This window comes from Nuphar pumila, chromosome 6 (assembly GCF_984573655.1).
Source record: "Nuphar pumila chromosome 6, dmNupPumi1.hap1.1, whole genome shotgun sequence".
Classification (NCBI taxonomy): Eukaryota; Viridiplantae; Streptophyta; class Magnoliopsida; order Nymphaeales; family Nymphaeaceae; genus Nuphar; species Nuphar pumila.
Genome location: NC_143254.1, coordinates 7,078,333 through 7,352,924, shown reverse-complemented (window position 1 = coordinate 7,352,924; position 274,592 = coordinate 7,078,333). Strand labels below are relative to the sequence as shown.

Here is a 274,592-nt window from a genome sequence, read left to right as displayed (position 1 = left end):
GTGTATCCCTTACTTTAATGTTTGAGTCATACATCATACAACTATATGAATTATTCGTCAAAACATTGGATTCACTCGTGTATCCCTTACTTTAATGCATCATACAACTATACGAATTATTCGTCAAGGTGTCTCCCATGTAATGCTTAGGCACCTTCAAATTTGATTACATTTATCTGTACACTCTCTATGTAGAAAGCATTCTGCTTTCTTAACTTTTCTCTTATATTCTTTCTCTTTTTTCCCCTTTATGCAAGTGTGGAGACTAGGGGTGCCAACGGGTTGGGTTTGGTTCAGATCAAACTTAGACCAGGTTTTTGGGGTATGGTTTTGGGTCTGAACCTGAGTTTAATCGGGTCTACTATAAGAGAAATCATACCTGAACCTGATAAGAACTACATGAACCGGATCTAGACCATACTCGGTAAAATAATATCTTTTATTATTTTTATATTGAAAATTTATGGGTCTTAATCAGAACTTGGGTCTGGCATAAAATTTCACAAACTATACCTGGGTCCATGTATTAATCAGACCTTTGGGTCCAGACCCGATTCTTAATCAGGTCTTCTTATTTGTCACCATACTCGGACTTTATAGGGTTTGGTTTGGATTGGGTCCGGTAAAACCGACCCATTGACACCCCTAGTGGGGGACTCTTTGAACAAAAATGCATGCCTCTAGGATACTGTTCAAGATGCACACGGGTTTCAATTTTTATTACATATTTGTTGTTTTTCATTTACCTTTTTTTTTTGGATAATCGTTTTTTATTTACTTTTGGTACAAGTTATCCAAACCCATGTTGTCAGTATCAGTATCGGCCCCTAATCTTTTGGCCACCGATTCAGTTATATCGGCCAATACTGATACTCAAGTGAATCGTTCTGTATCGGTCCAAAAATAATAAAAAATTAAAAACAGCCGATTCCTTGCATGGTATCAATTTTCTGCCTATACTATGCGTATCGGCTGATACTGATAACATTGATCCAAACCAATGTTGTAAAAATCGTCTCGGACCATGCCGATTCAGGGAAGGCTAAGTCGTTTTGAATCAGCTAACTTTTAACCACAGAAAGACATGATTTAAAAATATTAAAAACTGTTTTTAATTATTTTTTAGATTTATTTGAAAATTGGCCAGTTCAGGTCTGTTTCGTATCGATTTTCTGCAGATACCATATGAATCGGCCGATCCAGGCTTATTGACAATGATACTGACAACATTGATCCAAACTTCAAAACAATGTTACGAAAATCAAATGTTGTAATGTACTTGACATCATCTGATATCTTATATATTGGTAGATTTTTTTTTTAATTTATTACACAGAGAAACCAACATCGAGCCTTGGAAAATCGAGTTATGATTACTCCCAAGCCACCCCCTCGCCCACCTGTTGCTTTGGCCTTGTGGTAAGGGATGCGCACCCTGGGTATCGAACACATAACATCCTTCAACTTGAATATCTTAAGCTGACCCACCTAGCCAGATGTGCAGCGCCCTTGTAAGCCATATATATAATTAGTAGTTTAATTGGCAGCAGACAGAATGAAATTACACGCCTCCTCGCAATATACATGTTTATAGTTATTGGTTGTCATCATTAGGGTGAAATATCTTATGCCACGTGAGCCATGATCACCTACCTAAACAAAAAAAAAAATGGCCTCTGATTTTGTCTCAAAATCAACTTGACTTGAGATTTTAAGATCTCTGATCTATTAAGCTTTTTTAAAATGCAGTGTCTGATCGTTACTAAATTAAAAACAAAAAAACGGTCTTCTAAGTCAATCACCTTTGCCCCCAAAGGGGTGGGTTTGGCATAGGGATGGGACCTAGGCCGTTAAGCAGGTGGTGGTCTAGGTTCAAATCCCATGAATGCACTATTAAAAAATTTCACACATTCACTGTCGTGTCAGCAAAGACAGGACTAGCACAAGTAAAAGGCTTTACTGGCACTGTCGATATGTGTGCCGTAGTAAGTCTTTCCGGGAAAGCCTTTACTAGCGTTACCTTGTAATGCCAGTAAACATGATCGTTATTAGCATTAATTTTGCACCAATAAAAGATAATTTATGGGCGCTAATATTGCACCAATAAAGAGATTTTTTTGCATTTTTATTTTTTGCCAGAAAAATCATTTTTTGACTCAATTTTCATGCTATTAAAGCTCACTTTACTAGCATAGTTTTTGCGCAAGCCTACTTCACTAATGCTTTTTTGTGACAATAAATATAATTTTTTTGACACATTTTAATGCCAAAAATTGTTATTTTTCTGTCACAAAAAATATTCCAAAAAAGTTATTTTTCTAACATAATTTTTGTGCCAGTAATTCTAATAGTTTTTTCATTTTCTCGTTATCAAATTGTTCATACATTCGTTCATAACCTGATCATGCATATATATATATATATATATATATATATATATATATATATATATATATATATATGACATGCTTATACATATATTCAATAATATATACATGTTCATTCATTCATTTTATAAACCTGCTTATACATTTATTGAATACAAAAACAACTTGTACACACATTCATTCATTCAATGATAACTTGTTCATACATACATTTAATAATATATATTCATATATTCATTCATTTATTTGTTCATTCATTCATGAACTTGCATATATATTCATTCATTTATGAATCAGATCATTCATTAACTACAAAACATGCTTATACATTCATTCAATAATATATATATATATATATATATATATACATTCATTCATTTTTTTGTTCATTTTAACGTAGGGATGAGACCGGGGCCGCTAAGCAGGTAGTCTAGGTTCAAATCTCACGGATGTACTACAAGAACTTTCACATTTACTGGCATGATTTTTATGTCCGTAAAGACAAAACTAGTGTCAATAAAAGGCTTTATTGGTGTCATCGATATATTAGTAAGTGTATCATAGTAGGTCTTGCCGGTAAGGCCTTTACTAGTGTTATCTTGTAGTGCCAGTAAACATTATCTTTATTGGCATTAAATTTGCACTAATAAAAAACTATTTATTGGTGCTAATATTGCACCAGTAAAGTGATTTTCTCATATTTTATGTTTTGCTAAAAAAGTATTTTTTTGGCTCAATTTTCATGCCAGTAAAGCTCACTTTACTAGGGCAGTTTTTTGCGCCAGTAAATATAACTTTTTTGGCACATTTTAATGCCAAAAAAATGTTGTTTTCTGGCATAAAAAAATATTTGAAAGAAGTTACTTTTTTCTGGCATAAATTTTGTGCTAGTAAATCTAATATTTTTTTTTATTTTCTCATTATCAAATTGTTCATACATACGTTCATTCATTAATTCATAACCTCTCATACATATATTCAATAATATATACATGTTCATATATTCATTTATTCATTCATTTATGAACCTGTTTATACATTAATTGAATACAAAAATTGCTTACACATCCATTCATTCATTAATTCATTGATAATCTGCTCATGCATACAATCAATAATATATAATATACATGTTCATATATTCATTCATTTATTCGTTCATTTATTTATGAACCTTCTTATATATTCATTGAATACAAAAAATGCTTATAGATTCATTCATTTATGAACCAAATCTTTCATTAACTACAAAACTTGCTTATATATTCATTCATTCAATAATATATATGTTCATACATTCATTCATTTATTTGTCCATTCATTTATGAACTTGCTTATATATTCATTTAATACAAAAAATGTGTATACATTCATCTATGAACCAGATCATTCATTAACTACAAAACTTACTTATACATTCATTCAATAGTATATATATATATATATATATATATATATGTTCATACATTCATTAATTTATTCATTCATTCATAAACCTGCTTATACATTCATTGAATACTTTTAATGCTTATACATTTATTTATTTATGAACCAAATCATTCATTGAATACAAAACCTGCTTATACATACATTTATTCATTCATCCAATTATTCAGCATTCATATATACACTATTATATCTCTTCCTTCAACCCTTCATAGCTTCAACATTCATAAGTGAAACCCTGCAAGAAACACAGCATGTAAAGTATTCATACGCATACTACTTTATTTCTTCTTTCAACCCTATATAACTCAACATTTACAATTAAAACAAAAATAAAAAAAATATGCAATGCATACGATAGAGTACCTAGGGATGTTCTTTGGTGAACAATGATGAAGAAATGTGTTTCTCTCAAGTACATTAATATAATTAAAGATATGTACGAAGGAGTAGTAACAAATGTCCGCACATGTGGAGGGGTGACAACCAATTTTCCTATAACGGTTAGGTTACCTCAAGGATCTGCATTGATCCATTTCCTATTTGCTATAGTGATGGATGAGCTTATGAGATCAATTCAAGAAAATGTGCCATGGTGTATGTTGTTTGCTGATGATATTGTTTTGATTGATGAGTCTAGAGTTGGGGTTAATGCTAAGTTAGAATTATGGAGATAGACATTGGAAGTAAGAGGTTTTAAGTTGAGTAAGAGTAAGATAGAATATATGGAATGTCGGTTTAGTAAGTAACGAAGTAGTGATGAGAGTGTAGTGAAGCTTGGTGAGCAAGAAATACTGGTAGATGACTGTTTCAAATATTTGGGATCTATCATTCAAAAGTATGAAGAAATTGATGGAGATGTAAACCATAGGATAAAGGTTGGGTGGATAAAATGAAAAAGTGCAACAGGAGTGTTGTGCGGTCGTAGAATGCCATTGCGGTTGAAGGGAAAGTTTTATAGGATGACAATTAGGCCCACTTTACTATATGGTACAGAATGTTGGGCTGCCAAGAGACATTATATTCAAAAAATGAGTGTAGCTAAGATGTGTATGCTTAGATGGATGTGTGGAAATACAATAAAAGATAAGATTTGAAACGAGGAAATACGTAAGAAGGTAGGTGTTGCATTCATTGAAAATAAGATGAGAGAGAATCATTTACAGTGGTTTGGACATATTTGGCGAAGGCCTAATGATGCTCCAATTAGAAGGATGGAGAAATGAAAAAATATATTAGTTAAAAGAGGTCGGGGTAGGCCTAAGAAGACTTAGATGGAGATGATAGGAAATGATATGAATGCTTTGAACCTCACCGAAGACATGACATTGGATAGAAATGATTGGAGGAGAAGGATTCATGTGGAAGACCCAGAATGATTTTCTTTTTTGGTTCATATCGTCGACCCCAATTGTTTTGTGATGAAGGCGTAGTTGTTGTTGTATGCAAGCCACTCATACACACACTGCTATATCTCTTGCTTTAGCCTTTCATAACTACATATTTCATAACTCCAACATTCATAATTAAAATCTTTCAAGAAACACAATATGCAAAATATTTATACATCCGCTACTATATTTCTTTCTTTAACCTCCCATAACTACATCCTTCATAACCCCAACATTCATAATTAAAATATTTCAAGAAACACAATATGCAAAGCGCTCATACATACACTACTATATTTCTTCTTTTAACCCTGCATAACTATATGCTTCATAACTCTAACATTTACAACTACAATATTCACATAACATGAAGAGACAGTCTTAAAGGTCAAACTAGTATGAAAAAAAATCATACATATAAATAATATCAAATAACAAACAAAAAAATAAGCAAGTGTTATCACAAATATATACAAACAATTTCAAAGCTCATGAATTGTATGGAGGAGAGACAATCTAATTAAGAACTTAAGGTGTAGCACACTTGTATACAAGGCCTGCAAATAAACATAGATGAAAGAATTACAAACACATATACAAAGACATAGAGTTTGAATAATTTTATAGTTCATGAATTAAAAAAAGATGACATTGTATAACCTGAAGTTTTATGTAGCAAAATAATGCATCAATGTCCACACTGATGAGAAGGGATATAAGGTAGACATGTTGTCATGCACTCTTTGGGTGTACTATATTGCTTGAAGGTCTTCTTAAGCTGATACTTGATGTTTCTCCAGACTATTGCGTATTGCTTTAAAACCCAAGCTTTCAAATTCTCAAGAATATCAAAGTTTTTCTATAATAACAATATATGTATTTTACCTATAGTTCAATGAATAAATGCTAAATTTTAAGAAAATTATATCATATATAAATAATATTCATATCAACACTAAAGTCCAAGCACACTCCTTATAAGAATCTGGTAATGTTGTAGCTTTAGATTGCAGTTGTTGTAGCTCAATATCAAAACAATACGATCTTCCAGTTGTTTTAGGTTATCCTCGTTCACAACCTTCAAGTATAGTTTCTTGAAAAACTCACAGTACTCAATAAGCATTGCACTAACCTTCTTCGATAATGTCCTTCTTAGTGCTAAAGAAAAAAATTGATGCATTAATGCTTGGCAACCATGACTCTTTAGGCCTGAAATCCTACTCTCTTTCATGCATACACATCGAGACATATTTGTTGAATAGCCATTTGAAATCTTTATGTTCTTCAGTACTTTGCATAATATAATATTCTCCCTCTTGCTCATAGAAAAACATGGAAGATGTATGAAAACTTTAGTAGAATTAGCATGCTTTTGTAGATGAAGTATATGTCTTATATTCATTACCTACAAATCGAGTATAGCATTGGGATGATCTTTTGACTTTTTATCTATGTTAAATAATGTTTCAATGATGTTATCACATATGTTCTTCTTGATGTGCATGACATTCAAGTTATGATGAAGCAAAGTATGCTCATAATAACACAACTAAAAAAATTGTTATTCTTGTTCTTGTTCTAAGGGAGAGTAAGTTCAGTAGCAGCTATGGGTGGGCAACGGGCTGGGGGTCCTGATGGGCCAAGCCGACCCAGCCCGCCATTGGCAGGATTTGGGCCAAGGTTTTAGGCTCGAGACCGTTAGGTTCCCTTGCCGAAACTTGACCCGTTATATACGTGGGTCGGGCCCAGGCCAGCCCGTGGGCTACCGGCCCAACTTGATAGGCCTAAGTTATTTATTAATTTTTTAATAATATAAAAATAAAAAATTAACTATTGCATAGTAACTTGGTAACTATTACTATTTACCTAATTAGTTGCATTAATTTTATAGAAACTAGAAAGATAATTAATTGAGTGCATGAGAACTTGAGAACTTGTTAATTATTACTATTTAAAAATGAATTTGGATCGGGTCGGGTTTAGCCTGACCACCTTCACATTGGCTTGTTGGGCCAATGGGTTGTTCATTAAACCTGAACCTGTTAAGAATTGGGTCAAAACATGATTCGTTAGTAAACAGGTCAGGCCACACTTAAAGCCCAGTGGGCCAAACTCTAAACGAGCTTGGGTCGGGTCGGCCTGGCCCGATGCCCACCCCTAGTAGTAGTAGAGATATGCACATCTGCCAGTTCCTGCATCAAACATGTGTCTGAAAGAGGAGTTGAAGTTGTATTTATTTTAATTGTGCCATCAAATGTGTGTTTATCTCACCAATATCTATGACTATGATTCATGGGTAAGAACATGTGATGCCCTATATAAAATATTTTCTTATTATGTTTTAGCTACATAGAGCATGCGTTCTTATGACATACTGGGCATACTAATTTTTCTTTTGTACTCCATCTTGATATATCTGCATATGTAGGAATATCGTTGATAGTTCACATCAAAGCTCCATGCATATGAAACAACTTGTTATTTGAAGCATCATAAATGTGGATACCATCGGCTTACAATGTCTTCAACTCCTTAATAAGAGGTTGCAAAAAAAAAATCAATGTCATTTCTAGGAAAATTTGGCCTAGGAATAAGCAAAGACAACATCATGTAAGATTGTTTCGTACACATCCATGGAAGCAAGTTGTATTCAATGACAACGACTGACATATACAACATTTAACATGCATTCAATAAATAAATCATAAAAATAGACAATTAAAATGTAAAACCCTTAAAAATATATTTAGCACACATTCAATAGATAATTAAAATATAAAACCTTTAAACTTTAAATCATATATGAGAAAAAAAATCATATTTAACAAGCATTCAATAAATAAATCATAAAATATGCAATTAAAATGCAAAACCCCTAAAATCTAAATTATATATGAGGAACAAAATATATTTAACATGTATTTAATAAATAAATTATAAAATAGATAATTAAAATATAAAACCCTTAAAATCTAAATTATAAATAAAAAAGCACACATTTAATATGTATTCAATAAATAAATAATAAAATAGGTAATTAAAATATAAAACCCATAAAAACACATTTAACATGCATTCAATAAATAAATCATAAGATAAACAATTAAGATATAAAACTCATAAAATTTAAATCCTATATGAGAAAAAAATATTTAACATGTATTCAATAAATAAATTATACAATTAGAAATTAAAATATAAAACCCTTAAAATCTAAATCATATATAAAAAATATATAATTATCATGCATTAATAAATAAATCATAAAATATATAATTAAAATATAAAACTCTTAAAAATACATTTAACATGTATTCAATAAATAAATAATAAATTAGGTAATTAAAATGTAAACCCCTAAAATTTAAATCATATATGAGAAAAAAGTATATTTAACAAATCATCATAAAAGAAGTAATTTAAATGTAAAACCTCTAAAAAATATATTTAACATGCATTTAATAAATAAATTATAAAATGAGTAATTAAAATATAAAACCCTTAAAATCTAAATCATATATGAGAAAAAAATATATTTAACATGCATTCAATAAATAAAATATAATTAAGAATTAAAATAAAAACTCCTAAAATATATATCATAAATGAGAAAAAATACATTTAGCTTGCATTCAATAAATAAATCATAAAATAAGCAATTAAAATACAAAACCCCTAAAACCTAAATTATATATGAGAAAAAATCTATTTAACATACATTTAATAAATCAATTATATAATTAAAAATTAAAATATAAAACTCTTAAAATCTATATCATATATATAAAAAAACATATTTAACATGGATTCACTAAATAAATTATATTAAAATGAAAACCTCTAAAATCTAAATCATATATGAGAAAACACATATTTAGCATGCATTCACTAAATAAATTAAGATTTAAGTAATTAAAATACCCAAATCTTAAAATTAATAAATAAAAAATTACTTTATCGATGAAGACATCGTGAGGAAGATGAAGGAGATTGCTAGTGAACACAACACGAGAAAGAGAGAGAGGACAAGAGAGAGAGAGAGAGAGAACAAAAAGGGGTGGGGGCAAGAGAGAGAGATGACAAGAGAGAGGGGGTAAGAAAGGGAGGGCGGAGAGCAAGGGGGCAAGAGAGAGAGGGTTCGAGAGACAATGGAGGGAGGCCACATCTCTCAAACTTTCCTTTTTCCTTTTTTTAAACATAACCCTTTACTGGCGTAATTTTTTTACCCTGGTAAAGATGTTTATTTCACTAGTTCAATTTTTTTTTTGCGCTAATAATAGCACTATACTGATGCAATGTATGTCATGCTAGTACAGGTTTTTTCACGCCAATAAACATGCTTCATTATTGGCGCTGCATCGGAGGTGTGTGCAGGTAAAAGGATTATTTAGTAGTGGTGTCACCCCTTTCGCAAGCCTAAACCGTGGCGACTCCCTGGGAGGAAGTGGTAAGAGTGTTACTCAACCATAAGTGCGGCAGGCAGAGCCAGTAGGACCGGGTCTATGATCTTGAGGGTGGTTTCGTGTGCATATTGTTTAAGAGTGGTGACTACTACGCTCTGCCTTTTTTGTGATAGCGACCCATTAGCCTTTGTTTAATTATGTCAACGGAATTTTAATCCAAAGATGCCGCATCCTTCACATCTTACTCATTACATTGTGCAACTTTCTATAGAAAGTCAATCTTGTGTGTGGTGGTGCACACGAGTTTTGAGTGTGATATAGCATAATATTCCCTTTTGTCATTTAATTTGTGTTGCCATGTATACTTCATATGCAAGTTGTGTGCAAAGTGCAAAAATATATGCTATTAGGTCAACCAATCCCCTTGTCAGCTAGTTCACGTCACCTTGTGTTGGGACGTTGCAAGTTAGATTCCCAATGGTATCGTTGGTAGGTGTCTGCCTAACCCTAGCTTGCCTTTCAAAAAAAATATGTATGCTATAAGTCAAATATTTTAATACACATAAACAATCCTCTAGAATGCTAATTAATGCCTCCTCTTGATAATTCTAACAACTTTGCAGTCTCTATTGATAAGCAAAATTCTCCCAAAGTTAAAAACAGTAATTTCTCATGATATTTTTCAAATTTTCGCAAGTTTTTTCATCAAAAACATGAATATCATAATTTAAACGTGATATTTATGCTTTTATCAGCTATTTATTGTAAAAAAAAATCATGTGGTTTTTATTTTTGAATATTTATATATATATATATATATATATATATATATATATATATATATATATATATATATATATATATATATATATATATATATATATATATATATATATATCCTTGTCACAATGTATTTTTTATATTATTTATTATTGTGAAGATTTTGCCAAAAATGTGAGATTTAAAAAAACAATTTTCAAGAGTTTTTGGATGCCGATATTTTGCAGTATTTAACTTTTGTCACTATGATTAAGAAACATGCACACTTTACCACATAAACCTTGGGCATTATTTTTTGCTGTATCATCTACGAATTCAACCTGCCATGGATATGATCAATCTATCACAATCAACTTGGCAAATGAAGTAGCTTTCATGCAAATCGGCAAATTAAAAAAAGTATTTTAAGTGTTAATAGAATGTCAACACTTTTGTAAATTTTTTTTATTAGAAAATGGTATGAATATGCTTTTGCAAAATATATTAGTCACCCCACAGTTTTTTTTTTTTATAGTCCAAGGAAAAAACCCTTCCATCACAGCTGCACATTGATTGGCCTCCTATTAGTAAGTAAAACCCCACTGAGGAGTACACCCAGCTTCGAGCTTGCGGCAAGGGAGGCCACCAGTTGTTTTGAACTTGTGGCATCCCATCAACTTATTGACATTCACAAGTCACCCCTACCAGATGAGCGGAGCCCTGGTGGGCTAATCACCTCACAATTAAGTATAAAATAATGAGCCTATATTTTTATAACTTACTGTGTATCTTAGCCAAATCTTGCCAAGTTGTTACATTTCATTATTGTTTAAGAGATATGGAAGTAAGCATTCATGTCGAAGTTTCTTGCAGTTGTTTTGTGATTTGATGACATGTTTTGTGATTTGATGACATAATATAGTTGATTATTGCAATTGTGATAAAACATTTGAAACAATCTCGCATGCATTATTTTTTATCCTCTCATCTTTTAGGGGCGGGTCTCAAACATCACCAAGTTAACAGGACATCACTACTTTAAAAAACCATAGATACATATCCTTTGCCACGAGGCCGAAGGTGGTAAGCCCTCAGAGTTTTAAGCTGCAAGGACAGCTGTCATAGATACCGCAGGCAGAGCCAGCGCGACTAAATCTATGATCTCGGAGTGGTTTCTCCGAATAATAAATAAATAAATAAATAAAACTTGAAGCTTTATGTCAACTAAGTCTAAGGGCCCATCCAGAGGATGAGCACTAACAAGAAAGCAATTTTATATGTAGTATAGGTGTTATATATAACCCATATGCAACTCCCACAAAGCAACTGAGCTTGAAACTGTTAAGAGATGATATGGGAAAACGTAGTAGAGGAGAAGAGCTTCTTATTTTCTATATTTAATCTTTATAAATTACAAAATACATACATTGCATTAAAAACAGTAACCAGGCCACAATCGACCTCTATCATATCCCTAATTCAAGGAATTCAAGGTAACCCCTCTTTTATATGCTCTTTGAATTAAGCAATTAGAAAAAACTGAAATTTACATAAGTTACAAAAGAGTAAATACATTTTTTATATTTACCACACGGTAAATAGGAAACCAAATAAAATCTAACAAATCTAACACTTTCCCTTAAGTTGGAGCATGTGGATTTATCACTCCAAACTCGCCTCTTTGTCGAATAAACTGATCCTGACTTAAAGCCTTTGGTGAAGATATCTGAATATTGATTTTTTGTGTGAACATACTAGGTTTGGGTCCTTCCCTCTTCTCAATCGGCTCATAAACCACTGAACAATCCACCTCTATGTTTTGTATGTTCATGGTAAACAATGTTTGCAGCTATGTGAATTGCAGCTTGATTATCACAATATAGAACAATTGGTTCTCGATAATTGATGCTGAAATCATAAAGAAGATGTTTTATCTATGTCATCTCACATGTGGCTGCTGCTATGGATCTATACTTTACTTTTGCCTATGTTTTCCATGATATTGGGTTGTCTCCCATCATAATGCAGTAACCTAATGCGAATTTTCGAGTCATGGGACAAGCTGCCCAGTCTAAATCACAGTAATTTCTTACTTGGACCTCACTAGATGTTGACATTAAAATGTCTTGTTCGAGAGTGGCCTTGATGTACCTCAATAAACATAAAGCAGCTACTAAATGTGGTTTTTGCGGTTGGCTCATAAACTAGCTGAGAATATTGACCGAATAAGCTATATTCGAGCGAGTGATAGCAAGGTTATATATAAGACTCCCAACAAGCCTTAAATATAATATTCTTCCATCATTTATAATTTTTTCGTCCTCATTATTTAACTTCAATTGTTATCTATTGAGAAATCACAACGGTGTGCTCCTAGATATCCAATGTCATTCAAGATATCAAAAGTGTGCTTTCTTTGGGATAAGAATATTCCTTGTTTGGAACTAGCCACCTATATCCCAAGCAAGTATTTGAGTTAACCTAAGTCTTTCAATTTGAATTTGGTATTGAGATTTTCCTTCAATTGTTCAATGTTGTCAATGTTGTTTCTTGCTATGATAATGTCATTGACATAAACTAACAAGAATACACATGCGGCTTGTAATATCTTTGAAAATAAAGAATAATTTGCTTTTGACTGTATATATCTCAATTCTATTAAATATGAGGTTAACTTGGAAAAACCAATTTCATGAAGATTGTTTTAGGCCATAAATTGACTTATTTAGCCAACAAACGGTACACTTTTCCTGATTATCGAAACCTGGTGGCAAATGCATGTATACTTTCTTATTTAGATCCTCATGGAAGAAGGTGTTGCTCACATCAACTCGATAAAGATGCCAATTTTAAATAGTTGTGATAGCCAAAAGATATTTAATTGTGACAAGTCTGATGATAGGGGAAACTATTTCATTATAATCAAGTCCCTCAACTTGTTTATATCATTTTGTAACAAGGCGAGCTTTGTATCTCTCAATAGATCCATCAGTTGAAGACCCATTTGCACCTGATAACTTGTTTTCCTTCTGAGAGGTTTGTAGTCGCCTCGTTTCATTTAGACCGGGGATGGAGGACATGAAATAGGGATGGAGGTGAGGATGAAGATTAAAATCAAAACTCGTGCAGGAATGGAGGCAGAAGCTTTCTCCCACCCCGCCCTGCCCCATCCCGCCCCCTCTCTGTTAGTAAAATAATTAAAATACCTTTAGGGATGACAGTAGACTGGAGATAGACGAGGCTCTGCCCTGCCTCACCCTATTTGGATCGGGGATGGAGGACATGAAATGGGGATGGTGGTTAAAATCAAAACCCGTGCAGGGATGAAGGCGGGGATAGAGGGCATAACTTTGAGATAGGGCGGGGGTGGAGACCTTGTCCCCCACCTCTGCCTCGGTCTACTGCCATCCCTAGCCATGAATGCAATAAAGAAAAAAAATATTTAGAAGATGAACTGAGTGTGGAAATATCATCCATCTCTAGAAAATATAGCATGTTATGTAGTAAACCTGCTCCAATCTTTGTCTTCAAGTATGGGTCCTAGAACCAATAGTAATCATTGTTAAAAACAACTTCATAATTTAAATTTTAAACAAGTTTGTTTATAAATATGATATTGAATATGAAATCAATAACACTCAAGACATTATTCAAGGCAAAATTGGTAAAAATATTAATGTTTTTTATGTGGGTCACACGAGTGGAGGATCTATTTGGTAGGCCGACAGGTAGGGGTGCACAATGAGCTGAGCTAACCCGAGCTTGACTCGAGCTTGGCTTGTTTAAGCTTTGCTCAAACTTGTTTGTGAAGATAAATGAGACGAGTTTGAACATCAGATTAGGCTCGGCCTAAATAAATGAGTTGAGATTAATCAGAGCACTAAGCTCGAAAAGCTCGGTTAGGCTTGGTCTGGTATTGTGTATGTGATAGGAAAAACCATTTTTGTCTTAATGTGCAGGGCTATTGAATTTGGTCAAAAGGTAATTAAGGTTATTTTTCTTTTATGTACTTAATGTACTTTTTACTCTATTTTTTATTGAAAAAAGGAGTTTTACCTTACGAGGCCTATCTAGGGATGGCAGTGGACTAGGGGGAAATGGAGCCCCACTCCGCCTCGCCACGTTTGGACCAAGGATGAAGGACATGGAACAAGGATGGAGGCAGAGGTGAAGGTTAAAATCAAAACTCGTGCGGGGATGGACTTACGTTTTCCCCCACCCCGTCCCCATCTCGATCCACACCTTGCCCCATCCTCAATCCTTCTAAGGGATGGCAATGGACCGAGGGGAAATGGGACCCCCCCCCCCCCCCCGCCTCGCCCCTGTTTGGACCGGGGATGGAAGACATGAAACGGGGATGGAGGCGGGGTGGAGATTAAAATTCAAACTCATGCAAGGATGGAGGTGGGGATAGAGGTTCGGATTTTGAGATGGGGAGGGGGTGGAGACCTTGTCTTCTGCTCCCGCCCCGGTCCTATGCCATCCGTGGGCCTATCCAGATTTTTATATAAACGTGGCTAATGTTGTCTACCTAATATAACTTTTTTCTGTCCTTTATATTAGAAAAGAATGACCTACTCTAGTGGTGAGCCTTGTACCGCTTTCTAGAGGTGGTGTGTTTAAATTTTCCCTTTAAAACTTCAAAGTTCTTTTTTTTTAAAATATGGTCAAGCTCGGCTTCGGCTTGAACTCTGAACGAAGCCGAGCCGAGCTTGAACAGAACAAGCTTGGCTCATGTGCACCCCTACCGATAGGTGAACAAGAAACCATAGATGTGTTATATAGATTCGACAAATCATTGGTCATATGATTGGTAGCACCTATATCTATGATCCATTATTGAAAAAAAGATAAAAATACAGAATGAGTGAAAAAATACATGCTAAGTTAACTTGTGGGTTACCTTTATAGATGAATGCCTTTTATTTTTCATACTCGTCGGACATGAATTGGGGGGTACTAGATTTGTAGAATTAGGAGTACCAGGAATAGCAGAAGCGTCAACAATGTTGGCATTAGCTTGACCATTTGTTTGAGCACCAGAGGAGGCTCCTTGATGACTTGGAAAACCATGAAGATAGAAACACTTTGCCTTGATATATCTGAGCTTTCCATAGTGCTCGCACTTAAGGCGAATGCGAGTTTGATGTACCCTTAAAAAATCTTCCTTGGGTTGGGAATTACATTTTGACGTGTTGTTTGCAATTCCTTGGGTTGGGAATTATATATATATATATATATATATGTAGAAGTATTAACTGTAAGTGTTCTACATATGCTTGTTTCTTTCTTTTTGCTTGCTGGTGCAATCAAAACATGAAAATGAATCCATGTTATTTGCTTTTGTCACTTTATTTTCATTTTATTGCAGGTTTACTTTATATAACTTGGACCTTCCGATCTCATATGAATGTAGCTGAACATGAGAACACATCTTTACATAGGATTAAGTTCATAGAGAACCACTGTTTGGTGCAATGGTAAAGTGCTCGGCCTGTCAGTGAGACATCATGAGTTTGAGCCTTATTTGTTGTTAATCATTATTCCATCTTTTTTTTTTCTGATTCATCATGAAAATTTCTAATTTTTTACTAATGAATATTCATTTGTTTCATTTTTTTTTACTAGCCTTATGTATGTTTATATGATAAATGCTTAGATTTGTAAATAGGCCACATAATCAAGGGACGCTATTCAACCCAACTCCGGTGTGGTTTTTTATTATGGAATCCAGCTAAAACAGCTTCAGATGGACCCAAACCAGAACCGGAACCATTACATCAACCCGGACTCCACTGAAAGTAAAACCAACACGCTTGTTGTTATGTCAGAAGGGCAACATAATGGCAGCTAAATTCTCATGAGAAATTAAACATTATTATTCTTCTCTCATTTTAGATGGCTAAACATCGGCAAAATCAATAAATTAAACAAAACAAAAATAGACAAAAATTTAAAATATATATATATATATATATAAACATACCATGTTTTTTGTTCTAAATAACAGCTGATATGAACATAAATATCATGATAAAATTGTGATAGTTTTGTTAAAATGATAACATCAAGATATTTTGTTTTCTTTTGATGTTTTCAGAATATCACTGATGTTTGTCATTATGCCTGCAACATAGTCTAGCTACATCAGTAAATCATTCTCAAGATTTAAAACACCTACATTTCAGGCTTTTAAGATAGCGTTCGCTTATCTTATCATATTAGAGATTCAAACAATTCAATCACCAAGCCTCAGATCCTCAAATTTCAAGGAATTGAGATGTGTTTTTTTAAGCATAAACAAGGGATCGTGCCAAAGAACACAGTATTTAAAATTCTCCATTCTCTTTTTTTTTTATGAAAGAAAACATTCATTGCATTGATTCAACAATTACATCTAAAGCTTAGGGGACGAGATGTCACCTGAAAGAAAACATGAAACAGAAAATCAGATTATATCCATTACATTAAACATACTAAACTAAAAGAGATCCTCAATATGTCAATCCAATTCAAATCAGATTCAGGTCATTTAAGCCTGCACTTTTGCCTAAGCTCCCATTGGATTGTGTCAAGGATAAGACCCTTATATATGCTTAGGGATGGCAGTGGACCGGGGGAAAGCGGGGCCCCTTCACGCCTTTCCCCGTTTGGACCGGGGATGAAGGGTATGAAACGGGGATGGAGGCGGGGGTGGAGGATAAAATCCATCCCCGCCGCGGAGGCGGGGCGGGGGTGGACGTGCACTTTTCCCCGCCCTGCCCCCGCCACGATCCCCGCCTAATCCCCGCCCCGACCACTTTTCCCCGCAATATCCCCGCCCCGCCCCGCCTCATCCCTGTTTGGACTGGGGATGAAGGGTATGAAACGGGGATGGAGGATAAAATCCATCCCCGCCGCGGAGGCGGGGCGGGGGTGGAGGATAAAATTTTTAGGCGGGGCGGGGGTGGAAACCTTGTCCCCCGCCCCGCCCCACTGCCATCCCTACTTATGCTTGGAGCTACCATTAAAGGTCCTGTTATTTTTCTTGAACCATACTGTCCTCCATGTCAACAACAACCAACATCGCCATACAAATACCCATCTTGGACCTTTTGTTTGAACTTCCCTCACCAAAAGCATGTCCCTACATGATTGGTGATGATACAACAATCGTCCAAACTCCCCCTACACTGCTTGTCTAAGTTGCTTCATGATTGTTGACCAAATAAATAACATTGTCATCAAAGAAGTGTGAAAGTAAACATGCACTGCAGAAGTTTTGCTGTTACTTTCTGATTTGAGAAAGACAAGCAAATTAGTTACTATAAAATATTTAAATCACTCGTGCTTTCCTTATTTAATTGGCAAATCCTCTAGATATCGTTCCTTGTCCTTTTAGAATGGTGACTTGTCACATTGGAAAACAGTTGTCAGTCCAGGAGGAAGCGAAAGCAAAAGGCGAGGCACTTCTAAAATTTTAGAAAGCAGAATGGGCATGACAACTCAAAAATGAACCAAGAATCGTCTCGAAAGTGACCTAGGAAGCAAAGAGGAAATGAAGAGGGAAGCGGCCTAAGATCCGAGTGAAAAGCCAATAGAAATCAAAATTTTCCTATATTGAGCAAAAAAAATGTCTTAAAGGCTTCAAGCCCTAAAAAAAAAGAAAAACTCACTTTTTAATATTGGGAAGCTAGCAGAAAGCAAGCTTCCCATAAATAGGAAGTGTGCTTCTCATTTAAATGGGGTGCTTCCTAGCACGTTTTGAAAGTGATGCATTTTGCGCTTCCAACTTTCAGGGATGCGCACTTCCCCGAGTCTTATAGCATTTCCAGTAACCCTGTTGGAAAGCTTGCTTATGCTTTGCCTTTTACTTGATAGTTAGTTAGCTACCTATTGGCCCTTTGCTTAATTATGTCAAGGGAATTTGGATCAAAAGATGTTGCATCTATAACCTCTTAGTCATAAATTAAATTGTGCTAGTTTCAATAAAAAGTCAATCTAGCCCCAAGGGTTTATGGCCCTTGCTTGCCCCCCAAAGGCAACTCCATGGGGTCAAGGGGTTCACCACGAGTTTACACCACCTTGAAAGCAACCACAAGTATGGCAGGCTTAGCCAGAACGATTAGGTCTTTGATCCCAAGGGTGGTTTTCGCGTCCCTCATAAAAAAAAACAATCTTGTTTATTCTTTGTACAATCTTGTGACGTATGATGTGTAACATCATATGTCTGTCCAACCAAATGCATCTGAATGGCTGGAATTATATGTGTGAATGGCTGAGAATGTGGATGCCCAAGATGGGCTCCCGTTGGATACGGCTAGGATCAAGATATGAGGTGCAGCATCATACGCCACAAGATGTGATTCTTTTTCCTTCTGAATACATGCTTACAATTTTAATTATCACTAGTTACAATATGTCAGCAGGTTTCAAGGGCTTCAGAAATCAACAACCACAATGTACTAATTAAAATTTTATGACCCAAAAAATCATATTTTATGTAAAAAAGTTATCCAAATTGTATTTCCTAACAAACACGCCATGCTGAACGCATATATGAGGCCACATTGAGTGGTACAACTTTCCCCTATGTTTTCCAACTACATACTGTAGACAAAAGAAAATCTATATCCTATTTATTTTGCACTAATTAATTATGGTTTAAAGTTAAACTACTAACTTCAGTTATATATATTCTGAATTATTTCTGTTGATTTCTTCCATTGAATTCAAGTATTAGTTTTTATTCTTTGATTGCAAGTAGACTATTTCTTTGTAGCTGTAGATCTTCATGTAAACCTGTTACAAGTTTACACCAATTGGTTTCAGAGTCAAAATCATTATCGTGTTTAGAAGAAATTAATTGAGGTTGAATGCAAAGATGTCTCGGTGGAGTTGCCGATGGACATCGTGTCATTGGCAAAGATTTTTCTTTGCGTGAACGATGATATAACGTCCATGAAAAGGAGGACAAATGAAGCAAACGATGATCACCAAGCATGAATGGCATTGATGGAACGACAACTCGATCGATGGTTTAGAGTGGCGTTTGGAGAAACAACCAATCGAAGGAAATCTTATTTCGGGTGCTCACAAAGAAAAGGGTTTTCAAGAAGGAAAAATTAAAAACGTTGATGAATGAAGGACTGCAGGCACGATCGTTTCTCAGCAATGAGGTAACCACGATGCTGATGATAGCGACATCGGAATATGTGATGTGGCAACATGGAGGGGGAGGGTTTCAACCAACCCTCCTGTTTCCACTACCACCCACCTTCCTACATGAGGTAACAAAGGCCACCTCCATGCAAGGACTGCCTGATTGTTGTCCACCGGTGAACTTAGGCTGGTGGGATCCCTCCCAACCGGCGGTGTTGGCTGGTGGTAGACCTTGGTTCACCGCCCCACCTACGGTTGGTTGGTTGGTTGGGTGATAGATTCCATAATGGGGGGTGGGGGGCACTGTCTAGTGAGCTTTTTGTCAAATGAGGCAAACTGGTGAGGAAGCAGTGGCCCTCCACCCACCGATGGTGGACGAAGGCCATCGCCTGCCCCACTGGTGCCAAAAAACCCAACCCTGGGTTCCTTCCATGGATGGGAATTCACGGCATGTTGGAACTGATCGAACCAGTTCCCATAGCCGGTTTAGTGCCATAATGGGGTTCCAAACCAGTTAGTCAGCCCAAAACCCGATTCTAGGTGTTTTGGGTTTGAATTCGGCCAGGTTCCCACTGGTTCTGGGCATTATGGGTTTGGTACAAGGTGCCCAACCTCTGGATTGGGCTCAAGCCCTTGATTTTGGTCATAATTCTCATATCCAGACCCAAACTAGACCTAATCAAACTTGAACAGAGCTCCAATTCCAAATCGAACTGGGTCAAAACCAGACCCATACATATTTTGGATTTGGATCAAGGCTAAACCATACCTATCCCCCTTAAGCCTCAATCCAGTATCTGGCCCAACACATCCCAGCTCCCACGAATCAATATGATTCCATTCTGATCGTGATCCAAACAGGTATTTATAAAGTTCATTATTCTGGCTACCCAAACCCAATTCTGAACCATGAACCAAACCAAACTCATTTATGATTTTTTTAAAATGGTGAATTAAATAAAAAAATTACATAAAACAACCTAAAGGATTTGTTTTTAAAGGACAATAACTAAGAGTGTAAACTAACTAAATCATTGTATGGACTTAAACAAGCTCTTAAGCAATGACGAGAAATTTGTTAGGGTTTTATTTGCCGACGGTTTTGTAATTATTGATGTCGATAAATGAGTTTACATTAATATGCATAATGGTGATGGTGTTACAGTTTGTTTTTATGTGGGTGACATATTAGTATTTGGTTCTAACATGAAAGCATATTGAGACCACAACATTTTTTGTTTTCTAATTTTGACATGAAAGACATGGGTGTTACATATATGATTCTAGGAACTATACTCAACTAGTAATAGTCTTGTGTTATCTCAATCTCATTATATAAAAAGATTCTTATAAAATATTATTGCAAATTTTATCTACACTTTATGATACTAATATCAAACTAGAGCCTAATAAAAGTATATATGTTTTTCAATTGAAATATACAAGCATTATTAATAAGTTGATGAATGCTATGAATTGTACTTGACCTGACATTGCATAAGTTGTGTGCCCAGGATATATACACTCAAATGCAATATCTAGAATTTTTAAATATCTAAGAAGAACACTAGACTATATGATTCACTTTAGTGAATATCCAACAGTGTTGGAAGGATTTACTAATTTTTACTAGCTCACTGGTCTTAATGAATCCAAAGTCACTATTAGATTTGATTTTACTATTTTGGAGGTGTTGTTTCATGATACTCTAAAAACAAACATGTATCTCACATTGCACCTTGAAGGCAGAATTTATTGCTTTGGCAATAACATGTAAAAAAATCGATTGACTTACAAACTTACTAATGTATATTTCATTAATTGAAAAATCTTTACATGCAATATGCATGCATTATAATTGTCAATCAATGATATTAAAGATAGGGAGCGAAGTTTATGGTGAAAAACCAATACATATTAGTCTTATACATGACTATATAAAATAATTACTCAAGAAAAGAGTAATTAGTATGAGTTATATAAAATATGATCAAAATTTGGTCGATCCATTTATAAAAAGTCTTACAAGGAATATAATATATCATACTTTTAGAGAGGTAGAGCTAAAGCCTACAATGTCGTAAATCACCAATAATAAAAACCCTACCTAGAGTTCTTGATGTAAAGAGACCAACATGTTATTAGGTGATTAAAACAATAATAGAGCTTAATTTAAAGAAATTAAAGAGAATTTTTCAAAGAATTGATGAGAAATCTTAGCCTCGTATATGAAAGTTGGTGCTACTTTTGATTATAGCAATTAAGAAGATGTAATTTAATATCTTAATAAGTTTATAGGCCAGTAAGGTTAGAAAACGTTAGTTAAAAGGTTCTTTTGATGAACTTACCTATGTGAATATGGAAGTGAAGTAGCTTTTTATTGGTTTTAGGCAATCCCTAGAGCATATACTATATGGGGATGAGCACAAGGCCGTAATGTACCGAGTTTAATAAATACATACATAAACATTTGAAATAGTATGTGTTTGATATATCAGATTCATCAATTAAAGGTTTTGAGTTCAAGATTTAATTTCACTATAGTGATTTGATGAACTTTGATGTATCTACACTAAATGATGGTTATTTTTTGATGAGCTTTAATTTTATATTTTAATTATTTTAAAACTAAGAAAAATGTTATAAAAATTAGTTTCAAAATCATTCATAAAATTATTTATGTGTTCTTTTTTAAATGTTGATTTGAGGTTATATGTAATTTTTAAATACTACTTAAAAAATCTATTGCATTTTATCCATTTGTGATATATGGTTTGTGAGAGTCATAATTGTTCAAGTTTTAGGACTATGGACTTTGACATAAATGTAGAGAGAAGCATTCACACACAGTGCATTTTTAGATGAATGACAGTGTGGTAACTAGACCCTTGAGAGGCTAATATGAGTGCTTCTTCACATGAATTGTCTCTTATGACATATTGAGTTTAAGATTCAATTATAGTGTGACATGTGTCATATTTCAAATGGGAAGAGATGCCCGATCGTTATTTTTTATGGTGTCTCTTTACTATGCATGTTGATGGAAGGGCATGAATGAGTGTGAATCGTAAAATGCAAATGGGTGTTTCATATGAGATACACCTTTTGAAATTTCTTCTCATGCTTGTCTATTAATAAATAACAAAATGGACAAAACACATGGGAATTCCATCATTTCTTATTTTATATCTAACTCTCTCATTTCTTAACATTTTTTAATTATGTTTTTTGTATTCGGTTGTTGAAAATATTGTTTATTATCAACATTATAGCGATAGTGTTTGTGCATTCTAATTTTTTATTGAATTCAAGGCTCATAAATTGTTTCCTTAGCATAGTCATTTACTCTTTGAAAGATCGTGTAAGCTGAATACAAGTGCAATGGTGGTGGCTGACTCATTGTATCCATAAGGTAAACCTTTGAGCACCTTATACCATTGTGTGAGACAAAAACCACCTTAAAAACAACTTGTGTAATGCACCTCGTATCAGTTTTATTATAGGGAATTGAATCCCCATAATTCCACTATTTTCACACTTAATTCCACAGTAGGGTATTCCCCAGTTTACTCTGAGTGCCTCTGTCAGACAATTTCCGAACAGGGTCTCAAACAAAATTGTGTTGTTTTGAGTCTTCTGACAATGAGTTGTTTCCATGGTGCCTTTAGGAATGTAAAATCATTGGAAGAAAATGAACGAGTTGATTATGTCATCTTAACTTGGTTTTACTTGCTTGCTTTTTTATATTTTCTTTAATTTTTCAATGGAGACAAATTCTTGTCATGGCAGGTACCCTTAAAGGTACATTTGGAATGTTGGGATTATGTCTCAAAATTACCTAAGTCTTCTACCAGAATTTCTTTATTTGCTTAAGTTATGGGTTTTTAAGTTTCCTACAAAAAGTTTAGTCACATATTGAAGTTATAGGAACTTTCATTGTCCTTATATAGAGGAGTGGTACCTTAGAGGGCATGACCTTCAAGGGCGTTAGATTTTGGGCTTGAACAAACCTTGAATGTTGGATTACAAACGATATATATTGATATTTGGATTTAGATTTAGATTTGGGTTTGGGTTTGAGTTTGAGTTTGAGTTTGGGTTTCGGGTTGGGGTTTGAGGATTACGGACCCGACCCGACTCTGTTTAGTTTGGTCTTTGACTTTCTTTTTAATACTTGGGACAATTTTATTCCTCAAGTATATTTTTGACCTTTGACCAAACATTAAATCGGTTTTGACTTTGCATTAAAAGCTCTTTGGATCTTTCAGGATCTGACTCAGATCTGTTTGGACATTGCCTTGCAAGAGGTTTTAATAGTCAAAATGGTTCAGTAGTCGCCCTTATCCTTGACTGGTTTAACTTTTGACCCAGTTTTGGTCAGATTTGATCTTGCTAAAGTCATTTGTGTTCCTGTTTGGTGCCTACTTTTTGCCTAACGTTTAAGCCTTTATGGTTGGCCATTTTGGCCAGCCATGGTCTTTTATTGCTAGACGTTTTGGCCTCCTTAATGGTGGCCTAGAGAATGTGACCTATATAAACCCCAGCTTTATCCCTTTTTTCTCATCCCTCAACTCTTTCTCTCTCTCTAGCTCTATCTCCTCTTCTTTCACAAGCTATGCTCTCTCTCCTATTTGAAGTTTCGATTCAGATCCAGATGTAGTTGTGATTCATATCCATATTTGGTTTCAAATTAGATCCAATCCTAAGATTCAGGTCTAGTTATAGTTCAGATCCCTATCTAAGATCCAAATTTGGTTGATGATCAAATTCATATCTAATTGTTGTTTGTATCCTGACCCAGTTACTATTAGAATTCAGATCCATACCTGATTCAACTCTAATCAAGAGGTTGTTCAAGGTGGTCTGTCTTGAGGTCATTGGGCTCACCCAGTGCAGGGCATGGTTCGATCATTCACGAGAAGGTGAAAGCTCGGTTGTATCCTGAAAGCGTAGTTGCACAAATACCCATTGCACCAAAGACTTGATCCTAAGTGGGGCAACCATCGCTTGAAAGACAACGCGTTTATCCATGCCTTTGAGCTCACTGGTTCAATCTCAGTTGCCTGACCCACTAAGTAAAGTAAAATTTTCAACAAATTTCAAGTGACAGTTCTGCAAAATGATGACTATGAAGGTTAAAAACTAGGAGTTGCCTAAGTTGTCCCAATTTGATAGCACTAATTTCAAACGATGGCAACACATGGTGCTCATCTTCCTCACGATTGCAAAAGTGGCATACGTGGTCATGGAGGACTATCCAAAAGAATGGAAGGTTGAAACCATTGTTGAAAATCACATGATACGAAAGTGGCGTATGTGCTCGCATACTGAATGCACTCTCTAACACCTTGTTTAACCTCTACTCAAAAGTTAACATTGCAGAGAAGCCACGGGAAGCCCTTGAAAGCAAGTACAAAATAGATGATGTAGAAAATCATAAGTTTTTAGTTAACAAGTATGTGGATTTCAAATTCTTCGATGATAATCCATTGCTACCTCAAGTCCACGAGATGCAATTCTTGGCTAATCAGATCAAGTCTGTGGGTATGAATCTTGATGAATAATTTCAAGTAGCTGCAATTATTGGTAGATTGCCCCTATCTTGGAAATATTATAGAAATGAATTGAAACATAATAATAAAGAGTTTACCTTATAACAACTTCTTTAACATCTTAGAATCAAGAATGACGCACATTATCGAGATAAAAAAGATGAAGTAAAAAAAGTTCATGCTAAGGTAAACATGGTTGAACACAAATCAAGGTTCAAACCTAAACTTAAGAATAAGAACAAGAAATTCAAATTCAATGCTAAAAGTGAAAGATTTTTTCTTACTATACTTATAAAAAATCGAGTCACTGTGCAAGAGAATGCTGACACAGGAAGAAATTCCAAGGCAATAAAGCCAGTAAACCCGATAATGACCTAGTGGTTGTAGTTAGTGAGATATTTATGATTAATTCTGATAAAGGATGATATATGGATTCAGGATCGATAATCCATTCGTGCAATGATAGAAGTATGTTCAAAACATACAAAACCATAGGAGAAGACCATATGGTCTATATAGGTGATAAACATGAAGCTAAGGTTCGGGAAAAAAGGAGTGAGAAACTTCACTTTACCTCCTGAAAATGTTTAACCCTCCAAAATGTATATCACGTACATGTCATTATAAAAATCTTATAAATGTTTATCTGCTTAGAACTCATGGTTTCAAAGTTGTAATAGAATCCAATAGTATTATACTATAGAAGAACCATAAGTTTGTAGGCAAAGGCTAAGCCACCAATGGGTTGTTCAAACTCAATTTGAGTAATAAAGTTGATTCATATTCTTTTTATACGTTTGACTCATATGATTTAGGACATACTAGACTAGGATATGTAAATATAAGTCTTTGAAAAGCATGTGTGACTTAGAACTTATTCTTAAATGCAAAACCGAACATCTTAAAAAATATGATATTTGTATTAAAGTAAAGTTTGTGAAAAAATCATTTAAAAGTATTAAAAAAACTTTTAAATTATTAGATTTAATACACAATGATGTATGTGATTTGAAAAATACTTCAACTCATGAGGGTAATAATTATTTTATAACCTTTATTGATGATTTCATAAAATATGCTTATGTCTATCACATGAAAACAAAAGATGAATTTTGAAAAATTTAAGATTTTCAAAGCAGAGGTTGAAAACTTTTGTAATTGCAAAATAAAGACCTTTAGATCTAATAGAAGTAGTAAATATCTTTCAAATGAGTTTGTTGAATTTTGTATAATTCATAGAATACATAAATAAAATAATGGTCCATATACTTCTCAATATAATGGTGCAGTTCAATGTAAAAATATGACTCTAATTGACATGGTTAATTTAATGCTTATTAGTTCTAATATAAATTATAATATATGAGGTATTGCTTAGTTCATGTCATATTCTAAATAGTGTTTTATATTCTAAGTCAAACAGTATACCTTATGAATTTTGGAAAGGTAAACAATCAAATTTAGATTATTTAAAAGTTTGGGGTTATATTGCTTATGTGAAGCTTAATGAACCAAAATTAATCAAACTATGTCAAAAAATCAGAACATGTGTTTTTATTAGATAATCTCAAAATAGTAAGACATATAGGTTTATAGATATTAAAACCAAAGTGATTTTAGAATCTATCCAAGCCGAATTTAGAGAAGATTTAACTTTAAAATTACTTGAAGCTTCAAAAGTTATTGAAAATAATTCAAGAAAAAAATTTTGTAAGCTTGAAAATCCTGGAATTCGAAAAAGTAAAAGACCAATAAAACCAAAAGATTTTGGTCATAATTTTCATTTTTACATGATAGATAGAAATCCTATTTCTTTTTCAGAAGCTATGACCTTTCATGATGCTCCTTCTTGGAAAAAAATCATAGAAAGTGAATTAGATTCTATCATATAAAATAAAACCTAGATTTTGGTTGATTTGCCCCTTGGTTTTAAACCTTTGGGATGCAAATAAATTTTTAAAAAAAAACTTTTGACTGATGGTTCTATTAAAAAATTTAAAGTTAGACTTATAGTTAAAGGTTTTAAACAAAAACCCAGACTTGATTATTTTGACACATATGCACTTGTAAGTAGGATTGCATCTATTAGAACTATGGTTGCTTTGACATCAATTTACAATTTTAAAGTTCATCAAATGGATGTCAAAACTATTTTTTTTAATAGTGTCTTAGAAGAAAAAAATTATATAGAACAACCAAAATATTATATAATACCAGGTCAATAAAAGAAAGTTTGTAAATTGTTAAGGGCATTGTATGGTTTAAAACAATCACCTAAACAATGACATGAGAAATTTGATATAGTAATCATTTCATATAGTTTTAGAATTTATGACTTTGATAAATGCATATATAGAAAAGTAGAAAATAGTCTTGTTATAATTATTTGTCTCTATGCGGATGATATAATAATCATGAGTAATAATGTAGAATGCATAAATGATACCAAAAGTTTTCTTTTCCTTCATCTAAATTTGATATAAAAGAATGAGTTTAGATGATGTCATACTTGGTATTAAAATAATTAGACATGAGAATGGTTATGCATTGATTCAATCCTACTATATCGAGAAAATATAATAATTATAATTGTAAGTCAGTTGCTACTCTGATTGATCCTAGTGTTAAGTTATCGACTAACACTGAAAAAAGTATATCTTAATTAGAGTATGCAAGTATTATTAGCAATCTCATGTATGATATAAATGAAACTAGACTATATATAGATTTCGGCATAAGCAAGTTGAGTCGATATACTAGTAATCCAAGACAAACACATTATGATGCAATATATAGATCTTGAAGTACTTGAGAGAAACTCTAAAATATGGAATATTCTATGAAAGAAAACTCGTTGTACTTGAAGGCTACATTGATGCAAATTGGAATTCTAATTCCAATGAGTCATTATCCACAAGTGGTTGGATATTTACTTTTGGATTTGAAGCAATTGCTTGGGGATCCAAAAAATAAACTATGATAATCCATTTTACAATGAAAGCATAGTTGATAGCACTAGCAAAAGCTAATATGAAAGTTGAGTGGCTAAAGAATCTCTTAATAGAGATATTATTAAAAGATAAGCCAATACTCCCAATAGCTATACAGTGTGATAGTAAAGCAGCTATATACGAAATGAAAAATAATATTTATGGTTCAAAATCTAGACATATCAGTCTAAAGCATAATTATATGAATAGTTTACTCAAGTAATGAGTAATCTCAATTAAATATGTGAAATATTGTCAAAACTTAGCGGATCTGTTGACAAAGAGACTTTCTCGAGATATCGTATTTACGACATCGAGGAAAATGATGTTAAAGTCTATAAAAACAATCATCGTTGATGAAAACTCAACCACATGATAAAGGTCAAACTATGTCGAGTGGTTCAATGGAAAGAACAAGTCTCTAAGTGATTAGATTGAGTACTTAATATATTTTTTATTCTTGATATCAAGTGCTCGAAACCTGTGTATGAAGGTTGATTTCAAATTGAACTCTTAATAAAATCTATAGGCCTTATGGATAGGGTGTTTCAAATGGGTTTACACCCATGATGAACTTACCTATGTGAGTGTAAAGGTGGGGGTCGCCTTCTATGAGACTAAAACTTTGTCTCTAAAGCAACCATACAATTGAGATATAGCACAAGACCCTTAATATACAAGTTTTATATATTGTTAGACACACTATGACCACTTAAAGTGAAAGTGTATGTTACGGTGTCTATAAGATGTCTATAAGGTCACTTAGGATTCTCAATTCAAAACTAATACTATTGAGATCTCAGACTAACTAGAACTAAGTAACACTAATGTGGGGGTTCAAACCAAAAAGGTACATTCACTTATGCACTGAATCTTCATGAACAACCTCTTGAGACCTCTTCTTATAGTTTTGATCCACGTGAAAGATTGTTGAGATTATGTCTTAAAACTACTTAAGTTTTCTACCCTAATTCCTTCATTTGCCTAAGTTACGAGTTTTTGAGTTTCTTACAAAGAGTTTAGTCTCATATTTAAAGTTGTAGGAACTTTTATTATCCTTATATAGAGGGGTGGTGCCTTAGAGGGCATGGCCCTCAAGGCCATTACATTTTGCGCTTGAACAAACCTTGGATCTTGGATTACAAACAATATATATTTATATTTGAATTTAGATTTGGGTTTGCGAATTATGGATTATGAACCCGAACCTGGATTGACTCAGTTTGGTTTGGTTTAGTATTTGACTTCCTTTTTAGTACTTGAGACAATTTTAATCCTCAAGTATATTTTTGACCTTTGACCAAACATTAAATTAGTTTTGACTTTGCATTAAAACCTCTTCGAATCTTTTTGGATCTAACTCAGATCCATTTGGACCTTGCCCTAACATTTTGCATGGGGTTTTAATAGTCAAAATTGTTCAATAGCCATCCTTATCTTTGATTGGTTTGACTTTTGACCCAATCTTGGTCAGATTTGACCTTGCCAAGGTCATTTTTGTCTCTATTGGGCGCCTACCTTTTGCCTAACGTCTGAGCCTTTATAGCTAGCCGTTTTGGCCGACCATGGTCTTTTATTGTTAGACGTTTTGGCCTTTGTATAACCTTAATGGTGGCCTAGGGATCAGGGCCTATATAAACCCCAACTTTCTCTCTTTCTTCTCATCCCTCAACTCTCTCTCTCAAGTTCTCTCTCCTCCTCTCCCACGAGCTTTGCTCTCTCTCTCTCTCTCTCTCTCCTGTTTTGGAGTTTTAGTTCGAATCTAGATTCAGTTGTGGTTCGGATCTAGATTTGGTTTTAAATAAATCCAATCCTAAGATCCAGGTCTGGTTATAGTTCATATCCCTATCCAGGATCCAGATTTGGTTGTTGATCAAACCCATATCTAATTGTTGTTTGGATCCTGACCCAGTTATTGTTAGAATCCAAATCCATACCCGATTCAACCCTAATCAAGAGGTTGTTCAAGGTGGTCTCTGTCGAGGCTGTTGGGCTCACCCAGTGCAGGGCATGGTCCAATCATTCGCAAGAAAGCGAAAGCTAGGTTGTATTCTGTAAGTGTAGTTGCACAAATACCCATTGCAGCGAGAACTTGATCTTAATTGGGGCAGCTATCACTTAAAAGATAATGTGTTTATGCGTGCCTCCGAGCACATTGGTTCAATCTTAGTCGTGTGACCCACCAAGTAAGGTAAAATTTTCAATAGAAAAGTGATTCATGTTTATATGAAAAGTCAATACTCTGACATATAGCGAGTGTTATTCATCTGGTAGGGGCATGAATTGTGAATATCACCAAGTTGACAGAATGAATTCAAACCCATGGAGGGCACCCCTTGCCGCAAGGTCGAAGGTGCAACAATTTGGTGATGGGGTGCTTTCCTTTGGCCTAACCTGAAAAAAAAAAAGAGTTCCAATTAAACATGGGATCCATCATCCCAAGTAGGTGCAAAAATAGATCCCAAGTCACTTCTTCCCTCCATGTGACTTCAATTCCCACGAAAGCGTTTCCTACTTATAATTTGCTCTCTCTCTCTCACACACACAAGGTAAATGGGTTGAACCAATATGAATTTTAATATTTAACAGCATGCGCACTCATGTTTTCTATTTCCTGAGAAACCTTACTAATTAAAGAAAATATTTGCTTCTGTCAACAGTATGTATAGTCTACTTTAAAGACATAATATTTTCTCTATTTTTTCTCACGAGTCTTACCTTTCAAATGTGATCTGACTGCTTCGTTTAGTGGAAAATGTGTGTTGGATTATATGGTTTTAGTTAGTATGGTACAATAAACAGTAGAAGATATATACCCTCGTATGTGTATGTGCTCAAAGACAAAGCGTGATCTAGTAGGTTCGCTGAACTGCTCGATGGCCACGTCTGACTGACTCAGTCAAACCGGTTCCATTTAAAAAGAAGCGATTGCAGCAAAGGGATGTCAATGGATTGAATTTTATCCGATATCCCACCAAATTCGACATCGTTTAGTTAGATTTGGCAAGCAAAAACCATATCCTATTACAATATGATGCATATATGGTTTTGATTTCGGATATCAATTACACTTAAAAAAGCAGATTTGGTATGCGCTTTTCATCAACCAAGTCTGAGTCTGAGTTTGAATCCGAATCTGAATCCGTTCAAGCAACGTCCTATTAGTCGGATCTGGTATTATCTACATCTGATCCGAAACCGAACCGTTTACATCCCTAAATCTGTTGCAATATGTGTGGTAGCTTACAGGCTACGTTTGGAAACTTACCAACCAAGATATTTGCTATTGTGGTTCCAAGAATGTCAGTATCAGAGTGGAACTCTCGAGTCCACTGTGGTCACAAAATTTCCACGAAAACGGGTCCACTGACATCCGCATTGAAGGCCACGTGAACGGGCGGACCGTCCGCGTTCCCGTGATTCACGGCTAAGCTGAATTCGACCCGGCTGCTAGGGATGTCCACGGATATTTTATTAGTCGGATTCGGTAAAGCAAGTGAACTCTGATTAACAATCAGATTTGGATTCAGTGTGCTGGTTTTATGGATTATCTGATTTGATTGATTGTAATTAAACCAGATCTAAACTCGGTATTGCTTTGCTCCAGTCGAACTTTGTATCTGAATCTGAATCCAATTAGGACAGATTTAGTAATACATGATCGGGATCGAAACTGACCCATTTACATCCCTATCAAATATACATATCAATATTTCAATATATCTTCCTATTGACAGTATTTTATTGATGTTGGACGGTCCAATAAGGTAGCAACACACTTAAACTTTAAGTGATGATAAAATATGCACTCAAGTTCTTTGATATTTTTAGGGTGTTTTTATTTTCACCAGAAGTTTAGGTGTGTCTCAAAAAAAAAGTTTTAAATAAGTAAGTTTATCTTATTTTGGGATGCAAATGGATCGGATCCAATATTGGGGTTTTGTGATTTTTGGTTATTCCAACCTGATTCGGATCTGACTCGCCCATGTATTTAGCTGATCCGAATCCCATTCCTTTGCATTCCTCATCTTATTAACTCAACTTGGGTTAATGATAGCGCAAATTAATTTGACTAAAAATGTCTTTTAATTAATGAGGCATACATTCAATTTTCGTTTTAACAATATCGAAAACTTAAGTGTGTTCTTGAAAACTTTATGTTTTTGAAAACTCTCCTTATTAAATTCATACAAAACTAGATCTCACTTAGACCCAAGGGGTTTGGTGCAGTGGGATGGGTCCTAGACCGTTTGACAGGCCGTCCTAGCTTCAAATCCCATTCAACCCCTACTACATAAGCCAAAGCTTGCTCGGAGTTTTATGCTGACATGGACAGAGACTGTAAGTTAGCTGAGCCAGCACGACTAGGTCTCTGCGCTTGGAGCGGACTTAAAAAACAAACTGGATCTCACTTTCATTTTTGGTAATTTTCAAATAAGCCATGAGCTGGATTCAAACCAGCGCTTCTGAGGTTTTGAGTCGCACCAAACTTTTACTGCTACTTGGCAATCTCGTTCCAACCATAGTGACAAACGTTTTAAACGGCAATTTATTGTTTTTCAAAAACTTGCGAGAAATTGAAATTTTTTCATAAATCTCGCATTTTTTGGCAAAATCTTGGCAATAAAAAATAAATTAAAAATATAAAATTTATTTTTTTAAGAAAATATTAATAAAAATTATTTAAAATAAAAATACACAATTTTTTGTGTGATAAATAACCGTTTAAAACATAAATATTGCGTTTAAATCACGGTATTTATGTTTTTTCATAAATCATATGATATTTTGAAAATCTTGCGAGAAATTGCTGTTTTAAACTTTCAAGCAATTTCTCGCGATATTTGTCACTGTGGTTCCACCAACTATCATCTCCTGTTCAAACCTCTTTTTATTTCGGATTTTATAACTTAAAGAAACCGCACTCGGCATGAAGACTTGATCATGTTGGCTCAACCTGCCATACCTACAATCATCGTGTTGGTAGCATAAAACTTCAAGGCTAAGACTCACCACTCCCAGGCCTACCCTGGGCACCGGCTTGTGCAGAGAGGAATCAAACCTTGACCATCCGTTTAATGGCCAAGGCCTCACCTTACTAAGCCAACCCCCCATGGGCTTTAAACTCCTTAAAATTATAAAAAAAAAATAATTAAACCGAATAAACTCACTTTAGAAACGATTTTGGATCGATTCATACAAATTGGCCGATCCAATCTGATTGGATACGATTCTGACAACATTGGTCTATGGTCGGGTATATTTAATTAGGATAAAAATGTTTGGTGGGCATTTGAAAAAGTACCACTTGTTCCCTTTGCATTGGATGCAGTGGCATCACGTTTATTGTAGTCCATACTTGAGTTGAACCGACCAAATTGGATATGGATAAGACTGGATTTGGGTGGTTCGGACCCTAATTGATTTGTAGTTTGAAGTTTGAACCCACTAAAATTGGATATAGACCAAAAAACAGAGTCCGTCCGATGCCTTTGGTTGGACACATTTTGTTTAATCCTGTTTAGGTTGGATCAGTTTCACCATTATTTGGATCCTGACCCCGAAAATTTTCAATCCTTGTGGAACATTAAGCAACCCGATCCTCGTTGTTACAAAAAAGTAGACGATCCGATTCTCTCCATTACCGCGGATATCAACTAAGTTCGCGAACTCCAAAGTTCAGAGCTGATTTCGTAATTTGGCAAACAGGGCATCAACGATTTCGGGATCGCATGCCCCTGCGAAGGGTATTATCGTAAAACAGTGATGTATAAAAGGGCGAGCGGGTTGCCATGCAAGAGGAAGGGGAAGAAGGGGAAAGGCAGGAAGCAGAGAGAGAGTGAGGAAGAGGAAGAGAAGATGGGGGAGACGAAGACCGTGCATTCCCCGCTCATCACCTACGCCTCAATGCTCTCCCTCCTCACTCTCTGCCCTCCCTTCGTCATTCTCTTGTGAGTCTCTCTCTCTCTCTATATCTATCTATCTATCTATCTATCTATCTATCTATCTATATGTATTCTTTTCTGGGAATGATCTATCCTAGGGTATGGCCTCGAATGAATATTTTCAGTGGATGATGCGATCGATCTCTGCGTTAAGTGGCGGATCGTTTGTCCTGCAGTTGAAAGTCGTTGTTTTCTAATGGATCCGTGAGAACTCTATTTCTAATTCGGGAAAAGTCAGTTTCTGAAGTGTTTTTTTTAGCAAGAAGTCAGTTTCTGAAGCTTTTGAGTAGGAAGTCGTTGTAATAAACAATATGTTACTCATTTTGATGGATCTTTAAGAAATGAGCTTCCCTTTTCGAAAAATCTGGTATTGAAGTTGTTTTTACATATCATTTTGGTGAAATACGATTTCCTTTGGTCAGTTATTTCGATCCTGTTAGTAAAGTTTAGTGCTTGAATTACTAGTTTTTTTTTTTCGAGTTTGAAATCTGGCTACTACTAAAGCAATCTGGGCTTCTATAAGCAAAAAAAAAATCACCTTTCTGTAAATCTCTCAGATTATTTTGATTTATCTTTTCTAATTTCTGAAATAAAGAACACTTTAGTAGTTGATTTTTTTGGTTGATTTGTTCTTTCTATTTCTCAAATAAAGAACACTTTAGTAGTTTAAATTGTTAGATACTGCTTGCTGAGCATCAGGGTCTAATTTCGGTTTCTTATTTACACTTTTCAACTTAAGAAGAATACCTATGTTGAATTGTGCTTACACCTTTCTATTCAGCCTAATCACTGCACTTTTCATCTCCTACATTTGAAAAATTCTGCACAGAATTAAACTTTAGGAGTGATCAGACTAATCTCTTTAGTGATTTTTATGTATTGATCTGTTCTCATAATGTGAATCCTCTTCGTTTTAATTGTACGCCTACAATACTTCAAAAATTTCAGCACCAGTACTGATTGTTTGTTAAGTTATGTAGGGCAGTTTTAGTTCATAGGCTGTCAGATTGCAATGTTCGACATGGTGAACTCGGGACTTCTGTATGCATTTTTTTTTTATGTTTTGATCTGTCATCTTCTGATCCTTTCTATTCATATATCACAGTCACAGAAGATTAAATAATTTGAGTTTATCCTGCTTTAAAGGGATTTTCAACAAACAAAATCTGATGATATATTGAAAATTTTAAGTGGAGATATTGCAATAGTCATGATACTATGATATTTTCCTTGAATATTTTGTTTTGATTTTGACATCAAATGTGGTAACAAAAAAGTGCCTTTTAGGTTTTTTTTTTGTCTTAGTGCATTGAGGTATCTCCCATACGTTTGTTCCCTGTACAGTCTTCTGTTTTTCCTAGGCTAAAAACAATATGGTTAATTTCTGAAGTGTTATCCTTACCTTTCCTCATTTTTGTTAATTCTGCAGATGGTACACAATGGTTCATGCTGATGGATCTGTCTCTATTGCGTTTAATTACTTCAAGCAGAATGGTCTACAGGGATTCATTAGTATATGGCCAAAACCAACTGCCATTGCATGGAAAATTATTGCCTCTTTTGGCTTTTTTGAGGCGGTGCTTCAGTTGGCTCTTCCTGGTGAAAGAGTTGAAGGCCCCATCTCTCCTACTGGGAATCGACCTGTCTACAAGGTTCATTTTTTCAGATAAATGATTATTGTTTTTACTACCACCAGTCTATTGCAAGCTACAAAAGCACAAGCTGTCGTATTAATTTTCCTTCTGACCTGCATGAAAGTGCTCTGTTTGGTATAACTTTTCAGTTTTAACTTTCATTGAGAATAGTTTACCAGTAATGCAGAATAGATAGTTTAATAGTCCTAAATAGAGGAAGCGAAAGAGAAAGAAGATGCTTAGCATATCCATTAGAGTTGTAAATAAAGCCAAGAGAAGTTAAAAAAAAATGATAGAAGAAGTTTTTTTTCAGTAATTTACAGCTTGTACCAAAAGGGAGTTAAAAGGGAAGTTAGGGAAAAAAAAACTATGGAGGCTCCAAAGTGTTGTGGAAATCCATGAGTATATGAGAGTGAATTCTGTCATACGGTAGATAGAATAGGGTGAATTCTGTCATACGGTAGATAGAATAGGGTGAATTCTGTCATACGGTAGATAGAATAGGGTGAATTCTGTCATATGGTAGATAGAATAGGGTTCCTCTGTCTCAAAATTAATGAGTGGAAAATCTGAGTAATATCCTTGAGAATATTTGCAGTCAACAATTTAAATTTTTTTAGGCATTAAGATAAGCGTTGGCTGGAAGAAAACAATCAAAGTTTAACAGATATCTGTTTCATCCTAAATTTTGATGGACGACCTCAATTTCATAGAATGTTCTTCAGATGCTTAGAGGACAGTGACTAATGAATTTATAAACAATCTTCAGATTTTATTTCATACTGAGCTTCCATGAAGTGTGAGAATCATAGATAAAGAAATGTAGTATAATCATAAAATCTTATTAATTGGATTTGTTTTTTGCATCAAATTGTTTTCCCAAAAACTTGAGAAGTGTTATTCTATGTTTGAATTTTCCCTGAAAAAATTCTCATCAATCTAGCCGAGAGCAGGTCCAATGATTGCTTCCAGCGCCACCCTTTTTGTATGGCTTGTGGTGCAAGACATATATGTTTGAGAAGATTATTTTATCAATTCAAGAACAGGAAAAGCCACAATATAGAAAATTCACATTCAATGGGTATAAAACTAAAGTTAATTATTTCTCAAGAATAAATAATTGAATGTAGGGAGGCAACAGATGACTGTGGTACAGGGATTGTTAGATAAACAGGAACACTCTAATAGCTGAGCATTTTGAAAGATTTAAGTCAATTATTTCTCAATAATAGATAAATGAATATAAGAAGGCAACAGATGAATGTGGGATAGGGACTGCTAGAGAATGTATAGCTGAACATTTGAAAAATTTACTCTTGCTCTGTACATTACTGAAAAACAGAACCTACAATGAGAACATGACTACCTCATGCATGTGTCCAAGAAGATTGAGGAGTTAATCATCTTTTTCTTTTTTGAAATTATAAGTATTAGTCTAGTAAGGAAATGAGTTAGAGAAGCAACATGGCAACAGTGCTAGAGAGCATTTATGGAGTTTCTGCTTGAATGTCATAAATAAGATATTAGCTTGATTCCTGAGCTAAACGAGCCACCTCAGTTATTTTGCTTACTACTGGTTACCTTCCAAAGTAAATTGGGTTTCTAATAGTTGTTGAAATTTAGACTAACCGGGTACTGTTATTTGTTTATTATTTCTTAATGCCTTGTTAAGAAAAATAGTATCCTTGATCTCTCATTTTTATTTCCTTGTAGGCAAATGGCTTGTTAGCGTATGCAGTTACAATGATAACACATCTAACTATTTGGAGGTAAGCTGAGATTGAATTGTCAGTGTAGTCATCATGATCCTCACCATAATTGTTTTATGTTTCTGTCATCTGAGGATGCACTTACCTTTATCTTATAATTGATGAACTCTTTTATATTGGTTGATGTTGTCTTGTTTGTTGACTGTCTGATAACAAATGATGTGCTTTCTTATGATTTCCCTTTGCAATATTTGTGGTTGTCATCTCCATTTGTTGTGTTGAAGATCATCTTAATAATTATGATAAATCAAATCATACACAACTGATGAACTATGCCACCAGCATGGAGATATATTTGGAATTTTCAGGTTCTAATATGATAGCTTGATAACTGAATCATGCCATCTTAACAAAAGGTTCATGGGCTTGAATCCCACCAAGTGTTTTGGCCCAGCTTGCTTGATAAGCTAGGAAAATGTTTGATCTTTTGCTTCTTACATTGATACCTATTCATTACAGCAACAAACATGAAACTTTCTATGAACGTCTTGCTGAAAAACCAACAATTACAGTTCAACAAGCAAAGCCTACTTCTTCCGTTTGATCTTTAAATCCCCTGGATATCTGTTTGCAGAATGGATAAGACTTGTGAAGGCACAATCAGAGGTATCAGGAGGATTAGTTCAAATGGAAGGGGCAGACAAACAAAGAAGCTGCTGTATTTGTTGCTACATCTGATCAAGTCTGGAATGAACAGAAAACTGCACATCAGGAACTGCACATCAGGAGGTAGTCATAGCTGCAGACAAACTCTCTTAATCCTTCCCAGTGCTCGTCTGTCCACCCATAACACTAGAATCAGACATACTTCCAACCATTTTCATATTATTCCTCTTTAACAGAGTAGTCCTTATTCATATATCTCATATCTTTGCAGTAATGGCACTGCACTCCGCTCATGTCAAATTTGGGTGCCCCAAGTTTGGCACCACCATATCCATGTGTCTACCACCATATCCGCATGTCTGCGTAGTAACTACCACAATTGTATATCCAGATGGATATGATCCAAGAAACTTCAGTCTCTTATGTAATAAGCTTTGCAAGAGCCTGAGACACAGAAGGCAAGAAGGTCCTATGGAGCATAGCACTCTTCACAACATCAAACTCAAGACGAAGTGCCATGAGGAACTCTATTAAGTGCACTGTCTCTTTGCTCTTATCGTACATCTCTGCACGTGCCTGATAGTTCTTGCATTTGTCACACTTCATACACTTGTCACACTTCTTGCCATTCTCCATTAGGGCAAGAGCATCCCACACTTACTGCATCTTCGAGTAAAACTCCTGAATAGGCCTATTCCTTTGTCTCATTTCCCTAAGTTCTTGTATTAATTCATACTGCCTACCTTAGTTCTCCAGTTTATGGACTTGCTTCAAGTATCTCCACAACTCTTTGGTCTTCTAATACTGAGAGATATTCATGGCGATTCGGTGTTCCACTGACCCCAGGATCCATGCCTTAATCTTAGCATTATTCGTCTTCCCCTCACCCAATAACTTCTCGTAATTTGCATATGTGTCTTGGGTTTGTTAACGGTTCCATCCAGATAACAACCAAGACCCTTTCCTTCCACTACTGCAGTCATGAAATCCAATCAATAACTGTAGTTGGTTCCAATTTTACTGGAATGATGTGCACCGACTCTCCTTTCTCCATACTCCAACCCCCAACCACAATATTACAATGCTGCACGAAAACAACAGCTACAACAAACAAGCAAGTATATATAGAGTCCAAATGCAAAAGAACACTAAAACACAATCAATACTGGGCTATCGACACCTAGTTCGAAGGTGCAATTCTCACAAAATTCACCAAATCGACAGTGGAAGTGTTAGGATAATACCAATTAGCACAAACAGCGCCAAACACACAAAACTTCATATTATCTGCCCAACCACACCACCTGATAAAGTAAAAAATGCGAACAACTGGTTACCACCCTTTAGAGACTTATCAAAACTTCAATAAATCTCACAGAATGAATCACAGATGGGCACATAACTGATTTCAAACATTTTCTATATAAAAAATAACCTGAATGCATGCTATTCAACCCTTCAAAAACTGCTGATGAAATCAAAAGTAACGATTTTTCTCAAATCTGGTCACAGTTTCATGACAAATCCAGAAAATATTGGGAAAATCCTAGAAAATTGAAAACTCAACCAAATCTCATGATTTCTAATTCGATGAACTTCTAAAATTTACCACTACCAAAACCCCAACTCATATTCAATGGTGTCAAACCTTCCTCTGTATGTCATCTGGCTCCACTCCCCTCAGCAGACGAGATGCTCCCTTTTGATGTGAAAATGGCTCTGATACCATGTATAAAATCAGAAATACATGGCACAATCAAAGAAGCAAAGATAATGAAAGAATAGAAACTTCATTAACTCACAAAAGAGAATACTACAACTCTATATGAGAGGCATCCCACCTTTCACACTAAAAGACAAAATACATTGACTTTACATCTCATGAAAGTGTACAAGAATACCCCTATAAACAATGATATGTACATAAAGAGGGCTAACACACAAATTGTAAAACACATGTTATACATTTTCTTAACATCTCAACAGTGGAAACACTTCTTAATTGATCCTTTTAGGTCGTACTAGGTAGAGTGCAACATTGGTATTTCTTTTATGGCCACATGGTAGAACCGTGAAAGTTCCATACTGAAACTTAGCAAAGAATAGCATAACTATTCAATTATGAAGCATCAAGTGTTAGTTTGTTGACTGGAATTTATTGGCTTTTATCGGATTGATGAATCTCCCAAGTCTGAGCTCCAACACAATGTAACGTCGGAGAGAGAACAGTTTAGTTTTATCTGATTTGGTAAACTACATATTATATATGATTATTCTACCTTGTCTTCAAGGATGTTTCCTCCTGTAAATAATAAATTAAGAATTAATCTTGGGAAAAGGCACATATCTTGATGTGGAAGTGGAACCCTATGGTTCTTTGTCTTCAAGGAAATTTTAAACTGTCCACGTAGGTTGCTGCAAACTCCCAAGTTCCTTCAGAATTGAGAGCTATGACAAGGAATGCTCTGATTTTGAGGATCTGAACTGTGAAGGCATTGAAAACTAAATGTTTATCACAGTGTTGTGAAAAGCGTTGAGGCGTAGCGAGGCGCTTCACCAAAATCTGAGGCGAGGCGTAAAGCGTAAGCCTCAAAAACAAAAAAAAATTAAACTTAAAAAAACTATAAAAAATATCTAAAGTTATAAATAAATAAAAAATTCTTTATTGATGAAGCAACAACCAACAAAAAATAATAAATCTCAAATAAATACTGAAAAAATATGAGATTAACATGTAAATAAATACTGAAAAAATATGAGATTAACATGTAAAAGTAACATTAATGCAACAATCTATGTAAGTATCTAAAAAATAAAACATGGGCATTCATTAAATAAAAAATTAATATTAACAACGAAATGCATCTTAGCATTAACAATACCATGTCATAATTAGAAAATGTAAACATTAGAAACCAAAATTCTCTTCAATTAAAATGATCTCTTGCCGCATTTGCAGAAAAAAAAAACAGAGCTAAAAAAACATCTATTGAGAACATTGCATCTATGCAGAAATCAATATTAAAATCTGATAAGTGAAAATCACTATTAAAAGTATATCATGTCATTAATATTGTGATCTATGAAGAAAATTCAGGTCATTTGACAACACCTTAGAATGATTTTCATTCAAACAATAAATAACATCCAAACGTGATATCAATGTCCAAAAAAATATTCTAAATCTTAAAGACCATTTAGATTATACTGTATAAGGAGGAAAGAGGATAAAGACATAGCACAATATAATTTAATGCAACAAGAGAACATCCAATGAACAGATTTTTGTTTTTTTCAACAAGGGAACATCCAATGAAAATAAAATGCTAATACAAATACAGCAAGGGAACAAAAAGTAGAACAATACAGCAATTTACTGTTTGCACAAGCTAATAAAAACCATTCATTATAAATGAAAAGCAAACGACACTCATTTCAACAATATAAAAACAAATCAGGAAACAAAAAAAGAAACCAGCTAAGGTTTTTCAATGGACACTACATGGGATGTTGTTCATCGCATGGATGAATGGCATCAGGTTGACCTCTACCATCAAAAGTAGAGGTCACGTGTGGGCTGCAAAATCCATCAAATGTTGCAACAAATGGTCTGCAAGAACTCACGCGTGGGCTGGACCTGCTAAAAGCATCCACACTCATCTAAAGGAGATGGGACGCTGCACTAGACATGCCTGTGATAGCACGCTAACAACACAACATTTGCTGATTTTCGCAGACACTCGTTGAAAGGGGGGAAGAGCATCAACTATTGAGAGAGAGGGGGGAAAGAGCACACCTGACCTCCGAGAGAGGGAGAGCGAGCTGGCTCAATGGTGGCAGTGGTGGTGACGTGGGTAGGTGAGGAGAGGGAAGCACGAGCAAGAGAGGAGAGGGAAGCGCGAGCTGGAGATCAAGCAAGCGAAGGAGGAGCGTGAAAATACCTTTTTTAAAACTGCGTGGAAACCCCTAATTTCTGGTCAAATGGGGGCTTTGACCCTCATTTGACCAAAAAATTAGAAGCGTATACGCCTTGGCTTGAGGCGCGCCTCGCCCTGAGGCGTGCACCTCAAGGCGTATGAGGCGCACGCCTCAAGCCTTTTGCGCTTTATATGTGCGCCTCAAGGCAAAAAGCCCCTCGCCTTGAGGCGAGGCGCGCTTTTTGCGCCTTGAGGCGCGTTTTTAATAACATTGGTCTATCATGTAATGATATTACAAAAGATCAATTAAGATGCCTACAAGGGCAATGGCACAACACAAACCACAAGTGGGGAACTCTCAACATGCACTAAGGCACACACAATATAAAAAATATATATTTTATTGAGCAAATATGCATAACCAAAAAGCATAACTAATAGGGACAACAAAGTCCGTTATTTATACAAGAGATAAGGGCTAGAGAGAGACCAACTAGTCGTTGGGGAGCTCCCAACAGCTAGATGTTCTAGCTGTTGGGAGCTCTCAATGACTAGATGGTTCTAAAGATCATATTGCCCTTAGACAAAAATAAAAATATAAAAAAAACCTAGATACATTCTAAGAATAAATAAATTAATTAATATATATATATATATATATATATATATTTTTTTCTTAACACCCCTTTCAAACTTATGGTGAAATCATCGAAAGTTTGTCAAAGAGAAAGTGGAATCCGGGAGAATGAAGCGCCTTGGTGAAAAAAATCTGCTAATTGATACTCGAAGGTGACATACGGTAATTGTTAAAATAGAGCATGCGTACGTCATAGTAACAATATGATCTTCTTCAAGTATTCTTCATAAACATAGTAGCAATCCATTTCAATGTGTTTAGTCTTTTCATGAAATGTATGGTTGCCGACAATATAGATGGTGCTCTTGTTATCACAATAAAGCTTTGAGGGTGTCACAAGATGTACCCCCATATCTTCATGCAGTCGTCTCAACCAAACAACTTTAGAAGTAATGGTGGCCATGGTTCGGTACTTAGTTTCTGTTGACGAGAGATAAACCTTTTGTTGTTTCTTACACTTCCATGACACGAGCGAGGCACCTAAAAACACACAAGAACCAGTAATTGAACAACGATCATTAGAATCTCCTCCCCAATCTGAGTCAAAGTATGCAACTAAATCAAGTGAGGATGAAGATAATAACAAAGTCCTTTTGAAATGATTTTTTGAATATATCTTACTATTTTCATAACAACATTCATGTGCACGGTAGTTGGTGAGTGTTGGAATTGTCTTGCAGTGTAAATTGCATGAGTAATATTGGGCCTGGTTATGGATAAGTAAGAGAGAGCAACAATCATTTGACGATATAGTGTGGGATCCTTTAGAGGCATTCCATCATCAATTTTCATTTTTGCATTAATTACTTTTGGTGTATCAACTCTTTTCTCATCAATAATACTAGACATGTCAATAGTCTCAATTACAAATTTAACTTGAGTTAATAAATATCTACGAGGTGAGTATGCAACCTCAATATAAAAAAAATACGTAAAAAATCCAATATTAGTTACTTCAAAATTATTTTTAAGAACTTTTTTAATATAACTAATTGCATGTTTGTCCCCACCGGTGATGATGTCATCTACATACAACAATAGAATGACTATACCTGCATACATCTTAACAAATAAAGCATTGTCAATGTAACATGATTTGCATCCAAAATTTAACATGAGAATATTGAATCTATCATACCAGGCTTTAGGAGTTTATTTTAAACCATTACAAAGCTTTCTTTAAATAGAGAATGTATTTAGGTGAAACCTCAAGACTAGGGATGAAATCGATGGATCCATATAGACTTCTTCTTTTAATTCATCATTTAAAAAAGATATTTTTTATATCAATTTGATATATAGGCAAATTTTTAATGGAAGCTAGGGCTATAAGGGTCCTAATAGTCATCATTCTGACTACAGGAGCAAAGGTTTCCTCATACTCTATCTTATATTATTGAGCGTATCCTTAACAACCAATCTAGTTTTATGTCTTTCTAATGATCCATCACTTTTGATTTTTACCTTGTACACTTATCTACATCTTAGTGGCTTTTTTCTATCAGGTAACTTTACAATATCCTGAGTCTTGACTCTTTCTAATGCTTCCAGTTTGATTTTCATGGCTTTGAGACATTCGGGAAGATCTTTAGCTTGACCATAAGTCTTAGGTTCAAAATATGAGTAAATGAGAGCTAAACATATTCTATGTTGAGGGAAGAAAGACTCATAAAATACAAATCGATCAGGGGGTTTTGAAATTCTGGAAGGATCATTTTGTTCTATTTGGGTGTACATTTCTAAAGCACTAGGTTGGTTCTCAGCAGTTCTTCTAGAGTAAGTGAGGAAAGGTGGCTTAACTTCAAAAATGACATTCTCATTAAGGTTATTATCTACTTGAGGTTCCATATTGGTAACATCCTCTTATTGATCAAGTATATCAACATCATTATCAATATTTACTTTAGGTAATAAATCCAACATAAATGAATATTCATTGTCTTCCTTAGGCATATTAGAATCAAAACAACTTTCCTTTTCAACAAAATAGACACTTCTTGACATATATAATTTATTAATTTTAACGTCATAGCATGTAAACCCTTTTTTATTTTCAGCATAGCCAATAAAAACACAATAAATGGCTTTTGGAGAGAGTTTGTCTCAATTTTCATTTAAAACAAAGCATTTACAACAAAAACTCTCAACCTACTATAATTTGGTTGGACACCTAAAAGTTTGTCAACTGGAGTAATGTTATTTAAAGAGGAAGATGACATGCGATTTATGAGATAAACAATAATGAGGGCTGCCTCGGGACATAAGTATTTTGGAACCTTGTTTGGAATCAAGAGCGTTCTAATGGTTTCTATAATGTGCCTATGTTTTCTTTCTGTCAAACCATTTTGTTTAGGAGTATTAGGACAAGACCTTTGGTGAAGAATGTCATTCAAATCAAGATAATTTTTAAAATCATTTGAAACATATTCTCCCCATAATTGGTTTGAAAAATAGACATATTAAAATTAAATTGATTTTTTATCATAGCATAAAATATTTTAAAATAATGAAAAACTTCTAACTCATGCCTAAAAAAATAAATCCAAGTATATCTAGAGAAATCATCTACAAACAAAATATAATAAGAGAAATCACCTTTAGAGGCAATGGGAGTTGGACCCCAAATGTCTGAGTGCACCAATTCAAAAGACTAAAAAGAGATGAAATTGCATTTGGCAAAGGGAAGAGACTTCATTTTTTCAAGTATGCAATCAATATAATTAGAATTTTCTTCAATACAAAAAATTTTCAAACAAGGAAAATATGAAACTTTGGATACACAAGGATGTCCTAAACATTTATGCCAAAGTTCATAATCACTACTTTTGGCAATATTATATTTTTTTTTGGATAATTCAATAGTCCATGTGATAGAGGCATTTTTATTTATGGTCTTGCCCAATCAACTTTCCAAACTGGCGATCCTGCACCCAACAACCATTTAATGAGAAGAAAACATCACACCCATGGTAAAAAATTTGAGAAACGAAAAGAAGGTTCAAACTTAGTTTTGGAATATGCCTAACATTTAAAATAAAAAATATCTTTGAGTTTTCAAGAGTTCTATCAGTGTTCTCTATGCCTTTAATGTGCAATGAGGTTTCATCGACCATAAAGACAAAAGAGTCATTTAAATTGATGCGACAATCGAAAATAATATCAACATTTGGGGTCATATGAAAAGATGTTTCCGAATACAAGAGCCAAGAATTCATACTGGGAAGGGAAGAAGTAGAGACCGCGACATTGGTAGTGGTGTTGTTGAAGGGCCTCCACCAATTGAGACAAAGAGAGAGCCAATGGTTTTGAAACCATCATCGACCCTCTCATTTGTCCTTCTTGGGAAGGCACCGAAGCGACCCTCTTCTCATCCACCTTCTTCAACCTGGGGCAATAAGGTTTGATATGCCTCGGTTCTCTACAAAAATGACAAATGATTTTCTTTTTCCCTTCACCATCTTGTTGGAATTTGTTGAAGTGTGGAGGTTTGTAAGTTCTAACATTTGAATTGTTCCTACTACGACCAATACGCTTTCTTTGAGTTCGTTTGGATCCATAGAAAATTTAAACCTAGTTTCCTCCATACATACTTTCGTAAAAATATCATGTAATGAGAGAGTGTCATATCTATGCTATGTAACAGGGATTCGGCTAGCAGGGTGCCTCACCCGCATCGACGCTACTCGACGCGGGTGCGGGTGCAGGTGCGGCACCGGGTGCGGTCAACCCGACCCTAGGTGCGTTGACCGCACCCAGGGTCATTTCGGTTCATTTTTTTTTTTTTAAAAAATTGCCCTATGAAATACTGTTGGAATCAGAAAATACTGTTGGTCTTTTTCTCTCTTTCTATTTTTCTAGGGCGAGAAAATACTATTGGAATCGGAAACATCACGATTTACAAGACTCTACTTCTTTGGGTAAAAATTCATACCGGCCAGGCGTTCAAACTAAAATCTACCACCCTTGTCTTACTCAACAAAGTTGGACTACAAAAGCCTCACTGCTCATGCGTCTTAGATGAGACCACCATCTCGGCCACCCATCTTCAAAACCAACGGTTAAGATCGAATTGGACTCGGCCTTTCATGGACAAAGACCACACCAAGCAGTCATCATTGATTTGATTCTTATTCGTAGAGGCACCGTGGCATTCTCTTGTTGGTGTTAGATATGAAAAGACTGACAACCCAGATTTATTTTCAAGTGTAATTGATGATGGCTATCTTTTAGCAGCCCAACCAACGCGCAAAATCTCTTGGAACGACCTGAAGTTCTTCCCCTCAACATCTTTTTGTGAAGAGCTAATAATAATGGCACGAAGAATTATTGGAGATTCTCCTGCAACTCTGAGTGAACCCATGTAGGTTGGGTCCGGATCGGCTGCAATCACATGGCACAAAATTTGTGCATTAAGCACTGATTGCCTTGGGCTCTATGTCACACGGACTCGGCTAAGGAGGTGCCGCACCCGAGTCGACACGCCCCGACACGGGTGCGGACTCGGGTGCGGCTTCGGACTCGGCCCGGACTCGGTCAACGCCGAGTCGGACTCGGTCAACGAGTCCAGGCCGAGTCCGTCCACATTTTGGACTTGGTCAACTTTGACCGAGTCCAAAAATGTCCCTAAAAAACTAATTTTTTATATTTTTTATTTAAAAAATATATATATATAAAAGGCACTGTGACTGTGCAGTCTTTGCAGTGTGCACAATCACAGACCCTGATACATTCTAAAAATAAAAAAATAAATAAATATAAATACAAAATACATATATATGTATATATATATATACATATATGTGTATACATATTTATATATATGTACACATGTACATCTCTTAACATATCATAGGAGTAATTAGCTTTGAATGATAACGTAGGTTGCACAAGGCCCTCTTTAATTTGTTGATGTCTAACTCCATAAATTGGCTGTAAGTTATTGGGAATGCATAACGTTGACTGGCAGAAGGTAAATTGTTTCCATCATGATTTTCAATGTGAGATGTGGTGTGTTGCTTATTTTGACATCTTAAATACATTATTGATTTTTTCATAACATGTATTTCATATTCTAATGTATGCTTTTTACCTCTTCTCCTAAGTAACTTGGGAAAACTCATTTTGTTTTGCACTAATGTGATGTATTTTGTCTTCTAGGTTGGGAATATTTAACCCTGCTGTTGTGTATGATCATTTGGGAGAGATCTTCTCTGCACTAATAGTTGGCAGCTTTTTCTTCTGCATTTTCTTATATATAAAAGTAAGCTGATTAATCAGATTAGTGATGCACAACTCTAATATTGCTTTCATAAACTGCTTTCCTGGTTTAATAGCAAAATTTTTGCTCAAAAAGGGACACTTGGCACCATCGTCAACTGATTCTGGTTCATCAGGCAACATAATAATCGATTTCTATTGGGTGAGTTTCTGGTTGCTCATTTGTCTTTTAGGTTTTACTGATGCACATTTAATTGAATGCTTTAATTATTTTGTGCCTAAATGAACATTTGTTTAAACTATATGCACAATTTTTTAAGGTTCATGAGCTTATTTCCTTTTAGTTGGCACTTGGCAGACTGATCATTGATGTTTAAAAGTTATCTTAATCTCTCTGTACTTGTCCTGCTCACTAATCTACCATAAGAGACATCAAACTGTTCACTTCTTTTTTAAGAAACGATAAAAATTGAATGGCAATTTTTACATGAGTTAGCTAATTGGATGTGCCTGGGTGTAAAATTACTCGAGTGGCAGTGACTGCTGATATCTTAACCCAAGTTATTTTGTATGCATGCATGCTGTTGTGATTATGTATTTTTTGATGTGTTCTTATTCATGGTGTTGTCTCCATTTATTGTTAGGATAATTCACATTTACTAATATCAGTTTTCTGAAAGTAATGGCAAATGCTTTTCTGGGGAATTTACAATAAGTGATTTTTTTTAATTTAAAACGTCACAATTTGTTGTCTAGGGGATAAGCTTGTTACAGCTTGTTGCTTTTATTCTTAAAAGTACATTTAAGAGAAGTTTTTCTCAGCTTAACCATCATTCAGTGTAGTTTACTTTTATTTTTGTTTAATTTTCTTGTATGTTTCACCAGCATGAACATGGTATATATTTTATTGTGATGGAAATGGATATGCATCCTAAGAAAGCCCCTAATCCATAAGGTGCTTCCAGATTTTGACATCACAAAAGTTCCTGTAGATTGGTGATTCACTTGCATTCAGCTGATCTAAGGAATCCACTTCAAACTAACTACATTTGATATAAACTTGATAGCATATTTGTAAATGCTAATAACAGTTAAGGTTTGCAATTTATGTTAACTAGAATATTTTTGGGTTGCTATAATTGATTCCTGTTTTTGTCCATCTTAGTTCATGCTTGTAGCCTCTGACGCACAACCTTGATCAGCTTCGTTTTTCTGACCGTTTGGAAAAGTTGTCTTTAGTTTCTGTTAGTCTTACCTTGATTACCCCTGGATATCTACATTGACTATCCATGTACAAACTTTGTTTGCTTCTTGCCAGAATTTTCTGACATCATTTGTTTGTTACAAACGCAGGGAATGGAATTATATCCTCGAATTGGAAAAAATTTTGATATTAAGGTCTTTACAAACTGCCGATTTGGTATGATGTCCTGGGCAGTTCTTGCTGTGACTTACTGCATTAAGCAGGTTAGTGATACCACCATGATGGGCATTTTGGCTCTGCATGTGCTACCAGTTTTCTGCTCCTATGGATTTCTAAATGGCTAATTTGCTGGCATTCCTAATACCTCGAGCCTTCTTTTTGCTGTCATTCACAAGCTAATAAGTAATAACATATTAATCATATCATATTATACCTTCTTATTAATGCACTTTATATCTGCAGTATGAAGAGAATGGTCGAGTTGCTGATTCCATGCTTGTCAATACTGCACTGATGCTGATTTATGTAACTAAGTTCTTCTGGTGGGAACCTGGATACTGGAACACTATGGACATAGCACATGATCGAGGTGCATATTCTATGCTTTATCTGATACATACTTATATTTATTGTTATACTCATGTTTATTGTGTCTATTGTTTTTCTTTCTTTCTTTTGTGTAGTTTTGAACACTACTTTTGACCTTTTTTATTTTGCTTAACTCATCATTGTTATTATTATTTTTTTATAAACTGTGACAGCTGGATTTTACATTTGCTGGGGATGCTTGGTATGGGTTCCATCAGTCTATACTTCCCCTGGAATGTACCTTGTTAACCATCCTGTGAATCTAGGCCTTCAGGTAAAGCAGTGATTGTAATCATGCCTTTTAATGTGAGGATTCCTAAATATGGTTATGAAGGCCTGTGTTTCATTTTCAAGTTATTTGAATTCAGGGCCTATTCATTAGCATTTTTTTTTTGCATCCAGATCCCATCTACTTTTCATTCACATTTAATATCAGTGGATATGGGTGGATGTACATTTTTTGTGCAAGTTACTCGAAGTACATGAAGTCATGGTCACATATGCGATGCAAGGTCAAGGGCTTCTAGCAGAAATTCTTTTTCATGTGGTTAAAAATGCTTCTGATTATCAAATATGATTGTAATTGAATTTACATGTGAACACATAATCTGCACACATACAGATGCATGCAGGATGCTGATGATGTCTTCCATGTGGGTGATTTCAAATCAAGGCATGGATGGAAATTTTTCATAAGGGAATATTGTGAGATTACTAATAAATTATTTTCTTTCATGGGAAAGCTGTGGAGAAACCTCAGCATGCCTTGAGAGAAAAGGAAAACAATTCATATCATAAAAGAAACTTAAAGGTTAGGAAAGTCTCGTGATGTTATCATCCAAGTATCATGAGAAATCAGTTTTGGTGGTTTTGAAAATGATCACCAAGGCCTGAAGATTCTTTGTTCTAGGAGAAACTGATAAATGCTATAATTTTTAGTGTAACTAGGATATTTTCCTGTCCACAAGGGTTCTCACACCTGGCTAGGTGGGTTGGCTTAAGGTGTTCATGCTGAAGGATGTTGAGAGTTTGATACCTTAGGTGCATGTCCCTGGTGGGCAAGGGAGGCAGCCAAGGGGTTTTTAATCGCTTGTGATAGAGTTGGGTTAGACTTACAAGTGTAGTTAGGATTTGTTTTGGGGTGTAAGATTGTACTAAATCCATGTTAGGATGATAGGATCCACAATGGGTCTAGAGTCTAGACCCAAAAGAATCAGCATTGGGCTGCATCATACTTGTATTTGGGGTGGGTTCTAGGGGAACAATATCCAATAAGGTCTCGACAAAACTTAGAGTTTGTAGTACACCCAGTACCAAGCTCAAGTTTGTTGGAGCATACTACAGCTATAGTACACCCAATACATGGTTCAAGTTAGTTAGAGTGTAGACCTAGTGGATAGTTAGGGAAAGAATCTAGACAGTATCCAACTATAAATAGCCCCATTGTACCCATTTTTAAATAGTTCTATAATTCCAGTTTGGCTTCGTGTGGTCCTGCCTCCATGTGTTGGGTGGAGCCTGGTTCATGATTGAATGTGTGAAATTACATATTATCAGACTTATTTCCGACATGCATCTAGAATATCATAAGCTAGGTCTTTTCTTAATATGTGATCCATGCACCATTTACCGTGTTTTCAGGATCACTCTGCCAGGCTTGAGTTTGAAATTAGCTTCAGCAGCTAATACACTTGCTCTAAATATGGAAAACTCGACAATGTGATCTCTGATAACCTAGAGGGGTAACAGCTTGGGGGTGGGCTGTGCTGCAGTAGGGCATCACTCTCATAGCCCCACCACCTGAACGGGTGTTTCCCTCGTTAAATATATTAAGGGACATTTCACTGCTATTCTCTATGTAAATGGTGCACATAGGAGTGCTCAGTCCATAAAAATTACTTGACAGTGCTATCTGCATGGGAGGTATTTGATCCAGCCAGAAAAGGCTGGCCCTTTATGACATGTCCATGCTTTTTGTAATAAAATGAACTAGTTGTTTTGTGCACCACACAGATATACGTTGGCATTGTGCGTGTTTGTGTATGAGAGAGAGAGAGAGAGAGAGAGAGAGAGAGAGAGAGAGAGAGAGAGAGAGAGAGAGAGAGAGAGAGAGAGAGATTGTCTTAATGAAATTTTTCTGGTATTGCAGCTAGCACTTTTCATCCTTATTGCCGGCATTGGATGCATATTTGTCAATTATGACTGCGACAGGCAAAGGCAGTACTTCCGCAAAACTGGTGGGAAGTGCTTGATTTGGGGAAAACCACCCTCAAAGGTTTCAGTGCATCAGACAACTCATTTTTATTGGTCATATTTTTCTATAGTTGGCTCATAGCTGGATATGTTATCTTGTTTTCAGTTTACGTGCATGTGTTGATTTCACTTCTAAACTTTTCGCAGATAGAAGCCTTTTATCATACCACAAAGGGGGAAAAGAAATCCAGTCTCCTTTTGATTTCTGGCTGGTAAATTACCATGAATCTGTTGTTGGTAGTATGACAATTGAATGGAAATTTCCATCAAGTGATCTTGGAATGGCATCTGTTTTAAATTTCTGTTATTGCCTTTTTCGAATGAGGGATCAACTCTGGCCTGCACTTTTTTGTTGATCTGTTTCTATGTATCTATAATGTAAAGTCATTGTCTTATATTGTCATCAAAAGTGAAAAAGTATGTTACTGCACACAATTGTAATAACTAGAGAAATGATTGTTGCTAACTAGGAATACTTCTCTCAGATGCCAATTTTAGGCTCTTTCTGTGTTCAATAATTTTCTGTTACCTGACTTTTCTAGCATTAGAATGTAAGGATTACTCCAGCTACCATTTCTGGATAGTGTCAACAGCCACTGTAGTATTAAACTATCTGGAGGAAAATCATGTGCAGCATTAAACTCTAAATTTGTGTTGTATCATTGAAAATGATCGATCCAACTGGAAGGCTGTAATGTTTGTTGAGCCTTGCACAAATTACAATGCAATTAGCACTTGCTAACAGCAAGTGATGACACATTATTAACTTGAATCTTCCAAATCTTTTGGAGAAATTTTGGTCCTTAATGGAATAATAGATTATAGATTAACTAAATAAATATTGCTTGAAGCAACAAGATTGAACCTTCTGAAATTTGATACTGCAGCATCTTGTTATTTACTGACCAGCAGGGATTCTGGCTTCCTATTTCTTGCAGGTGGGGCTTGTCTAGACACTTCCATTATGTGCCAGAGATTTTAGCAGCCTTCTTCTGGACTGTGCCTGCTCTTTTCAATCACGTATGCCCATTTTTCCCACTTAAGAATTAGAAAACCAATTAACATCGTCAAGTGGCCTGGTGTGACATTTAAGTGGATTTCCTGTCATTATCCGATCAATTGAATCTGGGCCTGGATTTGGATGGGGCATCTTATAACCAGATCTGGATTCAACCAAGATAATATTTGTAGATTAAGGGCACGTTTGATACACGGGACGCTGCCTGGACGGGGACAGACTGGTCCCTGTCCAGGCTGTGTCCCCTGTTTGATTATGTCAGGACAATGCAAGCTGTGCAGAGTTTTTTGGCGGGATGCACTGGTCGCACACCCCAGGGGTGCGACCTGCCTGTTCAGGACAAACACCATCCTGCAGTTTTCGTCCTGAGGGTCAAACACACCCTAAAAGGAACACAATTGGCTTATTTTGTTGGCAACTCAACATTTGGTCATTATAGGTCTTTTCCAGTTTCGGACCCAGGTCTGGTTGTAGAGTCTCTGACCCTACTAAAGGTTGGATCTGACTCTGGAGCTAGCTGGTATCATGCACAGAATAGTTGTACCCATACCGACTGGAAAACATCATTAATCACCATGGTTGCAGACCAGGTTGGAATAGCAACTCATCATTAATCACCATGGTTGCAGATCAGGTTGGATTAGCAACTCTTAATTATCCTAGAGTTCATGCATATTGCATGTTAGCTAGCTGATTCCTTATCTGCTAAGTGTGAAAATCCAATAGGTGTTCAGTTCTAATCAAACACTTCATGTTTTTCTACTCAGGGTGCCTTGGGGACCCTTGGTTCTCAAAACAGAGGGATCTGCTTTGAGTTCCTCAGTTTCTGAGAACCGGTCTCTGGTCCAATCCCCACCTCCCCCCCCCCTCTTGGTTGGACCACAGATCCTTGAATTTCTTTTATTGATTGCGTATCTGAGATCCTCAAAAAGTGAAGATCTGAATAATGCATTTGAAAATCTTGGATCTTAAGCATGGGGCATCTGCCTACTCAGCGCTACCCCATGCCATGTCAGATCCTCAGATCTGAGATCCAAGCTCTCAAATGCAGCCTTAACAGTCTTGGTTGTGAATTCTTGTTCCTTGTGCATAAATTTCTTGCAGTGCCTGCCTTACTTCTATGTGGTCTTTCTCACGATTCTCCTTTTTGATCGGGCCAAAAGAGATGATGATCGATGTCTCGATAAGTAATCCCCCATTATCTCCAAAATTTGTACATCTTAGCATTTGTCAGTTTAAAATCTCTCACAAACAATTTGTATTTTCGACAGGTACCAGAAATACTGGAAACAGTACTGCGAAAAGGTTCCCTACAGAATCATACCAGGAATCTACTGAATTTATTATGATTCACCTAAGTTGAGAGCCAGGAATAACTTGTCAACTTATGCTAAGTTTACTGAGCTTTTGTTTGATCAACCTTGCATCTGAAATGGTTCAACCAGTATTGAGTCAGGCAAGTTGGTACACATCATCCAGGTGCCCAACTGAAGTTCTTATAACTTGTATTTTGTAGTATCATTTTTATTCTATGAACTATGTTGCACTTGTAGGCTTTATATTTTGGTCTACTAAATGAAACATTTTCAGCAGTTCAGTTTGATCCACTATACAGTATATTGGTGTGGTTTTTGGTTGGAGAATACAATGGGCATGGCATTTTTGGTAAACTGCTGTTTTACATAGAATTAGTAGTAATCCCATAAACAAGACTCCCCGGGGGGGGGGGGGGGGGGGGAGAAGAAGGGAACTCCATGGCTAGGACCCTCACCCCCTGGGCCTATGCTGGGCGTTGGCTTATGCAGGAGGTGATGCCCACAAGATTTGAACCTTGACTACCTGTCTGATAGCCAAGGCCCAACCCCCTTTGAACACTGTGAGCTTGCTATGCATCTTGAGAGCAGCAGCTGACTGAGTTGAATGTGGACTTGGAAAGCTTTTTGTTGTGCAGCTTTTGCATGGGTAATTAGCTCAAACATTCAGACAAATGTCCGTCCTCTTCGCAACATGCAAGCCAATTAGGAGCTTCATGATCTACAGCCAGTTGCAGACCCATGCAGTTGAGGCAAGGCTTGATGATGATGATGATCTATTGCCATCAGAGTTTCTGCATCAGTTAACTCCATAGGACTTTTAAGCTGTTAGTTTCTATACTTCGTGGCTCAAATGGAGTTTCATCCAATAGACTAGGATTAGTACGTGGGCCAGTGTGGTCACTCGTAGATGTTGCAAGTTATTGCAGTTTCTTATGAATGAACTCTAAATAATACTTGTTAACACAAGGGTCCTGTGTGGAAGCAAGTGCACTACATAGATTGGCCGATGGTAAGGTCTCAACATGAGCTTCTGGTTTAAATTGCACAGGTGCCCCTCGCAGCCAAACAGAACTACTTTTAGGGGCTGATGATAACATAAACTGTCCGATACATTTACCTTTCAAAATTCTGGGTCATCAAGAAAATTGCATGTTTCTTTTTGAAAGTCAAGCTGGGGTTAGGCAAACCCTTACCAGCCAGTTATACAACAATACCATTGGGTTTTAAACCTGCAACGTCCCAACACAAGGTGACGTGCACTAGCTGCTCCTACCAGACAAGTGGAGATCCCATTGGTAACAAATTTACCAAAGCCTGTCCATCCCTTATGCATGGATTTAGAGAATTAGGCTACAGTAAAAACCTTTCAATGCAGCATTTTCATTTTGGGAACTTGCCTCTTGGTTTTGATTCTTCCCTTTTGCAGGGAAAAGCTGGAAGAATTGTTCAGCATCTAACGTTTCATCATCTTTGGAATCTTGCGTGGCCAGCAGGGTGGTTGTGAGGGCGATAGAATGAAAATACCAGATCAATCCATGCTGGCGCACAAGTGTGTCCATCATAGCTTTCAAAGGTGGGCCACGTAAGGCAGGTGACAATGGGGCCTACCTGGGCTTTTCCTCACTTCGACAAGGGTTCATAAAAAAAAATCTTTGGAATCTGTTTATGCATACCCCAAAGTAGTTTGCAATGCAGTGTCTGAGAGAGAGAGAAGCTACAAACTCATTCGAGTTTGGTCAACATTGGCTGTGTAGGCCATTTCCGTAGCCCAAAAGGTATTTTTCATCTTAGACCCTGGTGTAGTGGGATGAGGCCTAGGCCGTTTGACGGGCAGCCTACGTTCAAATCCCATGGGCATCGCCCCCTGCTTAAAGCTTGGTAACTCCCTGGGGGAGAGATAAGCCCTTGGAGTTTTACGCTGACAGGACAAAAACCTTAGGTACGGCAGGCTGAGTCAATGCGGCCAGATCTCTGTGCCTGGAGCGGTTGGTATTTCCATCTTTTCCTGCATATTACCCCTCAACAGAAGCCTTTCCGTGATGACAAAGAGGTTTTTTGAACTTCCACATGCATCCCTGACTTAGCACGCTCAGGAAACAGCAAAGCTGGTCTTTTTAGATTCTGTAAGCAGTGACATATCACTGCGCAATATATGTAATGCTTTAGGAGGCACTAAGCAAAAAACAAGGCCCATTTGAGAAACAAAAATCACAGCAGAAAAAGAAAGTAGCAAAAACTCATAGGAGGGAGGTGGGTCTGGTAGTTTAGAAGAGACCTAGAGCCGGTTCCTCCAGAAGGGTGGAAACAGTAAAACAAAGTGGAAAAAAAGAAAATGAAATTTCATTCCACCCACAGTAACAAGATTACGCACCCAAAACTTGTGTGCCTTGAACACTGAAAACAATAACAGAAAAGATGTACAGAAAGAATAGAAGATCCGATTTCATACATACTTTTTTTTACAAGCAAGCTGTGGGGGGGGGGGGGGGTTACCGCCCATGGGGTTTGAACCTGAGACCTCTTGGTTATGATAGTGCAAACCTAACCGTCCAGCCACCATTTGACCCCCCATTTCATTCATACTTGAAGAACGGAAAAAGGAAAAACGAAACTCAACGTAATTCATGCTTAAAAAATACAACTACAAAAATGTACTCACAATCCTACATCTTACATTTCTGACAAGAGATTGCTGATTTTCCTCAGCTCCTTTAGCGCTGCCAAGGCTGCTACTTGTCCCTTCCCTCCTCCAAGAATGTTTCTTGGTAGATTCAGTGGTCCGACCTGGCTCCTTTCAGCCTGGAAGGCAGACTCAATCACCTGCAAAATGATCAGCTTCTAGATTAATCGCAGAATTGGTATAGATGTATAAAAGATTCAGTCTCACTCAACTGAATGCTCAAAGCTCAACCACCTCTATGGGTTCCTTGTGGATATCAGGTCATGAAATTGAACAAAGCATTGAGCTGACTCAGGCCATTATTCACTTCACCCAGTCAAGCTATTCCAAGCCCCAGCAGCTGGCTTGGACTCAGTTTGGAAAAATGCAGAATCAGACTCTCAGCTCTTCCTATACAGGACCAATGATGACAATTACACACTAGGCCAGGCAACCAAAGAATTTGGGTTGCCCAATTTGTGAAAACAGATTTACGATAAAGTCCTAAGAGCACTGGTTAGTCGTTAGAGCAAAAGGAACAACATTAACTTCCAAGACCAACAGGCAATACTGAGCTGATTTGTACAAGAAAATCTTGCCTGTTCTACAGCATAGTCTAAATGACACTTAGATCCAGATTCTGAGATTCTAGACAGCCATACAGATCCAGCCTGGTATGAACCTACAAATCATAGACTCCAAACATGGTTTAGAACAGGGCAGATCCATACCATTGATAAGACTGTCTTCTAAAAGCCATTTTAGATAGAAGCTAAAACTCTAATTATTACCTGAATATTTTCTAGCATAGACTGCCCAAGTCTTCTTAAAGTGGCCATCAAATTCTTGTCTGTAGCATCTGTTCCACTGATAGATAGGGATGAAGCAGCACACCCTTCTGCAGTTGATGAACCGGGGGGATTTCTGAGAAAACCATTTTCTTCTTTTAGTGACTTTTTTGGCTTAATGTCACCTCCTTTATCAGAGTTCCAATCACCATTGTTTCGTCCAAACTTCCAAAACCACTGGAATTTACCCGATAATTTGCGTTCCTTAAATGATGTTACTTGTTTTTCAGCAACGACGCCACTGGTACTTTGAGCATCTGCATCAGAACCAAATTTGTTTTGACTCAATTCTGTAGAGTCAAAATCTGGAGGTGGCTGTGAATTTGATGCAAGACATGATCTATCCACATTATTGGCCTCAACATCATCAATTTCATCAGATAGAGCTGTATCAATGTTGCTCTTCTCAGAATCATTATCATGGTCTGCATCTTGACCAAGAGGGATGGAAACAGAGATCAGAGAGTTCTCTTCGTTAGTCGGAACTTGACCCAAGCAAGTATTATCAACCATGCATACAAAGTTCTTCTCACCATTCTCTTTAATTGGGCCTTCTTCAGAACCTATTTGCACCTCTAAGTCACGTCCTGAATCTCCTGCCCTGGCAATACCTTGTGTGTCACTTCCTGCCAAGTCTCTACTGGAATTAATCTCCTGTGCTAGTTCATCTAGCAATCTCCTCCTCATAGATCCACAAGGGTAATTTTTCCTATTTTTCAGATTATTTTGAGAAGGGTCTGATTCTGATTTTACCAAACTGATCTGGTTTTTTCCAAGTCCCTTGTTTTCAGCTGAAGATTGATCACTTGCATTGCCCTTTTGAACATCTGGTCTTTGCAACACAGAGATTTTCCATTTCTTTTCCCAGTAGCTCTCGGACACAGGACCCATTGGTGCACCAGGAGAAATTGAACCAGTGACTCTAAGAGGAGAGGAGAGGCTATGAGTTCTTCTGGTTGATCTGCTCCTATCAAAGAAACCAGGTGAAGGAGACAGAGAAATACTAGTGTCAAGAGCAAGAACCTGTAAACATCTTGCCTTCTCAATTAGTTTTCTATCATCTATATTCTGAGGGAAGTTCAATAGTCTCTGAAGACAGGAAGTGGCATTTTCAGTAGCTAACAAGGAAGATCTCAGTAGAAGCAGCATGGAAACAGCCATTGCTGAAACAAATGTGCCACGATAAGATCTTGCAATTCCACACTGAAGATCATCATCCTCACTAGAGTCACGGGGACTATTAGGTGATTCAAATATAGCATCCCATATGACCAAGAGGTCTTCAAACAAGAATTCTCGCCCAAATAGCACACGCAGCCAACGCAACGCAAAGTACTGAGGCTCGACGCCAAGCTCCACCAGATGACAATGCAATGATGAGTCAACAATTGACAACAAATGGTACAATGAATAAGATGCTTCAATAACTGGAGGCAATCCCATCAGAGATCCAACAGAAGGTGAAGAAGAAAAAAAATCTGCCATGGCCATCACACCACCAGCTCCACTCATTAAAGCATCGAACATGCAATAAGCATCGTGTTCCATAAATCTTTCAGAAAAAAGAACCCCAAGTTCCCCTTCTGCACCATATGTGTCGCTTACTAATATAACAGCCCTCACAACAGGATCTAGCTCATCCAGACTGCTAAGATTTCCCAAACTTCCTGAAAGACAATCACCATCGGCGTTCTGCAGTGCCCGGTTTGTGAAAAGATGAGAATCATCACTTGAGACCTTGTTATTCTCTTCCAGACTACTCTCTGCAAAAGGCATGCCATCAAAACTGTCGTTGAAATGGTTCTTATGGAGCTTCCTTACTTGAACTAGATGTTGCACATCAACATGAAGTACATACAATAAGGGTGCCAAAAGTTCATGCATTCCTGCAATAAAATAATAATAATAATAGTAAGAACTATCAAGCCAGCCAGATAAAGGGTACCTTCAGGTAGAGTATGATAGCACAACTCTAGATTCTCTACACATCTTTCCAGAGATGGAAAAGAAGATGACATTACCTTACAAAAAGAAAAAGACCCAATGCTTAATTTGCTGATTAATAAACAGATGCCTTTTAAGATTGGTTAAGGAAATGTAAAGTGCATGGCACATTTCAAATTGTAAAATAAAATTTATTTTAGTAAGAAACATATGACTAGTAGAAGATCCAGAAAAAAAGGTAAAGAAAATAGAGCAACAATACAATTTAGTTGAAATATAATAAAAACTCCTTAGAAAAAGGTTCCTGCTTTTGGTCCAAAAAGCTACCAGTCACATCTTTACTCTTGAAATCAATATGGAGGGAAAAATAAAGGGGAATAAAGAAAGAAGGGAAGAGCAACATCTAAGAATACCTGATAAATTAAATTTATGACAGATAACCAAGCAGTAAGGAGATGAAAAAGTCAATCTTATCTTCTAGACTTCTACAAGATGAAATGCAGGTGACTCACAATATCCAAGCATGTACAACCATATAATTAGTTAAGGGAGAACCAGAACAAATGGTTAAAGAGAAGAACATTAGAACCTGATTCGACAAAAATAATGCCAACATCAAGCAACAAATATCAAAGACCTTGCCTTGCCTATAGCCAGTTTCTGGGTATTTAAGACACCAGAGCAGCAATATCCGACGCAGCATTGCCTGACAAGCTGGTGTCTGGAAGTAACCACCATGCTCTGGATACAATCTTGACAAATCCTGATCTAACATTTTCTCCAGCTCAGCATTTCGAAAAAAGCGGCCCCACATGCTATCTGCTAGACAAAACAAACAGAAGAATCACATCACAACCTGACTATGACAGGCATTTGAAATTATACCGAAAAAGGAAAAAAAATGACTTTTGAATTGTGGATTAGAAGCAAGAAACCCTAAACCATTCATATTCAGCCAAACAACTTATGTCTTGATGACTCAATCTAACAAGGCCTGGGCTTGAGTGACGAATCAGACTGCAATCAGTAGACTGACTTGACCAACCTAATCAATAATCATGATCAACCTGATCATGATTTGAGCAAGAAGCTCAAGCACTTCTGCAACAGCATTATTGGCCCAATGGTTACCAAATCTGTTATCTACTTGACATGATCTGGGAATCCATACTGCTCCAAGCACCTAGTTTTGACTTTCAGCAAGGAGCAAGGACCAAAGACTTGCAACTGTTTATGAGTTCATACTTGAAAACCAAATCAGTGTACCTGGATTTTGCGATAACGGGTCATCCATGACAAGATTAGAAGCTTTGAAGCCATTCTTTGCAACATATGGATCAACAAGAAGGTGTTTTCTCAAGTCAGCATACCTGCCAAGGCACTGATTTGACTTAAGTTGAACTACAAAAGCTGTTTCATTAAATAATCTGTAGAAATATTTCAAGAAGAGAATGATACACTTTTAAGGTATTCCAGCATATGTCCATATCACAAGCAAATCAAATTATAAGTATATCCTTCCAATAAAGTATCCAAAAAATTTGAATATGTATGACCAATTGGGACAGATATCAACAGCAGAAAAGGGTACATTTTTGAGGTGTTCCAGCAAAACATCAATAGCACAAGCAGCAGCAATTACAAAACACACATCCTCCCAATAGTGCATAATTGGAAATGAACAAGTAAACAAACTATAAGCTTCTCTAATACAATTTCTGAACAAAGTAAGATTATACAATTCAGAAACCTATACAAACAGATCCCAGGACTCACAATAGACATCCACCAAACCCATCCCACCCTCAATATACATACATATCCCCCACAAAATTGGTACCAAAGAATAAAACATAAACATAGAAAACAGTAGCCACAGCAATGTTGTACGTAACGTACGATACGGTACGAAACATATCGTTACTATGGGGTTTATGGGTGTGTATCATACGATACACCCCTATATCTTACGATACGGGGTGTATCTTAAGATACACTATAAATGCATTTATTTCATTTTTTTTCAAAAACATATAAGGCCCCCTTGGGGCTAGTTCATATTCATCCCTAAAGAGCTTAAGAAGTTAAGAGTGATCTAGAGAGATTTTTTTCAAAGAAAAAAGAAGATGATGTTGATGATACTCAATGACTGACATTATCTAATTCATTTTTGTTTGAAATTTTAAAAAAATTAGTTATGTAAAATTTTTAAGCATTGAAAAAATACATTTTTTTTATGTTTATGTAAACATACATTATTATGAATCTTGTGACATATTAACTTAGATTCGTTATTTAATATGCATATTATTTCATAGTTTGCATTTTTCTTGTGAGATTGCCATTTATAGCATATTATCTTGATTATTTAATGTTCGATGTCTTATGCATGCCAATCATAACACATAATTGTTTTGATATGTAATATGTGATTTTATGGTCGCATTTTCTGCATTTCATCATTGTTTCGTGTATTATGATTTTTTAGATTTTTTTCTATTTTTTCTGCTTTTTTAGAAAATTTTAATTTTTTTTTTCAAAAATTATGATTTTTAGGATAGTGTCTTATTTTGAGCCCGATCGATACGGGTTACCATACGATACTTACAACCTTGAGCCACAGTCCAACGGAAAAGCAAATTTTAAAGCACCCACCACCTCTAGAAAGCTCATCCGCTAACAGGACAAATCTTTGCAATCTATTTGTCAGAATCCTCCCAAAATGCATCTAATAAGAAACCTAATTTTCATCCTCTCATGCAAAATAGCTTTATATTTCGGGCTCTGATAATGGAATCCAGTTTTCAATTAACATCTGCATGTATCTCTAACCGTCCTGAAAATCATATAAAATTTGCAAAGAACAAAACCATGAAATAATAGCAAACATAAATTTACAATAAAAAGAGCTATAGAGGAAAAAAAAAAACAAACTTTAGTTTTTCCCCAAAAAATTAACAAAAATCCCATCTTTGTATAAGAGCATCAATCTCTTGACAAAAAAACGAGCATTCATTATACGTGGAGTATTCTAAAGCACCTACTAACTTGAAAAGATGAAGAACGAAAACCCCGTTTTCGGTTCTCCATAACAAATAAAAAATCCAAATTTCCCATGTTGTGCAAGAAAAGGAAAAAATAGCTTTTCATCAAGACAGAATTTATGATCCAACCATCATTCTTAAGAAAGTATAAGAGAATCTCTACAAAAAAAAAGAAAGAAAAATGTATCCTCCATCAAATAAAAACTCGAAGCAACCATCTTTGGATGATACAATTCATCATTTTCATTATCCACCAACAAAGCCTTAAATATGCTTTATCCATCAAGGAAATCCATAGACTGCAAACTTCAGAAAGAAGAATCAAGCTTTTCATCAAAGACTAACATCTATGATGCCTCAATCATTAAAGAAAATTTGAATTATAAGAAAAGAAGAAGAAAAAGAAGCGTTTCACGTCTCCTTATGAAGTTTCCAAGTTTAAGATCATGCCAATCACCATTAAAATTTAAAGGAACCCCATTGAAAGAGAATAAGCTTCATGGATTACCTCCTCCGAGAATCGGCAGCCACCCTACGAAGATCTTCAATTGGGAACGAAGCGGACGGCAGGACCCCCAAGTTTATACGCCACTGCACCCCTCTAAGGTTGGAGAAGCCACATTTAGAAGACGACCCATCCGCGGAACTGCGGCTAGAGGAAGTCACCTCTTCTCCGGCTGCTGAAGGCATCCCTCTTCTTTTGCCGATTTTCTGACTACCCAGTTACCTAATTAACGAGATTATTAAGATATATTGAACGAAAGTTATACGAATGAATCGTGAAGCAAGGAAACCGACTCTCTCTCTGCTTTCTTACTCTTGTCTTGAGTGACGAGAACGGCTCCTCAAAAGAGGACGCACTTTATGGTGAAGGGAATAGAGAGAATACTGGAAGAGTCAATGAAGCGTATGCACTTTTTTTTATGCAGCGACGCTGTATATACCTCCCCTGCTGCCACTGACAGCCTCTTATTCCAACATTTCTCGAGATGTTGACCATACTCATCTCGGAGAAATGACTGATGGGTGGCTGTCAATGTCACTGCACACAGTCCCGCTGCATATAATGTGAACACTTTCAACAATTTTTCCGAGATGAACAATGCACCCATCTAAAATGGATGGTTATCTCACTACATACTACATGCCCACCATGCAGCGACCCTGCATATAATGTAGTGAAGCCATAATTTCTCAGTGAAATTTCCTTTTCAAGTTTCCATATTGCTCGTTTTAGTATCTTAATTTTCATTGCAGCATGCGTGCTTCAATTGGGGGTGGGCAACGGGCCGGTCTGCTCAATGGACCAAGCCAACTGGCTAGTTTGGGTCAAGGTTTTAGGCCCCGGTCCCTTAGTTGCCAGACTGAAACCTGACCCATTATATATGTTGGTCGGTTTCATGGGTTATCGGCCGGTCCAACAAGCTTGAGCTATTTATTAATTATTAATGATATAAAACTTAAAAAATTAATTAATTGCATAGTAACTTAATAACTATTATTATTTACTTAATTAGTTACATTAATTTTATGAAAACTAGAAAGATAATTAGTTGGGTACAGGATAACCTTTTAATTATTTACTATTTACCTAATTAGTTGGGTTTGAGTCTAGCCGGGCTGAGCCTAGCCCACTTCACATTGGACTGAGTCATGGGTTAATTTTCAAATCTGAGTTAGTTAAGAATCGGGCCAAAGCCTGACCCATTAGTAAACAGGTTGGGCCATCTCCCAGCCGGGCAACACTTAAAGCCTGGCAAGCCTGGGCGGCCCAATGCCAACCAGTGGCGGAGCCAGAAGTTTTTTGTTGGGTGGGCAGACTTCGGGTGGTGATCATCGACCTCTGTCAGTGGCGCAGTGGCACGAAGCTTCCATGGTGGTGAAGATCATACATAGAGATCAAAAGCTTGTTACGGTAGTTGAGCCACCTCCTTCTCGGTGGTGATCCAGCAGGAAGCCGAAGGTCTTCCAACTGAGGTGCCTCCTCAGCTCTTTCTCGGAGGGGACGGTCCTCGCCACAGCATCGAGGCATAGCAACTATGTATCGCAGGGAGGCGTGATCTCAACTCCTGCACGACCCTGCTCTGATCTTCTTCGACAAGCATTCGCAAGGAAAGAATGCAACCTCCAAATCGTGGGGAATGAAGAAGAAAACCCGAGTCATATCATATTTCAACTCGGTTTCTAATTCTGGGGTGGGCGACCGCCCACCCCTGGCTCCGCCACTGATGCCAACCCCTAGCTTCAATACTTTATGTTCCTTTTTCTAGAAGAATTCTATTCATTTATTTTAATACACTTCTAAATGTCCAACATTACCCCAAGAGCATAGGGGTTGCCCCGGTGGCCAGCTTGATGGTTGTGAGGGTGCTTAGATGAAGGGTGCCAGATCAAACCTTACCGGCACACAGGTGTATTCATAACTATTTGAGGTGGACCGCTTAAGGCAGAGTGGTAGTAGGGCACACACACACACATACATATATATATATATATATATATATATATATATATATATATATATATATATATATATATATATATATATATATATATATATATATATATATATATATATATAAGACCAACATTACAAGCAATGTTTAAAGCAAAAAATAACATTTTCCAAACACCCCAGTCTGATTCTCGAGTGGTAGTGGACTTGAGCAAAAGGTGTTGATCCCTTCGTCTCAGGTTCGACTCACTTGGAGTGTGTTGATATCTTTCACTGGTTGGCTTAGGTGTCTATGACAGAGAACTTAGGGGTAAAAAATGAACATTTTCTTGTGAGAATTTTTCCCACCCCTATTTAAAACAGAAGATCCTATCATGATGTCAAAGGATCTGTGTTGATCCTAGCCATCTAATTGATTCGTATGGACGGCCATGGTTAGTTTACATCCATGAAAACGTGGCTTAATCCTAGCTGTTCGTTGGACAGGTAGGATTAAAATGTAGCATGGATCCATTTTTTGGGTAAAACAAAAGGGCTGGTCACGTGGGCCCCATTTTTATGTAGTAAACACAATCTTAAGAATGAAAACGAGTAATTTATAAAAAAACTACTAGCTAATTATATCTAGTCCTCAGCTTTTATAATTTATCTTTCAAAAAACACACTTTAGTCTTAAAACCATTCAGTTGACCTTTGTTTAGTTGAAGAAAATGATTAAAATGTCATCATTATTTATTTGTTTAGAGAAAGAAGATAAGATGACAAAATGAGTTGTTTAGGAATAAGACGGGCAAAAAATGTCATTTAATAGCGAGTAAGTTGAATATAATAAACAAAAGTTTTAGGCAGCTATTTTATAAATAGAGAGTAAATTAAGGGTCATTTTTTATACCGAAAACTACCCGAGGATCATAGACCTACCCACACTGGTAAAACTTATAGTTGCTATTCCGATAGCATAAAACTCCTTGGGCTTACCACCTTCTTACCCCTAGGGAATCATCATGCTTCTTGCACAAGGAACAACATCCATGAGATTTGAACCTAGATCACCTGCCTAGGTCCCATTTCACTATGCCAAACCCCTTTGGGGCTTATGCTATTCCAATCAAAACACTTTCCTACATCCTACCTGCAATTTCCTCGAGTTGTGTCATGTGTGGCCTTTCTTACCAAGGGGTTTTCTCTTCTCAAGCCCTAATAAAAAAAAGGGAATCTTCTCTTTTTTTTATGAGAATGTCTCCTGCAATTTCAAACAGGCAAAATTTTTTCATATAAAAACATTTATATTTTCTACGACTTTGCCAATTCTTGGCCATACGTGAGGAAATATGCTCAAAGAGTTGGAGAATTGGTAGAGAAAATTTTCATGACCATACATTGCATGCTTTTCACACGATGTGATCATTCCAATTTTTTAAGAAAAAAAAAATATGTGGTTATCATTTTCAGGAACACTCATGTTTATGACAAAGTGAGTTGATCTATTAAATGAGTTTTTTTTTTTTGAAAAGCAAGCTGGGGTTAGGCAGACCCCTACCGGTTATACAAGGATACCATTGGGATTTGAACTTGCAGCGTCCCATGACAAGGTGACCTGCACTAGCAGCTCCTACCAGACAAGCGGAGCCGCCATTGTTAAAAACAAATAGATCTGATCTGGTAATCCGGAACAGCTAAATACATGGGGAAGTCAGATTTGGTCCGATCAGGAACAGCTAAATCTGATGATGGGATTGGATCTGGAGCAGTAAAAAATTAATGCAAAACCTCAATATCCAACCCATTTGCATCCCTAGTAAAACTAGCCAAGTGGTTATTTGAACATCACTCTAAAAAGTCTATGGATCGGCTACGTATCTTTCAGCCTCTTTTGTGTATTACTGATCCACTACATACCGGCAAACTATGAATCGTTAATGAGAACATAACTTATTCAATATTGCCAACGGGGGCTCCGCTTGTCTGGTAGGAGCAGCTAGCGCACGTCACCTTGTGTTCGGACTATGCAAGTTCAAATCTCAATGGTATAGTTGTATAACTGGTAGGGGTCTTCCTAACACTAGCTTGCCTTTAAAAAAAAACACTTATTTAATATTAAGTAATCTTGATTATTAGTGCACTATAAATAAGCATTGTAACATTGTGATAATCCATAAGATTTATACCAGACCTAATCCCAACAGAGTTCCAATTAGAATCCGCCATTTTCAATGAAAACATACCAATAAAATTTCATATGATTGTTTCTACTATCTATGTCCAGACGTGGTGAAAATATCATGTGCAATATGATTGCACAAATATTTGTGCATTAAGCACCTGACCACCCTTTGGGGACAGGGCCCGTCAGGTGTGGGACCCAAGACCTGGTGCTTAATGCACGAATTTTTGTGCAATCATATTGCACCTGATCCGGACTCCCAGACGTGGGTAGGGGTGGCAAAACCTGACACGACCCGCCAACCCGTCTCTTAGGCGGGTTCGGGTTGGGCTTAAGCTAACCCGTTTAATAAACGGGTTAGGCGGGCGGGTCAACCCGCCAACCCGTCTACCAACCCGCCAACCGACCCGTCAACCCGCCAACCCGACCCGCGAACCTGAGAACCTGTTTACCCGACCCAACCCATTTATTAAATGGGTTGGCGGGTCGTGTCGGGTTACCCGTTTATTAAACGGGCCGGGTTCGTGTTTGCCACAGCCGACCCGTTTAATAAAAGGGTCGGGTTCGGGTTGAGGTATGCTGACCTGCCAACCCGTCCGGTCGACCCGCCAACCCGACACGATTGCCACCCCTAGACGTGGGGTTTTCTTGCGTGGGTGGTTGTGAGGGTGCTGAGATGAATATACCAAATCAAACCTGTTTCAGAGGTGTGCCATGTATGACAGAGTGATCATGGGGCCCCACCCGGGGTTTTCCTCTTTTGGGTGAGGGTTCCTTGTCATTAAAGATTTTGCCAATGATAGGTTTCGTTGAAGGTAAGGGTGTCAATGAGTTGGGCTTGACCCGGACAGTACTCCAACAAAACCCTACAGTGCCAGGGTTTGGTGATAAATAAGAAGACTCAATTAGAATTCGGATCAGACCTGAAAGGTCCAATTAATATATGGAGCCGGGTATGGTTTGTGAAATTTCATATCAGACCAGGGGCCGACCTGAGTTTCAATTATCCACAAATTTTCAATGTAAAAAACAATAAAAAACATTATTTTGTAGGGTATGATTGGGTCTGGTTCATGTAATCCTTATAGGGTCCAAGTATGGTTTTTTTTATAGCGGATCCGATGGGTCTGGACCTGGTACCATAATCTCAAATAAGGTTTGGGTCTGGTTCCACCCGGCTCCGAACCAAACCCGACCTGTTGATACCCCTAGTTGGAGGTAAACGTAGTACGGCACATCAAGTCAGACCTGGATCCAAACCCACGTCCTGTTCAGGTTTGACCATTTGAAAGCCCTAGTTGTGAATGTAAAAATCAATTTATTGTTGAAGTTTTGAATAGCTAATATAGCATCATAAAAGATGATCTTTGAAATCATGGATTCAAAAAATAAAAAGTTGTGTAGGATCACACAAAGTAGGAAAGATTTTGGCATCTCAACTAGATAAGGAATCTCGCATATGAAAATTTTGGCTAAAACTTTCTTAAACTTGGTTGGGAGATAAGGTGAATCATATAAATTGGACAGACTTAGGCATTGCCTAGATTTGAACTTGAACTTGGATTTGGATTTGGATTTTGGACCTATTGAACAAGGACTCCCTTAAAATTCTTGCTTAGATCCACTTACCATATGTGCTGTGACTTTTATACAACAGATGAACAAACATGACACCTTATTGTTCCTTAATCCATGGACCATGATTCACATTTTTGCTATTGTGTGATTCATGAGTATAGGCTTCTCAATGAAGTGGACTTGCACACACTTGGTGGGTATGGATTCAGCTCCAACTTTAAGATGTTATCATATCTGGGTCCAAGTCCAATCAGACCTAGCATCCAAAACCATATCCCGATCCTAGTATAGATATAGTAGGGGTGTCAATGCGTCGTGAGCGTGAGGATGCGCGTGGGGCCCATGCTCGTTTATCCCACAGACGGGGATTCAAACGCCCCTGAGGGTGTGCAGACAGCATTGTCATGTGGCTGTCCATGTTCCACGCGCCTGACACAAATGTTGGACATGCAGACTGCCTGGAATACGATGTCTCGTGTGTCCAGCGAAACATTTTTTTGGTGTCTTGCTATGTTCCACCCCTCCTCCTGGAGCAGTGCTGTCCGGAACATTTGAGACAAAAACAAAAAATGACGCTTTATACAAAAACTCGTCTTGTCCATGACATCTCTGTGCCTAGCTAGCCAGGAGTGTCCAGATGGGGCTGTTCCACGCAATCAAACGCCTTCTGAAATTACAGGCTTAATTATTGGGTTTGCGTAATGAATAACTCTCAACTAGAATGATGTTTTATTAATGTAAGCCAGACCTTGCTTGTGATTGGTTGATGAAAAGGACAAAACTTTATGGTGTCCTTAGAACAACTCATTTTTAGCTAAGGTTGACAAATTTTCTTTTTTATTATTTCTAAAAAAAAGACATTTTCTTTTTTTTTTTGCCAAACTATGGCATTATTGGTCTTTTCCAAAAAAAAAAAAAAGCTTTGGCCTTGTTGCTTATTGAGGAGACGTGCCCTCGCACATTATGCTGTTTTTTTTTTTTTTGCTTTTTGAAATAAAGTTAGTTGCCATCAACTTTGGAAAGCTACAAGCAAGGGTGGGTCAGGTGCAATCATATTGTACATTTGTGATGTGCGGCTGCACTGGAGCACCCAGCTGTGGGGCCCAACAGCTTGTTCAGGTGTGCAATCTGATTTCACCTGATCTTTTTTCACTACTAGCACCACAAAGAGAGGAAGCAGACAAGTTATATACAGCTTGAAGTTTCAGATCATACCAAAGGTTGGAATACTTTTTTTTTTAGACAGACTCCTACCAGTTATACAATTATACTATTGGGATTTGAATTTGCAACGTCCCAACACACTAACTGCTCCTGCCAGACAAGAGGACACTTTCTGTTTTTTTTTGAAAGGTAGGTTAGAATACTTTTAACCAAGGGATGTTGGGGAAAGATGAAAGATGAGGAATATTGTCTACCTCACTGAAGCAAACGATTTATTTGTCATATTGTTTTAGGCATAGTCCAAATTAATCCATCTATCATTAACCAACTAGGTGAAGTTTGTGTTTCATATGCTTTTCACTGACTTAGTGTTTGTTTGATTATCATAGGCACGCCATGACCTGCTCTCATGAGGCCCTCCAATTGCAAAATACACTTGGTCTCATAGAGAAACACCAAGCTCTATATGCATTCCACGAGACAACTTTGTGTTAAAATGGCACCCTTTGATTTCTAGGAAGACCATCAAACATTCATAACTCCGATTTGTCCAAGAATTATTACAAAAAAAAAAAAAACAGAAAATGGTTACTCCAAAAGCCCAAAAAGTTGATGATGGAAATCTCTAGATAATATAGTAAGGTATGCCTAGCAATCTGTCACAATGACACGACAAAAAAAGACACGGGACAAGTCCTTTTATGCATTTTTTCCATTAAGAATAGTATAGAAGTGGAAATGACACGAGGGTAAGTTGGAGTATCCCTGTGACATAGCTAGCAAGGGATTAGGGCTTCAATGGGCATTTGCATCATTTCATGTCAAGTTGCCAACTGTACAAGATGGACTGTTGTCCCCTCAACGGCTATAAATTAAGCCGTTGAAGCCCTCAAACGTCTAGGTCAAAATATTTGTTTGTTTGTTGTTTCTATTGGAAACTATTGCATAAAAAGTCTTATCTCCTTCCAATTCATAAACTTGGCCTACGGCATCATGATCAAATTCATGACCTCCATCTTCTCTGCTAGTAATAAAGAAATGACTTCATGGGCTTGGTGATTAACATTAAGTTTTTAAGCAGTGATGAACACGCCCTTAAAAAAATCATATATTTCAGAATCTAAGAAATGATGTTAACATGAACATGTAACGATCATGTATAGTATAGTAGTATAGGAACCATCCATCTTTTAGATGAAAAATATGACCAACCACTCAAGGTAGAGTTGGCCATGTAATCAAAAGTCATGACTCATGACCACGCATAACTGTCCCCAAATTGAGCCTCATCCCATCACTACACCAAAATGACCTTCAGCGACGACTCTGATCTGTCACTTAAAAGGCTGGAGTTGTCACTATAAGCGATGATACATGAAACAAAACATATTTGAGCCAATAATTACATACATCTAAGTGTATTTTTAAGATTTAAATCTATGTTTAGGTCATTATAAGGTTCAAGGAGCTACGTTTCAAATTTGAGCGAAAACAGAGTTAAAATGAAGAAGTTAGAGGCAATTCAATGTTCTAAAGTGAATTCGACAGTCAGATCTAAATCCGACCCAGACTAAGCATTGTGGTTTTGGATCAGACAAGATACTGATATCCATTTCAAAACCCAAATCCATCCAACTTTATGTTTTACAATTTCAAAATAACTCAAAAGAAAGGGGCGTTTTGAGGCTAAAGGCAATTTCAAAGAAATTTTCAAGCGAAAAATAGAATTTTCCGAAATAGATGAGGTGTTTTGAAATTTTTAAAAATCATTTTATTTAGTTCCCTCATATGAGACATGTTTTCCAAATGAGAACTCTTGTCCATGGCTAAAGGAAGAATTCCTCTTGTATCTTGCATCTCCAATCTTCCTCTTCGACGAATTTGGCCTTAAATTCTTCTCTCTATCAATCCATTTTTCTTTTCCTCTTCATTTTTCTTTTTCTTTAACTCTTTGTGCTATTATTCTTCATGGTTGTTTGTAGTGTTTTTGTAGATTTTTTGCAGGTGAAAGGCATGGACATGCTTGAGAAATTAAGCATTCTTAAACATCCCGTCGACGTTCTTGCATCTAACAACCAGATCTTTTCTTTTCGGGCATTTTTGTGCTCTTTTCTCCACCCATCCACTGTGAACCTTGCTGGAAATTTGCAGACCTTTAAGCAACCATTGAAGGACGTGATTAAAGCTCTCCAGAAGCTGTGGTTCACTCTTCTTGCACCTTTATTCATCGGTCTTCCGAACGGTAGGCCTTCTTGTATCCCTTTCATAGTTTAGGATCCAAAAACATAAAATCGTGTAAGTGTTTTTATTTCATTATTTTTTTTGTCAAAATCCTCTATTTTGTTGCAGATCTGATTATTTTATGAAATGGAGAAGATTTCAATGGCTAAAATCTAATTTACATTAAGTGGCTGCAAAATATGGCATTTGATTGAAGTTTGCATGATTTTCTGAAAAAAAAATTTGATAAAACCATTTTTTAAAAATTCTGGAGTGCACCATAGAAATTCCAGCATATTAGCCATGAATTCTGGCCTATTCAATCAAAATTCAATCTTGGCCATACGTGTAAAGGAGTTTTTGGACATTGAACATTCTTTCATGGGCATTTAGGTCAAAAATAAATAGTAGTTTATTTTTAGAAATTGTTGACTAGCTTTAAATTTTTAAAATCATTATTTTAGTAGATAGCCTTCAAGGAGGTTGACCTCCTTGAAGGACATCCATTAGGGTTAGTCTAAAAAAGGAGTTTCCTAACTAGTAGGGGCGTGAGTTAGTTGCTTTTCTTAGAAAATCTTGAGTTTTAATTTCCTGAAATCTAGACTTATGTTTTTCTGTAAAGAAGAGTTTTAGCATTAACTTCTAGATAGGTGATTAATTTAGACTTACCTTAGTTGAATTACATTCACCTTATTACTGAAAGTTGAAAATGGTGGATCAATGAGTTGCCTAATTTATAGCGTGTCTTGATTGTTTTAAAAAGTATATTTTATTTAGTTATTGCTTTTCCTAATTTGTAGCTAACATTTTATTTAAAGTAAGTTATATTAGTAAATCTTATTCAAATTAATTAGATTAACATTAGATTAGGTAAAATTAATTTTAGTAAACCGTGTGGGCCCTTGCAAGGTGACGACTTTCCCTCTCTCTCTCTCTCTCTTCTCCCTTACACACGCCAACTTCTCTCTCTCTCTCCCCCCTTATATTCAAGCTCTTCCAATTCTTTTACTTAGGTGTCACCTTGGTAGGCCCCACATTAGATTAATTGGGTAATATTTTTTATTACTGTCAAGATTTACTTTTGATGGATAGATTTAATAAGGTTAGTTAGAAAAGATTGGGTTTTATTTTTAAATTTTTAGTAATAGCTCATACGAATGGGACCCACTCCAACCACCTGTCATCCATCCTTGGTTGACACTTAGCTTGTATGGACCCCACAATTGATGTGTCATAACTTAGGAAGCTTAGTCTTTGCCTTTTTACTTTTGCATAATTATAATAGCATCTTGCATTAATTCCAATTAGATTTAGGTATTAATTTACATTTAACCATTTTCATTAATTGTTTTATTCGTCCTGATTTTAGGTTATGCATGTGATTAGAGTAGGTCTGTGATAACCCAGCAAAAGCATCCATTTATTCAGATATCATGTTTGGTTATTAGGTAATACCAAATGATTTTCTTTTTTGGTTCATATCGCTGACCCCAATTGTTTTGGGATGAAGGCGTAGTTGTTGTTGTTGAAAAAGTACCATCAAATTTACCACCTATAAGCAATAGTGATGGCTCATTGTCGAGACTATAAGTTCCATCACTATTACTTAAATTGGTGATTCTTTTATGTTATCTAAGGGCATCACGTCTCTTTTGTCAAGGTATCTGTTTTCGCATGTAAGATAGCTACATGGGCATGTCCATAGGTGGGGGTTGATGTTGGTTCTTCTACTCGGTCATGTACCGACTCCAGTGACCTAAGATTCTTATCAAACACCCACACCATAGTTTTGGGTTTTATATGTCTTGAAGCCCAATGATGTAGTATATAATTAACCTTTTTTTTTACACGCATGAGTTCATTAAAGAACGGCGCATTGGTAAGGCCTTATTACGTGAGAAAATATTGGCCACATTCCTTATTACAAAATATTATCTAGCTAGTAAAAATAGCCAGCTTTTCTCCTTTTTTTAATAGGCTTTTGTATATCAAGTCCTACCGATATAATCTGTGGTGTCTGATGAAAAAAAATGTCTTAGAGAGGTTGATTGCGTTGTCTCTCTCTCTCTCTCTCTCTCTCTCTCTCAGCACAAAGTTTAACAATGGTAACCCCCCATTGCTGCTCGTAATTTGATTGAAACTCAAGGATTTGGCATGACCTCCCTCTCATAATGGGATGCACTTATGCCCATCAACCACCCATCACTGAAGGGGGGTGCATGATGTAAAAGTGGGAATTGAGAATGTGATTGCACACTCTTAAGTGTTCTGCTGCACTTGGTCACCGATGAGCTCCATACTCAGATTTTTTGCAGCTGGGAGTATATATCAATCTAAGAAGCGCATGCTCTCTCTCTCTCTCTCTCTCTCTCTCTCTCTCTCTCTCTCTCTCTATATATATATATATATATATATATATATATATATATATATATATATCATGTGTGTGCAGAGGCGTAGCTAGGGGGGGGGGGGGGGGGGGCAGGACTGGGCTGTAGCCCAGTCCTGCCTCCCGAAACAGTTAATTTTTTTTTTATTTTTTTTAAAAGCCCAGTCCTAGCCCAGCCCTGATTCCATATGAAATAGATTTTTATCCATTTTTTAGCCCAGCCCTGACTGCAGCAAATAGTTTGATTTGTCCATATGAAATAGATTTTTATTAATAATTGTAGCCATTTTTTATTTTATCTCAAAAAAAAAATTTTTTTGGGGCGCTGCCCCCGAACCCCCGACTATCACGCAATTTTTTTTTCTACACCCCTGTTTGCCCCCCCCCCCCCTCGCATGAATCCTAGCTACGCCCCTGTGTGTGTGTGTTAGGATAGGATGCTCCCTGAGCACCTACTAAAAGCTTCAAAATTTAAAAAAAATTGAGCATTTTTTGCCAATCAGACCCTACAGATATAGATATGATTATTTAGTGAAAAACAGGTTTGGGATCATATGATTATGACATACATGCAGTTTTTTTATGATCCTTAAAATCAATGGCTCACAATGTACCAAAATTTTATGACTTAAAAATCTTATTTTTATGTCCAAAAAACATGATCCAAAACATAATTCCTATCAAATAAACTATGTGAAATACATATATAAGGTCTGATTGAGAAGATGTAACCTACAACTATGATTTCTAGTAGGTGGGAATAGGTGCGCCCCGAGCATTACTCATATATATAAAGCTCTATCGAATTGCCATATAACTTTCTCTTAGGGTGAAAGCAAAAAAAAGAAATTTTTCTTATGAGAAGTTTTGATATGACATTTTTTCACTTGTTTGGGTAGCATGAAAAGAAGAAAATAAAAAATTAAAAAAAATAATGTCATATCAAAACTTATGGAGGAAGGTGGTGGTAGTGAGATGGATGGTGGTAGAAAATCATCGCGGGTGGTGGTGATAGTGGTGGAGCTTCTCCAGTGTCTATTTTTTGGGAGGTGGGTGGTGATGGATGGTGGGGAGGGCAGTTTTGGGGATGTGGTGATGGTGGGTGGTGGTAGTGGTGGAGCTTCTCCAGTGTCGTTCATTTTTCGGGAGGTGGGTGGTGATGGATTGTGGGGAGGGTGGTTTTTGGGAGGTGGTGATGGTGGGTGGCATTGGTGAAAAATCATTGTGGGGGTGATGGTGGAGCTTCTCCGACATGGTTTTTCGAGAGGTGGGTGATGATAGGTGGTGGAGCTTCTCCGACATGGTTTTTCGAGAGGTGGGTGATGATAGGTGGTGGAGCTTCTCCAACACGGTTATTTGAGAGGTGGGTGATGGTAGGTGGTAGTGGTGGTCGTGATATGGATGGTGGTGATGGATGATGAAAAATCATTGTGTGGAGGGTATTTTTTCAGGTGGGTGGTGAGATGGATGGTGGTGATGGTGAGATAGTGGGTTGTAGTGATGGTGGTGGAGAGTGTAAATCACCATTTTTTTTTGTAATAAGCATTCCTTCACCATCTCCTTCGAGGGATGTTTCCTATAAGAAAGTGTACTTAAAAAAAAATCTCAAAGAAAGTGTCTCTTTCCTTCGGAAGCGTCTGAAAATCAATACAATTTTTTCACCTTGTATCACTTTTCCTACATCTTTCTCACCTTCAAAATTAACCTTGGGGTTTGGACAATCAAATAGCTCAACGGTTGATTGGTGCTTAGATAGCAAAACAAATGGCACCACTAAGTAGTGCATGTTGTGATGTGAACGAGTATGTTATTATACATACATCAATTCTCGAGTATTGCTTCTCATTTTCTATTAAAAAAGAACGTCGCTCATTGTCTACAATTGGACGTCTTAATTTCGTACCCACTGGTGAATTGCAAAAGTTAGCTTGTGTGTGTGACAGGTTATTTGTGGGCTAAGCATGCAAGACACGGACTCGGGTTGAATTTACGTGGCAGTTGGATCAATAGAGACGCATTTTCTTTAACTGTGGTGTCTCCGCTTAGATTGCAGAAGGAAAGACATGCACTATTGCAGGTTTGAAAAGGGATGTGTAATCCCCAAACGCAAGCGCTTTCTCTTGTAAAAGCCACTGCTAAAATAATATGGTTTATGACCAAGGGGGCTCCGCTTGTCTGGCAGGAGCAGTTAGTGCACGTCACCTTGTGTTGGGACGTTGCAAGTTCAAACCCCAAATGGTATTGTTGCATAACTGGTAAGGGTCTGCCTAATCCCAGCTTTCTCTGTAAAAAAACAATAATATGGTTTATGAACTTTGCATTATGTCACCTTTTTATGCTCTGTAGATTAAGAATATGTTTTGCTTTTCCAAAATGGAATATGTTAGTGGCTTAGAGGAAGATAATCACACGCAAGTTATCAATGTAGGCATGCAATAAAAGGATTCTAAACTTAACAGACCGTCATGCATGTGTTCACTTTAACTCGACGCGATCAAGTTGGAAAGCCCAGACTGTCGGTTTGGCGCGGTTTGATCAATGTAAGAAACTACTTCATCGATGATATTAGGATCATAAGTTGGCTAAATAGGTGTTCTGAGTGAAGTGGGATTGAACTATCCACTTGACAAGGGCTCTTAGTTCTGAACTGGTGTACTATCCAATGATACCAAGATGGTTCAAAAGTTATCCTCACTATTTTTTTGCATTGGTTTGGCCCTGTCTTGCCTGTTTTAAGTAAAAGAGAGAAGCCAAGAGAATACTATTTCCGAACATTTTGGCACCAACTTCATTCTTAAGCCCGTAGTAAAGCAGGCAATCCTGTTATCTTGATAAGTCAAACGACGGGAATGACATATCTTGATATCTAAGAATGTGTGTCGTGCAAACACTAAGAAGGGATTTCTTCACGCTGAGGCCAACCTTTCACCCTACTGCACAAAATACTTAACCCAAAGTTGTCACCTTGATCTTGTCTATACACAATCCATGGAACCTTCAAATGACCACAACCCCTCCTTCACAGTGCCGCCCATTCAGCGATCTCAAGGGTGCTGGCCGACTCATCACCATCGGCGTTATGATGGTCAGAGTTGCAGGAATTTTTGTGTTCTTGCCGGTTTTCTTCGTCGTGGTGAATGCGCTCAACTTTACCATCACCAACCACTGCTCGTACACAGTATGGCCAGGAATTCTAGCAGGTGCTGGCTCACCAGAGCTATCTTCAACTGGGTTCCAGTTAGAATCGGGTGCAAGTTACACAATTTCAGCAGCATCAGGATGGTCCGGTCGGATTTGGGCACGAACTGGTTGTGATTTTGATAGTGAAGGGAATGGTGTGTGCCAAACTGGTGACTGTGGTGGCAGCCTTGAATGCAGTGGACGTGGAGGCCGACCGCCGGTGACATTGTTTGAGATCACCTTAGGGAATGGCGAATCTGATGATTTCTACGATGTCAGCCTTGTCGATGGGTATAATCTACCAATGATTGCAGAGCCACGTGGCATGTCGGGAGGTTGCAATGTCACCGGCTGCGCAACGGATCTGAATTCAGGTAAACCGCATTGATGGCAAATCCAACAGTCATTTGTTTTTTATATTTACACGAAAAACCACCCCAAGGACAAGAGGCCTAGCCGCACTGGCTTTGGTTGCTCTACTTACGGTCACTGTCCTGATAGCATAAAATTCCATGGGCATACTCCTTGCCCCAGAGAGTCGCCACGCTTCGGCTTGAGCAAAGGGTGGTGCTCATGGGATTTTAACCTAGACCATCTGCCTAGCGGTCTAGGTCCCATCCCAGTACGCCAAACCCCTTTGGGGCTCAACAATATCAATTTGAAAATCAAATTCCACGAAAGACGAGCACTTATCTGACCAAACTTCTTTTTACTGTTCCCAACAGGTTGTCCAAAGGAGCTACAGATTGTAGATGGTGATGTGGTTGCATGTAAGAGTGCATGCAATGCTTTTGGCCTTGATGAATATTGCTGCAGTGGGAGCTTTGCAAGCCCCACACTTTGTAGGCCATCTTACTATTCTACAGTATTCAAGAGTGCATGCCCCAGGGCATATAGCTATGCATTTGATGATGGGACTAGCACTTTTACGTGCAAGGCAACGGCCTACACCATCACATTCTGCCCAACAGTTGATTGGTAACTTCCTGTTAGTCCTTTATGTTTTTATCATACACCCTCACAAATTTTATTCAATTAATAACATACATTTTTAACATCATCATCTACTTAATTGGAGTTGAATGACCTGTCCTATAGTTAACAACTCCATTTAAAACATGTCTTTATCAGTACAATTTAAAAAGAAAAAGAAAAAAAAAAGATGAAACCCCACTTTTCCAAAACATCAGTAAAAAGCCTATCTTTTTATGAAAATGTTTAGACGGCAAATATTTATAAAACAGAGGAAATTACTTTTCAGAAGAAATTCTAACAAAGATCAAATTGCGTCAGATCTTGGATTTGGATCATGTCAAATCTTGGATTCGATCACATAATTCGTGTACCCTAACTTGATTTCCAAGGAAAAAACTCGCATACATATCCTTTTTTCTGTTTACCTTGTTTTGTAAAATTAAAAGCAAATTAAACCCCTATGCATTATTTGACCATTTTTATGTAATCCAAAGTTTTGTGCTGTTTTGTTTACCAATCTTTTTGAATGAAAAACATTTTAATTATGTATTCACTGTTTTAACACATTTTTGCCATTTAGGTATTGCTAAGCATGATGGCATATCTCCAAATTTTACCCATGAAACCACCAGCATATATAGATAACCAAGGATGTATTAGTCCACCTTTAGTGCTTGTATCAGAGGCTGGCCCTGTCACGATACTATGTTCCATTATTATGATCATTCTTTTAGTCCGGTTACAGACACAAAGTATCAGATGCTGTCCCTGTCATGATACTATGTTTGTTCCATTATTATGATCATTTTTTTAGTCACAACCGTAATTGGTGGCCCACTTTCTAACTATTTGGAGCAATGCAGGTCAACGAGGTCGGGTGGTGTACTGTCCAACCATCCCCCTTCCCCTCCACATGCCAACAACAGCAACCAGCAAGAACATAACATGGTCTCTTCCTCTATGCACCAGACAATCTGCACTCATTTGCTCTTGCTTACAATCATAATCTCTATAAGCAGATTTTTTTGATCTGTGATCCCACAAATGTAAACGGACTCAATCAATGCAGTAAACATATTGACATAAAGCATCTCTCTCTCTCTCTCTCTGCGTGTACAGCATTGCAGATCATGTTCTAGATGTTTTCTCAGCAAGAAAAATCTTATAATATTGAAAATATTGGAAGCCAATATCGAGAAAATCTCAATATATTTAATATTTAAAGGAACAAAAGAAACTATGCAAATATAAAGAAAATAAAAACGAAAATCACATTAAAATTGCATTTTTCATCAAAAAAATATAAGTCAGGTTTATCATGATGCTAATCTTGATTTTCATGCTTTGGTGTGTTTGTCGCAATAAAAATGCAATAAATTTAAAGCACTGATTATTTGTGGGCCTTGTGGGAGTGTGTGTGCCTCAAGGTACCCCATGATAAAAGATCGTTAGAAAGCTTTGGAATGATTCTAGTGCCTGACACTATAGCAACTAAAATTCCTTAAATCTGTAAAGCCAAGTGCTTACTTATGGGGACCTCAATATGCTATGTAATCACGAACAGCTGCATGATGATAGAGTAGCAGGATTCAAACTCCATTGTATTTTGCAAGAAATGCAGGAAATGCTAGGTGCAATCATACAACCAACCGTGGCAGATCCCATGATTTATCAAAAACCTTGAACACAGAAAAAAAAATTCTTTTTATTTCCATATCGATGAGTCCACATTATAGCATCGTTTTTCTTCTCTCTTAGTCAACAAAAAGATCTATTGAAGGTACCAGACTCCATATCACTAGTTTGAGGTGCCCAACTTTCACTTCGTGTGAAAAGAAAATCTTGAAGAAGATCCTCCTCATGTTAAACTGTTATTAATTCATTATTTCTTTCCACCTGTTAAGGCTTGCTGTTTGGTGTTCAGACATCGCAACAAGATACACAGCTGCTGAAAGAAGATAGCACCGACATCATTTCTTTTTAGCTTTCTTTGAAATTTGGGTTTTCCTACCCCCCTTCAATGTTTTTGTCGCAGTTTTACCCTTCTTTTGCAATGTTCCCTGTAAAGTATCCTCCAACAAATGAAAACACAACTTGGTGTAATTATATCAAACCCGGTCATAGAACAGGAGAAAAAAGAGAGATATTTTCAGGACATGAGGTTATCCAACCAAAGCTATTAGTAGCCATAATCATCTCAATATAACTATATGGGGTGCTCAGCATATTATTGTTAAGATAAGTATATATATATATATACACACTTTAAGTCAACCATGATTGACTTGGACTAGCAGTTGGAAGTTAGTCCAATGGCTAGAAATCTAGCTGTTGCACTAGGTCCAATGGCTAGAAATCTAGCTGTTGGACTAGGTCCAACAGCTAGACAAACTAGCCGTTGGACCCGTGGCCCCTTTTTTATCTCTAATCTCTCCTTTCCTCCCTCTTCTCCTATAAATATGTATGTGTGCATAGTGAAAGTGAGAGAGTGATGGGTAGATTTAGGTTCTTTTTGAGTGTCACGAGTGTTTTGTAGTGAAGTTCTTTATATTTTTTAATTTCATTCTTAATGGAATTATTCATTCATAATACTTGTGTCCCATTTTTATTTCTTATAGTGAGCTGGTATTTAAATACATTATAATTCGGTTCTTGGTATTCATTTTGGAGTGCATTGGGATCCATGCCACAATTATAGCACCTGCAAGTTACTATCCAACAAGTGTAATTCACAATTTGCCAAACTCTAACCACAACACGTTACATTTTGTGCACCATCATGCTTTTCTCAACTTAATGATATGTTCTTACCATTAATCAAGAAATCCATGCATGGTGATTGCTTGCTATCCAGATACAATGCATACACCTTGACCATGCAAGTTGAGTTCAATATTTGAACTTTACGCATAAAATAGTTTACCACAATGTTAGGTAATAGCAAGACCACAAATTTGAAAATACTTTTAGATTTTGTAATTAACTATTATAGCTTGTTAGTAGTGAGCATTTGGATGCCCTTATAGCTTATGGTAACCTATGCGGCTATGCACATGGACACTTTAAACAAGCATATCTCATGTCAACAGTATGTTATGGTAACCTATGCCACATGGACACTTAAACATGTGTATCTCATGTCAACAATATGAACACACCAAGACACTTCATGGACACAGTCAAACCAGTATGGGGCACACACACACACACACACACACGTGCGTGCACGCATGCATGCATGCACACACCCACACAAAACATATTTTTCAGTATTTAAACTAAACGCCTTGAGGCTTGAAGCCATTGAAAAGGAAGGGAACTTAGTACTATGCTTCTGGTAAAATGGGTCATTCTTACCAGAACCATAGTACTATGTAAGCTACTTTAGCATAATCCAATTTGTTCCAACCTTTCAATTTAAGGCATTATTTCCTTTTTTATACTCCAATCAAGGCATGGACATCATCATTCACAGCTAGTCCTATGATTATAGTCCAAAGCAAGCACTTAACAGAGTGATGGAACAGGAAATGCACATTGGCTGCCAGTAAATTTTTGAATCACCTACAATCTGCTTTTAAAAGCACCAAAAATACAGATTTATTTCTCACACAAGTTAGGAGTTGTTCGAAATTAGAGGTCTAATATACAATGTGAATTTGATCTCCGACATGAGAAACCAGTTATTTCTGCTTACTGATGGTTCTTCAATAATAATGCATATGCATATGATTTACCATAACTTTTATTTGCAATGCCAAGGTCTAGATAAAGAATTTTTTTATTATGATGCCAGTTAGACCAATATTTGATATTCCCTGCTCATGTTTATGAGCATCAAGCTATCTCATAATCTCAGGTCAAACTGATTAGAAAATTCATAGTGATTCTTTTCCTCCAAACGATTCTGGAAGTATTTTTTAAATTCTTTATATTTTGGAAGAGATATAGTGACAATTTTGTTCCATACCGATGATTTGGTAGCCCTCCTCTTAGTTTTCCCATTGCTGGGAGTGGGATCTTCACCTTCAGTATTTTGATTTTTTTGATGTACTGATGTTTTTGGCGCCTTATCTCCCTCTTCTTCAGAGTCAAATGAGAATCCATCAAGCGTTCCTACACAAATGCGAAAAAAGTATATTAGTCTAGACAGAGAAAAAAAAGGAATATTTCAGCAAAATTTCTAAATGTTAGTTTAAAAAGACTTAAATATTTAATCATTACACCAAATTTCATTTACGCAAATATTTCAAAAAATCATGTTTTCATGTAACAAACAAAAGGTTTAGTGATAAAGAAAAATTACAAGTACAGAGAATAAAGAAGGAATCTCTCCATCCTATGAAAGGAATAAACGGATGACCAACAACATATTGCAAATAATCCTTGCATAAACTGACCAAAATCCACTCAAATGATGATACATTTGGGAACTGATTGAATGATACGAAAACAAAACAGAGACCTAATCTGTTGCAATTTTATAAGATAGGATAAACTTGCTCTCAACCATTGTATTGCATAATTCTATCTTTTGTAAAGCCACAATTATACTTCTGGATAAAAGTGACAAATAAATTAGAATGCGATATTTTAAATGACTCATGTATAGATATGAATAATAGCAAAACATACGTGGGTAATTCTTAACAACAGAACATACAAAATGTGTAACAAGTGAATGTGGTAAAACTGATTTTTAAAGACAAGTTTTTAAACATAAGCTTCTCAGAAAAGCCAGCACAAATAATTCATACTCTCAATTTCTGTTACATAATGATATCATAACCACTTAGCTATATGTACATACACATGCAAACGAGAATATACCTTCAATCATTGTCTCAGCCTCATAGGCATTTGAAAGTGGTTGCAGTTGGACAAAGTCATTCATGATAGCCTCAATCTGATGAATAAGATGGTATCCATGTTAATCTGTCATAATAATGTCACAAAACAAAAGCTGAAAGACAGTTTCATAGGTTTTCTTCCTTAAAATACAATAAAACTGCATAGGCATCATTCCTGCATGAAGACTAATTTTTAAACAGTACAAATCAAAGAACATAGATAAACCATAGATACGTAAGGACAATAGGAATTGTTCCTACACAAGGAGCTCACTATCTGCCAAAGCATAGGAAACAAGGAACATGTACCAGTCTTTGTTTTGTGGAAAGATATGGGTTCAGCCAAATATTATGCCACAAGAATATTTTAACATAATGAACAAAATTAGAAAACAAGTAAATAAGTTACCATCACAAAATTTCCTTGCAAAGTTTTTCATAAGGATTTAGCTACATTAGGTGAGAATCCCGACAATGAGACTGATGATTGGTTAAAATGAGAAGAAAATAATGTAAAAAGTTAATTTCCTCACTTTCCCCCAAAACAAAGGTCAGTGAACTTTTTCAAAGGAACTTTCTTTACCATCTCCCCAGGTGGTAATTTGAATTCACAGAAATTGTGGGGGCGACTAATCATGTGGGTTCCATGATTTCTATTTTCTAATAATGACAGTTCAGTAGAATTCCCATTTACAACCTAAGCTCTCCAGTCAAAGCCTCATCCACATGCACCCTTTAAATTGCTTCAAAAGACTGACCAAGCTGCAAGTTATAACAAGAAATTTCTAATGGAAGCAAGCCCTCAGCTTTGTTTATATAAGAATGTAAGATCAGATCTCCAATAAGTGAAGACATTAGTCAGAGCCTAAGGACAGAATCTCACCGAGAACATGAACATGCACATGCACATGCACAAGATACAAGTTCTTAAGTCAGAGAATATGAGAACTTTTTTGCTGTTACACCATGTGGCTAATCTTATGCCAAAAATAGCTGCTGATGGAGCTCAATTTACTCATTCTAGAAGTCAAAATGTGATATGGCTATAAAATTTAAAAACAAAAACAAAAAACAGATATTCATTCATGACAATAAAGTATGACTACCAATGCATAAACATTAGCAACCTAGGATATAAAATTTCATTTGCATACAGGAACTTTTGGAAACTACGAGCCACTTTGCTATCTGATAATTAAGAAACATTTGGTGCTGCTAATGATGCTAGCATACACACACACACAGAGAGATTTTTCAGATTCCTGGCACTGGTGCTCATGAGTCATGCTGTTCAGTTAGACAAGTTCATGCTCCAATCAGCTTAGCAAAATCTGTCAGAAATTAGTTATTCATTGTTAAAGTTGTATATATAGGTGTATATACATAGATATATACCTATATAATGTGCATGTATATGTATATATACATATAAATATGTATATATATATTTGTATATTGTAATAGGTAATACCTATTAGGGGTATTTTGGTCTTTTCAGTTTATCTAATAGGCTGTGCCCATTAGGGGCACTTTAGTCTTTTCTTTTCTTTTTTTACTTTTTTTTGTATTTGCTTGAAGGCATTTTGGTCAAAGACCATTAGAGACGTTGGGAGCATCCCAACGGCTCTTTGTGCTCTCTCAAGACTATATAAAGGGGCTCTCTCCCCTCGTTGATGTATACTTTTCTCAAGCACCTTAATCTCAATAAGATTTATATTATTTTATGATTTGTTTTTTCCCTTAAGTGGCTTTGTAATTGTGTTTTGTATTGACCCATAAGTGGTCATTTGTTTGTGCACATTCTTTTAAGATGGATATATATATATATATATATATATATATATATTATATTTATATGTTTAGTCAACATATGTTGACTAAAGTCAACATATGGTCTACTTCTAGCCATTGGAGGTGTCCAATGGCTAGATTTCTAGCCGTAGGAACCTCTCCAACGACTAGAAGGGGCTCTCTCTCCTTTTATTCTCTTCTTCCCTCTATAAATAAGTGGGTGTGTGCATATGTGCATTTAGAGTGTATGAATAGTTTATTTTTTGTTATTTCTATGATGAATATGTATTCAAATAAAATTGTTTATTTTTTAAGTCTTGTGTTCTATTGTTATTTCTATGATGAATATGTATTCAAATACATTGTATTTGTTGGTTCTTGATCCATTCTGGAGCACATCGGGATTCGTGTCATTCTCATGACATGGTATCAGAGTTTGGCATCTGACATGGTATCAAAGTTTGGCATCTTGGTATCTTAGATGTGTTTGTTCCTCTAAAGAAAACTCTTAATTGATGAATGAATTGGACTCAATGATCTCTCATTCTGGTATGTGTTTTATATTTGGTAAAGTGTCTACGATAAAATTTCAAATTTTATTTTTAGTATGTTATGTGAACAAATTGAACGTGTTTTTCAAATTAATTGAAATTTAAGCTTTCTTTTAAATCTCCTTTTAAATGTATTATTGTTTTGTTGGCTCTTGTATTAGCATGTTGATTTGAAGTATATTTTGAGTATGCTAGTACTTTTGTTTTAACAAAACATGTTAAAAAATATATAATAAGTAAATATGTGATTTCTTAAGGATTTTAAAATTATGATTACATGTTTCTTACTTTGGTGTATCCTTAGACACTTGTTGTGTTTGTCCGTTTAGAGTTTTAGTGGATACTTTTGTTTTATCCTATCATCAATAAAATATATTTTTTTGTGTTAACCACCTTAGGTGGATTTAGTGTGTGAGTCCATCTTGTGGCTTGTGTATGTTCTTTTGATGCATTGGTGGAACTGTTTGAGTGCCCACTTTGTTGATTTGGTGAACATCTTCGAGAAACCTTGTTTCATTTCATATTAAAACTTTTTTTTTTTTAAATCCTTGTTAAGTCTTAAGTAACTTATGTGTTGTGCCTATTGATGATTTATTAACTTGGGTACTTATGCCCTCTTGCAACTCTTAGTGATTTCTTTCTTGATATTTTATATCATGATTCTTAGAGACTTTACACTTGTTAAAAAAATTCTTGTATAACATGTGACTTCGTTATTAGAGAAAATTATGTATTAAACATCTATATGAAAGATCTCCATGAATCTCTACATATGTACCTTTATTGTCTCATAGTAGACTTATGATTTAGATTAAGCTTTTTAAAACTATTATTTTTCTCCTTTTTATTGGATCTTTGTGCCTTGGTGCACATGTCCCTTAATTGGCGAATTTATGAGGTAATCTAAAAATGTCATCTTCTCTGTGTTGATTGCTTGCTTATTCAAATTTGTAAAAAATAGTCAGGTATTGCATATAATTGCATCAATTGACATATTGTTGTGCATATGATTGCACTATATTCATGCTAAGGTTTTTCATCTACCTTTATTGAATTTGATTTGAAATTTGTTTTTTTAAATCGATTATTTGATATGAACTCACCCTATTTAGAAATTGATTTTCATAAGTATTTATTGCCTTCTTATGGCATTGATTTTTGTCCATCACAGAATTTTATATGATGCATCATCTCTCTTGGCCTTGTTGTTGGGTCAAGGTTAGCCATTGAAGTGAGTTATGTGTGCACCTCAAATCATCTTATCAATCTGCAATTATCAAAGTTTATAAGTGTACAGTCTTGGATCTGATTGATAGTTGATTGGCCTCTGAATCAATATATGCTTTTGTTAATTCAGAAATTTTTTTGGGGTGAGTTATGTGCACCTCGTTTTATGTCAGTTTAGATTGCCAACTTATGGTTTGGCTCTAATTGACAGTTGTTTGATCTCTGAATTTGAGTGTGGTGTTTCACTCATTTGTTGTATAGTCATTATTATTAATAGATGCTTACAACTGTTTATTTGTGATGGTTATCTATTTTTGAAACCATGGTGTTTCGAAAGATGGTTAAAATTGATATTTTTATTGATAACATTATTATGTTTTCATTACAAGCTTTCTTACCTTGAGTGTCTTTTCTTTTTTATGCCTCTTATCTAAGTGTCATTATATGTAGATAAGAGATGTTTGCTCACACTTTCGTGTGTGTTTTTAGCCCTTTATTGGCATTGAGATTATACTCTTGATCTAGTCGCTGACATACTTGATCTTTTAGTGTCATTATATGTAGACAAGAAATACTTATTCACACCTTTGTGCATGATTTTAGCCCATTGTTGACATTATACTCTTGATCTAATCGTTGATATATTTGATTTTTGAGTGTCATTATACGTAGACAAGAGATGTTTATTCACACCTTCGTATGTGATTTTAGCCCTTCGTTGGCATTGCGTTCTTGTTCTAGTCGCTGATACACTTACTTTTAAGTATCATTATATGTAGACAAGAGATGTTTATAGACACCTTCGTGTGTGTCTTTAGCCCTTTAGTGACATGATGATTATGATCTTGTTCTAGTCGTTAATATACTTGATGTTTGAAGATTGGAGGCCTAGGAGGTGATTGCTTGTGGTGGTTAAACTAGTGTTTCAATTTGCAAAATTCATTCATTATGATGTATAAGATTTTTTAAAATCTCTTCGTATTTTTTCTAAACTCGTTTGCTCTTTTATGAGAAATGGTTGTTGAAATATTTTCATGCATTTTGCATTGTATATGATTTAGTTGCATGAGTTATTCCATGATTAATTGTTTTACAAAATTTGCATAAGGTTACGTTTTTCCAAGCATATATTCAATAAAAAAATATATATTCTTTTTTACTTTTGTTGCCCTTTGTTGGATCTTTGCATTGTCCCACAGTGGACTTGTGCTTATGCACTTTTTGTGGTTGTATTATGCCTTTGTGTGTTTGTGTTGTCCGTGCTTAGACTTGTATGTACTTTTGCACTTTGTTTTTGTAATTTTGTATATTTCATTACACATTTTTCTAAGCATTTCATTAGTGAAAATCTCTTATGTGTATGCCCATAGTGGCTATTGTGTGTGTTTGACACTTGATATTATCTTTTGAAAATTTAATGTTTCTTTAATACTTGTCTTTCATGTCTTCCGCTCTTGTGATTTTAACTGCATGATTGATATTACTTTAAAAAATGTAACTGATCTTTGAAGTTAATGACTATTCAAAATCAATTCTTACTTTTAATTATTGTGAAAATGTCAAATTGAATTATTAAATATTTTCTACACATTGTATGTTTGTGTGCTTGGCCATCCTCTCTCCATAATTTATATAAGTATAGTTATTTCGTGTTAGATTGCTCTTGTTAGATCTTCTTGCACGTTTCTTTTAAAGCATTGGTGATATTGAAGATCCTTTGTGTAATAGAACGTATGATTGAACACCCTTTAAAGAAGCACCAAATAGATGAACTTTATAAAGTCTAATGAAGACATTTTATGTAATGGGGTTCTTCTTTGTAATTTCAAACTTACAGTGAGTCAGTGTAAGTTTGAAGGGGGGTGTTAAGATGGATGTATTCTTTTGTACATATATACATATGTATATATATATATAATATTTATATATATATAAACATATATTATTTTTATATATTTAGTCAACATATGTTGACTAAAGTCAATATATGGTTGACTACTAGCAGTTGGAGAAGGTGTCCAACGGCTAGATTTCTAGCGGTTGGAACCTCTCCAACGATTAGAAGGGGCTCTCTCTCCTCTTTTTCTCTTCTCCCCTCTATAAATAAGTGGGTGTGTGCATATGTGAGTTTAGAGAGAGTGTATAAATAGTTTTTAATGTATTGAGTGTTTTGAGTGATTGTAGTGAGGCTCTTTGTAATTTTGCATTTCTTTTGTATTATTTGAATTTCATTCTTAGTGAAATTGTTTATTTTTTAAGTCTTGTGTTCCATTGTTATTTTTATGATGAATATGTATTCAAATACATTGTATTTGTTGGTTCTTGATCCATTCCGGAGCGCATCAGGATTCACGTCATTATCATGACACATTCTTGTATGTTTGTAAGCCCATAAGAGGCATCTAATGCACTTTTTGTTTCATTACATTCATGTTGCATGATTCTGGCACAATATATCCCTGGCTTCACTCATGTTTGATGGTTACCAACTTATGTAGAAAATAACTGAGTATGGCAATTTAAAAGATAAATATCACTAGTTCTTGTTCTTGTTCTTGTTTATTGTAATTCAAATACATCATTGCACTGCAAGAAACACCTAGATATGTATTGCAAAACAAACCATATTCAGGCAGCACATTAAGGGCATGTTGCTTTGGTCGCAGGTGGGGGGTGGATGAATAATCACAGCTGAGAAAGCAGAAGCTGTGATTGTTGGTCACAAGGTCAATCTTGTTACCAACTTTTACAAGATTCAAGTCAGAAAAAATTACAGCTGGAAATCACAATCACTGTGTAATTTTCTCATGGTTCACTAACTTTGAGAAAGTGTTGTGATTATGGTTTACAATCACAGGATCTAGAGAAAATCCAAGAATCACAGGACATTGCAGACATGCCCTAAGCATGCTTATATAGGCTACTATTTCATTCCATCCATGTGTAGTTTCTTTAGCGTTCCATTACTCCACCATATATTTGAATGAACTTGGAACTACTTTATGAAGCTTTTATCCTATCTTGCTTTCAGTTCATGACCAAACTCTTGATGATTCATTTGGGGTTTTAAGATGTGGTGTAATATGTAAAAGCAAACTAGAAAGGGATATTTTTATCATTTTTCATTCTTGTACTATTTGTTTATGTTTTAGTTGTTTACAAGTATATTTTACAATCAGATCCTTACCGGTATACGATATGGCATATATCGCCTGGCATGCTTCACCCATCATTATCAAGAGCTAGCTTCTCTTAATCTTTCAAATTCCACCGAGATTTTTTCAACATGTTCATAAGCAAGCTGAACCCAAAAGACAAGTGCACCAAATAGAAGACCCCCAACCAGATGAATCAATAGAAAAAGAATACACTAATAGAGGAACAATCTACCTGTATTTGAAGAACCTGCCAAACCCCATGCCAAAGACGAGTGTAAAAAAATCAACTTAGTCCAGCCAAGGAGGGAATTAGGAAGAGCCATCCATCTCACAATCATACCAAAACCTTTTCTGCTGGGATGAATAATGTTGCATTTCGGTGAATTCTTGATTAACTTGAAAATCCAAAAGATTGGAAGCCTCCTCGCTTTAAACAGAGCTAAAATCTTCTATTTCAAATCCTTAATATGGACAGCTAACGTGTGGAAATCAGATGCCTGATTTATGTGTAAGGTGTTTCTTTCAGATAAACCCCAGAAGTGATACAAAGGGAAGTAATATCTAATCATACTTGCCCCACTCAAGGAGTTTTATTGAGACATCTCGAGAATCAGCATAGAGCTTAAAAACTGAAGTATTGAGTGGAGATTATCTTCCCTAGAATGATTATGAACCTAAAATTAACCATCAGTGTCATAACCTACCAGCCATGAGACCTAATCAGCAATTTCAGTAAAAAAGATAAAAATTTGAATCTAATCATGAGACCTCTAAGCAAATGTGGATGTTGTTAATTTGTATGGTTCTTATATATATAGGATATTTATGTATTCCTTTTTTTTCTTTTATTTTTTATTTTTTTTGTAATAGGTCAGCCCATTAGGGGCATTTTACTATTTTTATGTTTTTTATTTTCTAGCCATTGGGACTAGCCCAACAGCTAGTTGGAGTAGACCTCATGTTCCTTCTCTCTAATATATATACATATATATACACATATATATATGGGATCTCTCTCATATATCATGTAAGCTTCTCTTAAGCCTTTTACTAATAAAATTGATTTATTTTTTATGTGATTCTTAGCTTTTTAGTGGCTTGTGTTGGTGAATATCTTATGTTCTTTGTATTTTCCCTTGATGGCTATTATGTATTGCCTGTTGTGGCCTTGTATTTGTGCACATCTCTCATTGTTTTGTACTATTTTGTATTGTGCACATACCTATTGTATTTCATTACAGATGTAATCCTAAAAGCCAAGCAAGGAAACAAAAAATTAAGTCTTCATGTCCTACATTATAAGAGAAGAGTTGTATTTACAATTACAACAAATCAAAAAGATCAAATAAAATTTGGATGAATACAATAACAGGATAATTGATTTAAAGAATGAGAGCATGTACTCAATAAATAACAGGTTAAGAGGAAAGACAGGCCTCATTTGGATGACACCGGAAACCTGGTTTTCAACTGTGCTTTCCACGAAAATCCAGTTTTTAGGCATGAACCAGGTTCTGACATTGTTTAAATGACGACAGAACTTAGTTTCATAAACCAGGATTTGCACAAAAAATTGGTTATGAAAACCCATAAAAAGTGGGTTTTTTCAATTTAAAACCCAGTTTATCAAGTTGTATCTCTCAACCGACTTCACGCACAACCCCTCCACTCTCTTCTACAAACAGCTACTTTCTGGCCATTTTTTGGCCAAAACGGTTGCCAGAAACTGACTAGATGGTACCAGACAACACAGACAGCCCCGTCCTAAACATTTCCCAGCCAAAAAATGGTCAAAAATGGCGGAAAGTTGGAAACAAAGGCCAAGACCATGAATTTCCAGTCATCCACTGGCTAATTGGTGCCTTCAGGTGCAGACAGTACCAAGGCAGTTGCTTTATGGCTGGCGGTTCGCTGAAAAACGACCAAAAGCTTTTCATTTTTTGTGGTTTATTTTATTGTTGTTTCCCAACCATTGATCAGAAAACAGCTGAAGTGCTGCCCTTCACCATGAACATCACTTTCTGACCACTGATGGCCAGTAACACCTAAAAGTTGGAAAAAATAAAAGCTCTATTTTACTGGGGTTTTGTCATCCAAATAGAGTTTTAAACCGGGTTTTGGTAAAACCGGATTTTAAGCAAAACACCCGGGTTTTGAAACCTCAGTTTTAGCTCTTGTCATCCAAATAAGCGCTTCTGATTTTCCCTCAAACTGATGTTATCTATTCTTGTCAAACCCATAAAAGGGTAAATGGAAACAGTTCAGAAATCTAACAGTTCTTGAATAGGAAAGTGGTCATTAGTAATGGGATTTCAGTGAGCATCAGCATATAAACTTTTCTAAGAGGATGATAAGATCACAAGAAAGCATCTTCACATTCATGAGCTTGTTTTCAAGTTATGTTACCTTGACACTTCTGGATGCCCAAGGTGTCCATATCCGACACTTCTGGATACCAACACTGACACTTCTAAACACTACATTTTTTAAATGTAAAAGTGTCCAAGAACAATGGACACCCGATGTCGCTTTTCCAATACTTTTGAGTGACTTAGACATGAAGTGTCTGATGTCAAATACTTCATGTCTACCTTAATTAAATCATATTTTCTCTTATTTTATACCTGAAAGCGCCGAAGAGTCAAACTTAGTCATGAACATTGCCCATCAGCCCCACTTAAGAGCTGACTCTCCTCCCTTTCACAATTTCGATGCATATTAAACTATGTGGTGCTACATACAGGGGAGGGAGAACCAAGACTGTCTCCCTCTCTTTTTTTGAAATAGTTGGTTTTACTCTTAATATAGTTCTGTCCACATATCTAGTTTGTCAAGGTCCGCCATGTCTGACACCGACACCCATGGCGGTGTCCAAGTAACATAGTTTTCAAGTAAACAAAACAACCACCATGAGGCAATTTCTGAAAAAATGAAAGATATGAAGTTGAGGATCAGTTATCAATGGAATTAGAAATACATAACTCGATGTGAATTAACATATATCAGGACATAAAATGCCACGGGGATTTGGATCCTGTTTGCAACTACAAAGAAGGATATGGTAGGTAACCAGTGGACAAACCTTTGCTTCTGCCTGACCAAAATTGACCTGGTGGAAAGATATTTACATTATTTTCTATCAATCAGAAATATCTATGATGATCTGAAAGTGAATCAAATCTTTATTTGCAGTAGGATAAATTACGTACAATGCAAAATGTTCTGGAAGGAACTATTCTCGTTTTGTATATTGTTCCTGAGAGACAAAAAAATGGAGATGTAGGTAATGTTCCACATATACCCAAAATTAATGGGCATGTACAAAAACTTTCAAATATAATCAGTAGGAAAGAACATACAGAAAAAGAATACGTAGGTTCAATGGAAGCACAATTCATCATGAATTGAGGTGTTAGTGACTCATTTGTGTTATATTAGTGTATTCTACTCCGGGCTTACTATCAAAGGAGGCTGTAGTCTGTAGATATTGCAAGAAAATCATGAAGAATTTTCGTAAAGATTAAAGATTATGCAACCTTGCCAACAAATTGGGATCCCAAAAAATGATCAAAGCAAAATAGAAGGTTACTGGTCACTATAAAATAGTCATCGCCGAGATCTCTCCTCGCCGGAGCCCCCTTATCACATCTGAGCCCTCCCGTCTCTCACTCCCATCTCTCTCTCACGCTGGCACACCCGACATCGGTTTCTTCCCCGTCTCCCTGCACCTCGTCGGACGCTCGCCGGTAAGTCCTATCCCAGCTCTCCCTCTCTCGCTTGTTTCCCTCTTCTCCTGTTTTCTCAGAGGACAGTAGCAGTCGCTGGCTGTTGCTGTGGTATTTGGGTGGCTGACCAGGTGGGGCGGCTGAAGACACCACCCACCTTCCTCCCTGTTTCCTTTTCTCGCCGGCAACCCAGAGCCACCAGCAGCGGTGGCTCTGACTTGCCAGGAGAGAAGGTGTTTAGCACCCTCTCATTTCTCCTATCTGACAAAATGGAGGGGCCGAGCCAGAAGAGAGGGTGCTTGATGCCTCTCCCTCCTGCCCCTCTGGCCAAATGGAGGGTAGGCGCCACCTGCGCCTGCCTCCTTTTTCTTGTAAGGCAGACTGAGTTAGGCAACAACCCCCCCCCCCCCCCCCTCGTCTGTCTCTCTTCCTCTCGCTTGGGTTGGTCGGATGGGGCCGAGCCACCTCCACTCAACACTCGCCCCTTTTTTTCCCTGTTCTTGTCGGCCAACCAGAGCCACCACTCTCTGGCTCACCGAGAGAGGATGCCTATCACCCTCTTTGTTTTGTTTATGACAGAAAAGGGTCAGCAGGAGCCAGAGGCTGCTGCTGTCTTTCTTTTTCTGGCGACTGAAGGGAACCCACTCCCTCCCCTCTGCCATCACTTGTGCGGTCGGGAGGCCAGCACCACCTGGGCAGTGGTTCTATTCCACCTCCCCATGCAGCGGCAACAGGGCTGCTGTTGTGCCTTGTTTCTGCCCGGGTCGGTTGTCGACCAAGTCCAAACCTGTCTTGGACTGAAACTGGGTTCAGGTTTGACCCCTGCGACACAACCATCGCATATTCTATTAATATAAGATATTAACACTTTTACATCATGCAACACCATAAAATATATTTTAAGGCATCATGTATGCGCAACAGAATGAGACACGCTTACCAAGGCGTGAGCCTTTAAAAACCTACGCTCGGAATCATCAGAGATTCAAACCATCTTCGAGGTAGGAAAATTTTTCATATGAGAATAAATGTCAAAATACTTCTAACCTATACGTATTATATTATATATATATATGGCTTTAACTCAAGGATGCAGTTTTATGTATTCATATCCATTTTAAATTATGTCATTTACTTTGCCATCGTACTTTAATGTGCACATGCTCCAACTTTCTGTAATTTATTTAGCTCTATGTGTGGTTTCATACATCAAGTTTTGCTTTATGTCATTTACTTTGCCACCACGCTATAATGTGCACAGACTCTTATGTAATTTATTTAACCCAATGTACGGTTTCATACACCGGGCATCGCTTACACAATTTATTTAGTCCGAGGTACAGTTTTGTACACCAAGCATCGCTTACGCAATTTATTTAGCCCGATGTGAGGTTTCACACATCGATCCTTACTCCATGTCATTTACTTTGCCGTCGCGCTGTAATGTGCACAGGCTTATGCTTTACTATATATGTATTCTATACGTAGAAAGGAGCAGCCACCTGTGTAGAGAGAGAGAGAGACGGCTGCACAGAAAAACTCAATATCTTAATCTTGATTAGGGCTTCTCTCTATATTAAATAGAGAGAGGCAACAAAGAGAAATTACATCTAAATCCTTATAAGAGTAAAATTTCAGAAAACCTCTAATATAAGAGAACTTAACATAAAACCACCTATTCTCAACACTCCCCCTCAAGCTGGAGCATAGATATCAATCATGCTCAGCTTGTCACAACATTTGGAGAAATTTGGCCTAGCAAGAGGCTTTGTAAACATATCTGCAACTTGGTCTTCCGACTTTAGGTATTTTGTAGTGATATGACCAGCTTGAATCATATCTCTTACATAGTGGCAATCAACCTCAATGTGCTTTGTTCTCTCATGAAAGACAGGATTGTTTGCTATATATGTTGCCGCTTTGTTATCGCACATCATGGTCATTGGAGAGGAAACCTTCACCTGAAGATCATGAAGAACAGTGCGAACCCATATCAATTCAGCAGTTGTTTGGGCCATAGCCCGATATTCTGATTCTACACTCGACCTGGAAACCACATTTTGTTTCTTCTCCATGAAATTAAGTTATCTCCCAAAAACACACAGAATCCTATGGTAGACTTTCTATCTACTACAGATCCAGCATAGTCAGCATCAGAATAGGCTACTATCTCCAGAGTTCCACCTTTCCTGAACAATAACCCCTTTCCAGGAGAAGATTTTAAATATCTGATAATCATTATGGCTGTATTCCAGTGTACCTCAGTTGGTTTGTCCATAAACTGGCTAACTTTGCTTACTGCTAAAGCAATATCTGGTCTGGTCACAGTTACATATAATAACTTTCCTACTAGGGAGCGATAGCTTTTGCTATCAACTGGTTTTGACCCTTCTTCAAACAATTGAACTTTATGGTCCATGGGAATATTTGCTGGTTTAGCTCCCAACATGCCCGTTTCCTTTAATAAGTCAAAAACATACTTCCGTTGAGACAAAACCATCCCTTCACGGCTTCTAGCAACTTCTATACCCAGAAAATACCTGAGTGAACCAAGAAATTTGTAACAAAGTGTTTTTGAAGATGAGCCTTTGTGGCTTCAATAGCTTTTGTTAAATATGTATATGTAAATGGATATATTTCATATACTGTATTGTACCACTGTACTGTATTGTACCACTTGTACAGCATATTGTACTGTATTGTACCACTGTACTGTATTGTACCACTTGTACAGCATATAAATATCAATGGAAAGGGGAGAAGATCCTATTGCCGCACAACATTTTTTTTTCTCTCTTCCCTCTTACCTCTCTCTCTATCTCTTGCTACGATAGTAAGGTGACTCCCACATCTGATTTCTCACATGGTATCAGAGCCAAGGGCGTGGTAATCACGATCATCTGGAAGGCCCCTAAGGACCTTGACGTGCGTTTTTGGGCGTTCTCAAGGAAAGTGTTTTTTCCATCTTTTCTCTGTTGTTTCTCCGTTGAATCACTATATTTCGACGTCGTTTCTTCATTTCCCCATATCGTGCATCTTTTCCTTCTTACATATTCTGTTATCCCCAATTTTATCAACCCTAATTTCTGTTTTCCCCAAATTTGGGAACCCTCATTTCTCAAAAGTGCCTCTTTTCTCAAACTTCTTGTGATTTCTTATCTATTTCTTGCAATATAGTTGATAAATCGTACATTCTGCACGATTAACTGAAAAATCGTGATTTCCAAAACTCAAAAATTTCTGTCCGTACGGTTCTATCCGTACAACCTACGAATTTCTGTCGTGATGTTTGATTCATCCTTGATCTTCTTCCTTATGGATTCTAAAATCAGCCCTGGATTTCTTTCTCAACTTGTTTCTCACAAATTAACTCATGATAACTACTTACTTTGGAAACGCCAAATTCTGCCGTTTATCCGAAGTCATGGTCTTTCCGGGCATCTGGATGAGGGATCACCCGCCCCACCTATGACTATTACGCAAGAGGTAACTGGTAATGATGGGAAGGTGAGTTGCATTGCTATTCCAAATCCTGCGTATGATGTTTGGTTTCAGAAGGACCAATCTGTGGTTGCCTATTTGACTGCCACGTTATCTGATCGTATATTACAAACTATCTCTGACCATTTTACTGCTGCAGAACTATGGAGACATCTTGCTCACTCTTATTCACAGGTTTCTGAATCACGTGCACTTCAACTGAAATAGCAGTTCCAATCTATGCGAAAGGGAACTAAGACCATTACTGAATTTCTAGGGGATATCAAAATTATCATTGATCAGTTGGCCGCTATTGGATATCCTGTTTCTGACAGAGATGTTGTTCAGCAGGTATTGGGAAGCCTTGGGCCCCAATATCGTATGTTTTGCACTGCATTACAGGTTGCCTCTACACTTCCATGCTTTGAGGATTTACAAGCCAAACTCCTACAGTATGAAGTTAGTTTGACTCAAGATCATCTTATTGATGATCCTCATCCTGTCATGTTTACATCTGGGTCTACCTCATTTCGTCCACCTGCTGCTCATATGGGCCGTGGAGGACTCCTTCCTACTCCTACTGCTCCACCTGCCACTAGAGGTACCTGTGTCCCTACTTGCTTCCATTGCAACAAGCGTGGCCATGTGAAAGCAGATTGTTGGCACAACCCACAGAATCGCAACAAGGCAGGGAGGCCAGGACCAAGAGCTGGACAGATGAATGTTAGACAGTTTCAGGGGCAGCCGCAGGGAAATTTTCGAGCGCATCAGGGTACTGATCAGGGACAGAGTGCAGGGTTGCCACATGATGTGCAACAAATTCTGATGACTGCATTTAACAACATGAATTTGCGTCAGAATGATGATGGAGTTTGGTATATTGATTCTGGAGCAGTCGCACATGTTACTTCTGATGCAGGTAAACTTTCCAACATGGTTCCTTATATTGGCACTGGCACTATTGTCACGGGAGATGGTTCCCACCACCCTATTTCTCATACTGGAAATGCATCTCTCTTTGTCACAATCTACACTACCATTGAAAAATGTCTTACTCACTCCTGCCATTGAGAAAAACATTTTATCTGTTTCTAAATTGGTTGATGAAACAAATTCATCCATGGAATTTACTCCGTCTTCTGTTTGTCTTAAGGACCTTCGAACCAAGAAGATGCTCGCTAAGGGTGAACGACGCGGAAACATGTACGTCTTCGAAGCAGCCCCCGGGACTTTGAAGACGTCATCTACCGTGACTCCATCTTTTCCTGCTTATTTGAGTCAGTCTTCTTCTGTTATGCAAAGTAATAAGGCAGTTTCTTGGCATCGTCGGTTAGGTCATTGTAGTCAAGGGTTCCTTGACAAATTGTCTTCTCAGGGTTTTATTCCCAAAGTCAAATTAGATCATAAGTGTCCTAGTTGTAATGTCTGCAAGAGTCATGTACTTCCCTTTCAAAGTATCAATAAAAGAGCTTCCAAGCCATTTGAAATTATTCACTCTGATGTTTGGGGCCCAGCTCCTGTTTCATCTCTATCTGGCTCTCGTTATTATGTGTTATTTCTTGACTCTTTCACTCGTTACACTTGGATTTACTTTATGAAATCTAAATCTGAAGTGTTCAAACTTTTCAAACAATTCCATGCTCTTGTTCAGAACCTTTTCAATTCAAATATCACTTATTTCCAGTGTGATGGTGGTGGAGAATACATATCTCATGATTTTAGTGAATATTTAAAGGACCATGGCATCATACGTAACTCCTCTTGTTCTTACACTCCACAACAGAATGGAGTAGCAGAACGTAAGCATCGGCATATTGTTGAAACCGCGTTAAGTATGATGCACAATATTGATATTTCTTTCTCTCTTTGGACTGAGGCCTTTCACACTGCAGTGCATATCATTAACAGGTTGCCTATGGAATTATTAGGAGATCAGTCTCCTTATTATTTGCTTCACGGTTCTCACCCTTCTTATGATGATTTGCATGCTTTCGGATGCATTTGTTATGCCCATGTGGATCATTCTTTACGTAACAAGTTTCAGGACAGAGCAGTTCAGTGCAGATTTCTGGGATATGCCGATGGGTATAAAGGATATAGATGTTATGATCCTATTTTGGGTAAGATTAAGGTGTCTAGAAATGTTGTTTTTGATGATGACCATTTCAGCACTTGTGATACTTCTCAGGTATATGAGCAAACTACTTATGATCCATGGCTTTGTGATACTTTGCTATATCACTCTATCAGAGATCCTGTTGTTGATGAACCAATTCAGTTTGAAGCAGACAACTCCATCATCCAGGATGCACCTTCACGGTTTTCAGGTTTGGTTTATGCCCGTCGAGGAGCCCCTCCAACTCCATCTCACGAGGCTCCCCCTCTTCGACGATCCACACGTGAAAGGCATCCTATCCATCGTTGGGTTAGTTACAACAATTTTTCTCTTGACTTTCAGTTGTTTCTAACCAATGTGGCCAAAGAGAAAGAGCCGTCTACTTTCCATCAGGCAGCCCATTCTCGAGCTTGGGTTGAAGCTATGAACGAAGAAATGGCAGCACTTCATGAATGTCATACATGAGATATTGTTCCTCGACCTGTTGATAGAAATGTTGTTGGTTCCAAATGGGTTTACAAGATCAAGCGTAAACCAGATGGTAGCATTGAAAGATATAAAGCTCGCCTTGTTGCACGCGGATTCACACAACAATATGGGCAAGATTATGAGGAAACTTTTAGCCCTGTTGTCAAAATTGGCACCATTCGTGTGATCCTCACTTTGGCACTTCAGCATGGTTGGTCTCTTAGCCAGTTGGATGTCAAGAATGCGTTCCTACATGGGGACTTGAAGGAAGAGGTGTATATGGAGCAACCTCCTGGATATAGTGAACATGATGCGGCTACATGGGTTTGTAAATTGAGAAGGTCTCTTTATGGTTTAAAACAGGCATCTCGGTCTTGGTTTGAGAGTTTCTCCATGGAAATTCAGCAGCATGGCTTTTCTAAGAGTATACTTGATCATTCTTTATTTATGTATAAGAATGATCATGTTACTACTTGGGTTCTTATATATGTTGATGACATCATTATCACTGGGAGTGATGATGCACATATTGCCTTGGTCAAGTCTTTACTCATGGCCAAATTTAAGATGGACTTAGGCCCATTGCGATACTTCTTGGGAGTTGAAGTCGATAGGCAAGATGATCGACTCACTCTAAGTCAACACAAGTATACTCTTGACATTCTTCACACCACTGGTATGATTAATTGTAAACCTCTCAGCACCCCATCTGTCTTAAATCATAAGTTTAGTGCAAAAGAAGGCCAATTATATCATGATTCCACTTTATATCGCCGCATTGTTGGTATGTTGCAATATCTTACATTTACAAGACTTGACATTGCTTATGCTGTAAATCAAGCATCTCAGTTTATGCATGCTCCCACTGATTGTCATATGGAATGTATTAAGCGTATTCTCAGATATCTGAAAGGGACTATTGGAGATGGATTGCTCTATCACAAAGATGAAAGCTTCACTACAGGACACTGTTTACTTACATATTGTGATGCAGATTGGGGTGGGGACCCTGATGAGCGTAGGTCGGTTTCAGGATATTGTGTTTTCATTGGCCCAAATATTGTCACTTGGAGTAGTAAGAAACAAAAGGTCATTGCTAAATCCAGCACTGAGGCAGAGTACAGGGCAATGGCAGCAGGGACAGCTGATGTCACTTGGGTACGGCATCTTCTTCAAGAGTTGAATGAACCCATCTCTTCCTCTCTGCTTTTATGTGATAATCAAAGTGCCATTAATATTTCTTTTAACCCTATTCATCATTGTCGCACGAAGCACATTGAGATTGATCAGCATTTTGTTAGACAAAAGATTGAAACAGAAGAAATTGAGGCTTCGTATGTCAGATCAGAAGACCAAGTGGCAGACATCTTCACCAAAGGATTGGTTAGTCATCAATTTTGGTTACTTAAGGGCAAGTTGAGCATGATTGAAGATCATCCTCAACTTGAGGGAGGCTGTTAAATATGTATATGTAAATGGATATATTTCATGTACTGTATTGTACCACTGTACTGTATTGTACCACTGTACTGTATTGTACCACTTGTACAGCATATAAATATCAATGGAAAGGGGAGAAGATCCTATTGCCGCCCAACATTTTTTTTTCTCTCTTCCCTCTTACCTCTCTCTCTATCTCTTGCTACGATAGTAAGGTGACTCCCACATCTGATTTCTCACAGCTTTCACATCATCTCCTGTAAGAATGATGTCATCCACATATACCACCATAACAACTATGCCAGAGCTAGTTTTCTTTATAAAAAGTGTATGATCTGCTGCTGATCTATTAAAGCCAAAGCTTGACATCACGTCAAACAACTTTTGAAACCATGCACGAGGACTTTGTTTCAAGCCATAAATCGCCTTTCTCAATCTGTACACCTTCTGACAATCCCCCTCAACCTCGAATCCTGGAGGTTGTTGCATGTAAACAGTCTCAGATAGATCCCCATATAGAAATGCATTTTTCACATCTAATTGACACAAGCTCCAACCATGCTGAACAACTACTGAGAGAACAAGACGGATGGTACCCATCCGTGCAACAGGAGAAAAAGTTTCAAAGAAGTCAATTCCGTATGTCTGAGTATACCCTTTCGCGACTAATCTGGCCTTGTACCTTTCAATAGAACCATCGATTTGTACTTTATTGTATATACCCATTTACATCCAACAATGTCAGCATCTGCTGGAGAATCAACTAGATCCCAGGTATGCTGAGATACTAAAGCTGTCATTTCTTCTTGCATAGCCAACTTCCAGCGAGTATCAAGTTTTGCCTGTTGATAGTTCAGAGGAATAGTTTCAGCAGATAAGGCTGAGATAAACGACTTCATCTGATGTCCAATTCTGGCATGGGAGACAAAGTGAGATATGGGATATAAGGTACATTGTCTTGTCCCCTTTCGTAGAGCAATAGGCCTGTTATCATCATCCTGAAGAGCACAATTGTCAGTAGAACTTACCTTAGGAGAAGAAGAAGATGAAGGCTCTTGCGGAAGTGGAGCTCTACGCACATATACCAATGGTGGATTATTAAATCTGGAAGAGGATGAAGTTTGGTTTGGTAATGAGGGCACAGATTCCAAAGGAAAAGGAGGTATAGGTAATGGAAAAGACTCAGTTGGATCAACCTGCAGCGGGGAACCGAAAATAGAGTAATATGGAGAGGATTCTAGGAAAGATACATCCGCACTGACATACTCTCGGCGAGAAATAGGATAATAACATCGATAGCCCTTTTGATTTTTGGGATAACCGATAAATATGCATTTTGTAGCTTGAGCGGCTAATTTATCACGGTCAGGGCCAAGTTTGTGTACAAAACAAACACATCCAAATATTTTTGGTGATAAAGGAAAAAGTGGAGCATTAGGTTTTAGGATATGTAATGGAATTTGATCACCCACAGAAGACGAAGGCATGCGGTTGATTAGATAGCAAGCAGTGGTAATCGCATCACCCCAGTATAACGCAGGAACATTAGATTGAATCATAATGGTCCTGGCAACATCAAGGAGGTGCCGATGTTTTCGCTCAGCCACCCCATTTTGTTGAGATGAATAGGCACAGGAAGTTTGGGGTTGGATGCCATGATCGTGGTAAAATTGTAACAGACCTTTTGATTTAAACTCGAGAGCATTATCAGTGCGAACAATCTTGACAATAGATTCAAACTGAGTTTTTATTTCAAGAATTAGGGATTTGATAAGACTTGGAACTTCAGATCGTCCTTTTATTAAAAAAACCCATGATAACTTAGAGAAATCATCAACAATAACAAGATAATAACGACATTGAGTCCTAGTAGGAATCTTACTAGGACCCCATACATCTGCATGAAGAAGTTCAAACACTTTATTACTAGACTGACTCTGACTAGAAGAGAACGAACTTCGATGATGCTTGCCCAACTGACATGCTTCACACTGAAATGATGTGGTGGAAGGAATCTGAGGAAAGACCGACCGAAGCTTTGACAATGAAGGATGACCAAGACGACGATGCCACTGAACAGGACTGAATGAATGTTCCACTGCAGCATGAACAGAACCCATTGGATGATGTAGGTAGTAAATTCCATTTTCTTCATAGCCTCCACCAATCTTCTTCCCCGTCAGCAAATCCTGAAAATGACAACCCATTTGATCAAATATTACTCTACAGTTTTTTTCTTTTATAAGGCAACTAACAGAGAGTAAACTTTGAGGAAAGTTTGGAGCATGAAGAACATTATTCAACTGTAATGAGGAGGATATAGAAATATTTCCCTGACCAGCAACCGAGGAGGAGCTCCCATCGGCTAAGGAGACTCCAAGCTGAGCCTTAACATCCTTAAGATCTGAAAAAACATGTGAATTTCCACACAAATGTCTGGAAGCACCAGAGTCAATAACCCACTTACTATCAGTCGGATGAAGATGATTTCCGATTGAATATGCAACACCAGCTACAGGAGGAGTGGAACTCAAAGGTCGAAGAGCTATCAGCTCATCATATTCTGCACGACTAAGGGTGATACTACTTTCATTTTCAACGATATTCTTTTGTACATTTGTTGCCTCGAGAGTAGTCACATTTGCTTTAGGAGTATATGATTTTAATGAATAAGATGTTGGCCGACCATGCTTATCCCAGCAACGATCTTCTAAATGTCCAGATTTTTCACAGAATGTACATTGAAGCTTTCCTCTACCTCCCATACCACGTCCACGTCCTCGTCCTCTGATATTCTGAATATTTCCACGCCCATAACTAGATGGGACAACAAGAGCAGATGACTGAGTTACAGGCTGAGACTGTGGCAGAGAGATCGCAAGTCTACTCAGACGATTATAAGCATCAGCAAGAGTGGGAACATCTGATCCAGTCAACATTTGAACTTTTGCAACAGAAAAATCTGAAGAAAGACCTGTAAGAAAACGAGCAACCATGGTTTGTTCTTGATGATCCTTTTGCTTCGAGCAACAAAGAGGCCTGTGAGCATTAAGTCTTTCAAACGCAGCTTTAACAGAAGCATAGTACTGGGCCAAGGTCTGATCTCCCTGTTGCAAATTATATATTTCTTGCTCGACTTGCAGGATACGACTCACATTCGTTTCTTGTGAGTATGTATCACGAAGATTGTCCCACATCAGTTTTGCTGAATTATAGTAGATCAATCCATCTGCAATATGGGGTTCGACACTATTCATGATCCATGACATAACTATGTCATTATCTTCATCCCAAGTAGCATATTTTCCCAACTTCTCAGAGGGTTCGCCTTCCAACAAAATGTGTTTTCGACGATGTCCAGATACCGACATCATAAACGTTCTGGACCATCGGGCATAGTTGGTTTCATTCAACCTAACGGAACAGCCATATGAGAAGGGGTTGGCAAAAGCCTTATACTCCCCAATCTGTTCCATTTTCGAATCATATTTCGAATTTTCAGCCATACTGTTCACTAGAACAACAAGTATTCAAGTAGTTTTCCACCACTGTAAGGAATCAGCCCTGCTGTTTCCACAAAAACAGTCCACAACCAGCAGGTAATCACTCCTGCTGCTTCCACGACAAATGGATAGCTGAAACTAATACAGCACGAAACACAACTCACCCCAGCAGGGAGTTAAGACCATTGCTGCACCCAAACACACCACGACCAACAATAATATTCAGTTGCAACACATGAATACGACAACTGTTGTTCCCAAAACATATAAAGCATAACTGCCAATCAGTCTTCAAACAATTAAATAGATCAATCATATCTCGATCACACGCAGCAAACAAAAAAAAATTCAGAATCACGGTAGTCACGCAATCAGCACAGAAAATATAACACTCTCAGCTGGCACGCAATATCACAAACACTTGCTGCGTGGCCCAAACAGCAGGGAACAGCCAAAAAACTCTCGGCTGCGACACAGCAACAGAGAAGCCTGCTGCGTTACCCAAATAGCAGGAACTAGTCAATCATGGCACGTCAATCACAGCAGGCACGCATCAGCAGGAACTCGTCTATCTCTAGAAAATCATGACAGGAGATAAAAAAAATCCCACAAAAAAAAAAGAAACAGATAAAAACTGTTTACAGCTCCAGGAGATCACGACAGATCTGGGTAACATCCATCCTTAGATCTGACGACAGATCTGGGTAACATCCCAGATCTGTTATCAGATCTTCCACACTAGTGCAACAGCAAACCTGATTTTTTTTTTCTCGCAGTCTGAAAAAAAAAATTCGTTGGTGAAGATCAGTCCTCTTCGTGATCACGCTCCCGAGATCGCTAGCTCTGATACCATGTAGAAAGGAGCAGCCACCTGTGTAGAGAGAGAGAGAGAAAAAGAGAGAGAGAGAGAGACGGCTGCACAAAAAAACTCAATATCTTAATCTTGATTAGGGCTTCTCTCTATATTAAATAGAGAGAGGCAACAAAGAGAAATTACATCTAAATCCTTATAAGAGTAAAATTTCAGAAAACCTCTAATATAAGAGAACTTAACATAAAACCACCTATTCTCAACGCTATATACATATATAACGTTATAAAGTACGCAGTTTTGCATACTTTTGCTTACTTTAAGATTACGCTTGTATGTATTTAAAGACGCAGATTTGCGCAAACTCATCGAGTCTCGATTTTTAAACAATTTCACATGCTAAATTTCAAGCTCGCATTGTTTACTGTCTCGGAAAGCAAAACAAGTATTTTGTGTGTTTGCATATTCGCAACTGAGTTTTCTCCTCGAACCTGTATAACAAAAAGGCTTCGACTACGTAGCCCTAGGTGGTACGTACGTACGGCCCTTCTTTTCGGTATATGAAATAACTTGGATATTCCCCGGCCTAAAGCACGGGACATTCAAATTTCTAAATAATATTGGGGTTTCTTTCTGAGAAACTGATATCTTTCTCATCGTAATGGTATCAGACATGCATAGCATGTTAGTACTATGATGTTTGGACTAGAGGTTTATGGTAACCTCGTAGTGTGACAATGCACGATGATTAAAAGAAAATCACATAAATGGTGATGATCATCTTCACAGGCAAGATGCTCAATTTGGTTTAAAAGACCGAAGCATGTAGAATGGCTCGTCAGTCAAAATAAGACCTGACATACCCATTCACCTTTTTGGTTTCGTCAAGAGAGAGGATGCGATGGTACAAAAACTCTGATGGACAAGTTGTTAACAACTACGCTCCTCGAGTAGCAATGACTCGGTGTCCCTGATCATCGGAGTTAGGGGATTGGGCTACAAAATATTATCCTAGGTAGTAGTGTAAAAGTATCTTCAAGAAGATACTAATAACCATATTACAATATTCTTGGAAACAAATGCGTACACATACGCAAAACAAGAACACTTGAAACACTTGTGCACGAAAAGCACAACACAAACTCACAAATGCGCAAAAGCATACCCAAGAGTCATAAGATTGAAACGGAGCTCGAGCTATAATCCCAAAAGCTTAAGAATACACAAGGGGAGAGCCCCTTTAAATAGAGGAGGTGGAGTCCTTGGAGAGGCTCCACCTCTAGCCGTTGGAAGGGGCCCAACGACTAGATGGTGGGCCCCTCCAAGGTGCTTTCCACCTTTTACAAATAAAAAATAAAAATACAAAAGAATAAAAAGAATAATTACAAAACATATTCTAAAAAGAATATGTGTAAAAAGACTAAACTACCCCTACGACTGCACAATTAGAAATATATTATATATATATATATAATAAGTACATACATATACATATATATTAATATATGTATATGTATTACCTTATATATATATATAATATATACATTACATTGCATGATTGATTACATAATTTAACAAGTAGATCACATTGGCTTCTGCAGAAGTTTGGATGCATCCCTTTTGAAAATTTCTCTCTCGGTCATAGGCCATCCACTTAAGAGCAGACTCAGCTAGTTGTTCGGGGTATCAAAATACATAAAATAATAAACCCCCGGACAGTCTCAGTTGTTTCTACGTTTATCCTGTGTGTACCCTCAGGTCAGTTAATTATTTAAACAAGATTACCATGCTTATTTTACTTATTCTGAAATTGCACATCACGAAAGGAACAATGCAGATGTTAGCCTTGTTCTAAATTTTGATCTCTATGCACCTACCAAGTTTTCATAAATCTGACCCGTTTTATAGGATACAAGTGATGATTAGGTTAATACGGTAAGCGATGGCGTAATGACGTGATGATATCAAGATCCCACTCTTTCTCTATTGTTTCGCTCTTGAGCACGTTTTCTAATTTTGTATAAGGGGTTTCTTTTGAAATTTCTCTTTTTGTATAAACTTTAATTATCAAAAACCTTTTTTTGAATCTATGTGGTTTCAATGCTTATATGAAGATACAAATTAATTGTGTAAAGGAAAGTTCCTCTGTCAAGGTCCATTGACTTGTTCTTTTAAACGCTATTTACCGTTAAACTACCATTTTAAACTTTGAAAAAGGATTTATTACAAAGCTTCAATTTTTTTCTTAAAAGTTTACAAGTTCGGGATTTGGGGGCATTACAATTCTAAATAGGAAATGCTTTTGTCAAATGACTAAAATCTATACCCAAATCTAGCTGAACCACCTTGAAAGAAAAAAAAGTATGAAGCATAATCACCAATATCATTGATATTTTTAATATTATAAAAAATATAGAGATATTTTTGGTTTTTCCAAGAAAAATAAAATATAGCAAGATTTTGAAAACATTTCCATGTTAAAGATATAGTGATAAACCCCAAAAGATTTTTATTGAAGCATAGGCACCAATAGGGACAATATTTCAAATACAGCAATGTTTTTTATTTTTTTTAAATAAGAAATTAAATATGTCAAGATATTCTCAAATATAATCATATTAAAAATATCGTAGTACTATCATAACATTTTCAAAAAACTTATTTGATATTTTATTTTTTAATATTATCAATATGTCTTAAAAATTTTAAGCACTTTTTTAACTTTTATACATATATTAAAAAATAACATATGCTTTTCTTAATTATTAAAATTTTGTATTTTCTTTTAAAATGCTGAATTTTTTGGAAAATTGCCATTTTGAGAAAATCCCCCGCTAAGAAATGGCCGAGACTAATACTGGTGGCTATGCTTGAAGTTCTATTTATCAATTCATGTGAAATCAAGTAAAAAAATTACCTAAAAGTTTGGCAAGCAAGAGGATTTTTTTTACTGTTGCTCATGTGACTATTGGTTGTCATATAGAGCAAGAAATTGAAGTATGGATCATTGCTATTATACTTTGTTCTCTTCCACTTCCATCCTTAGACATTAGCATGTTCACCACAATTTTAAATCTCTAACAAATAAGGAATCAAGGAAATGAGATGGCAGCTTCATGCAATAAGTTGTCACCAATTATATCCACTTCTGTAATTTTATATGACACACATTAAAAGATATTGACATATTGTGCATTCATTCTTTAAATGGGGTGAACATGTGAATGGCTCTCCACTTCTGTAATTTTATATGAAGCACATTAAAAGATATTGTGCATTCATTCTTTAACTGTAGTGACTCTCTCTCTCTCTCTCTCTCTCTCTCTCTCTCTCTCTCTCTCTCTCTCTCTCTCTCTCTCTCTCTCTCTCTCTCTCATGTAGGTAATATATAGTACTATTGATAGTACCATACTATCCCTGATAAAAGGGCATAGTTGCAACTATTATCTATCTAATCAGACCCTATAAAAGAGTTGGACATGTTTTTTTTTTCAGGAAACATGCTTTGGATAAGTTGTCTTGATCATGGTTGCCAGTTGAGGAAGCGGGAGCGGGAAGCGATACGGGAAGCGGGAGCGGGAAGCGAGGCACTTTCAAAATTTTAGGAAGCGGGGAAGCGTGGGACCACTTAGGAGCGATTCGGGAAGCGTCTCGGAAGCGACCTAGGAAGCGTCTCGGAAGCGAGGGGGAAGCGAAAAAATAAAAATAAAAAATAAAAAATACAAAAAATTGAAAAAAACAGGGGAAGCGAGGGGGAAGCGTGGGGGAAGCGAGGGGGAAGCGTGATGGGAAGCACGCTTCCCATTAAAGGGAAGCGCGTCCCCCATTAAAGGGAAGCGCGCTTCCCAAAAAAGGGGGACGCTTCCCCCCACGCGCTTCCGGTAACCCTGGTCTTGATATTAAACAAAAAACTATGATCTTTCAGATCATGAAATTTTGGTGCATTGTAAGCCATTGTTTTTCTATGATATTAAAAGGCCTATCCAAATATCATAATGTAAAACTTGTTTTTTTATTAAATTTAATGTGCATTTTTATTTTTTCCCTTTCTTTGTCTGTTTTTTATGCCATTATTAAGGTTACTCTGCAGCTATGTCACAAAGACACAAACATGAACCATAACTATTTACGATTTCGAGATGTGAGCTCGCATTTTTTTTGAAAAATAGGATACGAGGAGACAACTTTTTTCATTATTAAATTGATTAAATTTTTGTTATTTTAATATATCAAAATACATTTATTATTGAAAATTATTGAAAATTATTAAAATTTATTAAAATAGTAAATTATTGTTTGCATGTGTCATAGGCACGTGACATGTCATGTCCCTGGAAACATGGCCAAAAATGGCATGTCCCTGTGACATAGCTCTCTACAGACGATTTTAAATGAAAACTAGGCCTCTATAGATGTGTATTGTGCATGTTCATCCATACACGTTCTTCCAATAACATTTCTTTTTTTGAATACTTGTTATCTTTGCTGCTGAAGGAATTGGGATTCAACACTTCAACAAAAACTCTATACTACATTTCTCTGGATTAGAATGTTTTGCCTCTAAAAGTACCACACTTTATTAATACCAAAATAGACATTATATATGCATTATACTTGATGATTAGTGCTACATTTACATCCATTGTGTGCATGTGTGTTGATGCATGAACTAGTGTTAAAAAAATCATGGCGGTGTTATCTTGATAATATACTTATGGCTTTTTTGTTATAATATGCATCCTCTGTCACAGAGATCATGTATTATTTCATATTTATGCACCAAAATTAACTCCAGCACAAGAAAATCAGTTATTTTGATGGTAATGAAAATCAACTAGTGAAAATGGCCATTTTCAATTAAGTGTTAAGCATGGGCTACGAACTTACATATTATTCTTGATTCATATTAATATCTAGTGAGAAAAGTTTACACTTCGTTCAAGGAGGTTCATCGGTGTCAAGTATTATGACATTGAGAGCCAGTTCTTTTAGGCATGTTAACAAAAGCACCTTTTTTACTGAAGATGTTTATCTTAGGATGAACCAATAGGAAGAATTATTTTTAATCAAGACAAAATGTATAGGATGCAAGTTAGGAAAAAATGGAAATGTGCTCAGACAGGAAATGAAACAAAAGAAAGATAACATACTTGACGAAATTATATACGAGATTAGGGTCTCCTACCTTTCAAGTCTAAAAGCATTTCATCACCCCACGTGGGCTTATCTGAAACAAGCAATCTTCCAACAGCACCCACATCTCCACTCATGTCAAGGGCATCTCCTTCACACTCAATAAGTGCCTGCAAAGAAATGTCAATGGATGACCATACAGACAACATTAACAAACTCCAAATTTAGACCGTATGACTGAAATGAAATAGGGATCTTCGAAACATGAGCTTAGATTCACAAGGGAAAGTGTCAAGAATGACACTAAAGCATAAACCTTAAAAAGGGTATAACTGAAAACAAAATAAAAATAAAAAAGATATACATCTTCTTAGACAACTTATTGAGAGATATAGAGAGGGGAACAAAGATTTGCATATGGTTTTTATTGATTTGGAGAAGGCATATGATAGAGTACCTAGGGATGTTCTCTGGTGGACAATGATGAAGAAAGGTATCTCTCTCAAGTACCAGAATATAATTAAAGATATGTACGAAGGAGTAGTAACCAATGTCCGCACTTGTGGAGGGGTGACAACAATTTTCCTATAACGATTTGGTTACATCAAGGATCTAGGATCTGCATTAAGCCCTTTCCTTTTTGCTATAGTGATAGATGAACTTACGAGATCAATTCAAGAAAATGTGCCATGGTGTATGTTGTTTGCTGATGATATTGTTTTGATTGATGAGTCTAGAGCTGGGGTTAATGCTAAGTTAGAATTATGGAGACAGACTTTGGAAGCAAGAGGTTTTACGTTGAGTAAGAGTAAGACAGAATATATGGAATGTCGATTTAGTAAGCAACGACGTAGTGATGAGAGTGTAGTGAAGCTTAGTGAGCAAGATATAGCGGTGGATGACTGTTTCCAATATTAGGGATGTATCATTCAAAAGAATGGAGAAATTGATGGAGATGTAAATCATAGGATTAAGGTTGGGTGGATGAAATGGAAAAGTGCAACTGGAGTGTTGTGCGATCGTAGAATGCCATTGCGGTTGAAGGGAAAGTTTTATAGGACGACAATTAAACCCGCTTTACTATATGGTACGGAATGTTGGGCTGCCAAGAGACATCATATTCAAGAAATGAGTGTAACTGAGATGTGTATGCTTCGATGGATGTGTGGAAAGACACTAAAAGATAAGATTCGGAACGAGGAAATACATAAGGTAGGCGTTGCATCCATTGAAAATAAGATGAGTGAGAATCGTTTACGATGGTTTGGGCATATTCAGCGAAGGCCTAATGATGCTCCGGTTAGAAGGATGGAGAAATGGGAAAATATATTAACTAAAAGAGGTCGGGGTAGGCCTAAGAAGACTTAGATGGAGATGATAAGAAAGGATATGAATGCTTTGAACCTCACCGAGGACATGACATTGGATAGAAATGATTGGAGGAGAAGGATTCATGTGGAGGACCCAAAATGATTTTCTTTTTGGTTCATATCGCCGACCCGAATTGTTTGGGATGAAGGCGTTGTTGTTGTTGTTGTTGTATATTCTTTATTGATATGAAAAACCAATTGCTTAAGAAGCATTGGAATGAAATACAAGAGGGGGCTGCACCCCTTTATATACACAGCTGAAAGAGGACTCAATAGAGTTGTTGGACATAGTCCAACGGCTCTAAATAGAGTGGTTGGACTGTGTCCAACAGCTCTATTGCTAGTCAAGTCTGGACAGGACTTGACTAGCAGCAGTCATTCTAGTTCAAACTGAACTAGATGACATAAAGACAAAAAAAAATAAAGAAAAAAAGTTACAGAAAAGAACAACAACTACGCCTTCATCCCAAAACAATTGAGGTCGGCGATATGAACCAAAAAAGAAAATCATTCTAGGTCTTCCACATGAATCCTTCTCCTCCAATCATTTCTATCCAATGCCATGTCCTCGGTGAGGTTCAAAGCATTCATATCCTTTCCTATCATCTCCATCCAAGTCTTGCTAGGCCTACCCCGACCTCTTTTAACTAATATATTTTCTCATTTCTCCATCCTTCTAACTGGAGCATCATTAGGCCTTCGCCGAATATGTCCAAACCACCGTAAACGATTCTCTCTCATCTTATTTTCAATGAGTGCAACGCCTACCTTCTTACGTATCTCCTCGTTCCGAAACTTATCTTTTATTGTATTTCCACACATCCATCTAAGCATACGCATCTTAGTTGTACTCATTTTTTGAATATGATGTCTCTTGGCAGCCCAACATTCCGTACCATATAGTAAAGTGGGCCTAATAGTCGTCCTATAAAACTTTCCCTTCAACCGCAATGGCATTCTACGATCGCACAACACTCTAGTTGCACTTTTCCATTTCATCCACCCAACCTTTATCATGTGATTTACATCTCCATCAATTTCTCCATACTTTTGAATGATAGATCCCAAATATTTGAAACAATCATCCACCGATATTTCTTGCTCACCAAGCTTCACTACACTCTCATCACTACTTCGTTGCTTACTAAACCGACATTCTATATATTTTGTCTTACTCTTACTCAACTTAAAACCTCTTGCTTCCAATGTCTGTCTCCATAATTCTAACTTAGCATTAACCCCAGCTCTAGACTCATCAATCAAAACAACATACACCACGGCAAATTTAGTCTGAGATAATAAATATCCTCTAGAAGAATAAGCAACTTCAATGCCTAAAAGATATCTCAATAAGCCTAAATCAGTCATTTCAAAATGAGATTTAAGAAGTGTTTTGATCGTTTCAACTCCATGTTTATCGCTTCCGGTGATGATCATATCATCCACATAGAGAAAAAGCACAATGATCCCTGCATCAGAATTCTTAATAAACAAAGCAGTGTCAGTTAAACAGAATTGAAAACCAATATCAATCATAACATGACTAAACCTATCATACCAAGCTTTCGGTGCTTGTTTAAGTCCATAAAGAGTTTTTTCTAAGCGAAAGACTTTACCCTTAGGAATACTTAGACCAAGAGGGGGTTTCATGTATACTTCTTCAACTAGCTTTTCATTTAAAAAGGCATTTTTGACATCCATTTGAAAAATAAACCATTTTTTGATAGAAGCTAAGGCAATTAAGATACGAACAATTGTCAATTGATGTTCTGAAGTAATATAGGGAAGATTAATAGTCCCATGTAAAAATTCCTCTCATACATAGTGACAATTCATCTCGTGTTTGGTTCGTTCGTGGAAGGTCTGGTAGATGGCAATGTAGATAGAACTTTTGTTGTCACATCATACTCATGATGCTCCTTTACTCTGAACACCCATGTCAGTCGATAATCTCCTTAACCAGACCACTTCCATAATGGTTGTAGCATGACTCTACATTCTGCTTCAGTTTATGAGAGGAAGATTTTTTGCTGCTTATTACACCTTCAAGAAATCAATGATTCACCTAAAAATACACAAAAACTAGTAGTTAAGTGTCGGTTATTTAGATCTTCTCCCCGATCAGCATCAATATAAGCAATTAAATTTAAGGATGAAGAAGCAAACAAGAAAATTTCTCTAAAAATAGAAGTTTTAATATAATTAATAATACGTAAAACAGCTCTCATATGAAAAGTGGTAGAAGCATTCTGAAATTGGCTTGTTGTGAGAATTGCATGTGCAATGTCAGGTCTCGTAATTGAGAGATATGACAATGCCTCGACAAGTTGTCTGTAAGGTGTTGGATTTTTAAGTGGTTCTCTATCATCAATCTTCATTTTGACATTGACAACTTCGGGAGTGTCGACCTTATTATCTGAGATACCAGACCTTATCAACAATATCTAAAGCAAACTTAGATTGAGTCAGCAAATAACCTCTAGAAGAATAAATAACCTCTATACCAATTTTTTTTTAAACCTAAATCAATCATTTCAAAATATGTTTTGAGAAGCCTTTTAATGTTTTCAAGTCCCTGTTTATCACTGCTAGTGATAATCATATCGTACACGTAGAGGAGGAGAACAATAATACCTACATTAGAAATCTTAACAAACAAAGTTGTGTCAGTCAGACAAGATTGAAATCCAAATTCAAGCATAACTTGACTAAACCTATCATACCAAGCCTTTGGTGCTTATTTAAGATCATACAGGGCCTTGTCTAAGTGAAGAGCTTTTCCTTTAGAGATACTTATGTCAAGTGGTGGTTCTATATAAACTTCTTCAGCCAAACTTCTATTGATAAACACATTTTTAACATTTATTTGATATATAGGTCATTTCTTCACATAGGCAAGAGCTACTAAGGTCTTAATTGTGGTCATTTTAGCAATTGAAGCAAAGGTTTCCTTATAGTCTATTCTATACTCTTGGACTATGTCACAGAGACTCGCCCAACTGAGTACCGCACCCGCGTCGACGCAATGTGACGCAGGTGCGGGTGCAGGTGTGTCACCCAGTGCGATCAACCTGACCCTTGGTGTGTTGACCGCACACAAGGTCATTTATGTCCAACTTTTAGACTTTTTATATATATTTTTTTATATTTTTGCCGCACCCCCGCACTTAGTGGTTCAAACTATCATGTTTGGGCCGGCAATATGAAAGCCCATATCAAAGGAAAATGTCTTTGGGGGTATATTCAAAGTTCAATACCAGAACCCGAACCCAAAATTACAATCATAGAAAAAGGGGATATTAAGATTCTTGAAGGTGAAGATAAACAAAAAGCCCTAAAAGATTATTCAAAAAAGCATGATGAGTGGGAGATGAACTTCAAGATCTTGTCTTGGATTTTTTCATCCGTAAAAGTCAAGATCAATGCCAACATCATTAAGTTCAAAAAGAACTCTGAAGCTTGGTTGTACCTTGAAAAAATGTATACTTTAAGGGACTTATCTCACAAGTATTACCTCCAAAAGAAGGCATTGACCCTTCAACAAAACGATTTGTCTATTCGAGAATATTTTGTCGAGCTATCATCTATGTCACAGGGACTCGACAAAACAGGTGCCGCACCCGCGTCGACGCGACGCGATGCGGGATCGCGTGCGGGTGCGGCACCGGGTGCGGTCAACACGACCCTGGGTGCGGTCAACGCACCCAGGGTCATTTTTGTCCAAATTTTTGGGCGAAAAAAATCCCCCCCCCCCCGATGAAAAGGAGGATTAGGGCAAAAAAAAAATTGCGCTAATCTCTCCTCTCTCTCCCCCTGAGCTCGAGCTCTCCCATCGCCGCCCCAGCTCCGCCGCCCCCAGCTCCTCCTCTCGGCTCCTCCTCTCGGCTGGCAGGTATGTCTCTCGTCTTCTTGGATCGGCTGGGGAGGGGCCGAGCACCCCCCCCCCCTCTCGGTCTCTTGTTGGGTCGGCAGGGGAGGGGCTGAGCCTCCCCTGCTCCCTCATTTTTCGGCACAGGAGGGGCCGAGCCCCTCCCCCATCTACCTCTTTTTTTTTGGGTCGACAGGGGAGGGGCCGAGCCCCTCCCCCATTTTTTTTTTTGGGGTCGAAAAAGGAGGGGCCGAGCCCCTCCCCCATCAGTTTTTTTTTTTTGGGTCGACAGGGGAGGGGCCGAGCCCATCTGTTTTTTTTTTTTTGGGTCGACAGGGGAGGGGCCGAGCCCCTCCCCCATCTTTTTTTTTTTTGGGTCGACAGGGGAGGGGCCGAGCCCCTCCCCCATCTTTTTTTTTTTTGGGTCGACAGGGGAGGGGTCGAGCCCCTCCCCCATCTGTTTTTTTTTTTTGGGTCGACAGGGGAGGGGCCGAGCCCCTCCCCCATCTTTTTTTTTTGGGGTCGACAGGGGAGCGGCCGAGCCCCTCCCCCATCAGTTTTTTTTTTTTTTGGGTCGACAGGGGAGGGGCCGAGCCCCCCTCGCTCTCGCTCTCGCTCTCTTGTTGGGTTGGCAGGGGAGGGGCTGAGCCCCCCCTTCTCCCTGTATTTTCGAATTGATTTGAAAATTGTAATGTATTTTTTTTTGTGTTTTCAGGATAAAAATGACAGATAAAGGGAAAGGACTTGCGTCATCCTCATCCCAACATGTGAGTTCTGCTGCTAGTTTTGCTTATAGTTGCAGTGGGATTGATGATGTGGGGCCACTATGGGTACATGTAGATAAACTTGTTAAATTATGTAATCAAACTTGTAATTTCGTATATATATTTTATATATATAAGGTAATACATATACATATATATAATATATGTATATGTATTTACCAATTATATATATAAAATATATATAGTCATAGTAAGGGTAGTTTAGGAATTTTACACATATTCTTTTTCAAGAATATGTTTTTTGTATTTTCTTTTTTCTTTTTTCTTTATTTATTTTTGCTTTTTCATTTAATGCATTGTACATGCATTGGGAGGGGCCCAACCCACTAGTCGTTGGACCCCTCCAACGGTCACATTTGTGACCGTTGGAGGGGCTCCAACGACTATGTGGAGCCCCTCCCAAGGCCTCCTCCAAAGCCCTATATATATGGGCAGCTCCTCTTGTATTTCTTCAAGGGATTTGGGATTATAGCCCAACCTCTTTAGTGTTTATGAAACTTATGGGTGCAAGTGCACATTTGTGATTCGGTGTGTTGTGTTTGTTGTGCACAAGTGTTCTTGGGTGTGTATGTTCACACATTTATTCTTAAGGTTGTTGTGTTATCGACTAAAGTATCTTGTTGAATATACTTTTACATGGTATCAGAGCAAGGTTGAAGAAGAAGAATTGCGACTCGCCTTCTTTTGCATTCCTCGGGAAGCGTGCCTTCAAGTTTTTTGAAATCAAAGAGGATCATCTTCTTCGAGCAATATTTTAGGAGCCCCTTTTGTCAAAAAAGACGCAAAAAGTAATTAAGGTACATACTATCTCTTGCATTCTTTCCTCTCTAATGGGCGAAAAAGACTCCCATTTCTCTCTTGGGATTAAGCTTAATGGCTCAAACTATCATGTTTGGGCCGGTAATATGGAAGCCCATATTAAAGGAAAGGGGCTTTGGGGTTACGTTTATGGATCCATACCGGAACCGAAACCGGAACCCAAAATTACCATTGTTGAAGGAGGTGATATTAAGATTCTTGAAGGGGATGAAAGACAAAAGGCCCTTGAAGAGTATTCTAAGAAACATGATGATTGGGAAATGAAGAACTTCAAGATATTATCTTGGATTTTCTCATCCGTTGAGACCAAGATAAATGCCAACATCATCAAATTTAAAAGGGCTTCCGAAGCTTGGGTATATCTTGAGAAAATGTACACCTCAAGAGATCTATCCCACAAGAAATTTCTTCAAAAGAGGGCTTTGACTCTCCAACAAAATGACATGACCATTCGGGAGTACTTTGCCGAATTATCCTCTATTTGGGACGAGCTCGCAATTCTTGAACCTAAATGGAGTGGTGAGGCTATCGAATTAAGGCACAAACAACTTGAAGAAGACCGGTTCTTCAATTTTTTAAATGGCCTTAGACCCGAATTTGAACAAGTTCGGTCCTCTCTTCTCTCCGCCTTCACATCCCCCTCACTCGAAGATGTTATCACCAAGCTAAGTGGTAAAGAAACCCGTATGGGGATTGGCAAAAATAACCCTAGCATTCTTGTTACTTCTTCTACTCAAGAAGATGGTGAAATGGCTAATGCCGTGTCAAGACCGGGAAATAACATGAGGACCTATAGACCTCCTCATTTCAAGAATCAAGGTCAAGGAGGAAATGATCGGTATGGCAAAAGAGACTATAGCAAAGTAACTTGCTATCATTGTAAAGAACCCGGACATATCAAACCCTTGTGTCCTAAATGGAAGAAATTGATTGCAACGGCTATGGCATCTCAAGTTGAAGAACGACCCCCTTTATCAAGTGAGTCTCTTTCTCTTCAACAAATCGTGGAAGCCCTACAACCTCTTTTCAAGGGAGGTACTTCCGGAGCCGCTATGTCATCCTCTTCCCCCGGTAAGACATCTTGGCTTTTAGATTCCGAGGCATCCTTTCACATGACCCCTAGTTATTGCACTCTTTCAAATTTTTCTAAAAGTGCTTTTCCATCCTTTGTATCAACCGCGGACGGTACATCTCTTGAGATTAAAGGAATAGGTAATTTTGAAAAACAAGACTTCTTTGTTCCAAAAATTCGTTTTATCCCAAACCTTAACCTAAATCTTCTTTCCGTTTCCCAACTCTCGGACCATGGTTGCGATATAAAATTTTCTTCTAATAAATGTTGGATACAGGATCGCCAGTCCGGGAGATTGATTGGGGAAGGCTCTAGAAGAGGAGACCTCTACTACATAGATTTTCTTCAAGTTCCCAAGAGTCAATTTTGCAACGTCGTCCAAAACAAAGACATTCATGTATGGCATAAGAGATTGGGTCATCCCAATATTGTTAAAATCTCGTATTTGCCTTTTGTTAAACATCTTTGTAAAAGTGACTTTTTGTGTAATGAATGTATTCTTGGGAAAATGAAATGTTTGCCTTTTCCTCAAAGATCCATGTTTACGACAAAACCATTTGAAATTGTCCATTCCGATGTATGGGGACCGGCTCCAGTAATGTCAAAAGGAGGTTTTTCATATTATATGATCTTTGTGGATGACTATACTAGGTTTTGTTGGATCTATTTCCTTAAACATAAACATGAAGTTTTTTCAACCTTTAAAAGTTTTCACATGATGATTTCAAATCAATTCAATGGATGTTTAAAAATCTTTAGGTCTGACTCTGGAGGAGAATACCTCTCAAATGAATTTAAGAGTTATCTTGAAAATTTTGGAATTCTTCACCAAAAATCATGTCCGAAAACCCCTCAACAAAATGGGTTAGCCGAACGAAAACACCGGCACATTATTGAAACAACTAGGACTTTGCTCATTTCTCAAAACATTCCAAAAAATCTTTGGGCTGAGGCAGCCCTTACCTCTGTCTATCTCATAAACCGACTTCCATCGAAAAATTTAAACAAAATTTCTCATTTTGAAAAACTGTACGATAAGGAACCTGATTATAGCAGGTTAAGGGTCTTTGGGTGTAAGTGTTTTGTTCTTACTGATAAGAATGACAAACTTTCTCCAAAAGCCATTCCTTGTGCCTTTCTTGGCTATTCTGAAACCCAAAAGGGGTTTCGTTGTTATGATATCAAAAGTGATAAATTGTATGTTTCCAGGAACGTGAGTTTTTTGGAAAATGTTAGTGGATTTGAACGTTGTGACCCCATAATGAAAATATGGATTATTCTTTTTTATTTGATTTATTGAATAAGGACGATGATACTAGTGATAATGAGTCAGATCAAAGTAACCCAAATGAACTTGAAACCGAGGAAAACATCTCCTTGTCTCCTTCGTCACATCAACCTATTGAATTACCTAGAGACCCTATCACCTACTCTCATAGAGATCAAAACAACTTTAGGAGTGCTCTTGACAGATATAATGATGCCAGTTCCAGTGCCTCTCAGAATGAAGTGATCCCTCGTAGAACTGAGAGAAGTAGAAGGCCTCCTTCTAGGTTCATTTCCTATGACTCTTTTTCACCAAGATATAGAGCCTGCCTTAGTGCCATCCACTCTTATATAGAACCTAGAAATTTTGAAGAAGCACGAAAGTGCCCTGAATGGATTAATGCCATGGACAATGAACTTGAGGCTCTAAGAAAAGTCAAAACCTGGGAATTTCAAAATCTTCCTAAAGGCAATAAAACAATAGGGTGCAGATGGGTCTTCAAAGTAAAAACTAAAAGTGATGGATCCCTTGAAAGGTATAAAGCTCGCTTGGTTGCAAAAGGATATAGTCAAGAATATGGTATTGACTATGAAGAAACTTTTGCTCCTGTAGCTCGTATGGTCACTGCTCGATGTCTTATAACCGTTGCCTCTATCAACAAATGAAACATCTATCAAATGGATGTGAAAAATGCCTTTTTAAATGGCGACTTAAGTGAAGAACTTTACATGGATGCTCCTCCTAGAATGGAGACTCCTAAGGGAAAGGTGCTTCGTCTTCAGAAAGCACTCTATGGCCTGAAACAAGCTCCCAAGGCTTGGTATGATAGATTTAACTCTGTTATGATTGAGAATGGTTTTTCCTCTTGTTTTACTGACACTGCTCTATTTGTTAGAAAATCCAATGCAGGGATTGTAATTTTACTTCTGTATGTTGATGACATGCTCATCACTGGGAGTGATTCTAACGGGGTTAAGCGTATAAAATCTATCTTAAAAGATAAATTTGAAATGTCTGACTTGGGTTTTCTAACTTATTTTTTGGGAATTGAAGTAGCATACTCTCTTAGAGGATATTTCTTATCTCAATCTAAGCTTGCTTCTGAGATCATTGACAGGTCAGGTATTACAGATGAGAAGCTTTGTGAAACTCCTGCGGTAGTAAGAGCAAAGATGAAAATTGATGATGGGGTTCCCCTTTTGGATCCTACACCCTACAGACAGCTTGTAGGATCTCTGATGTATCTGAGTATTACCAGACCAGATATATCCCATGCAGTCCACACTGCAAGTCAGTTTCAGCATGCTACATCCGTTCACATGAGTGCCATCTTACGAGTCGTAAGATACATAAAGGGTACTCTAAATAAGGGAGTTTTTCTGTCCTCTTCTTCTGACTTAAAATTGATTGCTTATACTGACTCTGATTGGGGAGGTGATCCAAATAACAGTCACTCCACCACTGGTTTTTGTGTGTTCTTAGGAGACTCACTAATTTCGTGGAGATGCAAGAAGCAACAAAAGGTGTCGCTCTCCTCAACTGAAGCTGAATATCGTGCCATGGCCACTACTACTATGGAGATTGTTTGGATTCACCAACTGCTAGAAGACATGGGGATCAAAATTGAAGGACCCACCAAGCTATGTTGCGACAACAAAAGTGCAATCTACATTGCAAAGAACCACACCTTTCATGAGCGGACTAAACACATCGAAATGGATTGTCACTATGTTCGTGAAGCATATCTCCGAGGAGTTATCGATCTTCCTTATGTCACGTCCGAATATCAGTTGGCAGATTTCTTTACTAAAGCCTTGTGCGCTCCGCGGTTCAACTTCCTTCTTGGCAAACTATCGGTCATCTTGCCCTAAGTTTGAGGGGGGGTGTTAAATTATGTAATCAAACTTGTAATTTCGTATATATATTTTATATATATAAGGTAATATACATATACATATATATAATATATGTATATGTATTTACCAATTATATATATAAAATATATATAGTCATAGTAAGGGTAGTTTAGGAATTTTACACATATTCTTTTTCAAGAATATGTTTTTTGTATTTTCTTTTTTCTTTTTTCTTTATTTATTTTTGCTTTTTCATTTAATGCATTGTACATGCATTGGGAGGGGCCCAACCCACTAGTCGTTGGACCCCTCCAACGGTCACATTTGTGACCGTTGGAGGGGCTCCAACGACTATGTGGAGCCCCTCCCAAGGCCTCCTCTAAAGCCCTATATATATGGGCAGCTCCTCTTGTATTTCTTCAAGGGATTTGGGATTATAGCCCAACCTCTTTAGTGTTTATGAAACTTATGGGTGCAAGTGCACATTTGTGATTCGGTGTGTTGTGTTTGTTGTGCACAAGTGTTCTTGGGTGTGTATGTTCACACATTTATTCTTAAGGTTGTTGTGTTATCGACTAAAGTATCTTGTTGAAGATACTTTTACAAAACTTGCAAAAACTGGAGAAGGAGGTGGTGGAAACAAAAGATTTCGATGCAAGCTCTATGAAAAAGATTTTGTTGGGTCTTACACAAGAGTGAAGGCTCATTTGTTGAAGATACCAGGACATGGCATTTCAGCTTGCAGAAAAGTTGATGAGGCAATGCGAAGGCAATACAAGAAAATACAAGAAGAATATGAGAAGAGAAAGGCAATGGCCGATTCTTCTGCACTCAGTGTGCCATTTGCAAGCCACCAAGAAGATGCTGAAAAAAAAAAGAAAAGTCAATCTAGGAGGTAGAGGAACGATACAAGCAGCATTCAATACATATGGAAGAGAAGAATTGGATAGAAAAGTTGGGAGGTACTTTTATTCTGGTTCACTCCCATTTAATGCGACTAGAAATCCTTATTGGAAGGATTTAGTGACATCCTTGGCAAATTGTAATTTGAGTGGTTATGTGCCTCCAAGTTCAGAAAAAATACGAACCACACTTCTTGCAGAAGAGAGGGCAAACGTGGAGAGGTTGCTAGAAATTAAAAAATATTCATGGGAGCAAAATGGAGTTTTCATTGTGTCTGATGGATGGACAGATATTCAAAGGCGTCCATTAATCAATTTCATTGCTTGTTCGCTTAGTGGCCCAATATTCTTGAAAGCAGTTGATGCATCTGGGGAATATAAAAATGCAGAGTATTTGAAGGGATTGTTTATAGAAGTGATAAAAGAAGTGGGTGATCAGAAAGTGGTACAAATCATTACAGACAACGCTCCGGTTTGTAAAAGTGCAGCGTTGAGTTTGGAGAGTGAGTACCCTCATATTTTTTGGACTCCCTGTGTAGCACACAGCTTAAATCTAGCCCTAAAGAGCATATGCAACCCCAAAGAAGAAGAAAATTCACAAGCATATGCTTTATGTTCATGGATTGAAGATTTAGAAAGAAATGTCAAAAGCATTAGGAATTTTGTTGTTAACCACCATCGTGCTAATGCTATATTTAATAAGCATTCTGATTTGAAATTGTTGAAGGTCGCTGAAACACGTTTTGCGTCCATCATTGTGATGATGAAGAGGATTAAAAGAGTGAAGAATGCTTTGATTAACATGGTGACTGATGAAAATTGGACATTCTATCGTGTTGATGATGATATGAAGGCTCAAGAAATTAAGAAATTCATTCTTGATGATGAGTTTTGGGACAGAGTGGTATACTTCATTCAATTTACGCAACCTATTTGGGAAATGTTAAGAGAAGTTGATAAGGATGAGCCCATGCTTCACAGAGTTTATGAAATGTGGGATAATATGATTGAAAAAATACAAGCTATAGTTTTCATGCATGAAGAAAAAAATCTTGCATTGGATGATTCAGATTTTTTTAATCATATTCATTCAATTTTAGTAAGAAGATGAGATAAGAGCAACACTCATTTGCATTGCATGGCACATTCTCTTAATCCAAAATATTATGCAAATAAGTGGCGGGCTGGTGGTATTGGTCGTGTCCCTCCAAATTTAGACCCAGAGCTATCAAGACATAGAAATATGTGTATGACAAGACTTTTTCCAGAAGCACATCTTCTACATCAAGTCACACAAGAGTTTGGAAAATTTTCATCTTCGAGATTATATGCACCGGCATTATTCGCGAGAGAAGAAGATAATATAGATCATATCACATGGTGGTCAACATTTGGATCGGAAACACCTCTTCTGCAACGTCTTGCATTAAGATTGCTATCGCAGTCTGCTAGTTCATCTTGTTGTGAAAGAAATTGGAGCACATATTTTCAAATCCACAACATGAAGAGAAATAAACTCACCAGCAAGCGTGCAGAGGATTTAGTATATGTTCATTCAAATCTTCGATTACTTTCGCGAAGCAATGATGAATACAGGTACTAATTTGCTTTCTTAGTTATTTGATTATTTCTTAGTTTTCATTTAAATATACTTGTATTGTATTTATCATTTTCAAATTGGGTTTATAATGCAGACAAGGAACATCCAAATTTTGGGATGTAAACCCAGAAGAGTGTGACTTCGAGGGAGAACATGAATTCAACGTAACAAACATGGATTTAGCTGAGCCCAGTATTTCTTCTAATGATGCATTTGATGATGAAGAAGAAAATTATTAGCATCCATTACTTCATCAGGATATACTTTGGTATGTAATTTAGTTTTTTTATGCATACTTATTTGATTGATATTTAGGTCGATTTATGTAATTGCTTTACTTATTTGATTGATAATTTGATATTTAGGTTGATATACTGCATGCATGATGAATCATATTATGAGTTTATGACAATGTTTACTGTTAAATGTTAAACTGTTAAAACTTCAAAATTATATATATATATATATATAATTTTTTTTTTTACATTTTTGCCCCTGCCGCACCCCCGCACCCGGGTTTTTTGGAAGTGCCGAATCCCCGCACCCGCACCCGCACCCATGTGACATAGGCTATCATCTATTTGAGACGCGCTTGCTATGCTCGAACCAAAATGGAGCGGAGAAGCAATTGAGTTAAGACACAAACAACTAGAGAAAGATCGATTCTTCAATTTTTTAAATGGACTTAGACTCGAATTTGAGCAAATTTTGTCCTCTCTTCTATCCGCCTTCACATCTCCCTCTATTGAAGTTGTAATCACTAAACTAAATGGTGAGGAAACCTGTATGGGGATTAGTAAGAATAATCCTAGCATCCTTGCTACACCTTCTCAAAATGATTATGAAGCGGTTAATGTTGTGTCAAGACCCGGGAATAATATGAAGGCCTACAAACCTCCTCATTTCAAAAATCAAGGTCAAGGAAGAAATGATCGATATGGCAAAAGAGACTATAGCAAATTAACTTGTCATTTTTATAAAGAACCCGGGCATATCAAACCCATTTGCCCCATATGGAAGAAAATTCTTGTCGCAGCTATGGCATCCCAACCAGAGGAACGACCTTCTTCATCAAATGATCCTCTTTCCCTTCAACAAATTGTAGATGCTCTTCAACCTCTTCTCAAAGGAGGCATTTTCGGAGCCGCTATGTCATCCTCCTCATCTCTCGGTAAGACATCTTGGCTCCTAGATTCCGGTGCATCATTTCACATGACTCCAAGTGCTTGTTCTCTTTCCGATTTTTCTAAAAATTCACTTCCATCTTTTGTCTCAACGGCGGATGGAGCACCTCTTGAAATTAAAGGAATGGGCAGTTTTAAAAAACAAGACTTCTTTATTCCAAAAATTCGTCTTATACCAAAGCTAAACTTAAATTTACTAGATCGTCAGTCCGGGAAGTTGATTAGGGAAAGCTCTAGGAGAGGAGACATCTACTATGTTGATTTTCTCAAAATTCCCAAGAACCAATTTTGTAATGTTGCTCAAAACAAAGATATTCATGTATGGCATAAGAGATTGGGTCATCCCAACATTGTTAAAATCTCTTATTTGCCTTTTATTAAGCATCTTTGTAATGAAAATTTTGTATGTAATGAATGTATTCTTGCAAAAATGAAGTCTTCCTTTTACTCAAAGATCCATGTTTACAACAAAATCTTTTAAAATTGTTCACTCTGATGTATGGGGTCCGGCTCCAGTGATATCTAAAGGAGGTTTCTCATACTATGTTATATTTGTGGACGATTACACTAGATTTAGTTGGATATATTTTCTTAAACATAAAAATGAAGTTTTCTCGATTTTTAAAACATTTCATATGATGATTTTAAATCAATTCAATGAAAGTTTAAAAATTCTTAGAACCGACTCCGGTGGCGAATATCTTTTCAGTGAATTCAAACGTTATCTTGAAAATCATGGTATTCTCCATCAAAAATCTTGTCCTAAAACCCCACAACAAAATGGGTTGGCTGAACGAAAACATAGGCATATCATTGAAACAACACGAACCTTGCTCATTTCACAGAATATTCTGAAAAGACTCTGGGCTGAGGCAACCCTTACATCGGTCTATCTCATAAATAGACTCCCATCAAAAAATTTGAACAAGGTTTCCCCATTTAAAAAATTGTACGAAAAAGAACCTGATTATAGCAGGTTAAGGGTTTTTGGACGTAACTGTTTTGTCCTTACTGATAAAAATGACAAACTCTCCCCCAAGGCCATTCCTTGTGCCTTTCTTGGTTATTCCGAAACTCAAAAGGGTTTTCGTTGTTATGATATTAAAAATGATAAACTATATGTTTTCAGAAATGTAAGCTTTTTAAAAAATCTCAGTAGTTTCGAAAAATTTGAATCTAATGACGAGAATGTAGACTATTCTTTTTTGTTTGATCTGTTAACTGAAGATGATGAAACTAGTGATGATGAGTCACATCAGAATGACTAAGTAATAATGAAACCAGTCATGTGCCCCCTTCATTTCATCAACATGTCAATGAGGAACCACATAGAGATCCCATAACCTACACTCATAGAGATAGAAATACTTTCAGAAGTGCCCTCGAAAGATATGATGATGCTAGTGGGACTACTCCTCATAGTGAAGAAAACCTTCGTAGGACCGAAAGACATAGAAAACTCCCTTCTAGGTTCATCTCATATGAGTTTTTTTCACCTAAATATAGAGTCTGTCTAAGCGTCATTCACTCTTACATAGAACCTAGAAACTTCGAGGAAGCACGAAAATATCCTGAATAGATAGTCGCTATGGATAATGAACTCGAAGCTCTAAGGAGAGCCAAGACATGGGAATTTCAAGACTTTCCTAAAGATAAGAAAGCAATAAGGTGTAGATGGGTGTTTAAGGTTAAGACTAAGAGTGATGGGTCCCTCGAGAGATACAAGGCCCGTTTAGTTGCAAAAAGATATAGTCAAGAATATGGGATTGATTATGAAGAGACCTTTGCCCAGGTAGCTCGAATGGTCACCGTCCGATGTCTTATAATTGTTGTCTTAATCAACAAGTGGAACATCTATCAAATGGATGTTAAGAATGCAGTTTTAAACGGAGATCTAAATGAAGAAGTATATATGGATGCTCCTCCTGGAATGGAGTCTCCTAAAGAAAAAGTGTTTCGCCTTCGAAAAGCACTTTAGGGTTTAAAACAAGCCCCCAAGGCTTGATATGATAGGTTGAACTCCGTAATGTTAGAAAATGGTTTTTCATCCTGTTTTACTGATATTGCTTTGTTTGTTAGAAAATCTAATGCAGGGATTGTTATTTTACTTCTATATGTGGATGACATACTTATAACTGGAAGCGATTCTAAAGGGATTAAAAGCATAAAATCAATTTTAAAGGATAGGTTCTTGGAATTTTTAACTTATTTTTTGGGTATTGAAGTAGCATACTCTCATAGAGGGTATTTTTTGTCTCAAACTAAGCTTGCATATGAGATTATTAACAGGTCATGTATTACAGATGATAAGGTTTGTGAAACTCCTGCTATAGTAGGAGCTAAAATGAAGATTGATGATGGTGTTCTTCTCTTCGATCCTACTCCCTACAGACAGCTTGTAGGATCGTTAATGTACCTGAGTATTACCAGACCAAATATCTCACATGCAGTGCATACGGCAAGTCAGTTTCAGCATGCACCAACTTCTATTCACATGAGTGTCGTCTTACAAGTCGTAAGATACCTAAAGGGTACTCTAAATAAGGGAGTTTTTTTGTCATCCTCTTCTGAGTTAAAATTAATTGCTTATACCGACTCCGATTGGAGTGGTGACCCAAATAACCGTCACTCCACCACTGGTTTTTGTGTATTCTTAGGTGACTCTTTGATCTCATAGAGATGTAAGAAGTAACAAAAAGTTTCTCTATCTTCGGCTGAAGCTGAATATTGTGTCATGACAACTACTACCATGGAAATTGTATGGATTCATTAGTTGCTTGAAGACATAGGGATCACTATTGAAGGGCCCACTAAGCTATGCTGTGATAACAAAAGTGCAATTTACATTGCCAAAAATCATACTTTCCATGAGCGGACTAAGCACATTGAAATGAACTGTCACTATGTTCGTGAAGCCTACTTGAAAGGAGTCATTGATCAACCTTATGTTACTTCAGAATATCAGTTGGCAGATTTTTTCACCAAAACCTTATGTGCACCAAGATTCAACTTCCTTCTTGGCAAACTCTTGGTCATCATGCCCTAAGTTTGAGGGGGGTGTTAAATTATGTATCAATATTTGTAATCTCATATATATATATATATATATATATTCTTATCCACCCAAAAAGGATATTTCTGTAAATTCATGTTTTACGCATATTCCATTTTGGAATATGCTTGTAACCTTTTTTTCTTTTTATTTTTTTTCTTACTTTTTCTTTTTTCTTTTTGTTTTTTGTGCCACATAGGGAGGCTACCCAAAGAGTCGTTGGGAGCCTCCAACGATCACATATGTGACCGTTGGAGGCACCCAACGACTCTCTTGGGAGCCCCCTATGTTGCTCCTTTGCTTCCTTATAAATAGGGGCTTCCCCCTCTTGTATTCTTTATGGCTTTGAGTCAAAGCCCAAGTGCTCAATAAAGTGATTCCAATATTTTTTATGTCGTTGTGCATTTGTGAGATTTTGTGAGTTGTGCTTTTGTGCACAAGTGTTCTAAAGTGTTCTTATTGTGCATGTGTGCCGAGTTTATTATCAAGAATATTAAGGTCTTGATCTTAGTATCTTGTTGGAGATACTTTTACAAAAGGTTCTAGGTAGAAATGTATTAATGCAATGTAGGCTTGATACTTAGGTGAAAAAGACTCATAGGACACAATTTTTTCAAGGATTTTTTACACTCTAGATGACTTTCTTATTTGTATTTCTTCCTGTTTTTCATTACTGGTATATTTTTCGAGAGCACATGGATGTTCTAAATTACCACGCCTAGAAAAATAACAAATAAAAAAATAAAAAGAAAAGAAATGCAAAAAAAGAAAAGAAGAAAAATACCCCTATCGGGTATTATGTAAAAAGACCATAATACCCCTATCAGGTATTATGGGTATTTGAAGAAATATATATATATATATATATATATATATATATATATATATGTATTGATACATATATTTTAACAGTTGAACACATCTCCGAGGTCAGGTTGAGTAGATACAACTTGCATCTATGATTTTCCAACTAGATTTCACATACTGTAGACAGTAGCAAATATATATATATATATATATATATATATATATTGTGTGTGTCATATGTAGCAGAATCAGTATCCAAGTCTCTAGTTTTTCGAGACCTGCCCTGTGCAACCCTTCGTACCCATGTTTGACACTGACACCCATGTTAGTGCCCAAGTAACATATCTTAGAATGTTTGTTGCATGGATCATGAAGTTTAGACCAAAACAGTTCACCAATGCAGATAGATTTTACATTGTCACGATCAACTATTAATCTGTTGCAGCATACATTTTTCATGGCAAAGGCCACTTTCACAATATAGCAAAGAAATTAACTAGCAAACATATACATATAGAAAAGCTTTATTATTCATCAACAGAGAAAGATAAATAAGGGAGAAAGTTTACCTTTGTCCTACTGACTTTGTCAGATAAAACCAGAGGTAGCCTTGAAGAAACCTTCACAGAACAAACGAATCTGAGATATGCAAGTCTTGTAATACTGGTAACATAATAAGAGTCAAAAACATTTATGGAAAAGAAATTATAAACATATAAAATCATGGGAATCCATGTTATCATGCAAATCAATTTCACCCTCCAAAGCAAGGCCTTGAAGAGTTTAAAGGCTTAAAGCCTAAGCTGAAGTGGGTTTCAGATATGAGTTATGGGGTAGAGCATGCACCAAGTATGTTAAGAACCTTGAAAAAATAATTAGCAAACTATTGAAAAATATATGCAAAAGGAAAATGAGGAAAGCATAGCAATGGTGTCAAAGTTAATCACAGAAACATGGTCAAAAGTGATCATAGACCTACTTAATAAATCAAAGCAAACCCTATAATGTGCACATTAAAAGTTTGGAATATCAAATATTGCTATGTCCAAGTTCAAGGTAATAACTTCATCTCCTCCAAGTGAACCTTAGCAAACATTGTAACTGTAAAAATATTCTAAATGAAAATACTAAAGCAAATCTGAATGAAGTTTAAATAAATTTTGGGAAATAGAAAGAAGATATTGTTGGTTTTTAAGGTCTAAGTCCTTTTCCCTCACTAACCCAAATTGTGATTTAGGGAGAAAATGCAACTGTATTTCCCATATCCATTATCTGGTAACAAAAGTATGTATCAAAGAAATCAATTTCATTCTTGTGATAATACCAGCAAGGTCTTAACCAAAAAAATTAAAAAACAGAAAAGGAAGAAGTGATTTTTCTCCAAAAAAACTCTGTACTTTTTAAAATATAAATAAAATTGAAATTCTAGTAACTTTTTAAAACTTACGAAAGTTTTGTTAAAATTGAAAATACATGGAGCAAGGAAGAGAAAAAGGGTGGCAAGAAGTTACCCTGAAAACAAGAAAAAGGAATACGTTTGTGTCTATGTATTTATTTATGCATGTGTGCATGTATGTTTGTGTTGTATCATCATCATCATTAAGCCTTATCCCAACCATTGTTGTCATGATAAATCACTGAAATCACCAATGTGAGTCATATGATGTGCCAGTAATGACTGTTTTGGGAACCACATAACGGGTTCTTTTTTGTAAATTGAAAGTAAATAATTATGATTTATACCATCTCAATACATGCTGATGCAGAGCAGGATCGACCCAGATCCATACAGCCTGGCCCAGGCAGGAGACCGGACCTGCACGATGGGATCGAGGATCCAACCTAGATCACGGTACCAAGACGCAGGGATGATGTACTCCTGCGTACCTATTCGAGACGAGCACAGGCCCGGACGACACAGACCCAGCAGCAACATGAAAACGACTTGGGTCCCAGATAGGACCCGAGACCCGGGTCCACCAGTAGTCTTTAAAAACCCTCTCTTAGGGTTGCGTGCAGCAGTTTTGGAGTTTCAGCAGCCTTCTTTGCTATTTGGTTTTTCCTACAGTTTTTTTTTCATTTCCCTCTTGTCTTCACTTTGCTTTTCTTTCATTCCAGCTGCAAGTTTCGTTTTTGCCTGTTACCTGTCATATTCATTGTAGTCTTTACCGATCTCATAATAAAATATTGATCGGATCGATTGATCTAATTTTCTGGTTTCACGTTTGTGATCATCGCAAAAAAAATTCTCTTGGTTTCTCTCTTTCTTCTTTTTTCTTTTCTAACCTCTATTTTCCCTTTTTTAAGGGAAAATAAAAGAGAGAAAAAGAAGAGAGAAGAGAAAAAAAAAGAAAAGAGAGAGGAATTCTTTCGCGAAGGTCTCACTTGACCTTAATTTTAAAGAGATTTTGAAAATTACTCGCCTCCGTTTTGAAAATTTGCGAGAAAATTGAAAGACGGGATTCGCTCGTCAGTACGGGGTTTGACCGTTCCTGGCGCCTTTACCAAGGGTAATCGAACCAAGGATCGAATTTATGCCTTTTTGCTTTGCCTAAAATATTGTCTAAGAATTTATTCTAAGTCTAAAATGCACAAAGAATTATGCTTATGCGAATGCAAATGCAGAAATGTATGCTTTTGAGAAAAATAGTTTAGAAATTCTGGGATTTTTCAAGTGATTCTGAAATGGATTGGAAGATACTCGAAGAAGTGATTCAAAGGGTTGAAATTTGATTTGAAGAAGAAAGTTAGATTTTAAATCTAACTCAGAATTTGAAATAGATCTGGAAGAAGAGACTTGAAATTTCAAGCGTTGGAATAACCAGAGTTTTAAAAAATGGATTTTGATTTGTAGAAATAAGAAGAAAATGAGATTTTTTGAACTTGAGATAGAATTTCGAGAAAAATGGAGTTTTAAAGTTAAAATGGACTTTGAATTTGAATGGATCGATTCTGAAAAAGAAATTCTTAATTTCAGAACCTGAAAAAAGAAATGGATTTGGATTTAGACTCAAGAAATAGATTTGAAAATGGTTTTGGAAATAGGAATTGGGAATAGAACTGAATTTGAAATCTGGAATCCTAGATGGAATTGGATCCGAAATCTGGAATACATGATGGAATTGAATCTGAAATCTGGAATCCTAAATGGAATTGGATTTGAAATCTAGAATCCTAAATGGAATTGGATTTGAAAATTTGAATCCAAGGTGGAATGGGATTTTGAAATCCGGAATGGAATATGGAACTGGATTCGAGAAATCCTAAATAAATTTTGAAAGGGAGATGGATTTTAGAAAAAATCGATCATCGGTGTGGATACCAAGTTTCGATTTTTAAAGTCCGATTTAAGACTTAAAATTTTGGAATTTTGAGAAATAAAGAATAAATCTTGAATTCAGACTTGGATTCTAAAATCAGAAGATGATCTGGAAGATTTGGGAACCTGAATTGAAGGATAAAGAATAAAACATGACTTTAAACTTGTGTTTTGAAATCAGGAGATGAATCTGGGATTTCAAAGTTAAATTGAACTTTGAAATTTGATCTGAAATGCTAAATTAAATTTGAAATTGAATCCTGGAAATGAAAATGAATTTGAATTTACAAAGTTGAATTGAACATTGAAATTGAATTTGAATTGGAAATTGAATTTGGAACATAGGAGTGAATTTGAAATTTCGAAGTCAAATTAGACTTTGAAATTAAAGTTTTGAATTTTTGAAATAAAATAGAATTTGAGAATAGAAAAAAGAATTTGAATTTATAAGAATTGAAGATTGATTTGAGAAGTGAAGAAGATATTTGAAGATTTATCTCAAAATCACTTGAATTTTGAAATAATACGAAAAGAATTTTGAAAATATGATGTAATTCTATCCTAAATGATGAATGAATTTAAAAGAATTTGAAATTGGATTTTAAAAAACATATTTCATTCTTTAAATGGATTGAAATAAGATTGAAGATATAATACATTCCTGACTATGGTCATTGAATGTATTATATAACAATCTATATTTAAATTCGCATGAAGAATAAAATACATTTTGGTGCCTTTATAGAGTTTAAAATGAAATTAACTCTCAATATATCCTGACTATGGCCATTGATATATATTTTGAGCTAATTTTAAATTAAACTCTGATAAAGAAGGAAAATATTTGAAAAAATATGATGATTTTTTAAGAAGATCCAGTGTAGATCTAGTGTTATTCCATAAAAGATGAAAATCATAAGTTTTGTTCACACCTTGACTATTGTCATTGATGCAAATCATCAACTTAGGGTTTAATCACCTTTTATTAGAATGGTGCACGTGTCATTCGTGTTCCCATTTATGAATTTTTGGAATAAAAGAGAAAATTGATGTGAGACAAACATTTTTATGAAAATGGATGTTCATATATTCTAATCTAGTGCAGGAAATGTAAATTCTCATTATATCTAGCTATTATATTGTCGAATGGAATTGAAACTCAAACTTCTAGACTAAGAAGGAAAATAGTCTTAATTCCTGCAAAACTCAAGTTAACATGAGATGAAGATGTATATAGAAAGTAATAATATCACATTGAATCCTAAGATGCAACTAATGAGATATACATGCATGTATATCATGCTAAAAGGAGATGCAAGGCAAATGATAAAATATACCTTGAGATACTGTATTGAATGAATATCAGAATATACATATAATGTTCTCAAATAATGGTGAAGATTAGTCATTGAAATATGTGAATGTCATCCTAAGTTTAATTAGCACATATACCATCTAAATAAAAAAAAAATGTAGTGTTTGTATTTGATGGTGTGGTATATATATCTAAATAGCATGACAAGGAGACAGCTATATATACATTTGCAATGTGCAAATGCCTATGTAAATACATTTACAGAAAAGGAGGTATGATACAGATGCTAACTATCATGAAGATGTGCAAATATGTTTGTTGTGGTGGATGAAATACAGGGAATGGGGTATATAGGTTAATTATGGGCAGTGCTGCCAAGTGTAGACTATGAATGCATTGCGTAGCAGGTAGACAGAGTGTTGCATCGTGAATGGTGGCTGCACTAGGTGGAAGATGTATTACAGCAAGGTGGGAGTGCATTGATATCCCTAAATGTGTGATGAGGTAAGAGGGCAGAAGCTGTAGGTCATATACTAGACAAAAATAAAAGGGTGTAAGTGCAACAGGGGTTATGTGCTAATGATGAAATGAAATGGAGTAGGGTGTACTCCAGCGCAAAATGCTGATGGTGGAAACATGATTATTGTGCAGGCAATACATGTATACAGGGTGACAAAGTGTATGGAGGTTATTAGTGGCTAGAGATTATCATACACAAAACAAATTAAGCCAGCTACCCAAATCATTCCCGACTCTTCTTCTTGCTGAACAAGAAGAGGAAAGAGAATCCTCATGTAAAGTGTTCAGCAGCCATAATTCGAGTCCACTGCAGAGTATGTCCTGTATGGTGTAGGTAACTTTGAGCTTTTCTTTCCTAAGCTTTTAAACTGAACTCTGGTACTGAAGCCTTGCTCATAAGAGGATTTTTCCTCTTCAACAGTTGATCATGAGTCGCCAAATTCCATGTCAAATTAGATATTCGAACCCTTATGGCCAGACCTGAAGAGCTCAGCATCTAGGTGATGAGCAATGTATGTCCTGCAACAAAGCAATAGACCAAACTTGACAGAGCATCCGACTTCGGTTCAACAGATCCTGCATCTTACCGTAGATCAAAAATTTCGATTGTGGGGCATCTCCTGTATTACAGCAGATCCAATATCTTAGAAATTAGTTTTTGCAAGGGATTTGCAAATGATAGAGATTATTAGGACAAATTGGAAATTCTTCATTCCAGCATCCCTGGACGATTTGATTCTTGATAAGTTCATGAGGGTCTCCAACAGGGAGCCATGGTCTTCATCAAGATCCTCAGCATTTTCGCACTTGAATTTAGAGCACATATTCCCAATTTTTATTCATGACTATCAACAATCACAAACCAAACTTGGAACCACCTCAAACTGACCTGCGTCTAATGTGGTGAATTGCAGAACAGATATTTTGAACCAAGCATAACCCCAACTACAATAATGATCAGAAACCATCTTAATACAATTAAATTATTTCTACACAGAGGTTGCTATCGACTTTAGTCATGGCCAAAATCAATGAGAAGAATGGTAAAGAAAACAGTGAAGCGATCAGGATGAATTGAAAGAATCACAGCAAATGAGGTGGACAAACAAAATCCCACGATTAAAGTGAATCAGCAGTAATGAATGGACGGCACTGTTGGGTTGTCATGTTGCAACCCCAAAATCCTCAGATTGAGGAATTGGCCAATCTCATGGAGTATGATCCCTGGCGATATATTATTCCCCAAACTAAAAATCTTCAACCTTGATAAATTCCCCAAGGGCAAGTAAGATGCAACCTGGGAATTCATTGGAACCAAGAGGCAAACCTTCAGATTCAGCAAGTGAGGCGTTACACACTCCTTAGCGGATTGTATATTCCTTTTGTTCCAGCAAAGTGCAAATATACCCAAATTCATGCAAGAAATAATGTTGTTGTTGACGAATAGCTTATGACGGAAATTTGCTTTTGACCTCTGTTCAGCGATGGGACGAGCCACAACCAGGCTGTCCACCGTCACTTGTCCCTAGCAACGATAATATTTACAAAAACAAAATGGGTCCAGAGAGCTCTCTGTTACAAGAGTGACGCTCCTCCAGATCTGTTCTATTCAAAGTGATGACTAGTGGCCATTCAGATGACACACAAGCTTCAATGAATGTAACATGGGAATGAGTTGATATAAAAGGAAATACTAAAAACAAATTAAGTCAAAATCCTTGAGACACAAAAATTGGGAAGTGGGAGAAATGAATCGACAGACTGGATAGAGAGGCAGAATGTGGTGGAGGACTCAAATATATGATGCATAATTCGATGGATATAAAACAGGAATAACCAGATAAATGAATAATGCATCAGATCATCTGCTAAAAAAATTAAAAAAAAATGAATATATAACAAGTAAATAAATACCATCGAGTGATGATAAGCAGGACCACCGTGCGTGATGAAACACATATGTAATTAGAATGAGCAGAATATCAAAAAAAAGATGGAGCACAATCAAATACTATCAAAGCGAGAAATACCAAATGTGAAACAGAAAATCGGACGAAATATGGTAATCAAGGGTAAATTGCAAATCAAAATGACAACAGTGTACAAGTCAGGATTACGATACATGAGATGATGATTAAAACCTTGATTTGGTTCAAATAAACACAAAAATCAGCAAGATCAGGAAGCGATTTATAAATAAAACGGGAATAAATGTTGGAGCAGAAACACTTTGTAGCCGTAGCAATAGGCAGATCGACCCTGCCATATGCAGGTCGATCATGCCTTTGGTGCCTTGTGGTAAAAAAAAAAAAAAAAGAAAAAAAAAATGAAATATAATGGACAATCTCAAAAGGAAAAGATAAATGATAGCAACGAAATGGTACTATGCTACACCGGATATGGGAAGAATCGAAGGAAACTCAGAATATCTTACAGAGGAAACGAAAAAGAAAATAGAAAGCAAGCGTTGGAATCATAGATTCCATTGTTATTGCACAGGGGATGGATTGAGATTGCTAGAAGCAACCCAACACAGCTCCAGAGTGCGTTAATGGAGGTTAAAAGCTAAAAAAAAAAAACTGAAAGAGAAATCATAAAAGCAAAAAGAAAAAGAAATGAAATAAGATAAATACAGAAACGAAATCGAAGCTCAGGAAAAGCAAATGAATCGGCGATGCCATTGTGAGGCATCGTCGGTCATCAATACGTAAGGAGGGATGAAAAATCCAAAATCCACAGAAATAACTACTGGACATCTAAACGCAGATGAAGAATTACCTTTGTTTTGCAGGGGCTTTGAAGGAGGGAGGGGAGGTCTGTAAAAATATCTTCAACAAGATACTTTAGTTGATAACGCAATAACCTTGAGAACAAATGTGTGAACATACACACCCAAGCACACTTGTGCACAACAAGCACAACACACCGAATCACAAATGTGCAAATGCACTCATAAGATTCATAAACAACTAAAGAGGTTGGGCTATAATCCCAAATCCCTTAAGAAAATACAAGAGGAGCTGCCCATATATATAGGGCTTTGAGAAGGCCTTGGGAGGGGCTCCACATAGTCGTTGGAGGGGTCCAACGACTAGTGGGTTGGGCCCCTCCCAATGCAAGTACAATGCATTAAATGCAAAAAGAAAAAAGAATAAAGAAAAAAGAAAAAGAAAATAAATACAAAAAGATATTCGCGAAAAAGAATATGTGTAAAATTCCTAAACTACCCTTACTAGGAATATATATATATATATATATATATATATATATATATATATATATATATTTTATATATATAATTGGTAAATACATATACATATATATTATATATGTATATGTATTACCTTATATATATAAAATATATATGCGAAATTACAAGTTTGATTACATAATTTAACACCCCCCCTCAAACTTAGGGCAAGATGACCGAAAGTCTGCCAAGAAGGAAGTTGAACCGCGGAGCGCACAAGGCTTTAGTAAAGAAATCTGTCAACTGATATTCGGACGTGACATAAGGGAGATCAATAACTCCTCGGAGATATGCTTCACGAACATAGTGACAGTCCATTTCGATGTGTTTAGTCCGCTCATGAAAGGTGTGATTCTTTGCAATGTAGATTGCACTCTTGTTGTCGCAGCATAGCTTGGTGGGTCCTTCAATTTTGATCCCCATGTCTTCTAGCAGTTGGTGAATCCAAACAATCTCCATGGTAGTAGTTGTCATGGCACGATATTCAACTTCAGTTGAGGAGAGCGACACTTTTTGTTGTTTTTTGCATCTCCACGAAATTAGTGAGTCTCCTAAGAACACACAGAAACCAGTGTTGGAGTGACGGTTATTTGGGTCACCTCCTCAATCTGAGTCAGTATAAGCAATCAATTTTAAGTCAGAAGAAGAGGACAGAAAAACTCCCTTATTTAGAGTACCCTTTATGTATCTTACGACTCGTAAGATGGCACTCATGTGAACGGATGTAGCATGCTGAAACTGACTTGCAGTGTGGACTGCATGGGATATATCTGGTCTGGTAATACTCAGATACATCAGAGATCCTACAAGCTGTCTGTAGGGTGTAGGATCCAAAAGGGGAACCCCATCATCAATTTTCATCTTTGCTCTTACTACCGCAGGAGTTTCACAAAGCTTCTCATCTGTAATACCTGACCTGTCAATGATCTCAGAAGCAAGCTTAGATTGAGATAAGAAATATCCTCTAAGAGAGTATGCTACTTCAATTCCCAAAAAATAAGTTAGAAAACCCAAGTCAGACATTTCAAATTTATCTTTTAAGATAGATTTTATACGCTTAACCCCGTTAGAATCACTCCCAGTGATGAGCATGTCATCAACATACAGAAGTAAAATTACAATCCCTGCATTGGATTTTCTAACAAATAGAGCAGTGTCAGTAAAACAAGAGGAAAAACCATTCTCAATCATAACAGAGTTAAATCTATCATACCAAGCCTTGGGAGCTTGTTTCAGGCCATAGAGTGCTTTCTGAAGACGAAGCACCTTTCCCTTAGGAGTCTCCATTCTAGGAGGAGCATCCATGTAAAGTTCTTCACTTAAGTCGCCATTTAAAAAGGCATTTTTCACATCCATTTGATAGATGTTTCATTTGTTGATAGAGGCAACGGTTATAAGACATCGAGCAGTGACCATACGAGCTACAGGAGCAAAAGTTTCTTCATAGTCAATACCATATTCTTGACTATATCCTTTTGCAACCAAGCGAGCTTTATACCTTTCAAGGGATCCATCACTTTTAGTTTTTACTTTGAAGACCCATCTGCACCCTATTGTTTTATTGCCTTTAGGAAGATTTTGAAATTCCCAGGTTTTGACTTTTCTTAGAGCCTCAAGTTCATTGTCCATGGCATTAATCCATTCAGGGCACTTTCGTGCTTCTTCAAAATTTCTAGGTTCTATATAAGAGTGGATGGCACTAAGGCAGGCTCTATATCTTGGTGAAAAAGAGTCATAGGAAATGAACCTAGAAGGAGGCCTTCTACTTCTCTCAGTTCTACGAGGGATCACTTCATTCTGAGAGGCACTGGAACTGGCATCATTATATCTGTCAAGAGCACTCCTAAAGTTGTTTTGATCTCTATGAGAGTAGGTGATAGGGTCTCTAGGTAATTCAATAGGTTGATGTGACGAAGGAGACAAGGAGATGTTTTCCTCGGTTTCAAGTTCATTTGGGTTACTTTGATCTGACTCATTATCACTAGTATCATCGTCCTTATTCAATAAATCAAATAAAAAAGAATAATCCATATTTTCATTATGGGGTCACAACGTTCAAATCCACTAACATTTTCCAAAAAACTCACGTTCCTGGAAACATACAATTTATCACTTTTGATATCATAACAACGAAACCCCTTTTGGGTTTCAGAATAGCCAAGAAAGGCACAAGGAATGGCTTTTGGAGAAAGTTTGTCATTCTTATCAGTAAGAACAAAACACTTACACCCAAAGACCCTTAACCTGCTATAATCAGGTTCCTTATCGTACAGTTTTTCAAAATGAGAAATTTTGTTTAAATTTTTCGATGGAAGTCGGTTTATGAGATAGACAGAGGTAAGGGCTGCCTCAGCCCAAAGATTTTTTGGAATGTTTTGAGAAATGAGCAAAGTCCTAGTTGTTTCAATAATGTGCCGGTGTTTTCGTTCGGCTAACCCATTTTGTTGAGGGGTTTTCGGACATGATTTTTGGTGAAGAATTCCAAAATTTTCAAGATAACTCTTAAATTCATTTGAGAGGTATTCTCCTCCAGAGTCAGACCTAAAGATTTTTAAACATCCATTGAATTGATTTGAAATCATCATGTGAAAACTTTTAAAGGTTGAAAAAACTTCATGTTTATGTTTAAGGAAATAGATCCAACAAAACCTAGTATAGTCATCCACAAAGATCATATAATATGAAAAACCTCCTTTTGACATTACTGGAGCCGGTCCCCATACATCGGAATGGACAATTTCAAATGGTTTTGTTGTAAACATAGATCTTTGAGGAAAAGGCAAACATTTCATTTTCCCAAGAATGCATTCATTACACAAAAAGTCACTTTTACAAAGATGTTTAACAAAGGGCAAATACGAGATTTTAACTATATTGGGATGACCCAATCTCTTATGCCATACAGGAATATCTTTGTTTTGGACGACGTTGCAAAATTGACTCTTGGGAACTTGAAGAAAATCTACGTAGTAGAGGTCTCCTCTTCTAGAGCCTTCCCCAATCAATCTCCCGGACTGGCGATCCTGTATCCAACATTTATTAGAAGAAAATTTTATATTGCAACCATGGTCCGAGAGTTGGGAAACGGAAAGAAGATTTAGGTTAAGGTTTGGGATAAAACGAATTTTTGGAACAAAGAAGTCTTATTTTTCAAAATTACCTATTCTTTTAATCTCAAGAGATGTTCCGTCCGCGGTTGATACAAAGGATGGAAAGGAATTTTTAGAAAAAATTGAAAGAGAGCAATAGCTAGGGGTCATGTGAAAGGATGCCCCGGAATCTAAAAGCCAAGATGACTTACCGGGAGAAGAGGATGACATAGCGGCTCCGGAAGTACCTCCCTTGAGAAGAGGTTGTAGTGCTTCTACGATTTGTTGAAGAGAAAATGACTCACTTGATGAAGAAGGTCGTTCTTCAACTTGAGATGCCATAGCCGTTGCAATCAATTTCTTCCATTTAGGACACAAAGGTTTGATATGTCTAGGTTCTTTACAATGATAGCAAGTCACTTTGCTATAGTCTCTTTTGCCATACCGATCATTTGCTCCTTGACCTTGATTCTTGAAATGAGGAGGTCTATAGGTCCGCATGTTATTTCCCGGTCTTGACACGGCATTAGCCATTTCACCATCTTCTTGAGTAGAGGAAGCAACAAGAATGCTAGGATTATTTTTGCCAATCCCCATACGGGTTTCTTCACCACTTAGCTTGGTGATAACATCTTCAAGTGAGGGAGATGTGAAGGCGGAGAGAAGAGAGGACCGAACTTGTTCAAATTCGGGTCTAAGGCCATTTAAAAAGTTGAAGAACCGGTCTTCTTCAAGTTGTTTGTGCCTTAATTCGATTGCCTCACCACTCCATTTAGGTTCAAGGATTGCGAGCTCGTCCCAAATAGAGGATAATTCGGCAAAGTACTCCCAAATGGTCATGTCATTTTGTTGGAGAGTCAAAGCCCTCTTTTGGAGAAAGTACTTGTGGGATAGATCTCTTGAGGTGTACATTTTCTCAAGATATACCCAAACTTCGGAAGCCCTTTTAAATTTGATGATATTAGTGTTTATCTTGGTCTCAACGGATGAAAAAATCCAAGATAAGATCTTAAAGTTCTTCATTTCTCAATCATCATGTTTCTTAGAATACTCTTCAAGGGCCTTTTGTCATTCATCCCCTTCAAGGATCTTAATATCCCCTCCTTCAATAATGGTAATTTTGGGTTCCGGTTCCGGTTCCGGTTCCGGTTCCGGTATAGATCCATGAACGTAACCCCAAAGCCCCTTTCCTTTAATATGGGCTTCCATATTACCGGCCCAAACATGATAGTTTGAGCCATTAAGCTTAAACCCAAGAGAGAAATGAGAGTCTTTTTCGCCCATTAGAGAGGAAAGAATGCAAGGGATAGTACGTACCTTAATTACTTTTCGCGTCTTTCTTGACAAGAGAGGCTCCTAAAATATTGCTCGAAGAAGGTGATCCTCTTTGATTTTAAAAAACTTGAAGGCATGCTTTTCGAGGAATGCAAGAGAAGGCGAATCGCAATTCTTCTTCTTCAACGAGGCTCTGATACCATGTAAAAGTATCTTCAACAAGATACTTTAGTTTATAACGCAATAACCTTGAGAACAAATGTGTGAACATACACACCCAAGAACACTTGTGCACAACAAGCACAACACACCGAATCACAAATGTGCAAATGCACTCATAAGATTCATAAACAACTAAAGAGGTTGGGCTATAATCCCAAATCCCTTAAGAAAATACAAGAGGAGCTGCCCATATATATAGGGCTTTGAGAAGGCCTTGGGAGGGGCTCCACATAGTCGTTGGAGCCCCTCCAACGGTCACAAATGTGACCGTTGGAGGGGTCCAACGACTAGTGGGTTGGGCCCCTCCCAATGCAAGTACAATGCATTAAATGCAAAAAGAAAAAGGAATAAAGAAAAAAGAAAAAGAAAATAAATACAAAAACATATTCTCGAAAAAGAATATGTGTAAAATTCCTAAACTACCCTTACTAGGAATATATATATATATATTTTATATATATAATTGGTAAATACATATACATATATATTATATATGTATATGTATTACCTTATATATATAAAATATATATGCGAAATTACAAGTTTGATTACATAATTTAACAAGGTCTTCCTTCAGTAACTCCAGGGAAGATCGGAGGAATAGGATTGAGAGGGGATCAAGAGATGCGCTAGTGGATTGGTGAGGGATGGATTTGCAATGGTCGAACTCATGTAGGTCCTCTCATAGAGGAGTGACCCTTCTTTTTGGTTTTTGTAGGGATTCTTCAGCTTCCTGCTGATTGGAGAACACCAGAAGGAGAGGGGAAGTAAATGCAGGGGTGAAATGTGATCAGAGAAGGGATCGTCAAGTGGAAGTATGTGGGGGTGAAAACGGATGCCCCCTGAAGGCTCTCTAAACTTGTTTATATAGAATGCTGAAGAAGGATCGAGAAGGGAAAGAGAGAGTTGGAGAGCAGGAGAGAGCGGTCGCTGCGATCCTCTTGTAACAGAAAGTCGTTAGGGGTCTTTTCAAAGTCTGTCCTTCAATTTTTCAAAATTTTCAAAACGAAGGCTCTTTTTATAAGGTTTTTCAAAAGAAATGGTTTTTAACAAAAGATGATTTTCAAAAAGGGGCTTTCGAGCTATTTTTTGTATTTTCTTTTTCCATTTTGATTTTTTTTGTTCTTTTTCTTTAATTCTCCATTTTTTTGGTGTTTTTGATATAAAATTCTAAAATCTAAGGGAAAATAAGGGATTTTAAAATAATTTTTGTAATTTTTGAGAAATATTTACAAAAGAGGGGTTTTTTGAGAATTCGGGTTTTGAATTTTAGAAATTTCTTCAAAAAACGGGTTTGGATCCAGGTTTTGAGGAAATATTCGAGTTTTTAACCTCGAATCGAGAAATACAGAGCCGTGGATCCAAATAGATACCGGATGGACTGTCTGAGCCTTTCAAAAATTATTTTTTGTATTTTTGTAAATTTAATTTAAAATTTGGATAACGAGGCTCAGATTTGGATTTTAACACTTGATCCAGATCCGAAATTGAGTCAGATATAAAAAAAATGGAGTTTATTCAGAAAAATTCGAAGAATAACTAAAATTTAGATTGAAATTGACTCAATTTTCTCAGAAAATGGGGGCCAGGGGCAAAAGAAGAATATTTACAAAATTTTGAAAAATTTGGGGTGTTCACAACGTTCCCTTTGAATACTCGAGGCGGTTCGACTGGTTGTGCGTTGAAAGACCAGCATCATGTCAACCCATAGCGTGACAGCATCGGTTCCCTCACTGTTTTAAAGAGCAACAACGTCGGCAACCTTTGCGTGAAGGTGTCGGTTTACTCACTGCATCACATGCCACAAGGAGAAGAGATCTCTCAAACTATTGGGTTCTCATTGTAGCTCTTTCTCATTCAGTATAAAAGCAATATATGAGATCCCTTAGGATTACAATGAAAGAACATGGCAAAAAGACTAAAATACCCTCATACAGAAGAAATTACAGTCATGTACATAAGAATCAGAAGAAAAAAAGACAAATATGTCTTGTTCTACACATTTTGCAACCCAAAAGTATGTCATTGTTTTCCCATATAACATAAACACATCTCATGAAAATCTGAAATTTTACCGTGTGAGGAATGCCCTCTACCCAATTGTTTCTGAAGGGGAATTACCATATCTAACGAGAAACTCCAATACATTATTTTGTTTCCCTTAGAATCTTTTTTCTTTCTTAAGCATATTTAATTTTGAGAGTGACTGTACTTTTATTTCATTATTGCATAAGACATAGCCATCTCAAAGATTTGGTTCTCTCTAAATTAATAAGGACCACTGCTACCCAATTTTTCTCATATTCTTTTCATGTGCTCATGCCAATCATAGGAGTAGGTTTTCATCCAATGAGACACAATGGCTTCCAAGTACAACCAATTCTTACTATCTCAATGCAGACTAGATTTGGTGATTATATGAGACATTAAATTCAAAAATAGCATATTATATATAATCAATTCATAGAATATTGAGCAAATTAATCATATTTTTTGGAACAACCATGTAATGAAATATGCGAAAAAATAAATACAAAATGCACAAGCACTATTATAAGTCCAATAAAGAACAATACAAAAGCACTTAGGCACTACACAAGCACAAAGTGCATATACAAGACATCAAAGGGTCAAAACAATAACACAAGAACATAAAAAATATAATCTTTATTGAATAGAATGCTTAGGAAAAACATTCAAGATATAAGACAGGGAACATCCCTATTTATACACAAAACAAGCCACACATAGAGCCGTTGGGGAGGTTCCAACGACTCTATGGGCCATTGACTAAAATGCCCTAAACTCTATACTAAGTTACAAAAAAAAGGATAAATTATAAAAAAGACTATTGTGCCCCTAATGGGCACAGTCTATTACAATACTGTGAAAAGACTGAAATACCCCCAATGGGTATTTCCTATTACAACATAATAAATACTATATATATATATATATATATATATATATATATATATATATATATATATGTTACAACTTAACACAGCCAAACAACCGTGTTTCAATTGGGAATTGGCTGACAATGTTTTCTATTTTTCATTAATTTTGATACACATACGTGCATACACGCAGAGAGTGTGTGCGCACACATACACACACACACACACCCAGACACATGCATGCACGCACGCAACCACCACTTCCTCAAGCATTACTCTGAGCAAGTAATCCATTTTCATCAATTTTCAATCAAAGCAAGCAACAAGCATGTGGTATCAACATAGAAGTGCAAATGCCAGTACTGCAAATTCTTACATTAGGTATAACTTTCTTGTCCAATGACACTTCCTTCACATTCTCAGATATGTCAGCACCAGCTTCTCCTTCATTGTTATCCACGGTTGTAACTAGCATGGATCAAATAACAAGGATTACAGCCATGCAGCTCCTAATATTCATGATTGATATCATTGTAATGAAAATAACAAATCCACCTTATTCAAAAGAAAATTGAAACAGTATGAATATAGAAGGGATTTATGCAAAGAAAAACTTGTTTCATTTCCTAAATGGTAACCAAAAATGAGAACAAGAAGATGCAGTTGTTGATAGACATTTGTTTTGGCCAAACAAGTATTGACATTTAACTTCATTATAGATTCAAGGATCACAAATCACTGCTTGCATCTTTGCAAATTGTTCTCATCACCGATACGCACCTTCATTCTCATCGTGATGTTTTTCTTGTTTGTTTTTCTTCCCGACCTTTGTCTTTCGACGCTTGTTCGGAGACTCAACCTCACTGTCAAGGAGAATTACTTTGTTATCGCTCCATTTACCCTTTAGATCTCCCTCATATTCCTCAAAGTCTCCATCATCTTTCCTATTTGGGCTGCCACTTGGACTGGACAATGCAGGGGAAGCATGTGGAGCCTACAAAACCGTATCCGCTGCATTACACTTGAAAATTCTCGAAAAAAAAGTCATTCTAAAACACGTTTGAGTTTCAAGCCATTTCAACTTGCTGAGTATCCAACAAAAGTGTATTTAGTTTGAGTTTAAAACAAGACTACTGCTACAGTTTAGGAGATCAAACAGTTATGGGTACCATTTACCTTTTCTTCAACAATTATAGTCGACGCAGATTTACATAAACATGATACCATTCGAATCGAATTTCTTAAAGACCATGCATGCCCACCCACCCACCCACATACAAATAATTCAGTTTCCACCCCAAAAAACAGATGAAACTGCTAACCAAGTAAGATTTCTAACAACACAATAATGAAACCGCTGAAGCCCCACCAAAAATGAAGAAAACAACCACTGAAGAAGAAAACCCACAAAGACAAAAATGGGAAGAAAACCACATTCATGAACACAACTAGTGCATAAGCCAACATGCTCCATACCTAAAAGAATTAGAGACAAAATACTATATTACTCGAAACCAACAAGGGAAAATGCACTACAATTAATATAACACAACCCATCTGTTAAATAGAATCATTAACAAAGTAGCACACCCAACTTGTAGATTCTTGGCTTCCACAACGGTGTGAAGATGAATAAATTGGCAGAGAGACAGCTAGAACAGAAAACAACAACACAAGCATTGGGATCGAAGATGGTGGTGGCACCTGAAAAGAACGAAGCCAATCTGGACTACTCTCCCTCGACTCGCTCATCTCTCTCTCTCTCTCTCTCTCTCTCTCTCTCTCTCAGTGATCGGTCAGAGTACGAAAGTCTAAACCAAGCGGGAGGGAAACGTTGCTGGGAAGGGTCCAAGTAGGTCTGGTTGGTCTACACTCTATTTTGGCTGTGTGTCTATGGTGATACGCTCGGACAAGAGTCTCAGAAACAACACGTACGAAATTATTTTAATATTTAAATAATATTTTATTATATTTTAAATTTATTTCAATAAAAGGTTATTTTTAATGTTAAAATATTCAAATTTGGCTTTTTGTTGATTAAAAATTAAAAAATTATGTGTCACCGTGTCTCATCTATTAAAAAAATTCAAACTTTCTAGTCAATCGGAATCCAGCTTCCTCCTCGAGTCCACGAATCATTTTGACATAGTCTGCCACTCAAGTAGGGGTTTGAATTAGGGGTGTCAATGGGTCGGGACCAAACCCTATAGGGTCCAGGTATGATGATAAATAATAAGACCCAGGTCCGAACTTAAAGGTCCTATTAATACACGGGGCCAGGTATAATTTGTGAAATTTTATACCCGACCCGAGTTTCGATTAAGAACCGAATTTTGTCAATGTAAAAATGATAAAAAAAATATGGTTTTATCAGGTATGGTCTGCGTCTGGTTCATGCAATTCTTATCGGGTCTGGGTATGTTTTTTCTTATAGTGGACCCGATTAGACTCAGTCCAGATCCGATATCATACCCAAAAATCATGTCAAAGTCTGGTCCAAACCAAACCCAACACGTTGACACCCCTAGTGTGAATGGATCAGGTAAGGCCCAAGTCATACTTGAATCTAATCTGAATACAAGTTCATCGGGTTTGGTTAGACTGAAATTTTTGATCCAAATTAATGCAGTTGGCACGAATAGCTTTGGAATTTGGAGTTTTGAGGAGGTTGTTTTTGTTGCGTCCTGAGATGGTCAAATTATCGGTGGATGATCAGAGTAGGAACTAGGGAAACCAAATAAGGTTAGTTGTTACTAAGACAGTCTTTTGACTTAAAAAGTAATTTTAATTTTTCAAAGTTATTATCGTGAAAGTGTTTTAGTCATTTCAATAGTTTGTGTTCGAGTCAAATATCTTAACCATCAAAATCTGTTTAGCCAGATCAATGTTCAATTTCTACTCCCAGTTGGAATTGGTTTTCAAATTATCTTAAATAAATAAAATAAAAAATAAAAAACTCTCATTTACAAATAGGGATGGCAGTGGACCGGGGGAAAGTGGAGCCCTGCCCCACCCCGTTTGGACCGGGGATGAAGGTTAAAATCCATCCCCGTGCGGGGATGAACTTATGCTTTCCCCCGCCCCATCCCCATCTCGATCCCCGCCTTGCCCCACCCCACCCCATCCCCATCCCCATCCCCAATCCTTCTAAGGGATGACACTAAACCGAGGAGAAATGGGCCCCGCCTCACCCCGTTTGGACTGGGGATGGAGGACATAAAATGGAGATGGAGGCGGGGGTGGAGGTTAAAATTCATCTTTGTGTGGGGATGGAGGCGGGGATGGAGGTTCTGATTTTGAGATGGAGTGGGGGTGGAGACCTTGTCCCCCGCCTCGGTCCATTGCCATCCCTATTTGTAAAGGCAAATGAAAATCGGCTTATCAATGCTCATTTTCTGATTTTTTTTAGCCATGCCAATAATATTCATTTTCTCATTTGCATGAATCCTAATGTCATGAGACGTTAGCAAACATGGCATTAGCGCAACTGACAAGGTGTTATTGGAATCCCAAGTTTTTTATTTAATTTTTGAGAGCTCAACGCATCTATTCTAGACGTGTATGGTCTCCTGCAAGAGATTCCAAGTTGTTCATTGACAAATTCCATAAGAATTCATCTAAGTGTATGAAAACTAGAGAGATCGATCTGAAAGTATCAAAAAGCACAATCCAATCCGGTCGTGGGAATTCAAAAGATAATGCTCATCCAAAAAGGTGGATAAGAAAAAGAATATGGTGACATTTTTTATGAATTTGCTGTTCAAATTGACGAATCACAATGCATCTAGCCAGTCGGAAGAGGTATTTGGGTATACAGGAGAATTATGTCAAAATTGATTAACAATCCAGGCATGCTGTGAAATTTGTTTGGTGAGATTATCTTCCGCAGGACTAAATCCCAACCTGTTCCTAAACATACTTGTTTCTCACAGGGTTGAATGAAAATTTGACCTTTGAGTAAGATACATGTGCGGTGTGTGAATCAAAAATTTCCGTTGTCACAATCACACCCATTTAGAGTGGGTGTCATGCGTGATGAGTCGGACATGATAAGCCATGATATATGTGCATAACGTTTGCTTTGGTAATAGGTGAGGATAAACAATCATAACTGAGAATGTAGAAGCTGTGATGTTGATCACAAAGATTAAGGCAGAAACATTCACGAAAGACGACCTCAACACAAGGGGAATGGATGACAATGAGAAGAAGGTAGAATCCATGGTTCGAATCCTGTCACCTTGGTGTGATGTTCAGTACTTTCACAAAGATTCAAGGCAGAAACAACACAGCTGGCAATCACAATCACAACTTATACTTTTTCCATGTTTCACTAAGCTTGAGAAAGTATAATTTTTCCATGATTCAATAAGCTTGAAAAAGTGTACTTTTCCATGTTTCACTAAGCTTGAGAAAGTGTCCTTATTGTAATTTAAAATCACAAGATCTTGAGAAAATCCAAGAATCACAAGGCATTGCAGACATGCCCTTAAGAATTTACATTTGGCATCTCAATTTCAGTCCTTGGAGCTCTCATACACCAACTAGATAAGAGGCATGGATGAGGTACGAACAAAGCTGGTCTGTGGATGAGACTACTTTGGGCAAATACAAGTACCTGCTTAAAGGAGCAAGAGGATTTCCTGAAAGATCAAAAAACAGATGCCCTTGACTACAAATCCAGATCACAATCTGCATCCCTGCAAAGATCCTTGACCATTGGTCTATCCAGAAAGCCAATAAGCATTTTTGTTATCTGAATTTCTGGAGATCTCCATTTCACAGGAAAGTAAGTGCAGGGAACGGCCACAACCTAGCCGATCCATCCAAGAATAATAGCTATATCATGTCCTTGGTTTATATTGTATAGGACTCTGCCTTGGCCTAAACCCTCTTGCATTGGCAACATGGTCATCCTTCTTCCTATGAGCTGCAAACTTTAGGGGCACCACTTGTTTGATGTAAGAATTGCCTGGGAGATGCCTTTGGTCCTTGGGAAGAGATTGGAGCTCCGGCAGCCAGTAGGCTACGTACTCCCCATCAGGGTCATAGACTTGTGCCTAGCAAAAGTTATCACATTCACATAGACTATGCAATCACATGTAATAACCATCATATATGTGCAGACATATGCTATGCAATTGCTCAAATGAAATTGCACCAACACTTTGGGTGTGCTGCTGCACCTAATCACCCACCATCTGCTGTTAGGCCCCACAACTGACAGGTTGTATCCTAAAGAGAGAGGGTGATCAGGTGCAGCAGCACAGTAAAAGTGTGCAATCACATTGTGTCTAATCCTCCATCCAATTTTAAGGGCCATTTCCAAAAACCCACTTGTCCAAAACAACTCCAATAATTTAAGTATGTTCTGGGTCGATGCAAGCCCGATAGTATTCGGGTCTGGGCCTACTAACAAAGATCCCATTATCTAATCAATCTTCGGGTAAGTTAGTGCATACAAACAATCTCTACAACAGTAAACTAAAAGCAAGAGTGCAAAGGAAGAACTAAACATGTGTCAAATCTTTCATACAAATAACTACATGCTATTACATTGATATACTATTATTATATGGTGCAGAACACAAAAGCGTATCATGCATAAAAAATTTATGCGTAGCATGAATTTTTCTGTTAAAAAAATATGGGAAATGGAAAATTTGTTAAAATCTCACAAGTTCATGCAAAATTACCACTTTGAACATTTATCTATGGTACAAACCTGCTTTGGAATACTAAAGTATCGATCTTCCCGGGGATCATTTCCAACACCTGTTAAAAAAAATCAAACAAAAGAATATGCTAATCTTATTAGGTGTACCTTAATCATGATTAAACATAGAAGCTGGACTTTGAGAGAAACATATCCACATCTGCAATTTTCATGTTAAAGTGTGTAGATTAGCAATTTAGCATGGGACAGTTACCTGCTCCATACGTCCAGTTCCCATAATTTGAACATGGATCATAGTCCACAAGGCAAGATTCGAACCACTCGGCGCCCATCCGCCAATCAAGGCCCATATCTCGAACCAAGAAGGAGCATACGATCTGCAAAGTTTAACCGTTAATCTTCGGTTGATTCTTAGGTGAGCTGCTTGAGGCATGCACTAAAAGGCAAATATTTCCAAAAAAAGATTTCACAAACACTATAGTTTTTGAAATTGTTATAGAAGGTTAGGTGCTTTTTCAAAATGTTTTTTTAGGGTAAAATTTTAATTGTAGCACACATTCCACAGCAACATTGACGAACGAAATTTTGGTATCTCTTTAATTAACCATGACAAAATTTAGGTGTGCTTTTAGCAATTTCAAAACTTAGGCGTGGTTTTGATTATTACTGTGCTTTTGAAATTTTCCTTTTTTTCAAACACTCTATGCACGACCAAAACACTACTTTGGTCCCTCTTAGCTAGACGAGATCCATATTCTGCTAGTCAGATAAAAATGTTTGTTTGACAAAAATAGTTAGAAACTCAATGGATCAGGACTCAGGACCATATCCAAAAAAGTTTAAAAAGGCAGTTATTTGGCTATGAGTTTCTTATGATATTTTCAAAATGGTTTAATTTTATATTTTGAAATTTGAATGTTTAAAATGGTTGAAATTTTTGTCACTAGAAAACAGTTTAACTTAAGCAACTTGGTCCCATGTTCATATAGATTTAAACATGCAAGTAATTAAGTTTGTAATCGATGCAAGCTCTTGACATATGAATCTATGTTGGAATTGATCAATCATGGGGACACAATGTCCGTATGTTGCATAAACTCAAATGAATACGATAAAGTTGAGCTGATCCAAGACAATGTCCAAGGTGAAAACACGCCTCACTGACGCTTGTAAGCTATTATAATTTGAATATTATTATGTGTATTATAAATAATAAGAATATAAATGAAAAGTGCAAAGATGAAACTAACTTATAACATGGGTACGAGACACTTCAAGCATAAGTACCGAATTGAAAAGGCATGCGCTATGGGCCTGATGATAGGAAACTGACCCAATTCCACAGAGCACAAGCCTTGGTGATGGTGTCCCTGTGAGTTCTAAGGCTTGTGCAGGGATTTGTACTTTGTAACACACAAACACAAGTACTGAATTCTAAGGTGTCCCCGAGTACTTTTGTAAGACACAAACACAAAAAGTTGCTACACATGCAGTGATTTTCTGTGTAAAGCACAAAACATAGATAATCGCTACAAGTGCAGCGATTTTGTGTTTTGTATGGCCCAAGTACTTTGTAAAGTATTCAGCCCAATCACTGAATCTGTAAAACCCACGAAATTGAAAAAAAATGGACCCGGATCGGATCCGGACCTCGACCCATTAACCCATTAGGGTTATAACGTGTTACGCAGGGGGGCGAGGGTCTTTTAAAACCTTCTTCCTCCCCCACACCGCTCTCCTCCCTTTCCCCCTCGACAGAAAAAGGAAACCCTTTGGGGTTTCCGGGATCGCGCACCGCTCCTGTGCCTTTATAAGCATGCAAGGGTGAGAGGAAACCCTCACCCCTGCGCTCCTCCTCTCTCGTCTCCCTCTGGGCTGCGCCCTCCCTGCTCCCACTCCTAGTGACCTCCCCTCTGCAACCCCCAGCGAGCTAGACACTCGCCTTTCCCTCGCTTCCTCCCGTCCGGTGCACCTCGACGACCGCCCGACGCTGGCCGACGCCGCCGACAACCTCGCACGACAACCGACCCCGCCCCCTCTCCCGGTACGTCTTTTTCTTCTTCATCGTCGTCCTCTTTTCAGGTTATCGGAGGACCGACAGGAGGCCGGCAGCCCTCTGTTGTGCTTTCCCTTTCTTCCCCCTTTCTTTTGTGTTCGCCGGGAGGCCAACAGGAGCTCGACGGCCCACTGCCGCACCTCCCCTCTTTCTTTGCATTCGCCAAGAGGCCGACAGGAGGCCGGAGCCCCCTGTCGTGCCTCCCCTCTCTCGTTGTGCTCCTTGTTGACAGGGGAGGGGTTGCGCCCTCCCTTTCTGTTGCCGGCGAGTAGGGGCCCGCCCCCTACCGCCTCTCGGATTCCGGCAGGCAGGGGCAATGCCCCTGCTGTTAAAATGTATCTCTTATATATATATATATATATATATATATATATATATATATATATATATAATATTGCATCAATACCTGATAGGGGTATTTTTGTAAATTCACATAGTTGTTTTAGAAAACAACTATTTTCAGTTTTTGTTAAAATATATTTTTCTTTTCTTATTTTTTTCATTTATTTTTTGTATTTTTTAAAGACCAAAAGGGGCTCCAACCATAGAGTCGTTGGAGCCCCCAACGGTCACAAATGTGACCGTTGGGGGCTCCCAACGACTCCATGGGAGCCCCCTTTTGGGCTCTCCTTTTGAGGCATTTTGCCTCTCTTTCTCTCCTCTCCCTTTTGTATAAATAGGGGTGATCCCCTTGTATATTTTTCATTCTTGAGAGCTCTCTCTCTTTTCAATAAGAGGCTTTTTATATTGTTGTCTTCTTAAAGGCTTGTGCTTGTATTGTCTCTTAGTGGATTTGTGATATTGTCTCTTTTATTCATTGTTGTAAGTGCTTGTATGCACTTTTTATATTTTCGCAATATCTCATTACATGGTATCAGAGCCACTCGATTCTTGAAGGAAAGGTGTGGTTCATGTATTTCATATTTGGTGAATCTCTTCTCACTTCTTGGCAACATCATGGAGGCAAAGATTGACCTATCCTTCAAGCTCAATGGAAAGAATTATATGATGTGGGCATCGACAATGGAAAATAATCTCAAAGGAAAGAAACTTTGGGGTTTTGTCATGGGCACCGTTCCGGAACCTAAGCTTATGCTCACAAAGGACGAAGAAGGTCAAGAAAAGGCTCTTGAAGGAGATGCTCGCCTTAAGGCCATTGAAAATCATCAAAAAGAAGTGGAAGATTGGGAAAACAATCACGCAAAAATCCTTGTGTGGTTTATGAACAATGTTGAGCTTAAGGTATGTGCTAATATAGCTAAATTTCGTAGAGCCAATGAGGCTTGGTCCTTTATGAAGGGTATGTATACCCAAAAGGATCTTGCAAGAGCATATTTCTTGCAAGAAAAGATTAGAACCACCAAACAAGGTGATTCTAGCATTCAAGACTATTATAGTGCCCTAAACCCACTATGGGATGAATTGGCTCTCTTGGAGCCAAAATGGGTTTCTATGAAAGATATTGATTTAAGACAAAAACAAATGGAACAAGAACGATTGTTTCAATTCCTTTTTGGGCTACGTCCCGAATTTGAGCAAGTGAGATCCTCACTTCTCCATAGATCTATTTTTCCTCCTATTGAGTATGCTATTGCCAAAATCACTCAAGAGGAGACAAGGCTTGGCATGAGTAAACATGTTGATGAAGTACTTGCCATATCAAAACCGGGTAACAATGTTAGAACCTATAAACCTCCTCATTTTGGGAAACAAAGAAACTACAATGGAGGAAGAAAAATGATTGTTTGTCATCATTGCTATGAGCCGGGTCACATTAAACCCGCTTGTCCAAAGCTTAATGGAACTTTCAAGCCTAAGGTGGCCTCTCTTGAAGAAACTACCACCAAAGAAGATGAAGGCAAGAACAATGACATCAAAGAAACTCTTTGACAAATATCTATGGCTCTCCAACAAATTCTAAAAGTTTCTTCCTCCACATCGGGTGCGGCTATTGCTTCGTCATCTTCACCTGGTACGTATTCTTGGATCCTTGACTCCGGAGCCTATTTTCATATGATCCCCCATGAAAATGCACTTATTGATGTTTGCACCAATTCAAAGGACTCTTGTGTCTCTACGTCCGATGGAACTTTTTTTAAAATTTATTGGCTCTTTTAAAGATTCTCAAATTTTTTGTGTTCCAAAAGTAAGAGTTGTTCCCAAACTAAATTTGAACCTTTTTTCGGTCTCTCAAATTGCCGACCATGGATGTGAAATATCTTTCCCATCTAATGGTTGCTTTGTGCAGGATCTCCGGTCTGGGAAGCGGATTGGGCAAGGCCATAGAAAGGGAGACCTCTATTATATGGACCATCTCGATCTCCCTACAAATTATTTTTGTTCTTATGTCCAAGAAAAAAACATGGAAACTTGGCATAAAAGACTTAGTCATCCAAGTTATTCTAAAATATATCTCTTTCCTTTTGGAAACAAATTTTGTAAGGAAAAAGAAATTAATTGCAAAGATTGCATTTTTGGAAAAATGAAGTCTATTCCATTTCCAACTAGAACTTTTCTTTCATCAAGACCTTTTGAATTGGTGCATTCGGATGTTTGGGGGCCTTCTCCGGTTATGTCTAAAGGGGGTTATTCATATTATGTTACTTTTATTGATGACTTTACTCGGTATGTTTGGATTTATTTTCTTAGTCATAAATCAGAAGTATTTACTTCCTTTAAAGATTTTCATAAAAAAATTCAAAATCAATTCCAAAATAACATATTTATTTTAAGATATGATTCCGGTGGTGAATACTTATCCCACGAATTTCAAAACTATTTAACCCAAAATGGAATTTGCCATCAAAAGTCATGTCCTAGGACTCCTCAACAAAATGGCCTAGCAGAAAGGAAACATAGGCACATTATAGAAACCGCTAGAACATTACTTGTCTCTAGGAATATTCCAAAGAAGTTTTGGGCCGAAGTCGTTCTAACCTCAACTTATCTAATCAATAGAATGCCTTCTTCCAAATTAAAAAATGTTTCTCCCTACGAAAAGCTCTTCAAATTTTCACCTGATTTCAATCGTCTTCGTATTTTTTGTTGCAAATGTTTTGTCTTATTACATAAAAGGGATAAGTTGTCTCCAAAAGCAATTGAATGTGTTTTTCTAGGATATGGTGAAAATCAAAAAGGGTATAGATGTTATGATTTTAAGAATGATAAACTATATGTTTCAAAAGATGTAACATTTTTAGAAGAAGAGAACGGTTTTGATAAAATAGAAGAAACAAATGAAATTGATTATATATTCTTGTATGATCTTATTGATGACATACAAGAAGATTTTCTTGAAAACATAGAAGATACACGTGAAGTGTCCCATCTTGATATAACATCCTCAAATGATAGTGATTCAAATATAAATGATAGTGATACAAATATAAATGTTTACTCAAGAAGAAATCAAGAAAATCCTATTAGTGCCCTTGAAAAATACTTTCAAATTTCTGAATCTACTGAGGAACCACAAGTTAGACATTCTTCTAGAATATCAATACCCCCAAATAGGTTTGTATCCTATGATTCCTTAACCCCCAACTATCGGGCGTGTTTAATAACCTTACATTCTTATTTTGAACCCGCTCACTATAATCAAGCTAAATCTATACCACATTGGGTTGAAGCAATGCAAGTTGAACTAAATGCATTAAAAAAGGCTAATACTTGAGAAATAGTTAATCTACCCTCACACAAAAAACATATTGGGTGTCGTTGGGTCTTCAAAGTTAAAACTAAAAGCGATGGCTCTTTGGAACGATATAAAGCTAGATTAGTCGCTAAGGGATACTCCCAAGAATATGGCGTTGATTATGAAGAAACATTCGCTCCCTTAGCCCAAATGACCAGTGTCAGAACCTTAATAGCTGTCGCATCAACCAAAAAATGGCCTATTTATCAACTTGACGTAAAAAATGCATTTTTAAATGGCAGTTTAAGTGAAGAAGTTTACATGGATCCGCCACCCGGAATTACTGTTAAGCAAGGTCAAACACTTCGGCTTTTGAAGGCATTATATGGCCTCAAACAAGCTCCTAAGGCTTGGTATGATCGTTTCAGTGATATCATGGTAAAGTTAGGATTTCACTCTTGTTATACTGACACTGCTCTTTTTGTTAAAAATGCAGGTACTAGTATCATAATATTGTTGCTTTATGTTGATGATATGATTATCACTGGGAATGATCAAAATAGTATTATTGATGTTAAAAATATGTTAAAAAATAATTTTGATATGTCTGATTTAGGTTTTCTTAGATATTTTTTTGGAATTGAAGTTGCATATTCTTCTCGAGGATATATTTTGTCACAGATGAAGCTTGCTGCAGATATTTGTTCTAAGTCTGGGATTTCTGATGACAAGAAAGTAGAGACTCCCGAGGTTATTAATGCCAAATTACGGTTGGAGGATGGGGTTCTTCTGGAAGATCTCACACCTTACAGACAACTCATTGGGTCTCTTACCTATTTAACCATCACCAGACCAGATATCGCCCATGTGGTTCACTCAGTTAGCCAATTTCAGCATGCTCCTACAACTGTGCATATGAGTGTTGTTCTCCGAATCATCCGCTACATTCGGAATACCATCAATAAAGGGCTATTCCTATCCTCCTCTTCTTCCTTGAATCTTCTTGCTTATACTGATGCAGATTGGGGAGGTAATCCCAATGATCGAGTCTCAACTACTGGTTTTTGTGTCTTTTTAGGGGACTCTTTGATTGCCTGGTGATGCAAGAAGCAGCAAAAAGTTTCACTATCATCCACGGAAGCTGAGTATCGGGCTATGCCAACCACGACAATGGAACTTGTATGGTTTCGCAGTCTGCTTAAAGACATGGGGGTTTATATTACCGAAGCCTCAAAATTATGTTAAGACAACAAGAGTGTCATCTATATTGCGAGCAATCATACATTCCATGAGCATACAAAACATATCGAAATGGATTGCCACTATGTTCGTGACGAATTCTTACGAGGAACAATTACCCTACCGTATGTCACTTCAGAATATCAGTTGGCGGACTTCTTTACTAAAGCTCTTCCGGCTCCTCGCTTCATGTTCCTTCTTGGCAAACTTTCTGTCATTTCCCCGTAAAGTTTGAGGGGGGGTGTTAAAATGTATCTCTTATATATATATAATATAATATTGCATCAATACCCAATAGGGGTATTTTTGTAAATTCATATAGTTGTTTTAGAAAACAACTATTTTCAGTTTTTGTTAAAATGTATTTTTCTTTTCTTATTTTTTTCATTTATTTTTTGTATTTTTTAAAGACCAAAAGGGGCTCCAACCATAGAGTCGTTGGAGCCCCCAACGGTCACAAATGTGACCGTTGGGGGCTCCCAACGACTCCATGGGAGCCCCCTTTTGGGCTCTCCTTTTGAGGCATTTTGCCTCTCTTTCTCTCCTCTCCCTTTTGTATAAATAGGGGTGATCCCCTTGTATAATTTTCATTCTTGAGAGCTCTCTCTCTTTTCAATAAGAGGCTTTTTATATTGTTGCCTTCTTAAAGGCTTGTGCTTGTATTGTCTCTTAGTGGATTTGTGATATTGTCTCTTTTATTCATTGTTGTAAGTGCTTGTATGCACTTTTTATATTTCCGCAATATCTCATTACACCTGCCACCTCTCACTTTTCTGGCAGGCAGGGGCTCACCCCTGTCGCCCTCCTGTTTTTGGCTGGCAGGGGCGATGCCCCTGCCACCTTTCGATTTCTGGCAGGCAGGGGCGACGCTCCTGCCGCCTCTCTGTTCTCGACAGCCAGGGGCTCGCCCCCTATCGCCTCTCCAATTTCAGCATGCAAGGGCATGCCCCTGCCGCCCCTCTTTTTCGATCGACATGCAGGGGCGATGCCCTTGCCTGATTTCCCCCTTTTCGGGGGGACCAAAGGGGGCTCTGCTTGTCTGACAGGACCAACTAGTGCACATCACTTTGTGTTGGAACGTTTGAGGTTCAAAACTAAATGGTACAATTGTATAACTGGTAGGGGTCGCTAACCCTAGCTTACCTTTTAAAAAAAAAAACTCTGAGCTAAAGAATTTCACATCCCTATGTTCGGCAGACACCCCCGATGACCCCTGCTTGAGTTGTTCCTCGCCGTCGGCATCCCTGGGCTTCTCCAAAACATCGGTTTAGAGGTATGGGTCTTCTTTTGATCTATGTGACAAATCAGAGTATGAGTGGGTTTCCATGCTTGATTTAGATGGAAATCCAGGGAGAACGAGTAGATTCACATGTTTGTACAGTCCAATCTTTTCTTTTGGGGCGTGATATGTTTTGCTCACCTTATTCGGATTTGATTCAAGGCTACGTTTAAAAAAAAAGAGAGAAAAGAAAATAATATAACTATTTGCTTTTCTATTGGCCAGCTGGCAGCCAGTCGAGTGTCACTCGGCTGACTGCCAAGCACTGGCATGGTCGCAACAAGCCCAGCCGACTCAGTCGGCTGGGTGTTGGCGAGGTATTGCAATAAAAATAAAATATATATATATATATATGAAACCCGACTGCTTGATAATGTCCTATGCACTGATGCAGTACTAAACAAAATAACTGATTATGTATAGTTTTGACTAAGATTAATGTTTTCTAGTTATATAGAGAAGTAGAGAAACATCAAAAATCATAAAAAAGGAAATTGATGAATTAACTATAATCTTATTTAGATTGGAAACTTTTGCTCATAATAGGTTGTGCATATTAATTTCCAAAATGTGTTGGGTGCAAATTTCTTAGAAAAAAAAATACATATATCATTTGTATTGTGTGTTGCCCATTGTAGATTCCAATTTTTTACCTGCTTATGATTAACACGTTTTGCGTGATCGATATTTTAAAGCAATGTTACTACATGGGTATTTTGTGAATATGTACCAATCCGAATTGTTGGGTCATGCTACATATATATATAGTTACACAAGTAGTCACATGTATAAAAAGACTTATGAACGAAGGCTTGCATGTGATGTGAGTATGTGAATTAAAAACATACATTGGATATGGAGTGAATGCATTAAATGAAAACATGCACTTGATATAGTTGCATATGAATTAAGTAAATACATGCTAATGAATATTTTTGTTTCATACACATGATAAAGGTTTGCATATATGGATGTGCATTTAGAAAGCATGTGGTTTATTTCCTATATGACATGTTGGATATGAATGCATGCCTGTTAACATGTTATGGCAAAGTTTGTTTTGGTACAGGTGCATACATGATATGAATGTGTGTTGCCCTAAAATTCAATTTCTAGATCCAGGTTATGTTCATGTGTGTGGATGTTAACATATGTTATGAATGAACAATTTTATGTGCCTATATTTATGGAACATGTTTAATTATTGTGCATTTATGAATTGGTTTCAAGTGCATGTGCATACATGAAATCGATGTGTGTTTGGCATGTACAATCCTGCATAAATGTTCTCATGTACTTATGAATCATGAATGAATGCATGTGTGTTAAGTGATTTCATGAAAGCACTTGAACATGGATAGTGGACACATGCATATGACGGTGGTAGCTCATGCACATTGTTAAATGGGTATGAATGAATGTGCATTTAGGAACATGTTGGTATCATTGTATATATTGCATATTGTTATGAATTTTGCATATAGTGCATCGATGATCCAAGTGAATCATCGTAGGCCTGGAGAGCCTTGAGCACTGGATGCTCCTTTATTTACTTTTAAATACATCACAAAAATCACATTTATTTTTATTGCACTGTTCTATGTGTTTCCACGGGCGAAAGTCCCGTGATGGTTCTCGAGGAGTAGATGTGAGTTTTTGCCTTTGCTTTGCATGCTGAATCGCAAAACTCAATAATTGTCTCTTAATAAATAAAAAAATGATTAAAAACAATATAATATATATTCTGGGATCTCCCATCGGAAGAATGAGAATCTTAGAGATTCAGTCTTGGGGAGACTACGATGATACAAAAACTTCGTGTGCTTTACTTTTTTTCCTGAACTCGATATTGAGGTTTTTTCTCCTAGCCACGGTTTTAGGGAAAGTCCGACACTTTGCCTAAGGGGGGGGTGTAGACACAGTTGTTTTGGTATACCAAAAAAGTGACACTTGTGAATGTTGTTTTTCCTGGTATCCCTGATATTAGATGCTGATTTCTAATATTTCGATGAATGGTGTTGCTTCCTAATATCGGTCGAAGGTTAAGTTTGGAACCCAGTAATAAAATACAACTTGTGTGTTAAGCTATCCTGAAAACCTACTTGACCTTGAAGATTTTACCCATTTGGTGTATCCGCGGGCAACGATAATTAATTAAAAAAAGAAACTTAAAGTGTGCATTTAATAGAGCATGCATATGAAAAAACAAAACTTTAATGAAAGATAATAAAGTATTCATGCATTGCACATAAATCATGCATAATTCTACTATGCATTAGAACATGCATATTTTACATGTTCCCTTAATCGTTATATGATGGTGAATGCATGAGATTTAATTTCTAATGCATGCTAAATGTCCTGCTTACTTAAATTGTGATCCATGTTATTGCTTAATGATTCTTCATGCTTAGAAATTATTCTTTGTTGCATGAATGTTTAATTAAAATTATGAAGTTGTCATAATTGTTTTCCTCTAAATGATTGCATGAAATCTTATTTGTATTCGTTATGCTCACTTGTTTCATTGGAAGTATTTGTGCTCAAGATTTCGGTTCGGACACCCTACTTCTATGGTTTTTTGCAGCCGCAGTGATTAGTGAAGCGACTGGCTTCTGAGAGAGTTACGAGTGTCACTTTCTTGTTGGACGGTTCACAGAGGGACAATGTAGCTCAGTTTTATGTTATTTACTTTTATGTCATTTAAATAACTCTGATATGTCTCTTACAATTATTGCTTAAACATTCTTTCTTTCAAATAAATGAATAATGGTTTGGTTTGGTGGATGATAAGTGTAAGCTTGTTTGTGGTGTGTTTGGTTATCCAATTGGGAGTGGAACTGTAAAGGCTCCGGGTTTCTAGGAAGATTTCTGCAACGGTTAAAAATTTTATGAAAAAAAAAAATCGCATTTTCAAGGGGTATGAGTTGGGGTCGTTACAGAATCTGCTTTGTAGTGTTGTCCCTTACCACGAGGTACTTTTTTTTTTCTTCTATGATCACAGGATACTTATAAGGAGGGCCTGCTGGGGTAGGTCTTAGGCTTTTATTCTTTTTGCAAGCTGGAAGTGGCCACCCTTATGAATCTCCATGCCGAAAGCCCAAATGTCCTTTACAAGTGTACTAACTAACAATGCTCTCTGATCTTAACCTTTGCCTATTGAAATGACTGATACCTCCTGCTAGGCAAGAGCAGATCTAGTGATCAGACCGAATACCTTGCAAGCTACTTACTTCAATCAATGGATGCGACACATGGAGGGTGTTGTGTGATGTATGGCATCCGGATATTTGGCAGAGTACCTCTGCAAGGTCCTGGGCCAGGTACTGGATCTGCTCGCCAACTAGGCTGGCTGAGTCACAAGGAAATTGTGCAGATTCACAGATCACACTGTAGGAGCAACAAAAGAGCTCACCTGACGTCCTCTGTTAGAAATATATCCAGTGGAGGACAGTTCTTTCATGTTTGCATCAATGAGAGGGTACCTACAAGCCACCAGTTATCAAAAAATCAGAGACCCAGTTTTTTGAACAAGTTAGCTGTGTGTCCCTACAGAAACTACCTGGTGCTGCTGCAATAGCACTCAATAAGGTCTGCGCCATCAGTCAACCGGAAAATATCACAAACGACCAAAGGACCAGGATATTTACGTTTATATCAGCATAACGTCACTAAAATGTTGGTTATTTTATTTTTTTATATTATTTAATGTTTTTGTTATTTTTCTTATATTTTTATATCCCTATCTTTTACCAAGATTTTGCAGATAAAAAGGAGAAAAAAATATTTCACACAACAAGATATTTTCATGGGGCAATAAGTTGCCGTATAAAATATATGTCGACTATGATTTTAACTAGGGGTTTTAACTAGGGGTGTCAACGATTCGGGCTTGGTTCGGACCCCGGTAGAACCAGACTTGGACCAGATTTTTGGGTATGGTATTCGGTCCAGACCCGGGTCTAATCAGGTCTATTATAAGAGAAACCATACCCAGATCCTATAAGAACTACATGAACCAGACCCGGTAAAATAATATTTTTTATTATTTTTACATTGAAAATTTGTGGGTCTTAATCGGAACTCGGGTCAGGCTCAGGTCTGGTATAAAATTTCACAAACTATACCCGGGTCCATGTATTAATCGGACCTTTGGGTTTGGACCCAGGTCTTAATCGGGTCTTCTTATTTGTCGCCATACCCGAACCTTATATGGTTTGGTCCAGTTAAACCCGACCCGTTGACACCCCTGATTTTAACTAGTGACATAGGTAGACCCTACTTCATCCTGGGTTATACCCGAATCAATTTAGATGAACAGTTTTTCGAAGCCTTAGTGGGTATTAGTGAATATGCTATGCCAAACACTCCTCTGAAAACAGAAAAGTTTTATTTGTACAATTAATTATGGTCATGGCAACGAAGAAAAGGCTGGGGGCTCAAAGCATTATACTTAAAGGCAGTAGGCATGCTAAAAAACGAATGCCATAATAATATCCTCATTTTCCAACTGGAGAGGAGTTGATCCAGACTCATGTATTTGATTCAAATATCTCACAAACATCAAGCAATGTTTTGAAAATATCACAATATTTTCAAAAGCTCTTAAAGTTTTACAATGTTTTCAAGTTATCATATATCTCAAAAATATCACAATCACATTTTTACTAATGCAATAAAACATTTTTTATTAAATTTATATTTCCATTATAGTTTTATATATTTTTATTTTTTTAGTTTTTTATGTGCTAATATTTTTCCTGAGAAAAACATGATTTTTAATTAATGTGTGACTTTCCTAACCAAGACTTTCTTCAGAATGAGACTTGTGACATTGAATTCAATGTCAAAGCATATCAGAGGCGGCCATGGTTTCTGAGACTTCTAGCTGGTTAGAGTACTACCATCGAGACACTAAGCAACTGAACTGACTAGATACAGAACCCCAAGAGAGTAACTCCATAAAAGATTTGGGATGACTTGGATTACCCTGTTAGTTGGTTGAATGTCTTTCTTTCATATCTTGCCAGCAGATCCAGGAAGCTACTTACATACAAAATATATCTTGATATAGAACATACAACATAGATCAGAAATAAAGAGCATAGTATGTTCAGAGTTCAGAAGAGTTACCCAGTACGACCATCCCGCCAAGATTCAAACAACCCCTCGTCGTTGCTCCATTTAAGATCTTTTATTTTTCTAGGCCCACCTTTTTTTTCACAAAAAGAAATCAGCAAGAGAAATAAACAAACTCCCCATATCAACACGATCATTAATTATGATAGGGTCCTTTTGTCAGGTTAAGTTGGACAATCATATCTCCCAAGTTGGTACTGGATATTTGGCAAAAAGCTTATCCACTTGGAACAGATTTTTCTGAGCTGAATCAAATTTTGTGAATACTGATTCTAGGACCTCAAACAAAAAATAAAACTCGCTTATGAGAAACTTGGTGAGGTACTAAGCAGGCCAAAGTTGACAAAATTGAGAAAGGCTCAAACAACTCATTTTCCAAAGTTTTGCACCCAAACACGCAGGTCCTAGTTTCTTTATTAAGAGAAGACGAGTCAACAAGAAGTTGCTTGAATCTTCCTCATGAAACCTGCTTGTCACACTCGCCTGGCTCCCCATGAATGAGATTAAGTTGCCTAAATTGGCAGACCTTATCGCTGCAATTCAAGTTATCAATAATCACACATGCACACACAAAAATATTTCAACATTACCTAGATGAAATATGGAATTTCCATACTTCATGGATAAAAATCTGAAGTAATCCCTCCATATCAACTCGAATAAAACCCTGAATAAAAATTGATAGGTGCTTGTGTCAAGGAAAAAATGCAAACAAATTACACAATGCAGGCTCAGTCTCTATGACTTTCTACATTAACATCAGTCCAGCCAATGCTTGCAATTTAACTGGAACTAAGGCATGTAATTACTACAGGTTTGCATAGACAGCAAAGTAAATCTAAGATCAACTTAGTTGACTAGCAAGAAGGCAACAGTCTTCTTGTTAAAAGTACATGATGAGAATCATGTTGAGTTGGCCTGAATTGTCCAAGCCTTATATGGATTCATGTTGAGTCTCTTTGCTGTCATGGTAGGACTTAGGACTTAGCAAGTCCTGATCTGCAAGTTCATAACCATTCCACCTCTCAGGTTAACTTGTGATCTGCAAGCTTTAGTACTAGTGAAAGAAAAACTTTAAATGCTAACATGGTAAAGATTATGCTTTTGTTAACACATACCAATATGATGAATCATTTGCAAGTCTTTCCCTTTCATATCTTTTTACCTAACGATTGAAACAGATTAAGGTAAGAAGGCATATTTTTCATCAAGTGTTCCCAGAGAATATATGAGAAAAGTAATTTTCAAAATATGCCACAGAACAAAAGTTAGAGCTTAGTTGCTCAAGTCAGTCAAGCTGTATCCCAACATTGTCAGTATTTGTCTCTACACAACTAGAAGCATTCAGATTGGATTGCTCGGGTCACCTTTCTCTGGTGATACAACCAAGCGTCCAAGTTGGCAGTGTCACTAAATGGGGCTCATGTCAAGTATAGCACTGAACGTTCTTCACAATCTGCAAAAGATACTCATACCTCTTCATAGATGTAACGAGGAGATAGGCTTCCAAAAGCAAGCCATGGAGAAAACTTGGTTGAATAATCTGGTCCCAGCATGCCATTCCTGGTCTCTTTATACACCTTCAATAAGTCCTGCAAACAATAAGAGATTGGAAACCAAGAGCTACTATTAAATACATGAGTTATAAGTATTCATGTTTGAGATGCATGATGAAATATTGTGCATGCTTAAGTTCCAACGAACAGAAGACAAACTTCAAGTAAATGCAAGCTGCAACTCATGCGGGTCAGATTAATTGAGCAAGGCAGCTGGCACTAACATTAATTTGAAAGGCTGTAACATGTGACACTGTAACTTGTACCAATTCTATGTAAAAAAATGTGGTGATTAAATATTGGAAACCAAGAGCTACTATAAGATACATGAGTTATAAGTATTCATGTTTGAGATGTATAATGAAATATTGTGCATGCTTAAGTTCCAACGAACAGAAGACAAACTTCAAGTAAATGCAAGACGCAACTCATGAGGGTCAGATTGATTGAGCAAGGCAGCCGGCACTAACATTAATTTGAAAGGCTGTAACATGTGACACTGTAACTTGCACCAATTCGATGTAAAAAGATGTGGTGATTAAATATGTATTAATGATGCAAATTTGAATATACACTAGGACATGCATATTTTGAAGGAGTTAAAAATTGTTCTTGCCTTCTTCCAGAAGTATTCATCTACTCTGGCCAAAGCTGCACTTTCACCTCCAATAAAGTGCATCCCTTTATCATTCTGCATCTTATAGACACTATCTTAGTCTGCAAGTATTTCTGAGTGACAAATAAAACATAAAAATATGTAAACAAAAAGAGAGCAACATGGATGTGCTTGTTTATTTTTTATAAGTGAATCATAGTAATCCCTGAGGCTGTAGAATAGGGATAGACTATTGTGCTATAAGCGTTTAACTGTTTAACATCTTAAGGATACTAATAGTTAATATATATATATATAGTTATGTAAACCAAAATACCCATTAGGGGTATTTTGGTCTTTTCACCAAATAGGCGTCAGCCCCTAATGGGCTGACATTTTATTGTTTTTTGTCTTTTGTCTTTTGTCTTTTTTGTTTTTTTTTATTTTATTTTTTGTGATGCAAAAGGGGCAGCCCATATGACTGTTGGAGTTGCCCCCAACAGTCATATGCTCATCCTCTTATTCTCCCATTGTATTATAAATAGCCCTCATGGGGCCATGTATTTATATAACTCTTTGAGAGTGCCTTTTATGCAATAACAATTTGTTAAGACCCTTGTGTGGGTGGTTTCCTTGATTCAATCAAGTATTCTACTTGATTGAAAGTGTGTTCTTGCATGTGTATCAGATTCAATCCACTTCATTACAAAAGTGTGTTCTTGCATGTGTATCGGATTCAATCTACTTCATTACATGGTATCGGAGCTTTGGTGATCCAAAGGCATTTTTTCTAAAAGAAAGATCGTGACGATATCAAGAGAAGGATCATGGGCTTAGAGGATTCAACAAATCAAGGATTGTTGCATTGGGAAGCATGTCATTTCTCAAACAAGTCTTGTGTATATATCTTTCTCCCTTCTTTTTCACTATCTCTTTCTCTACCTTTTCTCTTCGCATTGTAAAGGAATGGAGAATGAGAGAGAAGTTATAATCTCCATTCTCGTACGCCTAAACGATACAAACTGTGATGTGGGCATCCATAGTAAAACACAAGATATGGGAAAAGGGGTTATAGGGTTTGGTAGATGGTACTGAAAAAGAGCCCAAACTCATTCTTACGAAAATTGAGAATGGGAAGGAAGTTGCTCTTCAAGGTGAGGAAATAGGTAAAGCCGTTTCCGATTATGAGAAAAAATGGAAAGAGTGGAGGATGGGCCATTCCAAAATAATTAGATGGCTCATCAATAGTGTAGATATTCATAAATGCTTTAGCTTAGCAAAATTTGATTTTGCTAGCGATGCTTGAAAATATCTTAAGGACATGTATAGTCTTAAAGATATTGCCCACATATGCAATGTCCAAGATAAAATAAGAACCATGACTCAAAAAGAGATGAATATTAGAGAATATTACAATGATATTTCTCTCCTATGGGATGAATTGGCTCTTCTTGAGCCAAAATGACATTGTCCTCAAGATGTAGAACTCCGTGAAAACCAAATTAAAACGAAGCATTTTTACCAATTTGTGAATGGGCTTAGGCCCGAATTTGAGGAAACAAAATTGGCTATCCTTCATAGAAGAGGTGTGTCATCCATAGTCGAAACTCTTGAAGAATTGACTATGGAAGAGAATAGATTAAAGAAGTCATCCGCTTCAAAAGATGAAGAAACCATTCTTGCTATGTCCAAGCCCGGTAATCACACTAGGAGTTATAAGCCTCCTCATTTTGTGAAGAATGAGAATGGGAGAAATCCCAACAACTATAAAAGAAGCGATAAAAGAAGAGATCATGAGTACAAAAAAGGTGACAAAATCATATGTTATCATTGTTATGAACCGGGACACATTAAGTCTTTTTGTCCCAAAAGAAACAAAGAAAGCAAGAAGATCACCGTGATGATAAGAGAGTTGCTTCGGTAGAAAAAAAATGATATAGACGACTCCAAATGCATTGGCTCACTATCTTTAGCTCAATTAATGGAGGCGCTACAACCAATGTTTAAAGGTCAAGCTTCTTCCTTATCGAAAGCGGCCGTATCCACAACTGTTGACCCTGGTAAGACTTCTAGGATCTTAGATTTCGGTGCCTCGTTTCACATGACTCCAAATGAGTCAATATTATCTGAATGTCATTCTAACCCAAATAATTCTTATGTTTCAACTGCCAACGGAACATCTTTAAAAATCAAATGTATTGAAACTTTTCAAAAACAACCAAACTTTCATATACCAAGTATTAGAGTTGTGCCAAAAATAAATTTAAATCTTTTACCAGTTTCACAAATTACGGATTATGGTTGCAAAGTTTTATTTTCTTCTAATGATTGTTTCATACAAGATCTCCAGTCCGGGAAGCCGATTGGGCAAGGCCATAGAAAAGGAGATCTTTATGTAATGGATAGTCTTGAGTTATCAAAACAATCTTTTTGTAATTTTGTGGAAAAGAAATATACAAAAAATTGGCACAAAAGACTAGGACATCCTACTGTGACCAAATTACATTTGTTTCCATTTCTTACTAGTTATAAGGAAAAGAATTTGGTTTGTGAATATTGCATTCTTAGCAAAATAAAAGTTTTGCCCGTTGAACAAAGATATTTTATACCAAAAATTCTTTTGAGTTAATACATTCGAATGTGTGGAGACCGGCTCCAGTTATATCCAAAGGTGGGGTATCATACTATATTGTGTTTGTGGATGACTATAGTAGACATTCTTGGATCTTTTTTCTTAAGCAAAAATCAAAAGTATATGAATGCTTTAAAAAAATTTATTATTATGTAAAGACTCAATTCAAAACCAACATTCAAATTTTTAGATCTGATTCCAGAGGGGGAATTTGTATCAAAAGAACTCAAGAATTTTTTTGATCTAAATGGGATTATTCATCAAAAATCTTTCTCATACACTCCTCAACAAAATGGTCTAGCTGAAAGAAAGCATAGACATATTGTTGAAACCACTAAAACACTTTTTATATCAAGAAATGTTCCAAAAATGTTTTGGGCCGAAGCCGCTCTTACGGCAATTTATTTGATAAATAGAATGCCTTCAAAAACTATTGAAAATATGTCACTCATTGAGAAAATTTTTAAAATCTCCTCTGATTATAAAAGGTTGAGAGTCTTTGGATGTAAATGTTTTGTTCTTACTCATAGAAATGACAAACTTTCCCCAAAAGCAATCCCTTATGTCTTTCTAGGCTATGCTGAAAATCAAAAGAGATATAGATGTTATGACATGGAAAGAAACAAGTTATATGTTTCACGAAATGTTACATTTCTGAAAAATGAAGATGGTTTTAGCAAAGAAAAGATTCGAGAGAACTATGATTATTCGTTTCTTTTTTATCTTATCAATGAACATGATAGGTATGAAAACATTTGTAATGAGCATGAGAGTGAAAATGAAAACACTCATGATGTAAGTGAAAATATAGACAATGGTCTTGATAATATTAACTCACTTCATACTACCATACAAACATACACTCGGCGGACCGAAGATCACCCACCATGTGCCTTAAAACGATACTCACAAAATCAAGATGTAGATTCTGCTAGTATTAGAAAATCAATAAGAATTTCCAAGGCCCCTAGTAGATTTGTATCTTATGATTCCTTTGAACCAAGATACCGAGCATATTTAACCATCATCCTATTATGAAGCCAAAAACGATCAAGAACGGATTCAAGCAATGAATGATGAATTAAAAGCTTTAGAAAAGGCAAACACTTGGGAAACACAAACATTGCCCAAAGGACGGAAAACTATAGGGTGTAGATGGGTTTACAAAATTAAAACTAAATGGGATGAGACATTGGAAAGATATAAAGTTCGATTAGTAGCTAAGGGATATAGTCAAGAATATAAATTTGACTATGATGAGACATTTGCTTCAGTTGCTCGAATGACGACTGTCAGAACCCTTATATCTATAGCATCAATTAAAAAATGGTCTATCTTTCAAATGGATGTAAAAAATGCCTTTCTGAATGATAACTTAGATGAAGAGGTCTGCATGGATCCTCCACCAGGTTTAAACTTAGCACATGGAAAAACTCTTAGGTTACAAAAAGCCTTGTATGGATTAAAACAAGCTCCCAAAGCTTGGTATAATAGATTTAGTAATCTAATGACTCAACTTCATTCTAAATCTTGTTTTACTGATAGTGCATTGTTTGTTAAGCCTTCCAATGCAAGGATGGTCATACTAATACTCTACGTAGATGATATGATAATCACAGGAGGTGATAAGCAGGGAGTAAATCATATCAAAGATGTGCTTAAAGACAACTTTGATATGACAGATCTTGGTTTTTTAAGATATTTTTTTGGTATTAAAGTGACTTACTCACATCGTGGTTATTTTTTGTCACAGACTAAGTATGCAACAGAGATTATTGAGAGATCAGGACTCTCAGATGAGAAACGGGTTGATACTCCAGAGGTTATAAATGCAAAAATGAAGAAGGATGATGAAGAACCTCTACAAGATCCAACCCCATACAGACAAATGATTGGAGCTTTATCTTATCTTTTTATTACTCATCCTGATATTTCTAATGCTATTCATTCAGTCAAGTCAATTTCAGCATGCTCCCACTAAAGTACATATGAGTGTTGTAATGAGAATTATTAGATATATTAAGAACTCTATAAGTCATGGACTGTTTTTGTCATCCTCTTCCTCATTAGAAGTCATTGCATACTCAAATTCTGACTGGGGAGGGGATGTGAATGATAGACGTTCAACTACTGGTTTATGTGTTTTTGTAGGTGACTCTCTAATCTCATGGCGATGCAAAAAACAACAGAAGGTGTCTCTCTCCTCCATTGAAGCTAAGTATTGCGCCATGGCAATGACCATGTTAGAGTTAGTGTAGCTCCGACAATTACTGGAGGACTTGGGAATCCACATCAAAGAACCCTCCAAATTATGTTTTGATAACAAGAGTATTGTGTATATTGCAAGCAACCATACGTTCCATGAGAGGACAAAACACATTGAAATGGATTGTCACTATATTCGCGAAGAATTTTTGCGAAAGACTATCACATTGCCCTATGTTCCATCAGAGTATCAATTAGCGGATTTCTTCACCAAAGCACTTCCGTCACCTAGATTTCACTTCCTACTTGGCAAACTCTCGGTTGTTCCACCATGAGTTTGAGGGAAGGTGTTAAGATATAGTTAATATATAAAATATATATATATATATATTTTTAGTTATGTAAACCAAAATACCCATTAGGGATATTTCGGTATTTTCACCAAATAGGCGTCAGCCCCTAATGGGCTGACATTTTATTGTTTTTTGTCTTTTGTATTTTTTGTTTATTTTATTTTATTTTTTGTGATGCAAAAGGCGCAGCCCATATGACTGTTGGAGCTGCCCCAACGGTCAAAAATGTGACCGTTGGGTGCAGTCCCAACAGTCATATGCTCAGCCTCTTATTCTCCCATTGTACTATAAATAGCCCTCATGGGGCCATGTGTTTATATAACTCTTTGAGAGTGCCTTTTATGCAATAACAATTTGTTAAGACCCTTGTGTGGGTGGTTTCCTTGATTCAATCAAGTATTCTACTTGATTGAAAGTGTGTTCTTGCATGTGTATCGGATTCAATCCACTTCATTACAAAAGTGTGTTTTTGCGTGTGTATCGGATTCAATCCACTTCATTACACTAATCACATAGTCAACTTAAAAGAAAAAAAATTAGTGATAAATAAGGTGAAGCATGATGAAATTTTTAATGATAAGAATGCCTCAAAATATCATGGTCAAACTAAATATGGTTTATTGATCAGAATGCAGAAAATACAAGGAATCAATTGTGCCAGAAGAAGAGTGCGAGAAAGAATCTGTCTATGTCAAAGCTTCAAGAGTGACTGCATTGCATAAGATATAATATATTCAAAATAAAAGATCAGGGCTCTCTAAGAGCAACAAGGAGTATGGTGCATAGTAATCTTAGAACATTGAAAAATCAATCCCCAAATGCTTACACATTATAAATAAAATGTGTGATAAGGATAGTTCTAGAAGTTTCTTACATATAAATTGGGTATGCCTACTCCATCCATTTCATCAGCAGGATTGTGCATTGTTTCATTTGATACATTAATCATTAAGTAAGAAAGAGCAACAAGGGTGCTGATAAAAATGAGTAGCATCCCAGACACCAAAGTCATCTTCTCTTACAGGTAAAACTCCAATTATGACAGCATTTCCATCTTATGAAGCAGAAACAGTTAAAGCAAGATGTACATGGTGATGAAACAGATGCATAGCTTCATGATATTTTAAAATTCATTTCACTATTATTTGAAGGTCTATTCATACAATATTTATTCACAGAACACATTAAGCTAAGAAAGAAAAACCATATTTTATTCATGTCTTCAAACCTACTGCTCCAATAAAAATGGCAACATTGAGTGCTTAAAATGTATCATTTGTAACTCATCAGCTTATGTCTAAAGATTAATAGGGATGTATATTTAAAATTTTCAGCTTAATGTTCCACTTTATTGTTTCACTTGTATCATGATACACGGAGAAAGAAACATTAACTTGCCTCTTCTTTCTGAATTCCAAGTTGTTCAAGTGATGGAACACTTCCCCATCCACCAATCACATCCATGCTGGTATCAGGAAGAGGTCCAAGTGTTTCATGGACTTTGAAGCAATCCCTGATTTTGCATTTGGACTCAACAGACTGGATACATGAGTTCCACCAACACAAAATGTGTAAGCCATTTCTTTTCATATAACAAATAAAAGGAATCACATCTAAAAACAATTACAATAGAGCAGGAATGACAATATGATACACCAACCTTACGAAATTGTGTATAGACATCAGGCAAACTTCCATAATTAAATGGGAGGTCGTGAAGATGGTACAGAGTACTACCCCAAATAAGTTGTAATTTTGGATTTTTAGAAATTCCATTTGAAGTTGACTGTGATGGAAGCAAGACTCTTTGCAGACCTTTCCTAACAAGTTGTTCAATAAGTGTCTCCTCACTGCATGTTTCCTTGTGCGCATAAATCTGAACACCAGCATAAGGATTACAGCGTTACAATAAACAGGTGAAAGGATGTATGTCCATGGAGCATCATCCAAGAAAGTCACATACTGTATGGGCACCAAAAGCTTCAGAAATGGAAGGAAGTATCTCTTCTGGTTTTCCATGGCATATAAGCAGATTCAATCCCCTTTTTAAAAGATTCTTCTTCAAGTCATCCAAGCTCTCAACCAAAAACTGTGCTCTAAATGCTGCCATAAGACACGTTAAAACAACAAAGTTTAATCAGGAAAAATAATAAACATATACACTAGTACTCTTTTAACCACTTAATCTCATCGAGATACTAAAGTGCACCATTTTTTAACTTATCATGGGTATAGCAAGGTTAAATACCTAAGCAATGTGCATGCTATCAAGAGTATCAAATTCATGACACAATAATCAGTGCATTAGGGATACCACTAAAAATTAATTAGAGAACCTGCGACCTATATGGAATTTGAGTGCCTCATTTCATGTTTCATATTCTCTGCAACTGAACTAAACATCAGCTTCCATCATTCCAACAGTGATTTACATTGCTATCCACGGTGATCAGAATAATGAAGAAGAGAATTTTCTGAGGCAACTTTCTCATCTCAAGCATTTCTTTTCTTTCAGTCATTCTTTTATTTCTCCTGGTCTAGACAACATGGATTCTTCCCATGTATAAAATAAAAATTCTGAATGGCTTTCTTTGGCTACTATAACCTTCCCAACCACAATTTCTTATTTCTTAGAGGAAGTTCATTTCCCTATGAATAAATAAATATTGGGTTTCATCGTTTCTCTGGTCATTTCTTAAACAGCGAGGTCATATCTATACACCAGAGTCATTTCCCTCATTTAATCAATGTTATTGGTAACTTGTATAGTTCACACTGTTTGGCTCTACCCACGAATTAGCCGGGCAATGCCCAGAACAAAGTCGCTTAATCCAACTAGTTGTGAGCTTCACTGATAGTTTAGAAGTATAAATGCATTACAAGCCACAGAAGATTTAAATCTAAAAAGAATTCCAAGGCAAAGCAAGAAATTTGGGCGACATGAACCTTTTTGCTTGTCTCCACTAAGGACTGGACTCAAGTCGGGGTTCGCTGAATCCTGAGTTTTCTTCATACTTCATAATTCAGAGACATACTTAGTAGTTTCAGTGAGGCAAATTATGCTATTCCTTTTTTTCATGTACAGGGTTTTGTTCTAAATGACGCACATATCAGAGCCTTATAGTATAGTCGTATACTCAATGTTTCTGCAGTAACTTTCTCCATACTCAACAGATATTTAATTACATATTCAAATGCCCATGAATGAACATACAGCTTTCCCCTTCGAGGTCATCCTAACCACCATATATAATCTTAGTTCTGGTGAAAATTCGATCACGTAGGAACCATCTCCACAATAAGTTTTATTTGGAAATACCAACCAACAGTACCAGATGTAAAATTTCCTATTTGCATTTTTTTGTCTTCAGTTTACCTTGAGGCTATCCTTGGCATCTTTTTCCCACTCAACTAATTCCACAAAACCGGATTTTTTTTAATAAACAGAGTAACAATTATGATACGACCAATTACGCCGAAATCTAAATGAAATTCAACTCAATCCTTCATGTGTTATAAATTAAAAAAAGAAAAAATTGTTGGTTGAATGATTTTCTATTAACACATAAATGAAATTCATGCTAACTAGCGGAATCCTACATACCTCCAGTTTTGGAGAACCCAAAATAGTGGGTAGTCCCAAATAGCCGCGGATCGACGCAATAGACCGGCAAGACGGCTTCTGATGACTTCCACGCCGAGAACAGAGCCTCATTATCCAAAATCCTCAAATCATTCCTGAACCAAACGATGGTCACACCCATGCCATCTCTCTTCAGCTGATTGGAAGTGTACCTACGTAATGCTCTACCTGCAACAGCTTCTATCTCTTCCTTGCCCATCTGGGGCACCTCCAAAACACTTCCCGCGTTGCTGGTGGGTCTAATTGTACCGTGAGAACTCATGTTCAACTTGTGGGGATGGGATGTCATGGTGGTGAGTTTTGCAGAGAGTGGGAGGGAAGAGATAGAGTTAAGAATGAGAGAGAAAGAGTTGGTGATGAACTTTTTAGTGAGAAAAAGCGATGGTATGGAGTTGGGGTTTAGAGAGAGAGAGGAAGTGAAGAGCTGTTTAGAGAGAGAAAGGGAAGCGGTGGAGGAAGACAGGAGAAGAGTCATGGCTATTATGGCTGGTGGCGATCAGAGCGAGTGAAAATGAGGGGAGTCCACGTGGGCGATGGATGACGTATTCTGGGCTTGATAATCTTGGTGGCGTGGCCTTTCTTGAGTCGGTGGTACGATGGCTTTTGACGACGTCCAAGAAGAGCACCATAAAGAATGGAAGAATGTTGCTGCCACGTGGCGTTTTTGACCGGCTAGGTTGATGAATGGGGCTCTGAGGATGATTTTGTGGATGCTCTGTCGATGGTTGGGTAATGCAAATTGGTAGGATCCAGGAAGGTGGTTTTGCATTATTTGGTTGATTTGGATATGATTCAGATCGAACCTTCATATATTTAGTTGGTCCGGATCCAACCCGTTTGCATCCTTAGGAATGGTTCATTTCAAACGCAGACTCATTTGCACGACACCCACATGATGCAACAATACAGAGGAACACCTTGTGGAGACTTGAACCTCCATGTTTTTTGCTCTTGCAGATGTTGGATGTTAGTGATGTTCAGTTTAGTATTATCCATTATTGTTGTTTGCCTTTTTCCTTTTTCATGTTAGATTCAATACTGATGTTTTTAAAAGCTTAGGGCAATGATGAACAAGCGAAAAAAAGAATTGTATTTTGGAGAAGCAGGTTATATGTTCTTCCAAGAACACGCAGGTGCGTGTTTTCGGGTCTGAATGAGCGCCACATATGTAAGCACGTGCGGCTCATTTCACTGTGTGTTAGCATCACTTAGCATCGGAGTCTAGTGCGTTTGCAAAGACTTAAGCCCCCTTTTTATGTCATTAGCCCTATAAAATGATGTTTTGAGTAAAAGACAAAAATATTCTCTCACCAAAAATGGTTAAAAATCATCATCATTTTCGCCCTAAGGAGTAAACTCATCTGCTTTAACAGGAGCTCCTCGCAATATGTCACCCTAAATGTTTTGGATCACCCTTTGGTGATGCACCATCTATTGTAACAGGAGCTCTGATTGACGACGCACTCTTTACCGTCATCTTCTATTGTCAGAGCACCCTTTGTTTCCGTCTGTTGTCGTCGAAGCACCTTTTGTCGTCGTCTGCTGCCGCCAGAGCACTCTTTGTCGTCACTGTCGTCTATTATCGTCGGAGCACCCTTTGTCGTTGTTTGTTCATAAGAAATAGTTGACTTACCAGAAAAAATAGCATTCAGAGATAATGATGATAACGTCAAACTGAGTAGAGTAACAATTTAATATAGAAATCAAATAAGAGAGTAACGATTTACAGTAAAAATTAAATCAGATAGTAGCGATTTACAATAGAAATCAGATAAGAGAGTAGCGATTTATAGTAAAAATCAAATCAGAGAGTAGCGATTTATAGTAAAAATCAAATCAGAGAGTAGCGATTTACAGTAAAAATCAAATCAGAGATTAGCGATTTACAGTAAAAATCAGATCAAAGAGTAGCGATTTATAGTAAAAATCAGATCAAAGAGTAGCGATTTATAGTAAAAATCAGATCAGAGAGTAGTGATTTACAGTAGAAATCAGATCAGAGAGTAACGATTTACAGTAGAAATCAGATCAGAGAGTAATGATTTATATTAGAAATCAGATCAGAGAGTAACGATTTATAGTAGAAATCAGATCAAAGAGTAACGATTTACAGTACAAATCAGATAAGAGAGTAGCAATTTACAGTAAAAATCAAATCAGAGAGTAGCGATTTACAGTAAAAATCATATCAAAGAGTAGCGAGTTACAGTAAAAATCAAATCAGTGAGTAACGATTTATAATCGAAATCAGATCAGAGAGTAGCGATTTATAGTAAAAATCAAATAAGAGATTAGCGATTTATAATAAAAATCAGATCAGAGAGTAACGATTTACAGTAGAAATCAAATCAGAGATTAGCGATTTAAAGTACAAATTAGATAAGATAGTAGTGCTTTATAGTAGAAATCAAATCAGAGACTAGTGATTTACAATAAAAATCAGATAAGAGAGTAGCGATTTACAATAAAAATCAGATAAGAGACCCCTCCAAACAATTTGAATCAACAACATCAAATATTTTTTGAACTCATTCGGCTGCTACCAACGATGTGTAGGTCAATGGGCATCCCGTCAGCTGGTGGACACCAACCAATCAACCACGACTGGTAGCACATCAATTCGTCAGTCATCGACCGTGATCCCCCTTGGACAGTGAGAGAGGGAGGGTTTTCTAACCCTAACTCCCTTCATTTTTCCACCAAAATCCAACAGAAATTATAGTTGTTGTCAAACAGATGTGATAGGCAATATGTGGTCGGCCATGCCCAATTTGTGGGACCCCCCATTTGATAGAGGGAGAGCCCCCACCAGCCACTGGTAGCCGTGATCCTCCTTTAACCCTACACTCCTATTTTACCTTGTTCATCACAGGAGAGAGGGATGTGAGTTGATCCGGTTCACTTCTAAATCGGTTTGATCTCATGAACCCCTCCCCTCAACTATCACTCTACTGAAACATATTCAAATGACAAGAATCGATTCTCAACCTCAAATGATACCTTTAACCATGGATTTGATCTAAATCCAATTTTGGCCCATCCAAATCCATCTCCATTATACCTCGGTCCAGCCCAAAAACCTATAAACTCAAACCCAACCTTTGATCCAAACATAACCCATCTAACCCGACTCTACTGAAACCCAATATCACCCCAAACCCACAGGGTCAAACTCAAACTCAAACTCAAAGCTTAACCAAGCACCCAAAACAGGTACAAGACCTAGGATCCAAACATACACCAAGAGCTATAGAGCAATGAGTCAAATATTGGTTTCATAATGAGTATGGTGATGAGATGGATGCTCCGAAGTTCATAGCTCAAAATAGTCCAACTGCATTCTTGGATTGGATTTATGCAATGGAGTGTACTTTTGAACATTACCAATTTCGAGAACACTAAAAAGTCCTCTTAGCAACTATCATGTTTCGAGATATAACAAGGCTATGATGGATGAGCGTGAAACTCAGTTGCAAATGTAAAAGACTAGAAGGAATACCAACTTGGATTAAATTGAAGAAGTTGATACTTGTCATGTTCGTAGAAAAACCAATGTATGCTTTTGACTTAAAAAATACCAAAACTCAATTACATAATACCTTGTTAGAGCCTAACTCAAATGAGCTTTCATTTAATTCCATTCAAAACCTATCAGAAATCACATATCCACTTAAAGATGATTTGGATCCAAACCTATTTTACTGGATCCACTTGAACTCACCTTGCATCCTAAATATTTAGCCCTAGACTCACTTGACCCAATCCAAAGTGACCGGCTGCAAACCCTACACATATCTAAATATATGCATGGTACAAACCCTCATAACCAGATCCAAAATAGTCATATACCTCTTTTGCCTACCACAAGCCCGCTTCAAACTTTCATCTTGCCTGGATCGGATCTGTTTAGGCTTCTACTAATAGTTATGGATGAAGTTCCTTCCGAGTGGATGGAAATTTTGTTTTTCAATGTTCTCTAGGTCTGTTTGACATATTTTACTTAAGAAGCATCTCACATGACTTTGGTTTGTTTTAAAAGAATATTCATGGTTTCAGTATGTGTGTTGGGGTAGTTCCTACTCGGTTTGTTCAATTTATAAAGCAACACTGAGATCTATTTCTATATTATGGGTTCATAACCCACAAGGTGAAACTAAATGGAAAAAAGCACAAGCGGGATCGACTTGAGGGCAAGTCTTATCCATCCTGAGGAGAATGATCCAAGAGCAGAAAACTCGAGTCAATAAAGGATTCGTTTGGATCCATTTTTTAGAATTTTTTTTTTTATATTTGTCTTTAGATATTGGATCATTGTCTTTGATCTGACCTACTTGCAGGCTGCCATGCTCCAGCCCTGTAGGTTGGAACAAGCGGCACCCAACATCATTTCTTAGATAAGTCATGTAACATTTCTCATCTTAGCAATCCAGTAAGATCAACAAACTCAACACCTTTTTTTTTTTGATTTATAACTTGAAGACCTTTTGGCTCTAGATAAGTGGAAGTTTATATCAAAGTTTTATTATTAGAACAAGTAAAATTAATGAATATCAATGACCTTTGGCTCTTGAAATACCCCAACTCTAAAAGCAAGGTCATCCCCTGGCTAGTCTCGGACCATAATGGGTTGTTGATTAATTGGGCTCTTTTCTGCCACCCTAGGCTCCTTTCAAATCCTTCAACTTCTGGGCTCTCAAACATGATTGCGAGGCACAAGCGATCGTCCATGGAATGCGATGTTTGCACCATAGTGACAAACATTTTTATCGGCAATTTCTCATTTTTCAAAAACTCTCAAGAAATTGAAAACATTTCATAAATCTCACATTTTTTTCGGCAAAATCTTGGCAATAAAAAAATAAATTAAAAAATATACAATTTATTTTGTATAAGAAAATATTAATAACAATTATTTAAAAATAAAAATACACAAATTTTCACGATAAATAGCTGTTTAAAACGTAAATATCGTGTTTAAATCACAGTATTTATGTTTTTTTCATAAATCTCATGATATTTTGAAAATCTCATGAGAAATTGCCGTTTTAAACTTTTAGACGATTTCTAGTGATATTATTGCGAGATTTTCATAAATCTCACGATATTTGTCACTATGGTTTACACTAACCTCCTCCCTAAAAAAAATCTCTCCACTTAGGTCAAATCCTTAGTGGAGCACAAATCAAAGCCATTTCTTCATAGCTAGAAAGCCGCCAAGCTAACATGAAAAATGAAGATCAAGAGAATGTCACGAGAAAGCTTCAGCTTAAAGAGGAACTCCAGATTCTTATAAACATGGAAAGAATCCATGTAGAAGCAAAGGTCCCAATGTCGCTGGTTGAACGAAGGAGACCACAACACCCGACTTTTTTCACTCCCTCAATAACAAGAATGTCCTGAGGAATCACATTGGTTCCCCCACTCGAGAGGACGTGGTCTCCATCAATTCTCCTTATGAAATCAAAGCTAAAGTCATAGAGTACTTTTTCAATCTTTTCAAGACCAGCCTGTTAGGAAAAACCACGAGCAACAGACAATCAAAAGGAAACAAAGAACAAGAACGATCAAACTAAACACAAGAAGAACACAGATTTTACGTGGAAAAACCTCTCCTCAAATTCGAGAGAAAGTAAAAAACCACGGCCGCCCAGAGAGAAATATTATTACTCTTAACAGACAGTTACAACTCGGGAAAGAAAAGCGAGAATATAAACAAGGCAAGGGCGACAACCCTAACCCTAACCAAATCGGGTCGGATCTACTGAAAACCGGGTCCCAAACATAAGCCCCAGAAAAAATTTCTTCTTGGGGGGGGGGGGGGGGGGGGGGGGGGCGCTGCCCCCCTATAACCCCCCGCCAGGGGCGGCCCCCCCTGGACCCCCGGCCGCTGACCGCACAGCGGGACCCACGCCCGGGGAGCCCCCGGACCCCCTTCCTGCAAGAGCAAAAACAGTGAATCAGGCTCCACAACCTCCCCCTATCCCCGTTCCCTAGAGTGAGAGACCCCTAGGTCATGGCAACAGAGAACCACATTCTTGTCCAGGAGGTATCCATGGAGCAGATCAACAAGGCAACCTTTGATCTCAACCCCATTAGTGCCCCAAGCCTAGACGACTTTTCAGGTTTCTTTTTCCAGTGTTTCACAGTGGTAATTCAAGATTTATTTAGCAAAAGGCAAGCTCCTGAGACGAATTAATTGCACCCACATAGTCCTCGTTCGGTCGTTTCAAAAGTAAAAGGGACAAACAAACTCCGTCCAATAGCCTTTGTAATTTCATCTGCAAAATCATCACCAAAGTCAAGGTGAACAAGATGCAAGGGATTCTCGAAATTCAACCATCATCCATTTTTAAAAGGGAGAAGTATTCAGGAAACCATACTTTTGATGCATGAAATGATAGATTCAATGTTGACCAACACAAGAAAACTGACTTTCATGGCATGTTTCTATTTCCCTTCCTATGCTGTCATCATCAATGGGGAAGTTAGTAAACAATTCTAGGGTAGCTGGGGGTTTTGCCAAGGTGATCTCATGTCCCCCTATTTGTTTTCTGTTGATCATAGAAAGGCGCTCCCACCACCTCAACTAAGCAGTGTCCAACAACCTCCTCTTCTCGATCTTGATAAAGGACTTCCAATGATGCCATTCTTTCTTTCTTTTTCGATGATGCCTTATTCTTCCTCGGACAGCATAGACGGTTCCTCTTTAATTTTCCTGAGGCAATGTGCACCTTCAAAGGCGTCTCCAGCAGGCTCCAAATTAGCAAAAAGAAATTCATCTTCATTTCATGCAATCTTTCCCCCCTCATACATCCAACATTGTTCGTAAATGGAATGGATAAAACCCACATGAGCTCCCAAACACCTACCTTGGTGTTCTGCTTTTCAAGGACAAACTAAAAAATAGTACGTGTGAACCTCTGATCTTTAAATTTCATCCAAATCCAAGCTTGGAGTGGTAGACATTTGTCAATGACACCTAGAGTTGTGTTGATTATAAAATTAGTTCTCTCTTCCTTCCCCCTCTATTGGACAGGTTCCTTTCGCTGACCCCATAAAGTCCTTAGGGTCATGGAAGGACTAATACAGAACTTTCTCTGGGATGTCTCCTCCCATCAACACCACCACCTCCTGTCCTAGGACTAAGTCTGCAAACGTCGGGATGAGTAAGGCTTGGGCATCTAAAAATTGTCAAAAATGAACCTAGTGAGTCTTGCCAAAATCACGGTATTTATGTTTTTTCATAAATCTCATGGTATTTTAAAAATCTCGTGAGAAATTGTCGTTTTAAACTTTCAGGCAATTTTGCACGATATTATCTCGAGATTTTCATAAATCTCGCGAGCTATCGACATTTGTCACTGTGATCCCAATAGAGGTTCCCATGGTTGGAAGGATATTAAACAAGAAGCATATGCAATTCTCCCTCATGACCAGTAGGAGATTGGAAAGGGTACAGACATATCCATTTGGTTTGACCCCTAATACCCCCATGTTACACCTTCTCCCTCCATTACACAAGGGGTCACGTATCACAACCTCGAGGAATCCTTGCTCAGTGTCCCAGAGACAGTTAAAAGAAGCCACAATGCACAAACATGGGACCTAGATAAAGCCAACCTTCTCAAATGGTTCCCTTCCTCGAACTTTAGCTCAAAATTAGCTTGAGAAGCCATAAGAGAACATGGAACCACAAACCACATTTTTGAGATGGTTTTGGGTCAAAAAAGTCTTTCCCAGGGCTGTTCTAATTCTTCGTTGGGCACTTGGAGACCAACTCCTTACCCATGATAGACTCCATAAGCTGGGATTTCAACTTTCTAGCCAGTGCGAGTTGTGTAAGTCGACTTCTGAAGACCCCCCTCATCTACTTTGACTCTGCCCTATTGTTGCATCTCTTTGGCAAGCTAAAGTGTTTGGCTTGCAAGCAGTAAGTTGAGTGTAAATCCTATTGCTTACAAGTAAATTCTATTATTTTTAACTCTACAAAATTATTTATTTTTTTAAATGAGCTAGCTCACTGGCGTAAATTGGAAGCCCGATTTACAAAAAAATCTAACAAAACTATGAGATTATCTAGGAAAAGCATAAAATAATAAGGAATTAAAATTTTTTAAAATTTGACTAAGATTTGTCTTTTCTCAAAACTGAATAACCTCTTAGATCTCTAATATTTTTTATAGATGAGTTTTCTAATTACAATCAAATTAATTAACTTATTTAGATAACTTAAAAAATATATACCGATACCACCGCACCTGGCTCACCGTGCCTTTTAGACCATCAACACCAAGTAGATTCATAGGGGGAAGCGCACTCCCCTGGAATCGTGCTTCCTAAGCAAGAAGTGTCACACTTCCTCCAAAAGAAGGATGCATGAGGAAAACTTGTTTCCCATTTGGGGGAAGCATGCTTCCCACTCACTTTCTGTGGCCGGTGAAAGCTGCCTCTTCCTGATGACGCACCCACGGCATCCTGCAGACGGCAATGAGAAAACCCTTTTTCAGTTTTCCCCTCTATCGTCAGGCGATGGGGGTTGCCATGAGGGTGTGTCGCCAAGAAAATAGCGGTCTTCGACGGTCGATTCATCGGCGTCAAGGGCCATCCGATGACGTACGACATCCAAGGCACTCTGTAGTTTCATTTTCAGCTGTGGGGCTGTGTCGGGCGACAAGTTTTGTCGGTGGTGCATCACCGGTGGAGCTCCGTGTGCATCGCTGGCGGGGCTCCGGTGTGGGTCGCCGGCAAGCCGAAAGGGTGAACTCCCCTCCCCCCCCCCCCCTTCCGGTTTCACCGACTTCTGTAAACAGAAACCTTCGGGTTTCTATTTTTGTTTTTTATCGGTGGAACCGGGTATGGGTCTAACCTGGATCTGGTCAATATTGGGCCAAACCCGGATCCGATCAATACTGGGTCTGACCCAGATCCGATTCATGTCAAGTCAAACCCAGATCCAGTAATAACTGGGTTGGACCCGGATCAAGTTATAACTGGATCAGACTCGGATCCAATAAGGGTTCGGGCACTATAGCCTGAACCGGATCAGGAATTGATTCAGTCTTTTTCAAGACCGGTTCGAAGCTATTTTTGACCGATTTCTTCCACTTTATCACCGGTTCTGAGATGCTAAGACCCAGTTTTCATAAATATAAGAAGATACAGGGATTTTGGCATCCGATTATAGGGTTTTTGTGAACTTTTGTTCATACTTAACGTTGGTTCATAAGGTTTAGAATTGGTTCAGACCCTTGAATGACCAGTTTGGGGTTATTTTAGACTGATTTAGAGTGCTTTCAGACCAATTTCTTCTTGAGAACCTGGGGTTTTACCCATTCAGGCTTGAATTTTGTTATTGTTCATGCATTTATTTATAATTATGCATGCATAAATGAATGTATAACATTGGCATCAAGGATAGCTAGATGACTTAGTGAATTCATGTCACCAAAGTGACTGAATACACGTATGTTGTCAAATTTTTGTACTATCATATAAATTTAGCAAATATTATTGTTGTACTTAGATGCATGAAATGATAAACGACCCAAAGGTAATTTTTATCATGTTTGGAATTTAGGTAGGGTAAAATGAGGCAAATGTGTTGAGATACATCACACATGTGTATCCAAAGGTGTCATGTGTTGATGATCTAGCTTCACATGAGCCTCAATTTTACCAACTATAGTCGGTAGGCATAGTGATTACGCGTGTCGAAGCTCTTACCAAAGTAGGACTCCGATGACCCCCTACACTCACCTGAAAATAAGCATATTTAAGGCCTTTTATTTATTGCTTTTTCCATTTGGTTTTGTCTCGTATATGCTTTCTTTTGATATTTTGTCATGCAGTTTCTAGTTCTATGATTTTAGATGGCTCAAGTTCTATACATTTTCTTGATAGATCTAACTTTAGTGATTGGAAAGAAATTATTCTTTTTATATTAGGGTATATGGATTTAGATCTGACCCTAAGGATAAATGAACCTGTTGCCCTCACTAATCAAAGCACTGCTGATCAAAAGATTGTTTTTGAGAAATGAGAGTGCTCGAATAGGCTTAGCCTATTGCTTTTGCAATCTAAAGTGGCTAAGAATATTTGCAGTGCTATCCCACAATACAGGATAGTGAGGGATTTTTTGAGTGCTATTGAAGCACAATTTGTGAGTTCAAATAAAGTCAGAGCCAGTACCCTAATGTCAAAGCTTATAACTATGAAAATTTTTAGAGGGGGTAATATTCGTCATCATATTTTGGAAAAGAGAAACATAGTGTCTCAGCTAAATGACATGAAGCTGGCCATTTCTGATTCTTTTCTAGTGCATTTGATTTTGTTGTCCTTACCTTTAGAGTATGGACCTTTTAAAATTTCTTACAACACACATAATGATGAATGGACACTCAATGAACTTATGTTCAAGTGTGTTGAAGAGGAAAAGAGATTGAAAGGAGAGAAGGTGCAAAGTGCACATATGACTTCTCATAGCTCCAAGGTAGGACAAAAAAGAATGCATTCAAGAAAAATGCTAGAAAGAAGCCAGTAGAGGATAAGACAACCCAAGGCAAGCAATCTGACTATGTTCTCATAAAGTGCTTCTTTTGCAAGAAAAAGGGATACAAAAAGATATATTGCATAAAGTATAAGAAGTGGTTGGAAAAGAAAGGTAATTTGTCATTTGTTTCTCATGAATGTAATTTATTATAAATTCCTGAAAATAGTTGGTGGATTGACTCTGGTGCTATTGTTCATATTTTCAACTGTCTGCCGTTGTTCCTGAACAGAAGGGAACCAACAATGCATGAGAAGAGCATCTATTCGAAGAACAAGATGTGTTCGCATGTGAAGGATGTTGGGACCGGCAAGATCACTTTAGATACAAACATAGATTTGGATCTGCATGATGTCTTTTATGTTTCAGCATATAGTAGAAACTTAATTTCAATTTCAAGATTGAATAAATTTGGATATTGCTTTAAATTTGAAAATTCTAAGTTATTCATATACAGAAATTCTATTGAAATTTGTTTTGCATCAGTTTATGATGGTTTATATAAATTAAACGTGAAGATTCAAACTCAGGAGTCTTTGACTTTTGAATACGCATTAGTTGGAAATAAACGTAGCATGATTAATGATAAATCTTACATGCTTTGGCATCGAAGGTTGGGTCATATCTCTAAAAAGAGAATAAAGAGACTCATAAAATGAAGGAATCTTAAAATCTTTAGACTTTACCGACAATGACCCATGTGTTGATTGCATAAAGGCTAAGCATACAAACACATATAAAAAGGGTGACAACCATAGTAGTAAGATATTGAAGATAGTCCATACAGATGTATGTGGACCGTTTACCCCTTGTTACACAGGCGAGAAATATTTTGTCACCTTTATTGATGACTATTCACGATATATGTATCTCTATTTGATCTTTGAAAAAATTGATTTTTTTCAGATGTTTAAGGAATTTAAGAAGTAGAGAGACAAACCAATAAAGTTATTAGGATAGTCAGGTCTCATAGAGGTGGCGAATATTATGGTAGATTTACTAAGATGGGATAAAGGGAAGGACCATTAACACGATTTCTAAAAGAGCAAGGCATTGTGCCTCAGTATACCATGCCTGATAGTGCATACCAAAATGGTGTAGATAAAAGAAGAAATCGTACGCTTAAAAAAATGGTTAGGGTCATGTTGAATTATTCAACACTTCCCATGAAGTTGGAGGATGAAGCCTTAAGGACTGTTGTGCATATTTTGAATAAGGTTCCTACAAAATCTGTGCCTAAAACTCTCTGCGAGTTGTGGACAAGTATAAAACCATCAATGTCTTATATGCACATATGGGGATGTCCCGCAGAGGCCAAGTTGTATAACCCTCACATTAAAGCTTTTGAATCAAGAACAATCAGTGGATATTTCAATGGTTATCCAGAGAGATCAAAATGATACAAGTTTTATTGCCCATCTCACCCACCAGAGATTGTTGAAACGGATAAGGCAAAATTTCTTGAAGATAGTTCAGTAGGATTAAGTGCACTTCAAAACCTTAGTTTTGAAGAATTATAGGATTCAGTTTCACCACCTGTTAAAGAAAACACCGAAAGATACTGCATTATTATTCTTAATGATGATGTTGTTGATCATCCAGTTGTTGATGCACAAATCCAAAGTAAACCTATTATGAACAATGCAAAAGAGCACGAACAGGATGAACATGTTCAATCTGAGCCTGAAGAACGACCTGTTTAGAGATCCACAAGAGTTAGAAAATCTGTCATACATCCTGATTATGTGGTGTACTCTCAGGCGCCTGATGATTTCATAGATATAGATGATGACCCGTTGAATTTTATGGAAGTTGTTGAAAGCAAACAATCTTCACACTAGATAAAAGTCATGAAAGAAGAGTTAGACTCTATGGCTAAGAATCAAGTGTAGAATCTTGTTGAGTTGCCTAAGGGAGTAAAATCCGTAGGATGTAAATGGGTCTTTAAGACCAAAAAAGACTACAAAGGTAACATAGAGAGACATAAGGCAAGATTGGTTGCTGAAGGGTTCACCCAGATGGAGGGCATTGACTATAATGAGACATTTTCTTCTGTCTCAACTAAGGAGTCAATGAGGATAATTTTGGCCCTCGTAGCTCATTATGACTTAGAGCTACATTAGATGAATGTGAAAACAATGTTCCTCGTTGGGGATTTGAATGAAGAGGTATATATGGAACAACCTCTTAGTTTCTCTGAAGATGATTGTTTGGTTTGCAAGCTTAACAAATCAATATATGGATTTAAACAGGCCTCTTGACAATGGTATATTAAATTTTCTCAAGTCATTGTGACTTTTGGGTTTACAAAAAATATTATTGATCAATGTATATACCTTAAGGAAAGTGAGAGTAAGTTTATTATATTGATATTGTATGTGGATGACATTTTGCTTGCAACCAACGATATAAAGTTGCTTTCAGAGACAAAACAGTTTCTTGCATCATATTTTGATATGAAAGATATGGGTGAGGTTGCTCATGTACTTGGCATTGAGATCCGTCGAGACAGAGCAAAAGGTTTTCTAGGCCTCTCTCAAAGATTATACATCAACAAGTTATTAAAATGATATGGGATGGAGAATTGTTCTTCTAGTTCAACACCCATATCAAAGGGTGACAAATTGAGCCTAAAGAATAGTTTATAGAACAAAATTGACAAAACACAGATGAGTGCTTATCCATATACACCAGTTGTTGGCAACTTGCAATATGCACAAACTTGTTCACGTCCAGATATTTCCTTCGCATTAGGGATGCTTGGTAGATTTTAGTCTAATCCAGGCATATCTCATTGGAAGGCTGCTAAAAAAGTCTTGTGGTATTTGCAAGGGACAAAAGACTATATGTTAATGTATCATAAAGTTAATTACCTCGAGGTCGTTGGCTACTCAGATGCGAACTTAGGGGGATGCCTTGATAATAGAAAGTCTATTATTGGGTATGCCTTCTTACTTGCTGGAGGAGCGATCTCTTGAAGGAGTGAGAAGTAGACGACCATTGTTGCTCACACCATGAAGGCAGAATTCATAGCATTGTACGAGACTACCTCGCAGGCCATATGGTTGAAGAACTCCATATCACAGTTAAAGGTGGTCAATTCCATTTAGAAGCCACTGAAAGTCTACTGCGATAATGAAACTGCGATGTCTTTTTCGAACAACAACAAAAGTACTATATCATGCAAGCATATGGAGCTAAAGTATTTTGTTGTTAAAGAAAGGACAGAGAATCATCTAGTGCATATTGTCAATATTGGTACAAAAGATATGATTGTTGATCCTCTTACTAAAGGGCTAACACCAGGATTATATTCTGAACATGTATTAAGAATGGGCTTGTTAAACCCTTTTTGACATATCATATGAATAAAATGATCACATACAGTTTATTGATTCTCATTATGTTTGTTGTTAATCTCATAAGGATTAGAGATTTAACTAAGGATCTTTAGAATAAATTTGTAAAGGCCAATCTATTTATCAAGTCATTCCCATAAAGTTTACTGGTTTATCGTCAAAACAAGTGGGAGAATGTTGGGATAAGCCATACATAGTGGCAGTTACCCACATATGGTAATTTTTTCCTTATAGTGTCCCTTCTGATAAACATAAGGAAATTTAGGGAGGGAACGGTTACCCTAACTGTTTCTCTGCTGCTGCTATATAAACGGGTGTCAATGAGAAACTCGAATGAGGGAAAAACGTACAGAAGGGTTAAGGAAAGAAAAATACCTTCTCTGAGTTTTTTAGCTAAAGAGAGAAGAGGGATCCTGCTCATCGACTACTGAAAGAGCCTGCGCTCATTGGAAGGCTGCAGTCCGACTGAGAAGCGAACTCATCCCGATCCAGCCATCAACACCTACCGCCAGCCACCAATTCAGGTTCACCGATGGCGGCATCAGATACGCTTTTCCTTTTTCTGTTTTGTTGTGCACAGGTTTCTGGAGGAACCCCAACACTTTCTTCTCGCATCCTTTTTGTTTCCCACTTGTTTTTCTTTTGCTTCCCATCGGCTTCTCCCCTTGTTCCTTTTTTGCTTCCTTTTCGTTTTCCTCCCACTTTTCTTTTATGTTTTTTTATCATATCCTCCTTGTTTCCCCTTCGTTCCTTTATGGCTTCCTTCATATTTCCTTTTTCGCTTTACTCATTTTCACAATCTCTTTCAAAACAAAGCCCTCTTCATCCTTCATGATTCATACTACTTTTTAACACTGGCTTCCACTTCATGCTTTGCTTCGCTTCCTGATAACTATGGAACTCGGTTGAGCTCAAGCACTGCTCATCCAGTTGCCACAGCCAAGTGACTAATTTGGCAAGAAGCAAGTAAACCTCTACAAATTTGAGGAGGTTGTTACTGCATTCAGTGGATTGAATGGATCAATTATCCCAAATTGGGTCCGATTTAAAATATTGGGTTTGGTCTTAATGACTGTGTTATGGATGTGATCAGACCCGTCAAAACATATTTAAACCAGATCATATCAGATAAGATCCATTTGGATGAAGTGGATCTATTCGTTCTAACCCTTTTGGGGTTGGATCTAGTAGACAGATTGGATTGCACATAGCATATTGGATCTGGTGAGCAGGCTAGACCTGATGGATCAGTTTGTCTCAGATGGATCCTATTTAGATCAGACCAATATATTCACATTTTATCAAACTATTTCGATCTGGTTGAGCTATATTGGATCGGGTGGATTCATGATGGATCAGATAATGTTCTACCTGGCTCATTTAGATTCAGTCAAATAAGATTGGATCTGGCCTGATTGAACTCGGTAGGCACAAATGGACTAAGTTGAACCAGATGTCATCCAATCAAGAGATTGCACTCACATTGGTCTATTTAGATTACAGAAAAACAAGTTTGGTTTTGGTTGAACCTGAATGAATACAATAGAACCAATTGAACCAGTTTGCTTTCAGTCAAAAAGTGGTTGGACACGTTGGACTGTATTCAATATAAAGGCTACTGAACTAGAACTCGAGCTGCACCACATGCCCCCCACAACCAGGTTTGAGGGACTTCCACCTTTCACAAATCGAGGTCAATCCTTAACTTGTTTATTGAATGATTATGGTTGATATCATGGGTCAATTTCATTTTTCACAAATCTAGGTAAGTCAGCTTATTTATTGATTTTTTATGATAGATATCATATTCATGGGTTAATTTCATGGGTTTTGGATTGGTTTAAGGTAACCGAACAATGGCTTAGGAGCCTGATATATTCAGTTTTTGAATTTCAACTCAAAACTCAAGGTTTATGGTGAATTCAATTATAATTGTGTTGGATATCTACCCTAATAAGGGACAGGTTGGAGACATATTGTTTTTTATGGGTTGTTTATGTTCAATCCTATTAGTATATGGATCTTGTTTGGTTCAGTTGTTGTGATGGATCCATAGATTTGTGTTTGGATCCATGGATTTGAATATAAATATATACATGGATCCAAGCCTGTGCTTTGAAGGCTCATGACTTTATTTATTAGTTTATTTAATATTTGATATGATAATAAGCTTTAAATATAAATGGATCTACAGTTTTCAGCAAAATTTATAGGATGGAAAAGTAAACTCCCATTGGACTTGGATCTAGTTTATGTCATATTAGAATAAATTGCATCCAATCTGACTAACACTTTTTATTTTGGATCTTGGTATATGGATCCAAAAACAGATGCTGATATTACCCAAGGTTTTTCTCTTATCAGGCATATGAATAATGGGAGCATGCATGTTACCATTAAATATTTCAATAGTAAGAGTGTCTTTCTAGCGTTTTATGAAAATATGTGAATATGATTATATCAAAACCTAGACCCAAGGGGTTTGGTGCAGTGGGATGGGCCTAGACCGTTTGAAGGGCGGTCTAGGTTCAAATCCCATGGGTGTCATCCCCATCCTTAAGCCGAAGCTTGGTGACTCCCTGGGGTCGAGGGGTAAGCCTTTGGAGTTTTATGCCGACATGGACAGAGACTGTAAGTACAGCACGCTGAGCCAGCGCGGCTCAGTCTCTGCACCTGGAGCTGTTTCTCTAAGTAAAAATAAAAATAAAATAAATAAATAAAACCTACTAGTTATGTGAAATGAGCACAAGAAAAAATATATGATGAAAAAGTCAGACTAGTCTATGAATAATCTCTCTTTTTTTTTAAGGAAAACATTCATATCATTGGCATTTAAAACAGAAATTTACAAGATGTATGTAAAGGACGAGTTGTCATCCCAATGCCAACATGAAACAGTACAAACGAAAATAAAATTAACCAAGAGTTCTTCACAAGGTCGTTAACAGCAGAATAATGGGAGATTAATCCAATTCAGGTCAGAATCCGGCCACTTGAACCTGCATCACTGCCTAAGTTTCCACTGTATCGTATCCAGGACGACCCCCATTTATTTGGATCGTCTGGTAAATGTACTTTCATTTCTCTCAAGCCAAATTGTTCTCCATGCAATCAACAACCAGACCCATTTGGGTCCTTTCCTTTGAAATTCTTGTGCCCTGGTAATCCAGCAGACCACCAGATTTGCACCACACAAAGTATTGTAATTCTCTTATGAATTTGCAATCATTAAAAAGATGAATTGTTGTCTCCTCACATGAACCGCACATCTGACATTTGCTTGCAAGCTGACCATTTTAAAGACAAATCAGTTTTAACCTTGTCCTGCAAGATAAGTCATGCACAGGTAGAGCCTCTAGCTGGAAGACCCCCTTCCCAAAGGCCACTCATATAAACCATATTAAGACATCTAGCCACCATGCTTGTTTCCGTGCATATCACCCATCACCATTTAACAATAAAAGCCATGTTAGTACGATGCAAATCTTGAATACCCAAACCTTCAATTTTCATTGGCAGGGCTACCGTGTTCCAACTATTGTATGTAAAACCTTATAGTGTCATGGCTAAAATCATACTTTATATAAGAATCATGATACCACAGGCGGTGATTCATAGAATTATGATGGTCGGCCACTTATGACCAAGTGGGAGATGTTGGATATTGGTTTGCATGTAAACATAACCATAAGGATATTGCATGAACTGATTTACAGATCAAATTTATTTCCATATGAACTGTTACAAGACTCGTTGAATTCCACATGAATTGTTAGGCTGATAATTAAGTGATTTGATAGTTTAATATGTAATGGCTTCATTGGAGAATGATCATGAAAGGGCAACTCATAGGTGGAAACTGTGCATCACAGAAAATCAACATATAGAGTAAATTTTGTATGATGGAATGCACGCTCTTAATCATCTCTCTTCACCGTCTTCCCTCTCAGGTTTTATTCAAAACCCAATAATAAAATCCATATTCAAGATTCAACTATGAAATTCAAGTTGGATCTAGAACCAAAGTCAGACCCACTTTAAAATGTTGGATACTCGGATACTGTATCAATCAAGCATGACCCTACCTATGCGGCTATGCCCGACCCATCCAACATTACCAGGTCTTACAACCCAGTAGGACCAGGTTACCACCACAATCAAGTTCTTTTTTTTAAATCATAATATACTAAAAAATGGTCTTTTAGAATTTTTGGTATTTTACTTTTTACACATTTTCCTTGTTTCATATTTATTTATTTCAACGCACACCACAAACGATAACATGATAAAGAGAAGAAAACTGATTTCCAGAGCGAAGTCCTGCACTGATGGTTTGTTAATACCCAACTGCATTTCGACAACGCACACAAAGCAGAACAAAAAGGCTCTTATCCCGTACAATTTTCGCATATGATGGCTTCCCTCATCTATTTGGTTTGGCTGGATTTCCCACCTTGGGATTGGAATTCCATGTCAACTAGGTAGCTCACTGTTTGGATCAATTCATTTTCTAGTGTTTGTATATAATCAAACTTTAAGTCTAGCCTTTTTTAAACCCAGCCAGAGTAGGACATAATTCAGAATCTTGAACTTTGCTTAACCACTACTGCCGCTGCATATCAAAAAACCCTGGGAATTCCACAGCCTGGGGATTCCAACCACTATGGAATACCGACCCCACTATCCAAACACACCAACAAAACTTGTTTTCTTAATCGAACATGAGAAATGCATCTGTAAAAATAAATACTTGAAACAAATGGTGATAAGGTGGGAGAAGTCGGTCTGTGGACAAGTTTTAGGATGTTAAAGCAAGCTGCTGTTTGGCTTTGGTTTGATAATAATTATAATTAAAAAGTGGCACCTTTAAAACCATATGAAAATATCATAAAGAATAGCTCTTTAGAACAACCAACGGATGGTTCCTTCATTTCAACTATGAACCCAAGGTGGATAATGGGAAAATAGGTGAGCGCGTTTTTCATCTTTTCCTTTTGATTACAAAATTTTCATACATACGCATTCAAAAGATACAACACAGACAGACCCAGCCTCTCCAACATTCCTGCAAAATTTTCCCTATGTAGAAAGATACAACACTTCGCATTCAGTTGTCCAACAAAAATGCAGGGAACGAAAGTAGAGGAAGGAAATTTCCAAGGCCAAGACTCACAAGCCGGTATTCACATTCCTTGCAACCTGGGGCTGGTGCCAGTAATCCGTAATAATTCAGTGATGTTCATGCGCTGGCTTGTCCAGCAGTGCTCTACTGCGTTTCTTCGGCGAAGGCGTACAAGGTGAAGTCTCCACATAGTTGGCTGGAACCATGCTACCCTGCATTTCTGAAAACGATGGCGGACCAGCCCATGCCAGAGGGTTCACTGCAAGCCAGTTTTAGATCAGTTAACTGCTGAGGGCACATCTTACCATTAAAAAGAGAGGCCAATCAATTAATGATACGGTCACTGCAGATAGATGTACTCTGTGGATGTGAGAACTCTATAAAGTGAACAAACCATCAGCAACATTAAAGATGATCGGAGAAGACCATTCCGAAAATATGTGGAACCAACGCATAATATTATTTTCCAGTAAGAAAACCAGAGACCTTATGACAATCATTCATTTCTTCAATGTGGTTATATGCTAAAAACTTAAAAAAAAAAATCTTAGACTTTTTCTATCAGAATTGCTGCAACCAACCTTGTCCAAACCACCACCGATGTTAAAGGTGTTTGGGACCATTTCTCTATTTTGATCGCAAATCCAACATTTACCTTACTCTTTACAAAGAAGAATTTGCATTTATTTTTGTAACTTCTGTACGGATTTACAATCAACAAGTTCAGTATGCTCATCCATAAATAAAAAGTTACCAGCTAAGCAGAACATGCACATCCCCGGGTTTAAGCCCCACAGCAAGTTGCAGGAAAGAACACATGTTTAACCCCACAGAGATCCCCAGGTCCCACATGGTTTTCGGGGCTTTGAGCCAAAGAATTCATGTTACATGTTTGTTCCAACTTTTGGGTTGAATGAGATAGCTGGACAGTTATGCCCCACCATCATAACCGATGGGTCTCAGGTTTGAATCCACAGGGTTTATTTCCCCAGCTTCCCTATCCCAAAAAAGAGTTTATCCCAACCTTGGAAAAGAATAGCTATCATATGACTTTTCTGAGAAATCAGTCCAATTTTGTAGACCACGGTCATCAGATGAATAGGAATCACAGAATACAAAAAAGGCAAGAGTTTGGAACATTGAATAGCCAGTAACCATAGAACATCTGGTATCGGTTGAGGGTGCATTTGGGAAAGAGGTATATAATGAGAAGCAGCAATCCATCCCATGCTCCCACTAAAGCTCTCATTTGAAGAAAAAAATAATCTCACTTGTAAGATTTCTTGATATGCCAATTTGACTGTGAAATGAGCAACTAATAATGGCTCTGACTTGTTTCTTGTAGATTATTCTAGTAAGCTGCACAATATGGATAAGGCTGCAAACACGAGGATGAACCATTTTCATGAAGTTTTACACTATATATAGTATATAAGAGGATACGACGCAGGAGTGAAAATGGAGTATCCATGGGATGTAGATGGCAAGTTACCATCTTGTCCTTTTTTCTAGTTGCAAACTTCTCGATGTTAAACAACACGTTATATTAAATCAAAGGTATATGGGAAGATGATGTGGATTTGAGCATTCTGAGATTTTTATCCATTACCTCCTAATGAGATTCATTATCTAAGGAGTTGAGGTCTATGATTCATTTCATATGACTTCTGAGACTTTCATGTATTACTTCCTAATCTGATTCAATATCGAGCGATCTTGAGGCCTTTGATCCATCTCATACCAATTATAGATGTATATGCAGCAGTCAAGCCTCGTGAATTTTAGTCCAAATTAATGGCTCTGACATCTTTTCTTGTAGAATATTCCAGTAAGCTGTGCAACATGGGTAAGACTGCCAATAGGAGGATTGACCATTTTCATAAAGTTTTCCATTATAGATAGAACATAAGGGGATATGATGCACGAGTGAAAATGGAGTATCAATGTGATGTAGCTGGGTAAGTTTTAATCTTTTCCTCCCTTTTCTAGTTGCATGATTCTCGTTAAATAGCAAGTTCAAAACATTATATTCAATCAAAGGTATATGTGAAGATGACGTAGGTTTGAGCCTTCTGAATTTTTTATCCAACACCACCTAATGTGATTCATTATCTAAGGATTTTGAGGTCTATGATTTATTTCATACGCTTTCTGAGACTTTTATGCATTACTTCCTAATGTGATTCAATATTGAGAGATCTCGAGGCCTTTCATTCACCTCATACCAATTACAGACGTATATGTAGCAACATAGCCTAGTGAATTTTAGTCTGAATTAATAATTTCAGATCCAAAATTTCTTTCCGCATTTTTCTAGATCGAATATTGTCTTTTGGATATAGCCATTTTGTCTTTTGATGCACTTGCTTTCTCATATTTTGATATCATGTATAACACTTGTGATTTCTTTGTTACCTTATCACACAATGATCTACAGTATCATGTTTTGTATCCTGTTTTACAAGCCAAGATACAGTGATAAAACAAACAAACTTCAACATTGCCTTATTTCGTTACCAATTAATCATTGTCATCCTTCAATTAATCGGTTGATTTTTCTTTTTCTTTCAAATTTTCTTGAAGCTTACATCATTATACTCCAATTCTGCTTCAAGAGATCCCTAGACTTATGCATACAGAGAGACATTGAAAATGAACAAGAAAGTTTTAAAACTTGATGATGGACCATGAGCTCTATCCATCTTTCATACTTTAATGTTTTGAAATATCAGATTAAACAAAGATCAGTGTAAAAATAGAATCACAAAAGGGTTTGGACGAACTAGCATAATTTCAAGCACTTCCTATAATGGCATTTGCCTCCATGAACTAATGATGAAAGAACAAACAATCATGTAACCATCTTAAGCTGAACCTAGTGCCTTGGTGATTAAATATTTTAAAAATGTCATCAGTCAAGCAAAGCAGCAAACTGAGTTTTTTCCTTCAAAATTTTCACGACAATTTACTAATTGAATCAGTTTTTTATCCATTAACCACAATTTTGCAGCAACCATGTTTTTCTCTTTAAAAAACTTTATTTTACAGTGATCATGAAATCTTGCTGCATCTAAAACTTGGCTATACAATATGCACCACTCTTGGAGTTACTTAGAAATAGCTGAAGCACTTTGAGAGCTAATAAAACTGCAGAAGCAGCCAGACCAGTTAGAAGAAATGGAATTTGCATCATTCTACATGTTATCTGCTCATCTCAGCTTGCCAAAACATAAAGTTGAAAACTTCAAAAGTTTCATTTGTGATCTAAAGAAGATTCCACATACACAGTATATATTCAGAATAAAGATGGATTATCTATGTGCAGTAGGTCATGAAAGCAAAAAGTGCTCCACTAGCCAAAAACAAACTAGCAAAACAAATTCCGTAAGTACTAAACACTAAGGAACTCTGTCGCCATTCGACAGATTCTTGGAGCTCAAAAAGTGCATAAGAAAAACAAATCCATTTCAGTAATCAACTAAATTGGTTGATCAGATCTATATACCTGTTGTGGGTTCTACAGGTTCTGGCAAACCAAGACCCGCATCACCACCTGAAATAGCAGGAGGTGCACGAGCTGAGCTTCGCTTTCTCACATACCCATCATTTAGTGGCCTTGGTGTTTGATATGAGAACTGAGATAGATTTACACCTGCATGCATGTATTCCGGATGGTCGAGCAAAAACCTGAATTATACAAGAAAATGAAAATTCCGTCAACATCACAATCTCCTACTTGTCTTTGCTCTTCAGCATTTTAATCCACATACAACAACTTCACTTGCTTATACAGTTAACCAATCGACTAGTTCATTGTGTAATATCACTATATGTGAAAAGAGAGAGACTGAAGTTAGAGGCATACTTCTGAACCTCAACCATTGAACGTAATCTCTTCCCTGTAGGCGCAACATAGTAGCTGGAAAAAGGTACTGAGTCAGGAAAACAATTGTCTAGAGAAACAAAAGAGCTCACAATAGACTGAGACATGAAAGAACATAAAAGAACACTAACACTGAATCTTCCAACCCTCAAAGTCAAAACAATAATGTATTTGAAAGTTAGTACAATAATATTGTATTTCAGCATGTCACTACCATTTAGGGCTTGTTTGTTTCATTCCCATGGAAGGTAAAGGACTTCCATGAGAATGCTTTCATAGCGGAGGAGGTACGAAAGGATTTGCACATGAAAAGTGGTAGGTGGTGGAAAAAACTGGGGCCCACTTGTGCGAGCATGACACTTTTCTACCATGATGAGTTGATGGGAAAGGGATGCCAGCTCAGCACTTTCCCATGAAAACTACATGAAACAAACAGGCCCTTAGACTGCAGGGAAAAGAAAAAGGACGGCAAAACAGGCAAGAATTACACAGCATAAAAGCAGTCAAAGGGTAGTGAAGGAAATCAGACACCTAAAAGCAAAAGTGGACTGGCCTCCTCGCTTTCATAACTAATCTGACATCAACAGATCACTATTCAATACTAGAACTTGTTCTCCAAAGAATAAAGATCACCAAGAACAAAAGCCCAATGTAGTAAGGATGACCATTGCAAGAACTCTCCAGATACATCTATCAAAAATGCATGTGTCAGATTCCTCCCATTATTTAGTAATACTTTTAGAGAATTAACTAACCAAATTTAGAATCAATTTAACCTGTAAGACTTGAATGTAGGTCATGCTAGTCAATGTAACATGAGCACTTATCAGCCACAAATATTGGCATTTTTTCTTAAAATGTCATGATTTTAACATAAGATTTACACACACACACACACACACACACACACACACACACACACACACACACACACACACACACACACATATATATATATATATATATATATATATATATATCCTAAAAAAAACTAGTTTAAGAATGTCATCTAGTTTCATAATATCTTGTTTTTATCACAATATTAGTGTGACATATTTTTTATGTTTTTCTTATATGTTTACATATTTTCTTATGCATTTTAAGATTTAATATACTGATTAGTTTTTCTGAGAATTTCCCAACAAAAACAATTTTTTCTAATTTATCGGAAGATTTTCCTTTGCTGAGGAAATCCCAATAACAAGATTTGCAACTACAGTAATTAAAACATTCAGCCTACATGTATCAATCCTACTACTAGCTACTTTGTGGTACTCCACACACACCGACAGTCTTCTATACCTCGCACACATCTGTTGAAAATATTAGAATATTATACCAGTCATACTAGTTTAATATTGCCACCCTACTCTGAACCCAAGAGACATTGCCACTAGTCAACCTTATTTAAGAAATGGATTCCATCAGCTTGAGTAAAAGGTTATGAATGTTAACATAGGCAAAAACAAGTCACTTGTTTTAGGTCATGGGGATGTAACATATTTTATATACTTTTCTTGTCATTGTGTACAAACAAACATAATCCTCTCTCAACTTGAAGCTTAATCATAAAGAAATACAACAAAAAAACACAGAACCTCCTTCCACCCCTCTACATATAGATATAAAAGTACCATGACGGTCATCCTTGACACAATGCACACAGCCTTATATTGCCCTTTGCTCAGATAAAAATATGTATATCCGCTGCACTTTTTTCAATATGAATATTCTGCACCAACTTTATTGTGGTGTCAACCTTCAAGCACTGCGAGTCCAAACAAGATGGTTGTATTTCATAAACAGAACTCTTCATGGCCTATTTATGGGTAATATGTACAACGTGATGGTGTGTTAGATGACCATTACTCTCTCTCTCTCTATATATATATATATAGAGAGAGAGAGAGAGGTAAAGCTGAACAATAAAGACAAAAAATCATGCCCGTGTTGGTTTCACTTTTCCAATATATTTTTCACATTCGAATACATGACAAAATTACAAGCTATTTATGCCCCTAAAAGACCATATATTTCAGCCTATGTCACATGGGTACTCCATTTTGCCTCCAGTTCTGCATCCTCTTATATGCTAGTCATATTGGAAACTTCATAAAAACCACCATAACTCACCATCGACAGCTGTATCCATGTGACAGATTTCAGCACACTGTATAATACATGAAGCGTAAAAAGCCAAATAAATTGGCATTTATAAGAGAAATTAGTCTGGTATGCTGCTATCTGAAGGCTGCTCTTCACAATCTTGCTTTCAGCAGCTATGTAATATACAACTAATTGAAGAAATCCAACAGATGAGACACAATTGATAATGACAAGAGGGAGATTCATCCAAGTATAAGCCTAAGCATCCACGTCAGATCATAGTGTGGATGGAGGTTGGCAATTCTGACAGGATGCAGCTGGAAACTACAGGGAGCAAGGGCCAAAAGGATGATCATACAATTAAGCTACGAACCAAGCACTAATACCCTACCTATCTATCTCTAGAATCTAATTAAAAAATGTAAAGCAAATTTTCATTGTGGATGGTGCTTCAGAAAAACATATATGCACGCATGAATGCACAGTGCAGCACAATAAAAATTACAAACAGAGCAATTACCAAATGTGTAAGATACAGTAGGCACTCAACTGACTTTGCCTAAAATTAAGGGAGGACCATTATAAATTGCAAACTGGTATTGATGCAGTATAGTATCACTACTGACCAATCTAATATGACAAAGTGCATAACTACTAGTTTGTCTCCAGACATAATAGCCGAACTAGCATATACAATAAGTGATACTTTTCCTTAAGAGTGCTTCAGTATCATATGCTGTATGCGGGGTAAAGTTATGATCTTGTTCCATCCAATCAAGTGGTAGCACCTTCATGTGGAAAAATACAAAATACTAAAAAAGTCCAAGTTTAACTTTCAATACCCTTAGAATATCCTATGTTAGCAGGAATCAAGAAGATTAAAGTTATCTTGTTCCATATACTTGAACAATAGCACCTTCAGTTGGGAAATACTAAAAAACATCTAAGTTTAACTTTCAACACCCTCAGTTTGTCATATTGGCAAGACGCAAGAAGGTATGATTAGATAAAGTGATGCGCACAAGAGAGAGAGAGAAAGAGAGCTGGACCGATTCAGTCATAAGCTGCTTGCACTGTTGCATACTCCAGCAGGTATGGGTTTTGCAAACAAGAAACAATCAAGAACAGAAGAGATTCTTTTTTTTAATTCCTTCCTATCTGTTCTCAGGAGAGGAAATCATCATTCTACTGCAATAACCATCATGAAAGGACAACAGAACCAGGAATCTAAAAGACAAAAGCAAGAACTGGATAAAACATAACTCTTTCAAACTTTCAATGAAACCAGGAAATTCAAGCTAGCAGGACAGAGATTAAGCATACATACACATCAGCAAATCGAGTGCTCCCTTCACTCCGAATCCGCAGCAATCTTTCCCATCCAGGAGGGGGCTGAGATATATTTGGTTTATCAATTGCCCAAATCCTGGTTTCATCTGGTTCCAGATCTTGTGGGTCATCACAGGATATATCTGGACGCCATTTCTTTGCATATTCACAAATGAATGGATCGTCAATGATAGTCTCTCGTATAGCTTCATATTCTTCCTTGGTTGGAATTACTCTCCATTTCAAGCACACTGCACACTGAACAGTAAATGTCCCAATGGAAGGCAAAACTCTGTGTGAAGAGTATTTGCTTGAAGATTTACTGCAGTTCTGTGTTTGATAATCATCAGGCACACTGGAAGGGGAAATCTGGCTAAGCTGATCTGATCCAGGCTCATAAACTACTAACTGGTTTGAAATATTAGCAGGATATTCATCTACAACTCTCTGTATCATTAGAGGGGAAACAACTTCAGGATTATGAAGAGCGCCTTCCTGTGAAAGTGGAACCTTTGAATCAACAAAATCATCCCTCTCTTTTTTAGGTACAAGAAGTTTTGGTTGCCCCTTTTCTGATTCAAGCAACTGTTCCTTTTCTTTCTTAGGCACAAGAAGTACAGCTCCTTGTTGGGAATGCATCTGGACAAGCACAATAACTGTTAAATCACAAGCCATGGCAAAACTATCACAATTGGCATTGGCAAAAGAAGCTTATGCACTCATTTTCAAACACTTACAAGCCATAAGCTTTTCAAGATGGAGGAGTGGAAATTTGAAATGGAAAACCACATGTAGAAAATTTTGGGATAGCATCTAGTTGCTTCGGAAACAACATGGATGAAAGAGACAGATGCTGCTGCAATGGTATAAAGTGCGTTGGTTTTCAGAAGTCACAATACTCTAGACAGGCAAATATAATCACGTGTGTTCACTTACCTATGACCTTGCCCATTGTTATATATATATATATATATATATATGGGTTTCTGTAACATTAAACTCATGGTTGGCTTTCTCGAAACTCGGTATCGGATAGCCCATTTGCAACTCAGTGACTCGGACAATTCAAAGTTTTTTTATTAAAAAATTATAAAAACTCATATATTATGATTTTATACCAAAAAATAAATAACCTAAGATCTAAAATCAATCATAAAGACTATAAAAAACAGAAAGACACATTGAATACCATCATGAGCATCAATAATAAGCAAAAAAAAAACATCAAAAATTCTAAAAAGTTTATCAGAATAAACAACCAAGTAAGCAACCTTCAAGAGGACAAAAACATAGACAAAACCATGCAATTAGCCTTCCATAGTTTCAAATTCACACAAACATACAGGGAAAAACTTAAATCAAACAAATATGTGACCATAGGTGATATAATCATGTTCAGAATCCTGGTATTGAAGAGCATCGAAGGGAATTTTGCAGAATTCGCAATTTCATATTTGTTGTTTCAGACGAAAGAGTTGGCAACACGGTGGACATGGATGGGATTTGGCAGCACCAAACCCATCCCTCCCATCTCCCAAAACTGGCTAAAATCCTACAACCTCACAGAAGTTGATGTTGCAAAATTCAATTTCTGATGTGCCTCTCATCACCATCCGACCATCTTTGGTGACCTTTGCCACCCACAGCAACCACTGTTTATCACTCATTATTGAACAATACCCATCTACCATGACCGTTTTGCCAAAAAACAAAAAACCACTGAACTCAGTTCAACACCTAAAACCCAACTTCCTTTCAATAAAACCATAGCCCTAACACCTGAACCTTTCATGCATCAGTTACAAAGTTTAAATTCCATGCAACGAGAGAGAGAGAGAGAGTACCGCCTTCAAGCTCTGAATCTACCATCATAAACAGTCTCCGATGCCAGAAAACGGTGGTGGAGGTCGGAGGAGATAGACCTCAAGAGTGAGGGGTCGTGAGAGTCGAGAGAAGGGCCATGAGACGGTGAGACTCAATCGAGATTCGAGAAAGGGAAGGAGGGCTCGAGCCAACCGACAAAATCTCAATCGCCGATGCCGAAAAACAATGGCGGAGGTCGGAGGGGGATGGACTGTAGGAGAGAGGGGTCATGAGAGTTGATATTCGAGAGAGGGGTCGTGAGACAGTGAGACTCAGTCAAGATTCGAGAGAGGGAAAGAGAGCTCGAGCCTGCTGCCAGAATCTCAGTCGTTGTGCCAAAAAACGGTGCCGGAGGCCGGAGGGGGATGGACTGAGTCTCACAGCAGGAGAGAGGAGTCGTGAGTTGTGACTCGCAAGACAGTGAGTGAGGGAAAGACCAAAAGAGGTCTTTAGGGTTTCAAAAATCAAAGCATCGTGACTCGGCCGATTCGTATCGGTCTCGTGACTCCGAGTTTTGTGGTCAAATCAGCCGAGTTTCAAGTTAAAATGAGTCATGCTGTGTTTTTTTTTTACTCGGACATGTACAGATCCAATTTGACTCAGTCAAGTCCCGAGTCAACTCTACGAGAAATCCAACCATGAGTAAACTAGTAATATTTAACATCAACTACATTCAACTGATTAAAATGACCAAAACACCCTAAAAATAATGCCATTTTTTAAAATACATGTTTACCTTTTAGGGTCAAAAAGTAACTTTCACTTAAGAAATTTAAATACGAAAAGTACACCTTTTTAGTTTTTTGAAGAAAAAGTACTACTTTTTACTACCTTCAATCTAAAGACCCACTTTACTCGGGAAAAGTGATCATTGCCCCCCTCCCTTCCCAACAAGACAACTCCTAACTTTTTCAAGGCCTAAGACAGATATAATTTTCCAAGATGTATGTGCATAATCAGTTACTACATAGACTAGAAAATGATAGGCAAACTTGTTCCTCAAGAATGGACTACATTTCAGATATTAGAATTGCCACCATTTGACACTAGTTCTACTTTACTAGTTGCTTCAAATGACATTGCTTCCATACTCATATATCAACGTTTGGACATATCAATTCAGGAAAAACTGCCATTTCCATAAATTTGGCTCTTCAAACTAACAAAACTTGTTTAAGAATTAAGAATTTGAAAAGTTGCTCAATTTGAGATAAGCACATACTACCAGAGCCCTTCAACACAAGCTTCAATAGATACTAGAATCACATGGTGCTAAAACAAGTTTCAAGGTGTCTCCATTTGACTCTTCTAACAAATAGAAAAGTATGCAAAACCTTCCTCATGGCACCCCTCGCCAGCTAGGTATGGAAAATAAGGATTTCATGTTGGCCATGGGTCACTGTTTCCGGCTTGCGAAAAAGAAAGATCTTGACACTAGTGATATCTGCAACTTGTGCAGCAGTTCAGAAATATCTAAACACTCATGGTGCAGCAGATAGAACTAATTACCCCTAAATCTCTGTAAGCTAGCCTGAAACAGCTTACTTTGGTGCAGCAGATAGAGGTCCATCATGCACAACCTATATTTATCAGATTACCTAACAGATATCTTGCCTCTCAAAGTTCTCTGCAGTTATCACATTGGCTCTAAGCATCTCCTATGCCACATTTAAAAATTCCACGAGCTCGTAATTAGCACTTATGTTTGTTGAGTTTGGATGAGAATTCAATATCATAACAAACACTACCATCACATTAGCAAGCGGACTGAATAACTAGACCACAGTTGATATAGATGTCATTGTCCTTGCTAAGTTAAGAGAGTAAATTAAACCCATTATGACACCACTATCCACACTTAGCTTAGACAGTAGATCAGAACCTTATTCTTCATATTACTTTTATGGTTGAACAGTGAAGTCATATCAAGCTAACCAACAACATATCAGGCTTGGTGCCAAAAAAGAGAAGGAAAGTTTTTTCATATAAAAAATACCAAACAGTCACCAAATCAGCATTCTCAAGATTTTCCTTGACACGTGCTTTGATCGACCAACATGATTGTTGAATCAAGATTATCATCCCAGAACAAACCATGGCGTCAGCATTTAATAACAAGAACAAAGGAACCTAAAGGTAGAATGGACAAATGCCAACAATGATTCCACAAGTTCTTTAAACATTATTTGATGTTTGTGTTAACCAACATAATAAAAACTCCAGGGCAGAAACCTAATCCAAAAGAAACAAAGATTAGTGGATAATCCACATATGGAGACCCCTCAACATGGCATTAATTGAAAATAGAACTGCCAGTTTCACATCTGGTACAAACCACTAGTTTGTTTTGCATCAATCTGACCATGATACACACATAGGTTATCTCAAGATTTTCTCAGCAACAAAATATGCAAGGAAAGTGCTTCACATACCTTCTTACTTGAAAAATATTCCACAGCTTCCCCTACCCGTGGAAATTTTCTTTACAGTTTCTTATATTAGATAACTATCACCCACCAGAAGCACCCCTTGGCCCTCACGGACGGGATGTTTCTCATTCAGTGGACCTTTTGAATGTGGTGCTTCTGATTCAGCCTGATCATGGCCAGAAATGATAACCAACAAGATCGTGCGTGTGTTTGCATGCCACAGGGTCATGAGTAAGGTTACAAATTGCAGGGCTATTAACCTTCTAAAAGTACGCATTATCATAAGAATAAGTGTATAAGACTTTTTAAGACACATTTGCAACGCCCAGGGAATGTATGGAAGAAGAAGCCGACGAAGAGAAAAAAGAAGGGAAGAAGACGTAGAAGAGAAGAAGATGGGAATGAGAGAAGAATACAAGAAAGGAAAGAAAGTCTAACAGATTTAACCTCCAATCTTGTTCGAGATCGAAAAGCCACTCGAAAATGATATGAGATGATTCAAAAAGCAACACGAAACTTATCCAGATTTCTCCACCGAAACGACTTCCAGCAAATCGCAAACGAGAAACAAACAAATGAACAAAACTCCAGACCTTCCCCAGAAAACCTACACAGATTAAATACCCAAAACCCGCGGGAAAACGACCTAAACTTTCAGATTCCTCGCACAGAATGCCAGGAATTCCACACACCACCCGAAATCCGTCGAAACCGAGTCCAAAAGAAACGAAACCTAGCTAGCATTTTTCGAGCAAAATTTCCTCTGGATAAAACCCATCAGAATCGGAAAAAACGCGCAGATATACAGAAATCGCGAAAAAAGAAAAGGAAAACAACGGAGAAAAAAAAGTGGCAGAGGGATCCTCACCTTCAGAGATCGAATGAGAGAGGGAGACGCTTCACCCCAGGCGATGCATCGCGTGAAGGAGGGCACGAAGGAATCCTCCAGTAATCCTGAGGAAGGAATCCGGTGAGCCAAACGCTTCCTCCCTCCCTCCCACCCTCCCTCCCCCTTTTTCCTCTTTCGCCTCTGGATTATTTTCGAATCCCGTTTTTCGACCTTGATGTTGCCGAAAGGGCAACGAGAGGGAGAAACTGCATTTATAGTACTCGCTTCTCCACGAAAGATGATGTACACGTTTACTATTTTATCCCTGATGTCTTTTACATATGACAACGAAAACACATAATTTTAAATCTCCGACTCACTGTATCATAATTGTGACGGGTCACTGTGGATCGAACCGATTCGTTTCTAAATCGAAAAGTGGTTAGTGATCATATAGACTACCTTGGCATTTCGGTGGTTGGCATAATGATAAAAATAATTTGAAATGTTTTCCAAACTTTTTGATAATAAACAATTTAAATAAAACATAAATTCCAAAGAAAATTGTCATGATAGAATTGTGTCGTGATTGTTTTTCATTATATTTTTATAATTTCTTTAATGTGTCACTTTAAGTAAATTTTGGCATTGGGCTGCCTATTGTTACACCTATATAATATTTTTAAGCTAAAGATGATCGTACCTCACACTTTGCCAAAATCCTATCACCAAAATAGTAAAATAGTCAATTTTGTTAAGACTTTTTTACCCTTTTTCATGTTACAAACTCACGAAGTTAACAGGATATATTGCTGTGCTCGCCGGTTATTGCAAATTCTCACTTAAGTCTACTTATTTTTTTTGCCGACATCACCAAGCGAGCAAAAAATTATGTTATTTTTTGTTAATCATAAAATTTTAAATACCTTAGTAAAATCGTATGTTCTACACTAAAATCACATAAAACTATGGGAATCTTTTTTTCATTTATTTAACCCTCACTCAAATGTATGTTTGCTAGGGGTGTCAACGGGTTGGTTCTGGTTCAAACCCAGGTGAAACCAAACTTAGACCAAATTTTCAAGTATAGTATCGAATTTAAACCCGAGTCTAAGCAAGTCTACTATAAAAGAAACTAAAAGAAACCATACTCGGATCCAATAAGAACTACATGAACTAGACCTGGACCATACCCAATAAAATAATATTTTTTATCAGCTTAACATTGAAAATTTGTGAGTCTTAATCAAAACTTGGGTTTGGTATAAAATTTCATAAACTATATCTGAGTCAATGTATTAATCAAACCGTCAAATCTTCTTGTTTGTCACCATACATGGACCTTATAAGGTTTGGTCCAGATCGGGTTCAGGTAAACCAAATTTGTTGACACCCTAATATTCACAAATATTTTTTGTAATCTTCACGAACCGCACACAAACAAGTTTTGCAAACCTCCTTATGATCGTAACTTCGCAAATACCTTAATAAATTTGCGTATATTTGGTACTTATATAATATAATTTTCACAAGAAAAAATAGTTGTTTTATGTTGCGAACATAAAAACTTTTGAGACGTGATATATTTGTGTCTTTTCGCATAATTAAATATGTGATCTTTTAATAAAAAATACAGATTTTCATACAAGCAAAGTTAGGATTTCACATAATCTAAGTTTTTTGTGGTCTCCAACCAGTGGGAACGTATGGCCATTTTTTTATGGTCAAGCATCGACGATGAAAATATCGGCAACACTTCATCGACGAGTTTTTTCTGTAATGGCATTTTATGGTATGGTTGGCATAAGAAATGAAATCTGCAACCCATTTGCATAATAGAGAACGTGAATGATGATAATGTAGAATCGATAAGGGTTATATGGCTTTAACGAACTCTGATAGTGGGATAGAAGTGTTCAATGATGATCATGTAGAATCGATGGTACACTGTATTTCTCTCTATCAACATAGAGTCTGTAACACCCCAATTTTTAAATCTCAAAAATAGTAAAAAAAAATTAAAATACTTTTAAATTACTTTAACATAATAACAATGAAAAAAATCTATTGAGACCAAAACTTGGTGTGCTACTTCTCATATACATCATAACCATACAACATTGAAATTGAAAATTCAAATATTTATAACTTGAATTAAATATCCATAATTGACCAAAATTAAATATAATATTCAATTAACAAATTAATTAAAATATCAGAGTCTCAATCTAAAATGTTGGAGGTTTGAGAAATGTATGGCTCGGTTTCCATCGCAACCACCCGCCATCGCATGCAAGTCTACTCACTTCCTAAAAATATTAAAATTGAAGGGTCAGACATACAATATTTCAGTAGGGTAGAACTATATTAAACAAGTGAAGCAGAAATACGAAAGCAAAAATTACATCTAACTTTTCATACACTAAATCAAATTAAATCTAAAATAATTCAACATGCATTTTAATAATTCAAGTAAGCATATATCAAATATGCATTTTCATTTCAACTTAAGTAGGTAAAATGCATAAACAGTTAAAATGCATGCACTTACCAATGCATAAGTCATCCATATGCATGAGTCAATTCTTATATTTAATTATATATTTTTTTTATTATATGATGCATGTTGTACTTAGTTAGCACGCATATATTTAAGTTTCACTTCTTAGCCCCGTGGGTACAAACACAAGCAGACACATGGAACAAGGCCATGGCGCAGGTAGTGTTTTCATATTGGGGTGGCTTTAGCCTAACCAGACACATTTCACCAATCCTTGGTGAGGGATGACAAAAGCGAGAGAGACTTCCAACACCACCATCCCGATGCATCAGAATTTCACTCATGAATTTCTTTTCCTTACACTGTAGTCTATTGCAGAGGGATCTTCTATCTTCGCAAGTGGGGAGAAGCAACCTTTTGTGCTCAAAATAGAGTTTCACGAAGCCAGATGTATCGCTTACGCTCTCCTTGCAAGCTCTTACTTTAATGTTACATGTTTCACTTATTTAAATTAAATGCTTTACATGCAACATCATGATTGAATCCATCAAAGAGGATTCAACCACTTTTGGGCAATAGATGCATATATTAGAGCATTTCATTCGATAACATATTCATTTTTATAATTTGCAAACACACACGTGTATGTACATAAGCAATGTGATAAACATTCATAACTTGTATGTATCCACGCATTCACATTATCATAATAATAATAATAATAGAGATATGCATAAATATACAACATGGATAGCATTGAAACATTCTCAATAAAATTCGTAAGTAGGACATTTTTGTCCCATACTTAGCGCATAGTCACATAGGCAAACACATTTCCTTAATTAAACCTTTATTCATGCCTCCATATTGGGCATATCATTCTCTACATACGATGAAACTTTTGCAACATATATACAGTTTGCATATTGGTCGTAATGGCATGCACATCAATGAATAAATTACATAAGTGTTTGGGGTTTGGTTCTTAAACTGGTTTCAAACTTACGAAAGATCTAATTCTATTCGACTATTACAGAGTTTATAAAAAAAATTCATTCAGAATGGAGCTGATTTTTTCAAATTTGAAGAAAATTTGGTCAGCTTTTCACAGCCACAAATTGTTCATAAAAATTCAACCATATGAGAAAGTTACAAACGTTTTACTACAAACCTATATTTTTCTATTTCAACTATCACAGAACAGTACTCGGTCTATGCAAAGAGCCCAAAATTTTACAGTAGATATACAATTTTGTTAGATTTCTAATGCAATAAATCGTTTATTAAAATTCCTCCAGATAGAGGAGATACAAATAATTTACCGGTCAAGTATCAGGCTAGAAATACGTAATAGCGGTATATGTATTCGGATGGGGCCAAAACGGGTCACTCGAATATTTATTTTTGACTTTTCTTGCATGAATTAAATAAAAAATATATAAATTTCATACTACACTAAACTAGAATAATCTACAATAGACAAATCTATTTTTCTCAGTCGTTTGGTCGAAAAAACAGACCCCTCTCCCACGTGGCTTGATTTCATAGAAATAATTCGGTAAATTTTATAATATAAAAAGTAAATCATAAAATTTTTCTATGAATAAAAATTAGAAAATCATGTACTAATTCCAGAGTAATAGCATACACATACACTATCATTTACAATTAAATTTTGCATGCACTTAATTAGGCATATCATGGTTTTCACAAAATTTACCATTTTTTTTTCTCAGAAACCCGATAAACCAAATACACAATATCTAAAGAATTTGACTATGGAAATCCTTAAAATTTTTACAAAGTGTCTATACTAACATGATCTACTAACCCAAATCAAAATTTGCAGAAACATCATTGCATAACCTAAGTATTTTAAAATTTTATGGTTTTATTTTCTAAGAAACTGATTTTTAAGAAAAATATTATTTCTAAAGGGGTTTTCTCTCAAAAGCCCAATATATTTTCATTCTTTGATAGACGTAAGCCAAACCCACATGTGAGAGGCATGGTTTACGGTTTATGCTTATGAAAATTTAATGAAATTCGTGCCACAATTTTTGTTTCACAAGTAGAGCATAGATCCCCCTACCACTTTTGGCAAAATTCGATCTTACATGCATAAAGTGTTTTTCTCACATGAACCGGCCATTCCACACATCCAACAGCCTCTAACGCAACCTCCTTACACTCCCTTCAATCACGTGGAGGTCCTCTTTGCTGAGCCAAGGGTGGAAACACCAAAAATTTGGTGCATGAAAAGGAAAAGAGAAGAGAAAGTTTGGGAGAAAAAAGGATTTGGGGAAAAATAAAAGGAGAACAAATGTGGGGAGCGTGAGCCCCTTCTAACTTATTATAGACCTTTGAGTATGTCAAGGCCTGGGACTAATCTTAGTCCTTGATCTAATCTAGGTTAAGTTTCTGAATCCAAGTTTATTTTACTTTCCTTCTTTTTTTGTAATGTTTTTTTTTAAATTCAAGCATAGTATATAATGTATATACTATATAGATTACATGATATATTATTATATTATAGATTACATAAATAGGGAAGGGGAGGGTCGACCCCCGTGGGTTGGCCTCCCTTCAACTTGTTTGCTTGACAAGCAAGTTGACTAGATAATTTTCTCTCTCTTTTTTTTCTTTTCTTTCTTTCTTTCATTTTTCCTTTCTTTCATTATTCTTTCCTTGGTCCATTCCTTGCTAAACCTTCTAAAATGTATTATGGGGTCTTTATTTTAAAAAAAAAAATAACTTTTTTATTAAAACCCTTGTTATTTGGCAAGTTTGAACTTAACTTATTTTTAAAGTTTTATTTTCTTATTATAATTTAAAGTTTTAATTTGGATGCCACATAGGATGGGGCGGCCCACCTATGAACTCCTACCACTTTATTAAATTTAGTTAATATTTAAATTCTATTCTATTAAATGAAATTCTAATTTAATTTAATCCAAATTCAAAGGAAATCTTTCATGTATTAAAAATATAAATTTACACGAAATGACAATAAATAAAATTTAAGTTAAGCCTACACATAATTAAATTTCATTCTTAAATTTTCAAATTCTCATAAATTTAAATTATTTTTTTCTAAATTATCCCTTAAGTTCGAATTTCTCAAAAATGTTTTCTAAAAAATTTGAACTCAATAGGGCTTATGAGACTCTTGGGCACATAGGGTATTTTTTTCATATTTATTTATTTTTCCTAAATCCTACAAACCCTATAGCACAATACTTTGGTCAAATTTTTATTATATATATATATATTTTTTAAATATTGTTTTCTCAAAAAATGTATTTCGAAAATGATTTTTACTATAGTCGGTAGGACCTGTCGTCGTATTGAATATTTGATTTCATTTTGGTTTTGTACATTAGATTTCAAACTAAATTCAAATTTATTGAATTCACATTACATACATATCAAGTTATCCTAAATTCATCTGAAATCATATTCAACTTTATTTGGATAAAATTTATCAATTATTTTATTAAATTTTTATCTTTTTCAAAAATTTGATTCTGAATGCAAATTTCATTTAAATAAACTTGAATCAACTTTATTTTTCATAGGATGTTTCTTATATTTTATTTTGGGCTAATTTACATCTTTACACTTTTTTTTCATAAAAGTTATTATTTTATTTATTAGAAATATTCTAAAGAATCACATGTATTACTTCTGAATTCAAATTAAAATTATAAATTTAATTTCAAAAAAATATAATTTATTGTATATTTCAAACTTGAATTAACATTCAATTATGTCTTAATTTAGATTTAAATCAAACTCAAATCTAACTATATTATTTGAGATATATTTATTAAATCAAAATTTAAATCCAAATATGATCCGAATTCGAATTCCTAAATCAAAATTTAAATTGCCAAAAGTTAAAAAATTAAAATCAAAATTCAATAAGACTTCAAATTAGAATATATACTTAGTTTGAATCCTGACTAATATTAAAACTGTAATTAAGATTCAGTTAAGTTCAACTTAAACTCATATTAAATTTGATAAAAATCAAAACCCTGATTCAGAATAAATTCATGACTTAAAATTTATTATGAATCGAATTAATATTATAATTACATTTTTAGCTTAATTTATAATAATATTTTATCCTTATGTTCACTATTGTTTCTTTTAAAAAATCAAAAAATTAGGGGTTTTACAAAGTAGATGTATCTCATGGTCAATGTTTGATCACATTGTACGAGTGAGATAAGAAGTGGCAATATGCAGCCTAACCGGTGAAGTCGATGAGAAGGCTGATATTACAATCTCGACGAAATGCAGAAAAAAATTCACTGAACTCGTTGTAAGAGGAGAGAGAAAATGCATATGGCTCTAAAAGGAAAAGAGTTACAATTATTTTTAGAAACAAACAAAGAAAGAAACAAAATGAACAAAAATGACTTTATATGTTATTAAGCAAAGTATGCGAAATTACACAGGTTCTTATGAAAAAAAAATGTAGATTGATATGTATTTACAGATCTCTTAGAAAATTTGCATTTTGGGAGGAAACTCACATATTTAGGAAAAAAATCGTATATTTGAAAAAAACTTCGCATATTTGGAGTAACTTCACATATTATGAGGATATATATGCCAATTTAGTTAAGTATTTGTGAAGTTTCAAGGTTTGGGTTTAAAAGGATGTTTGCAAATATTATTATGTGAATTTCGTTATATTCATAAAAAAAAGTGGGGACCTCCTTTTAAGTGGGAGTTTACAATACTCGATGAGGAGTGATATATCAGGCGAACTTCATGTGTTTCACACTTACAAAATGGTAAAAAGGTCCTAACAAAGTTTGTTATTTGTGGTTTTGGTCATCAAGCGAATTTTGGCAAATTGTATTGCGTTTAAGTAAACACATCATTTTTACCATAAAGTACAATCATTTTTCATATTTTAAAGTGGTTATTTTTTTATGCAGCTTTTTAGCATGCATCTCCACCAATGCTAACCATCCATTTCAACATTTTTCGAGATGAAAACCCCTGAGTTGGATAGTCATTAATCTGGTGCAACGAAGCTGCATATAATGTAAACACTATATTTAAAACTATTGTGATATTTGTCAATCTCATAGACAACATTGAGTCACCTTGGTTTGCAATGGAATACGACTTGGAGTTTGATATTTTTCATGGCCTTGAAATGTATTTAAGATTACCACTGCAAAATCAAACTCCACTAGGGCACGGGTGGGTTTGTAGCTTTCGGAGGTGGGTCACTTAAAGTAGGATGGTCATGGAACTTCACTCATGGTTTTCTTTGCTTCAGCGAGGGTTCTTATTCTTAAGAAAAAAATAAATGTATCTAATATTAACTTTGACTATGACTTTGGCAAGTTAAAAACACAACATTTGGAATTTATCTAAGGACTTGTTTGTTTCACTTAGCCCAAACAGAGAAATAGATCATTTTTTGATGGTAGGTGAAACAAATGTCTCCATCATAGTATTGAGGGGAGCTCACCTTTCCTATGAAAAGCATATTTGCTTGTGAAAAACTTTTCATAGGCTTCAAAGGAAACATATTTCGTGTGGAATCTTGTTAAAATGCACCTATTTTTGTTGAAGGGTGTCTCTTTCACACAAAAGACACTTTGCTTCCCAAACAAAGGGTCATAAGTGCATTTGTTTCATGTAAATTACATAAAAAATTCTTCTTCTTCTTTTCTCATCATAGATGAAATAAATATATAAGCATAATTACGGAAAAGTATTATGCTAGCACTAGCAAGCCTCATATTTTCCCACCACTTCCTCATTTCATGTGTACCCCCCCCCTCAACACCACTTATTGAAAAACTTTTGTAAAATGGTTAAGCTGACAATAGTTTTTAAATTTTTATACCAATTACTCTTTCTTAAGAAAGTCACTTTCTTCCATGAGAATAATTCACTCTGGTTGTAAGAATATGACAGTTGTTGAAAGTCATTTTAAATAAATTATCATAATATAGTCATAGAACCCTACTTAGGTGATTGAAACTCACTAGGCTCTTGGGGCACATTTGTTACATGCTCAATAAAGGGATTCAACCTTTTCTCAAAACTCACCCTTAGAGCAAGTGTTTTTCCCAAAGGGTAGGTGCAACTTCATTTTCATATGAAAAAGAGGTATGTGCATCTGTCAGTTAGTTTCATATTGAGAGCCACATTGAGGCCAGGGTAGGCAAGTGCCCACCCTAGCCAAAAAACCCCACCAATAGAGGGGTTAAGGTTAGGGTGTGTTGTGCCCACCCTCACCCAGTGAAAGTTGAGGTCAATGCCCACCCTAATGAGAGATCGGGTCAGGGTGGGCAACACCCATCCCAACCCCTTTCTTGTGGTCCCTGCTTGACCCCGATTGCTCTCTCTCTCTCTCTCAATTTTACTAGAGTTTGCCATTCAGCGGGTCTCTCTGGTTCATGACCATTGGGTCATCTTCTTTTTCTTTCTCATCATCACCTCCTTCTTTTCTTTTATCTTTTCAAATTATTTCATAAATCAAGAATTAATGATTTACATGGTTTTAATTTTAAAGGTTTTATTTATTTTTTCAATAATCATAATGCATGATGTTTGTTAGGTCTTAGGCCTTTATTTAGTTTTTATTTTTAAATAACATGAATGTTTAATTAGGATTTTAAGGTTTTTGTGCTTTTTTAATTAAGATTAGGCATGTAATGAATGTTATATTTTGATTAGAATATTAAGGGTTTTGCTTTTCGTTTTAAATTAGCATAAATCTATGAATGTTTTAGGACATATGGTATTGATATTGGATTTTTTTTTTAAATGACGTGAAAGTTTTATTAGGATTTAGTTTTTTGTGCATTTTTTTTAAATTATCATTAAGTATGATTCCATTAGTGGAATGCTTGATTCTAGTTATTACTTATCAAACCCCTAAATCCACGATTTTTGTTAGGATTTAAGTTTTTCATTTTGGTTTTTAAAATAAAATAAATATTTAATTAGGTATTTTTGTGTTTCTTTTTTAATCAACATTAAACATGATTCCATAAATGTTTGCTTGATTTTGGTAAGAATTTTAAGGGTTTGATTTTTTCCAATTAACATACATGTGAATGATTTTTGCTAGATTTAGGGTTTTGATTTAGTTTTTTTCATAATAACATAAATGTTTCGTTATAGTTTTAGATTTTTTTTAAACTATCACTAGGCATGAATCTACGAATCATAAATGCTTGTTTTTAGTAAAATATTAAGTTTTTTTTATCAATCAGCATAAATCCATAACTTATGATGTTTGTACGAATTAGGGTTTTGATTTTTTAAATTTTGTATGAATGTTTAATTATATGGTTTTAAGGTTTTTATGTGTTTTTCTTTATCAATTAGCATTATGAATGAATCCACAAATAATGAATGTTTTGATTTGGGTTTGAATATTAGGGATTTTGTTTTTTTGTTTTTATATCAATTAGCATAGATGAGCGATCCATGATTCTTATCAATTGCTTTTTTTTTTTAAATTAGCAATGAATCAGTTATGAATGGTTCTCCAAATATAAAAAAAATGATTATGTCAATCATAAAAAGTATATTTTAGAATATTTATTTGACTTTTTAGAAACATATTATTATTATTATTATTATTTATTAGTATTTTTTTCTTTTTACTATATATTCGTATGCACCTTAGTTTAAATTTTTCGCTGCCTATGCTCCATAACCACTTTCTTGCAATGCATTTGTTTCATCTTTGTCGGAAATAATGTCCATTTCATATTAAAGTGAGCCTCTTATCCTTATTTTAGGTTGAAACAAATACACTTTTAGGGCACATTTGGAAGCGAGAAAAACTCTCATAAGAAAAGAAAGTTTTGCCTATGAGATGTTTTCCACAAGATTTTTTTTAAGAAAAATGGTTACTTTTTTGTGTAGTATAAGAAAAACAAAGTGGAAAAATGTGATAAAATTAGTGAGAGTAAGAGAGTGGTGGTAGTGGAGGAGCTTTAAGGCTCTATCAGATAATCTCTCTACCCTCAGCAGAGAAAGGTGGGCATGCCGTGTATGAGGTCCATGGTGGACCACCAGTCCGCTTGCGCCTCGTCGATCACCAACACCCTAAGCCAAATGACCATCATCGAAGTTGGCACTTCTTCTTTCTCTTCTTCCTTCTTTTTCTCTCTCTATCAGAGAGTCCCTCTATCCATAGACCTACCATCACAGCCACTGTCCGAGCTGGCCAAGCATCACAGCCACCGTCGGAGCTGACCTACCATCACAGCCACTGTCGAAGCTAATTCAAAATCCACTTAATCCTACCGATGTTGGGCATGTAAAAGAACAAGAGTACATTCTAACTTTTAGAGGGCAATGGTTAGTATGGAATTAATATGTTTAAGCTAATCTAAGATAAGTTAATAGCAATTAGAGTCAAATTTAAAAAGTTTGTTTTTGATCTACGTACATATAACTTTAGATACTTTTTCAAAATTTTCGGAACATTACCTGCATTTTCAATTATGTCAAAGAGTTAGGTGCCATTCTGAAAATTGGAGAAACGTTTTCCCTCATAAGCAAAGTTCTCAAACATTGGTCAAATATCCAAGTGGAAGATTTTTGGAATACTTGAAAAAAACAAGAGAAAATTTCAGAAAAATATCAATACACAAGAAAAATAGAATAAAATCATTAATAGTATAAAAAACAGACAAAATTGCTTTTAGCCCATTAACAATGATACGGACCGTCATGCTTTCTAAATTTTGGCCATATTGCCTAGCAAAAGGGCCTCAAATGGATCGAATACAGGTTGGATCTCGTTAGATCCGAATCTGGATCTGATATTACAACGTAGATCCAGATCCAAATAAAATTTAATATGTTAGGTATCCAGATCCAAAACACTTGTGGCAATGTTGGATCTAGTAGAGCATGTGAAAAATGAACTTGGATTGGATTCTTCAGCGGATCAAAATTGATCCAAATTCGAAAAAAAAACGATGTAGCAAAACCGAATCGAAAATCGGATCTTATTGTAAGGATCCGAATCCAAAATTAATGTGTCGGACCCGGATCGGATACTAGACTGTATCGGATCCAATTGCAGCCCAACTTGCAAACGGAAAGAATCGGCGGGTACTCATTTCTCCATTTCTTCGCGAAATGAACGACGATCATGTCGACGATCGTCTCCCTACCCTCGCGATTCGCGTTTCCCCTCGAATCCCGGCGTTCCCGCCGCCAGAATGGTACCAACCTCTCGATCCAACACATGGGTTTGCCCACAAAAACCTGTCGCCACTCGCTTTCCGAGCGAAACTACCCGTTTTTCGGGTCACCCACTAGAGAAAGCCGTGTTTCCCGTCGAGTTTCTCCCGGTTCCGTCATGAATTCCGTCGATGGTGGCGGCGAATTGGAGGAAGCGAGGGAAGCGGTGTCCGAGATTCTCGAAGGGTTCGGGGTCCCGAGGAAGGAATCGCTCGAGATAGCGTCGAAATGCCCGGCGTATACCAAGACGCTTGTCGGTAACGCGAGGGAATTGGACGAAACTGGGTTGTGGAAGTCGTGGGCAATCGAAGAAGAGGACGTGGGTGGTCTTAGTTTCAAGAAGAAGGTCTGGTACATAGCGAAGGAGAAAGGGGACGGCGGTCTCATCCCTTTCATGGAGAGTCTTGGTCTGAGCCCTTCGTCGTCTACGTACGTCGCGCGTTACTTGTCGGGGAAGGTCGAGCTCGTCAAGCTCGGAGAAAAGGTCACAATTGTTTGTTTCTTTGGTTTTTGAGCTTTCTGCTAGAATTTAGATCTGTTTTTTAGTGCACAGTAGTGTTGTTATTGGCGTTTTGAATGGGTATTCTGCTTGCCAATAACCTGTTCGTTGAAATGCCATGTTGGAAGCACAAGGTCTGGCTTTTGGTTTGCTCGCTTAAGTATTTGACATTTTGTGATTTATAGGTTAAGTGTGTGAAGGAGCTATTGTTTTCTGACACTGATCGAGTGAAGTTGATTGGAAAGAATGCTCGCCGCATGATGAAGCACTTTTCAATTTGTGCTGATGAGGATGTCCAAAGAACTATGTCATACTTTGAAAAGGTCCGCGCTGTTCGTTAATGTTTGTGGCTTCATCATATACTGGATGTTTTCCCAATTCTTTGGTTGTTTTCGGCAACCATTGTTTTACTCATTGCAGAAAAAGTTTTAGTTTATGTTTCTTCTTCCATGCTATCCTCTTTCAATATGTTATTGTTTTCAATGTTATTGATACTTCTTGCGTGCTTTAGATGGAAGCTAGGCGTGGAGGTTTAGACATGTTGGATCGAGGAGATGCCTCATTTCCATACCTTATTGAATCTTTTCCCCGTGTGCTTTTGCTGTCAATGGATTCCAGCATCAGACCCTTGGTGGAGCTTTTTGAAGATGTTGGTGTCCCAAAGGGACTAACTGGAACGATATGCCTTTTGTTTCCTCCTGTTATCTTTTACAACATTGAGAAGGATATTATACCGAGAATAAGGTTTTTCGAAAAGGTATGCTGCTCTTCGTAATTCTTTTCTTGCACTATTTTATTTTTCTGGTTATGCTTTGTTTCGGAAAATATTATCTTTGTAGATTACCATGTCCATGGGTTCTTATATATTAGAATGGCATTGTAAATTTTCTTGTTATGACCAAAAATGACATAGCATGCTCACATTATATCTTTTGTGCAATATTGACCTTGTGCCTGCATATTTATGTGAGCAGCAGGTGGAAAGTGCTCTAAAATATGTGTACTACATGGCAAAATAAAAAATTAGAAACATTGCAATGCTTGTGTGTGTCACAAACTATACAATGGATAAAATTGGATGTCCGTGAAGCACAGCAGCTATTGAGATGGTTAGTGAGTTATCTTCTGCCACAGGCAATGAGGAAAATTATCCATGTAAAGCATGGAATAAAAATCACATTATTGAGTTCTGGAAGAGAGAATTCCACTTCAAACCCTGTGCATCTGTCCAACTCTCCATAACAGGCATCAAAATAAATAGAGATGACTTCTAAAAACTTCATCATGCATCATTAGATGCTGCATAAATAGAAAAGAGAAGCTCACTTTAGTTTGGGTTTTGGATGTCTGATATGAGTTTTGGTTTTGTGCCTCGCTTGTTTATAGTTAACAAGCTACATCTACATGACTTGTGATTCATGCAGTTACACAAACACATACACATAATGGAGGTCGTTAGGCACCTGGTGAGCCTGATACAACCCATAATCATGTTGGACTATGGATAGAGTTACCTTATTGATCTGATTAGATGTTTCGTAATTGGAACTTGCAACCCAAAAGAGCATAACATGATTTTGTACATTCTGCTATGTGCTTTTTGAAACTAAAATGAGTTGTTCATTTTTTCCTTTGCAATTTCATGGTGCTTTTGTTGGGGAATACAGGTGGAGCGTTATTCTTTCATCTATGTTCATAAATCATTAGATTATGTTTTTGTTCAGGTGGGAATAGAACACAAAGAAATTGGCAAGCTGCTGGTAAAGTATCCTTGGATTCTCTCAACTAGCATCATAAAAAACTATGGGGAAATCCTCTCCTTGTTCACTGTATTGAAGGTGCATATCTAGGTCTCTCTCTATTTGTCACTTCTGTTCTTTTTTACTTTGATATCATATTATTTAGCGCTAAGTGTCTGTTAAACATACGAAAAATGAAGAGAGACAATAAAAAGAAATACAATGCCGTATTTTTTAGAACAAAGGGAAAAGAATATTAAGTTCAAAAGATAAAATGGCAACGAGTTGTCACCATACAAAATATGTACATATCCCATAAGGAAGCCAAGAGATATCCATGTCTGGCCATTTAATAGCAGCACAATGAGAATCAACAACCTTACGAAGGCTATGGATAACAGACAAAGGGCGTGAAATATCCTTAAAAATTTTGTTACTCCTTTCCATCCAGATCTGCCACCACACAACTAGTATCCACCACTTCCAAATGAATTTTCATTTCTTGGAGAGCCTAAGTCGCAACAGCCCCAAAAGTAAGTCTTTAATGCATGGTTTAGCTCTCACATCGACCCTCAAATCAGGCCAAACAATGTAAATATCTGCTGGAAAAACATACAATACCAGAAAAGAGGTGGCGTTAATTCTTCTGCCACTATGTCACAGGGATACGCCCTTTTGGGCACTATACCCATGTGGAACGGATACGGGCACAGATACAGTTCCAATATGGACAGGATATGGTCAAACCATATCCAGCATGGTTTGACCATATCTAATCCATTTTTGTCTCAACCAAAAAATATTATTTAGCTAAGACTCTCATAAAACTCTTCCCTCTTTTGTTTATAACCATATTTGACTCATTTGACCATCATTTTTAGGCCAAACAGTTGGTCAAAGTCAAACACTATAAAATTAAACCATTTTTTTTAACTCCAATGTGGATAAAGTTTTCACCTCTAACTAGACCACTTAAATCCAATATGCCACTATCATCAACAACATAAACATCATTTCCACACCACACATTACCAATAGGTGTCTTTGCAACATCATGAATTCTGGAAGACTTCTTATCCGTATGTTTGATATAATAATTTTATCCTTTAAACAATATCGAAAGTTGAAAAAGTGCTCCCTATTTTCTAATAAAAGATAGGAAAAACCAACATCATTCTCTATCGGTTGAGTGCCATGGGTTATATTTGAACTGCGTATGACATTTAAAAAAAGTTGGTTAATCTTCTTTTTGAGAAAAAGAAGAGAAAAGATTGTTCATTATAAAAACCATTTATGGCCTACCTTTTATTATGAATTGCACTAATTTACTATGCTACTTTTTACTGTTAGATGGTTTTATTATTTTATTTCTTCTAGTAAGAAGTAGTGAAAATCTCAAACAGGTGCATACTCATAAAATTGCTTGTTAATGTAAAGTTTAGTCAATGACTAACATTTTCCTTTTTTATTCTTAGGTGCCAAAAGCCAGTGTCGATAGTGCCGTTAAAAGCTGGCCCCATATATTAGGATGTTCAACTGATAGGATGAAATTGGTATTAACACAATTTGCGGATTTGGGAGTTAAAAACAAAAAGTTTGCACATATTATTTCTTCTAGTCCTCAGTTGCTGCTACGGAGACCTCAGGAGCTTCTCAAGGTTAGTTTCTTAATTATTTTCATATGTTCAGATATTTTGTCTTGACATTTGCTATAGGAAAATATGCATAGACATGCTACTTATATGTATTTCAGTTGTTCCCTTTTGTCTTTTTTCTGTATTAGCATGCTCATCTATTCCCATGAATGACCTGGCACATTCATTTTTATTGAAACCAACACTTCTTATTCTAGGTTGCCTATTGTTTATATAATGATTCTGTCAATTATTGGGTTACATATAATACACCAACTGTTATAAGAGTTAAAAGGAATCAAGGATTGCAAAGAAGGTAGATTGCCAGAACAGGCATACATATATTGGTTCATAAAAGAAAAAGTGCCACATATAAACTATTTAGCTTTTTGCTTCCTTGTATCCTGTGGTTCGGGGATTGCTATTTTTCAAAAGAATCTATTTTATTTCAGCAAGTATGCAAAGTCACTCTAGCGCATAAATTAATAGTAATTGTCCATTGCAGAATCTTGGATTGCATTCCTACTCTGTTATATACCTTGCATACGTTGTAATAACTTTTATGAGATGTTCACTAATTTCATGTTTGAGTCGTTTGACCCAGAGAGAGAACTTTATCCACAACAGATACTCCTACAGACTGGAAGCATTTTGCTTTTCAATTTTTTAAGAATCTTTAAAACCATTTGTCTATTCCATAGTTTTTGCCATGTTTATTTTATTTCAAAAATGTCATTTTTAAAATATTTATTGTAAATGATAATTTTAAAATATTTATTGATCATCATCTTTAATAAGCCTTATCTCATCTATGTGAACTTAGTTTTGCAACTAATATTTCTCCAATCTTGCTTATCTATTATTGAAATATGAGTCATCACCTGGTCTTTCACATCTATACTCACTGTCTCCTTTCTGTAAGGAAATGAGTTCCTCAGAAGATATTCACTAAATCACCAAAAGTGGACACTCAAGAGAGTTCCACCAAAATATCACAATGAACACACAAAGAACCACAAATAGGTTCACTTACAAATACCCATGAAAGAGAACAAGAAAAAAGATAAAAAATAAATGTTTTTATTGATCTCAACACATGCAAGAAGCATTACAAATGGCGGGGTTTTGCCCCCATATTTATACACAAGGAAAGAGACCCAAGAGAGAGTCGTTGGGGGTCCAACGGGCTCTAAATAGAACCATTGGACCTCCAACGACTCTCAATATTGACTAGTCAACAAGTGTTGACTAGTCCTATCTCAACAAAAATAAAAAAACTAATCCTAACTAGACTAACCCTAGTTACTAACTTAGTTACACATAAATATATATATATATATATATATATATATATATATATATATGTACATTTACATTTTTAACACTTTCATGTCTGTTCACTACCTTTTTTAGTTTAATGATTAATCAACCAATTTCCCTCTATCATCTGATCTTCGTTACTCTAGAAATCCACCTCATCATATGCATCTTAGATGTATTGAGTCTATTGACTGTTTCATTGTATGCTTCCTTGCTTAAAACTGCCCTTTCAATCAGTGATACCCCTGTTTATCCTTTATCAGTCACATAACTTGCTATTTAGTGTGTGTGGCTAGATCATGGTGCTCGTCCTTCATTTGTTGGGCATTTTCTCTTGCATAGTTCCACATTAATTAATTTTTTTTCTTCAACTTGCATAAAACATTATCTAAAACTAATATGTAAATGTCTGAAACAGAGATAAATTAAAGCCAAAATACAGTAACATGAACAAAATATCTGTGTCCGTTCTTAGCACAATACATTAGGTAAAACCTATAGAAGTACACAACTGAAAACTTTCAATTGAGTGGCTTTGATCAGTACTACTGTTGTTGATTTTTACAAATGTAACAGTAGGAGTTAGAGTTGAAGAGTTCAAAAGATTTATGGGAAGCAAAATTGGAACTATAAAAGTGGAAGTGATTGAGCACTTGAAGGATAAGTGCAAAGGGGTTTGAGGAATCACTTGGGCAGTAAGATGGAATATCTTGGGATCATGTAGGAAGAATGGTTGATGGAATAAATTTAATAAATGAAAAGTATAAATTCTGTTAATTAATCATTGAATCGACTTACTGAATGAACTAACATCGGCATCAAAGTGCATCTTTAAAAACAACAATAAATGAAAATCAGTCTCCCTGATAAAAGTTATTTCAACTAGTGGGACTGATGATGCCCAGGGACAGGGAATTCCTTTGTTTCTCCACCAAAGTGAAGCATGATTATCCAAGTGTTTCATAACTTATGGGGAGCATTTTGCTTCAGCTTCAGAAGCATGTTTCTCACTTTGAAATGGTGTTCATAGGCATAAGCAATGAAACATTTTATAATATGTAAAATCTCTTTTAAATATAAAGAATTACTTCAATTTCTTGTATTCACCTTCCAACTACTAACATGAAAGTTGTCCGGCCAAACAACCTTGGAAATGACTAGTTGTGATTGATGTCACTAGAAGAATGTATATCTGTATTTTATTATTGGTTCTATTCTTTATTAGTTTTTCTTGTATTTGTTATAACATGAGGGGTATTTGTGTCTTTTCTGTCCCCTCTCTACTTGATGGTGGCATACTTGTAGATTTACAGAATATAGTCAACATAAGAAGTACAAATAGACTACAGGCTATGTCACATGGGTGCATGTGCGGGTGCGGGGGTGCGGCACTTTCAAAAACCTTGGGTGTGGGGGTGCAACAGGGCAAAAATGTAAAAAATTATACATATATATATAATTTTGAAGTTTTAACAATTAACATTGTCATAATATCATTCATCATGCATGCAATATATCAACCTAAATATCAATCAAATATGTAAAGCAATTACATAAATCAACCTAAATATCAATCAAATAAGTAAAGCAAAAAAGAACTAAATTACATACCAAAAGTATATCCTACAATGTAGTGGATCTTAATAATTTTTTTCTTCATCATCAAATGCATCATTAGAAATTTAGAAGGAATACTGGGCTCAGCTAAATCCATGTTTGTCATGTTGAAATCATGCTCTCCCTCGAAGTCACACTCTTTTTGGGTTTACATCCTAAAATTTGGATGTTCCTTGTCTGTGTTACAAACCCAATTTGAAAATGTTAAATACAATACAAGTATATTTAAATGAAAAACTAAGAAATAATCAAATAACTAAGAGAGCAAATTAGTACTTGTATTCATCATTGGTTCGCGAAAGTAATCGAAGATTTGAATGAACATATACTAAATCCTTTGCACGTTTGCTGGTGAGTTTGTTTCTCTTCATGTTGTGGATTTCAGAATATGTGTTCTAATTTCTTTTACAACAAGATGAACTAGCAGGCTGCGATAATAATCTTAATGCAAGACGTTGGAGAAGAGGTGTTTCTGATCCAAATGTTGACCATCATGTGATAGGATCTATATTATCCTCCTCTCTCACGAATAATGCCGGTCCATATAATCTCAAAGATGAAAAATTTCCAAACTCTTGTGTGACTTGATGCAGAAGATATGCTTCTGAAAAGTCTTGTCATACACATATTTCTATTTCTTGATAACTTTGAGTCTAAATTTGGAGGGACACGACCAATACCACCTGCCCGCCACTTATTTGCATAATATTTTGGATTAAGAAAATGTGACATGCAATGCAAATGAGTGTTGCTCTTATCCCATCTTCTGACTAAAATTGAATGAATATGGTTAAAAAATTCTGAATCATTAAATGCAAGATTTTTTTCTTTATGCTTGAAAACTATAACTTGTATTTTTTTAATCATATTATCCCACATTTCCTAAACTCTGTGAAGCATGGGCTCATTCTTATCAACTTCTCTTAACATTTCTCAAATAGGTTGTGTAAATTGAAAGAAGTATACCACTCTGTCCCAAAACTCATCATCAAGAATGAATTTCTTAATTTCTTGAGCCTTGATATCATCATCAACACGATAGAATGTCCAATTTTCATCACCATGTTAACCAAAACATTCTTCACTTTTTTAATCATCTTCACCATCATAATGATGAATACAAAACGTGTTTCAACGACCTTCAAAAATTTCAGGTCAGAATGCCTATTAAATATAGCATTAGCACAATGGTGGTTAACAACAAAATTCATAATGCTTTTGACATTTCTTTCTAAATCTTTAATCCATGAACATAAAGCATATGCTTGTAAATTTTCTTCTTCTTTGGGGTTGCAGATGCTTTTTAGGGCCAAATTTAAGTTGTGTGCTACACAGGGAGTTCAAAAAATATGAGGGTACTCACTCTCCAAACTCAACGCTGCAGTTTTACAAACTGGAGCGTTGTCTGTAATGATTTATACCACTTTCTGATCACCCACTTCTTTTATGACTTCTATAAACAACCACTTCAAATACTCTGTATTTTTATATTCCCCAGATGCATCAACTGCTTTCAAGAATATTGGGCCACTAAGCGAACAAGTAATGAAATTGATCAGTGGGCGCCTTTGAATATCTGTCCATCCACCAGAAACAATAGAAACCCCATTTTTCTCCCATGAATACTTTTTATTCTCCAGCAACCTCTCCACGTTTGCGTGGTTCATATTTTTTCTGAGCTTGGAGGCACATAGCCACTCAAATTACAATTTGCCAAAGATGTTACTAAATCCTTCCAATAAAGATTTCTAGCCGCATTAAATGAGAGTAAACTATAATAAAAATACCTCCCTACTTTTCGATCTATATCTTCCCTTCCATATATATTGAATGTTGCTTGTATTGTTCCTCTACCTCCTACATTGACTTTTTTTTTTCAGCATCTTCTTGGTGGCTTCGAAATGGCATACTAATTGCACAAAAATCACTAATTGTCTTTCTCTTCTCATATTCTTCTTGTATTTTCTTGTATTGTCTTCGCATTGCCTTATCAACTTTTATGCATCCTAAAATGTCATGTCCTGGTATCTTCAACAAATGATCATTCACTCTTGCGTAAGACCCAACGAACTCTCTTTCAGAGAGCTTGCATCGAAATCTCTTGTTTCCACCTCCTTCTCCAGTTTTTGCAAGCTTATCTAAATGTACCTATAGTGACCCTACATCATCACTTTCACTACAACTATAAACAAAACTAGCAGTAGAACTCACATGTGGGGACGAAGATGACGCAAGCCCTTTTCCTTTATCCGTCATTTTTGTCCTGAAAACACAAACAAAATTATATTAAAGTCAATTATGCAAACAATCAAGATTTATAATATCGAGTCCAATGATGAGTTGTGGAGCCTGATTCAGAGTTTTTGCCCTTAATGGGGGGTTCGGGGGCTCCCCCTTCCTCCGACGCGGGTCCTGCTGCGCGTTCAGCGGGCGGGGGGTCCAGGGGGGCCGCCCTTGGCGGGGGTTTGTAGGGGGGTAACGCCCCTCAGAAGAAATTTTTTCTTGGGAGGGGCTCGACCCTCCCCTGAAATCAGAGGGAGCAGGGAGGGGGGCTCGACCCCTCCCCTGCTGACCCAATAAGAGAGCGAGAGGGTACCTGCGACGAGGGAGAAGAGGAGGTGGCGTCGGGCTCCCCTGCGAGATGTCGGGAGGAGAGGAGGTGAGAGAGAGCGGAGCTGCGCGGGAGAGGAGAGGAGAAGATTAGGGCAAACTTCTTTCGCAGCCCCTTTTGATCGGGCAACAAAATTTTTTTTAGGTTCAAAAATTGGACGAAAATGACCCTGGGTGCGTTGACCGCACCCAGGGTCGTGTTGACCGCACCGGGTGCCACACCCGCGTAGCGTCGACATGGGTGCGACACCTGCTTTGCCGAGTCCATGTGACTTAGACTAAAGGCCCACATTGGAAATCATGCCTTCAACTTCTTCATGCTTCATGCTTCATGCTTCATGCTTCATGCTTCATGCTTCATGCTTATGGTCCAAAATCTTAGTCCTGTAGACATCCTTCCAGCATCCACTCTTTTTAATAGTTACCACAAGTTCCTCAAATCGGAGTTGGTGTTGAAAACTTTCAATTTTGCATACTAAAGGGGTACATTTTCTGGGAAGTATCCAACCACTAATCCTATTTTTATTCCTAACTACCCTTATGCTTCAAAGTGATGCTTACGGGTGAAATTCTCTACTGAAGCTTCGTTTCTTTCTTTTCTCCTTCTCTCTCTCAGCAAGAATCCTTCTGTTAGTTCCATCATGGTCCGATACTCGAGATGAACCCAACAATCCCCTTCGGCTCTAGAACAAGGATTTCTCCTCATGTTCTAACTTGCAAAGCTTTCTGTGAGGTAGAAATAATGCTAAGGTTAAGATGGAGACTGCTGGGTGCTAGTAAAGACTAATTCAGTCATTATTTTTCACTTGCCCGAACCAGTGAACCATTGATTATGGGCTGTTGGTTCTGATCTTTTCTCATTGTCTTAGTCTTCTGTCCCGCAGAATGATTTTGTTTTCTGAGAACAAGTAACAACCATTAGTCCACAAAAGGATCATATGAATAGGTTGCAAAGGCAATACTTTTTCAAACAAATGTCAAGATATGTCATTACTATCTGAACTTGGAGCCTACCTTTTGATAATATGCACATATGCCATGGAAGAACTCTAACTTGGGCTGCTGCTGTATGGTTTCTTCATGAAAATAAAGTAACCAGATGGCTATGAATTGACCGGAAGTCACATGATATCATGGCAATGGGAAAAGAAACAAAATTCCACCAGGTGTTTTTCAACCATATCAGATACATGTTAATCTTCTGCATTGTCCTGGCTAGAGCATTGGTTGAGCACAAGCGACAAGTGGGGAAAACTGTATCTATTGTGCTAGTAGCTTTCTATGCTGTCATTGGTTGCTCAATAAGAGATCCAACTTTGTAGTTGTGGAAATTAATGCTCAATAGGCTCCTAAGTTTTGTGCTCGTCTTATTAATGTCAAAGTACCTGCTATTTCGGTTTGTTGCTCAACTTAATGCATATCTAGTGTCTGCACTTACATATATAAATCAGAAGATTGCTGCTAATGAAACATTCTTGGTTATGCTATGCATATTCGCACCAAGTTTTGGCTGCAATTGATTTATCACAGTTATTTGATTCTTCTCTGTTAGGTGATCACCTTCATGGAAGAACTGGGTTTTGATGATATAGACATCGGGAAACTTTTGTGTCGATGCCCAGAACTCTTTGCTGCCAGTATGGAAAATACCCTGAAGGAGAAAATCAAGTTCATCACTGATCTTGGTATTCCTGAAGACCATTTCCAACGAGTTATCAGAAAGTATCCTGAATTTCTTGTATGCAGTACATGTAATGCGCTAAAGCCACGGTAAGGGCATCTTGAATACAAATCCTGAATCATCTGACTTTTTTTCCTTCTATACCAACAATTGCAGAAATTTCTTCTGGAAGTCATTTAATCCAGAGTGATACTAAATTAATAAACTCGTACTCTTGTTTTGCTCAAATGGACAGGATGGATTATTTGATGAAGGTGGGATTGTCAAGGAACGAGGTGGCCTCAATCATCTACAGATTTTCTCCTTTACTCGGTTATAGTATTGAAGAGGTATTGAAACCAAAGCTAGAGTTTCTTGTATATATCATGGATAAACCAATCAAAGAAATTGTAGATTATCCAAGATATTTTAGTTATTCCCTAGAGAAGAGAATCAAACCAAGGTTTCAGGTTCTTAAACATAGGAATTTGAAATGTAGTTTGAGGGAGATGTTGGGGAAAAATGACGAGGATTTTGCAGCAGAGTACATGGGCATAGGTAGAATGCTTGTTCCGTCTGGTCCTGAATGTGGCTGAGTTGTATCTCCTGCAACTCCTTTCGTGGTTTTTAGTCCCTTAGTTATTGATCTGGAAATGGTAAAGGGTCTATTTAAAAGTATATTAAAATATATTTAATTATAGTAGTTTATTACAGATTAGTGTGACACTCCATTTTGGCTTCCACTCCTTATCCCCTTATATACTAGTTATATTGAAAACTTCATAAAAATGGCAGTATCCCGTATCTGCAACCATATCCATGTGATTACAGTGAATGCTAATTATATTTGTGACACTAGAGAAGTATACTGTTGAACATGCATGATTGGTAGCCTATTTGGCTGAAGTTTTCAGTAAGCTTGAATTCCATATGGGAGTAATGTGGGCTAGTTTTGGCCCTTGTGCCAAATTAAACTCAACATAGGCGTAAGCTTTTAACTATGAAGATGGACAGGAGCAACCTACATAAAATTGTGCAGCTGTTCACAAACTGGGTTTGGGTTCAGCTCTTCTGATGTGTACTCAATATTTGATCATTTGCTGGATTAATATCCTGCCTAAGGACACTAAAATCTGGGGCTAAAACTGCCCACTCTAATAATAAGTAGGGCTGGACACATTTGTCAACTAGGCCAAACTAGATCTGGTGAGCTTAATTTTGGTATTCAAAGAAAATGGCTATTCTAAATGCTAAATTATGTTGGTTGGGTTTGGAACCTTGTTTTTCTCCTGCATAACCTTCAGATGGAACCCCGGGTTATTATTTGGGCTGGTGCATCCTGATAGGTTCTCACATATTTCTCCTCCACTAATGTGATCTGCCTGGTTTGGTTAGTAGGAATTGGCTCTTGTATCATCCGATTACTACTTATGATTTTACGAGGCTTATAAAATCAATGGCCCACAATGTGTGATTGTTTCTCGGCTCATAAAATCATGTTTTTTTTATCGAGAAAAAAATGCGATCTCAATGCTGGTCCCTAGCATTTGGTCTATCCTCAATCCATTTATGAGGTCGGATTGAGTGAAAACCTGTGCCTATGATTTCCAGCATATTCAAACAATTACATCACCATAACCAAACGCTAACTCCTACCCTGCCTGCCGGGTACTTGTACCAACACCCATACTCATCTCTAACGACTAAAGTTTAGTTCATGACTATGGATTTATCATGGTTTTCTTATTTTACTACATATTTTAAACCAGTATAATTAATTATTAAAATATAACTCAAACAAGGATAATATTGAGTGCCTCGTCCGACCAAAATGTAACTACAAAAAATGAGTTTTTCTCATCTGAATTACTAGATGATTTGTAATAAAAGAACAATTCTGGATCACTCATACAGTCTAATTACTTCAAAATATGCCCATGCAAGATTGCATTCATTGAAGACCCAAGGGGGGTTGGCGTAGTGGGGTGTGGCCTTGGCTGGTCAAGGTTCGATTCCCAAGGGTGTCACCTTCTTTGTGCAAGCCGACACTCAAGGGCGGGGGTCCTAGTCTAAGAGTTTTACGTCGCTGGCATGAGAACTGTAGGTATGGCAGGCTGAGCATGCGTGACCTGGTCTTCGTGTCGGGTGTGGTTTCTTTGGGTTATAAAAAAAAAAAATTGCATTCATTAATATAACGAAAAATGATCATATTGTATGGCTAATTTAACATGTTTTTGAAATGTTCTATAATTTTTTATATTATTCTCATATTCAAAATCACAAATATTTAGATTTAAAGAAACTTTTTTACCTTTCACAAATGTGAATCTCTTATATATGCGAACTTTCTCTCAAATATGTAACTTTTTTGTAGAACAATCTTTCTTTTCAGATATGTATCTCTCCAATCTGTCGTCAAAAAATCGTGTTTTATAGTCATTGAAAAGCTGAAACACATGACTATACCTTTCATGTTATGAGTTAGAATCGTAAACCCTACTAGGGTTTTCATTTCTGAGTTTCAAAACCAGAATAGAACATACTATGCAAACTAAAACAACCAAACAATCTATCTTCAGATGACTTTTCGATCCATAAAATGAGGGATTTAAAAAAAAAACTAAATAGAAATATCTTTTCAATTACATATGATTTGTTGAAAAATGATGAACGAACGTTGAGATACAATCCCGATAATGTTCCTAAAATAAAAGATGAACAAACATGGTTGTGTCTTTTCTGTTTGTTCTATGACATTTTTCGGCTACCTGCATAAAAAATCTGAAAAACAATAAAAAGAAAAAAGATAGATCTGAACGTTAGCTTTTCAACACCACTAAAATTATCTTAAACCTATGAGCGGTTGGAAAGAAATGCCCTCTAAAATATAGATTGTTCAATATAGGCATGAATGAGGAAGTTCACATAAAATAAGAAAGTCTGCATAAAATATATGCAAGGATAATGAAGTCCACATAAAATATATGAGAGGATAAGAAAATCTGCATAAAATATATATGATGATGAAGTCTACATAAAATCCACATGAAATATATGCATAAAATGAGAAAGTCTGCATAAAAATAAGTGTGAACATCCTCTTAAACTCAAACTTCAAAACTTCGCAAATATTTGACTAAGTTCACATATACCTCAGAAGTTTGCATAAAAATAGGTACAAACATCCTATTAAACTTAAAAAAGTACATGTATTTAAGAGAAACTCACATGTTTAGGAAAAAAATCACATATATAAGAGAAACTTTGCATATATTTAGAAGAAAATCACATGTATAGTAGAAACTTCATATATATTTAGGAGAAAATCATATATATATATATATATATATATATATATATATATATATATATATAAAAGTGAGACTCCACATATATAGGAGAAAACTTGAATATAATTTAGGATTAAAATTGCATATATATTTTTTGCAGAATAGTCTTTGTTCTTAAATTTGTATCTCTCTGATCCGATGTCGAAAACCTACATTTTTAGAGTCATTAAAAAGTTGAGACATGCCAATAATTTTTGTATTTTGAGTTAGAGTTGAAAACCCCTCTAGAGTTTTCATTTTTAATTAAAAAAACAGAATAAAATCATGCTATGCAAGCTGAAACAACATACTAGTCTATCTTCCAAAGAATATTTCTCTCTAACCGCTCATAAGATCAAGGTGATCTTGGTGACATTGAAAAACTAACATCTTAATTTATCTTTTTTTTTTTTTCGATTTTCATCATAGGCTGCCAAAAAATAACATAGAATAGACAGATACTACAAAATATGCCTTTATTCCGATTTTGGAACTCATAAACGAGAATCCTAAAAGGGTTTTTAGTTCTGACTCAAAACATGAAAGTTATAGGCCTGTTAGTTTTTTAACGATTATAAAAACGCAAGTTTTTGATGTCGGATCGAAGAGATATAAATCTGAAAACAAAAACTATTTTACAGAAACAGTCATATATTTGAGAAGAAATTCACATATGTTTAGATAGTTTGCATGTGCGAAGGGTAAAATGCTTTTTTTAAAACTAGATATTTACCATTTTGAATGAGTAGCAAAAATTATCGGTCATTTTGGAAAACATGTAAGTTAGTCATGCACTACGATCATTTTTTGTTGATATAAACATGCACATCCACACCAAAGAGTTGTGTAAAACCAATCAAAACTACTCTTACAAGTGTCACTTGATTACCTCAAGTGGGTAATTTTCTGCATTGTCACCAACACCCAAGCCCTTATAGATCCCATAAGTGAAAAGGCACTTGCACATTGGGTGGGGGTGGGAGTTGAACTTGGGATGAAGGCACCACCATCTTCTCCCCAAACCCTAATGAGTGTAACATTTTTTTTTTAATATTTATAAAGAGAAATCACCCCCAAAAGATCACATACCCAGTCGCGTTGGCTTTGCCTGTCGTATTTATGGTCACTGTCTTCACAACGTAAAACTCTGTGGGCTTACCTCTCGCTCTCAAGAAATCGCCATGCTTCAGTTTGCACAAGAGGTGACACCCATGGGATTTGAACCTAGACCGCTTGTCTAGCAGCCTAGGTCTCATCCCACTACACCAAACCCCTTTGGGGCTACCTTTAGGTGTAACATGCTAAGCACTCTTTTTTTATGACAAAGATCCTTTGCAGGAGAACCGAGTCACTTGATGTGCTCGCCTCCTTTGCAAAGTAAACCCCTGGTGGGGTCGCCCACACATCCCATGGGAGTTGGACCTGGGTTGAATGGGTCAGCACCTTCTCCCCTGGCTCACTGCTACTCGGGTAAACCCAGCAGGTGCATATGTTAGGACGTTTTTAAGCATATGTGCATCAACCTCAAGGGGGGTTGGGGTTGGGGTGGGACCTTGACTGCAAGATGAACAGTCAAGGTTCTGTTCCCGTGGGCCCTTTTGCGCAGGCCAATGCCTAGCTTATTGACATCCTCCTTTTTTTTCTTTCTTCTTCTTCTTCTTCTTTTTTATCTCTTGTACTGTTTGTTTGCAGAGATGGGATTCAAATTATCGTTCGCGGCAGATAATCCACCTCTTTCGGTAATCGCAGTGGCTAGAATTTCCAGCGTTCCACTTGAGCTCGATCCGACTCTTACCGCCGGCTCCTTGCCGGAGTTATACGATTCTTCGGGACAATCTCTCTGATCTTTCTATTTTTTTTTTTTGTATGTTTTTTGCTTTTGATCGAGAAGTTTGATCAAGGAAGCTTATTTTCACTTCAGTGATCGCAAGTGTTTATAATGTTGTGAGAATATCATGATTTTTTCATTGAGATTTTTACGCGGAGTTGATATCCCGTGATTATCCGCAATATTTGTAAATGTCGCTGGTTTTGAATTTACCAAGATATCATTGACATGCCGTGACTATCTTTTTATGGTCCCCAACTCTTGGGGGAAAAAATTGAAGTTTCTTTATTTCTTTTCCATAATTTGTTGTTTTCCTTTTGCCCAAAATTTCTGAGATTTTCCCAGGAAAAAAGCAGTGTGGAAATCTCCCCGTCAATTCACTTCCAACTTTTTCCTGGGATCGATATTGATGATATGGAAAATGATGTAATTTTGAATCTGATACCGTTTTCTTGTTTGTCTCTTTGTTCTCCATTCTGTTTAGACTTGGTACTGTTTGTGGTTCACGTGCTTTCATAGAACAAGATTTCTGCCTGAAATGACTGAAGGATGAGGTCATATGTTGGCTGCATACTCGTTTTGGAAACTACTACAACAAGATTTCTGCCTGAAATGACTGACTGCTGTTTTGTAGTGCGCGCACACACACACACACAGAGGTGGAACGGATAAGACGGGTTGGATTATCCTTGATTCTGATTCAGATTTGAATCTTGTGCAGTTAATTCGAACCCAAGACTGGACCCGAATACGATTTGATGTAGAGTTGAATCCGGACTTGAGATACAGATGACAATACTGGATGAGAAACACAACGAAACAAGGTAACACATGTAAAAAGTGCAATGAGCGGATTATATTATCTGCACTGATTTGAATATGAAAATGCTTGATTACTTAAAAATCGAACCCAATTTGCATGCGCTATTGGATCTTAATTTTAAGGGCTCTCATTCAAGCCCAATTCGTTTGAGGCGGGTTCCTGTGATCGGGCCCAAGCACATTGTAAGTGTTCGGCCCTTTTGAGGAGCGGGGGGAGGCGTGGGGAAGGGGGGCAGCCTGTGACGTGGCATCTAGTAATTGGGTTGTCTTGTCTGGATCATATGGTCAGCCCCGAACACTGGATGCTGGTGTTAGGGTGCCGAGGTAGGAAACGCGATCCCATCATCTCCAAAATCATCCCTATTGTCATTTCCCCACCTAGGATCTCATTGTTACAAGTGGTTTTGATCGTATCTATCCCCCACTGTTCAATTGAATGAATCTTCTGGAAAGTGCTTGCAACAATCTTGCGTTGACCACAGGTGGATCCGCAAGTCGGGTCGTCTAATAAAGGAGGCTGGGTCAGGTGCAATCCCATTGCACAAAAATAATGTGCTGCTGCACCTGGGCACCCTTCATCTTTTTAACATAGCCTGAGACATGGGACCCAACAGTATATGAAGGGCGTTCTGGTGCAGCAGTATATTGGTTTTATGCAACTTATGTGGAAATGTTTTAGTCAGAGTCCATTGTTGTTAGGCCCTACATAAAAACATGGTTGCTGGTTGATGTGCTTGTAATTGATTATTTATTAAGAAACCTGTTTTGGATTGATTCAATTTACCAAAACAATTAGAATCTTTTATTGTCAAGTTTTAGCATGAGCCGTTGATTTTTCAACCCCTTAAAAAACACATGCAAGAAAAATGCTTAATCAAATGTTTGTTATAGTAACGTAAAAACCACTAACAACTATCTTTTCTACCCTTGCTTAACTTGGGGCCTAACCAAAATGGGTATATATATATATATATAGATATATTAACATTAAACTAATTGTATTTATCATTAGATGGATTCAACCATATTAAAATGATTATTTTTTTTTAAATTGTATTTTGAAAAATAGGTGATTACTTTTTAAGGTAAAAAAGTAACTTTGATAAATTCAAAAAGTTATATTTAAAAAAAAAGTGTTTGACTTTTCAATTCTCTACAAAAAAAAAAAACTTAAAAGAGTAACCACATAAAAAAAAAAAGGAGCCAAGAGTAGCTAGGTGACCACATAGACTGGGGTGAAGGAACTAGGCAAGATGTTGAACTTCATTACCAAAATGCTTGGGCTCAAAGTCAAAGCCGTAACAGGATATATTTTCATAATGAAATTAGTGAACCCTTGAATATTTTGAAAGATTTTTTTTTTTGAAATAAAAACCCTTGGCTAATAACCCATAGCCTACTGAGCTGCCTTTGATGGACCATTACACAATTGAGCAAACAGATTGTAGTGCAGTCATATGACACCCCAATGCTCACAACAACATCTTAACCCTACTCACAACGCCCTAGTGCTCCACCATACCTAAAGAGAAGGTGTGCAAAATAGTAACCAAAATCATAAAAAAAATAAAGGAAAAGGAGCTCAAAAATCAAACATAACCTTGATTTAGAGCACCAAAATGCATATTGTTTATTTGGAGAGAGAGAGAGAGAGAGAGAGAGAGAGAGAGAGAGAGAGAGAGAGAGAGAGAGAGAGAGAGAGAGAGCTGCTGAATTAGGTAGGACGAGAAGGTATCACACCGGATCATGTTTCAGTGATTTTTCTGAGTGGGCAACCATTGAATGAAGGTGAGAGGTTAGGAAAAGGGCAGAAGTCTTTGAGAGAAGTTAGGGAGAGGGAAGACACTTTAAAGAAAGGGTAAACTTGTCATTAGGTTGTAAGGTTTTAAAAATATTTTGACAAGAAATTCCAACAAAAAAATTGCAAGCCATTTTCAGGGACATATAATGTCTTAAAAACCAATTGTGCATGTCAAACGGTTGTGCATTGTAACATTTTCCATATATATATAAAATCGTAGCTGCCAACACCGTTTGAGCTTACTGCAAGCCTACCATGAGTTAATAGGGATTTTTTTTTTTTTTTTGCAAATCCGACCTTGCAGATGTGTTCACTTGGATTATGGTTTTTCGGTAAAAAAGTTTATTTTTAAGCATCAAATATTTTGGAAAATTACAAGCCGTTGATTTTTAAATCTTATAAAAACAAAAAAGAAGAAGAAGAAATCCTTCCAAATATATATATAGCATTTACTAATCTGGTTGCCCGGACGCTTGGGTAAGCAAGAAGGCACTGTGACAAATGTTGGCAAAAAAAAAAAACCAAAAAAAAAAAAACTGAAAAAGCAAGAAATTGCTGAAACGTTTTAAACGGAAATCTCTTGTGATATTTTCAAAACAACTGCCATATATCATAAAAAATGTGTGTTTTTATTTTTAAAATAATTTTATTTTTGTTTAAAGTTTTTATAAAAGTTAATTATTTATTGTTGTGAATACTTTGCCAAAAAAATGCAACAGTTTAAGAAATTTTCTATTTCTTATGAGATTTTGGCATTTTGACTCAAACACTTCTCACTATGCTTGAGAGAAGTCAATAATGGAATACTAGTAAAAAAAATGGAAAATATCATTTAGAGTCGACCTTTTGCCCCTTACCCGAATGAAAATTTTTCTTAAGATATTTTTATATTTCACATGATTTAATTATTTGTTTTATATTTTTTAATTATAAATGCACTAAGTTTTCCCAATGTCTTCTCTAGTAAATTGGATTTTATTAAGCTTCCCTAGCTGGAAACATCTCTGATAGCATTTGTAATTTGTTGTTTGTTGTTTGTTGTTTGTTGTCTCTAGCATTATGCTTGTTTCATCCATACTTGCAAATGATTCTTCTTCATTGAATGCTGTGTTCCAGTTCATCGTTGATTGCATAAATAGAGGCTGATCAGATTCTACTGCTTGTAGTTGATGACATAGTTGTAGGTAGGTTTGAAGTTGTTGAGTAATATTAGCAATTAGCTTTGTATATTCTGAAAAACTTTGCGATAATGCATATTACGATCTTGCATAAATCAACTTTTGCCAGATTGCTTCCACAAGAGATGACATGTAAGTAATTTGTTGATCCACCGACGGGGGCTCCGCTTGTCTAGTAGGAGCAGCTAGTGCACGTTACCTTGTGTTAGGATGTTGCAGGTTCAAAACCCAATGATAGAGTTGTATAATCGGTAGGGCTCGGCCCAACCCCAGTTTGCCTTTCAAAAAAAAAGATGCATTTTTTATCTTTCAGTGATTTGTATGTCCAAATTTTGTGTGCATGTTGAAGAGAAGATTTTTGGGTTCTTACACCTTGTGTTTTCAAATGTCAAGGACCTATTGATGTTTGAAAGGGTTCAGTGGTATGAATTTTCTCTAACACTTTCTTGGGATGTAAGTGGGGTTAATATTGGCTACTAATTAAGGTAGGAAACTAATAAGTAGAAATCACTTTTTTCTTCAAAATTTTTCAATTTTCTTTAGATTCGAGTTTTGTTGCTCCTTTAAGAATGATTCAGAATCAACTTGATTCAGAATCACATGGGTCTCAACCAAACATAAAAAGGTAATTTGTAAGAAACTAAATCTCATTTGCCTTTGCAAATAAGAGTCACTTTCTAATTTGTATGAGATTCAGAATCACATTGATTATAAATCACTTTTTAAAGGAGCAACCAAATGTGTCACAAATGTTATGGATGTGATCTACATGGTTTGTTTACTAAGAAACTTGCTTTGAATCATGTGATTACGAGAAGTAATTAGGTTCTTAAAGAGGTCTTAAAATCAAAGACCTACAATGTGCCAAAATTTTATAACTCAAAATATCACATTTTTACATCAGAAAAGCACGATTCAAGGCTTGGTCCTTGGTAAAGAAACCATGTTGAACACATCTATGTGGTTAGATTGAGTCGACCAACACCTATGATTTTTAGCTCATTAGTTTTGTACCTTTATTAGTAGCTAATATTAACCCATGTAAGTGTGTGGCAATTATTTATTATTTATTTGCCATTTTTAATTTTTGATAAATGGTTGGTTTATCTTTTCAAAAGCTTTTTAAAATACAAATAGTATAAATAATAAGAAAGTCTGTGTTAGGCAGTAGGTTTGGTCCTGTAGAAGGCAGCCTTCATGCCTCTCGGAGCCTCTTAAGCTACACAAATATGAAATCTATCTAGATCTAGAATCAGAGTGAGCTGATTTCATGGAGAGAAGAACACAACACTGCAAAGAGTCTGAAAATATGTAACATTTTACTTTTAGGCATTTTAGTTTTACTATCAATCAAAAGAAAAAACATTTCTTTTCACCTATGGTTAGCAGGAAATCCTGATGTGAATTTCAGGTAGAGATCTCAATTTAAACCAAAATTGTTGTACCATTTTAGTAAGTCTGGGTTTGAGACTCGTTATTAGCATTGGACTTAGTTGGAGTCCAGTGACCTACCCATGTTCGCTATTGCGTAATGGGATCATTTATGAATCAAAAGTTCACATTTTTTTTCTATGCAGTTTTTAAGAAACAGACCATGTTGAACAAATCCAAAGGGTTTGATATGCAAAACATACAACAGAACATTGAAAGCAAGAACAGTCCACACTTGCACACTTTCACCCACCTCATACTTGTTCACATTGTACCTAAACTCAATCCAAAAAACTCCTATTAATTCATCCACCTGATTTCAATTACAAATTTATTAGGAACTTATCACTTATTATCGAAAATCAGAATTTGACTCGAAAAGACCTCTAACTCAAGAAGTTACTTTGTACAAAACCTAAATGCATGCATGTATATTATAACTTTTTTTTCATGCACTCTACCAATGCACATTATAATTTACTTAAGTTCTCACTTTTATTATTAACTCCACGAAGGCACCACTGTCTTGAGTCGCTATAGGTTTGCCGGTCTACATGGAGTTGTATATTCAACCATGAGTGATTTAAATATTTTATTTTAAACCCTATAAGAACTCGGTTTGCCAGAACTAAGATATAGAATCCTTTGTCAAAGAATTTCTTTTCTTGAAAAAGTTGTAGTGCACTACCGCTAGGGTACGTAGCTAGACCTCCAACAACAAAAATAAGTCTTTATCCCCTAAGCTATCATGGCTGGGAACTAATCCACTCTAGTGACTAAAGCAGGGCCCACAACAATACAATGCTACCGCCAGTTGAGAAGGAGTTCGTCGGCAACTCAGCACAATCTCACAAGGTTGCAAGTGCAAGCTCGCTTTTAAGGCAGGTAAAAAGTCACTTAAGGTGATAAATTACCCCATTTTTTAGAGTGTACCCAAATCTTATCTTGTTTATATTAAACTTTTCCAGAATCTGCCAAAAATTCTACAACACAAACCATATAAAATTGTATATCAGACTTAGAAGCTGTCATAAACACGTTATTTTAGGCACAATTACAAAATGGGCCCATTTAAAATCTGGTCTATTCATATTTCACCAAATTTGTATATGAACCCATTAGCGCATATAAATCTACAATTTCATTATATCCATCCCTGAACCCAAACTTTATTTAAATTACGTCGGGTCTATGTATCATTTTTAGATCCATTTCAGAGGTCCAAAGAACCTGACTTAAAGTGTCTCAGTTACCACTTGACTATAGTTCAAACCTTGTGGGCTGTGGCCACAGTGACAAATATCAGCTTTTTGTTTTAAATGTAAAAAAAAAGTTTACTATCAGCTATTTAATATTGCATATTATTTCGCTTTCTGATTTTTTTCCTTTTTAAATATTTGATTTTCTATTCTAATTCTTCTGATATTTTGTCAATCAAAAAATGCTTAGCAAAAAAAATAGTATTATTTTCACATCCGCTTTCACCATGCTTGCGTCTTAATTCTGTTGGTTATTCTAGAGCACTTTTTGGGGCTGCTTCGGTACCAGAGGGATGGATATAGATAGGGCTGTTAATGGATCGGGTTTGTGTCAGGTATCCAACCTAATCAAAACCCAAACCCTAGATATGGGCATAAAAGTACTGACCCAATACTATGGCGGTTGACTATCACCTAATCCAAAACTAATATACAGGCCGGGATTGAGCCTATGGCTATGTTTGGGAGCACTGGATTGAGCCTATGGCTATGTTTGGGAGCCTTGCAATGGGATGGAAACACAGTTTCAGTATGTTACCAAAATATAATTTTGCCAATGTATGATGTTGAGAGATAGAGTTGTCAAAAGCATCCTCTCAAGAAAGTTGTTGAAATGTGGTGTTGGGCCTGCCAAGACCAGCCCCAACGCATTGTTTCAGCAACGTCACTGCTCCAAAACAGCAAGAGAGTATGCGAGCATGGTCAAAACCACATCACAACCTCCAATTTAAGGCTCCCAAACATAGCCTATATGATTTTTTGACTTTTGGGGTATGACCTTAGTATCTTACATGCATTTTAAATGAATCAGCTATTTCTTGTTTGGACAGGTTCGGGTGCAACCCTGATAGGTTGGATAACTGACCTGTTCAAAGATATAGATTCGGGGGTAATGACTGCTGGATGAGTTGAGTTAGGGCTGCATGTGTAACCCCAAACCACACTCTGGCCTATCCGGATTGAATATAAATGCAGACTGTGCTTGGTCTGGATAAAACACAATCTTAACATCCGGTTAGGCCGGAACACAACATAGTTGTCCATGCACCAGCCATTCAATCCTTGGAACAATTTCAAAGTGTAGTACAGAGCTCTTTTCCAGCAACCAACCAACCAACCAGAAACAGAGGCATAGACCCCCTTTGCCATACACCTGATGAATAAGTTCCCTTTAAATTTTCTCCTTGGAGCCTGGGATTTTGTAACTTTGATCCCTGGCGAGTACAAAGAAGAAATTGTTTAGTGACCTTTTGTTGCCACCAGATCAGGTAAGCTTAGGTTGCCTGAACCGTGTACATTTCATAGTAAATTCTATCATATTTTTTTCCCATAAAAACAATTCATTATCCTTCACAACGTTCGGCACAGATGAGTAGCATTACGTTTTTTCCCATGACACAAAATGGAAACATACAGCTCAACCATCAACCATGCTGGGACTGATCCAAAAAAAGAACTAAATACTTTGGTTGAACTGCTAGCAACCAATAGCAGTTCCATCGATAAACATGTTACTGAACAGAGTAGAAGGCCTGGTCTCATTCTAGATCATACTTGATCCCATAAGGTGTGTTTGGATACAAAGGTCTCATGTCCATAAAGAAGCAATTTAACTGCACAGATCAACTGCAAAATGCCCAATGGGCTCTTCCAACTATTATTCTTTATCAGTTAAAATTAAGGTAATATCATATAAGAAAGAAGGGGAGAAGAAAAAATGGGCACCCTAAGAGCTAAGCCATATATACCTCTTTCACCTCTCTTTTGGAGGATATTCTCCTCTATCAATTCAGGTAATATCTTTTAAGTTGGTTTCCGCAGGCAGCTGGGACCTAAGTTTGGGAAAGAAGCAAGCTGTGGTGGGCAGAATCACAGGAACACTGGAGCCATCACCAGCGTTATGGTTGCAAGCATCTTGATCAGCACATGAAGTGAAGGTCCAGCTGTATCTTTGAATGGGTCTCCAACTCTAATCATAGCCAGAAGAACAATTGCAAGTTAGAATCATAGTTGATACCTACAAAGCAACAGTTACTGTTTTGAAGCCTTTTTTTTTGCCTTAATAGTACATCACAATTTCAATATGTAAAATGTGAAGAAATTCCTGGAGCTGACATGTCAAAGGTAACCTTATAAAGGAGTTTCAAGGAAAAGGATCAAATGTTTGGAATGCAGAAACTACATTTTATGGTATCATACAAAATGACCATCACCATCAGAACCTTGTTCCAACTGGATGTATAATTTTAATACAAAATAGAAGACGAGATTGTTTGATATATGAAGACGTTGACAGTAAATGAAGAGATGACACCAAAATTCTAGACTTACGTGTCACCAGTAACTGCTGCTTTATGGCAATCACTGCCCTTCCCTCCGAGAGCACCAGTTTCTATGAATTTCTTTGCATTATCCCATGCGCCACCAGCAGTATTCAGAAAGAGTGCCATCAGTATACCAGAAACAGTGGCAAACATAAGCATGGCAGCCACCACTTTGGCTCCAAGTAATGGATGGCCTGTATGATGCCCCAAGAACCGAAAAATGACCCCTGCACAAAGGAGATATATCAGAGCAAAAGAAAAATACATGTATATGTATGTGTCTATCTGCAGAAAGAAATCACCATGAAAGGGTAAATTCTTTTTCCTCGGCAATTTGAAAACGATCACAAATTTCTCCCATTATTAGAACAGATCCATTCACAAGCAACAAACTATTGACACGAAAGAAGACTCACCAACAACAATGGGGGATACAATTGCCAAAGCTCCAGGTTTGATCATCTCCCTAAGAGATGCAGATGCAACAATGGCAACACAACGCCCATAATCTGGTTTTTCTTTATATTCCTAAGGATAACCATTTCAAGAAAACAACAATTCATCAGATACGCACAAGAATCTGAAAAATAAGGATAATTCCAGAATGCAACAAACCATTATGCCAGGTCTTTCAATAAACTGCCTCCTAACTTCATTAACAACTTCTTGGGCAGTCCTCCCAACAGCAGAACAGGCCCATGCACTAAACAGAAAGATTAACATGGAACCCAACAAGCCTCCAACAAAAACTTCTGGTATCGCAATATCAACCTGGAACACATTTAGAATTGGAAAAATGAGATATTGAGCAAACATTTTAAAATCAAACACTTAACCTGATGCTCACTGCAGTCAGGTCTAGTGCCAAAGGCCAAGATGGATCACTGACAAGCCCAGCAGAACAGCCAGGTCTATTCAGCCTGACCCTGAGCTGTGCCATGACTTTCTCAGTGCAAACTAGAACTCTCCAGTACTAGTTGGCAACAACCTGAGCTACACCACGTCTAGACTATGAATAAAAAGAAGAACCTCAAAAAGTAACATCAAAATATAAAAGATTTGTCGCTATCCCAAGTCACATAATAAGCATGCCTGTTTAAAAGGTAAGTGAGCAAAAGCAGCTACTTCGTCCATGTAAGCACTAAATAAAAGGAAAGAAGCGAGTGCTGCAGATCCAATGGCAAACCCCTTGGTGGTAGCTTTAGTCGTGTTTCCCACCGCATCTAAAACATCAGTGATCTCCCGAACACTTTCAGGCTGCAAAGGCCGAAACACACATCATAAACAGTGGCACATATACAACAAGGACTTGCACAACAATGTCAAGTAACTGATAAAATTTTATCAAATGCAAGCCAATTTGGAAAAGAAAAAACAGCAATTTTTCTACCATATGTCTGCTTTTGTACAGTTTAAGTGAGGCATGTGCACGAGCCATATGCATTTAATATTGTAAATAACTTAAATTAGAATAGAGCGGTAAAGTTGCAACAGAAGCCTGCCTCTCAGTTTTATCAACACCTCAAGTAGACAAAAAGAACGGACATGTTCAAGAAACACACATACTTAAGGATGCAGTCGATGCATCACTAAAAAGAACCATTTTAACCAAGGGATAAACAATAAAAAATAAGCAGAGAATAAACACGATATTGGTTTATCCAACATCTACCTGTTGACTCATTTCCACAATTCCACCAGCATTGTCAGCTATTGGGCCAAACATGTCCATCGTTAGCACATATGCTGCAGTGCTGAGCATTCCCATCGTAGCAACAGCAGTTCCAAACAAACCACCAGTTGGATTTCCATTCTCATCTACCAGGCCTGAGGTGTGTCCTAGCCAGAAAGCTGACAATATGGATATGCTGATGACAACGACTGGAAGTGCTGTTGATTCTAAGCCTAAACTGACACCGGCAATTATATTGGTGCCATGGCCCGTCGAGCTTGAGAGAGCTAATGAGCGCACTGGTTCATGCTTATAATCAGTGTAGTACTTTGTGATCCACACAAAAACATAGGCTGTGATGATGCCCACCAGACCACATAGGGCAAAGTTCAGCCATGCTGAAGGAGCTTGCTCAGTATAAAGTAGCCAACGTGTAGACTGCTCATTGCATTCAAAAGCCAAAAAAAAAGTTTCAGCATAAATAACAAGCCAACTGCAATGTCACGACAAAAAGAAGAGGGAACAAAAAGGGTTATAGCCTAAAAATAAATTATCAAAGTAGGAAACCAAAATTGCAGAATAATGTAAAATACAAAAATATAGAATCAACAGGTTTATGTGAAAAAAAAATGTTTGAAATCATCACTTGTAGCTGAAGTATTACCCCAGCAAAAGCTAGAACAGCCAAGAATATTGTAACTGAATATCCCTTCTGAAGTATTGCCATTGGATCCTCCGTGGGCGCCTTGACACCTGAATTGCGTGTACTGATAGAAAGTATCCCAGCTGATGATACCACCAAGTCAAAAGAATGGACAACGAGAGGAAAGAGGATAAAACCAGATGGATCTGCAAAAAATGAAAATCATTGCCACCAAAAGACTAATATCAACATCCTTCTGAATTGGTTTGAAATATTCAAAAAGACAACACGACCACCTCATTCCATCTCATCTGGACACCAACCATAGTAGCTGTAGCTACGACATTGTAACTTATCTACCAAAGTCTACATATGCTCTTATCAAGAAAGGGTGATTTTGGGAAAGCCATAAGCATTGTTGATTATGTTCAGATAGACAAGAAACCATAATAAAAACTTACAACATTCAAAAAAATCTTGCAAAAACCCTAGCTACTCAGCCTCAATTAGGGGCAAAACACAAGCGCAGAATTTCTAGTTCTTATGAAATGTTTAATGTCACCAGACATGGCTTTCAGAAATGGATGTGGAAAATAGCATTTGCCACCGGAAACCATCATAAAGTGAACACTGGAAAGGTGGTAATGATGAGGGATGGGGAGAGCAATCTTTTGAAAAGTGCTTAAGTAGCAACTGCAAGAAGCCATAAAAATGATGTTTAAAGGTAGGCTTGCCAAAGCTCCTCCAATTATCCTTTGTTTTCCATCAGAGAGCACCATTAGGATCACAAACCAAAACAAAGATAAGTACAGTGGGAGCTGTGGGGTGTAGGGAAATGAAACGGCCAAAAGAATCAATAAAACTCAAAGGGTAGAAAGATCCCACTAATTCTAATACACAAATGAAATGCAAAAAGGGTCATCCTAAGATCTAAGGACCTGTTTAGGGGGATTGGTAAAACTGGTAAGGGACAGGTTTTTCTTCCTTGGTGCAAAAAGCAGGAGGCAAAATATTATTTACCCAAAGAAAATATACACAATATCCTGCACAGAAAATGTTAAAAACTATGTAACATGGGTGCTTCTGCACATCCAAAGCACCTGTGTATGTGACACGTGTGTGGGTGACACAAGTGGCCAGTGTGATCAACCCACATCTGGCCATTTTGGTCCAATGTTGGTTTGGTCAACTTTGACCAAGTCCAAAATTGTCCAAGTTCTAAAAATTAAAAACATAAAAGAACTTATAATTGTATAATTGCATTTTATCATGAAGCAGAAGGCGATAGAGAGAGAGACGTCATAAAGACACAGCTAAAGGGACACAAAGCACACTACTATTATGCAATTTTTTTTAAGAATATACAAAGGGACATGACACGGGGACAAGTTGGAGTATACATGAGAGAGAGAGAGAAGGCATTTTACGTGACCCACTTTTGTAACATTAAAATTAAAAGAAACACAACTAAAGATTATGATTAATCTGTGCTCCTCGACCAGGCGAGGGCAGACCATGCACCCTAGTCGGGCCATCTGATCAAGAACACCTAGGTGCCCTACATTAGGCATTGAACCTACATCTAGGCACGATTTTGACTACATAGGCATCAACAAGAAAATGAGAGAAAGGATCCCAACCACCAGTTAGCTGACAATAAGAAACAATGACGTCTCTCTCCATTAAGTCCCAATGACAATTTAAATGACATTACACCCCAATAAAATTCTCAAGGAAACATAAAGAATAGCAAGTAGATTTATCCAATATTTACGTAATCATTGTCTAATAGAATCAGAAGAGTAAAGGGGGGAAATGGAAAGCTAAATTTTCTCTAGAAAAAGAAACAAACATGAAAAGCTTTAGCAAACATTGGCATGGATGCAATGGAACTTAATACAGCACAACATTAGCAAACGATAGTTCCATCTCCAGTTATTGGCACATATTTTCCTTTCAAACGACTACATAAGCAGACAAAAAATGAACTAACATTAGATAAACAAACACTTGAAAGAAGAGACTTCACTTTGTCCTACAACATCAGGACCATAATTAGCAACACGTGAAACAGCATTGTTAATCAACCAACAATCAATAGATGATTAAAAATGCTTTTCATTTAAAATTTTGAGTTTCATAAAAATGCCAAATAATGTATATGGGTTTAATTTGGTTTTAATTTTATAAAAATCAAGGTAAAAAAAAGGACATGCATATGAGCTTTTCCCTTGGAAATCGAGTTAGGGTATAGGAACAATGGGTACAAATTCAAGACTCGACATGATCAAACCTGAGATGTAATAAAATTGGATCCATATTGAAGGGTTTTTTTAAGTACTTTTCATAACATAACTATAGTATTATAAATTTTCCATCACGAAAACACGTTTTTTTTTCCAAGGTTTTGAAAAAGATGGAGTTTCATTTGTTTCTTCGGCTTAAAAGTTTTACTGAAAAAGACGTGTTTTAAAACAGAGATTGTCTAACTATGATCAGGACACAAAATTCTTCCAGGAACTAATTTCAAAATGCAGATTGGAGGACCATTATGACGAATAAAAGGTCATGTGAAGACCCAAAAAATTAAAGAAGATTACTCCAAAGAAAATCAAAGTATCAAACTACTAATATAATGAATATAAACTCAAATAATGCCGTTTCATACATGCCTTCAATCTTGCAATGCTTTGCCATTGTTCCTCCAAGTATCATGGCACTGATAACCTCTGCTGCAATACTTTCAAAAAGATCAGCACCCCGAGCCGCACAATCGCCAACATTATCTCCCACCTTCAACACAAGTGTTAGTCAAACAGCAATTTTAGAACAAAGTTTGTTAATAAATAAGCATGAACTAACATCTACAAACAATATCCCCTTCTCAACAATTTCTGCTACAATAATAAGGTTTGAACTTATAGAAACAAGTTATTCCATTGCTTACTGCATTTTTTTGTATATATTTACTCTAACACTGCTTAAGACATTCTTTAGTCAAACAGTAAATACTGCAAGGGTTATGCATATGGTACATTCTTGTGTGCATGTTCAAGCATGTGTATGAGGGACAGAGATGCAAGTGTGTGCATGGAGGAGAGAGATCAATGTGTGTGTGTGTGTGTGCATGAGGGAGAGAGACGCATGTGTGTGTGTCAGATTAATGCTAGAATGGATAATAACCAAAGCACACATTCTTCAGCCTCCAGTGCATGTTTTATAGTATTTTTCACCATGGATAATTCAATCATGATAAGAAGCCTGATTATCAGATCCAAGATTCTTCAAATAAACAAGTTCATTAACTGATCTGTCCCACATAACTGGTTAAAGATGACCTCCACAGCAGGATTCTTATTTTCTTTTATTTCTTGGTGGAGCAAGATGAAAAAACTCAGTTTAATATTCAGCCCTCATCTTTTGAATATGAAGTTTTCAACTGATGAATACTTTCACACTCCAATATGGTTTCTAAGGCAACAGAGAGGCTGCATTCTGTAACCTTTTCCATCTCCTGGAAAGAAATATTAATAGTGCAGCCCACATGAACAGAGGTTGAATTACTCATCAAAACAAGAATCAGGCCAAAATTTAAGATACATTCTGAGGAAATAAAAACATCCATGGAAAAGAAGCAAATGAAGTGCTTTCATAAACAATATAGCAGAATTTATGGACATGCCAGATCATGAATTAGTCACAGCATCCAATCTCCAGAAAAAACCGAACATTGCAATATTTCTATTTTTCGAATGGGATATTTATTGAATCTCAATGAAGACGATATCTGTATAGACACACAGATCCATTTACCGATACATAAAGTTGGAAAATAATCAGTAGGGTCAGGAAGTCACGATAAGGCTGAAGACTGAAAAACATACATTTTTTATTAACATCACATACAAACAGATATGTAATGTATGTTTGACAACGTGAAGTTTTGAACCACATTCTTTGCTTTTACAACAGATGTCATAAATCTCTAGTCCCCTTTCAGAGATTGTGGGAAATGGGAATGAATGTCAAGGATTAAAAAACCCACGCTTTCATGAAACTCAATAGAGAAAAATGGTATCAAAATCACTTGACTAAGTTTGATCATGGAACTGAATGCACAGTCAATCTTATGATTTCCCTATAGCAACCAGCATCTTTTCAATAGATATTTAGATCGTTATAAGAACTACACAATTTCCACTGCCAAGAAGCTGCAGCACTTGATTTAAGGGCTCCATAAGCAACTGTACCATCAATTCTGTTGTGCTCAATTGTACCAGCTTCATGTGGAACCTATCTAACTAGAGTAGAGGATAAATTGTTACAAGATAACTCAGTCAACGTGTTTATTCAAATCACAAGGCTTGATAGAATCTTCCTAGACAAGTAACCACTCTAATCATTCCAAGGAGAATTAGTCACTGTCTCACAATCAGATTTCCACCACAGAATGGTATATATACAGCAATGCTATAGACTATGTTATTTTTCCTAGAAGCCAACTTTCTGAGCTATTGTGAAATCATTCTTCACAAAAAGAACAGAGATGAAAACCAAATACTTGTTTGCTTGGGCTGGATTTTAGAAATCCTGCATGTTAGTCATTGCAATGCCAAAAAAAGAAGAGTGCCACTAGATCCCACGTGCAAGAAATGATTGCACCATTAACCAACAAAGGCAGTAGATATTCAAGATATTATCTTATGCTAACACGAGAATTATGAATCAGACAAGAAAAGGCAGGGAAAACAATACCAAATCCGCAATGACAGCAGGGTTGCGTGGGTCATCTTCAGGAATGCCCTGCTCTACTTTACCAACAAGATCAGCTCCAACATCAGCTGCTTTAGTGTAAATTCCACCACCAAGTTGTGCAAAGAGTGCAACAAATGAGGCTCCAAAACCATAGCCAACCAGGAGAAGAGGTACTGTAAAAACATAATAAAAGTAGCCTATAATCACCATCCATGCTAATGAGTGCAGAGACGCCTATCTGAAATAGGCATAACAGAAGCTCAGGAACCATCACTATGGACTAACAAACAACTTCAAATGAGTAAATAAAGACTGATTGGTATATAAAGTACAGTCCATATGTTAGAGGTTTGAAAACAGATAGGAGCACCTGAAAAGTAAATCTAGTTAACATACAATCTCAAAAAGATTTAGCAATTGAGAAAAGTAAGCTGGACGCTGCTGTTTCTCGTAAAATCATTCCACATCCTTAAGATAGAAACAAGAATAACAAAGAGAATCAGAAAAAATAGCAACTGCATAGCAGAATGATCACAAGTTTCTGTGCAGAAATTCCTATAAGATGCTAGTCACTGATGTGAAGCATGGAAGAACGTTTATATAACCATCTTTATTAAAAACGAGAGAAAAATTACCCAAAAATCCACATCCAAGAACTTCCTAATGAAAATTTGGTAACTTACATACCTCAATTACTTAGAGAAAAGCAAAAATATATCGTAACTAGCAAGAAATTCTTATTGTACTAGACAATTACCCGGAAGAAACAAATATTTATGTAGTCACAGATCATCGGCTCATTAAATAGAATAGCACCAACCAAGAGGATCAATACTTACATTCTGTGACCTTCACTGAACCAGGCAAGTCCACTTCCAACCAAACATAAAATGCTGCATAAAGAATGGCCACCCCTATGACTGCCATTCCCACAACAACAAGGGCTGAAAATCCACCTGCACGGACAGCAACCTGAATAAAGATGATCAACCTCAGTACTCTGAAATGCTAAATAATTTTTCTAATTGCAGAAGCTTTAAGACAACAGGAAACCTGTAATGCCTCTCTTGCAGATCGCCTGGCAGCACTAGATACCCGAACATTTGCACGCACTGATACCCACATTCCAACATATCCAGCAATACCTGAACATAGAGCTCCTAGAAGGAATGCCACTACAGTAATATATGCAGAAGTCCACCTGAAAGAATGTCATAAGGCATCAAAGAGTTGCAAGCTTAGTTCACAAAAGAAATGTGAACAAATATAGTTAATCAAGAAATAATAGAGCACCTCCCAAGCCCAGATGACTCCTGTTGAGGAGTGGTACTACGGAACAAATATATACAAAAAATCACCAATGCTAGCAACATCGCCATTTTGGAAATTGTTCCATATTGGGTTCTGAAGAAACCTTCCGCTCCATCACGAATGGCATCAGATATCTAGCATATGATCAGTAGTTTCAGATCATGCATACAACATTTAAGAAGTCCACAAAGTAGAAGCACGACCTGTAGTGAGTAAAGTTCTTAAGTGGCTACAAAGGTTGTATACATTTGTGAATAAACTTGCTTAGTTTATTAACATGAGCCATAAAGCCCCTTGAGTGCAAAATTTTCATGCAGCACAGAGAACAAAAGAAAAATGGGATGATAATGCTTCAATTACAAATTGAAGCGTAAAGGAGAAAAGGAACAAGGGAAAGAAACATTCAGGAACAGCAAGTTGATGAACCTGATTGCTTGCATATCTTTGCATGCATGCAGAAATATTATTAACCCTAATTATCTGTAAGTTAGCCTTTGATTCACCTGTCCTACCTACCATATCAGCAGATGTTCAGACTTCAGACAACCATCCTGGTTGATGACAATAGTGTACATCCTCTCTCTCTCTCTCTCAATATATATATATATATATATGGGATAACATTTGGTAATGGTGCCATTACGTACAAATGCCTTTGGATCTCCATGGTGCAGGTTTTTTTCATCCAATCTATGGATTCAGCATGTTCAAAATAGTGGGAACCAGCTTTTGGATCATGTTTTTTTGATGAAAAAAACACAATTTTATGACCCAGAATTGTAGGCCGTTGACTTTTGAAGCCTTATAAAAACCTAGCTGTGTCATAATCGGATGATCTAAGAGCTGATTCACACTAACCTAAACATGTAGATCATATGTAAAGTTTGTTTCATGAAAAACAATAAAAAATGAAAAAGGTGACATGACCAAATGTAATCCACACACACACACACACACATATATATATATATATATATATATGAAAATTAGTACGCACTAAACATTTTTTCCTCCTAAACATCCCAAACACTTCAAAAGAAACACTGTTACAGGTATTCTTTGCTTAATCTAAACCCACAGATATGTCCATCATTGTTCATTTACTAAAATCATTCTGTGGATCAAACCAATGTAACCCAATTTTTTTATTTCTTATCAAGTTTTAGTCTGATACAAAACAAATTTAAACATGAAAAGTACCTCATCTAGAGCACATTTTCTACTAAGTAAATTATATAGAACATATGTATAAGTCAAGATCAAGCAAATAACTACATAAATTACCTTTGTTGTGTGATGGGTATTTTCGTACCCTAGTAATTGTAACAGTGTGTATTTAATGGGAAGCCCAATACCGCAGCCTCCAATTGAGGATTATGCAGCAGCTCTCACGTATTCTCCCTTCATTGCTTATTCTTGTGTATGAGAGAAGGAACCCACAAATTTTATCATGGTATCAGAGCAACAGTTCAAATTTAAGGATCGTGATCTTCTTATGAACATCCGGTAACGCTTCTTCATCAAGCAAAGCTTCTTCTCCAAGATCTTCTTTCTTCTTACCCCTTTCTCCTTCATCTGTCACGTATTATCCTTTTTCTTTCTCCTACATTCTTCTTGTCTCTAGGTATCAAAATCCAACGTATTTCTCTTCCAAAACTTGGATTTGTTCACGTTAGCACATTTCAGATTTTCTGTTTGCCTAATATTCTTCTTTCAAGGCTTAAATAACATATTGCTGATTCTCTTTTCACGTTTTCATATTGTCATATTGCTGCACGTGATCTTATATATTAACAGTTTAAATAATCACGCAAGATCGGATTTGAATCATTTGATCTCTGCGTGATTACAAAGCTTGAATAAGATCACGTCAAATTCTTTTGCACGCTGACTTTTGCACGTTGACGGCACATTAGATTCAAATCTGGAAGTGATCCCAGATATGTCTTGGTTAATATTTGGACTCATTCTCTATATTCTTTTCTGTTTTATACAGCTTGTCTATATTCTCTCATATTCTGAAAGAAAACACGTTATTTTCAAAATAATGTGCTCCTTTGATTGAATGTTTAATTCAGAACAGATCTTTACTGCGTAGTTCTGGTTTTCTGCCTCGAGTTTATCATATCAATGAAAAAAAAGGCGGTGGCAGTAGAAATCGTTGATCTTAAGTTTCTGTTCTGAATTTTATTAAAATTCAATAGTAATTGAACCTTCTTATTCCTTCTTAGTTTTGGCAACTCCTTATTTTTTGCTTCAATAAAGTATGGACTCATTTCCTCACTCTCAGCCTGGTCTTTCCTCAAACTTCCTTAGTCAACTCGTGTCTGAGAAACTGAACAATTCCAAATTCCTAACTTGGAAGCTACAAATCTGATGCAGTGAGGGTGCGATGTTTTCACGATAACGGGTGCTCTCGCTGCTGCTCCTCGATGCAGCCACAGGAAACAGACCACAACGTAACAGGCCTGACGCTGTTATAATTCTCCCACGCACGATCAGGCGTGCGGCACTAAATAACACAGACGAATTGCACTTGATGCAGCGAACAGGGGAAATCGCAATGGTCACGCGAAGAGGGGCTGACGTTGATGGCTTCGTGCGATGCGCAGTCATGCAACATGAATAAAGTAGAAACACGTGAAGCAATGACAAAAAAAAAGAAACTGGGAACAAGGAACCCAACACTATGTATCTGAAGGAAGAATCCACTAATAATGCCCACAGAATGAGTTTTCTAACAGGGAGTAATGAATAAAAACAAAAGACTGACTGAACCATAACATTGTATTCAGACTTGATCGAAGAGAATAAAAATAAAAGACAAAAAAAGAACAGTAGGAAGTGCGGCTGAAAAAGAAATAACAGAGAAACTCAAAACTCCAAAAAAGGAAAAGGCTGCTCAAGTTTTTTTTAATCACGTTTGCGCACAAAACCCTAGGAGAGGGTTTTTTTAAAGTCATCTGGTAGACCTGGGTCTCGGGTCCGGTCCCGAACCCGAGACAACTCCTATTTTATGCTGGATCAGGGACGTGCTCTGCATCAAAATCATACCATTCATAAGAAGTCAGGACCTTTCTGGACATCTAGATGGTTGTGTCCATGTTCCTCCAGAGTTCATACCACAAGAAGAAAAGAATGGTGAGGGAGATCTTTCGACTACCTATGTTAGAAATCTAGAATACGTATCCTGGATGAAGTGAGTGTAAAAGTATCTTTAACAAGATACTATAATCGCTGAAACGATATAAATGTATGAACATACACACACCAAGAACACTTGTGCTCAAAAGCACAAATCACGAAATCACAAATGTGCAAATGCACTCATAAGTTTCATAAACAATAAAAAGGTTGGGCAATAATCCCCAACACCCTTTTAAGAAATACAAGAGGGAGTGCCCATATTTATAGGGCATTAGAAGACCTTGGAGGGGGCTCCACATAGTCGTTGGAGCCCCTCCAATGGTCACAAATGTGACCGTTGAAGGGGGTCCAACGACTAGTGTGTTGGGCCACTCCCAAGGTAAGTACAATGCTTTAATAAAAAGAAAAAAAGAAAATAAAGAAAAAGAAAAAGAAAATACAAAACATATTCGTAAAAAGAATATGTGTAAAATACCTAAACTACCCCTAAGACTAAAGATAGGAATATATATATTTTATATATATAATCAGTAGATACATATACATATATATAATATATGTATATGTATTACCTTATATATATGAAATTACAAGCTTTGATTTACATAATTTAACAGCGAGATCAGGCACTGGTTGCCTATATCACTTCTACATTGTCACAGGAAGTACTTGTGGCTATTCCAGATGACTGCTCTGCCATGCAATTATGGCACCAACTAGTTCAGATATATTCTCAAGTTTCTCAGGCCAGGGTATTATTTTTAAAGAAAGAGTTTCAAATGCTGAGGAAGGACTCCATGACCATCATGAAGTACTTGAACAAAATGAAGACCATTACAGATCAGTTGGCCACCGTGGGATGTGCATTTATTGACAAAGATATGGTGCAACAAATTTTAAGTGGGCTGAGATCGGATTATCATATGATGGTTACTTCTTTATTGTGTTTGCCAGATTTACCTACATTTGAAGATCTTCGTGCCAAGCTTTTACAATATGAGATGACCTTAAAGGGATTTTCTGAAAATACTCATATCCAAGTTGGAGCACACAATGTCCTTGCCACAGGAGTTGGCTATGGGCGAGGACGTGGTAGGTATGATTTTCGAGAAAGAGGGGGTCAAGAAAGAAATGGACAAGGGAGTCGTGGAGTATTACCTACACCCAGTATCCCTCTCAATGGTCAGAGACAAATATCAATACCCACCTGTTTTCTATGCAATAAAAGGGGACATATCAAAGCTAATTGTTGGTTTAATCCTCAAAATAGAGGCAAACAAACAAAGACAAGAAAGGGGTCAGATAAATTGAAGAACAGTGACAAAGTCAAGAAGTTGTTACTATCTGCTCTAGCTGAATTGAATTTAAAACAAAATTATCAGGGCACTTGGTATGTCGATTCTGGTACAACCACTCATGTCACTGGTGATGCTGGTAAGCTCCTAACTCTTGTTTCTTATGCTGGTAGAAATAGTAGCTCCTAATTCTTGTTCATTATGCTGGTAGAAATAGTATAGTCACTGGTGATGGATCTCACCGTCATATTTTTCACATTGGAAACTCTGTCATTCCTATGTCTACTTCTCTTGCTCTTTCAAACGTCATCTATGCTCCGAATATCAAGAAAAATATTGTTTCTGTCTCTAAGCTTGTAGATGACATCAATGCTTTAGTTGACTTTACTCATTTTTCTGTTCATGTCAAGGACCTTCACATGAGGGAAACGTTCGCTGAAGGAAGACGACAAGGGAATATGTACGTGTTTCAAGAGAATCCTTCTACCTTGAAGCTCACACCATCATCTTCTTCAGTTTCTTCCGAGAATGTTTTTAGTCTTTTTAAGTGTAATAAGCCGAATCTTTGGCATGGTCGTTTGGGTCATTGCAGTAGTCGCTTCATTGAAAAGCTTGTTTCAAGCAGTCTTATTCCCAAGTCAAGTCTAAGTTTATATGTCAATGACAAAAAATGTTCTAGTTGTCTTTAATGTAAGAGTCATGTTTTTCCATTTCATTCTATTAATAAAAGAGCTTAAAGACCATTTGAAATTATTTGTTCTGATGTTTGGGGTCCGGCTCCAGTTCCCTCCATGTTCCCTCCATGTCTGACATCAAATACTATCTTATTTTTGTTGATAGCTATTCTTGGTATACATGGATTTTCTTTATAAAATGTAAATCTGAAACATTTAAGTTATTTCAGAATTTTCATTCCTTTGTTCAAAATCAATTATCTGATAATATCCTTTGTTTCCAATATGATGAAGGAGGTGAATTCTCCTCAAATGACTTTATTAATTTCCTTCAGACAAATGGAATACGTAGGCAGGTGTCTTGCCCTCATACACCTCAACATAATGAGATTGCTGAATGAAAGCATCGTCATATTGTCAAAAGTGCAATGGGCATGATGCATGATAGTAACCTTCGAGTTACTTTCTGGGCAGAGGCGTTTCATTCAGCAGCTCATATCATAAACTGATGTTCATATCATAAACTGATTGTCCATGAATATCCTGGAAAACAAATCACCCTACTTTTCTTTACATAATGTTCATCCAAATTATCATGATTTGCGAGTAGTCGGGCGTGTATGTTATGTTCACGTTGACAATTCAATGCGACACAAGTTTCATGATACGACCTTGAAGTGCAAATTTGTGGGGTATGCTGATGATTATAAAAGGTACAAATGTTATGATCTCGTGAGCAAGCGTGTCAAAATATCCAGGAATGTTGTATTTGATGAATTGAATTTTGACCACAATCCTAACACCTTTCCTGAAATTGGAGTTTATCATCCCTGGTTGAACTTTGATATCTTTTCTAGTATTGATGATGTTTGTCCTTCGGAATGTAATCAAAGAGATGAGGGAAACATGTCTGATGCTGCACAAAGAACTCAGGAAAGTATCATTTTCAATCCTCTCTTGCCTTCCGAAAGATCTAAAAGCATTGTTTACTCTCGACGTGAGAAGGGAATTCTCCCCAATTCTGATCAAGAGATGCATTCTTCTGTTCCCAGAAGATCCACTCGACCTCGACATCCTATTGATAGATGAGTAAGTTATGAGAATTTCACTATAGATTTTCAACTCTTAACCTCTTTAGGTAAGGAAGATCAACCCACAACATTTTATCAAGCCGCAAATTCTAAGCGATGGATCGAAGCTATGAATGAAGAAATGGAGGCTCTACATGAATGTAGCACTTGGGAGATTGTTCCTAGATCACATGATCGAAATATGGTTGGGTCCAAGTGGGTGTATAAAATAAAGTATAAGCCAGACGGTACTATTGAGAGATATAAGGCTAGACTGGTTGCCAAGGGATTCACCCAGTAGCAAGGACAAGACTATGATGAGACCTTCAGTCCGGTTGTGAAAATGGCTACTATTCGCATCATCCTATCATTGGCTATTGAGCATCAGTGGATTATTAGTCAACTGGATGTAAAAAATACATTCCTACATGAAACTCTGAAGGAGAAAGTGTATATGGAGCAGCCCACTAGGTATGCAGAAGGGAATTCCAAAAAATGTGTGTAGATTAAAGAGAGCCATATATGGTTTGAAGCAAGCCTCTAGATCTTGGTTTGACAGTTTTTCTCTTGAAATAGAGAAATATGGTTTTAGTCGATCTCTTCTTGATCATTCTCTTTTCATATTCAAATGTAAAGACACAGTTACCTTGTTATTGATATATGTAGATGACATAATCATTATAGGTAACTCCAATGAACATATTGAGCGGGTCAAAGAACTCCTGAACCACAGGTTCAAGATGAAGGACCTTGGTAAACTGCGATATTTTCTTTGAGTAGAAGTTGACAAAACTATTGAAGGCATGATACTTACCCAACATAAGTATACTATTGATGTTCTCAGCAAGGCAGGTATGAAAGATTGCAAGCCTCTAAGCACGCCCAGTGTACTTTATCAGAAACTCAGTTTCCAAGATGGAGATTTGTATGAGGATCCTACAGGATATCGCAGGATAGTAGGGATGCTTCAATATCTCACATTTACTCGCCCTAATATTGTCTATTCAGTCAATCAGGTATCTCAGTTCATGCATGAGTCGCGTATTGGACATATGAAAGTTGTTAAACGCATTCTCCGATATTTGAAGGGAACTAATGGGGATAGTCTTTTGTACAGAAAGAGTATGAGTGAACATCACATGCATGAACTTCTTGTTTACACAGATGCAGACTGGGCAGGAGATTCAGATGAGCGTAGGTCAGTCTCAGGATACTGTGTTTTCATTGGCCTAAATCTTGTCTCTTGGAGCAGTAGAAAACAAAGGGCTATTGCTAGGTCGAGCACTGAAGCTGAATATAGATCAACGACAGCTGCTACAGAAGTAGGAGAATCGATATCTAAATGTATTCTCTTATGTGACAATCAAAGTGCCATCAACATGTCATTCAATCCTATCTACCACAGTCGTGCCAAGCATATTGAAATTGATCAACATTTTGTAAGACAAAAAGTCGAAGAAAAGGAAATTGAACCAAAATTTGTTCGGACTATTGATTAAATTGCTGACTTGTTTACCAAAAGGGCTTATCAAGGACAAATTCTGGATGTTGAAAGGCAAATTGTTCATGGTTAAAAACCATGTACAACTTGAGGGAGGATGAAAATAAGTCATCATTCACGACTGGGTTTGGATCTTATCCAAACCCAATTCAAGTTTATCTAATTACATATTTAAGCACATATTCATTAATGACATTAATGGCATATTGTAAATTACCTTTGTTGTGTGATGGGTATTTTCGTACCCTAGTAATTGTAACAACGTGTATTTAGTGGGACGCCCAATACCGTAGCTTCCAATTGAGGATTCTGCAGCAGCTCTCACGTATTCTCCCTTCATTGCTTATTCTTGTGTATGAGAGAAGGAACCCACGAATTTTATCAGTACCAACTCGATCTGACCACATAGGTGTCTTCCACACGGTTTGTTTGCTAAGGATCAAACCATGGATCATGTTTCTTTATGCAAAAGTATGATTTTTTGAGTCATGAAATTTTGTGTAGGTTGTTGATGTTTTGAAGCTCTTAAAAAACCTGCCTATGTCACAATCACATGATTCAAAATTCAATTTTCTACTAAACAAACCTTGTAAATCACATTCATAGGGTCTGCTCTAAAAAAATCTAAAAAATATGAAAAGAAGGTGATTTCTAGTATTAACCCACTTTATTATAGCATTGGACAGATACACCATGAAATCCTTAAAACGAATTACCCTGTTTCAAGGGTTAACCCAACTTATTCTAATCTTCCTTTTAAATGACTGAACATTTCCACCTGTGGCACATCATCTAGGTTACTTAGTTGGAACATGTTTTTGGGACACACCATACAAACTCCTTCTGAAAGATTAAAGGCAAAGCATCCACGACCATCTATTTCTAGATTTATTGTGGAATATAGCCCAGAATCTCATGGTGTTCACATCATTCAATAATATATTCTAAAGAAAAGCATAATTATCTTTGAAGAAGCGTATGTGCTATAAGAAAGCAATAAATAGGAAATAACATTTATGAGGTCCCCCATTATTTTCTTTTGATAACAAAAGCTCAAACATATGAACAACAACAAAAATATAGACTAAGGGAATATAAGAAATAACAGAGCCTCAAGATAGATAGATAAGATATCCTCAAAACAAAACAAAACAAAAAGATAGGTAGATAAGATAAAGTACACAAGAATAAAATGAGTTATACCTGAGCCATCTCCGGGGGTCCCTCATCCTTTCCAAGTACCCACTTGGCGAGGTATAAAGCAAAAATGAAGCTGGCAGTGCAGATAGCAAACACAAAGACAATAATAGAAGAAGTACTTGCTCCGATGTAAAATATAGCTCCAATGCTGAATAGCAAGAGGACCAATAAGACACGAGCATTCATGCCCATGAAGATCCTCACAATCTGCATGAATCGTGAAACAAAAAATCAAATTCAATAATTAAAAAGTATGAAGCTCCTTTCACAGATCTTACAAAGAGATGATCAATAAACTGATTTTAAATTATACATCAGTAGATTCTTTTTCCTAAAACGTCGCAAGACAAGTAAACATACCAAAGAAGCAACAGGTTATACAATAAAAATCCTCACGATTCAAACAGGTTATACAATAAAAAGCACAAGTGAAGAACAAATACAAAGGATCTGAAAGATGTAGAAGTACAATAAAAATCCTCAATGTGCATTAGAAATAAATAATGCACATATAGCAAGAGAAATTAAGTGAGGTCCACCTGGACAATCAAGAAGATGTGATTCATACCTTGCAAGGAATGTAAAAGAATTAGGCACAAACTAAATCCAGAAATAAGAGGTTAAATATCATCTAAATAATACAAAGAATGAAGCACAACATTTCTAGAACATGTAAAAGCATAAATGATGAACAATGGTAGTCTATTCAAAGCATTAGAAACAATAGAAAAATAAAATATACACAAAATGACCACATTGGACATCTCTTCTAACCACAAACATTTAATTAAAATGCATAATCAGTTATCCTGAAAGAGTAAACATCCAGCAACAAACACAGAAGGAAACAATTTAACACCCAAAGTTTGAAGCAGAAGTTACATCCTACCAGTGGTGTGTAAGTTTTGCTCCGCATGGATGGGAAGGTCCTAGGCTTGTCCTGGTATGAACCAAGACTTCCCTCCTCCATGTCATTGTCCATCATCATGAAGGCATTAGCAGAATTAACCCTCCGTGTGACAGGAAGGGGACCGTAGTCAATGCCGCTGCCTTGCGGCAAGTCACCCCCAGAAACTGGTCGCTGAATTTTGACTGATTCTATTTCCAAAACTGCAGCCTAAACTCAAGCACCTCTGATTCAGCCAAAACACTGACACTGTACAATTTAACAGATTTCTCTCTCTAATACCAAATCTCTCATATAGCCGAAGTTATAATACAGGTGAACACCAGTTCAATAAATTCAAAATGATGGCCAACCAAAAGACATCAATACCGCACAATGGATAACAGAGTATTTACTCAAAGGGAGATGCCTGCAAAGATCAAAAATAATAATCCCATAAGAAACAAACAAAACAGATAAATTATTATTTCAATTTCAAATAAAAACTCAAGCACAAAGCCACAATTGGTATTACCACTAACACCATACACTACAGAAACTGTAATATTATTACTTAATAATGCCTAAATAAAATGGAATGGAAACACCAGCTCAAATCCCCCATAGCTTAATCCATTTGAAGCATTCAGTTTGTCCAACATATTCAAAGCTCAACATTCTTCATAACAGTGTGTTAATTTTAAGTAAAATCCATTACTGCATGCAAATCTTGCCAAGCAGGGTTGCAAACAGTTCGGATATGGAATAATGATTTTGCAAATTTTGGCTTCCCGGATCAGAACCTAACTAACTACCCAGTGTTTTTTCTGATCCGAAATCTGAACCGTTTGCAACCCCATTGCCAATGTATGCATCTGATCCGCTTTATAAATGCCCAGAAACCAGTTGGCAGACACCTTTAAGTAGAAGGTAATACAATTAAATGTTATAGTATAACCAAATCATCCTCGTCCAAACTTTTCCAATTTTTTTATCTTAACTTACATGCAGAATTCATGTATTGCAGAATACCTAAGTTTTGGTAAATAACGCCATCTCCCAACAGAAACTTAAAATCCGCTAATGTACTAGAAGAACGTGCGGTTTGCGGAAATTCAACGTTCTACACCAACATTCAACCGAAACATGAAATTTTTAACAATGAACTTGTCAGAAACCCTAACTTCAACTCCCAGGAAAAAACAAACAAAAGAAAGCGAAATATGAAATAGTAACCAAATCTTGAGAGAACAATCACCAAATCTAGCTTTCTACCCAAACGAAAGCATACTCGAGCCTAATCAACACTATTCAACAGATACAAAACGAAAAAAAATAAAAGAAAGACGAGGTTTCAGATAGACGAATGTCATGAATTCGAGATTCGGATGCTTAAATCCTAGATTTCCGAGACGCATGCCCAAAAAACCAGAGAAGAACAAAAATGTATAAAAATACGAAAAGAAACATCGACTTTATTTCTTACCTCTTGATCAAGTACATAAGGTGATTCAGAACTATCCGAGAGGATTAGAAGCACACAAAAAAAAATAATAACAACAACAAACAAACAAAAATGTCTCCCCAACAAACTGGATACGTAAAACCCTAGGTTTAGCGTCATCTACCAAAAAAACCCAAAAATGAACGAAATAGATTAAAAAATACGAAAATTCCATCGAATTTGAGATCGTACCTCCGGAGCAGCTAGAGACGATGACTCAGAACACCAGCGCGAAGATCAGAAGGGGAAGAAGAATGAGACTCGGCAGGAAACAGAGATCTCGAAAGAAAATCCCACAAAAACGGAGGAGGAGTCTCCTCCGAATCAGAAGAAGTTCTCAAGGGAAAGGCTCCGCGGGGAAGAGACGAAGGCGAGTGGGAAATTTTTTGGCTCTCTCTTTTTTTTGGTTTTGGGTGGGTCGTTAAAAATTCATTTCTTTATTTTTCAGTAAACGGCGAGGGAGAATGGGTGGGTGGGTGCATTTGTGATTCTGGCGGAATATTTTTACCAAAATAACCTTCCCGTCTGAACAGCGTTTCTTAAATACCCCTACTGGGTAGTCGGATCCAACCCGGATGAAGGGTACTTTCACCATACCCGGTTCCGATTATAATGTAATATTTCCCTTTTATTTCATGGAAAACCATTTCACTCACTGGCAAGCTCATTAGTGTAAAACCCCAGTTGTTATGTGTTAATCATACATGAGATTGCGCTTAATCAGATTGAATTTTGTCGTTGAGTCGGAATCAAATTCGAATGTAGAAGTGCTCCAAGTGAGTCCAAAGCAGATTAGAAATTGGGTTCGGACCCAAATCTGAACCCTTTACATCCTTACTATCATGCCTGTAGAAACGCATCGGATGGGATTGGATCACAATATATCCGGATCCAAAATTGGGTCCTGTTTGATTTGGTGGCGTATCGTAGAATACAAGTGGGCTTGTAAAAACTTATGGACCCAATACTTGGTTGGTGGTCCTAATGAAAACCCCATTAATTTAGGGAGAGGGAGAAACAGGTGCAATGTGATTATACGCTTTTAATGTGCGGTTGCACCTCATCACCCTCCATCATTTCCTGGGCCCACAGCTGACAGATATCCCAAAGATGAAAGGGTGATCAGGTGTCGGCAGCATATTAAAAGTGTACATTAACATTGCACATGTCCATAGTGACATAAATTAAAACGGCAAAAAATACTGTCACCCAAATATAAGTGAAAATAAAAATTTGTTGTAAATCATGTTTTTTTGGCGAAATCTCAGAAATAAAAAATAAATTAAAATATAACAACAAATATTATAAATAAATAATAAAAAATATTTAAAAATAAAAACATGTGTTTTTTACAATAAAAACATAAATATGACGTTTTAAAATGCGATATTTATGTTTCTGATGAAAAAATCGCAAGAAATTGCCATTTTTTGGTTTGTTGATTGAAAGTACAAAGGCTTGCATGGGTCACCAAAAGCCTTATGTGCCCCAATCGTGATAAAGCACCAACGTCCCCAATGCACCAGCGGATCCGGTGCCTTCAGCTTGACACAAATACCCCGCTGACCACATGAGAGTTAGCCATCGCAGTCGTGAATTGCCGATAAGTTGAAAATAGCACGATTTTATCACGATGATTTCAAATGCCCGTGTTTTACGATAAGAAAACACTATATATCAGATGTCACCGGTTTTTTAAAATATTGCAGGTTTTTATTGTAATATTAAAGCAAGTATCACTGTAAAAAACATTTTTGCAGTATTTTTTTTATGTTATTTCTATTTTTGTATATAGTTCTTATTTAATATATGCTGATACTTTCCCAAGATTTATCCTTACTTTTTAACGTATCGTGAGATTTGGTACATGGGTACAACTACCACCATTGGTGAATGGGATCAAACTTGGATCTGAAACTGATTTGCAGAATTTTCAGTTATTTTTTTACTCCTGGGTGCTGAATCCACTGAAAATGGGCAAAACATATTGATCATGATTTTCACGGCAGACCTAAGGCGTAGCGGGATGGGGCCTAGACTGTTTGACGGGTAGTTTAGGTTCAAATCTCATGGGCGTCACCCCCTGCCGAAGCTTGGCGACTCGCTGGGGTCGAGGGGTAAGCCCTCAGAGTTTTATGCCGTCGACATGGATAGAGACCGTAGTACGATAGGCGGAGCCAGAATGGCTAGGTATCTGCGCCAGGGGCGGTTTCTTCGAATAAAAAAAAAAATTTCGAGCACGGGGCTCTGCTTGTCTGGTAGGATCAGCTAGTGCACCTTGTGTTGGGAAGTTGCAGGTTCAAAACCCAATGGTATATTTGTATAAATGGTAGGAGTCTGCCTAACCCGGCTTTAAAAAAAATGATTTCAAGCAAGTAAAATGGGTTGAGTGATGCTAATTTTGACCCAGATCTGTTCATATTTTTTTTACCTGATTTCACCCATATCTAACTGTACCTGATTATCTGTGCTTTGAATTGGACCTAGATTAAAAAATATACTAGTGGACCCAATAATATATGAGCCAGATTTGGTTCGGACTCGAGTTAGAACTCTGATTGATTTGTGTCCTTAACAAACTCCACACTTTACTTCTTTTTTTTTTTTTAATCCACCAAAATTTGCTCAGGGTCCTCGCCTAACTTCAAGGTGCAAGTATACAAAGTGGGGCTAATGTCTGATAGCTACAACATAGGATAAATGATACAAAACCAAAACTGCAGAGTTAGTGTTGTGAAACCAAAACTACAAAACCAACTAGCTTGAGTTGAACTGGATCTTAGGCATTCGGATCCAGATCCAATAAAGGAATCACTACTACATGATTGATGTGCTAAATAGTAGTTCGGTCTACCTGATTCCAGAGCACGTGTATCTCCACCTGATGGTCCGGTCCAGTTTGCTTGATTGTATTCTTGATATATATATATATATACCAAGGGTGAGGGTAAAAAGAATTCTAGTTATTCAAGATTTGAACCAGTTGACAATTCCAGCATTTTTTTTAAAGGCAAGTGGGGGTTAGGCAGACCCCTACCAGTTATACAACTATACCATTGGGTTTTGAACTGACAACATGACTTGCACTAGTTGCTCCCACCAAAGGGATCCCCCATTGGTACTGACAAATCTAACCTACCTAAGGGCCTGTCTAGAATCTCGGTGCTGAGATAAGCGTTTATGCATTTGGTGATCCCGAGGTGAAGTCCTGGTCGAACTACCTTGATGGTCCTGTTTGGAATCTCGACATTGGAATGGGCATTTATGCATTTGGGATGAGAAGTGACGCCCTTTTTACTTTGTATTTACACTAAATAATGGATTTGGCAGCTGCCACTTCTTCAAATGCAATTTTAAACAGACCCTAAAATGAAATTACAGATTTTAAACAGACCCTAAAATGAAATTTGAATTTTTTTATAAAAAATGATCATACTGTTCAACTAATTTGATAAGTTTTCCTAACAATTGTACAATTTTGGTTATTCTCAAGATATCCAAAATTATAAATACCCAACTTTGTTAGGAGCTTTTTACTCTTCATAATTGTGAATTGATGGGTTATTATTATATCTAGTGCAAACTCTCAATTGAATAATTTTATTTCAATAACCCATCAGTTTGGCAATTGCAAAGGATAAAAAGGTCCTAACAAAGACTGGTATTTACTATTTTCGGCATCGGAAGAATAGTAGAAAATGTATAGTTTTTAAAAAATATGTCAAATTAGTCGTACAATATGATTATTTTTTATTTTTTTAATCCCTCAAAGAAATTGATCATGATGGCACGTAGTCAGCCCAAAGGCATAAAACTCCGAAGCTAAGACCCTCGCTCTCAAGGTCTATGCTAGACATCAGCTTGCGCAAGAAAGTGACGCTCACAAGAATCAAACCTCGACCACCCGTCTATCGGCCTAGGCTCCACCCCACCATGACAAACGCCCTCAGGGTTACATTGAGCCTCACCTTGAGTGGTAGTCATTGAAAGTGGAACTGGTCTCACAATCACACTCCTAGTAAAGTTATGAGCACACCTTCTGATGGTTCGACTTTGAAACGAAACTTTCCACCCTCAACCAGGAGGCTTTATTAGCGAGATATCAATTTTTGACTCGAGCCTAGACCGGTTTTACAGTTTAGGTGTGTTTGGATTCCTGGAATTGGATCAAACTCGAATCAAATTCCATCAAAATTCTCTTTTGGCGTTTTTGATAGATGACTTTTTTAGATGGGATTTTCTAATTCCAGCCAAGTCATTGGATCCAAGCACAGTTGGTCCTAACCGAATGGTAGCTTTGTTAAATTTCACCATTTTATGACCCATTAGGTAGAGAAGCAAAGGCGTAGATCTAACGCCCATCTATTTTACGCCCAAAAATTACAAAACCGTGGGTAGATATAACTTTATAAGATTGCCTATGACCGTTTTGGGATCATGAATTTATAGCCTTCCAATTTTGCAAAATTACCAAAACATCACACGATGTTCTCAAATGGGTGTTTCCCTGTCACATGGATACGGGTATTGACATAAATATGATACGGATCCGAAACACAAATATGTGATTTTTCGGTTTTATGAGAACTAGGTCACATAGGACATGCATTTAAAGTTTTTAATGCAGAAGTTTTTTTTTGTAGTTATAACAAATAAATGCATATTTATTAATATTAAACCACAAAAGTAACCATAAACGTGTGTGTGTGCCTATTTTTTTACCTCATTTTATAAAATTTAAAACCAAAATAAACCCACATACGTTATTTGCTGATTTTTTTACCTTATTTTTTTTGTTGTCTTCTTTAAATCTGTCTTTTGAATGCAAAATATTTTTAATTACATATGGACCTTAAACGAAGTTCTACCGTTACACTCATTGCTTATTATGTCCAAGGCTAAATGAACTTCACCTTTGAATCTTTGACTAGGTCTCTGATCGTATAAATATCAAAAAAAGTTCATGAACTCCAATCTTTCTAGTTTATGAGAAACAAGATCATGTTCATCCAACTCGACTTAGTTTGTTTTGGAGTTCATGAACTTCATTGAGATCTGCCGGATATCCAAACACATCATACATGGCTTGACACTAACCAGTCATCATTAGATAGTATGCGTGCTTCTCTTTTTATTTAATTACCTTACGGTAATTTTGATCGATGTGGTACAAAATATTTAATTTTGAAACATCTAAATTTGGGACACTGATATGTATTTAAAAGTCAAGTGCTCACAAGAGCTCAGCTCATCTGATAGGGGGACTTGTGAATGACACCAAGTTAACAAGATATCACAAGTTCAAAACCCATGGATGGCGCCTCTTGCTGCAAGGTCAAAGCAGGGTGTACTCTTCGGTGGGCAAGGGGGACCTCAAGGGTTTTACCAACCGGAGGTCAGCCAAGCGGTCAGTGATGTTTAATTTTTTCCCCTGTATACCATTAAAAAAAAACAATCAGGTCTAGACCCTACAAGACAATCTGGTCATGTCCGCTAGCAGCATGATTCCATATGCAATTTTGTCATCAATTGGCTTAGTCAACGGTCTTACAAAGGCGCCCGCAAGGTTCGACTCATCTGACGGGCAATTATAAACATTACCAAGCTGAAGGATGTCACAAGTTCGAAACCCACAGGTGTGTATCGCGAGGCTGAAGCTAGGTGTAGTCCCTAATGGACAAGGGACTTGGGTTACACCAACCGTGGTTGGTACGAGCTGTCAATGCACGTCTCACCACTTCTCCCTCTGGTGAGAGGTTGCAGGTTCAAAACCTCAATGAGTAATAACTGGTGGGAGTCTGCATAACCCCAGCTTGCCTTAAAAAAAAATAGTTATGTCCAGTTTTCTGAAAAATAAAAATGAAGTCTTATCTAGAGGCATGATATTTAGTCAGCATGAGCACACCAGGAGTGGAGTTCAAGCTTAGCAAAATTTTATAAATTAATTTGTGTAAAAATTTTAAAATGAAAATCGGGGAATTGGGAAAAAGAAAAAGAATCTGAAATTATGGGGAAGACCATAATAGGGCATTTTTAACTTGAAATCCAAGGAGAAGATTTACCACTGGTGGTCTAGGCAAAAAAAAAAAAAATTTTGCAAATTTCTAAAAAAAACTTAAGGATGACAGTTTAAGTGGAAATGCTTTTTGTCCTCTTTTCACCATAAATTAATGAGAAAGGCAAAAAAAAAAAGGCCTCCAATATGTTAATCTAGAGAAGCATATGCCTGCTTTTTCCTTTGCTTTTTTGATTGGCAAGCCAGTATCAGAAAATGACCCAAACTGGTTCACTCATTTTTTGTTCCAAGAAGTCACTTTGAAGATGTAGAGCTTTATGCTTTTATGCTAAGGGTTTAGGATTCAGACAAGATGGATTTGGTTCGGATTTAAGCATTACTGAATCTCACATATTCTGCTTTTTCATAATTGAATTAGGAGTCAGTTTTAGATTTGGATGGAAAAAGCCAAAACCAAACTTATATCCATCTAGCTTAATCAGCTGCCATATTTACATGTAGTTGGATTTGGATTCGGACCATTGGGCACACTTTAAGGAAACCCTTTAAGTATGAAAATATTCTTTAAAATGTTATGTAAATTATTCCATAAAACTAATTAAACTTGATTCTATGCAGTTGAATTAAATAGAAAAAGCTCATAAAAAGGAGAACTCCAAGACAATTGAACAGAGTTGTATGAAAAAAAAAGAACAAAGTTGTAAGACTGTGATGATAACCCTTAAAATGGCATTTCTTTTCCCCTACTTTAGCTTAATCATGCGTGATATCTCCCACCACAATCAGAATGCATTAAGGTACACTTAACAAGACACTTTTCTTTTAATATTTACACAGAGAAACTGCCCCAAGGATCATAGACTTAGCTCGGCTGGCTCTGTCTATTGTACTTACTATCACTGTAATATTTCACAATTTTTCTAATATTTTTAAGCTCAAAAATATAATTTTTAATTAAATATTCATATTTGATATATCAAAATTACTTAAAAATCATTAAATATAGCTTACACCAATAGGGGTCTGGATCGGGTCCAAGGCCTATTAAAGATATTTGAAAATGATTTGAAAAACATGTAAAATTTATTTATTTTTATATTTAAATTCGAGCAAAATTAAAGTTAAATTCAGACAAAATTAAAGAGCAAAATGGATCTAGGACCATGATTATATCTGTTTTGAAACGTAGAACTTATAAAAGATCTGTTTTATCGAATTCGAATATCGGTTGGTTCAAAAAATGTATTTTTCTGATTTGACCGATAGCTATTTGTGGGTATTTTTCGATTTGGTTCCGACTCAACCCGCTTCAATTATAATTAGACTAATGTTAATATGGATATGGACCTAGTTCTGGATCCATACTGACTAGTGTCTTGTATGGGTCAAGATCCAATGGAAATGAATATGGATTTCTATCATGCGTCAAACCCAGACTCATAATTCATCCATACCTTTTTAAAAATAAAAATGAATTTAAAATTTAAGAACATAAAAAGTGAAATATGAATTTAAAGAGGAAAAATACTACCCCACCTTACAAATCTTGTTGAGAGGTAGAGGTAGGTAGAACTCTACCCCAACCCATTTAGAAGGGGGCATCACCCTCTCTAGAGACTCTCTCTCTAAAATCGCCACTTGAAGAGAGAGGAAAGAAAGAAAGAAAAAAAGGAAAAAAATGTGAATAAAGAGAAAAGGAAAGAAAGAGAAAAAGAAGACAAATCTCTTCAATGTCACCTCCTTCTTTCTCTAAGTTTTTCGCAAATCTCAAATCAAGGTATGAGTTCTCTCTCTTTCGATGAGTGAGAAGAGTAGCATAGATTAAATCAAGTATGGATTTGAAGAGAAATCAAATATGTATATTTTTATACAGATTTATGAATCTTTACAAATATGAAATCTATTTTTGGTTGGGATGATTTTTCTTTCCACGTGTGTGTGTGTGTGTATATATATATATATATATATATATTGTCATTAATTCTAGCCAATGATTTTTTTTTTATTCATAGCATAGACACAATTTAAAAAAAAAAAAGGTTGTGTGTTTCTGAGATTGGGGTCACGCAGGGTTATGGACCCTGATTTGCGTTTCTTTTCCTTGAATTGGATTCTCAATCCTAAAAGTTGAATCAATAGGTGTTTTTGTATTAAATTTTCTGATATCTTTGCTCTGCATGATTAGATTTAATTCATAAAGATTTATATGCTTTTTTATATTAAGTTGATTATGTGAATGAACATTTTCCTTATTTTTTACTGGCCATGTAAATGAATCACAATATGTTTGTTGATAACTGTCATGCATATATATATGTGTGTGTGTGTGTGTGTGTGTGTGTGTGTGCAGTGGCAGGTCATATTGATGTAGTTATATATATTATATATGTCAGCATAATGATGATGTCACTGTGTTGTTCATACTTGTGCAGTGACAACAAATATACTCTTTGCATGTTGTTGTTCATACTTGTGCAATGACAGCGAACACTTTGTCATCATGTTACTGCCCACACTTGTGCATATTGTTGCATATATGTATGCAGTAACAATAGCACTACAACAAACCAACGGATTAGCGATGACCTAAATCCGTCGCTAATCCATCGCTAAACAGCTTAGCGACAGATTAGCAACAGATATCTTCTATCATGATTTTTTAGACGCTAATAAGCGACATAATATATTCGTTGCCAATTCCGTCAATAAGTAGCGACAGACTATACTTGTCGCCAGTTCCGTCGCTAAATTGTGACGGAATAACGAATGACAAAATCCATCGCAAGGTCGTCGTCACTAAAATGATGACTTCGGTTTGGCGATGAATTTATAGTTGTCGCTAATCCTTTGCTAAATTTAACATAAATAGTGATTAGCGACAGATATATCCATCACTAATCTATCGCAAACAAGGCAAAAAATTAAAAAAATTATTTGAAAATTAAATATCGAGAAATAAATTCTCGTGATACAATTTATATTTCCTGTACGAATTTATATTTTCTGTGAATAAAAAACAAAGTATACATCAAAATACATATAAAAGAAAATTGAAACAATTAATCGATCCACCATAAAATTTGCAAGTTCTAATTATTTATAATTTAACATTTATATTTTTGAAACAAAAAAAAGGTAGAATAAATTCAACACATAAATCTAATCATCTCCAAGATTTTGTGCATCCTCTTGTTCAGTGTCTCGATCTGTCCCTTCAGCTCCACTACACTGATTTTCGCTAGCAACATACACGAGAAAAGAAATGTCAGTATTGGTAAACAAAATATACTGAAATATAGCCTACTCTATATGTGATTCTATCATGCGTATATGTGTTCTAAGGCAATAAAAAAACTTTATACATAATTCTATCATGCTCATATGTGTTATAAAGCAGTAAAAAAAACTTTAGATGTGATTCTATCGTGCTCATATGTGTTCAAAGGCAGTAAAAAAACTATATATGTGATTCTATCATGCTCATATGTGCTCTAAGACAGTCAAAAAGTTGTATATATGATTCTACCATGCTCATATGTGTTCTAAAGCAACAAAAAAACTTTATATGTGATTCTATCATACTCATATATGTTCTAAGGTAGTAAAAAAATTGTATATGTGATTCTACCATGCTCATATGTGCTCTAAGGCAGTCAAAAAGTTGTATATGTGATTCTACCATGCTTATATGTGTTCTAAGGCAGTCAAAAAACTGTATATGGAATCCATATGTTAGTTCTAGAGTTGAATCCAGGTAGTGGAATCGAAATATGAATCTAGGTATTAGATCTAATGATACAGAGTAGTGGAATCTAATGACCCACTTACGTAGTGAGCCATTGAGTTATGAACCACTAAGATAGTGGTGGGCTCCACATCACAATGGATTCCTCACATGTTTGGGAATCCAATGAGATGGTTATGGCTGTGTAGCGGCTACCCAGGCGAGGATAAGTATCCCAACCTATGCCTCTGCAGGTTGACACAGAGCTCGATAATTCTATCAAGGAATCCCCCCTAAAGCAAGCTATCAATCTCAACCTTATTTCCCTTCTTCTCTATCACCTAAAGCTTGCCTTCACTGCACACACCACGTTCCTAAATCCTTCATTGGTATTAAAGCACAATTTTCGGTGTGTATAGTGGTGACTAGATAACTGTACTTGATGGATCATGTTGTTAGCATGAGGAAAAAGAAAAAAAGAGGGAAGGAAGAAGAGGAGGCAAAGGGTATCTTCTCTACCAGATGGGTCCAGTAGCCAGGCTATTGATGTTGAAAAATGACAGTTGTGGTGGTCACCAGAAACCACCCACGATGGTTTCTCTCACCTCTTCATCTGATATTGTACCTAAAAGGTTGGCCTATGCATCTAACCAGTGTTGACCACCCTGCCCTTCCTATGTTCTTTTATGTCTCTATTAGATGATTGTGACCCACCACGGTGGGCTTCTTTTTTCAGTCGATCGGATAGACAAAGTTGCACCCTGACGCACGATCTGGTGCCTTCTGCACCCTCATAACTAGTAGGCATTCCCCCCTTAAACCAGATCACCATCAATGGTCGGCGGCCACGCTGCTCGCTAATGCTTCCATGTTACAGGTGTGCCCCACAGACTTTACACTTATTGCCAATCGAAGACGTCGATCACACGGAGGCGACCGCAGGCCATCACTGGAAGAAAAAAAACTACAGTGACAACCACCAATGGTCTATCTGGTAAAGCGGTTGTAAGAGGATTCTGGAACTGCACCTGCTACTAGAAATAACAGCTATATAAAAAATAAAAAAAATATTTATGTAAGGAGTTGCGAGGCTATATGTTTTTTATCAGAGCACTCGACAATGCTAACGATCAAGATGAGTGTTCCGTTCATGAAGCACAAGATCAAGCCACCATCGCAGTTGGTGGAGATGATGTCGATGGAACTCATGGGGTTCTTCTAGGACATGGTGATGATGTGCTAGATGGAGATCGTCTCTAACTCGCTCTACAAGGCCAAGCTGATCTGAGGGTTCTGCCACCTCTACGACGACTAGGAGACCTTTCTCCACTAGACGGTTGCCGAAAACCATGACAGCGGTTCCACCGGAACCCACAATGGTGGTTGTCGTATCTCACGGT

General features: G+C 36.7%; 7 protein-coding genes and 1 pseudogene across 14 annotated transcripts; 3 read left to right on the top strand and 5 right to left on the bottom strand.

Annotated features, from left to right (window-relative positions):
• Window positions 1-33,870: 33,870 nt before the first annotated feature.
• Window positions 33,871-54,454, top strand: DWF5 (Ergosterol biosynthesis ERG4/ERG24 family). Its single transcript, XM_090011025.1, has 13 exons — window positions 33,871-34,020; window positions 35,444-35,666; window positions 37,362-37,417; window positions 47,735-47,837; window positions 47,931-47,996; window positions 49,148-49,261; window positions 49,461-49,587; window positions 49,760-49,860; window positions 51,736-51,861; window positions 51,987-52,051; window positions 52,778-52,859; window positions 53,962-54,044; window positions 54,129-54,454. Exons 1-13 carry the CDS (start codon window positions 33,929-33,931, stop codon window positions 54,193-54,195), a joined length of 1,305 nt encoding a protein of 434 aa, XP_089867151.1. The 5' UTR covers window positions 33,871-33,928; the 3' UTR covers window positions 54,196-54,454.
• Window positions 39,571-59,710, bottom strand: LOC149833799 (uncharacterized). 2 transcript variants are annotated; one of them, XM_090011022.1, is made up of 3 exons: window positions 57,624-59,710; window positions 56,848-56,993; window positions 39,571-39,742 (listed from the first exon to the last, which is right to left on the bottom strand). In XM_090011022.1, the coding sequence occupies exons 1-3, from the start codon at window positions 59,562-59,564 to the stop codon at window positions 39,685-39,687; spliced, it is 2,145 nt and encodes a 714-aa protein (XP_089867148.1). In that variant the 5' UTR covers window positions 59,565-59,710; the 3' UTR covers window positions 39,571-39,684. The 2 variants fall into 2 exon arrangements, with proteins under 2 accessions (XP_089867148.1, XP_089867149.1); XM_090011023.1 differs by lacking the exon at window positions 39,571-39,742 and adding an exon at window positions 42,914-43,057.
• A 422-nt stretch (window positions 59,711-60,132) lies between these two features.
• LOC149833798 (uncharacterized) lies at window positions 60,133-63,515 on the bottom strand. Its single transcript, XM_090009219.1, has 3 exons — window positions 63,177-63,515; window positions 60,891-60,994; window positions 60,133-60,443 (listed from the first exon to the last, which is right to left on the bottom strand). The coding sequence occupies exons 1-3, from the start codon at window positions 63,356-63,358 to the stop codon at window positions 60,133-60,135; spliced, it is 597 nt and encodes a 198-aa protein (XP_089865345.1). The 5' UTR covers window positions 63,359-63,515.
• Window positions 63,516-77,639: 14,124 nt separating this feature from the next.
• On the top strand, window positions 77,640-78,848 carry LOC149833797 (pathogenesis-related thaumatin-like protein 3.5 pseudogene; annotated as a pseudogene).
• Window positions 78,849-80,473: 1,625 nt separating this feature from the next.
• On the bottom strand, window positions 80,474-175,994 carry LOC149833796 (cryptochrome DASH, chloroplastic/mitochondrial-like). 7 transcript variants are annotated; one of them, XM_090011027.1, is made up of 21 exons: window positions 175,487-175,994; window positions 173,846-173,985; window positions 173,543-173,758; window positions 173,281-173,421; window positions 166,714-166,788; window positions 166,017-166,133; window positions 165,660-165,706; window positions 165,132-165,208; window positions 164,536-164,614; window positions 162,818-162,887; window positions 151,448-151,571; window positions 151,243-151,292; window positions 146,298-146,511; window positions 145,894-145,985; window positions 130,198-130,248; window positions 111,099-111,216; window positions 93,580-93,626; window positions 93,453-93,479; window positions 83,624-83,699; window positions 82,764-82,909; window positions 80,474-80,853 (listed from the first exon to the last, which is right to left on the bottom strand). In XM_090011027.1, exons 1-21 carry the CDS (start codon window positions 175,812-175,814, stop codon window positions 80,764-80,766), a joined length of 2,325 nt encoding a protein of 774 aa, XP_089867153.1. In that variant the 5' UTR covers window positions 175,815-175,994; the 3' UTR covers window positions 80,474-80,763. The 7 variants fall into 7 exon arrangements, 3 of the variants coding, with proteins under 3 accessions (XP_089867153.1, XP_089867154.1, XP_089867155.1); XR_016432712.1 differs by having other exon boundaries at window positions 80,767-80,853; window positions 83,624-83,728; XM_090011028.1 differs by lacking the exon at window positions 93,453-93,479.
• Window positions 175,995-194,295: 18,301 nt separating this feature from the next.
• On the bottom strand, window positions 194,296-207,230 carry LOC149833795 (methyl-CpG-binding domain-containing protein 2-like). Its single transcript, XM_090011026.1, has 5 exons — window positions 207,031-207,230; window positions 201,869-202,509; window positions 198,418-198,471; window positions 198,058-198,239; window positions 194,296-194,811 (listed from the first exon to the last, which is right to left on the bottom strand). Exons 2-5 carry the CDS (start codon window positions 202,507-202,509, stop codon window positions 194,660-194,662), a joined length of 1,029 nt encoding a protein of 342 aa, XP_089867152.1. The 5' UTR covers window positions 207,031-207,230; the 3' UTR covers window positions 194,296-194,659.
• An 11,398-nt stretch (window positions 207,231-218,628) lies between these two features.
• On the top strand, window positions 218,629-230,536 carry LOC149833794 (Mitochondrial transcription termination factor family protein). Its single transcript, XM_090009857.1, has 7 exons — window positions 218,629-219,227; window positions 219,428-219,565; window positions 219,754-219,999; window positions 220,967-221,080; window positions 222,457-222,639; window positions 229,715-229,932; window positions 230,079-230,536. Exons 1-7 carry the CDS (start codon window positions 218,652-218,654, stop codon window positions 230,416-230,418), a joined length of 1,815 nt encoding a protein of 604 aa, XP_089865983.1. The 5' UTR covers window positions 218,629-218,651; the 3' UTR covers window positions 230,419-230,536.
• A 12,457-nt stretch (window positions 230,537-242,993) lies between these two features.
• On the bottom strand, window positions 242,994-263,872 carry LOC149833793 (pyrophosphate-energized membrane proton pump 3). The gene is made up of 15 exons (XM_090011021.1): window positions 263,645-263,872; window positions 261,952-262,378; window positions 261,066-261,269; window positions 252,158-252,309; window positions 251,918-252,065; window positions 251,704-251,836; window positions 250,865-251,037; window positions 248,782-248,902; window positions 246,131-246,315; window positions 245,467-245,904; window positions 244,887-245,051; window positions 244,410-244,565; window positions 244,211-244,322; window positions 243,802-244,021; window positions 242,994-243,439 (listed from the first exon to the last, which is right to left on the bottom strand). The coding sequence occupies exons 2-15, from the start codon at window positions 262,048-262,050 to the stop codon at window positions 243,340-243,342; spliced, it is 2,406 nt and encodes an 801-aa protein (XP_089867147.1). The 5' UTR covers window positions 262,051-262,378; window positions 263,645-263,872; the 3' UTR covers window positions 242,994-243,339.
• Between the last annotated feature and the right edge of the window lie 10,720 nt (window positions 263,873-274,592).

Coding starts and splice junctions, on each gene's coding strand:
- DWF5 (XM_090011025.1), top strand. CDS start 33,929: ATGGGGGAGACGAAGACCGTGCATTCCCCGCTCATCACCTACGCCTCA. Junction 47,838..47,930: donor GCATTTTCTTATATATAAAA/GTAAGCTGATTA, acceptor TTGCTCAAAAAG/GGACACTTGGCACCATCGTC. Junction 52,052..52,777: donor CTCCTTTTGATTTCTGGCTG/GTAAATTACCAT, acceptor TATTTCTTGCAG/GTGGGGCTTGTCTAGACACT.
- LOC149833799 (XM_090011022.1), bottom strand. CDS start 59,564: ATGCATGAACTTTTGGCACCCTTATTGTATGTACTTCATGTTGATGTG. Junction 56,994..57,623: donor CTATGCTAGAAAATATTCAG/GTAATAATTAGA, acceptor ATCATTTTGCAG/GTGATTGAGTCTGCCTTCCA. Junction 39,743..56,847: donor AGCAATCTCTTGTCAGAAAT/GTAAGATGTAGG, acceptor ACATGGTATCAG/AGCCATTTTCACATCAAAAG.
- LOC149833798 (XM_090009219.1), bottom strand. CDS start 63,358: ATGCCTTCAGCAGCCGGAGAAGAGGTGACTTCCTCTAGCCGCAGTTCC. Junction 60,995..63,176: donor GCTGCCGATTCTCGGAGGAG/GTAATCCATGAA, acceptor GTGCCTTGGCAG/GTATGCTGACTTGAGAAAAC. Junction 60,444..60,890: donor CCCGTTATCGCAAAATCCAG/GTACACTGATTT, acceptor TTTGTCTAGCAG/ATAGCATGTGGGGCCGCTTT.
- LOC149833796 (XM_090011027.1), bottom strand. CDS start 175,814: ATGACATCCCATCCCCACAAGTTGAACATGAGTTCTCACGGTACAATT. Junction 164,615..165,131: donor AAATTCCATATTTCATCTAG/GTAATGTTGAAA, acceptor GTGAAAAAAAAG/GTGGGCCTAGAAAAATAAAA. Junction 151,293..151,447: donor GAACTGGACGTATGGAGCAG/GTAACTGTCCCA, acceptor TTTTTTTAACAG/GTGTTGGAAATGATCCCCGG.
- LOC149833795 (XM_090011026.1), bottom strand. CDS start 202,509: ATGCATTCCCAACAAGGAGCTGTACTTCTTGTGCCTAAGAAAGAAAAG. Junction 198,472..201,868: donor AGCACTCGATTTGCTGATGT/GTATGTATGCTT, acceptor ACCTTTTTCCAG/CTACTATGTTGCGCCTACAG. Junction 194,812..198,057: donor ACCTGTAGAACCCACAACAG/GTATATAGATCT, acceptor ACTGGCTTGCAG/TGAACCCTCTGGCATGGGCT.
- LOC149833794 (XM_090009857.1), top strand. CDS start 218,652: ATGTCGACGATCGTCTCCCTACCCTCGCGATTCGCGTTTCCCCTCGAA. Junction 220,000..220,966: donor GAATAAGGTTTTTCGAAAAG/GTATGCTGCTCT, acceptor GTTTTTGTTCAG/GTGGGAATAGAACACAAAGA. Junction 229,933..230,078: donor TGTAATGCGCTAAAGCCACG/GTAAGGGCATCT, acceptor TCAAATGGACAG/GATGGATTATTTGATGAAGG.
- LOC149833793 (XM_090011021.1), bottom strand. CDS start 262,050: ATGATGATGGACAATGACATGGAGGAGGGAAGTCTTGGTTCATACCAG. Junction 245,905..246,130: donor CTGTTCTAGCTTTTGCTGGG/GTAATACTTCAG, acceptor TGCAATGAGCAG/TCTACACGTTGGCTACTTTA. Junction 244,566..244,886: donor CTCACTTACCTTTTAAACAG/GCATGCTTATTA, acceptor AATGTGTTCCAG/GTTGATATTGCGATACCAGA.